We start from the raw sequence: 280,582 nt of genomic DNA, 5'->3' as shown, positions 1-280,582 counted from the left end.
CTTCATCACAGTCAGAGAAGCATCTGGCCTGGTAATGTTTAGTTTCAGCTTTAAGGCACAGACTATATTTTTGTCTGACATTTGGCGCAGTAGGTTTTTAGAACGTTAGATTTTTTATGGTGATTTAAAAAAAAAAAAAACACTAATAGTTACAGTAATAGCAGCAAGTATGTGTAGTAAGAAAAAAAAAGTATTTCAACTAATACAAAATTATTTTTTTAAGTTGTAGTATTTCCCCATAAAATAAAAATTCTGGTTCATTTGGTTCTTTTAAGCATAGATATATCTTGTTGTAGACTCAAAAAAATCTCCAGAAGTCAGATGTTTGCACAAAAATAAATAAATAAATAAATAATAAAAAATAAAAGATTTACTGAGATTTTGCCTCTCTCTGCTCAGGGCACCTAAACTGAAAATGCGCTTTTTCTCTCTGAGCTTCCAGGCAGTTGTCCATATGTTTTTCATAGGTCTCTTGCAAAACTTCTTTTTCTTTTTTTTTTCTTTCTTTTTTTTTTTTTTTTAAGAGCTACTAGTAAATATCCTTTTGTGACAAAATGTTATCCTTTCAAGAGAAAGAGGCAAGTTTTGCTGTCTTGACAAGTCATTTCCCACAGCTACAGAATCCACTGGTCGGAAATGTTCCTAAAAGGGTTTTAGAAAAGCGATTTCTTTTCTCACTTCCCCTCAGCAGTCATCTCTCAGCCGCCTGCGGCTTTGAAGACCCAGGAGGTGAAACAGTATCTAGAAGCACTTCCACATGGTAGTGGCAGGAGCAAAGGACTTTCTGAGGCTGAAATAGCAGCAAAGGAGGTATGTAGATCTAATGGAAATCCTTGGAAATGTGAGGCATCTTCAGCATCTTCAATATTTTTTACTCCCTTCCTTCCCAACGACAGGAACAGAGCCTCCCCAGGTCCTGCAGTCCCCTGGGATGGAAAGTGGAGAGTAAAATCAGCAGGGATAGGCTTATCACCAGAATTTCCTCCTTCCCTGTAGATGATGCTTTGGTGAGACACCCTCTCCTTGGCTCATCTCCCTTCCTTCACCTACATTCTGTCTTCCTGCAAACTCGCCTTGCTGCCAAGTCAGTGCAGAAGTGGTGGCGACACACGAAGCCAAGAGATGGCCATGAAACTCTCAAAGGTACGCAGGGATCTCTCTCCTCTTTATCTGCAAGGGACAGGAGAGCACAGGCCAGTTTCTCTGGATTTCTGTAGGGGCCATGACGTTGCTGCACCTCAGGTTTAGCATGCTGTACCAAGGCAAGGCTGGGCTCATACTAACAGACATTTCTGTGCCTATGCTGGTTCTTTGACTTTGGGTGTTAGAACAGTGTTGAAACCAACTCCCTGAACGTCTCCACTTACCACACAGTGGTCTGGATCCAGAGTGGCTTTGGTGTACCTTGTCCATAGTCTTCCTGGGGAAGGTGAAATTCATGCCCTTCCATGTGCTCCAAGCCCTAAATAAGGATAAAGGGTCAAAGCCAAAACCCATTTCTTATACAGTTTTGAGCCACATGTCCTGGGGGTGTATGATCCAGAGAAAAGAAAAAAATCCAGCCCCAAGTAAATCCCCTGAGCCACATAACACAAGGTGTAAGGGGTCTCAGTGCCACCTGTTTATTTATAGTAAACCAATCCTCTTGATCCAAATCACTTGCTAATGGCGACATAGCTACTGTTGTGTAGTTATATCCTCACAAATATTCATCATCCAGGCATGAATTTATTGTATTTCCTTCTGTTCTCCTTGCCAAGAGCCCTGATTCCAGGAAAAAAAAAAAAAGGCACAAAAAGCCTGCTTTAATACTGCCAATTTGATGTGCACTTTGAACTGAATTTTGAAATATGTTTGTCAATTTACTATTAAAATGTTTAATATTCTCATTTTTATCTTTCACAGATTGCTGACATTCAACAGAAATAAGTCCTCCTCCCTTTTAAATGTATTTTGAGGATTTTAATAACATATTCTTGTTTTGTTAATAACCACAAGAAAACTTCATGGGGCAGATTTGAGTATGGACTATGCACATCTGGGTATGTAACCAGGGTCACTAGAGACCTAGAACTAACTTCCCCTGGGGTTTTCCCCTTCATTTTCACAAAGCAGCCAACTCATTTCTTACTTTGCTAGGTTTTATATCAACATGTGATCTAGGTTACAAAAACCCTCTAATTTCTGCTCTTGCCTGAATGTCAGACCACTTTGTTTTCCCCCTCAACAACTTATCACAAGAAACAGTCAGAGTACCAGAAGCAATAATAATATTTGTCTAATGACTCCATCTCAGTTGCACCAGAGTAGTAAACCATCAAGCAGAGAACACTCCAGCAAAAAGCTTGTCTTTGAAGGTGTATGATGTCACATCAAAAACAGCAACATAATAGCTACTGGTGGCTCAGAAATATTTCTCACCTCTATCTAAACGTAGGAATTTTGAAGCAAGAAAAGGGGGACTACCTTACAGATAGGAAACATTTAATATTTAATTACATTTTTTTTTTTGGAACAACTTGTACAGCCCCAAGCTTCTTATAATGTATAAAATAGAGTACACCTGTCATGTCCTGAATGAACACGAAACTGGGACTTGCAAAACTAAATACATCTGCAACAAATTGTCTCGGTTTCAAATTATAAGTTATATTTGTAGTAGGTAGTCATGCAGTAGGATGAGTAGTTTATGCATGTGTGTGTTTTTAGTAGGTGGATTTCGGTTTCTGTCTTCCGTCTCAGAGGCAGCAGTAGTATTTTGGTATAGGGTTTATGCTGGGGGTAGGAGAATTGATATTTTTGAAACTAAAATATGCCGGTGGCCCTAATAGGTTGGTAGACAGGTAAAATTTTATACAACAGATAGAAACTAATTTTGTCCTAAAGGTCACAGGACTGTGTCAGTGATGTTGGGCTCTAGTCCTAGCTTTGCTCCACTGAAATCTTGGTCAAAATGAAATCAACATGTTTACAGTGTCTGAATCTGTTTCTACTTCCCACCCTGAACAAAGTACACCTTGAGTGACCTAAGCTCAGGTACCAGAAACTTAACTGGTATAAAATGGGTCTTTGCCTACACTCATCTGCTGAGCTGAGAAAGCATATGTGGGCATAACTTCCAGCATCCATGTTAGGTTAACAAGAGCTTGCTTTGGTATCTTGACACTAGACTGAGCTTCATTGTGTACGCAGAGCAGTTCTGTCATGCACATGCCATAGAGCTTATCTGTACATGCCCCAAGGTAATTTGTTAGGGTTTTCCTGATTTCCCACAGCCTAGTCAAAGCTGTAGTTTTGTATGGGCTAGCAAACATCTAAACAAGCATCAACACTAGTTGATAACATGCAAAAGCAGAGAAAGGAGACACAGAGATATTAAAGAATGGGAACAGATTTTGATGAATGCTGCTAGAGTAAACCTGGCACTGTTGTTTAAGAGAATGTTTGGGAAACCAACACAGGAAAAAAAAAAAAAAAGAAAAAGAAAAAAAAACTGCCAAAAAATCTCTGGTCTATTTCTTCCTAGAAATCAAGGTGCAGAGTTCTTTTTTATCTTCCTCTATTTTCTAATGTATGAAACAGAATTAGGTTGGAAGCAAGCCCTGGAGTTTCCAGTCCAACCTTCTGTTAAAAACAGTGCCTTACATTAGGTTATCCAGGGCTCTGCTAAGCCAGGTCTTGAGAGTTGTTATCCCTTCTCTGGACAACCTATTCCAAAGTTTTGTTGTTTTCTTGGTGAAGAATATTTTCTTGACACCAGATGTAATTTCCCCTGAAACAACTTGCTCCCATTGCCCTTTGACCTGCCACCATGCCTCTGTGTAGGGAAAGTACAGAATTCTATCTTCTCTGTAACTAACTTTTTGGTTTTGCAAGACTATGTTTAAGTCCCCCTAACCTCTCATTTCTCTAAGCTGAACAACTCCAATTTGTTTAATCTTTCTTCATATGTTGATTTCTCCAACTCCCTAATAATCTTTGTGGCCCTTGGTTTGGTCCCTGGAGGGACCAAAACTAGAGATGCTATTAGAGCGCCTAGAAAGCACTGAGCAGAGTAGAATAATCACATTGTTTGACCCTAAAGAAGTTGGGGTTGAATGTAAGAGACTTTCTCAGCTCTGTTCTAATATCTAGTTTTCTCTTTCATTTTTCCATGTCATTCTTCTGGTGTATCTGTACTTCCATTCTGTTATATTTTCTTTTCATTCCAAGGCTAATTCAGGCTGACAACTCTCATTGTGAAATATGAATCCTTTCCTAGGAACACAATGAGATTCAGAGTGAAATAACAGAAATTTTTCAGTATAATTCTCTTGGCAAAACAGAAGGCAGATGTATAGCTTTTTAGATAACACAATGGAGAAACCATTGCTTCTCCTCCCAACCAGTAGGGTCTTGCTATAAAGAACTTATTTACTAACAACTACAGAAGCAAAATTTAACCAATTAAATTAAATTAAAAGCTTCAAGCCTCCCTCAAAAAAAAAAAAAATGGGAAGAAACGGGTTCCTCTTGACAACGGGTTCCTCCAGACTCTGGAAAAGCAAGAAAAAATAAATATTGATAAATATTTGAAATATGTTCATCTTTCTACAGCATGACTTGACACAAAAGCAAGAAGTGTTTTTGATAGAAAGTGCATCAGCCTTTCTGTAGGACTTGCAAATTGTATGAGTGCAATTTGGCAGCAGTGTAAATTAAATAGGGAAAACAGTCACTGGAAACCTGGGCACCTGTGGCAAGACGGAAAGCCAGGGCAACTTGTGCAGTCACCCAGTTTTAAGAGAGAACAAATTCATCAGGAAATAGGAGGGTCAGTGTCTGAAAAATGTCGATGGGGTATTTTGTATTATTGCTATTATAGCTCAAAAGTAAAGGATCACTGGTCTCTTAATTTATCAAATATGTCAATTACTTTGTTTTGGCAGAAATGCTTATAGTTTGTGAAATGCTTATAGCAGTGACTGCTCAGCATTTGCTGCCCTTTTCCTCTGTTACATCTCTCAAGTATGCTTTTATTCTTTGAAGGATAATGAAAGCTCTGTCCTGAGAAAGAGGAAGGAAGTCATGAGTGATAGAGCCAGTGAAACAGTACCTGAGGTTGGCTTAGCAGCAAGCACAGCTGGTGAGTTAATAAAGCCAGATTTGCTTATGGATTCCTTTCATTGTGGACATGTGATGAATGTCATCCCTTACCATCCCCAGTTCTTTACAGGGTAAATGGAAGGTGGCAGTATTTTTGGCATATGCTTTTGTCAGAATATACTCATTCTCCACCTCTAAAACACCTTAACTGTATGATGATTTCAAAGCCTGTAATGTATGACAAAGTACAGCTTGATTTTTGTCGTCAAGAACTGATGGAGAAAGGAGAGAAAAAAATGATCCATTAGATCAACACAGAGGAGAAACACTGTGGAACAGTGTATGTGGTATTTTATTACTAAGATTTCATTAGGAAAAGTAGTAGGTCTTTGAAACTTTGGTTCTGCTCATAATAATGGCAGAGTATTCATTCAGTTTCTCTGTCCTTGTTATCATTGATTAGACAGGGGCCTTGGGTTTTAAATAAACTGAAGAGTCTTTCAGATTCCCCTACAAGTAGATCAAATAAGAGTGGCTTGAAAGAGAATGCTGCAACATCACAGGGCTTTGCATCAGTGTGTTTCCATGGTCACAATCAGACAGGTAGTGAGGAATGCCTTTGTAAGCACATCTCAATGTTCTTTCCCAACATCATCCTTCTGGTGTCATATAGCTTTCTTAAAACTTATTTGTGTTTTATTCTGAATTGCTTTCCAGAACACAAGTCAGGTTACAGGTAGGAAAGAAAACATGAATGCATCTTGCCCAAGAGTTAACAATACTCATATTCAGAGAATGCTCGGCAACCTTGGAGTTGTGACTATCTTTTGTGAGTGCCTGAGCTGCCTAAAGAAACCCATATTTTGTCCTGTTGAAATAGCTGGGTGTGGAATGAAGCCTTCACATTACTTGACATTAATACCAGGATCTATTGCAGCTCTGTGTATTCCTGAGCCATTTATCAGGACCCAGGTCCTGGTGTTTCCTGTGCTGGAAATGTGGTTCTCACCATACAAGAAGGAGCCTGAATCTGTAGGAAATGGTAGAGGTATTCACTTGCTTTCTTTGTGTGTTCATATAAATAACATAAATAACAAAACATTGCATAAATAACAGACACATAAATTTTAAAAGGGCAAGGCTTGCCATACAGTATTACACAAACGTCTGTATTCATTTCATTCTCTTAATGGCCTTCGGCAAAACTCTAAAACACTCCCAGACAAGGTCTGAACTCTGGACTGGAAGCCAATTGCTAAGACAAAATCATCTCTTGGAAAGAGCCAGACACTGGAAATCCAATGTAAAGCCTTTTACCTCCTCCAGAGATATGGCAGTGGTCCTTAGTGAGAGTAGGACACCAGGACTTGCTTGGATGTTGAGGTCACAGGTGCCTCCCAGTGCTGTCCTGTACAGCTGCGGGAAGTCAATACCTAAGGGTTGGAAAATTATGAGTCTTTCAGTGTACCAGCACATTACAGTCTAGAACTAACTTAAGAAAATATTTCCATGTGAATACTGAAAATAAGTTTGCTTGTCTGTTTGCTTTTAAGATAAATTACATCAAATTACAAATATGGTATATGCATCATCCTTTTGTTGTTGTTGTTGTTGTTCTCGAGTCACAGGAATACTTTTCACCACTGCAGTTCCTCACCAATTTACCAGAGGGCAACAGCAAAGTCAGCAGTGTTTGGCTATGTTGTGCAATGATCGTTGGTGTGGAGCTAGCACAGATCCAGCCTGACACCTCATCATAATCCAGTGCAAGCTAGTCAAAAAGGACACAGCACCTTATACATACACCTGCACTGCTATGAGTCTTGTGGACCTCTGCTCTGCCCTATTTACATGATGAAAACAAATCTCCAGTGATTTCAAAAGAATGATACAGGACCAGTTCTGAGGTTTTCAGCAGTGTAAGCAAAATGATTTTTTGCTGCTCGGTGACACTGGGTCAGGACCCACTGAGGAAATAGGAAAAGGTGCCAAGATAGAGGAGTTGGGGGAAAATCCTGGAAAATCGGCTTCGATGACTCTTCAGGAAGAATAGGAACAGTGATTGCTGCTTTTGGGAATAGCTATGCTCCTAGTGATAGCTGCTCTCACATATTGCCATGCCACAGCAGCACTCCTGGCTTGTTTAATGTTCTGGCATCCCCAGGACAGGAACTAGCCATATGGACTACGGACAATTTGCTGGCCCTACAGGTTTGCTGCTCTAAGCAGCTGCCAACTTTACCTATGCCTAGAAGTAATCTAGTGGCAGCCAGTTTGACACTGGTTAAATGCTTCTTTACAATGTATAATGAGAATAATGAGAATAATGAGGGTATTGAGTGCACCCTCAGTAAGTCTGCAGATGACACCAAGTTAGGTCTGTGTGTCGATCTGCTCGAGGGAAGGAAGGCTCTGCAGGAGGATCTGGATAGGCTGGAGCGATGGGCTGAGGCCAACTGTATGAAGTTCAACAAGGCCAAGTGCCGGGTCCTGCATCTGGGGCGTAACAACCCCAAGCAGCGCTACAGGCTGGGAGATGAGTGGCTGGAAAGCTGCTTGGCGGAGAAGGACCTGGGAGTATTGGTTGATGGTCGGCTGAATATGAGCCAGCAGTGTGCCCAGGTGGCCAAGAAGGCCAACAGCATCCTGGCCTGCATAAGAAGCAGTGTGGCCAGCAGGTCTAGGGAAGTGATTGTCCCCCTGTACTCGGCTCTGGTGAGGCCGCACCTCGAGTACTGTGTTCAGTTTTGGACCCCTCGCTACAATAAGGACATCGAGGTGCTCGAGAGAGTCCAGAGAAGGGCAACGAAGCTGGTGAGGGGTCTGGAGAACAAGTCTTACGAGGAGCGGCTGAGGGAGCTGGGCTTGTTCAGCCTGGAGAAGAGGAGGCTCAGGGGCGACCTCATCGCTCTCTATAGGTACCTTAAAGGAGGCTGTAGAGAGGTGGGGGTTGGTCTGTTCTCCCACATACCTGGTGACAGGACGAGGGGGAATGGGCTAAAGTTGCGCCAGGGGAGGTTTAGGTTGGATGTTAGGAAGAACTTCTTTACTGAAAGGGTTGTTAGGCATTGGAATGGACTGCCCAGGGAGGTGGTTGAGTCGCCATCCCTGGAGGTCTTTAAAAGACATTTACATGTAGCCCTTAGTGATATGGTTTAGTGGAGGACTTGTTAGTGTTAGGGCTGAGGTTGGACTGGATGATCTTGGAGGTCTCTTCCAACCTAGATGATTCTGTCATTCTGTGATAATTTACAACTGTGCTGGAGAGATTTTTTTTCAGGTCATTTGTATTCTCTCTGCATGAAAGATTAGCAAATTTTCACAAGCAAAATTTTTGTTTTCAAAAAACAGGTTTTCAACTTGAAAGAAACAATCTGTAAACTTCTCTGACATTCCTCAAATCATCTTAAAAAGAGAAAAAATAGTGAAAATGTCCACAGTTCTACATCCTGATTTGGTGTATTTTCAGAAGGAAACATTGAAAATTTGTTTCAAACTGTGTCTAATTTTTAAATTTATTTAAAAAGAAAGAAATCTGACAACCCTGTAAACACAAGACAGACTTTTTTGTGTGTGTGTGTCTGTGTGTGTGTGATTTGTGACGATCATGGACTGTGAACCACAGAATCTCTTTGCACACATCCTGTGGGCACAGCTTCCATTCTCCTCAGATCTGAAGTTTCTAAAAATGTATTGTGCTCAGAGTAGCTATGAAATCTCAGTTCAGGAACTGCATAAGGCCTGACTGGGCTCAAACATGGAGAGCAGCAGAAAACAGGTATTTAGAAATGCTGGCCATGAGGGTTGTATGCAGATGGGATCCAGACACTGAACAGCATGGAGGAGGCTGCAGAGCAGAGAGTAGGAATGTGCTGATGGTAGTGGGAAGGGGTGTTAGATGGGGCTGCAGCTTTCTCATGTTCTTTAATCTGTGAAAATTAATAGGGTTTTGATTTTCATTCAATCTTTAAGGTATTTCAGTGAAGAAGAAAATTCAAGCGTGCCCAAACTCAAACAATTCAACTAGTTTTCAGTGTCCTCGATGGACTGGAAATGTTGAAAGGGGAGGTTTTCTCTACAGATGTGGAATAGATCTTGGAAGTGTTGGCAAAGTTTGGGTATGTTAAACTTCGGATTTAGATTTTAAGACTGCAAGAAAGATTTAAAATGATTCCATTAAATGTAGTAGGCTGTAGGACAGTCTATAGGCCTATTAGGTTCCATTACTCTTCTCAAAAATACCTTGAAGGCATACCAAGAGTATTTAAAAATAAGACAAGTGTACAATTTCTTGTTTCTCACTACATTATTTTTTTTTCCAAAAACATTTTGTATTTTACATAAATCCTCCAACTAATTTGGAGAAAAAAAAAATATATATGAGGCATTTGTTGTTGTTGAGTTAAATATATTAGGGGTGCAACACAATCTGGCTGTTTCAAGGGAGCAGAGAACAAGGGAAAAAATATGGATTTTTTTCATAAAGTAATAAAGCACACCAAACCCAAAGTCTATTGTGAATACCCCAGGTGGACAAATTTCTTTTTGCCATCCTGAAAAGAAGCCCTATTAGCTATTGATAATGATTGTTAACTTCATTATAGCACACTTTAAATCACTAACACACTATAATTCTCTAATAAAATAAGAAAATAGCATATGTTCTCTGTCACCTGCTAAACAGATGGCAAGCAGTGTAAATTCATTTATTTGACTTCTTTTTTTTTTATTGCTTTGGGCATCTTAAATTTAAATAATCAGATTCAATGCACTAGCCTCAATCTAAAACAGGCATGCTTTGTAGAAAGGAAGGATCCTTTTTCAAAGGAAAAAAAGAGGCTCTGGTAAACAGTAAGCAATTAGCCACAACATGCTACCAGGAATTGTTTAATTGAGGCTGCCATACTAAATTAACCAGATACATGCCCTTGGAAGAACTAGTAAAACAGAATTACGTGCACATGTTTTCAATTATTCTGTAGCAAACCATGTGCTTCTGCTTTGATTTATTTATTTATTTTTCCACTCCAAGGAAAATTAAAATGCAAAACAAACTTACCCAGTCTTTCTTTCTCCCTAAATGGTAGGACTAGAATGATTGCATATTAGCTGCCAAAATCTCTCTGGGCTTCTCATCATAACTGTCCATGGATGGATTCCTGAGACATAAGAAAACTTACAGTTCTTGTCAGACCTCAGCACCCATCCTATCAAGTTAGTACACCATAGTTTCAAGCTTTAGAGAGCAATTATAATATCTTAGCTTTACATGTCCCATAGATAACTTCTTGTGGAAAGTATCCAGATAACTGTAAACTCTTTCATAAAGTAATAAGGAAATTGTCTTTGCTGCCACATGAAGATTAAGTCCTTCAACCATAGAGACGTTCTCTCACAGCACTGATGCAAAGATTTTTTGGTTCCTAGTTGGAACTGATTTTTGAGTAGTTTTGTAGTCTTATCTCAGAGTTTTCTCACTTTTTGTGAGGCCAGTTCTTTGCATGTGTGAGTTTTTTTTGGTTGGTTGGGTTTTGATCTGTATGAATCTTACGACTTTCCAAATAGCTAAATTTGAGGGCCAAAAACAAACCCTGTCCCTGAGGACAGTTTACAATTAGAGAGTATACATTTGCACTAAGGGTAGATTAAGTGCACAAAAGCAGACAGAGTAAACAAAGAAAAGGATCTTACTTGAGTGAGTCATCAATGAGATCAGCTCAAATCTCACTAACATTTATTTGGAAACACACAGAGAAAAACACAGTCTTTAAAGTCATTAACGTTGTTTAAAGTTATACCTAAAGAGGCTCCTTCAGCCTCTTTACCACAGAATCATAGAATGTTCCAAAGTCCCCCACACTCTAGACAGCCCAATAGATAGATGTTCTGGGGCACCCTCTGGGACACTGAAATATCTCCATGAAGTACTATAATTTGTATATTTTAAGATCAAGCACCTGACATCAAAATATTCTAAGACTGAAATTCTTTTTTTAGTACATATCTCTCCCAACATAGTCCTTGAGCACAGGACTAGAGGGCTGCTGGCTGAGAGCACTGTGTAGCACAACTGAGGTATTCAGGGCCAGCATGAGAAAGAAACAATCTGGGATGTGACTCTGTAACTCTGTGATAAGAGCACTCTGCGGGTGGATCCTGGATTGTTAGTCCATTCTCAGCCTGGTCCTATACATTGTCTAACTGATAGTAAATATACAACAGCCAGGCTAAGCAAAGTTCAAAATATTGTACAAGAATAAGTGAAATCTTGCACTATGTTGGCTCAAATCAAGAAGAGCTCCTATAAACCTGTTACCATAAAAGAGATACAGACTACTTAGCTACAGGCACTTAACAGAAGTGCTAAATTAGTGGTTTATTTGTCATTAGCTTCACTTCTAGTCAGTGATTAAAGACTGGTGAAAGACAGCTCAGCACAGAGCAGAGATCTGTGTATGCATCGAACAGGCAGGGGACAGGTGTGGGATGCAGCACAATCTTCACCCTATAGAACCTATATCCAGAGTGTGGTGTAGACTGACCCAGTATGACTCAGAACATCAGACTGTCACAGGCTATAAAATTTATTATTTAAAACCAAAAATAAATCAGGTATCTATGAAGTAACTTTAAGAATATAGTACATAACGAATACAAAAGTGCTTAAATTATTTATTTAATATCTTGTTTCTCATTACTCAAGAAATGTATAGTCAAATCTCCAGAAAAAAAAAAAAATATATATATATATATATAATGCCTATTTTAATTTACCGTTGCTTCAGAATCATATATCTCATACATATAAATGATGGTAAACAATGATGGTCAGTGATTTTTAATGTTAAGAATAATGACCAGTATATGTACTGTCCTATAACCAATGTGTATTAAGAGAGCAGACTTCCTGCAGAATTATAAAGGCAGTGTATTTCTTAGCAATATTTCTACACAAAGGTGAACTCTAACTACGTTTTGTCATCCTAAGTTTTTAGACCTACCCCAAAATTTCATAGTTTCTCTGCATTCAATTTTATCATGTTATTTTCACATAGCTTTGTGGAATTTAACTTCCTTTGAGGGCTTTATAGAACTAAAAGTATTAGCTAAAAGCATTAAAAATATTAGTATTTTCAGACCTTTTTTTTTTCCTGCAGTCCGGAAGAATAATGACCATCTTAAGACCAACGAGGGAGGGAGGGAGGGAGGGAGGGAGGAAGGAAGGAAGGAAGGAAGGAAGGAAGGAAGGAAGGAAGGAAGGAAGGAAGGAAGGAAGGAAGGAAGGAAGGAAAAAGAAAGAAAAGAAGAAAAGAAAGAAAAGAGAAAAGAAAGAAAGAAAGAAAGAAAGAAAGAAAGAAAGAAAGAAAGAAAGAAAGAAAGAAAGAGAAAGAAAAAGAAAGAAAGAAAGAAAGAGAAAGAGAGAGAAAGAGAGAGAGAGAGAGAGAGAGAGAAAGAGAGAAAGAGAAAGAGAGAGAGAGAGAGAAAGAAAGAAAGAAAGAAAGAAGGAAAGAAAGAAAGAAAGAAAGAAAGAAAGAAAGAAAGAAAGAAAGAAAGAAAGAAAGAAAGAAAGAAAGAAAGAAAAAGAAAGAAAGAAAGAAAGAAAGAAAGAAAGAAAGAAAGAAAGAAAGAAAGAAAGAAAGAAAGAAAGAAAGAAAGAAAAAGAAAGAAAGAAAGAAAGAAAGAAAGAAAGAAAGAAAGAAAGAAAGAAAGAAAGAAAGAAAGAAAGAAAGAAAGAAAGAAAGAAAGAAAGAAAGGAAGAAAGAAAGGAAGGAAGGAAGGAAGGAAGGAAGGAAGAGAAAGAAAGAGAAAGAGAAAGAGAAAGAAAGAGAAAGAGAAAGAGAAAGAGAAAGAGAAAGAGAAAGAGAAAGAGAGAGAAAGAGAAAGAGAAAGAGAAAAAGAGAAAGAGAAAGAGAAAGAGAAAGAGAAAGAGAAAGAGAAAAAGAGAAAGAGAAAGAGAAAGAGAAAGAGAAAGAGAAAGAGAAAGAGAAAGAGAAAGAGAAAGAGAAAGAGAAAGAGAAAGAGAAAGAGAAAGAGAAAGAGAAAGAGAAAGAGAAAGAGAAAGAGAAAGAGAAAGAGAAAGAGAAAGAAAGAAAGAAAAGAAACTACACTATAAGGACAATTGTGAAGATTTTCAGAGCTTGCAGTTATAGGGAAGCCCACAATAAATAAATAAATAATGTATCATAGAAGTTATAGATGTGGGCAAACTGAACTGCTTTTCCCACTCTAAGATTCATGGCCAAGGCATGGCCTGTCCCTGGCTCCCCTGACCTTCACTTTTTAGGAAAAATAGACAAATTGATGTCAGTGAATGAATGAATGGTGAGGGTGAAACACAAGCAGCCAATGAAGAGACTTGGGAGATTTATGACTTAAAGGTGGCTGAAACTTAACATGAAGGTGAGCTAGCTGCTGCAGTGCAAAGGAGTTTAAGTTTCTAACTAATCTGCCCTCCTCAAAACATTGCTATCTGCATCCACTGCACTAATTTAAACTTCTGAGTGCCCAGAAGGTTTATTATCTGGTTTAGCACTTTCCACTGAGCTGTAACAGGAGCATTAAGATTACTATTCACAACCATAATCATATCGTGGAAGATGATAGTTGGAGCAGTAACTATGGTCTACTAGCTTGCATTGGTGATATGATTCCTTACAAGGGATCACTCAGTAAAGCCAGAAAGAAATAGAAATTCAGAGCCAGACACAATTTCTAAGAGGAAGAAAATAGAAAGATTACAGCAACAGAATTTTTAAACTGTGTGTCTGAAGTCAAAGAAAATCCAGAAGGAAAAGAGAAGCCTAAAGTAAAGCCAAAGAAAAGATCATGAAGATCAATAAAAAAGAAATACAAGACATTCATAGAAAGCCAGATGATCATGGGGCAGTGCAGTCCTCCTGGCATATTCTGAGGTTGAGATAGCTTGCCCTTTCCTTTGTTAAATTTCCATCAAGGCACTGTCAAGCTCCAGAATGTTATTAAGCATTTTAAAAGTTAAGATAGAAGACAGGCTACAGAAAAAAAAAAAAAAAAAAAAAGGAAAGAAAGAACAGTCTCATGACCCATGGAAATTTGATGTTTGTTACCGGAGCATGTGAGCATCCAGTGTGCTCCCATTTTGAAGGATATTTGTGGTACTTATTTGCATCTCTTTTCTGATGTGTTTAATGCTGTACTTCAGAGGTCCTATGGTAGACTGGAAGGATAAGAAAAGAAATTCAGTCCTCCTTATTCCTGATCCTGGGTTTTGTAAGGTGGAGAAGACAGCCTTTCTCTGAATATTGTAGGTTTGCTACGGCAGGAGATAGGATTTAGGCAAAAAGTACTGAGGCACATGTTGATATTCAATTCCTTTCCTTCTCGTAAAAATGTCATGATAAGGACTAAACCAGTAAATGCATTCATAGTCAGAAGAGAAATTTTTCCAAGTCAAGCAGGAAACCTACTCTCCTTTGTAGCATGTCTGCCTCATAAATCATCTCATAGCATTATTTAACATATCTGCAGTTATTCTTATTGTGGCATTGGATTCTTATTGCTAGCAACTGGACAGAATGAGCTGAGGGGAAGGACCTTTTTGGTCATGTATACATTTCTAAATGCATGAAGCTGAAGCAACTACCTCTGAGACACCAAGTGCCTTTTCTCGTCTCTTTCTCCCTACCTACCCCTTAACAGTGGCTCCAAGTTCTCAGTGCTTTGCAAAAAGGATTTTAATGATGTGGGACAAATCTGTGACAAATCTATCCTTGTAATAGCACCTCCCTTCCCCAAATTTAAATGCATCAGAGACTGAGAAAATCCATTTTAAGTATTGCCAATTTACTTGCTTTGTAGATTCAGGAGCAAATTTAGCAAAAGATTGTCTCTTCTGGTGAACAGAAAATAGGTTTTCATACCTACACTGTGTGAAATCTATCTACTGCAAAGCCAATAAAGACAAAAAATAACATTTTTGCAATGACTACTCCCATGAAAGAAGGAGCAGGGAGTAAATAGTAAATCAGCTCCCTCTGATCCCCATTGTTGGCACCGGAGAAATACATATCAGGAAGCCTCAACGATAGGGTGTAAAAGAAACAAGAGTTTTCAAACTCAGTGTTCCTGTCCTGCCAAACATTTACAAAAGGTGCTGGAAAGATATGGGCTTCCTCTCATTTCACTGAAGTCCACAGAGAAAAAGGCAATCTTCTTCAAGAGCTCAAGTTCTGCAGGCTTTTCTACAGCACCGTGCAGAATTTGCTTCCCAGAGTCACCCAGAGCTAAGCCTTACAGTGTGTGCGACTGGACAGTTACAGAAAATAAGGAGGACTGTAAGAGATAAGCCATGAAGTCTCTTCCCATCCTGTGCTCCCCAAAGGAAAAAAAAAAAAAAAAGAGATCATATGGAGAGAGTTGTCCACATTAGTTTCTGTAGATTTTGTTGATACAACTCTAGTGAAGGAAAGAAAAGCCTTACATTTGCCCTCCTTTCAGTAAAAGCAAGGCTCTCTCCACTGCAAGTATATGTATGTGCTAAGACAGGGCACAGAAACAAGCACAGGGTCCCAATTAAATCCTGAGCACGTGTGAAATGCATTATGGATTTGATTGACATCACTCTCCAAGGAACTTATCACTACCAAAGAACCCATCTATTAAAATGTAAAGTGTTCTGGCTTCTTGCAAGTTCCACAATTACTTAATAATCCCAAGAATTTAGGGCATTTTTTTAGGTTATGTTAAGTCAACTAAAGTGTCACGTGCTGTTAGCTCACTTTAGATTTGGTCTTATATAATACTACCGTAAAGCACACTCTGGTATGACACATCAGAAATAAGAACTAAAAGCACATGGCTCTGTGTCCACAACCCTGTAGATCTAAGAAAAGTTGTGTATAGGCTGGTTACTGTGGGTATTTTCAGTCATGTCTAATTTGCTGCCAAATGCAATTGCCTAGCAGTGGTTTAATAATTCAAGATTTGGAGGGTTATATATGCACCATAAAAAAGTATGAATGACTCCATAAAATCAAGACTCATTATTCCTTCCTCTTATTTTTGTGACCATCTGCAATGTAACTTTCTTTATAACACAACTGGATATTCTGGTTGTAGGAAGGTACACCCAGACATATTGCTCCTAAAGAGCATGTTACTGCTGCCGTGTTCATGCTTTATGATTTTTCAATGATCAAAACTTTAAAGCACAGATCTTGGCACCAGGTGGCCTCTGTAAGCATCCAACAGTGACTCTCAACCTTTTTAACCTTCCCCATCATTTCAACCTCATTTACCCTGACAAAGGTGTGAGGACTGCTGAGACCACCTCACCATACAAAGACTTTGTGCCAGATGAAGATCCCTGAAGTGGTGTTGGGGAAGCCAGTGAGTGCACATGATACAGCCTGGAACAGGGTATGCTAATGTAGCCACTTGTGTACAGTGAGACAGTCTGTGGATCCAAGCTGGCTTGCTGGACAAGTAAATTCTTCTTTCCTTTGTATTCTGCTTCTGTAGATCATGCAAAGCCAGTTCAGGTATCTGCTATTAGATACTATCACATATATTCTACCAAAATTTTATGCAGGGCTGTTTACGTTACTTTACATGTAAAGCAATAGTGGTGGCATCAAATTCACATCTATTTAAAGTCTTTAAATAAGATTAAATATATATATATATATATTTGGCCATGCCTACTACTTGGACATGCGAAAGTAGATTACAGAACAATAAGATGACATGCAAAAGGTCAACCATCAGTATCTATTGAACAAAATGACAAAAACCTTCATATTTTCCAATCCTGTTTCCCCAGAGAGCCCAGCTGAAATTGTTTGATGTAACCCTGAGACCTCTTTAACCAGTCACTAGCACACACTGGTTAGACTAAATAAGAAGTACAGATTCCAGTGTCCTTTGCAAAGAACAACATCTTCCCTATCCTGTCCTCCTCTGTCACACCTTACATTCAGTGTGAAAAACACGCTCTTGAGGAAATCAAAATGGATGTCTTCCGTGTGAAAAGTTGTGTGGTGTTACTTTTTTGGGTGTTAAAAAGAACAGAAATGAACCATATACCTGCACATCTATCTGTTCCAATGTAAATGCTTCTCCATGTCTTTTCCAAAAAACATTGTCATCCAGTGTGTTATGTCATATGCTGGTCTGACCACAACTCGGGAAAAGACAAAGAAACCCTGAGATAGACTGATTATTACTGGAGATGGACAACTGCTGGTCTGTAATAACATTGCCCAGACAGGGATGGTTAGGGTAAAGAAAATAAACTGGGGTCTTTTGGAATGAAATAAGGATTCTTGACACTACTTGGACTGTGGAGTATTTCAGCTGGATTAACAGCTACTTTTTTTTTTTTTTTTCAGAACAGCGTTAGTGGTCTCAGTGTTCTGTCCATAGTCTCTTGCTAATATTGAAGAGTAAGGGTTCATAGTTCATGTGAGTGATTCAGGTTTACTCTTGTGTTTACAGAACAAATGATTGCATGGTTAGGTCAGGCTCTGTCCAGTTTGTCATCACTTGTTTCTGTTTCTGTTGTTCCAGAGAAAGAAACATAGATGTGGGCAAGCTCTTCCGTGCGGTGGGATGAGAACTCTTCAAAAAGAGGAACTTGGTTATGAGACAGATTTGAGGTGGTGTAGGGAGATTAGTCATTCTGCTGTCTGGAACACTTCTCTTAACTGAGATTTTGCAGATCTGGCTGTAGAGCAATGGAGAATTTCTTGGTCTTTCCCAAGGTGTGACTTAACAGGAATATTATGATGTTTGAGATAACCTTCATGCAAACACCAAAAATGAGCCATTTTCTCTTAGTCACCTGCATATTGCCCAACTTGCTGTGATTTTCCCAATTCTGTTCATCCCTCTACAAGTCCACCCTTATTCCCTCTTCCAAACAGTCTTGCCTATGCTGATCTGTTCTTATCCCTGTCTCCAATTCTGCTTCCATAGTTTTCTTTCCAATACCTCCAGATTTGTCCTTCCAGCAGGAATGTTCCCCAGATGGGCTGTCAGATTGCACACAACCTCCAGGGCTGGAGCATGGGGCAAGGCTACATACAAGGAGTGCCAGGACCAAGCCTAGGGTCAGCAGAGGGAGAAGGAACAGATACCCCCAAGCCCTCAGTGCTCCCCTTCAAGGAAGGTCCGCAGTGACAAGTAGTGAGGGTTGCTAAAAGTGTTCTGTGGTCTGTTCAGAAAAGGCAATATTTTTAATATCCAGTTGCAAAGAGACAGATCGATAAGCAGAGCCTTGGTCTCCACTGCTTCCATGTCAGAGTGGGTCCTAACCACACCCTTGGCATCCAACTCCCTCTTTTCCCTTGAACACATAGCTACATTATTCAGTTTAGTACAGCGGTACATGCCTTAATACGCTGTGTGCAGTTGAGCTCATTAAGCAATTGGAAGCACCCAACTGTGCAGTACAAACTCTATTCAGGGGACATCCTAGAGTGCAACATAGACAAGCTGTTTCTGCCAAACCCCTAAGTGTCCCTCAGGCTGGCTTGCTCTTTCCTATTGTTTGTCTCATCCTTATGCAGACGCTTATGTTCCATACAGTACTATCACATCTGAGCACCATCTCTCCTCTGGAAAGTGGGGAGGTAACACAAGGGATCTTTTTCAAGGCAGCTGTTCTTGTCTCTTCTAATAATGCCCTTCAGATCATTTCTCTGGCTCACAAAACTTGTAAGAAAAAGTCGATTTTGCTTCAGACACTTTCACCTACTTCTGCACTCTGATTTTATTTGATTTCTGTAATTGTTCTCTCTCCCTGACACCGTTGTTCACACATGTAGTCCTTTTCTTGCTTTCACTGCTGATTGACAAGCTCACCTGAAAAGGTCATCACAAGAAATGAACGTCAGGCATTGACATTCCAGCAGTACCCAGATTTATTTATTTTGTGTGTGTGTTTTGTATGTTTGGGTGTTGTTTGTTTGTTTAGTTTCATGCAGTGCTTAGGGTTACAAAAGTGAGGAGTGAGTGCTTTTTAAAAAACAGCAATAGATTGATGATACTCTGTGTTCCTACATTTTTATCCTCTTGCATTCTGTGTAGGGATTGCCTTTTTTCTCTTTTGTTAGCTTTGATACCTAAGACCTTAACATCATTTGGACAAAACCTGTAGGTTTAGGTATCATCCATTTACAGAAGCCCTGGTATGAATACAGCAGAGATCATGTTCGGTTCTTGTAAGCTCCTCGTAGGATTTTTTTTTTTTTTTTTTTTTTTTACACCATCCAGTGTATTACCCTGACCATGACTTAGTGATTTCTTGATGTGGGCATTTGTGCTTGGTTTTGGCTAAACCAAATCATTTTTTCATTCAGAAGTTAATAGCTTCAGTTGTTCACCTTAAACAACACTTCTAGTTTTCCAAGGTACTTGGAAGTTGCTGTACTTAGTTAAGATTTCAGTAGAACTCAGATGTTCATTACAGCCAAGTGAGATGATTCAATTTTCTTGCTGATATACTGAATTCTTGTTATAACAGGAAACAAACATTTTCTTGGTAAGCTAAACTCATTTTTTACGGTGATGAATGACTCACTGAGAAATCATTCTTGACAGTGGCTGCAGCCATTTTTAAACAGTATTTGTCTAAAGGAAGAAGACTGTTTAGTTGTTTTATTTTATGGTACAGGCTAGCACATACATTAGTATTATTAACATTTTCCATCCCCTAGAAGAGAACTGTGGCATCCATACTAATATCACAGGATCTCATTTTATTTCCCATGACAGCTAGCAGAAAATTTTGATTTGTTACTAGGTAGAGGAATCATATTTCTTCCAAGGTGAGCTTACCCAGTTCACAAGAGAAAGAGTGATATGCACACTTCATTAAGTCAATCTTAATTGTCTTGTACATACAACAGGCCCTTTTCCTCTAAGGGGATATAAGTAAATCCTTATTGCTAACAATTGTGGGATGATTAACAAGAGTTGGCTGAGACTGAAACTTCTCCGCAGTGTCAGTGATACCAATGTTTCTTTTCATAGGCTAAAAATTTTCAGGAGTGTTTAGATTTACACCTTTTATATAGCAGTAGTTTCCAACCTGACATTTTATGTGGCAAGCTTGGTCTCTCAGATGCCAAAATTTAGGCCCCTAAAACATAAAGGCTAAGAGCAAAGATGCTGATGGATCTTGATTTGTCCTATTAATCTATTTATAACATTTCTTATGTACTTTCTTATTTCTTATTCCACTATGTGTTAGGCCTGCACAGAGGAGAGGGAAGAAGAAAAAAAAAAAAAAAAGTAAATTTTGCAGTCCTAAGGAGATTTTTCTACAGAGGTCCCAGTCATGCAAACGCATGCACAGCTGTATAATCTGCACTCATGAGTATTTCCATAACTCTTTGTAGGATCAATGTTGTAAAGTATGTCCATGATGTTTCAGAAATAGCTATCAATTCAGTTACTCAGTTTTTGATTGTACCCCTTCAGACCTCTTGAACAGAGCTGAGAGGAGCAGAATCACACATGACTTCAAGTGGTTGCACTGAAATAGCTCAGAGGTGAAACTCTGAGACTTGGCAGCTGCCACAGTACATCTAACAAAAGAGTGGCACAGGTGAAGCTCACCATGCCTCAAAATCCTAAGAATGCCAGACACTTTCTATTTTAATAGACAGTACTGAAATACTTCGCCAAATGTGAGTCACTGAAGGAAGTGACAAGAGAAGGATGGCCATGAGATCAGGATGCAGAGAGAAGAGAAAACTGTCTGAGCACAGGACAGGAGAAGAAAAGGGGAGTCTGAGACTAGATGAGAAGAAGGAAGCTGAAAAAAGGGAGCTAGAAGTAAGAAGGAGGAGAAGGAGCTATGCATGTAATCAAGAAAGAGAGAGCAGAAAGGGATATCAGTAATGGGATCTGTGACTTGGACTGGAAATCAGAGGATAGAAAGACTTTGCTGATGTGTTCACCCCTCATTCCAAAGCCCAGGACACCTTTCCCCTGCTGCCAACAGAAAAACAGCTTTAAAGTACAGATTTCAACCTTCCCAAAGCTAATTTCCCAGATAAAACTACCTATTTCAAACCCTAAGTGCCTGATACTCTGTCAACTACAGAGACTCCACAGACATCTGCCTCTGGAACTAATCTGTCCACCTTCTTGTTGTAGAAGTCGATATAATGTGAGATGATGGAATTTCTTTCTCCCATTTTTTTTTCAAAAGCTATGAAATAATACAAAAAGCTATATTCCAAAAACGTAAAGAAAACAGAACATACTTAGAAAGTTAAGAAGTGCTAGATGATTTGCTTGAGCAACCATATATATTATGATAGCCAGCAATTAGATGATTGCGTATTACTATTATTTGCACAACATATCTCTTCTATCCTTGCCTGAATTACCATTGCGATTTCATCAGCAAGCTTTCAATACTTTGTTTTTCCTAAAGTTATTTCCCCCAAGCCTTATTTACTGCATTAAACTAATTGTCTTTGAAGACATTATAATTACTTAATTCATAGCTTTTTTTATGACTGTCTTCACTGTAGAAACAAGATGTTGCTTTTCCATACACTGACATGTGGGGCAAAGTGGTCAGAAGGTTTATTTGTCCTTATTTACTTCACAGTTGTGGCTCAGACTAAGGTCAAAGACTATCTGCCAGTAAAGAGCACTCAGATATCTGCAGCTTGACTTTTTAGCTTACTTAACAACTCTGGATGTGAATTCCAGCTCCCCTTGACTGTACCTGAGAGTGCTCAGCAGGCTCGCACAGATGCACAGAAGACTAGGAACAAAAGTTTGGAGGTGTCTTGTCAAAGCTTGGCATATCACCACGTGAAAAGTCTCTGACAGAGGCAGGGGTAGAATTCCGTTCTGCAAGGAAGAGTTTGAATATCTCAACCATGGTCACACTGTAACAATCTCAAAAATGAAATCATCCTTTCTGTTTCTGATGTTCTTGGCTTCATTGACTACACACCTAATTTTGTCCACAAAGGAGGCAGGGATCTAGGAGAGCAGATTTCTCACCTTATGCTGCTGACCTGTTTCTAGAGAAAAGCACTGCATGCTGTTTGGGACAGGGGTCCTGAATAAAAGAAATGATTGAATAATTCAGTGTCATCTTGATCCTTATACAACCTTAACTTTGTTGTGTTTAAACTTACAAATACTCAGTTTTGCCACCCAACTGATCCTTTATTTTGTTTCCCATAGAAGCAAATGTAGAAGAATTTAAAACTTTTTCTGTGTTTATATAAATTATGCATGTCTTCTATTTCTCTTTTTATTTTTTTATTTATTTTTTTTCTTCTTTTCTTTATTTAAGCATGATTTTGATGAATCTTTAAGAGTCTAATATGTAATACTGGACTAACACATACCTTGTCACTGCACCATATGTACTCCTTACCAAACCTGAAACTTTTGTTTTCTTTCTTTTGCCCTTATGCTTTCTAGTACTTTCTGTTCTCATTTAAAATACCATAATATCTACAGCAGCTACTCTTACTCCAAAGCATCCTAGCTCTCACATTGGGTGGTCCACCCCATTTTATCTGCCCCAGACAGTTTATATGTTTATGTACCTCTGGTGGCAAAGCTTTCTCTTGACCACATTCAGTGCATGGAGGAGTTCTGGGCATGTATTTCTCAAGTCACATAAATAATCCATTATCATTATTATTGTTTACATCAAGCACAATTGGGTAATGGTATCCATCTGGGGAGATGCTGAGTAGGTTTGCAATGGGCGTTACAGATGCCTTATTCCACCACTTCCTAGCAGACCCCACATCACAGACCCCACATCTCCTACTGTAACTAACTGCTTCTGTGTTGGTACAACTCCAGCCTCTGTGATGTTGGTGCCTCTGGAGCTTAGGGGATGTGGCTTCACCATTTTTCCAGTTTGCTCAAGCCTTCTTGCTCTGTATTTTGCTCAGTCCTGTCTGTCACAATTTAAAAAATCTGAGAACAGGCAAAGTTCTCACTGTAGAACTAAAGGAGAGAAAGACACAGACAGGCTGCAGGAGAAAGCCAATACACATGGGGCTGTTGTAGCAGCATCAGACTTCTCCAAAGTAGCCAATTAGTCTATTCTAACTACAGTATACAAGTCTTCACCTTATTCAGAGATTTCTTATGTGTGATTGTACGTCTGAATTGGCAAGGGCAATCTTTGTGTGGGAGTACTGTGGGGGTTTTGAATTAAATCATTTAAATTCCTTTTTTTTCACATTATTTTTATTTTCCATAAGAGTAGGTGGGGAGACAGTCAAACTGGATGGAAAAGGTGCTACTGACTCATAAGGATGAGAAATAGCCAGTCTTAAGAAGGCATTCTGGATTTATGCTTGCTGATTCATAACTTCCTACATACATGCGGGGAAAAAAGTGTGGATTCTACCCTGAGCTATAATCTGCAGGAAACCCGCCCTCCCTTCACAAAGTGAGACAGTAGTTTCAGAGCTGTAGGAGGACTTAACTTCAACTCCCAGAATGATGTTCCCATGAAAAATTTTTAGAATAATGGCCTGGAAACATTGCCCCCAAGCCACCAATTCCTGTCACACCAATTTTCTATTACAGAGAAGTCCAAAACCAGTTATAGTTAAAACTTCCCAGTTAAATCATCAGGTAAAACAAATGCACTAGCCACATGACTAAGAAAAGACAGTTAAATAGAAAGAACATAAAGAACTGAAAGATGCAAAGGATTTTGTAGAAAACTATTTTCCATTTCTGTGCAAGAAAACAGGGTCAGTTATTTTCCTTGTGCCCCAAGAAACTAAATAAGACAATCTAAGAGGGATTAAAGAAGAAAAAGATGAGGATGAGTAAGAGGAAGGGGAAGGGGAAGGGGAAGGGGAAGGGGAAGGGGAAGAAGGGGAAGGGGAAGAAGAGGAAGAAGAAGTAGAAGAAGAAGAAGAAGAAGAAGAAGAGGAAGAAGAGGAAGAGGAAGAGGAAGAGGAAGAGGAAGAGGAAGAAGAAGAAGAAGAAGAAGAAGAAGAAGAAGAAGAAGAAGAAGAAGAAGAAGAAGAAGAAGAAGAAGAAGAAGAAAGAAGAAGAAGAAAATTAAATAAGTCCAACAAGGTGAAAACCGTTTCTTTTCAAAGGAATTTAAATGTCTACTTATATCCAAACAATTTATTGATGAATTTTAACTTCGTATGGCTGCATGGAAGAGGGAAGATTTGGTAGGGAAATAAACAGAAATTGGAGAAAATTGAAAAGACTCCTATTCTCAGTGCTTAAAACTAAATGTGTATTGCAGTTCATGTAGAACATGAGTAGCTACAGATCTCTTCTCCCCTTCCTTCTCATTCCCTGATTATGGCTGCATGTGAACATGTCCAGCCTAAGGCACTGCTTCAGCAGTGTGTAAGATATCTCTGAGCTGGGATTAAGAACAAGACATTCCCAATTTCTAATACCTTAGACAAAAGATCAAATACCGTGCCTAACATGTTACAGGCACTCAAGCTGAAGTCCTTTGTTAAACTTGGCTGGTTTATGAAAATATGCTTTCAGGAAAAGGTAATAATCACCAAGTTTGGCATTCTGAAATCAGTTTCAATCCTGTAATATATGCTAGTGGGAGCGGGGAAAGTTAAATCCAGACAGGTTGAAGTAAGTGCTGAGAAATTATAACATCTTTTTTCAGGGCCCTTACATTCACAGTCGTGAGCTTTCTTGTATTTCTGATTCAAGCCAGAAGGAAAATCAGAAAAGTAAAATAAAAGCAAGACAGAAAGAGTTGTATATAAGAATACAATAGATTTCTATTTAAGAATACAAAAAGAGAATGTATTTAAGAAGTTCAGATGCTGAAGAGATTATATGCAGTTTGTGCTGCCAAATTAAAGCAATTATTACATAATCTAAGCAGAATCATCCTTGACTAGGCATAACTCCATCACGCAACAATGTGAGCAGTAGGAAACAATGACAATGGTGGAATTATAGGAAAGAACAAAGCAGAATTAGGTTTCAACTGTTTAAATACAGCACTGCTGAGTCAAGTGATTACATAGGGCACAGTGGAGTTTACAGTCAAATTCACAGTATTCTTTCATATCTGTTTATTTTACTCAGAAAATACTGTTTTTCCAACTGTCCTTCTCAGCAAGCTTTGCTGGCACTTAGAGAGTAAACAGACTAATTCAAGTGCAGAAGAGTCTTTGGGTCAAATTCTGGTTTTAATTGCATCTGTGTAGAACTGTTACTCATGAGCTCTGACCGAAAGTTAGCTGAATCAGAAGGTCATCCTTGGCCTGTAGGAACACGAATTTAGAGGCATTTTTGTCCCACTGGGAGATTACTGTGATGCCTGCTACAAGTTCTGTTGTCCCCAGGGAACTGCATTTTTTTTTTCTGGAGTTTTGTTAGAGACTTGGCCCCTATCACCATTTTAACGAGCAGTCTTTTCCCATATGTAATGACTCCTAGAGCAGATAAAATAGAAATTTTGTTTAACTGCCATGAATATCTTTATGAATGAGCACAGCAAGAAAGGTCTGTGCTGCCACTTCTGTTCTGCAGTTTCTGAGGACAGTGCTGCCCTTTATGAAAGGGAAAGGTTTGAGGTAAAATACAAGGTACAGGTCAGGTTTGCATCTTGCCACAACATCTGGGATTGTTCAAAGATGAAATTTTCTTTCAGACCTCTCTAGATAAGGAATTATCTTGTTTACTTTCATCGTGCCAGATGTCACCAAAGTAATTTTGATGTTCAGTGGCTAACATGAAAGATTTATGGTGTAAAGCTGTACTGATAAAACATTTGAAGAGCACAAGGGCTGCTTCAGAACTAGACATGGATCAATAGCAGCAGAGTTCATTAAGATGGCAATTTCTTTATTATGTTATGAAAAGGCATGATAGCTTCATTAGCAATAAAGGGAAGACTCCCTCAGAGTTTAAAGCTTACTGTATTAGAGTTTATACTGCTCCTAAGGACTTGATATTTAGGCCTCTTTCTTGGCTTTATCCTAGTTGCTAGGTAACAGAGATGCCTGTGACATGCTAATCTCTAAGGATTGAGATGTAAGAAAATTATATCCCATAAAGATATGTGTGAATGATTGCTCTTTTTTCAACCCCACTCGAGGTTAAAAAAAAATAAAAAATAAAAATAAAAATAAAAAAAATAAAATAAAAAAAAAGAGACAGAGACAGAGACAGAGACAGAGACAGAGACAGAGACAGAGACAGAGAGAGGAGGACAGAGAGGAGGAGCTAGAATAACACTTGTAATAATTCTTAGAAGAATTCTGTCAAGGTTATGGAGACCTCATCAGCTCCCCTGCTATGAAGTTTTAGCATCATGTGGCTAGAAAAACAAAGTTCTTTTCTCACATTCCCTGGAAGAGACTGAAACCAGCACAGAGGCAGATGACCAACTCACTTGTTCCCCTCTGGTTGGAGCACATCCAGTCTCTCCTGCCTGTGGCAGTGCCCATAGGCTTGGTCCTGTTGGCATCTTGACTGGAGAGCAGAAGGTGCTGTGACCAGGGACACAGCTTCAATTTCTCTCCCTGGTGTGCAGCTGCTGGTGTTCAGCGCAGAGATTTATGGTGAGGCAGGTTGCAGTGGGTTTTCCTTTCTCCCGTGCTCCCTGGTCAGCTGTCAGTCACCCACCAAAGCAGCCAAAACAGTGGCAGAAGCAGGTTTTAATGTCATCAAGCACCAGTCATTAGCTTTAACTAGACAACAGAAAGAGCCTTCATGGAGCTGTTGTTATCTCTAAAGGAGATGAAAGAAATGAAAATGTGACATGTCTCTGTGGGGTCTATAGATCTCCGACTTCATTTATTTTAGTGCCTTAGGAAAAGAAAACAAAGATGGATTTCAGCTTTTAGTGCTTTACTGCTAAGATTAATGTTTTGTAGCACTCATAACAACTATATTATTCTTGTAATATTAAGAATTATTATCTAATGTTTTTCGCATTGTGTTCCCCTTCTGCTCACAGCTTTGGTGCACGTCACACACCTGCTTGGTTGGAACAAGGGTAAAATGAATGGTTTACTTGACAAATTCAAGCTATCTGCTGTCAAAGAGCGTGTGCCTTTCTCAGAAAAAGAGCTCAGCACAGCACTGTGAGGGTTAGCTCTTCTATTAGTTGCTGGGACCTGATTCTATCCATGTTGTGTGTGTTGTTTACAAAGGTTCCCGTCAATAACATAAAGAAAAGCAAATGGATTTCAGTGGACATTTCACCAGTTAACTTTCAAAGAGTAATCAACAAAAGCAGCAGACTAAGGCCATCTTTGAAACATTTGTTGGAAGTACTGAAAGATGAACTCTGTTGTGTCTTTGCAATTGGCTACAGAACTCATGTGTATACTTTTTGTTCTACAGCCATGGCAGTGTACCTCTAGGCATGACACCATCATCGCAGAGAATTTCAAATTTAGAAAAAAAAAAGAATTTAACCATTATTTTCTAAAGGTGGGTCATGAACCTCTGGAATATCCTGTATATAAGGATTCATAACCATTTACAAGTAAACAAAAGAAAAGGGAGAGCCAGGACTGAAGCCAGATCCTTTATATTTTTATTAATAAAAATAAAATATTTTATTTTATCTTTAGCTGAGAACCATAGCTAAATACCTATAGGATGTAACTCATAAGGTGCAATGGCACATAAAGCCAGGTATTGAAGTAGCTGCACTACAATTTTCATGTCTGGTCCCCAGAGGGAAATCCCAGACCCAGAGATCGGCATTTACCTCTGCTAAGCAGCTGACATTCAGTAAGATGAATCTCAGCTCTGATCAGTAAATGACAATTGTCTATAGACAATTAGAAATTGCACAGAAGAGTGTCTCAACTCACTCCCTTTTCAGAAGTTACGTTCCTACTTCTGAGCTACCAGCAAGCACCTCCATTCCTTGGGATCCAGACCCCATATCTTTTCTCCTACAGCTTTCTTTTAAAGAGTTTGGAAAAATAAATAAATAAATAAATAAAATCTTTTGTCTATCTCCGTGCAGAAGTGTGAGATGAAGATTGCTTATCTCACATGCTCGCACTGAAAGCTCTACCCTAGGAAGGAGAGAGCTGGGACATCAGTCTCTCTACTCCACGACAGCTGAAACCTCACCACAGTCCTCAGCTCCTTTTTCTCCTTCAGTCCCCCAAATTTTCCTTTAAAACATAAAAACAGCTGCTTCACTTGTGCTCTAAGGGAGGTGCAGCTGGGGCCTCTCTGGGTCTGTATCTCCCAGGCCTGGATGGCCCAGGTGCCTAGGAAGAAAGTGGACTCAGGGATGCTACTGCCAAGGCCACCAGAGACAGCCTTGTGGGGACTAAGGGATTTACCCTGTCACTGTTAGTGCTCGCCCAGGTCACTTGACCTCCACACAACAGGATGGCAATCTGGGGGTTTAATTAGCATCCTCCTACACTCCAATTGAAATCAGAAGGTAATCACTGAGTGGCTCTTTGTTTTACATCTAAGAGGTATACTGGCAGGTTTTGGAGGATTAATTTGGGTCATCATAAAAGCCAGGTACTACAAGAAATTTGGAGAACATCTTTATTGGTCTCCAGAGCATGCTAAAAATATTCAAAATCTTCTCATTTAAAAAAAAAAAAAAAAAATCATTGCAGGTTTTTCATTTCTTCCCAGCTTAACATAAAAGAAAATTCATTATAAAATCTCCTATGTGCATCCTTTTATATTGCATCATTAAAAAAAAGACTGAGCACATTCTGCTGTATTTGAATTACACTACATTTTTATGCACATATTGTCCAAGCAGATAGATGAATAAATATCCACAGAGTGAATCACACATGCACAAGACACTTTTTTTTTTTTTTCCTGGTCAAAAATATATCTTCCTTTCAGCACTATTATTTTCTTTTATATAAAGCTAGTCCAAAAATATACACATTTTCTTTAGGTAATCAGAATGACATGGAGTAAAATCCTGAATGATTTAACAAACTACATAAAGCTATTCAGACTGATTCTTAATTGTAAATTGCAAACAATGTAAAATGAAGGTGAGTGAAATCATAACCTGAACAATTCATGCTTGCCTTGCAGGGAGTGATTGTTCAAAGTGAAAAGTCAAAGACATCGGGCTGTTGGCAGAATGAGGAATGTGGAATGGATTTTGCCCATTATGCCCAAGCGTTGGTAAACTAAGCAATCTCCATAACTGTAGCTGCTGATTGGACAAAGGTTGCAATGAACAATAAACATGTCATTTTGCGTTATCTGGATGTGCAAGAAATTTCCCATTTAAGGGTCTGGCTTTTTTAAGTATAGATTAGGAGAAGGTATACTCCTGTAACATGCTTTAAGCGAGGACTTATGCACTACATTTCTCTTGTTTCAGTGATGATTTCCCATTTTGATCTGCAATATAGTTGAGGAGTACAGCCATAGTAATCCATTAAATTTATAAATATGCACACTTACCTATCTGTCCCAAATATATAAATACATCTATCTACCTAGAAATGTCTATCTATGCATAGTTTGCCACAGCATTTATAGTGTGGCATGCATATGAGTGTCTGTCACCAGACAGGCCCGAAACACTCACATCTCATTCAGAGTAAACACCAGAAACCTATGGGAACACTCATCATTTCAAGTTTACCATGTCACTAAAACTTACTTTTCATTTGAAATATTTTATTTTTATCACAAAACATTTGCCACTTTTTAACAACAGATGTAACACAGTTGCTTTACTGCTATTAGTAACTATTCATACTGTCTGGTGCAAATACGCGTGGTGATACTAACCACAAATTGGCCTGCTTACATCTTACCTTCATCTTGCAAGAGAAGCCAGGCACTTCTTACCCTAAAGAAGCTGTTACACAATTCTGTGTTTCTCACAGATTTATAGAAGCCAAGTAGTATTAGCCAATGGCATCATTATAATGCCCTACTGAACAAAGTTATTTACAACTGCTACCATTAAAAATGCAGTAATTCAGCTTCACAGAACCAAAGAATCACAGAATCAGTCACAGAATGGCTGAAGTTGGAGGGGACCTCTGAAAGTCATTTGGTCCAACTTTTTTGCTCAAGCAGGGACACCTACAGCAGGTTGTCTGGACAGTGCCAAATGTCTCCAGGGAGAGAGATTCGAGTTTCTTTCAGTAATAACTACAGAACTTCTTTTTCCTGGGTCTAAATCTCATTTTCCAATTTTGCACTTTCATGATCATTCAATATTTTCCCTCATTTTTCCTCTGGGCCACAGAAAACAACAGTGATAAATTAGCTTTAAGGTCTGCTCTTATAGTCCCCCACCTCCTTTTCCTGGGCCTAGGAGAATCCCACTATAGTTTAGTCTGTCATGGTAGAATTACACCAGGGGCCTGGGGGAAATAAAGTCATTGTATAGAAGGCTGTGCATTTCAAAGCATCACAGGAGGTGGGTGACACCATGCTGACCAACATGCTATAAGTGGTGCTTCTCCCAGAGGAGCTCCCTTAGGTGCGGTTAGTTCCTGCACTGTTGATTCACGGATCATAGCAGAAATGAGAGGTGATATATTCTAATTGATGTCAATAACTTATCGCAGCTTGAAATGGCCAGATTTTCTCCTGAATTAATCAGGAAAGGTTTTTGCTGTGATCTGAAATATTTTCATACAACAATAACCCACTTTCATTACCTGGAAACAGCTTTTGTCACACAGTTTTTTCAGAAGATGGAGTGCATGGTGCACTCTGTACTACCAAAAGCACCAAAAAATCCCAAGTGGTGAGCTGCATGCCAAAATACGAGCTGCACAGTGCCTTGATTGTAACCTCCAAATTTATATCGATCATCACAGAGGGTTTTTTTGATTACCACTGATCAAAAAGGTAGTCTGTCAGTCTCCTACACCCCCACTCACAGTCAAGCTCTCCTTCAGCTCTCGGGTTGTTCATTCAAATGAGAAAGAAAGGAGGGCAAAGAAATTCAGTCATATTTATGTGGCTGCAGCCAGAAAAAAAAATGGAGATAACTTCATTTTGCAGACATCACTTATAAATGTTTTGGTGGCCATGATCTCAGAAGACAGGGCTGTAACATAGACATCAGCTGACAGCAGCACCAGAGCTTGGAAGAAACACACAACTGGCATGTACTGAGGGAGGGAGGGAGGGAGGGAGGGAGGGAGGGAGGGAGGGAGGGAGGGAGGAAGGAAGGAAGGAAGGAAGGAAGGAAGGAAGGAAGGAAGGAAGGAAGGAAGGAAGGAAGGAAGGAAGGAAGGAAGGAAGGAAGGAAGGAAGGAAGGAAGGAAGGAAGGAAGGAAGGAAATCCTCCCTGAAAAGCCCTTTGCAAGCACAGAACTTATAGATACAACACAGACCATCACAAGTTAAATCACATGCACCATCCAATGCCACTGTCCTCCAGGTCTATCTCTGCCAGATGCTTCTTCTCTTTGCATAAACTTTCTATCCATAGTGTCCCCTTTCCCTACTCTGATTCTTGAGCATTTTCCACCAGTCTTTCTTCTCAATTTCAACTTCAATGCAATTTTCTTTAATACTTGACTTCCCCTCGTGTGTCACTCGACAATAGTAAACACAGACACCAAGCCTGTGAATCATCATGGAGACATGCAGAGTGCTATATACCTGCTCTGCTAATCTACTTGTTTCTAAGGCAGGATGAGATAGTGATACTAATAAGGACATGAACATCTGAATCATTTGAAGACTAGAAGCTGTGTATAATTTGGTGTTCAGATCTGAAGAAAGAGGAAGAGAACTGCAGGGTAATGTCCTGACACGCACATTCACACCCAAACATCACACAATCCATTGGTCTAATTACAGGCTAAAGAAATTAAAAGGGCAGTCTTAAGCTGGAGGGATGCAAAACTGGCCGCTTTTTTCTAGCACCTGTATAAGATATTACAAAAGTGAGGTTGTGTAATTGGGATAGAGCAGACTTTCCTCTAAGAGAATATGCTTGTGTTATTGTTTTTCTATGATTAATGACAAATCTGTCAGCTTGACTTCCTAAGCACCCAGTCAACATTCATATGTGATTCTGAACAAAATAAAATTTTAGCAAGGAAACAGAGCATTTCTCATGCTGCTAAGGGGAAAACATTTTCAAACATTCTAGAAAATAATTTTAACTTTTCTTTTTAATTTACTTTGATTGATTGGGATTAGGTTGTCATCCTCCTAACTGTAACTAGAGGCAAAAGCAGGTTGCAGAAGATTCTTGTGTCAAACAGACAGGGTTCTGCTGATCACAGAAGAGAGACTTAGTTAAACCTTGCTCACTAGAACAGTGCCGTTATTTGTCACACAGGAGCAATCTTCTATCCAGAAATATTTGTACAGTCTGTTGGTGGAAGTTCAGGAGCAGACACCCAGTTCTGCATCTGCAGGCAGTTTTCACAGCAAGCGTTGATGTGAGTTCATTGTGAAATTTGAATGCACCAATCAATGAAGTAGCAAATTTAAGTCAGACTATTGTTCCCAGTGGAGAGAAATTTCTGGCTTGAAGGAAGATAAATATTATAAATCCAAGATAATCTGATCCTGGAAATATTTTTATAACATGCCTGTGAGGTTTTTAACTCAGGTTATCATTTTCTAAGGAAGAATGAAATAGCTTTCACTCTCTGAAGTGAGAATTATAAACTGATTCTTGCACTTAAGTAATTCTGCAACTAGTTTTAACTTTTCTTGAAATTTTAAAAGTTCACTTCCAGTAATGTATTTGACACTGATTTTGAATAGCCAATTCAGTCAAAAGTTTCTGCCTTTGGAGCAGTGGAACACTTTAATAATTGCATATTAAGTCTGTGTAATACATTGTTCTAGTTACCATGACTACCTCTAATAAATGTTTGTATACCTCAGCAATGTCTGCATCCAGTTACAAATCCTTTATTGACGTTCGCTTCCTGTTGCATTTGGCACAATAAACCGAAGCCAGGAACTATTATCATTTTAAAGGAAACAGATATGACATGTTCACACTTTCAAACCCATTTTTTTCAAAATCCCTGGTGGTTAGAGTAGCACATACACAATTAGAGCGCTTATAGTGATTTCAGTCATTTGTGGAGCAGCCAGTAGGAGGGCTAATGCCTGGTTTGTGCATACAAACACATGCTCAGGCAAGCTCTAGAACCTGGCCTGATAGTGTTAGTTCTGCTAAAGTACAGATTCCTATGCAACCCAGAGCACAGGTTTTACTTCATATTTATTTGTTTTGCTTGACAATACCACAGGCATTGGATGGAAGTCAAGGTAGAACATTAGGAAAGACTTCTCACAAGAAGGGCTGTGCAGCCCTGAAGCAGGCTGCCCACAGGGAAGGTGGAATTTCCATCCCGAGACATTTTCAGGATTCAGCTAGACTGACCCCATGGCTGACCTGATCTGGTGTTGGCAATAGACAGCCATTTTGTATGAGAGGTAGTCCTCAACCATTTCCAACGTCTATTCCAAACAACATTTTTATGACTTCTGTTTCTTAAAGTTAGGAGACCCTATTATATGAACTGGATGCTGTAAGTTTAATATCCCTGTATATTCACATTGCTGTATGCATGCACACATATGCTCACACACAGAAATGACAAATTGCCCAGTGTCAAGACAAGAGGTAATGGACACAAACTGGAACACAGAAGGTTTCACCTGAACATCAGGAAGCACTTCTTTACTGTGCAGTTGATGGAGCACTGAGACAGGCTGCCCGGAGAGGTTGCGGAGTCTCCCTCCTTGGACATCTTCAAAAGCCACCTGGACATTGACCTGAACAACCTGCTCTAGGTGACCTGGACTGAGAAGGGTGGTTGGACCAGATGACCTCCAGAGGTCCTTTCCAGCCTCAACCATTCTCTAATTCTGTAATTCTGTGAACCTGTACTTTTAAGAACACTAAACATACCTGCATTTTCATTCATACTTTGTAGACAAGTAAGTTCCAGATCAGGACTTCTAAATATCTGCTTAACCTATGTGTAAGCATTATTTTTGCCCTAGCTGTGGGCTGTGGACTCCATAGGCATTTGCAGGATGATTAGGGGAAGGGAAAGTTGCATGTAGAGTGCAGCAGTCAGCAGCAGCTCTGGTCCTCCAGGCTGGAGGCATGAGTACAGCTGCTGCAGTCATTTCAACTGGTTTGCCCTCTCCTGCCCAGGAAGAACTGAATGGCTGCTGTCTCAGGAGATAGCTCAAAGATAATGTAAATGCGTGTCACATTTTGTAGGGCTTTGAGAGGTACTCATATTATCTGCCTCTTGCAGTGCAATATTTCAGAGTTTTAAGGTTAGATGAATTGGACAGGTTTACTAGTGTTGCACTGCACGCCTCCAAAAGGGTAAGCTGGTTTTGACAATTAGACAAGACTGTGATTAAGGTATGTTCAAAGAGGAGTAGCTCTTCTGAGCAGCCTCAATAAATGCCTGGGTATCTGGAATGCAATGAGAAGGGGAGGACACCTCTGTGGAGCAAGGCCAACCTTCCATTAACTGAATTCTGCTTTGCTGGACTGATGCTATTTTGCAGTGTATGTTTTGATGGGAAGAAGCAATCATTTTAATTCAAGAGCCAGTTTCATTCTAAGTCTCTCAGGCACTGCAATGCCACTTGAAGAAAAATTAACCTTAGGGCCACAACTTGTGCCTTTGTCAAAAGCAAATACTTCCAGAAGGTTTGGTATAATCTACTTTAAAAAGAACAGAGAACAGGCATTTTATTTGCTATTAGAAATATTTACTAGTCTCAGAAGACACTGAAATTACACACTTTATACACCTGTGCATAAAGCTTACAGAAAAAGAAACAAATACTGCAGATCTGATATGTTTAGCATGCTCACTACCCACAAACCTGGTTGCTCTTTTGTCCCTTTAAGGATCTGCTTTATGGTCTCCTTATGTAGAAAGAAATCTTCCAGCAGCCAAATAAGCCGTAGTGGCAATGCAGCATAAAAACTGTTCAAATATAGTCTAGAATTTACTCTTACCACTGAACTGCAGCACTGAATTGAAAGTACACTGTTAATAGATTTGTAGGATTCAAAAGTTACTTGATATTAGTGTCCTTGTTCTAACTACTCTTTGCTCCCCTCTCTAAACCCTTCCTCTTGAATCCTTCTGTTTCCTGTTCTGTGTTCTCAGCCAAGACACCCCTTGCAAAAGTGAGCTTGGGCTCTCCAATGCCCACCAAATCACACACTTTTTTGTTCACCTCTCCCTGATCCCTGATATTTCTGGCTCAGTGCAGTTCTTCCTCTTTCCCAGGCCTCAGTTTTCCAATACATCCTACCTACCTCTGCATGTTTTTGGCAGAAAGGGACAGGGGGAACTGGCAGCTGGCAAGCAGCAGCTCCCAGCAGATGCGCAGGGCAGGGAAGGAAGGAAATTCTGCAGCAAATGGTGCAGATGGAGCCTGACCCTATTGTGTTCACTTGGCCCTGCCATTCAATGAACAAATCCTTCCCTTAGCCAGCTCTTTCTGTAGCTGCTGCAAACCCAAGGCTAGTCAACAACTCGTTACACAACTGGACACTAAGAATTTGCTTTCTTAAATGTCAGACTTGTCATGGGTTTAGTCTGTCATGAGGAGCAATAGTTTCTGACATATGAAGTAACCCTTAGAAACAGTAAAATAATGGGAAATTACTAAGAGTTACTTTAATAAGGTGTTAGGTAGGAGGCATTCGAGATGAAAAAGCCTGAACATCATTATTTTTGATAAACACAGCTATCTTATTGTCACAGATTCCAGGCAAGCAAGGGGCATAAGCATATATTACCCATAATATGCAACAAGCTGTCTTAGTGAGAAAAAGAAAGCCATAAAGTCTAAAACCTATCTTCAACAAAAATCAGAAGAGAGCTTTTGTATTGCATTGTTGTGTTACATTCTCATAGAATTCCCTCTAATACAATTTATTAAATGATGTTTTCTATTCAGCTTTAACCTACAGCTTCCTGTTTACTTGGAATTCTAGAATGGAGTTTATTTTCCACCATGTGTTTGTTTTCTTTGTTGTTTTTGTGCGTGTGTTTTCTTTTTCTTGTCTTTTTTTTTTTCCCCAAATTTTTTCAATGACTAGTAAAAACTGATGGGGAAGTTAGTTCCAAGAACAGAGTTAATGAAGGCAGTGGATTTTGATTCCTTACAGAATTAGAAAACCGTGTCCATGGAAACAAAAAGAGAAGTAAAACCTAAGATTCCCCTTTTCTTCTGCGCTGTATGATGTGATGAGAAATAATCAGTGTAGTGATATCTGAGGACAAATCTTTTGTTGTCGCAATTCCAATACATGAGGTGCCAGGAAACTAGCATCAGACAAGCTCCAAACGATGACACATGCTAAAAAGTAACACCTGCAATTTCCCCAACTAGTGTTTCTTGGCATGCAGCTTTGCAATAAGTATCCCAAAGCTATGGGTCTGCCGGTTTGTATGGAGTTTGTATCTATTTGTTCTGTATAAAAAGAGAAATTAATTTTGATTCTGGTTTGTGGAAATATATCATGATAGCTCATGATAGTTAATGTATGACCATAGCTTCCACGTTGCTAAAGTCTCAAACTTGACTCAAGAGATTATTTCCCTCACACAGCTACTTATATTTTATTTTTCTCATTGTAATCTAGAAGGTTACAGGATATTTTGTGATGATGTGTTGGAAAACCTGATCTGGGGTGGCATTTTTCTCCAACTGTGTTTTCTATCTCTCCAGTTTTTTTCATTTTCTATTTAGAATTGTGTGCACATACATACCAGTTATCTCTCTCAGGAGAATATGACATTTATAATATGTATTTGTAAAACCTTTGTTTTAAAAGCACCTTCTTAATAGCATAACTCTCCTCTCTGATTTCCCTCTGACATTACTCCCAACAGCCTTGTAACATCTTCCTTACTCTTCATTTAGAAATGCTGGCCTCCCATTCTTTTAATTTTCCTCAGGAGTACAGACCTGCTTTCCCTACTCTTTTTGATCAGGTCAGTTTTTCTGTATCACTCACTCCTGCTGCCATTCACTGAATCTTTTCTGTTGCCACAGATATACATTAACCACCTCTACTTTAATAACTTGTGGCAGCCCTTTCATTTTAAACCTCTAAGTTTTTTCCCCTTTTGGGAAATTTGAAGGAAGGATTTAGCAAACATAGTCATAGCTATGAAATATGAGTCACATTGAGGTAAACGAATACATACACACACACCCCACACATGCATGCTGGTCATGAACAGAGCAGTTTCTGAACTAATTTGTTTTATTGACCAAAAACTGCAGCTCGACACTTATTCCAGAAAGAGTTTTACTATCAAAGCCTTCAGTTCTTTCAGAATGGGATCACAGGGACAAGAAACTCAAACTTCGTTTTGACCAATAGCAGGAAACTAAATGCTTAAACTCCACAAGACAGTTTGAGAGATACTATTTTTCTCTTTACTTTTTCATCTAGTCAACACAGTCCAGTCATTCCTCCTTTCATCTGCCTTTGTATCTCCTTTAATGCTAAGAATTCTTATTTAAGATGCAGAGTCCACTCCCTTATCTCCACAATGGCAGTGCTCTAAAGGCTGGTTCCATCTGAAAATAACCTGGGTAACTAACATAAGTACTAGTCCAGCAAAGGGACAGTACAGAAACATCAGTAAAGTTCTCTCTGATTTAAAAATGAACCTCTTCTCATTCATTTGCCCAACTGACTAGAAGCAAGCAGCAGAGATTGAGCTATAGCAAAAGTGATGGTACTTTTCCATTAAAGTATGCTGAGTAGCTTGAGCTAACTTATTTGGAAAAGTGCTCTTTTACTTCATCATAGTTTAAATTAAAAAAAAAAAAAAAAAAAAAAAGGTAAAGCTGAGTCTAGAACTGGCAAGGCTTCAGAAGTATTCAGAAGTCTCCCCCCCCTAAGAAAAAAAAATAAATGAAAAAAGTAAACTGTCTACCCCTTGGCAGTGATTAATTTCCTTTGCATAGACTTCAGCATGCATTGTCTCCTGAGAGAAACAAGTGAGGCATATGCTTACACATCAGTAAGAGCATATTTGGCTAAAAACCTCTCCCTAACCATACCTCTTTCAACTCTGAACAATTTCACCTATTGTTTGGGATATCTTCTACAGAAAGGTTGATCACCTAGCTTTAAAGGAGATTATCCAAACATTTCTTCTCACTACCTGAACATATTTCATTTCTAACCTCAGCTGGTCATTACTTTCATTGAATTGTCAGAGAGGTAGAGTGGGTGCTAAACAACTTATCTCCTGAACTGGAAGCAGCTTTAGTTATGCTACTGCAGTACTCCTCTTGGGTTAATCAGCCCCGATGCAGGGGCACCGCACTGTGCTAACAGCTGTGCTGCTGCCAGGCCCCAGATAACTTGTACTACTGTGCTAGCTCATGTACCTGTGATGTCTAGACAAATCTGTAGTGCTGTATTTTCACTCACACTCCACAGAAAACTTTTTAGAAATCCAGGATTATGAAGTCCTTGGCTTCCCTTTAAAATTCTTTCTGGCAATTCCTGCAATTAGTCATGCATGACTTTATATTTAATAGCTATAATTAAATCATAATTTATCCAGTGCTTCAACTGTGATCTACATGAACAGCTTTGCTTTCCCTAATAGGATAGTTACTCAAGTCAATAGTTTCTTGGCCATTCCATAGAATCGACTCAAATGGTAAAAGTGAGATTAACCTCTGGGGAGTGCTGAAACATCCCTCATTCCAAAGGACAGTTAAAGTATTTGAACTCAGTTCTTTGCCTTGGGACAACAACAAAAATTCTTTTAGGCACAAGGGTTTTATTATTCTTCCTAGATTTTTGGGGGGGTAGGGAGGAGGGTAGGGGGGTTCAACTTTCTTCTGGTATCATCTCAATTTCTTTGGGTAATTGTGCTTCCTACAGAGGAAAAAAAATTCTTTCCTGTATCTGCTCCTTTTCTTTACCTTATATGGTGAAAATTACCGTAATGTTTTAGCAATGTCTTTACAAAACAAATTGCCACTTTTTAGAAGCCTGACAGTCTGTTTCAGATGTTTCCTGTTTTCCTGTAATAAAAATGACTGATTTGTTATTGATTTCTGTGCAGTCTTGATTTCTGTTAGTGACACCTGGTTTACAGCTATGCCACTATGTCATTATTGAGTTAACACCCTATTTAGGCTGACTTCTGGAAGGAGAGACTGGTCCTTCCTCAAGAAGTCTGCAAAGACACACAGGGAACCAAAGACCAAACACGGTGAGCTTGACTGTGACTACTCATGAAAATCCACTCAGAGTGAAGGACAGAGTGTAGATGTCTCAAAGTATGCCCAATACCTTAACCCATAGATCTTTCTTTCACTGTGCTATTGCTTTTCTTTCCTTTTTTCTATCTTTAAGATCATTCCAGACAAGTCACAATGCCTCTTTTTGTCCTTTGACATCTGTGCTCTGAAACACAATTAGAGTAATCTGAAAACCAACTTTTAAATCTATCATTAATAATTTGGAGTAGAAACAAGAAAAGATGAGTATTCTTTAGCTTTATTTTTCTCTCTATCTTTCTGCCTTCCCTGCCTAGTGCTGCTGCTTTTAGAATCCTCTTTCATCCTTCTTTCCCATCCTTGAACAAAATATTTAACAGCATTAGGTTAAAGGTTTGCTTAGGTGTGATTATCCTCTGTAATCTGGGATACTCTTGATGAAGGTCCATATCTTAACTTTCCTGCTGACTTCCCTAATTTCCCTTTATCTATCTAACCCTTTAGCAACAATTCATCACAAAGAACAATTCATCACTTCCAATGACACATATTTCCTATCTTGTCATAACTTCTTTATTTTGAGATTGTGTTTCTTCCAATTTTCAGTCTGCTATTTTTCTACATTTTATTTGCTATCTTTAAAAAACAATATCTGGCTGAAGTTCCTTCTTTGGCAGGAAAGGAGTGGAACATACAGGTATAGGACTGGCTTTACCTGGGTAGATCAGAAATCCACCTAACCCATTCTGCCCATTTTGATAATGGTTAGCAAAAGTTGTTTGAGGAAGAGCAAAAGCTTGTGTAATGAATTCAGTGATCTTTCCCTGAGATATCCAACCTGCCTCTGACAGACAGTCAGCATACAGACTTCCTGAGACAGAGGTTGCATCCCAAATAGTTGGCAAGAGATGTTCTTGCAATAATTTGTCTGATCCCTTTTTGAACACACGTAAATTTCTGGCTTCCAGAATATCCTGTGGCAATGAGTTCTGCTATGTATGCATGTGCTGCATGAAAACAATTCTTTTTTTGTGTGTGTTAAACCTGACCATTTTACTTGGTATGCTCTAATTTTCACATTGCTACAAAGAGTAGATCATGGTTCCCAGTGTTTCTTCTCTTCACCATATATGATATTAAAACTTCTTTCATAGACCACAGCTCCTTCCTAAGGTCAAATCCTCATCTTTATTTATCTAGAAGGAGTAGAATGGCCATTTCTAAAAGGGATCCAGGAACACTTTAGGCAGACCTGCAGTGTATTTGATTTGAGGACAAACACTCATATTCCAAGCACAGCCTCTCCATTGTAAGACAGGTGGTGGTGCTCTGCATCACCCTCCAGCCATCTGTATAACTCATTTTTGGATTTATTAAAATGTCTTTAAAGTCTGGGAAGTGTGGGGGTCTCTTTGTGTCTTACCCTTTCACAGGAATCTTAGAGCTATAAGATGTGCATCAGAGTCATTGAGCAAAAATTCATGAAGGGAGAGCACAGCACCTCACAACACGGTGAGATCTTTCAGATCCAGCATATCTGGACCTGACCTGAGTTTCTGGGACCTGCAGGTAAGCAGCCAGGCAAGCACCTGTTTAGTACTCAGCCATCTCTCTGTTGCCACATTGCTTAAGAAAAATGTGTAATTACTCCAGCAAGCCGTTTTACATGATATGTAGGCAGACTGTCTCTGCTATGCTTTAACAGCCTGTAGCTATAAATAACATTATTAGGAAAGCACATTGCCTTAGATGGAGAGAACAGAGATAATCACCTTTCTGACTGTCTAGAAATATATTTAGATTTCATGTTTAAAGATTAAAAATAGACTCAACAAATGCACTCAGTTTCAGACATTGAGTTAAGCTTCTTACCCAAATGATACAATTGACACAATAATGCCAACAGTTTATTACAAGTTTTAAAACTCATTAAAATACTAGTCAAAAATCTGAGACCTTGAAAGGCTCTGTAATCAAAAGGTGAACATTAGGGCAGTGACAGATTCATTCCAGGAGGTGTAAAGCAGGTGGCTGACACAGCTACTCCCTAGCTGTGCACTTCACCAGCCTCCTGATGGACACAGCTGCCCTGAACCTCCACAGGCTTCATCTTAGGTTTCTACCCAGTAGTGGGACTGCTTTATGTAAAATGCCAGCCTGCAAATTCTGGCTGGTTTTGGATGGGATATTCTGTGTGCCTCCCTGCGGTGTCAGGGACATTAGAAGTTAAAACCATGTACCTCTTGTCCTGTCCACGTACCTCCTACATGTCCCAGAGTCAGGTGGTGGAGGAACTTGGAGTATCTTTCACTGTCCTCTTCATGGAGCAAAGTGGAAGAGCAGTGCCTACAGTCTATCCCTTACATACTTCTTGATGTCTTGACCCTCAACTCTTCCTTTACATGGGGGGAAGAAAGACCCTGAGCCCTGTATCTCTGCTTCTACTTTCGTGCCCCCAGTTCAAGCATGACTGGCCCACAGACAAGCAGGCCTCTTGCAGTGTGCAGGTGTTGATGCCACAGCTTTCATGAGCATTGTTAGGATGCACAGAAAAGTCTGCATTGGGTGTCTGTGCCATACACACTTGGGTCCATTACAGCCCTTTATGATTTTCTTCCACTTTGGTCCGTGGAAGGCCCTAGCATCCTCAGAAAGAGAAGCTTTGCTCCTTAGCCTGCCACCCTAACCTGTGACCAGCAGTGGGCTGTCAGGTGGAATTTCACCAAGCAGATATACGTATCTCAGTGGAAAAAATTAATTGGCCAGACTTATCAAACCAGTGAACTACTTATCAGACTAGGACAGCTAGGTTGGACTTCCACTTTCTGTTCGTAGAGATGCAAAATAAATACATGCATACACTGAACCATAGTGCCTTAGCAAACAAAATCAGAAAGATGTAACTGGCCCACAGCCCATACAGGATGTTCATTCACACATGATACCTGCTCTGAACACTCCTTGCTATAAATTTAATTTCGGTTGTTTTCCTGACAGAGTGGCAATCCCACACCCAGGCACTCCCCATATGTTCTCAGAAAACTTGTAAAACAAGCTCTCTGAGTCAGGAGTTACACATTGTGGGTAAATAAAACTGATAACGGCCCACAGCCTCCCCACAGGCCTCTGTTCTACAAAGAATATCAGGTGTGGGATTTTATTGGCATACATGGTCCTGTATGAGCACCAAATATGGTGAAATATCCAATGTAAGATAAATTATTTTTATAGTTTATGAGGAATATAAATAAGATTATTTTTAAATATATTTATGTCTTCACCATTTGGTTCATCTGAAATCAAATATTTGCATCTTCTATTATTACATATTTGCTTCTGTTCATCATCTATTCACCTGGCTGGAATGACTTGTCCTTGATCTTCATGCCTTTCCAAATTTCACAGCAGCTGGCTCTTTTTATAGTTCCTCATCTCCATTATTGCTAAAGAAAGAGATAATGACCACAAATGCAAATGTGCCTAAACATGAAAATACTGAAAACATAAAACAACTCCTTTATGTTAATAGTTATATCACGTTTAAAATACTGAATAGATGAGAACACAAGTGACAACCAAGTTAAAAACAAACACCTTCATTATAAGCCTGGCAGTAAGCATACAGCTGGCTTCTAAAGGATGTTCTACTTCCTTCTGCTTTCCACATACGTAATGTTTATTTTAAATTTCAGTGGACTTATGCAAACTGGACAGTTCTACAAACTTCTGATTAGATTGTTTAACTTTCTGGTGAATGTGTGGTACAAATCCCTCTTTGTGACAAAACCCAGAAGACAAACATATTACAGACTCTTGCTGTCAGGATTCATCTCTTTAATTCATATTGTAACAACTCAAGATCCTGGTGTGATGGTGAAGAAAGAACCATCATCCTTGCTTACACACAGTATTCAGACAGTGGATAATTTTTGTTACATCTAATTTTTATTTGTTTGATTCTCTGAACATCCACTTTTTGAATGGTAAACAGGGAAATTAGAAGCCTCATAATAAGATCTTCCTTTAGTTAAAGTAAATTCTCCCCAGAGGAAGAGGCTGTTACTGCACACTTTTATCAAACATGGTGCCTGTAAAGAAAGGTGAGTCTATGTAGTCTTTTTGCATAAGCATTTCTTATAGATTATTTTTAGATCAGTTTTAGTTGCTATTAATTCCCATGAATATTCCTGATCTAATCTCCTTTCTCACTAGGGAGAAAGCCCAGCTCTCAGCAAAATAGATGGGAATCTTTCCATTAATTTCAGTGGGAACTATAGTGATCCCTAATGATCAATTAGCAGATCATTGTTTAGTTATGTGCAAAGCTCTGCTAGGGCTGGATTTTACAGCTATTTTGTAAAAGAGACATCTAGAAACTGGAATTTTTTTTCCTGTAGTCTTAAAGCTCAGAGTAATTCATGGCCCCACAGGGTAATGCAGTAGAATGCATTATGAGAGCTAATGTGAGCACCAATATATAGACAAATATCTCATTCACTGCCATCAGGGCTCTCGAAAAGAACACCCCATAAATTCTTAATGATAAGTACCTAAAATAAGTGTCACTGAGACACAATGGATCAAAGCAGAAAACAAACAAGGTATCATATTATAAGATCTTTTCAGTACTGTTTAATTATTACACCTGAAGAGGATATTGTCCTCCTTTTTGAAAGAAATATATTTCTAAAGGTGACATTTACATAGAACATAAAATAAAGTCTCCCGGTTATAGTAGATGTGGGGAAATCAATGCAAGAAAAAGGTTGTCTTGCTGTTTTGTGCTGTCTCCCAGCCAAGAGAGCCAAAAACAGATTCCAGTTTCTAGATGAAACACATTCGTCCAGAAGGAAATATTAAGAGTTCATGGGTTTGTTGGGTTTTGTTGTTGTTGCTATATGTGTAACAGTATAAAAACAGCATTGTAAATAAATATTAGTTAGAAGTGTAAAAGTAAATGAAGAAATCAAATAAAGTTCCACATGGTTTTACCATCCAGATATCTTTCTGTGATAAGATATTTGTCTTTCAGGATGAATGAAAGGTGGATAAAATATTTGAGGAGCTGGGAAATTATTAATTCAACAAAGATGTTTACTGAAAATGTAGGTTAATAACAAATAGAAGACAAGTGCTTTTAAAAGGGAAAATATTGGCTAGAGGAAGACTAGGAAAGGTGTTTCTAAAAAATCAACCAAGACACCCATCTTGTTCAATACTGTTATCAGAGAATTTGGCACGGGAATAGAAATGAGCTAATGAAAGCTGGTGACAATTTTTACTTGAAAGTATTTGCCATCACATTGTGGGAACAGGCAAATTTAAAAGAAAAACTGGACAACTTTAAGATCTACAGTAAAAGAAGTGGCACAAAATGCAACATTACCATTGCAAAGTCTTTCAATTTGTAAAAAGATTATTTGCCAGAACACACTGCTTGGGAAAAAAAAATGAAAGGGAGAAATAACTGAGAACATCAGTTGCTCACAGGATGATTATGAGCCACCAGTGTGATTTGACTGTGAAAAAGGCAAGTGCAAACCTTATAAATCCCTTTTTCAGGAGAGATAAGAAACTATTAATGTCATTGTACTTGTGAAACCTTCTCTGTGTATGGTTCTGATTGCTTGTGTTTAAGAAAGCTGAATGCAAGCTGAAGGAAATATAGTGAACAAAATAATGACAAGCAACTGAAAGTGCTTAATTTGTCTAGCAAAACAAGGACTGTGAGGTGATATGTTTGCTGCACCTCAGAGGTAAAAAAAAAAAAAAAAAAAAAAAAAAGGAGAGAAAAAATATATTAGAGCTGGAGGACGATGGCAGGGTGATTAAGTCCAAGTATAAATTGACTGTGCGTGAACATAGCCCAGAAATTAAGAAAAGTTTTGTAACCAGCAGGATGTCATGAGCTGGAACAGCTTTTCTTATACAAGTATGAGGCAATACTTTTCATGAGCTTATAAAGAGAATATAACATGGCCACCTGAGATGGTAAAAGATTTGCATCTCTAAACAAGAGGATCACTTCCAATAAAAAGTTTTACATACATCGATTTCATTCTCCACTTCACTTAAAATCTCCTGGGGTGTTTTTGATGAGTAGATAGGTGAATCTGGGTCACTCAGGGGCCCAACTGTAGTTTTTCCACAAGCCCTGGAGGCTGATGACTGGTTGTAGCAAGTTCAACAGCTCATTAGCAATCAGATCATGAGCCAGAGGTAGGATGGATGTAGCTTTTGTCAGAATGTTTTCGCTTGCTGTGGCACCACAGAGTATGCATGCACTGAAGAGAAGGAACAAATTATTTTCTCATTCTCTTCCCCTTCGTCCCATATTTACCTTCATAAATGTAGCCCATTACACTGTCTGACGCATAAATATTCCCAGAGGAGAAAAGCAGGGTAATTCATATATTTGACCTATTCCAGGTAACAGTTGAACGTAAGATTATTTTCTGGAACATTAAAATAGCTTTCCACAGATAGAAAACACAGAGATAATAGGTTTTACATGTTTGTTTGTTTGTTTTTCAATAAAGGTGTTGATATCACCAAGATTTCTCTTCAAATCTATAATTCTTCTAGGCATCTATGTGGTTTAATTGTAAAAGTAAGAACTGTTGCAGGTTCTTGAGAGGATTAAGATCCCAGCAGTAATTTTTATATGATCTACTTGTGTTAGTACTCTCCTCTTTGCCGAAGGAATTTCACACGAAAACCTTCATGGTGTTGTGTGAAGTGTTGTTACTTGCACTGTACTCATGGGGACCTGAGAGATTTTATGACTCACTGAAGAAAAAAAAAAAAAGTATAAAAATACTGTAAAGAGATCCCAAGCAAGATGTCCTGAGGCCTAAGTGACTGCTTTAGCCACTGAATAACCCTCCTCTTTCACCCCAGCAAACATCAGCTGAGGTTACTAGGGGTTCCTGCATGTGAAAGGCCAATGGGATTCTTGCCTGGAATAGAAAGTACAGAGTGAGGCCACATATATTTCTAGTCTGTGTAGCTGAAATGACAAACAAAACACCATCAGTACTTCCTACGGCATAGAAGAGATGTGGCTACAGAAGGACTCTTGGCACTCAAGCCCGTTAATTTTGGCAGTCTGAATAAAGGGTTGTGCTGTCCTGTAAAAAAAGGCATTCTGTTTCTGTTGTAAAAGGGGCCATGTAAGAATGGAGGCAGGCAAATACACAAGAGAGCTTAAAGAAGGAAACCTCTGACGCACTATGTGTTTCAGATCTTTATCATTGATTTAACTTGTCCATGGCAAGGAGCTGTTGTTTATAGACCTCATGTTCCTATCTGATGAGTGATTTGGGCTGCGTTGATTTATCAAGTGAGTGGACTGACTATGCTTTTGAGTTACTCTCTTTGCCTTCTTGCCCTGTAGAAGCCATTGTAGAAGCCATGTGTAGAAGTTTATCTGGGGAGATACTTTCTGTGGCTTCTGTTTATATCCTTTGTTCAGGCTTAAGAACCTACATCAAAGCTATAAGAAAAATGAGATAAAGTGAGTTACTTTTAGGAACATGAGTCTTTGTCAGACCCTTGAAGATCCAGTACTATTTGCACCTCAGACAGGTAATCTGAACAGCCTACTAACTGGGGCATTCGTTTAGAGTTAGTCAATAAGAAACACTGAGATTAGAGTTGTGTTGGAAATCACTTTTTCTTTGAGGGTTAAAGTCTTTGAGACAGAGAAGCAAAAAAAGATCTTACAATATCTTTGCTCTTCAAATCCCTAGACTGTCACCACTGGACAGGGTGAATCTGTATTTTTTCATTATGCAGTATTCATACAGAAGCAACCTACCTTTTATTATTATGGCCGAGAGGTTGTAGTTTCTACTTTTGCCTGCACAAGATTAGAGCTATATCTCCCCTGTACAGTGGGATTACATGAATGGGCAGGTCATCAATTAGCCAGGAAGACTTCTCTCCCTTTGCTAAAGCGAGGCCAGTATGAAGCAAAGAGTTAAAAACTGGTGAGCAAGAGAAGGAATGGCTGCACGGTCCTAGCAGACAGCCTTTCCCTTAGACATGACCTCTGCAAAAGCACTATTACTTAGACACTTTTGTCCTGGCTCCTTGATGAGCAATGGCATAACAGTTAGAAAAGGTGGCTTTTCCTGGGAGTTGGGTTTGAAATTCTGAGACGGGCTCCATGTCTTCTAGAAAAGAAGTATAATCTGTTAACACAAAAAACACTGATCTCCTAAACCCCCATATTTTCAAAAGAAAGCCAGCACTGCTATTCTGAAGGGCCTTATGCTATCGTCATAAGTTAAGGTTTCTCTGAGCATGGGACATGTGTCTTGCAAGGGACTTAGATGATGGAACAGCTACTACTGTTCTCAGATGAGACCTGCAAGTCCTTTTTCTCAGAAAACATCTCTGTGAGTGAGCACAGAAGTATAACTCTATGCACTGCAAAAATGTAGGGTTAAAGACATAAGCTGAGGTTAGCTGCTTTTTCTGACAACAAGGTTTTCTATCACAGTTTTGAGTTTAGTCTCCTCAGGAACATTTTGCTACTGCTTTAGGATCAGCATTCCCTACTAAATATAGCCCTTGGTCTAGGCACGCACTTTAGCTGTAAAGTCCAAAAGCAAAACTAAGCATGAAATCACAGCTTTGTCTACACAAAAATACTCACCAAAAGTGCAAATGCAAAAGGTCTCTGGAGACTGTGCCTTTGGATATGTTCTGTGTCAGATTTTGAACCCTGCTGACTTCAAAGGTCTTGCACTGCATGTAATTGAGAACAGATCTACACTGTGTGTATCTAAATGGCTTTGCTTTATATGCATTATCACTAGTTAATTCACCTTAGGTGACATAAGAATCAAAGGTGTAAGTGAAGCTAAACTGGTAAATGATTTGTAGTGATGCAGTGTTACATACCCAAGAAGCCTCTCAGCTGAATTGTTTGAACTCTACCCATTGGTTCTGGCGATACCATGGTTTTAGTGTCTCCCAGACACTGGAGTAACATTCACATTGAATACGCCAACCTGGAAAAAAAGACATAAAGAAATCACATTTAGAGGAAATTCCTTCTCTCCCTGGTCACATTACGTTTTGAGAAAAAGTGGCAGGCACCAGCTTTGAAGTGCAGCTTTGCCATGCTTGGCAGTGATGTTCTCTGTGCCAGCTGCCAGCGGAGCTGCAAGGTGATCTCATTGCCACCTTCTCCTCAGCCTCTTTTCCTGAGGAACTTGAGCTTTCCTATGCATGCTGTCTTTCCATTTGTATCTCAGTTTGTCTGTCATTCACCTCCTACCCTGGCATCTTCTAAATCTGACAGCTGTTGACAGTCATGTCTGACTGAAAGGGAGAATTTCTGATGGAGAGGAGTTCCTACAGGTCTCCTAAAAACCAACAGATTGGTAGAGGAAGGTGAGTGATGTAAATTCATCCATTCAGAGAAATGTTTCAATATGAGCTCCACACAACCTTGTAGCTGGACAATCACCACACGTGTGCCTGCTTCCTGATCAGCATGCACACGGGTCACAGCATCTGCAGTAATGCACTGCCTCAGCCCCCAGTAAGGGACAGGGTGAGGAGAGGAAAAAACAGAGAGTTATAGGAAACAAGAGTAAATTAGGATTGATTTGAGGATGTGTAGCAGACATGAGGAGAATGGAGATGTACGGGACTGGGGAAGTCTTATGGACTTTTGAGAGAAACTATGATTACCACGGGAAAGTCAGATGAAAATCCATAGGAAGTTGGGCTTCCTTGTTCTGCTTCTCATGAAACAGGATACGTGGCACATGTGAGCAACTCCACTGCTGAAAACAGGGTATCTGGCTTTAAATTAAGGGAACACTCTCTGCCTCAAGTTGTGAATGTGAGTTATTTTCAAGCATAAGTGATGTCCTTGCCATGGAAGAAGCAGGCCCCCACCAAAGATCAACAGAAGTCTCTTCTGTCACATACTTCAGCTTCCTGTTTGCTGCCAGCATCTGATCCTCTCATCATTCATGCTGCATATATGCTAGCTCACTCCCAGGCTCCCTTCTGAAGTGAAATGACTAGTTTCCTTGGAGAGGAAGCCTAGACACAGTTGATAGAATAGTTTGCTCCAGGCTCTGCTCCAGACAGACAAAATGGACTTGGACTGCAGCAAGTTTAACTCCCTCAGCCCGTGGCAGTCGTCTGATATTATTCCAGTAGGCCTTGTGTCCTCAAATCCCCTACGTACTGTCATGGCATGTCCCAAGCAGGCAATGCTTACGTTGAATTTGGAAATTGCAAATGCATAATAATAGGCTCTCTGGGCCATTAGGGACCAGATGAGACCTGTGCCAAGCTCTATCCCACGTCGTGCCACGCTACCTCAACAAGAGCTGCTCCTGAGCAATGTGGACAGGAATCCTCTTGCACCACTTGGCCAGAGGTCAGAGTCTACCCCAGGGCAGCTGCCTTCATATCACAGACGTAGCCGCAGAGAAGCCAGGGCAGATACCAGAGCTCCCAACTGAACGACTTTGCTGGGCTCACTTTGGGCTTAGGGCTGGAATTTGAACTATTCACACTGATAGGTGCGACCCCTTGCCAGCAACTTTCACTCGGGAGGCTCACGAAGTTCCTCCAGTCTTTCTCTTCAGAGGCCGCTTAAAGTATTCTCTCAAAATAGATAAAGAGGTAATAATTTTATTTTCCTAGTTGCTTAAGAAGAGTGTTAGAAGAGTTAATCCGGGGATCAAAGGTCTTTGTTAACAGAGTCTCTTGAATCCCATGTGTGCAGGTCACAAAAATAACACAGAAAATGTACAGATCTGAAAATGACAGCCAGGATGGAAACCAAAACAGCTTAACAGTAAAAAAAACAAAAAACAAACAAACAAAAAAAAACTTTTAAAACCAAATCTGCTTAACAGTAGTTAGTGTTTTTTAAATGTTTGGGTCAAGTTTAATTTTGTTGTTTTGCATAATTTGTTGTAGAATTTAGCCAGCTGCTGTATCTTTTCATGCAAGGAAAACTTTCCAAGAGGCCCTTTAACTTCAGTGACGAGTACAGTTATTTGTATGTCAACTGCAGCTTCTATTTATAGGATGATGAAAATATCCCCCAATCAGTAACTCTTTAACAGACAGGCATTTCATAAAAATAGATTACAAAAAAAAAAAAAAGGAGTAGACATAGTTTATGTTAACAAAAGCATTGATATTCCAAACTCTTGTTGTGACCTTTATATTCAAAACGTTGGTAAATACAGATAGTAAACCCATTCAAACACAAACACACAAACCTTACATAGGATAAGGAATTATTTGGGTAATTTGGAATTATTTGGGAATTATTCAGGGAAAAGGAATATTAATATATCCTATAGTGAATGAACATGAAAAATAAGTGGAGGTTTTCAATGACTCACATAAAATTAAATTAACTGCTTTCTGTGATACCCAGTAGAGTCTGAATGAAGGCACTTAAGAGAGGTGTATGTGTTTTTAAAGGGTGTTGATTTAAGACCTGATTTGTTTGAAGATTGACTTGAAAGAATTTCAAAGGATGTAGCTTAATTAAAAATATTCCAAACTTTGCATTCCTCACAGAACCTTTTGACCTCTCACGACATTTAATGCTTGAAGGTGAGGAGTTGACTGACTGCTTCTCACTTCACCAAAGGGACTCCTGATCCTTCCCCGATGCAACAGCCATCATTAATTGTTGATAGGTGCTCATTACACCAGCCTAAAATAAGCAGCTAGAGAAGTGGCAGATTGGTATGTCACAGGCATCTTGTGCACCAGGGCTGGGGGTGGGGGGCAGGTTTTCCAGCTGTGCATCAGACCTGGCTCACCCCTTCCAAAATCCCAAGCACAGAACGCACACTCAAAGCTCTGCGTGCTGCAGCCATCACAACGTCTGGCATTCCCACTGAGGGAGAAATCAAATGGAGCTATCCATTAACAGGCCAGCGAGGAGCCATTAGAGGGACTCCTCTGCCCCCCACTGCTTCCCATGACGGATGGCCTGCTGTCACTGCCTCCGACGGGCCTCTCTCAATGCAGGCTGTTTGCATTCAGTCAACACTTTGCTTTTATAGGCCTGTGGAGCCAAAGATTGCTAGACTTTTGAACCCCAGGCTAACTTCTGTCTGGCTACAGCCTCATTTTCTGGAGCCAAAATCTTTTTTAACAACCACACAATAACAAGTAATTAGGGTAAAGTCTGCTAATCTTCTCTTTTGGGCCTGGAGGTTATGTATTCAGAATCAGTTGGGGTGAAGGTAGAATTACTGCCATCAAAGCCCGAGGTTACTTTGTAAAAGGAGTTGAACTCCAGGTCAAGGAAATGTTAACTGGACAAAGAGAGATCAGGGCAGATAGTGTTAAAATTAAAACTGTCCTACTGAGATAATGCAGAATTGACTGCTTTGGCTCTGGAAACTCACTGAATGCAAGACGTGAAAGAAGGCAAGGACCTTTCTTTCAAAAGGAGAAAGCATGGCTAGCAATAAAGAATCTATTGACTTGCTTTCATTTGGGAATGTATTTTTAGCCTTTTCATTCAGTAAGACAAAAGTAAAAGATCCTGTTTTTGATGGCACCTTGTATTTGGGCCATCCCGTTTCCTAAAGCTGTACAGTTTACTGAATTAAATAATCTGTCTTAAATCTTTGTCTCTCACCAAAGCCCCAGCACAAAATTCATTAGAAATGGAGAGGTGGTCTCCCTTGAATTAAGAGTCCTGGGAGCAAAAGGGACTTGCAGTGTGGCTGGAAGGGCAAACAAGTCCAGAGTCCCACATGCAGTGGAGGAAGCATACGCCAGAAGTGTCCTGCATATAGCATGGGGCTGTGTTTTGTGCCTCTGCTGCTTGCATGTAGCACAGGTTGAGGTGAGATTCCGGTTTTTCAAGAGATCAGAGCCTAAACACTGAAAATTTGTCAATGTTCAAAATAAGATCACACACTGTGCCTGGAAATCCATCACAGGCCGGGGCAGCCCTCATTCCCCAGCAGGGAGTCAGTCCAAAATTAATTCCACTCGCTGCTGTCAAGGATAACAAATATTCCAGCACCGCCTCGCTGGTATCAGAGCTGACAGCTCTGGCAGCATCAGCGGCACTTTGTTCTCCCCACCGCTGGGAGCAGGCCCTTGGCTGCTGCTGCCGGTAGGTGTTGAGTCTCTACATGGGAGCAGAGGGGCAGAAATGTTGAGGGCAGCTATTTCACATGCCAGGTCCTGCTGAGCTCTGCCATGGCACCCTGGCCACCTCCTGAGCTTTCAGGAAATGGACAGAAACGCTTGGGCTTGAGCAGGCCAGCGGTATCTCTAGAAATCCTCACTACGTGGTGGCAACTAACACAGCAGCGGACTTACATTGCAGTTCAGTTCTCAGGGCAAAGATGCGTTTAATGCGTTGCATTTGCCAGCTGGATTCAGCCAAGCACAGTCAGGCAGATATGGCTTTCTGCTCCCAAGCAGAGGGAAAGGGTCCAGAAAGGGTACCAGAAGGGTCCTCTCATGGGTCCTCTGCAAAGCTGGAGGGTCTTGGAGTAGCTGGCACAGGTACTGTGGTGGCTGGAAAGCAGTTTTGTAAAAGACCAACGATTCTCAGCTCTGTGGTGGGATGTTTGACAGCACAGGAAAAGATATCTCCAGCTCCACAGCTCCCTTCCAAGGAACTGGCATTTAAGAGCCCTGCCTGGGCTGTGAACAGGAGATTTTCTATACTGTCTGGGAAAAAAAAAAAAGGGGGGGGGGGGAGAAAAAAAGAAAAAAAAAAGCAATAGCCAGGCTTGTTTAATTGCTTGCCATTTTGTTGGCATTTCCCAGGGTTTCTAGGAACCTGAGGCTGGCATCACCTTTATGAAAGCTTTATCCATACATGAACTAAATGAAACAGGTCTCATCAGTCACAGATTTCTTCCTTGATGGGTAGGTTTTGAATATATTTTCTTTTAATATACTAGAGTAAAATAAATTATTGGTGATGACTAATCATGGGCACAAAGCTATTTTTTTTTCCTCTGAAACATTCTTCTGACATAGAGATAGAAAATGACAAGTGCATTTTTATGCTAATTATGGCCATGTGAATATCCCTAGATAGATAGCAAAACAATGCTAAATTCCACCAAAGTGAAGGGTGTGGTTTTTTCCTCAGTCTAGGACAGGAGTAATGTCCATGGTACAATAGACATTGGGGTATGTTTCTTCAAGGATCAAGTTAGAAATAACTGCTGTCTGCTACACTAGCAGCAACAAAAAATCTAGTTAAAACTCCTCACAGGTTAAACTAACCAGTGTAGCTGTATCATATAAGAGCTCTTTATTTGTGTGAATATGACAAACGGTCTTTAGTCAGATACTCTCAGAATGAAATGCAAACCTGTCTCCTGATTCAAATGCCCCTATCCATGCTCTTTTCTGGTTTTGCTCTGCAAAATGGCTTTTTGCTTTTACCAGTGAGAACTGCCCATCAAAACACCACACAATGATTCTTCAGTTAGGAGGTTTTATTTTTATTTTTAGAACCCAATTTACAAGCACATTGTGGCTATTACACAAAGGTTTGTACAGAAAGGGAAGAAAAATCAGACAGAAAATGATGATGCCATATAAAATACTGATCACCTTCTGTAAGTAACTTGTCATTTTTCATGTGAGAATTACCCATGTTGCCAAGCCAGTTTGGGGGTCTTGCTGGCTTCATAGAATCACAGAAAGGTTTGAGTTGGAAAGGACCTTAAAGGCCATCTAATTCCAACCCCCTGCCATGGGCAGGGACACCTCCCACCAGACCAGGATGCCCAAAGCACCATCCAGCCTGGCCTTGGACACCTCCAGGGATGGGGCATCCACAGCTTCTCTGGGCAACCTGTGCCAGTGCCTCGCCACCCTCAGAGTAAAGAATTTCTTCCTTATATCTAATTTAAACCTACCCTTTTTTAGTTTAAAGCCATTACTCCTTGTCCCATCACTACACTCCCTGACACAGAGTCCCTCCCCTGTTTTCCTGCAGGCCCCCTTTATGTACTGGAAGGTTGCTATAAGGTCTCCCTGAAGCCTTCTCTTCTCCAGGCTGAACAACCCCAACTCCCTCAGCCTGTTCCCATAGGAGAGGTGCTCCAGCCCCTCTGATCATCCTTGTGCCCCTCCTCTGGATTTGCTCTAGCAGGTCTATGTCCTTCTTGTGCTGGGGCCCCAGAGCTGAACACAGCACTCCAGGTGGGGTCTCAGAAGCAGAGCAGAGGTGACAATCACCTCCCTCGCCCTGCTGGCCACGCTGCTTTTGATGCAGCCAGGATACAGTTGACTTTCTGAGCTGCAAGCGCACATTGCTGGCTCATGTTGAGCTTCTTGTCAACCAACACCCCCAAGTCCTTCTCCTCAGGGCTGCTCTCCATCCATTTGCCTGTATTTGTGCCTGTCCTTTAAGACAGAAGTCAAATGTATGAGCCTGGTGTGCCCTCAGGTACTATCCCATTTTAATTCTTGAAGATTTTTTTTCCTTGAACCCAACAGAAGCAGACATCAGGAGGCAGTTTGCTTGCTCAGAAACTCCCCAGCCTGTCTTTCCAATTAATTCTACACCCAGACACTGAGGGCATAGTTGGATTTTATAGCTAAGCCAATCTGAGATCAAGCTAATGCCCAAAGATTCAGTTCTGTCAATCCCCCTATTGCCACTAATTGCATTTTCCTATTCCCAGCATTACATTGTGTCTGATGCTTTTCTGACCTCACAGTGTGCTACATCAGGGACAGGTCACCAGAAAAAAAGAAAAAAGAAAGAGGAAAAAAAAAAAAAAAGATAAGTTTTGCTGAGCTTTGCAGACCGGCGATTGCTTTTGATAGCAGAGGAAGAAACAAGGGGCCACAACAGAAGGAGAAGAGAAGGGGACAGGCTGCCTTATCAGAGGCATCTGATCATCTGACTGCCTGGCCTTGCATTAGTCAGTACCCTGCACCCCTACACCCTTGCCCTCCCTTCTATCTCAATGCAACAACCGTGACTGCTTCCCTTTTAGTCTGGTGACTTTTTTTTTTTTCTGTGCAAACAACAGCTTGCCCATCATATTCTTGTTTTTGCATGCACAGACCAAGCAGTTTAGTACTGCTCAAGCTTTGTCACGCACTCCTTGCCTTGGGCCATAACCCGTGTCTGCTTCCTACCATCACTGTATAAAAGAGCATTTATTAAATGCTCTGGTACTGAGTATGAAAGAACCAAACCCACTGTATTTAGCCAGGTCTGTGATTACCAGCAGATCAAAGACCTGCCTGACAACAATTGTGACTTTTAGGCAGACACCCAAAATACAAAAGCAGTTAGAAACTTCTACAGGGAATGAATCAATCCTCATAACTGTAGGAAGGAGGCACATGGAACAGAATCATTTGGCTTTCACCTTGGAGTAATGCAGGTTCTTTCTACACTTCTGAAATAACAGTAGCTCACATTTACAAGAATACATTAGAAAGTCTGTTCTTCCATTTTTATTTTTTTCCCCAATAATGGCACTCACACGCACAGTTCCTGGGCCTGATTCATCACCTTATTACTTCATTACTTTATTATTTCAGGGACTCCATTTATAGTGCTGCACCGACATGAACTATGAGCTCTGTCTGTGATACTTTTAGAAACGAAAGGGTAAGATGGGCTTCTCCAAAATGACTCGGGATTTGGGACCGACTTGTCCAAGTTCCCTGTCTGATGATCCTTTCCAGGACCAGATCCCCAGGGTGTGAGGGCTCTGCACCTCCCAAGCAAGCTGCTTCCTCCTCCCCTATGCTGAGCAGCCAAAACACAAGGGCATTTAGTTCACTAGTTAATTCAGAAAATTCCAGTGGTGTGTGATATTGCCCTGTCCAAAGATTCCTGGCTTCTTCAATCATTAGCTGATACTATGGATTATTATGCAGCCTGCACTCTGCAATGTGTTTTCACAGCCAAAAGAATGCCCCAGCGCCTGATTTTGCCAACAGCTAAGCATGTTAATAACTTTATTGACAGCAATAAGCTCATTGAACTCTGTAATAAGACTCAGCAATCCAAGGATGTACATAAGAACAGTCATTCTGGAACATAGCAACATGCATGTTATTTAAGTTGAGCTACACACTGTACCTGGCTGTGTGGGACTCGGTAAAAAGGGAAATTTTCTTTTGACCTCAGTTAATTATCATCTTTATTATTAACATCACAGTAATGACCCACAGCTCTAACCAGCTTTCATTAACCAAGGTACTGTATAAACATATCTGATGATTAAAATCCCTTCCAAAGGAAGCTTGCATACACTTTGAAGCATAAAAAATGAGAATCCTGTTAATTTTATTCCACTTCAATTGACAGGGTGTTTCAAAACCTTAATGCTCTAGTAACAAACTGAGGGCTCAAGTGTGATCTCAGCTACTCTTGTGTAAAGCCATAGGAATGCCATTCGTTTAGACCTCATTGGAGAGGTTGAAATATGTATTGCTGCATGAAGCAAAAACTCTATTAGAAGAATACTATTAAGGTTGTGATGCCAAGCACTTTGAAGGCTACAGGAGAACTTGCACACCTAGCTGCCACCAGAGACACCTCCAAGTGTACAGTTTAGCTGCCAATGGACCCCTGAAACTACCATTTTCTCACCTCTTGCCTTTCCAGCAGCAGTCTCCAAGATACCCCATTTCTGCCACCTGATGTGCATTCTCTCCTCTCTCTAAGCTGAAACGTGTTCACAGATCGCTGATTTCAGCCACGCTTTGCCCTGGGAAATGGGGTGTAAGGAACATTTATACTGCACAGTGCAGGACACTCCAGCTAGCTGTGATCAGTACTGCTGAGGTACAGAAACCACACAGCTCCTCCTGAAGCACTGCATGGCCAGAGGAGCTGCCAGGCATAGTCCCCAGCCAGAGGGAAGCCTCTGCCCTCACTTCTGGGGCTGGCATTTCTTCAGGCTACTCAACACCAGGAGTCTGCTCAACTGCTTTTTATTGCTGCTAACTTGCAAAGAAAGTTCAAGATACAGTTACTTGGCACGTGCAAATTGCCATTTTCCAAGTGCTCAGACCTTGGGCAAGGAGAGTTTTCCAGGGGGGCGGTGGCAGGCTCGTTCCCCACACACCCTGCCAGATCTCTTGTCCCTTCCTCCAGGCACCCATCTGTTCAAGGAAACAGAAACAGATTTTGTTGTAGACAGACAGACAGACAGACAGACAGAAAGAAAGAAAGAAAGAGGCATCTTCTTTAGAAAAATGGGCCAAGACTTTTCAGATGACATTTTCAGAGGGATATTCATTTCTTTTTATCTTTACAGATCAGCCTGAGGCATTTATATTTGAGTCCAAACAAAGTCTAGCAAAGTTGTAAACATCTGAAAAGAAAGTCCTCTTACAAGAGGAAGCATCAGTCCACCTTAATAATAGACATCACTGCCTGCTCTGACAATAATTTGCAAATAAAAAAAGTTTTTTTCATGTACAGTAGCCTGCAAAATGTCAATTAAAACCAAAACGGGGGTGAGGGATTGTAAAGGTATGTGTGACGACTAATTTATTGTTCCTGTTTTGCATTCCCAGAAATCAGACACATTTTGTCTGTATTTAAAACAAAAACATCCTGGACAGAGTCTGCGTGTTACCCAATTACCTAACAGTTAAATGGAGTATCAACTCCTAGCATGGGCTGAATTTCAGCCTGGATGAGGGGTGTCGAGCTACATTTCTTCACAGTGGGCAGGGTTGGCCTAGAAACCCCTCAAACAAATGAATGTGATAGAAATACTGACACAGCAAATGCAATTTAGATCACTGATAGCACAGGAAATCCTCATCAGTCAAGCAACAGCTGAACTGTCACTGATGTTGAACTTTTTTAATGTGTCCATAGGTCCCCAGGACATTGAAGTATCATTTTAAAAAATAAGGAGAAAAGTTGTCTCTCACTACTCTGAGATATTTTAACTTTCTAGTTCTGTCTTGTTCAGAAACCTAGAATATTACTGTATGCAGGGGGAAAAGAAGGATCTACAGAGATCAGCAGTGTCCATAATGGCCTCTATATAGGTGCAGATAGCATCATCAAGGGGATTGAGGTTGTTACGACCACCTGTCGGTGTCAGAGTCTCTGCTGCTATGCTGATTTACACCGCTGGACTGTTCAACCCATCAACTGAACAGATAATGTGTTTTCACAAATACTACATATTCCAGTCTGCTTTCAGTCTGTTTTTGTAAGGACATCGTTTCCCAGCAAAGGGAAAAAAACACTGCCTTTAAACTACAGCGAACTTTTGCCCTGAGTAAGGCAAGTGTCAGCCATCAATCTGTTTTTCAGATGGCTTCACTTTCAGATGGGAATGTATTTCCTGCAGAGTTGAGATTGGCAGGAAACAGAACGAAAAAAGAGACTTCCATGATGCCCCAAAACACGGCTTTAACAGAAAAACAGAGAAATTAATTAAAATGGAAGTCTCAGAGTTATGCGAGGACAATGCCCATTTGGAAAGACGGAAGACCTCGGCAGCAGGACTTTCCAGAACACTTGTGCCTCTGGCAAAATGAGCAGAGTGCTTCACCATGGCCTCCACATTATGGTAAACAGACCTCCCACGTAGTACCATTTTCTGTCACTGGTATCTGCAGTGCTGGAACAGCCCGGAGATGGGAGAGTGCCAGCATTGCTGTGCGCTTCCTGCGTCCTGGGGATCAAAGCTGTGAAGTAGAGCAGGGTGCACTTTCTGTTGCATCTCTCAAATATAGTCCTGAATGCAACTTCTGTCATTAAGAGAGATTTCCTAAACAGACTCCATACCCCCACTTTCCATCTGATAATCATCTCCTTGTGTTTGCGCTAAGTCAACATCCTTCATCTTTGCCTTATGAGGGAAAGCTATGGCTGCGAGTGCACCAAAATTCCCTCACCACTTGCAGATTCCTACGATAACAAACAACAGAAAGCAGCTAACAAGTGTTTTTTTTTTTTTTTTTCCTTTCCTTACAGAGACAAGCACTTTACTTAAAAGACAGCACCTCCTATACCAGCTTTCTGCCTGTTCTATCTGCTAAGTACAGCCAATGCTTATCTCTCAGATTTAGCACGGAAGGAAGGAGAAACGTGATGCAGCACCACCCCTTTCTGGCTCTTGGGGTAGGAAAGGGCAGGGTCCCTGTACCCCAGTGACCCCACGTGCCATGAGAAAACACCAGTGGGCATTTCCCTGGGGCTGTGAGGTACTTGGAGCAGACTCAGCCACCTTGTCTGTACTCAGCAGCTCACTGCAGTCTGGGAGTTACTGCTGTGTGATGGGGTCTGGCCCCATCCTTGTGCTCCTGTGGTAACTGAACGAGGCTGAGCACACACACACCATGTCCAACACATCTGTGCTGTACGCCCAAGGCCTAATGGGATATCAAACTGGGATTAGGAATTTGTCCTGCCACCTTCACCCAGGCAAAGCTTTTACTGGTTTACAGTGGTGTGGTGAGAGGGTCTAGGCTGCAACCTCACTTAAGTGTTCTAGTGCAGCTGTTTTTCCCAGAGTTCTGAATGAAGTGTCATCACACTCTTCAATAGGGAACATTTTTTGGATAAGCTTTTCAGAATGCAAAAGAAGCTGAAGCAACACTCTCCATATACACAACCATTACATCCAGCTTTGATTTTGCCAGCACAGCCACCTTTGGTGGCCACATGCTTGGTCTCTCCCTGCTTTCCATCCTTCCTGACCCTTTGGGAAGCCATACGGAGCCTAATCTACACAGAGACAGGGAGTGGTGGTGGGGAATAAGCTCATCTTCTAGGAGCTAATAAGAGGACAACTGGGGCCTTTTCTTACCTCTTCTGCTTATATACACCTTTCCTGTAGCTCACTAAAATTGACCTGGTCTATGAGACTCGTCCTGTCATGCTCCTTTTCACTGACAAAACAAAGAGGATAAGGGAGGCTTAAAGCTGGGACAAAGTTGAGTTGATTTAGGAAATATGAGGAAAACAGGAAAAGTGTAACAGGGGAAGGGTAAGAAAATGAAAGAGAAGTAATAAAGGACCACAGAGTTTAGCATAAGGCCTGTGGAAGAACAGAAGGTACAGGGGAACAGCAGGACTGAGAAAGGACAGTTAAGAGAACAGGGAAAGAGAAGATGATGAATACAATAACAACAAAACCAGAAGGAGATGGAAGACATTTTGAAGGTGGCTGTCAAGTGGTCTGAAAGGCTGTGAGTGGGAAAGACGAAATGTGAGAAGAGGAACCTGCACTATGAGCCACGCTACGTTATTGCACAGAAAGTGGAAAGCTAAGCGCTAATGTGCACCCAAGCACTGAGGGGAACCTTGACCTAACAGGAGCAAAGGGGATGTTGATGCCACAGGACATAATTTCACCCTTTGTGTTAAAGACACAGATGGGTTATGTGAGAAAGTTCTGGTCTTGCGGGATTCACTCCTGGTGGTATAGGTTTCCTTCCTGATATCCCCATAGCTTCTGAAGTAATTCAGTATCTCACACTCCTACGTTATAATATGAAGCAGGTTGTGATTTTTTAGCTACAAAGCAGGGATATTCCCCCCCTCTTCCTTACACACATTGGGCCTGTCCCTACAGGCACAAAGGATTTATTCTTCCCTTTATAAATTACTTTACCAGCTGAGGAACTGCAATAGCTGCCAAACGCCCCAGAAGTCCAAGACCTCTGCCCCATCCCAACGAGGACTGGAACAAGGGAGGGGAGAGAGGATGCGAGTAATTTGGAAACAAGTGCTGGGGGGGCTGCAGGGGCAAACAGATCCCAGCCTCAGAAAAGCCAGCGAGGACTCGCGTAGCATGTGCCATTGCCTTCACGCTGCTGGGGCACAGCTACCGGGGCACGAGCGCATGTAGGAGAGGTGAATGTTGCTGGGGAGAGCCCCTTGCCTCTTTTTCTTCCAAACCATTTGTAATTAAGAGCTGGCACATAAGCAAGTGAAATTAATAAAATAATAATAATAATAATAATAACAACAACAACAATAATAATAATAATAAATCAGAGGTTTAACCAGTTTGGGGATCTGCTCCAGTTGTGGTTTGGGTTTGCCTGCACCCAGTTATTCTCGTGCAGTCCCAGTGCACATTCAGCCACAGTTTCTGACCAACAACCCCGCTTCAGGGCTTGTTTGAGGACAAACTATGGCTGGAACAAGTTTTCTGCTTGACTCTGCTGTAGGGTGTGTGAGAGCAAATCTGGCCTTCTTTGCTTGCTTGTCCTGAAAAATGATGAATTGCAGAACTACCCCTTGGTGTTAGTCATTCGGTGAAGCAGGAAGGAAGCAGGAAGCCCTTGTGAGCACTAACTTTTCAAAGCAGTTTGCAAAGAAAGCGAAGGCCCTCCCCTAGGCTACCTCATCACACACCGCTGCTTACCTCCTCACCTTAACGGCTACCTAGGCATGATTAACATTCGCAATTCATTTAGCCGGAAATATTTGCCCAGCGCAAACAGCTGAGGCACTACCAGTGAGCTGTTTCTATACGCAACGCAGATCAAAAGGGGGAGGGAAGGGGAGCCCTACACTTGCTGAATGGGAGAGGCCTGACTGCGCTCAACAGGTTCAGTTCACACTGTGACCCTGCCTGGCTTCCTGCTATTCAGATGTGTTACTTCCCCTTTGTGGTAATGGCCTGTGGCAGCCGGCCAGAAAACACTATTAATTTCAGAAGTGGCCTGACAACAAACCCGCAGTGAAACGAGAGGAAGTGGCGGAGAGGCCATCTGTTGACTTCAGCAGAACAGTAGGGACGCAGCTATGTAGGTTTCTACAAGGAAAGCAGATTAATAATCCACAAAGAGGAAACTGGCTAAAATTATCCACAGACCATATTAAAAAAAAAAAAAAAAAAGTCACTTGAGCTGCAGCTGGACAGGAAATTGCTAGAGCTGCTTGCAAATCTCCACTTTGAACAGAGCAGCACAGGGAATGCCAAGAGCGGAAACCGTTCAAAACTGGATTAGCACAAGCCAAGTTTAACTGCAACCCACTTCTACTTTCACAGTTTATGCACTCAATCTAGGCCACTACTGCATGAGACACTGACTCACTTTTTTCCCATGTTTTGTTTGCTTTTCATTTCACACACTTGCAGTTGCTAAAATTACATGAAATGTGCTCTGGCTGCCAGGAGCTGTGCAGAACCCTAGCTGACAGCTCAAGCTGGAGGAGTTGTCCACCTCCCCTGCACTGCACATGGGTTTTGGCACCACCCTACTGCGGGCCACTTCTCCTTTGGAAGGATGTTAGTACATTGCAGCAGGAAGTTTTGCAATCGCAAGAATCCCCCTTTTCCCTCCTGCAGAGACAGGGCTGTTTGAAGGGTCCAAAGAGGATGTGAGGTGACTATGGGTACTACGGGTACGTAGAGACTTTTCCTCCTTGGCTGCACGTGCTAAATTGCAGTGTGGCTGAGCATTGACAGAAAATCTTTCACTGGCTGCAGTGTTTATGGGTTTCTGGGAAATGAGTTCCTGCCGGACAGGTAAGGAGAGCACAATCCCATCTCCTGTCATCTGTAATAGAGTGGCCAACACTTGTAAATAAACCCAGAAAGCAGCAGCTCCTTGATCTAAAAATAAATAAATAAATAAATAAGAGATCCTTATGCCCCAGGGTTAGGTGCATCCCTGGGGTTGTGAAGGGATGTTGGAATATTTTGTGATTAACCTGAAGGCCTTCAAAGTCTTCCGTTCACCAAAGACAAGAGCCCCGCATGTGCGCAGTTTATTCATTTAAGCAGCAGTGGACCAAAGGGGAAAGCAAGGCTTTATTGTCTCAGGGACTGTACAAAAGCTGTTGAAAACAATCATTACCTTTAAACAGAACCATATGTGTATGTGCCATTAACCACACCCACACAGAGGGGAAAGGGGGAATAAATGAGGCGGGTTCTCAATAGCCAAAAATAGTTATTTATTTATTAATAATTTAAGGTTTTACATTCTTATAATAAATTCCATCTTAAAACTTTTACACCGTGAATTACTCTCCCTTATTGGCAACCGTGTGCAGGTTCACTGTGCGTACACACAGGTACAAATGTTCGCACATACTTCCAGTTTTATACAAAAAAAGAAAGAAATAAAAAGACGCAAAATATTGCATTTGAGGTGAAGCTCCCTGAAGAATTTGTACAGAGGTAATGCACTGTTTTAGCACATCTGAAAGTTTTAAAAAGTGATCAAAAATCTTTCGCATTCAAAGACAGATCTCCTCCCAGATGATCTATTTACAAAAGGTAAGGCAAAAAAATTAATTTAATTTTAAAAATATATATATCATGTGGAAACTACATCAAGAGTGTGAGAAAAAAAAAAAGAAACACCACAAGGGAAAGAAAAATATATGAAAGAAGAGACTGTACTTGCTCACAAACTTCTCACCATTGCCGTTTCTCCCCCATGGAAAGCTTGCTTCAGTTGAACCACAAAATTAAGCATGCTGCAAATATATTCTTTGCAATAATAATCATTTAAAAAAAAAAAAAAGAACAAACAGATAAAGCAGAGTTTATGAAGAGAACAAAAACATAGATGTCCCTTGGATTGATCTCTTGAATACATGTGAATTCAAAAAAAAAAAAAAAAAAATCACAAATCGACTCAAGATTAAATATTTACATTGATCAAGTAGAATACTACTGAGCTCCTGGCAAACAAGTACTCCAAATACACTAAGCTGAAATCTCTTTCTTTGGCTCCTCTAAATCAAAACCAACCAACCAACAAACAAAATAACCAGTCTTCACTGAAGACAGAGGTGTACGCTGCAGATCCAAAAGCGCAGAGGGGAGCGGGGCAGCTCCAGTCCCCAGGGAGCATGTGCTCTGCCCCATCCAGCCTCACCCTGCCCCGCCGGGAGGCAGTGAGCGCCCACGAGCCCGCCGCGGGCATCCCGGAGAGCTCAGTGCTGTCCCTCCCGTCGCAGCCGCCCGCTCCATACCGCGTAACCTTTCCTGGCCTGCGCTGGCAGCCGCTGTCTGGTACCGCAGGCCAGAAAAAGAGAAAGCTGCGTCTTCTTGACCACTGCCGAAGAGAAAACAGTGAGGAATGATCCCATGAGACGGACAGGAGAAGGGAGGCCGCGGGCGCTCACGTGGACTGCAGGGAGTCCACCTGGAAGACGTTCTGGTTGGAAGGGGTGGTGAAGTAGAGCTGCTGGTTGGGCACACGATTGTCACAGGGGCTGCTCAGCCCCAGGGTCCGCTCAAAGTCCAGCAGCTGACCCATGAAGTTGAAGTTGGGAGAAATGTTGGACTTCTTCATCTTGACGATGTCATAGGCATCATTCATGGACAAATTGAGCTTCTGCATGAGGTAGGCCACCGTCACCGTGACCGAGCGACTGATCCCTGCTAAGCAATGCACCAGGACGCCGCAGTTCTTCCCCCGTGCTTCATCTGCGCGGAGACAAAGAGGCAGAGAAGGACACATAAGACAGAGGGTTGGTAACTGATCTCACAGCACAAACAAGATTAGTATCGGGCAGGAAGAAAGGGCAATTCTGCTCTCAGTGACCGGCAAGGCAAGGCAAGAGTTAACTTCACCGGCTTAAAACCAGGACGGGAGGCGAATCCACCCCCCTAAGCATATGTACAGGAGTCCAAGAGCTGAGAAAACTAAGAAGGAGACAAAGGGAGCAGGATACGCCGCATGACACTGTTTTAGAAGTCAGTTTTAAAAGACACTCTTTCCCTTGGAGATTTGCTTTAAATTCTTAGTCCCCTTGCCCCAGCATGGAAATCCTGCAATATGTCACTGAATGCCTTTTATACAGACCAGCAGACTGCAAAGGTCTATTAAATTATTCTCCAACTGTTGTGCAGCTAACAATGGAGGTATTCAGGCATTTTAAAAGAATGAGGGAAGTCACAGGGGACAGCCCATTAGGAGGAACAGGATGTCAACATTGGTTGAAAATGGGTTCCTTTGTAATAGGAAATGCATTACAATGCCTGGAGATTAGTTTCTTTGTGGCTTCCAGCCCACATTTCTTCCTGCTGGGCTCAGATTACCTACATTCTGCACTATTACCGGTATCATTCAACCGGATTACAGCACAGCTTCCCAACAGATAATGCGATGCCCACCCCACCGCACCCCAAGCGGGACGGTTTTAGTCTGTGTGTGTACCCCCTCCAAGTGCAAACGTGAACGAGGACTGCTCGAGCCCTGGGGGATGTGTTTCCAAAGCTGCCGGATAACGGCGAAGGGCTGCCTAGCCGAGGCACCGAGCCCGAGAGGTATATCATTATTACCACGAGATTTAATTAAAGCCCTGACTATACATTTGCCAGGGATACCAGTTATGAGTAACTTGCATTTAAAAGCTACAGTTAGCTTCCCAAAACGTTTATTTTCATTACACTGCACTCCAGTAGCCTCAAGAGGAGAAAGAAAAAAAAAAAAAAGAAGGGGGGGGCATAAAGCCACCAACCTCAGGCTCATTTGCCTTCTCCCTCTGCCCTACGAAGAAATTTCAAGATATGCCCCATCCTGAGCATTGCTCAGCCCCCAGCTTCCACACAAATGCCTCAGGGAGGATTTCCACAGCCAGCCAAACCAGGTAGGCATTTGCTACCTGCAAATGTCGCTCACACCTCTCAATAAACCTGCAAACAGCACCCACCTCTCACCTTAATTATTATTTATTTAAAGCTGGCTTAATTTAAAAAAAATCAGAAAGTGGGGCATACCCCAGAGACTGTGAGAAATGCTACTACCTCTCCTCACCCCAAATCTCTTTTGAATTCTACAAAAGAAATTGACTTCTGCTGCTTGCTATGCAACTGTTAGCAAACAACCGTGTCTCACCTATGAAGGAGATGGCCTCAGGGAAGAACTGAGACAGATTTTGGCTCCAGTGGTCAGAGATCGGGATCTGCTTGTACTTGAATTCGCCAGCGTTTTCAAAGAGATTAGGCAGGTTGGGGGTAACATTCAAGATGTATTTTATGCCAAACTCTTCTAAAACGTCCAGATTCGTGGAGTCCTTGGCACAGCCTAAGTAGAGGTAGGGTAAAATCTCCACCGGGAAGGAAGGCTGGTTGTTGGAGAGAGGGCTGCCATCGGAGTCGGTGGCACTATTGGGGTCTCTGTCAATGTCAGATTCAATGTCTGATGAGGAATCGGAGCTGATTCGGAGCCCTCCTAAGCCCAGGACTGGCAGAGGAGGAGAGCTGCTGCTACACGAGCTGTCTAGGTTAGTTTCGCAGTGCAGGGCAAACTCGGCCTGGAACTTGCTGAAACCACCTAAGGAGAAAAGCAAAGCGAAAAAAAAAATGCAACCTGATATGAGACTGCAAGCCCGGTACAGCTCTGCCTGCAAGGGGACATCTGTTTCCCACCTCCTCGAGCCCCGGGTAAAAAAGAGGAAAACGCCACACGGCCACGCAGACTGACTAACCTAAAAGAAGGCTTTAGCAAAATCGCCCGCTGCGGCGGCGGGGGGGCTCCGGGCGGCCGCGATTAAAGCCCAGAGCCGCTTCGCCCCGCGGGGACCTCTCGCGGACAGCCGGGCGGCACCTCCTGCCGTCCTGCCCGGCTCCTGCCGGGGTCCCCGCTCGCCCCGTCCTCCCCTGGCTGCTGCAGCGACCCCATCCTCCCAGTGTCCTTAAGCAAAGCGCGGAGAGGGGCGCCGGGGGGTACGCACGGGGACAGCCCCGCCAGCCTGCGGGGCCCGGGGGTCGCTGCGGGCGCTGCCCCCCAACCCTGCCCCGGGCAGAGCCGCAGCCCCGGCTTCGGGGGGCTCGCCTCCCCGGCCCCCCTCGCTCACCTTCCAGATAAAAGGCCTTGCAGCCTTCATCTTTGAGGCGCTTGAGGAGCAGCCCCAGCACGGACTCGCCGCCCGTGTTCTCGTTCCAGTCGCGGCTGTGCTCGTCGTACAGCACCACCGTGTCGGTGCCGCACCGGCGGGCGAAACGCTCCCGGTCCTCCTCGCTGCTGGCGACGAGGGAGCGCAGGGGCAGGTTGCCCTTCTGCAGCCGCCGCAGCATGATGCCGGGGATGGCCACGTTGATGGCTGACTCGATGTGGGACGACTCGTACAACTCCTGCGGCCGGCAGTCCATCAGCAGCAGCCGCTCGTTGCCCATCTCCAGCTGCTCGTTCAGCCACGCCACGGATTTACTAATCGCCATTTCCGACGCGAAAGGGACGGGTCTGAGCGTATCTAGCATGAGGAAGGACGGGGGGCGCGGAGCGGGCTCTGGAAGCGCCCCTCTCTCTCACAGGGGCATGCGGCTGGCTGGCAGCGGGCGGCGGCAGCCCTCCGCCTCACCACAACTTATCTCCCCCCGCCCCAGGGAAATGAATCACGCAGCCCCCCCGCGCCGCCTCCCCCGCGCCGGGCGCCGGCGAAGCCCCGGGGAGGGCGCAGCAGCCCCGGCGGGTGCGAGCGTGTGCGACTGGGTGCGCGCTGCCAGCCTGCCCGCTCTCCTCTCCTCTTCCTTTTTTTTTTTTTTTTTTCCTCAATGAATCCCTGAATGAACCTGCCTAATCGCCGCTGCAGCCCGAGAGCCCTCGGGCTTTTCCTCCTCCCCTCGTGAATGAAATCCAATTAACGTGCCGCCGAGCCGGGCTGCCTCGCTCGGCGCGGGGGCCGCTCTCCCTTCCCTCCGTCCCTCGGTCCCGCAGCCCCGTGCCCGTGCCGTGCCCAGCCCCGTGCCGTGCCCAGCCCCGTGCCGTGCCGTGCCAGCGGGCGCCTCCCGCAGCGCTCCCCGCGCAGCGCGCCTCAATGGGCCCGGCGGCGGCGCGCTCAATGGGGACGTCGGGCGGCGCAGCCAATGGGGGCGCGCGGAAGGGGCCTGTTGCCGCGGCGACGGGCCGGCTGGAACAGGTCGCGGTGATGAATCGGTAATGAGTTTGTCATTCACAAAAACGGAAAGGAATTTCCGCTCCGGATAAGCCGAGTGCAAACAAGCGGCGGCCGCGGCGCGGCGGGCGGAGGCCGCGGGGGCAGGTGAGGGGGCGAGGCCCTGCCCCTGCTCCCAGCAAGGCGGCCCCGGGGGGGCACCCTCCTGCCCCCCCCTCCGCGCCTTCCCTCCGAGCCCTCGGCCTGCGGGGAGCCGGCTGCGTGTCCCCCCCATCGCCCCCCACCGCCCCCCCAGCCCAGCTCCCCTCCAGGATTCGGGGGGTGCAGCCCTGTCCTCAGCTGATCCCCACGGGATCCCCGCCCCCGTTAACCCCGCAGCCCCCACCCGCCCCACACACACACACGTCCCCGGGTGGAGCCCCCCCGCCGCCGCCGCCCGTCGCCCCCCCGCTGTCCCCGCGGTGGGCGGAAGGAGGCTGCGGCCCCGCGGCGGGGGGGCTGCGGGAACGGGGCCCGGCGGAGCGGCGCCAGGGGAGCCGGGACCGGGGGGGGGGGGGGGGCGGGAGGAGCGGCGCCGGGGGCGGCGGAGCGGGGAGCGGGGGCGGCCGGAGGCCGGGCGGGGCGGCTGCGAGGTGCGGCTTTAGCGCACGGCCGAGCGAAAAGCCAGGAGCGAAAATAAACCGGGAGAAGTCTCAAGGCTAATCCCGCTGCCGGCGGCGTCTGCCCCGGAGGAAAATCGTTCCGGTGAGGCCGGTCCCGCCGCTGCTGCGCTGCCGGGCGGTTATTTTTAACCCCGGCTGGAGGAGGCTCCTCAGGTAGCGAGCGGCTGCCGGGCAGCCCCTAGCCCCCCCCCCCGCAGAAGCCCCCCGTGATGCTGAGGGAGCTGGCACGGCACCCGCCGCAGGGTCAGGACGGGCTGACACCCAGGTGGCACCAGCGACAGCCGCCCCAGCAGCGATCTGGACAGGATCCTCGCTTGCTGCTTGTTTCGAAGGCTTGGGAGCGGGGCTTCAGTGTTACATAAATTCTGCGCTGCCCCTACTAGGCGGGATTCGGCCAGGGTGAGACACAGGACACGCACACCCCACCCGCTTTGTCCCACAAATTTTCAGGGCCACCGTGCCCACCACGGCCCTGCCCGCTCTCCTTAAAGGGTTTCCAGGCCGGTGCTGCCAGGTGCTTCCCCTGCTCGGCTCTGTATTTCAAGGCACACTGTCTAAACGTTCAGAACCGTGTTAGATCAAAGCAGGAGCCTTCGTGTATTTTATTATGATTTTTTTTCCCCCTCTCTGCTATATTTAAGCCTTTTGTTCTCACCCGGGCCGGGGCTCCGGCAGGAGAGCAAACTCTGGAGCTGGCACCGTCGGTTTCTTTTTATCAGTATGGCAAATAAGCACAGTCCCGTGCTAAATAAATAATCAGATCATGATTTTAAGTCTTACTTTTTCCCTTGAAATTGATACCATGGTTATTCTTTATCTTTCCTCGCAAATGTAACAGATCAACTTAAAATTTTAGAAACTAATAAAACTCAAACCTCAGCCTCACTATCCGTGGCTTTCAGGTTTAAGAAATTGAAGGTCTGGAAACGGAAATTCTGTAAAGCATGAGCAACTGGAATGGAAATTCCCAAACCCGCTTAATAGGGCCTAAAAGAGAGGTGTTTCTCTCTTAAGGTGCAGTATATTGCAGTGCTTGTCTTACAGCCATGTTAAACGTTTCTCCTTACTCATTTATGCCATTAATGTGTATTTTCTCTGATAATCTGTGTCCCAACAGGAGCCACAGCCAGAAGAATCCTCAAATGACAAAAAGTTAGGTCAACTTAGAAAGCAGAAAAACAGAAGGAGTCACATCAAACAATGGTGAGTGTGACCTGAGAGTTAGAGACAGGGACAAATTCAGCAGAACATTGTGACAAGTCCCAGCAAGCTTGACACAATGATAAATACAATTCGCTCCTTATAATCCACATTGTTATTAATTTACATCTTTTTTCAGGATTACATTGTACATTGATGATTTTTTTTTTAATGCAGATGCCTAGAAAAACTTCAGCACATTTTCAAAGAGCCTGAATTTGAAGAAGACAACAAACCCCAAATTATTTCCATCAAATACTTCCATATTCATATAAGGTAAACTTGCCTCTCTGATGACTAAAATATTTTAGGAAGAAAATACGTTCTGATTATCATCTTCAGGGCATTTTCAGTGACGTTTTATGGCAGTGGTTTAAAATAAAATCTTAGTCATTCAACATTTTAACTGAAAGCAACATATTATGCAAGCAGTTTATCAAACCCATTGAGATACCTGCCTCATAGTAATCCAACAATAAATAATGACAGCATTTAAAGAGATTTTCATCATTAGTACTGTCAGATCTGATTGAAATGTTATGAATGTTAAGGTTAAGTATATGAAGGCAATAAAAATTTAGATGAAGCATGCTCGGGAGAGTTATATTTCCCAGGAGGATCTGGGGGCAGAGACTTGCTGTGAGGACGGCTATTGCCAGCTCACTGCATGGCAACAGTTTGGGGGTGGCGTTTGCTGAGCTGAGAGACAGGCAGGAGATCCTGCTCTGCAGCGGAGTGAAACAAGTGAAACAGAAAGGACACCCTCTGTGCCAGGACCTCCCTCTGCACCCCCGGCTGAAGATCACTGGAGGAGAGTGAAAGCTCCATTGTACTTTGCTGTCTTTGTGTTCGCATGCATGTGTGCCCTCACTGTCCCTCTCTCTGGCTGGACCACGTTGTCCCTTCAGTCCCTGAGGGCATGCAGGAGTGGACCACGCTGCCATTTGGTGCGCTGTCAAAGATCAGATCTACAAGCCAAGCATCACCAAGTCGCTTATCCTTCAACTTCCACAAGTTTTTATGGTACCCAGGCAGCGAGAAGAGCCTATTCCCGTTCACCACGACCCCCTCATTCATACAGCCACAGGAAGAGAGAGCTTTTGAACCTTGCAGTTTTTGTCTCTGGGTGGTTTTTGTTTGCTTGATTTGTTTTGTTCTATTTTGTTTCATTTTGTTTTGTTTTGTTTTTTCTTTTTATATCTCCCTGGCTGTGAATGAAACCTCTTCAGCCCAGCTCAAAGCATATTTATTGCAAAAAGCCCATTTTGCTGACTTTTGGACCAGAGACCTGCTCATTCTTAGCATGTGTAGAGGCCCAAATCTCCATAGCCTGAGCTTTTCTTGGCCAGAGATGGAGACAAGAGTGGAGCGTGGAGATTAGAGTTCAGTGTTGCTTAGCCCAATTCCTTCATGTTTTTCCTTGTAACAGAAAACCTTGCCCTGAATTAGGCAGACAGGATTTCTACGCAGTGTAATGGGAGAGAGAAGTACCAAAGAAGGCAGGTATCTATGACATTTTGAAACTGGGCCGGCTGGGCCACTGTGAGACACTTCACAGCCTGGGATGCTGAGGCAGCGGTGCAGGGGCATCCTCAGGAGGCTAAGTACAGGTGAAGTTTCTTCTTGAATTAGACACCAAGAATGGGAAAGTTTTTTTCTTTTGTTAAGTGCTTTCTTTCTCTAAAGATACAGGTTCACACCTCTCTTCCATATGTTTTGGAGCAGAATTTGACAAGAGCCTGTCTTTCTATGGGAAAATGCAGGAAAAGGAAATAGTAAAGACTTTTCTGTTTTTTTTTTTGTTGTTTTTTTTTTTTTTGTTCAGACCTTTCCCATGTTGCATAAATAAATATTTATGATAGCAGGGGTTCCAGCCTTGGTTTTCCACATCCCACTGATGACCTGAATCAAAATGGCAGAGCGACCCTTGGTCTTGGCACTGCTTTATGTCAGGCATGTGAAGTATGCTCTGAGATTGCCTGCTGCAGGAGGCCAGAGAGCACGAAACACGCTGGCGTCAGGATTTTGGTTGAGATGTAACTCAACTTGATGCTGGGTATGCAGGTGCTTGGGAAGTGTAATGGAAATATTTCACTGCTGAGAGGTCACAGTTAGCCATGAATTTTGAGGCTCTTGTCTGTCAGCCTTGGCTGAACCAGCCCGTGATGGCAGCCATTCTGCTTCAGATGTCAAAAGTTAGCTGTTCCCCTTTTAACAAGTTCTCTCTCTTAATAATCACTTTCAGAGGGTCTTCAAAGAGGACAAATTGTGCTATAGAGCTGCTCGGTTCCCTCCACTGCCTCTAAATGGAACCTAGCATAACCAGCCCTTACTTAAGTAAGGCACTTAAGTGCCTAACTTTGAAGCCACGAGTCTTGCCTCTAGGTTTGCCTGCAAATCCCTCTCTCAGTTTCTTTTAATTTCAGTGGAAGTGAGAATTAGCAGCCTGTCTGTGTTGGCTTCTGTGAATGACCTATTTGAACACAGAAAAACACAAATCACCATAGACTAAACCCACCATAGGCATAGAGTGCCTTTGGTGCAAAAGCGGTTAGTGCAGGGTGCCGCAAAGGGAGAACAAAAGTGCCCTATAAAGCATTTTTCTTGTTTTATGCAAAGCACAAACAATTTATGGAAATGGTATTTAACTGATTATTCAATGTCCAATTATTCACATCTAAAATAATTCCTGAAGCTGGAGAAATAAAACACTGAATGACTCCATTTAGGAAATCCTTTTGACTCAAGTGCTTTCCTTGAAACAGCAAATAGCTGGATGACCTCAAGCACATATTTAATTGTGCCTGGTAATAAAGTAATGTAATTAGCAATTACTTAGGAATGATGCTTTAAAATACTTAACAGCTACTACAGAAATGCATTTATTCAAGAGATTTTGTTTTCTTTTGACTTCTAAGACAAAGTAAAAGTTTCTATCTGAATGTAGCTCATACCTGAGTTCCTCAAATTTTTCCCCAGGGCGTGTAAAGGTGAGCAGTTTTATTTGACAGCAGATCTCCAATGGCTGTAGGGCTATCCTTTCTTAGAGGATAAAACTAAGCTTGCAGGAGGGCAGTACAAGGCACGCATTTCACCAGGCTCACACAGGGAATTGGCCAGGCACACAAGCCGGCACTCCAATCTTTTTTTTTTTTTTTCCCTTTGTGCTTCCCACCAGGTACTGCCTTTAGTGGCAGGTTTGGTGGCACTCACCTGTGTACCACTTCATAATGGTTTACATTCTGCTGGCAACAGAAGCATGGCACAGGTGGGCAGCTCTGCCTTGAAAACAATAGACATGAAGAGAACAGAAGGCTATGTATCCATACTTTTATAATTACATGTTAATTTGAAAGCTTTCAAGTAAAAAAAAAAATTAACTGTATAAAGGAGGCAAAAAAGAGAAGCAGACTAAGATCTAAAAGGGATACTAGGGCAGTGATTGAGGGAAAATACTGATATGCCCTTAAATTTGGTAGCTGTAATAAATTAATAAATTAGCTTACAAGTTGGAATCCAGATTTGTATGATTCTGTTACCTGTGCAGAGGAAAACAGCAATTCTTATTCAAAAATCCTGGTATGCACTGCAGGAATATCCTGTGGTTTGTACAGGGCCAACAACGTACTTATATTATTCTTCTGCCAATACCAAAGATTTCAATAGTGTCTGAAGGCTTCCCCTGTTCTGTGTGTTGGTGTGTTTTTCTCTTGACGTTGCCTTCTATTCAGGGGCAGCCTATGTCATGCTATACCGGGCACACACATCACAACAGATGAGGCTGCTGAGAAAATGCTATAATCTCTTTAGTGCAGCCCATTTTGGTGTGCTTGGAAGGCTTTATTAGGCACTAGCACGTGGGCTTACCTGGGGAAGCATTAGTGCTATCGCTACAGCGTGTCGCTGCACTAGCACAGTCCCATTTTCATCCAGTTCACTCATCCCACAAGGAAGCAAACCTGACAGCACCAAGCAAGTGTAGAAAGCAACTCTCTGTTCCCATTTCTAAAGATTTATTTTCCTCCCCACTTGCAAGGTCCCCAATCCCACCTCTCTCTCCAGTCACTTGCTCTGACCGTGGGAATAAAGCCTGCCCCTGGGATGACTGAAGGCTTGTTCTAGAGTGTGAAAAGAGTAAACAGGCACTTTGCACAGTGCAGGTTAAATCAACTGTGCAGAGAGCAGAGCAGGGACAGCAAATTACATAAGAAAAAGATCTTCATCCTGGGACAGGCATATTCAGGAAAAGAAACACAGCATGGCTATCTCATGTTCTGGTTCCAAAGAGAGGCAATTAGGAGCCTAACCCAGGCATGAACAATTCAATTTCCGCTGCCTGTTTTTTATATGGCCACTGGAATGTGGCCTGGGGACCTGGTGGAGCCAAGCACACAGTTTCGCTCCAGGATGTCACAGGGGTAGGCAAGTGGATAGATGTATGTCCTGGCACCTGCAGCCCCCATTTAGCACATCTGCTTTACTTTTCACAGATGTAACCCCCATGGGGACCTCTCCCAGGCCAGGCAGGACCTGCACCAAATGGGGTGAAAGCACTGACCGAAGCAAGAATTTCCTTACTGCTGGGACGGGGGGGTTCCCTAGATGACCTGCTGCTGCCAAACGCAGTTTGGTAAAATTTATTGAGGGGAAGCACCAAATTGGTGATCCGACCGAGATGCTAAAATGTCCTACTTGATTAAAAAAAGAGCTCAAATCACATGCTGAATTTGCAGCACCAGTGGCTTTGCTGGCATGAAGGGGACAGCATGTGACTGGTCTATGTGTGTTTGTGTCCTGTGATGCAAGAGTCTGGCTTTCTGGTGTAGTTTGATATATTTCCCCCCACTCCCAAGTTAAGTAGTGGGAAATAAAAACTGGGAAATAAAAATAAAAAAATAAGACCTCTCAAGAGGTCACTGCACCTCCTAATTCCCACAGATCCACCTACTAATTTCATTTTATCTGGAAGTTTGAGAGACCTTGGTTGGTGGAAGAGGGAAAACAGTCGAAAGAATTTGTAGATAGAACAAATGGGCAAAGGATAATCCCCTAAACATGGAGCAGCACTTAAAATGTCTGGGGCAGTACTGGGTTGTGCATGCTACTATGAAAGTATATGTTTATAGTCCTTCTAAAAGGCATACATCTCAAAGTATGGACAGAAATGGGTATGGTAGTTATTTCTGCATCCCTGATCCAGCATTTAAGAGCTTTGCAGTATACAACATACCTTGAAGATTGGGAGTGTACAAGTGTAATTTCTGCAAATGTTGACAAGAGAATTCCTGCTGGTTTTCACCTTGGCTTTACTGTGCTTAGATATCAATGAGGATGTTGTGGTAGAACTGGCCCATCTAAATACCAGGTCGTCGCTTAGTGTGTCACAGCAGTATGGCGTGATGATCACAGTGCTGCTTGTGGTCACAGCTCATCTTACTCATTTGGTGCACGGTGCCACCAGCATACCACAAAGGTAAATTGTATTAAATTACCACTTTCTCTGAACAGGTTTATAGTGTAGCTGTGAAATATAAACTATTTTCACAAAGCTTCCCATTCGGGCTAAACTGTGCAGCTAAATCTCTCTTCGAGTGTTGAGAAGAGGTTGGTGTACAGATGTCTACACCCCTGTGCTTTCCAGTGATGCACTGGAGCCTCCCTGCTCTCTCTTAGTGGTTTTCTTCAGTATCTCTTATAAATGGTTTTTGTTTTGTTTTGGTTTGTTTTTCTTTCAGTCCCATTTTGCATCAGTCTGCTTCATTTCATATGGCAGTCCCATCAGATCAGAGAAGTCAAACATTTCTGGATCACATCAGAATTTGAACGAGAGAGATATCAAATAAGACCCAAGCATGCAGAAAAAAAAGGACCAGGATGCAGCAGTGGGGTGCTCCCTTTCCAGTCTGCCCCACGACACTGACGTTCTTGGCTGCTTCTTCCCATTATGGATGGGCAGGATCCTCAAGAAATGGATGATCCTTCTTTTTTTTTTTTTTTTTTTTTCCTGAGTGAACTGCAACTTATTGAATCAGGGAAATCACATTAGAATTACGCTATAGATGATGTATCCTAGATGGTTAGGTCCTCAGAAACGTAGAGGAACGCTTAGTGAGTCAGCCCTGCAATTTTTGGTGGAGTAGGTCTATTCCGGTGTGTGGGTGTTCACAGAACAATTACGTAAGTGTCAGGGTAGCGAGGAACTTTTGACATTTCTGGCAGCTTAACTGAGTTCTTTTCAGTCAAAAATACTCTAATTGTTGTTCTCTTGCATTAAACACACATCATTGCCTTAACTGGATTTGGGGGGGGGGGGGTGCATTTTTTGAAGCATCACTTGTCAGGGCAAGATATTGGAGCAGTTTTATTCCTGAGAAAACAGGAGATTTTTCACAGTTACAGTGAGACGAACATTTGTGAGAACCGTTTTAAATCATATAAGAGGGTGCGAAAGTTGCCATGCCATATGCCTGGAATTTACTATGGTAGAGCTAATTGCTGCCACTGAATGTAAGGGCCCGTCAGCTTTTTCATCATCACACCCACCCTCAACACCTTTTTTTCTTCCTTTTTTTGACTTTAAATTTGCCTGACTTTTTTGCCTGTATAGTTTTTGGGCTGCGGAATGATAATGCAACCTCTAAACTAACCCTCTGAACACCTTACATCCTATATTCAAGGTGAATAGGTTAGGTACCCCACTGACGTGGGGTGGATTAAATTCGAAGGCAACTGCTCTTCTACGTGTATTACACGGGGAAACAAGGAAAACTGGTTTGTCTCCCAAGAGCAAGATACCTAAATTAGTCAAACTAAATCAGTGTCCAAATGACATTTTCAGGGAAGATTTCTCTCTAAAGATCAGTTAGGAAAGAAACAAAATATGATAACCATTTTCTTTCTTGTTTGATCCAAGTTGCACCTTTGATACCAAAAATCTCCCATCAAACTAACCAATGTTTGTTTGTTGTTTTTTTTTTCTCTGGATAAATATTAAATCTTTCAAGTGATCATGACCTTGAAACCCTGTCTATTCTTCTACATGGTGCCACAATGAGGCAGGTCACAACTCTGAACTGTGCTGGGCATCCAGCTGACATGCCTGAGTGATCATCTGGCAAAACAGCATTAGTCCATGGCTGCTGGAGAGTCAACAAAGGGATGTAGGATGTTTTCCACCTAAAAAAAAAAAAGTATATTTTCTGTCGTCAGACACAGAGGAGGGCTCTGTTACCTGTCCTCTGGGGACAGAGGGAGAACTGGACCTGTATGGGGGTGCTTGTCCACATTAGCTATGTTAGGAAGTCCTCACTGAGACTGGAAGTACATGAGATGAGAGCTCCACCAGTGACAGTTCGTGATGAGGAATCACTGAGATAACCTGTGTTCTTCGGGCTCCTACCAATTTATTTTTGGCCAAGAATTTTCCCAATTAGTGAGGACAACCTCAGCCTGGGTGTTCCGGCTTACTGATATGTACATTATTCCAGCTCAGACTCTTAGCATAAGGGGGTTCATTTTATCACTTGCCTCTGAAATTCGCAGATTCAAAGTTTGAATCTGCAGTCACTGCAATCATCTAATTGCTTCTCAAAAAAAAAAAAATAGAAAATTCTGGAGATCCGCAGTGTGGATTTATATCACTCGTATCCTGGTGGACTGAAGGGATTCATTGTTCTGGTGTGTGCAGGAGGAATTGCTTAAATCCAATGAGCAAAAACAAAGGGACTCTCAGTGCCTCATACTTCCTCCCCAGGATTTGTGCAAAGTAAATAAAGGAACTAAGCCTTCTGCAGTAAGTGCTCAGTTTGAGAGCACTCTTCACTCCAGCTCAGTGCTTTCAACTGCTACCCATGTCAATTCACGTAGTTACACAGGGAAAATTGGAGGCAAATAAGCAGGAGTTCTTGCATACCAAGAGCTCTCTATGCTCACTGATAAAATTTCTCTCTCCTAGGTTCAGACACAGACTAATTATTTAAAAATAATTGCCCCCCCTCCTTTGAGACCCATTGACAGCGCATGCGATGCCTCTGCTATGTCAGGTAGGCATGAAGTGTTACATCCTCATAGGGAGAGGTCACCTACCCCAGTGCTCAGCGTGTGAGCAATGACAGCCAGGGCAACCTCCTGAATGTACAACAGAATATATTCTTTAACAGGCTTTGTTAGCTGGTCTTTTTTTTTCTTTTTCTTTTTCTTTTTTTTTTTCTGAAAATCTACAAAAATAAATGTATGAATGCCATGTTATTAACTACTAAAGCTAGGAGATATATTGCTATGGGAAAATACTGATTACAATCTACTAATTGTCAGATGCAAATCTGCTGTTCTCCGCTGAGGAAGTATCGCTTTATTCAATCACTTGGCTGATTTTGTCTCATCCGAGTAAGACAATCAGTATTCTCAAGCTAACAACTGGACTGGAAACAAATAGAGCAGTAGATATTCTGGTTTTAGTGTCAAGGCAACTGTAGGTAAATTGACCCAATTCTCTTCACTGATATGTTCCATAACAATTAACAACTGTAACATTAAAATAGTAGCAAGAAGCAATAGCAAAATTCACAACCATTAGAGTAACAGCAGTTTGTGCAGAAAAAAAAAAAAGAAAAAACATTTTAAATTGCAGTGCCTCACTTCCCTGTGAGTGGTGTTATAGCAGTTTTTCAAGATTAGCTGACATAGTAAGGCAACAGCATTGCCTGGAATAGGACCCATGATGTTGATTGTCTATTTCTCTTGTAAGTATAGCCCTCATTGATTTTGCAACTGAGTCACTGCAAAAATATATTGCATATTACTTTAGAAGGCAAATGAGGCCAAAATTACAGAGAAATTAACCAAGGGCTTTTTATTCTCTAGGCTTGGAATTGATTGGGGGCTCTAATAATCCATTAAGCTGAATTAAGCACGTCACCTTTAGAAAGAAGGGGAAAATGAACTTCTGACCACAGAGACAGCAGAGATGAGACGGGGAAGACATGCCAGAAGGACCAGGTCCAGCTGTGGCAAGGCGAGGTCCAAGCAGGGGTTACAGATAAGGCCAAGGTGACCCCAACACCTCCCCTACACCAGCAGCTGCCCTGTAGATCTGTGCAGCTCCCACGTGGTGCCCCTTGTCTGCCTTCCCCCACCCTACCTTCATACTTAAGCCTCCAAAAACTATGCAAGGTGCCTCCATTCACTATGGCTTACAGTTTGCATAGGAGCAATTCCTGAGCACCAGAGGTATGTCCTACAGGCAAGGTCACCTGGCACACTGTGACAAAAAGGTTACAAGTACCGAGCATTTGCTGAGGCTGTTTTTGCCTAAGGCCACCCTTCAGAGCAGAAGCTCGCTTGGGGGCAGCCAGGGGACTTTCTGCTTGCACAGGGGGTGCTGAAGTTGGCTGAGGTCAGGGAGAAAAGAGCAAGGGCTGGGCGAAACGGAGCTGCTGGACCTGAGATAGAGCCCCAGAGGGCACGTGGTCTCTATCTGAGAACAGGCTGCCTGCCTGGCCCCTTCTCCGTCTGGGCTCTCATGAGCCTCTCTTTCTGGGAGAAAGGCCTTAGATGAAGTATTCTTAGATAGAGACTGTTTTCTTTAGCTCTTTGTAATCAGCCCAGCAAGGACATTTGTTGAAACTCAAGGTGTCTGTTTTCGTTTCTACTGCTGGGTGAGAGGGCACCTCACACTTGCCTGTGGGTTGATCTAATCCACTTTTGGAGGAAGTGCTAAATGCTTCTTGAGAAGTGGCTAGGAGGGTTTTGTTTTCTGAGTCCCTTACTTCCCTCAGGTTCAAAGAAGGGCTTCTAGGAAGCAATTTGCATTGTTTTTGTTAGAAGACATAGCACTTCTAGGAACCTATAGTCAGTGTATACTTGAAAGAGAGAAGATGAGTGTATCATTTCAGAGGAATCAAAATGAATTCCTGAGATCTGTATGTCAGAGATTTCCTCCGAGGGTTTTCTTAACATAAGATCCATGTTCTTCTAAAATTTCCCATATGTTCTCAGGAATATGTTCTCTTCAGAACATGTGGGCTATATTTTCTATCGAGTGGCCCGTAGACCAGGGTGAATTTACTTTTCAAGAATTGAGGGTTTTAACAGAAGTAACCCAAAGATCGTGTCAAAGGATGTTTTTGCCCGTCTGTTGGTGACATTTGTGAATGATGGAAAACCATCCATATGGCTAAACAGACTATGTCCACTCCCCCACAAGTAGTGACTTAGAGGATGAAAGAAATATTCATCCTGATCATCTGTTTTGTAACAGGATATTTAAGCTTTCAAGAATGTCGTTATTATTGGGGAGGAGAGGAATGGGCAGCAAGACAGGATCTGTAACAGATTACTGAAGCAAGTAAGCCATAGGGCAGGAAACCTGCCTGAGCCCCACCAGCCCTGCTATTGCCCAGGAAGAAAGGTTGTAGGCCTGCCATAATATGAAGAGGAGGAAAAAGGGGAAAAGGAGGCAGTCTTACCATGGGCAGTTAGGAGGTCAAGGAGAATAAGTGGGTTTTGAAAAATGGTAGGGTCTTAAGAAGGAGGGGGGGCGGGGGGGAGCGGGGGTTGCATCTCTTATGCATGTGAAGAGAGGACAGAGACCAGGGATAGGGCCGTAAATCTGGTTCTGCAGACACATCTGGGAAAGCTCACCCTGTTGCGTTGCAGGGAGGCTGGCAGTAGAGGAGGCTGAATCTCAGCTCTGTGTCTCTGGTCCAGTTAAGCAAATGGCACTGTTCTGACTTACACTGGCCCAGGGCTTGTGGCTATCTGAAAATGACCTCATTTGAACTCTGGTTCTGAACTAAGGAGCATGAAAATTGCAAAGCTCTTTGCTTCTAGTCAGGACTTCCAGGGCTGGTATTAATAGCTTTGGTGAACTGTAGTCCATTGATTTAAAGCACCTGTGCTTCTGCAAGTCAGGACTTTATCAATTTTTTATCACTTACACAGGAAGAGTGCTGGGCTTAATGCTATTTATCCAGCTGGACATATTGACTTTGACTTAGGAGATCAAAGCATTTGGGTTAAGGATTGTGTAACATCTTCATATAAGAACTGTCAGGGGTAAATTTACCAAAGCCTGAAGCTTTGATTGATGATCATTTTGCATGAGTGTTCAGCGTAAGGAAGCACACAATAGACCCTTTCTCTTAATGGACCTGCAGGCCATGGCACTCTTAAACATACATATTTTGAAACACGTTTCATCACCTGCTGGAACTTAACACTACATAAAATTCTAGAAGGTACTCTGGAACAGGAGCTTTCCCTGTGTGAGTAAATGGCTCCAAGGAGGTGGCCCAAGACCCTTTAAGATGTGATTTGCTGTGGTACCAACTGGGCTGGTAAGTGCTAGCTCTGGAGCTCACAGATTCAGTTCTCTGCTCCAATGCAGCACTGCAGGCAGCAAAACAGCCTGGAGACAGAGCAAGCCCATCCCCCCAGGAAAGGTAAAAGAGATTTGTCTTCTAGTCCCAGTTGGCAAGACATGCCACCTTCTGTGGAAGGACTTCCCTCATCTATTAATGTGTGAAAGGTACTAAATATGCTTGTTAAACACTTTGGCATCATATATCACCAATTACTGGGTTTTATTCCTATCCTCTAACTTTTAAAATGCTGGACGCTGGTCCCCAGCTTGGAAGGGGACACAGCCTTAGGGGCACCAACTGCCCTCCTGTGATGGAGAGTATCTTCTACTGTCAGCTATAAAAGGAGCCATGGAGATAACAATCTCTTATCTCTGTCTCAAAATAATCCATGCAGAATACCTGTCCCAGCCTCAGTGGAATGAAAACAACAGCACTCCCCTCATCACAGGAGGTGTTAGCAACATGGATGTGTACTCTTTGGATAGCTGTCCTCGCTACATCCCCCAGTAGTAGGGGTCATGTACAGAATTAAATCAGATGGAATATGGTAGACGGTTGTCTGAGCTTTTCTCTCAACATTAAATGAAAATCCAACAAGGTATGGATTAGACCAGCCCTATTATTAATCCATGGGTTTTAAAGCTGTGCAGAACTTTGACAACTATTGTCGCTCCCCTTTTGACTAGGTGCTCAGAGCATGGACCCAGCCCAGAAGACGGGCTGGCCCTGCTGGGCTGGTCCCCTCCCGCAGCTCGTCCGAGGTGGGGGCATCTGCAGCCAGACTGCAGCAAGGGCACTGTGAGCGGTGGGAAAGGGGCTTGTTGCTGCCGCCACTTTGTCTGCTACTCATAGCCTTCATCCTGAGTGTGCCATAGCTTGTGCACAGCAGCTTTTCCTTTCTTTTTTCCTTTTTTTTTTCTTTTGCTATAAACAAACAAACACAACCTAAATATTTGGAGCGCGGATTGCATGGCTCAAGGACTCAGGATGATTAAAAGCAGGAGCCATACAGAGACATCCAGAAATTATTGTTTTTAACAAGACAGGAACTTGGTCTGAAAACAGGATGACCTGCTACAAAAGACGCCAACAAATCCCCGTAGAGCTTTAGAAAAAACAAGCAGGCGCCTGAGTGTGCTTTAAAAAAAAAAAAATCCCGCCTAGTAATAAAAAGGCATGTAAGGGTAAACAGGAAAAGAGCACTCCACACTGCGAGCAGCCTGGAGGAGGAGAGGCTGGGAAGAGCGCTGATCTGAAAACCTGATATGGAAACAGAAGGGAACGAGTTCTTCATATCCCCGGGTACAAACTGCCTGTGCAAACACAGCATCGGGGCAGCTGTGAGAGGCGCTTGCCGGCTGGTTTCAGTGTGCCTTCCTTCCAGTAGCGTGGAGGCTTTGGGACGGCAGTGGGGACTCTGCAGGTGGTGACTTGCTTTAGTGGCTTAAAGAACTGTCATTTCAGACTTGCTGGAAATACAGTTTCTTGCATGAATGCAATGCTCTCAGACATATTGTCTTATTTTTGGGTGGTCCTCTGGGGGCCCAGGAGTTGATGACAGGAATCAATGATTCTTGTGGGTCCCTTCCAACTCGGGATATTCTATGATTCCATGATGCAGGCTTAAGAGTCATTTCTACAGCAAAACTTTATTTCCTGAAGATAAAGTTACTGCAGTTCTGCACACCTGTGCTTCATTTATACGGCACTCTCCTAATTTTAGTGTGAATCTCATGGCAAATGTTGTTTTCCGCTAAGCCTCAGCTCCCAAAGTCTTGTAATTTCATGACAATCTCATTCTTTATATATATGAAGTGAGTCTTTCTAGCCTCCATGCCCAAGAAAGAAAATCTTGAAATCATAGTGTGTAGACCAAAACCCCTTTTACTGCTGTTTTTGATGGTGAATTTTAAAATCAAATACTATCTTGAGGAATTAAGATATTGATATTTAGACTTCATCATGTTGACAACTCCTCCTTGTTGGCAGAATCTGCAGACTCAGCTCCTAAGCATGTTTCCCATCTCAGCCTGCTTGCCGTCAGCCAGAGGAGACCCATGACAGTGGCCATTTTGGGACATGTATATAGCACCAGGACTGGGGACTGCGAGCTCCAGTGCAGCAGGTCTCCCCTTTGTTGCGTTCCAAAGCCAAGTACTCCTCAAGCCTGACATAAAAGCTTGTGCTCACAGTTGGCCAGAAACAGACTCCGGAGGCCATACAACCCACCAACAGGAGAAGATTCATCCTCTCAGGCATGGGGCCCAGCCCCTTCAAGAGGGACAGACAAGTGGCTTGGCTCCATGTCGCTGCTTGGGCTGCTTGGGGGCTTTTGGCCCAGAGGTCACTCCCTCCCGGACACCTCTGCGCTCGGCTGCAGGGTGCAGCCCTTCTTCTTCTTTCGGGGGGCCTGAGGAAAACACTGAGGCCTCCATGGCCTTGCAGACACTGATGCAAGTTTCAGAGAGGTTTCTGGATCACCTTCCCTGGGCTGGGCCCTAAATTCCCAGTGATGCACGTCAGCTGCCCCAGTTGCCTCCTGTGGGGTGGTTGCATCCCTCGGGAGCATGGCCGCCACTGGTGCCAGGCGGCCGCCCGGAGAGGCGCCGGTCCTTTTGGGAGGGAGGAGCAGGGGAGGACAGCTTGTGTGAGAGCTCCGCAGATAATGGAAAAGACATTAGTCTCCACCCTTTTCTGGGTATTGCTTTTAGGCTGACAAGGAGCCGCTTGTCCTTGCCCGTGCGGAGGACCCGCCGTGCGCTCAGGACGTAACCTCTGGTGAAAGGCCACATCCTGCGGTGGGTCTGGGCTCTTCAGCCAGCCCTAGATGCTGCCCCACACCTTCTTGGCCCTCACACCTGATGTAAAGCACCTCCCACCAAGGAGCTTGCTGGTTTTGGTTCATGAGCGGCTTACTTCTGCTGTTTGATTTTGCACCTGCAAACTGCATCATTTGCAAAGCTCCCAAATGGCCACTATTGGGGCAATCAAGTGATCTCCACGTACGGACCCATCTGCACAGAGGTGCGTGTCCAGGCAGTGGCCAGGCTCTGGGCAGGCAGCAGCAAGGTGGCCAGCTGCCCCCCATCACTCTCAGCCTGCTGAGCAGCCTCTTGGGAGGCAGGACATGGCTGCGTGGGTCAAGGAACATCGAAAATACGGACAAGGAACAGACCACAAACTGCACCTTCCTTTTCTGAAATGTCTGGCAGGACTCTGCCCCATGGAGCTCTGGCTCTGTCCCTTGTAGGACAAATGCTTTCTGCTCATGGGACCTCCCGGGGTCTGACAGACACACACCTTGCTCACTCGTGCCGTGTGGGCCCTGTGTGTCCCCAGGGACACCACCTGGCCTGGCCTGACCTGAGGGGAAGAGCTAAGCTCAAGCTTTCTCCAGCAGCCACGTGGGCTGGGCACAGCTTAGTTTGCGCACTGTTTCATAACAAAATGGACTTGTGTTTTCTTCTTTCCTTCAGTATCGATGAAAGGTGATTTGTCACTGTTAACATCTGTGACCGTGCACAGAACATGTGACTGCCCATTTTCTGTGGCCTGCAGCACCCTTCAGCTCTGTACTGCTTAAGATGAAGAATTGCATAGGAGACGCTTTGATCAGGGAAATTTCCCATTTCCAAGAAGTGAAATTAAAACTGAATGAATTTTTTATCTCCTCAAGATGGATAGAAGTGCCAGCTGCTGTGTCCATTGGTTTCATAATTATCACATTCTCACACACATGCTCACAGCACATGACTCAAGCATCTATAGCGGCGCGCTGCGGTTTGCCTCTATCTTCCAAACTAACCATGCACACAGAACACAAAACCTCTTTGCTATTGTGTATGTAAGAATGTCTGTGGAAGGATCTTGAGAACTTTATTCTTACAAGATGTTCTTGTCTTCCTTGGACAAAGAAAGACATAATTTCATTTATATTGGCCTAAGAAAAATGAATTCTAAGTAGACATGTCAAGGCAGTGATGGTTTGATTCAAAAAAGATGGTAAGTAACATAAGTGCACCATGTACTTAAATACGTTGCTGGGAAAAAAAAAAAAAAAAAGAGAAAAAAAGAGAGAGAGAGAAAAAGTGAATTCCCTCTCCATAAGAAAGAGATGCTTTAAACTCGTCCTCAAAATGCATGCAAATTGGGTGAGATATCTCAGGTCTCAAATTCATCTCACAAATTGTCAAAGGAGCAGAACAAAAACAGCATGACTGGAGATCTAGCATGGAAAAAATGTTTCATTTATGTTAAAATATGGCAAGTTCAGGGCAGTTAGATTTCTGCAAATTTCTTTTTCTCCCCACATAGCTCTGTAATGAGTAAGAGGTAGTAGCTTCTGTTTATCACTTTTTGGTGTACCTTATAAGCCTTTTGTGTGTGTGTTTGTGGACATTTAACTCTTTCAAATTAATAGTTCACCTCAGACTCTTGTAAAGAAGTCACGGAGGACTGATGCCATGAGTGCAGGACAACTTTTAGCCCGTTTACTCTTTAATGGGCTATGAAGTCATTTGCTGTTTTGGTTCTGCCCGGCAGGATCTCCAGCTTGGTCAAGTACTGCTCCCTCAGTGGCTGCCATCCCTGTGCCCTGCAAATGCCTGGAAACACAGCCTGCCTTTCACGGATGAAAGAAGGCCATTCACATCGGCTGTTTTGCTGTAAAAAGCTCACTGTTTGGGGCAGTGGAAGCGTGGTCTCTTCATGATGCCACCGTATCTCCAGGGAGATGCTGCCATCTGTGAGGGTTGGCCGGGCGGCGCGGGTAATGCGGGGCACATGGAGACACAGCCAGGTGCTGGCGTCCCCAGCAGGGCATGGCCATGGCCACCACCAGCCCCACACAGAGAAGTGGCTCCTGTTTTCATGGAATACCATCACACTTCCTTACTCATCAGGGTGCTCCTAGGTGGGGGAATAATCCTTGCCACGTCTTCACAAATATGCTCTTTTTCCTCTAATCACCCAGCCACTCACTCGACAGAAAATGCTGAAATATTAGAAGGACAGATTTTATATTCTGCAGAGGGACCTCGAACCAAACAGCATAGGACTGTTTCAATTCCATGCCAATCGCTTTTGGTGGAGAAAACACGTGGCTGAGATTCTGCATCTCTAGGTGTCAGTGGTGCAGAAGCAAACCCTAGCACAGCTTGTGGCAGATTTGTGATGAGGAACTCTGAGTTAGGAAGGGTGATGCTCCAAAGAGATTGTTTCAATGAAGCGCTTTTTCTTTGTGTTTCATGTAGTCACAGATTTATTTTTTTTCTCGCTTCAGATATTATTTTGCATCATCCTTGCCATATGGAAGAAAGGAATGAAGCTGTTCTGATCTGCTGCCATAAAAATATGAAATGTTGTTTGTGTGATCTTCAGAGCAGATTAGAACTGGGAATTTCCACTTTAGTGGGACTTTCAACATGTTGAAATTCGTTTTCCTTTCAATCTGGACAAGCTACAGTAGTGTCAAGTTTTCTTACAAATTAAAAATTCCCTTCCCAATCAGATTTGTAAAATACATACATTTTATTAATCTCTATAAACAGTGCTTCAAAGCAAGATGTGCATTTGTAACTTTCTTTTATTATTTTATATAACTTGATTTTTAAATCATTCAGTGGCTATTCTGGGACTCATAGCTCATAGTTAACCATCTAGATTCTCAAACTGTTTAGGGAGGGAGGATTCTCAGAGACCATCAGCACCAGTCTTGCTGCTGCCTCTTGATCATTGAGTTTTGTGGACAGAACATGAAAAAACACAAGTGCTTTCATCAAACCCAACATTAAAGTACACTATTTAGAGCACTGAGTTAAAAAAGAAATACTGTGAAGGTGGTAGCTGCAGGGGATGGGTTAGCATCTCTCCAGTGATACGTGTCACCTATGATCTGCTATACCTGAGCAGCAAGACATGATGATGGAGCAGTCAGCCCAGGCGTTACTGTGGTTAAGTGTCAGTTTTCCTAGCATTACAAGATGACATATGGATTTCCTTTACAGGAGGCTGTCTACTCCTGGTGATGGAAATAATAGAGACAGCACAGGTACAACGGCTTCTAAGTCTCAGAGCAGGCTTAGGTTAGGCTGTGTTACACCCCCAACACTGGCTTCAGAAGGGACACGCACGCTGTGGTGGCACTGGTACTGCAGGGGCTTGGAGAAGAGCCAGCCTGGATGTAGGGTTGAGGCACCAACAGACCCATGCTGGAGGCAGCCTGGGTCTCTCTGAGCCATGTCCCAGCCACTTTTTGGTGTCAGAAGGGGGTGCACTCGCCTCCCAGCCAACTCTATGTAGAGCTGATAGTGTTGGGCTTAGCCTCGTGGGGACACAGCCATGCTCCTTCCTGACTCATCTGACTCTGGGGATGGCGCAGTCATGTTTGCCTGGTATTTCCCCCTACCAGCTGTCCCTTTTGGGAGGGGCTGAGCCAAAGGGGGGTATCGTCACCCCAAGGGCACTGTCTGTCCCCCAAACAGTTCAGCAGCCCAGGTACTGGGAGGAGAAATAGACTCAGGGAGAGCAGCTGGCAGCATTACACCTCTGTAAGAGTTAGGCAGACAAGTCTGTTGCTCTCAGAAGGGCACTTATTGTTAGGGGAGGTTGGACTTTACATCATGGCGTTTATATGCTGTGGTCTGGGTCATGCCAGCCCAGTCCCTCATGGGGACAGGTTCTTCCCCCCTCCCTTCTTCATTTCTTAATCTGACATAAGTGATGCAAGATGGAAAGGTGCAAAACAAAATGTAGGAAGATTTATTGGGGTACATTACAGCAGTGCTCAAAAACAATGCAGCAAACCCCAAAACAACAGGCTGCTAGCACAGAAGTGTATTCACATCCATTTGGGGTAAGTGCTTACAGTTGCATGGAACCAGCTTCTGAGGCGTTCGACATGCAGAATGCACCTTATGGCCTTTCCTGGTATGAAATTCATAACGTTTTCAAAGTTTCTTGGCACTGTAGATGGCAAATTGCTGTTGACTAGATGAAGTGATGCCACAAGTGGGAAGTGATAGATGAGAAGACAACGACAGCGCTCTGGGGTGCAGACGGATGGGTTTCCGCCACAGCGCAGGGACAGATGTATCTTGTTCAGTCCAAAATTGCTTGCAAATTGTTGTTGTCCAGTGTCACCACTGAGTGAAATAAAGCTGAGGTGATTACTAGTACAGAGTCTGCAGGCCTTTTCCTATAGTGTAAATCTATACATTACAACTCCAGGTTAAATCATATATATTAGCAGCAAACATAAAATAGCTACAGAGCTCAACAGTACAGATGACTGGGGAATATTATGTTAATGAGATAAAAATTGTATTTTTCCTTCCAAATGCAAAGGGACTATTTAAAGAGGAGGGTTTTCCTTGGTGTAAAGATGATTTCTGAGGGTTGATTTTTTTTTTCAATTGTTTTTCAGCATCATTCCAGCCAGGCTACCAGCAATTAGGCAGTATTACCCATGAGTGATGCAAGAACAGCCGGGGAAGAAGAAAAGAAAGCCAGAAATGAGTTGCTGGGGGAGATATCTGGGGACACTGGCAGTGTGTTGAGCCAGCTTCTGAAGAAAACGAGGAAGAGTCTGACCAGAGGCGAAGCTGCGGCATGAGGGATAGGAGGAGATGGGGGTGGATTCTCTTCCCCACAATGATGCCATGGTAAAGGAGGAACCAATAGGCATAAGGAGAAAAGACATAATATAAGGGCCTAGTGGAGTGGCTTAGTAAGGAAGAGAAAATGCCAGGCCTCCTCATGGTCCACTGACTCCCTGGCCAAGCTGTGTCCCACAGCTGATGGATGGCCCTGGACAGGGAACAGCTAGCCAGGGAATGCATTTCATGAGTGGGGTGTATATGAGGCAGTACTTCATTCCCAGGCTTGGTGGAGGACAGAGAGCAGAGATAAGGTCATGACAGGAAGGAGCAGGCATAGGTGGGATGCTCTTTCATCACGCTTGTTTACAGTGTGGCAGCGGAGCTGAACGTGCTCATTTATATTGCCTTGCATGGTGTGTGAGTGCTCAGCAAACAAAGAGGCAGGTGTCCAAAAACAAGGTGTTAATGCAGGCTGCAAATCAAGAGCATGGTGAACTAAACATGGTCACAAATAGGCTCTAATATTGCGCTGCAGGACAGTAACTCTCCCACTAAACCAAGAAGGGGTTTGAATGATTGGGCTGCTGGCTTCACACACTCTGGTAAGGCCCACCACACTGATATTTATAATGTGTGGGTGACTGGCAAGGGCAGACTAGTTCTCCAACGACACTGCAGTTGAGTTTAGGGGTTTGGGTCACCCAGCAGCAGCCCAAACCCAGCCAGCCGTGTCTACGCACCTGGAATGAAGTCCTCCATTGGGGCATTGACTTCGGAGATGAATGACCAAAGCACTGACATGAGAAAATAAGCTCTTGGTTTGCCATAAAGGCATTAGTTAAGCTTTCAAGGGTTGAGTGATAAGAATGCAAAATCTCTTTCAATTTGGTGGCAACGGGCAGCTGAGAAGGAGGGGTACTTGTCTGAATTAAAGAACAGCTTCTGCTCAACTGGTGTTCCTGGCAGGTTACACCTGCTTCCCACCCCATGCCTTGCTGCCACTCTGTCTGGAGCAATGTGCTCTTAACAATAGCTGGTGGCTGGAAGGTACAGAGTGTGCTACGCTGCTCGTTTCCTCTTCCTCCCAGCCTGATTGTTATTGCAGAGCTCAGGAGCAAGAAGGGCTCTTTAACGCCACTAAGCCACGAGAAACTGTGTCTGTGATAGTGAGGGTCCGATTTAATGCAATATGACTTCAAAGAAAAACATATAAAGAGAGAAGATGCCTCTCTGTAAGTACTGTGTGCTGTAAAGCTTGTGTATGTACACAAATGCTCACATGCACACACATCCGGGAGGAGGTGTGTGTCCATGGGGGGAAATCCTGCCTGCACCAAAGTCAGTGACAATATTCCCACTGACCTTGGCAAGGCAGGGTTTCAGCCAGTCTGTGCATGTGGTGGGATGCTGTGCAAGTGTTCAGGCAAGATGCGGGTTCATTTACTTGCTTTAGCAGTGTGGGATGGCATCCCGAGCACGCTACAAATGCACCAAAATACAGATGGGGAGCGAGAGCTCATCCCCAAGCCAGGCCCCGAGTGCCAGGAGCGGTACATGGCCGTGTTGTCCTGTCTGTCTGCACTACATCTGAGCTGCTGCACGTTGGTCTGCCTGGGAGATTTGGGACCATCCCCAGGCGCCGACCTGGGCCATAACTTTAGTTATTATCTTCAAACTTCCTGTTTTAATGCTTATTATCATTCTATTCCACTGATTTTTATTTTTTTTAACTGCTTTGAATTTGTGCAGTTAGAAGCATTGTTCAGTGATGATACAGATGGAAATATAAGATCCCAACATTGTGAACATAAGTCTTGTTTCCTTGGGTGCCTTTTGTAGATCCACTAAAGGTAATATAGGGACTCATGGTTTTAAGACCTGCTTTAGTATGTTTAACTATAAAATGCCAAACTCGAGTGGTTAATTTTATATCAATCACTGCATGCAGTGAGCCAGCCACCCAATTTCTCTTATGTAAAATGTATAGTGTGTTTATGGATTCCTCCTGTTCAGAACTAACATTTTGTAACAGCTGCATCCTCAGTTTTGCCGTCCTTCCGTGGCACAGCAAGCACCACAATCCCGAACCACCACGTCTGAAAGGCACTCGTCTGCCCCCTTCATGCCGCCCACACAGTTCCTCCGTGTGGCACAGAATTAGGCCAGTCCCGACGTCAGGGCTGTCACTCCTGCCGGAAAGCACTGCGCATCCACGACTGGGACCAGATTTGGGGCAGCATGCCAAGTTCTTTTGAGAGCTTGGACCTAGCTGTAAATATCATAGCTGATGGCTGCCCACTGCTGAAAATCTGCTGCAATATTATGGGTGCTGAACATTTGGTAAATGTGGTGGTGAAGACCAGCAGTCAGTCGCGTGCTCTCTCTATCTGAGGGTGATGTAAAGGAGAGCGGAATAGGGGCCGGAGCTGCAGTGAATAAAAGTAGGAGTGCAATCAAAGTCATACATAGTGTCTGTGCAGGATTACAGATAGCTGGCAAACCAAACCAAAACATGGGTGTTGCTAACAAACATCTGGCATACCTGTTTCTGCATAGCAAGTATAAAATGTTAAATCACTTCCAGAACAAAACGTCTGAGTTACCATTACAAAAGACTACCGTGTCCTCAGCTCCTGCAGAAGCACTCCAAACTAAGGCCCCAAATACAGAGCCTTCCCCTTGCTCTGGACAAATGCATCCTCACTCCCATGCAGAGCCGTGGCCCCTTGGCCATGCTCTGTGTTTCACTGGGAAAGCTGGAAATATTGCAAACTCCTGAACAAGAAAAACTGCTGAACCACTTTGGAGCACTGGAATCTGGCTGTGTGAAATTCATTACAATTTAATTATTATTATTTTTTTAATCCATTTTAAAAATGTGGATGAACTACTTTCACAAGTTTATTTATTTATATTTATTTATTTTTGGTGAGTCTTTATACTTACTCTTCTTTATATATTCTTTACCTTCTCCCTTTGGAGCATCCTTGTATATGGAAACCTGCACCGGACAACACATAAACAATTGTGGTAAGCGCTCTATAAATATGCAAAGTGCAGTTGTTGCCACAGTACCAACAAAGATTCTGTAAAATTTGCCTTCAAACAAGGCTCTCAACTGCTCCAGACCATATCTGGATGACCCCTACATGTGTTAGCAATATGCTGAAATGACATACATGTGTTCCTTTGCAGCCTATCCCCGCACAGGTTTCTTTGTTCAGAATCACATTATGCATGTGTTTGTTATTCATGTTTCTGCTTCCCCAACTTTCCTTTGATGTAAGTTTAATACAACTTTTTCATCATTATTTGAAACAGAAACTGGGAGACATAAGGAGCATCAAATATAGGAAGTACTGAATTGCATTTAGCCAATGGTTTATTCCTTTTCTACATGTCTAAGACATAAATATATATATATATTTCTTTACAGAAGAAAAATAAACATCTTGACTTCTATGTAGGAGCTAGAGGTTTAGCACAAGGAACAAGCTGGGATGCCATGGCACAGTGAGCTGTCCGAAGTCTACCACAGAGGGTTGTGTCAGGGAAGGCAGGAGCAGATTCAGATTGGCTTCAGTAGTGCTGGAGGTATTTTTTCTGAAGTGGGCATTAAGTACACTTCTAGGTCCCCTGCAAGTCCTCAGAAAAAATAAGTCCTATACTGCATCATATACATCTTTGGAAAATAACTACAAAGAGGCTTATGTGAAGGCTGGGAAAGATGCTTAATATTAAGCTATAGTTTCCTCTTTAAATGTTTCTGAGCCACAGCTTCACCTGCTGTTAGCTTGCACAGTATATGAAGGTACGCTTCTCCGTGCTTAACCTTTAAACAAAATTTCTGTGATTATTGGCCTTCATTCCCAGAGCGACTGTGAGAAAACAGGGCAGATGGGAGCAGGCTTTCCCAGTGGATGCTACAGAACATTTTTGTAGTGATTTAAAGCTGTGTTAAACAATAACGTGTTCACATTCAAAAGCAGAGCATCCAAAGATGCTGCATGAGGCAAGGGAGAGAACTGAAATTGCTTTTGCGGAGATGCTAGGCATAATTAAAGGCTCATGTCTGAATCTTACAGCTAACAAACTGCTGTACATCAAGGGAAATGGCTCCCTAAGTAGCATTTTACAAAACACTAAATATACTGTCATAACAATAAAACCTAACTATCCAGCTGCCGGGGAATTGTGTGCCTGTGGTACTGTGGACATCACGTCCCCCCTCTCCCTTTGAATCCATCCCCTTCTGCTGCTGGAAATGAGCAAAAGTCCTCCCAGGAGCAGCTGAAAAGTTTAATAAAAATAACTTGGAGCTGTTTAATCTGCTTTTGCAATCTGGCTGTGCTTTTTCTGAAAATCAGGATCGTTCCTTCAGCAAAGTTGCAGGGGAAGTGAGGGGCTCTGAGCATGGCCCAGGAGAAAGGAGAGAAAAAAAAGCCTCTTGCCCTTTTGACATGACAGATAAAGGCAAATGTGTGAAGAAGGTATTAAAGCCCCACTGCAGAGCAGGAAGAGGAAAACAAACGACACCACACCATATGCCCATAATCCCAATTAAAATGCATTCAAACTCATTTCTCTTCTCCTCAGCTTCCCTTTCACACCCCGGTGAACAAGCATGTTTGACAACCCAGTGTGGAAGTTTCTAGCTGACCGAGCAGGTTTCCCTCCCCTTGCCCAGGCATCTACCTGAGGATGCTGCCCCAACCTCGCCGTCGATGCCGAGGGGAAGGCAGCGGGGAGCATCCCCCAGGCCAGCAGGACCTCCTACCTTTGATGGGTGCGCTGCAGCAGGCATGGCACCCGGGGTGGTGCCTCCTGAGGCTCAGCACTGCTGACAGGAAGGGGGCAAGGGAAAAGTGCTGCAGGATGCTTAGGAGGCTGGAAAATGCCTTGGAGTCAGCAGGGTCAGGAGCATGTGAAAGGAAGGCAGCATGGGCTGCTCATTAGAGGCTGAACGGATCAGGAGAGGGAGAGGATGTTCGAATGGCAAATCAATTTGCAGGCATCAAATTGATTTTAAAAAATGCAAAAGGATGCATGCACCATTATAAAATCGAATAGGAAGGGCAACAGATAAACATGGCCTACAGTTCATAAAACCACAGTTAGACAGACAGCAGAACCTTTTTCTAAGGCAGAATAGCAGGCAGCATGTCCCCGTGCCTCACCTGCAGCTTTTCATATTTCTGTTTTTCACATTTCTAATGCAGAACTAATTACTTTCCTCCAAAGGCTCCTCTTCATCTTTCTATTGACATAAAAGCTATTGACTGGACCTGTAATCACAGAATTGCTTTTCATTATTTGTCTCTTGCTTCAAATTCTGTTGTTTTGTCCCTTATAGCATCTCTAAGATCTCAACCAAGAATTCAAAACAGTTGCTTATAACTTTGCAGTCTCCAGGTTTTGGGTTTTACATCCGCCTCCTTGCCATCCTTTTCACATCTCCATCCCACTGCTTCCTACACAGAGTACAGCTGCCAGGTTGATGATACAGATGCGGAGATGAAATCCAATTCTCCAGAGCCGCCTTAGTAACACAGTTTTAACGTACTAGCTCCAGATAGTTTTCTCTGTGTGTATTTCCTCTGTGCTTTTAGGTTCAGCACGCTGACCGTTGCCTGTTGAGCAGGTGGAGTGCCCAACAGCCACAGCAGGGTGCTATCCTCCACGCTTGCTCACACTGCAGGGAAATGAGCAGCTGGGGGGGGAACCAGCCAGGTTTGACAGGTGTTGAGTCAAGCAAGAGGTCACACTGCAAACTGGTCGGAAACTGGCCGTAATGGACCAGGATCCTTTATTCCTATTGCTACAAGCTTCATTTCTCCCAGCACTACAAATCTCCTTGATCCTGCTTCTAACTCCATGGTAGCTCATAGCATTCCTCTTCAGCACTCAGATCCCTTCTGTCTCCTCACCCCAGCCTCAGACTCCATGCTGAGCTAGCCTCAGTCCCACCGTGCCTGCTTTCCGTCTGACCTGGGCCGTTCTCCTCAGTGGCTTTCAGTGATCTGCCTGCCTGCATCCTCAGGAAAAGTGTTTCCTACAGCAGTTCACCCCATCAGTTTTCCATACGATTTCTGATGCCAGAACATCTCCAGGAAAGATCCAAAGGGGGTTACATATTATCTTGTTCTCTGAAAAAGCTGAAAATTTCCTGAAAATTTCATCCTGAAATGGGTACCAAGAATGGAAAATTTCAGTTAAGGCAGTTAAAGTTCAAGAAATTTGTGGAACAGCCTCTTATAGAAAGAAATGTAGGAAATGATGGTTATCTGTGGCATTCCTAGTTTGTGGTTTAGATAATTGTAGGAGCTCTTGCCCACTGCTTTCACAACCACAACCAAGGTCTCCCAAATGAGCTAAGTAATTCTGTATGTCAAGCCGTACTAGTGCTATATGAGCTGTAATATTTATTTAAAGTTCTCCTGCAGACAATGTACCGATTCAAACTCTATCCCATAGCTGCTGCACACAATGTCATTATTGCACATCCCATTATCCCACGACAGGTGGCAAAAATGAGCTGGGCAATTTACACCCAACTTTGAAAATGTGCCTGCACTTTTAACCATGTTAGCAGCCGTGACTTCTTCACAGACACTTGAACGGGCAGTTACCAAGCAGTGCTGATGGTGCTGAAAGAAAAGAGGGAACAAGAGCCAGATCCATCCCTGCCTCTGCTCTGGTTATGCTCGTGGTCATGCCTTGCTGTGTGACTGCAGAGACCACGGTGTCTCTGCTGTAGGAGGTAATCCACAAACTAAGTCTGCAAGGAGGCACAACATTTTGAGGCTGCCTCACACTGTCTGGAGTTTGGCAGGCCTGTTGTTTATACAACACTAATACCAGATTGATGCTTTTGGGAAACTCCACCCATGAGCGATCCGGAAAATTTCCTGATATGCCCAATGAGACTTCAGCCAAGTGCATTAACTGTAGGCTGCAAAATATTTTTTTAAAGGAAAAGGATGGGAGAGAAGAGAGAGTGAGAACAGAGAGAGGAAGAGATAAGCAGAGAACTGATGGGCTACGTCAGGACAGGCAGTATAGGAAGGAACGAGGTATTCGTGCAGAAGGAGGCAGAGGTTGTGGGTACATTTGGGAAGACCACTCAACCTAATTATCAGAAGCTGGGATCTTCTCAACTTAACCAATTTAACCCAAGTACACAGACAAATTAGCAACTGATGAAACTTATAGGCAGGAGGAAAAAAAAAAATCTTTAGGAGTTTGCTAGAAGCTGTGAGTCTGGATTACAGAGGCAGATAAAGCTGCCTACAGCGCAAGCCCCAAGGTGAAAGAGAAGCTGTCCGACATCCCCAGCGTGCTTCACCTGAGCACCCAGAATGCTGGGCACATGCCTGCACAACGTCCTGCCCTCAGATAACCCCGCTTTAAAGAGAAAAATGAAACAACCGCCACCCCCCAGGTGATTCAGAGTTAAGTGCAGGGAAATATTCTGTCTCCAAGTGAAGATGGGGCAGATAAAGCAGGAAGCAGCAGCAGAGCCAAAGCACAAGCAGCCGGCTGCTGAAGCAGATTTCTAGAGTAAATCTCAGTGCCTAAGGTACCACGAAACCACCCGATGTCCACAGCAATGCCCAGCAGCCACAAGTATCCAGAAGAGACCTGAGAGGTCGGTGCAGCCTCTGCACCAGAAACTGGCCGACGAAATGCAAGCGAAGGAGGCAGCGCTGAAGGGTACTGCTGCTTCAGAGAGACCGCAGTGCAATTAAGTGTTTTAGAAAATAGAGAGGAGGAGACAATATTGGCACTGGGAGGTCTCCTGAAAGTGCTCAGAAATGAAGCTCAGTATGGCATGAAATCTATTTCACTTCCAGGGCAGTTTAACCTCTAGCAGGGAGGAATGCTATTCTGGCTCTCCCATGCAACGAGCCAAGATGGGCTGTGTGATGTCGTCACCGTCAAAAACAACAAAAACCCCACACCTACTTCTGAACAATCAGAAAAAGCCAGGCAGGGCCAACGTGTATTTCTTCCAAGACCTTTTCCCTCTAATTACAAAAGAGAAAAGAAAAAGAAACCAGGAAGAATCCCAGGTTTAGAGCAGAGCCGTCCTGGAGCCGTGGAGCCTGGAGAGCTGCCAGGCAAGCTGGCAGGAAATCAGGCAGGCTTGTGATGGAAACCTGCCTGTGTTTCGGCGGAAGTTCATCCAAACAGATACGTTTCTGCGAAACATTTTGCTTACGACAAACCAGCATTCACTGAAAAAACCTGTTCTGTTGGAAAGCTCCCAGCCAGTGTTTATTACGGCATCATTGTTCCTCTAATAAATAAATACAAGGAAAGTGGGTGTGTCAGAGCTACTGCTAATGAGCTACATTACATATATTTTTGTAAGTGACTCTTTATATGGGGCAAATCTTGAAAATTAGACCTTGGGCGTTTCAATCTGGTTTTGTTTTCCCAAGGAGGGCTAAAGGCTCAGCTGTTACTCTGTAATGTATACAAATGCAAACAGATTTGTGAGATGCTGGGTGCGAATAGGGCGATCTTATTGCATCCATAATTTTTCCATCTTAAACAGCATTTTTCAAATATTACACATTGCTAGTTTTATATATTTCCATGTTCCTCCCAAATCAATTACACAGAAATAAACATGGATTATTCCCTCCCCAGTACTCAGGTTCTGTAACAAGGGTGTAACTCTCTCACTTTGAAATGATTAACTTGATCATTCAGAGAAATGGGGGAGAAATGTGGAAAACACATACACAAGTTACAACAGCTGAGTAGCTGAGGGCATTTTTATTTCTAAAAGGAAATAAAGACAAAATGAGTGATATATATTTCTTCTTTTATAGTTTTGAATGACCCTGGTAGCCTCGCATTTCAGCATCTCTTCCTAAGGAATATCTAGAAGGCTGGAAGATAAAGTCTGCCTGCAGTCGGGACTTTGTCCTACACACTTTTCATTTACCTGACCTCCAGGGCCAGACCTGGGAGGCTCTACTTCAGACAGCTGTGCAACAAATAGCAAAATACCCCTTTAGACTAACCAGTAAGTCAAGTTCTCATGGCTATATTTGTTTGCCATGTACCTTCAGAAAAAAATATCCCTCAGTTCCTACTGACATTTTCTTTCTCTGTCCCTCCGTTACGTGAATATATGTACAAGATTAAGACACTTTCAGCACGTAACTTCAAGCGTGTGAGAAGTCCCACCGATTTCAGCCAGCGACTTCCTATTGAGTCAGCAGGGTCCTGATGCCTGTGTGCGATTCGAGACGGTGACTAATCGCGCTGCTGGGTAGGTACGGCCTGCAGGATGTCCTGCGGCCCCGGCCCCAGGCACCCGCCCTGGCGGCATCCTGGCTCTGTGCTGGGACCAAGCCGATGTGACCATAAGCTGCTGCATGCCCTGCTTTCGTCTGGAGAGGAGCCCGTGTGCCTGGACCTGGCGAGATGTGCAGTGCACGTTGCGAGCACTGCACCCAGGGTGGCTGGGAGGACGGCTGGAGGGGCATCTGGAGGGGCAGCTTCGTGCTGGGTATTACCCATGTGCTTCAGCTCTTCAGTAGCTCAGAGCACTACCGGATCAGCACAGTGTGGCTGCCACGACTTCTCTAATGAACCTCTTACAGCCTCTCGATAATGTGGCTATTTATAGGCTGGGTCTATGCTGAATAGATTGCAGAAGCTGCACAAAAGCTCACAGTGTTTTAGCAATGAAGCCGTGCAGAGACATCGGTGCAGTTTGAAACCACTCGGTATGGTTACGTACAATTAAATATTATAATCTACTATGCCTGATTGCACTCACTGTTTAACTGAAAAGTTAATAGTATCTTATTGCACTTACGAAATTTTCTTAGAAGTGAAAGCTGGTCTTGTGAAGTACAGGAAATTTCAAGTCTTACAGACTAAGAGCTAAGTCCTGCTTTTGTACCAGCATCAAATTATAGGTGTAGCATCGTTTAGCTTTAACAGAACACCCCCAGCAATCAGTGCAGAAACTGGTCATACTCAGAAACAACCATCGTCTCTTCTTTTGCTTTCAAGTTGCTCTTTTTAGGCTTTAGTAAATGTACCAGGTCTTGTGCTCCCAGCATGTATCACAGGATGAAAATAATTATAAAAAGAATGATTAAAAAATGTTAGACAAGTGCTCTCATGAGGAAGAATTGCTGCTAGGAGCATTCTGTCCTTTTCACCACCCAAGTGTATTGCATCTTAAATGTTCCATTTTGAGAGATGTGAACAAGAAAGGCAGTGTGAAGCAGCAGTGCCCTTTGCCTATGGCTCACCTGAATCTTTCTCAAAAGAAATCAGACAGGATTTTACTGCTTTGAACCTCCCAGACTTCTGACACTGTGACAGTTGTTCAGGAAGCCCCAATAAACAGCAGACCACTGCAAACATGCTGTGCTTCTGAATGATTAATCTTACGACAGAACTGACGTTCAATACAGGCACTGGCATGAGCACCACAAGCCTTTGGCTTCCATCACAGCGGTCAGAAAAAGCTTCAAGTGAAATCCTGTGCCATGGAGACTAGCAGTTCGTGCTACTTTCCCTCTGTTCTAGTGTTTATTCTCTCTAAAAGGAACAGGGATTTCCTCCAGGGATTAGGAGGAGGAAAAAACTTGAGACAGACGTACTGTTTCATTACAATACAAAGCACAAAAGCATGAAAAAGATAGCTAATAGATGTATTTTCTTCATCTCCTGACAATTGCTTCCTCTTTAGCAGCTTTGAAGAGAAGTTGGGTTCCTCCCTTTTATCCTGGTCTGTAAGGGCTCAAGCCATAAAAGTACTTACAGATCTAACTACTACTCTCAGTCTCAGAATCCTGCATTTAGGTGGCATTGATAGGCTTGGCTTTTCTTCCCAGTCCACTCCTGTCTCTGCAGGTGTTCACTGATGCTCAAGGCTGTGCTACATGCACGTGAAAAAGGTGTGACCCCAGCCACCAGCAGACGGTATTTCCGGTAATGCTGGAGCTCCTGAGGGGTTCTTGAACTGTATGTTCTTGCACTGGTCTAGACTGTAGGTCTTGATCTAGTGAGCATGCCTATTGAATTTGGCCTAGAACAAAATGTAACCAGGATCAAGACTTCTTAAAAATGTACATATTCCCTTTTACCACCAGCTTTCTTCACTGGTTGGAAATCTAAGCACACCCACCTCATGTGAAAGGCCGTATTTCTGCTGGCTTTGGAGCAGAGGCCCAAACGCAGCTGCTTCACCACAGCACAGAGCTTTAATTCTGAGGCTGCTGGGCTCTCCAGGGTGAAGCTGATTCAGCTGCTTCCTGGGCAGCCATCCCATTTCACAGCCAGCACTCCTTAGGCAAGAGTAACTTTTCAAGAAGGTGAGGTTAGGCACATGAAGGTTAGGTTAGGTTAGGTTAGGAACATGGATCCAAACCAAAGTCCTTACTTCGTTGGTCTTGTATGAGTAGCCTAGCAATTCCAATAGACCCCCAGAATTAAATGATTAAACTATCAAACAGTAGGTCTTTCAACCTGCCACGCCCAGATGGTTTTGTTTTTTGCTGTGTTGTTTTTTTGATTTGTTTTATTATTTTTTGCTTCTGAAGACAGGGAACATGAAAGGAGGCCGGGTAAAGAGCTCAATCTGATTGTGTGACTTTGTGACAGGAAATGAATTAATGAAAATAAGCAATTTTTCTGCTTTAATTTCCAGTTACAGTAACACCCGTGGTATCTCATCTAGACCTGCTGACTCTCTTAGATAAGAAATATTTTGGAAGGGGAGACACATTTTGTCTTGTATAAGATTCCTCAGTACTCACCAATAAAATCCTTCAGCACCGTTGAATAAACAAGGGCCTGTTTTTTGTATTATTAAGATGCTTAAGTACAATAATAAGTTGTAAATAATTCTATAACAGAGGTAATAGATGCAGCTTATCATTCACTGACTAGTTTAGAAACTATATTTTTCTGCTGGATTTAAAATTTATGGTAAAATTGGTGAGGAGTGCACTCAGCATATCCTGTTAGCTGAGTCAATTGAAATTGCACCTGTTCTTGGATGCAAGTCATAACAAATGCAATCCATATACATTGTAAAGAAAAGGACTTGTCTGCACTTTTTCCAATTAACATCTGCCTTTTGGCAAGTCATTAACCTATTTTCTCACAAAGAAACGGCTTCAATTGTATTATGCATCTGAAGCGTGCAAAAGTCCCTGAGGGGGCACTCTGACAAAAACATACTGTTCCTGGATCCAATGTGAACATACATATTCATTAATTGTTTGGGGCAGAGAGTACAGAATTTCAGATTTTTACAAGTCTTACAGCGTAAACAGTTTACGTAAAGCTATGTCCTTGGAAACACATTCTGATCCCAGCTACCCTTGTTTAGTGTTTTTGTGCTGTGATATGGCAATTATATTTAATTGCAGCAACCCTGTAATAAGACTTCTAGGAAGAAAAAAAAAAAGAAAAAAAAACCATTTACCTTAAGAATAGTACAGCATATTTATTTATAAATAAAGATGGCAATTTATATTTCTGGAATCCCTCATGCTACAGGGATCTACTCAGGCAATCCCAAAATGGCTAGACAAACTTAGTCTATCACAGTTTTTCTAGCCAGAAGATAAGTTTAATTGGAATTTAAGCCTACAGTTTGTTTCTCATGATTATGACAGTGAAACACTGAATTATTATCTTACAAGCATAAAAGTAATAAACAACAAACCCCCAAAGTTTGGGAGTTATTCAGTTACATTTGCCTCCAGGAACTAGTTTTCCAAAACACTTTCTCAAACCACCACCTCTAATTATACAGACATGCCAGGTGTCATGCATGCTGAGAATTTCACTATCAACAGACTACCTGATTAAATGACAAGAACATACCTTAATTTGGAAGTGTTATGCTAGTTGACCAGGTTCACAAAGAACAGAGGAAAAAATTCTATTAAGTATTAAATGCTCTCGGTAAGTAGGTACTGAAAAGGAAGAAGAACTAGTAATTGGAGCTAAGGCAAAGAGAAAGACATCAGCAGAGATTTTATTAAAAAATAAAGATTTTTTAAAAAATATTTCCAAATATTGCTGATAAATAATCCTGAAAAGCTGAACAACAACAACAAGAAAGTATAGTCTATATATAAGTAGTACATTAAAAGAAAACAAGAAATAAGCCCGAGTTTTTAATAGCTACGTGGTTTTGTGTCCTCTAATGAAACTAAGAAAAGGCCAAGACCACAAGAGTATTTCCAAATGCAAAACTCAAGTACATCTGACCTAAAAGGCAGTATTTACATAACTATGCATTATATAGCATTATAAAAAATTGCATAATCAAAGGTCAGGCTGTACACAATTGAATATGTAAGGCCATCTTTTCACAAAAAAATAAAAAATAATAAAAAAAAATCTGTGCCTAGGATGTTACATAGAAATAGTTGTATCTGAAAAACTTCTAAGAGGCTGTTTCTTCTCAATAAACAGCACTATTTAAGATTGAGCTGAAAATAAACAGCACTTGGTGGCAAAATTCAGGGCTTACTAATCAACTGAGGTGATTTCTGGCTACCCAAAAGCGATTACAATAAGAGAAAACAAAAAGTTATAAAAGAACATTTGACTGCTTGTTACTTTAGCTCTATTTGCAATGGCATTTGCACAGCACTCCTGTACTTAAACTGAACTCTGTTGATGTTAATGAGGCTCAGCCTGAGAAATGGGCTTTATCTATATACAGTCAGTTGGAGAATTGGATTAAAATGCTCCCCCCATTTCAAGTGTCCTATTTTTCAACATACAAAATGGGAAGTTGCAGAAAGAGATGACTATCTACTTTTGATTGTGGATATACAAGAGATGTTCTGCAATTGCCATTAATAATAAATAGGTAGACATAAAGAAGCAGAGATGTTCTCTTTTAAAGGACAATAGCTACAATTATGTCTTTCTAAAAACCACATTTTTATTACAAATAAAACCAAAATTCATTATACTTTGCAAACTGAATCACACGACATCTTTACAGATTTGTAGCTTAATTTGTAATGTGTTAAGCTATGGGGGGAATTCGTAGCATGTGAAATTTGAGCACCTGTGGAAGTCCCTGGAGGATGAGGATCTTTTATATTTCTGATATGAACTTTGCATCATTATGTGTTTGGTTCAGATATATTCCTCAGAAATGTGCCTTCTAAATATGAAAAATGAATTCTGGTGGAAGTGCTAGACTGCATGTCTTGCACCTGAATTCACACAGATCCCCTTATTGTTTCAAAGTTTAAGTGACTTCATTTTCATATTTTTAACTAAAAGTTATTACACTAAATCTTCTCACAATCATCACTAAAATATTTAGAATATGAGCAGTAACTGTTATGAGTTTTTGGTAAAATATTTGACAGTACGTAAGAGACAAAGAAAACCTCTGGCATTTAAGCAGTCAGGGCTAATTAGGCCTAATTTAATTTAGGTGCTAGAGTAATATTGCCTTAGTACAGAGAGGTGTTTTTTTCATAGCCCTCACCTGAGCCGTAAAAACCTGCATACTGCACTTCCACAGTGATTGCTGTTCATCTAAAAAGATATAGCTGCTTGTTTAGTTTTAGTTAAAGATTTTATTGGGTTGAAATAAGAATCCTGTAACTTTCATTGCGAATGATTTTACAAAATATTAATTTCATCTGGGCTACACTTTATTAAATGTATAACCAGACAACCTGCTTGCTACTAATGTTTAAAATGTCATACATATTTTTTTCAGTTTTTATTAGATCAACAATTAGGAAAGGAATTTTTTTTCCAATTATAGTGAAATCCAATGAAGCAACATTTATTGTTTCCTTGTGAATATACAAAACATACTCATCAATACAGTTCATTTTCATCTTTTATTCTTCCTGTCTTCCCTGAAGTAAAATTTTTTGCTGATTTTCTAAGCATTCTTTCAGTTTATCTTCAGTCAAAGTTAGCCGTTGTTCCAGGATTGAAATTGTCTGCATGAGGGAGACAGTAGCAGTTTTTTTTTTAATATTACTCACGCAGTATTTTTAATATTACTCACGCGGTATTATAAAAGTGTGCAACACAGTAACATAAGAAAAATAATTTTAACTCAACAAGAAAAATAGTCTAACGTGGCTGTGCCTTAGCTATTTCACTATTTACAACCATATTTTAAAGTGATGGATTTGTATCTATGAAGACTATCTAAAAGTTGTATATTGTTTTTACAAAATATTTTCCCTGGGACTCTGTATATGTATGTATGTATGTATAAATTAATCAGAAATACTACATGGAAGTTGCATCCATATTTCAATATAAAAACAGACATAAATGGTGACCCCAAATGATGCCTTCCAAAAAAACTAAAAAAAACCTTCTAAGACATCAAAAAAAAAAGCGTGAAAAAGTATAAAAAGCATATAAATGTAAATAAAAACATAAAAGCATATAAATATAAAAATTACAAAAGGCATTCTCCAAGAGACTATCTTCCTCAAGAAAGGTAGGTTCCTGGACATATTCTGAGAGTTTCTTTTCAATCCAACTTACTTCATAAAGAATTTTCAATGATGACTTGACTCTATACTTTCCAAAACTTATTACTTAGGTTAACATATATATTGCAGAAGAATGCAGAAAAATCTTAGCCACTCCCCTTTAATGATTCATGTTAATATATTCTAGACTATAAAATAGTGTTTTAAGACATAAATTGGCTTAATTTGGATTATTTAAAAAGAAGTATTGAGCATTTGCAAGCGATTCAGTCACTGACTGAGACTAATATTTGCGTTGTTTCAGTGACACTTGGAATTATTCCACTGCGTAGATTCCTACCTAAGCCAATACCTTGAGCACTGAGTTTGAAAAAGGATTTAACAGTGCATTGCCAATTTACTTTGTCCATCCCCTGCTAATGCATGACTCTTCAAGCCGGAATCTGACAATGTCAACTCAACAACTGACTTCTGGTAAATCCACACTAGATCTCACTATTGAAAAATAGTGACTCGTTTCCTCCAGAGTTAAAAACACAACAATAATGTTTATGATTATGCAGCAGGAAGCTTTCACTTTAGGGAACACAATACATGCAATCAGTATCTGCTGAAGGGCAAAAAAAACAAGAGTCATTTGACTATATAACTATTCAAAATGACCCTATAGACTTTAATATTCTGACTTATGAACATGGTTCCTGGATTTTATTTTTTTTTACCACTGACATTATCATTTTCCACTGCAAGTGTTATCTGTTATTGCATACTTACTAGAGTCAAAACATCCAGCTGTTCCACAATGTTCTCCAAAGCATTACCCAGAGATGGGGAGATGTCTATTTGCTTGTCCACATTATGCATAGCTGATTCACTCTCATCCTCTGACTTCCTCTTTGAACTTGTTGCCAAGACTGAAGCAGGGGGATACTGCAAATCTTCGTGGCTGACATCATCCTTCAATATAGAAACACCATTTGAAGATTCAGTTGCCCTTGCTTTCATTTAATTAAAACCATACAAGAAAATAGGCAGAAAGGTCTGTTTTTAATTTAAAAAAAAAATCTTTACACATGTATACACACACACAAGGGTCTTCAGATTTGCTTCTTGTACCAGGTCCAATTCATAACACTTCAATGCCTTCTGACCTAAGAGGGAATTTCAGCCATGATGGATGAGGCAATAAGCATACACTGTGTACTGAGAAATCTCAGCAGTCTTTATGAACAATTTCAACTTGAGCAAGTTTCAGGTACGCGATTGAGGAACTAAACGCTTTACTACTAGAACTTGAATTAAAGTTCAAATAAATACTATTGGTGACTGGAGTTTTCTTTACAAAGATGGCTCTAGTTCACAAATTCATTCACAGCAGTCATATGGATGAAAAATCTTTATGTGACCGACTTCATAGTATAAAACTTTTGTTTAATATGAGTTATCTTGCACTTTCATAATAATAAAGAATAAGTAGTTTTTACTTGTTCATTCAGTTGCATTACTTTTTGAGAAACTGATTCCTTCAGGAAATGGGAGGAGAAAACAACATAGAGAAAAGACACACAATGCCAAGTGAAGAGAGAAATAACTTTGATGTATAAATATTGCTTCAAGGTAAGTGAAAGAGCATGATCTTCCCAATCACTTCAGTTTTTATTTGTGCCTTGAAGTTCTTAAAAGCACTTTTGAGTCAGGATAGGTTAAATCATCATTAATTCACTATACGGTTCTTCACAACAACTTTACCTGATTTACTAATGTCTTTTTGTGATTTCTCTGAAAACTTCTTCTAGCTTTAGACAGTATAAAAATAAACCAAAATTGAAATAAACTTGAGGCAGTCCAATTTTATTATCTGTAATTATAATTGCAATACCTGCAACCATTACAAAATAAGTGGTTACAGTTTAACAGTTTCTCTGAAATGTCTTGACAGCTGATGAAAGTATCCATTAGCAGTGCAAAGAGGATGTTTTAGTCTTTTCTGATGTATTTAAAATACACACTATTTACAACGTACCCAAAATATTTATGTTGTAAAGCTGAATAGATTTTTCAAATGAAAGTCTTAAAACCAGTGTGAGCCATTAAAAAAACGTTCTTCTAAGTCTTTATAATAATCTTGTAGAAGATAAACTGCTAGGCAGAATTAGTGGCAAACCTTTATAAGATTACCAAGGCATGTTGATGAGTCACCGAGGCAGGGGACAGGAGGGATTTAGAAACAAGTTAGACAATTCTCTAAAAGAAAATTTTCTCTGTAGTAGATCCTGCCTTTGAATCAGGTAGGATCAGAGACTGATGGATGAAATATGATAATATCATGGTTTTAAATATAAGTAATACTAAATGATACCAATATTATCAGGAACTTATACCGCTGCGCTATCCACAATACTATTCCTGTATCTTCAGTGCCATCCTGCAGTCCTGACTAGCTACATGCGCTGTTCTCTGGACTCAACATACTGATTCTCCAAAATCTTTTTTCCCTAAGTGCTGGGGTTGTGCCACCTACATCGACGAGAGAGAACTGAGACAAGTTTCATCCACCATCCGACTGGCAGGGCTTTTCTTTTACTAGCAAAGCACAAGAACAAACCAAAGAGAATCAGTAGAAGACCATGGGTCTAGGGTGGAGAATGACTGAAAGCAGAGATTGTGCGGGGGTAAAAGGGTTTCACATCTTAGGAAGAAGACAGCAAAGAGCAAAGTCTCACCATCCTCTCTGGGCTAAAAGTTCCCTTGTGCAGTTCAGGTCTGCAGGGACAGCTCTCAACCCCCAGGCAAGAGGTCACCAAGTGCAGAGAAAGGAGTAGGTGGAGGTAGGGGGAGATATCCATGTGTATACTTCAGACCTTAATGTACAATGCTACAAAACCACATGGAACCCTCTTCAAGGTTTGACAGTACCATAGTATTTGGTGGTACGCAACTTACATTGATTTCACTATGGTGAAAGAAATGGATAAATGAACTAGAAGATACCTCCAGTTCCCTTTCATTTTCTTTTCTATGCTTGGTGACTGATTTATGCAAATGAGCTAAGAATGTCAGAAACAAAGATCCGATCCAGGTAATGCTGAAATCCATCATTGGTTTGTATTGATGCTAGACTAAGTCAAAAAGTCTTAAGATGTCAAACTACAGATTTAAACAAATATTAAGCATCCATAGCTGTTCTATAGAATCTCCTAATGGTTATAAAACATTTGCCTTGGACTGAAGAGAATTCCCTTCTCAATCTAAGGTTATTCAAACTCATGGCTCACAGAGCAATGCTTTATCAGCTAGGTTGCTGGCCATTAAAGGCATGAAACAGCGGAAGAAAGGGTATTCTCTTGGTCCATGATGTTAAGAGTTTTGCCAATGGCCAACAGAAAGCAGCTTTAGTTCAGTGGGTAGGATGTTTAGACAGGAGCAGGTAAGTTTTGTTCCAAGTAGAGGCTTTATATTTTATATTAAATAGCTAATTTTATATTAAAAAGCTGTTCATTTGATTTAATGAGTAAAAATTCGTTATGAGAAGGGATTGGAACCCAGAGTTTTGGCACTCCTAAATACAGATTTTAATTACAGGCTAAAGAGTTAGTTAACCTTTTTCTTTCCAGTACCATCAATTTCAATTTCTTTTCAATATGAAACATCTTGTGATGTCAACTTCAAATTAATCCAAAGAATTGTACATTGTGAAGGAGTCACTTGTTAGCACAAAATGAAACAGAATGCAAATGGTTTGATTTTTGGACAAGGTAGGCAGAAAAGAAAAGTGAATTTCCCATTTAATTTTAATGTGCTTTAGCTGCTTGTTTTAAAGCATTAGAACTTCTCCAAAGAAAGTACTCTGACTATCTCAGAATATTCTGGCTCACAATGTATCCCCATGCAATTTTAGACGTGCATGAAGTATATAGGATTGTTGCATCTTAAAACTGCCCATTTCTTCCTTTTGCAGATTTCATTACATGAGATACCATTAATTAACATCCTTGAAGAGCTCAGACTCACTATGTTATTTCTGACTTACCAAGATCTATCTGATGTCCTTGGGAAACAGGATTAATGGAAGCTTTTTGGCATTCAGAAGATGGAGATATTCTCAAATGCTGATTAACATGGAAAAGACTAAGCTCAGTTTGGCACCCAATTGTTGGGTGTCAACAACAACAACAACAAAAGTTCCCATACATTAAAGAATTCCTATCTTACAGCCAATCATACTATAAAGAAGAACAGTATCCTTGCATTTAACCGCATCAGGAGAGTCAGTTAGATTAGGATTTAGTGAGATTTCTATAGAAAGATAGTGAGATTACAGAAAACTTGCGTCTCTCTGAGAATCTTGACTGCTGCACAATAGCTTCCAAATCCTAGCCAGGATTAGATAAATTTGACAAGAGAGGTAGAAGGCCAACTGATTAAGCTGCAACAAATTTCAGGAAACTTGGAGACAGGGTAGTTGGGACACACACTGAAAGAAAAAGAGGTAGAACTCGAACATTATGTATTCTAAATGGCAGCAGCACACCTGCCCGATTATCACATGCCTTATGAAATGCAAGGAGTTGACAAGGAGAGGTTGAAAGTGTCACTGAAAAACAATCAGTTGATATAGAAACTATTTGTTTGCATGCATCCTCTGAAAATTTTGGCACCTTTTGCTGATTTTAATCAAATCTAATGAAGAGGTATGGGTCTCAGAAGTAATCAAGTACCTGAAAACTTCAGAAAACCATTTGCCAGAGTTTCCCACCTGAGATTAATGTAGCTGTACAGGTTCACTCCTCTTAGTTCAAAAGGGGAATAAGGACATGAATTCCAGAAGTGCAGGAAAGACCCAGACTGAAACTCATGTCTTCTCAGACACCAGTATCAATGAGCCCATTAGAAATAAATCTAATGTAGTTTGTCTACTGTTAATAGAGCTACTTACTAATGTTTTGAGAAGTAAATTAATTTTCTTGCTGTTTGAACAATAGCAGTAGTTACACAACACAGCCAAAACAGACGTAACTGTATTTAAACTTCAGCCAATACTCTTTGGCTGTGGTTAAGGCATACTGCTTTGGAAATTCAGTCTTAGGGATGATCGATTAATTCTCAAGTACTTAAAAATAATCAAAAACAGATTCAATATACAATGGCACTCAAATTTTTTAAATGCTGTGATTTAAAGTATTAAGATTTACAATTAGTTTAAATTAATGCAGGGGGAGAGCAAAACAATCTGAGGTTATTAGACATTGACATGTTCTTCTAAAAACAGCTCTACTCTGAAATGTGTTTCTCAGTTTCTTTTCAAAAAAGCCAGATGTACTTCAGACAGAAGATAAAGTAGAGATTTCATTTAAGCTCCCACAAACGGATGACAAATTTTGCTATTAAAGCCAACCTAAATGGATTCTTCCAAGCCAAGAAGGAAAGTTGTCAGTTCAGGTAAACAGAGCAAACGCTAAGCTACTGAAAGTCTCACCAAACATTCTTTCCTGCAGTAAAACCGATCCAAAATTCAATGTACCAGACAAATACCTTGTGAAAAATGCTTTATAACTCAGTAATTGCCACCAACATTGCCAAGTCACAGTACCGGAAAAACCTTCTCGCAATTTAGTGGATTAGACAATAAATTGTGATTCTTCTATTATATGAACTCAGAGACATACATGGACAAAGTGATATGGAAGTGCTTATATGAATAAAGCAAAGGCCTCGGTGTCTGTCAGACCTAAAAAGATCAAATACAGATAAACAAATAATTGAACTTTCAAAATTAGTAGGAGAGAAAGGAAATAAAATGGCTTAAAATGTTCATCTTATTTAAGTTGTGACAAAATGGTTGATACTTTTATCATATTCTGGAAATTTGTAGAGATTTTTAAATGCTGGCAGGCATCAACTAAGCTGTTATATTCAGGAGGTGTCTGGTTGACACTTAAACCTTTTCTGTTAATCAAATTTATCCCCAGCTCAGTGAAGGGGACAGAGCTGCTGAAATCTAATGCAACACTCATGTCAAAACCTGGTTATAGATGGGTGACGCTAGTCTCAATAACTTCCTTTACTTTTTGATACCTATCAGTTCATTTGGCATAATCTTTTTATATAAAAGTTTTTAAAGAAGCTCTTTCTATGCGACTTTCTAGTTTACTAAAATTGTTTCAAGAATTAGGTGTTCCCTTTCCTTCAAATTAGCCCCTTTCTAAAGTACTTTAAATACTAACAATTCATAAACAATAATTCCGTATATTGCCAGCAATATTGTAAAAATGCCTCATAATTAAAAAAAGCCATTCTGGAAGACATCAGAGATGTAGCTTATTTTGAGGGAATAAATTTGAATAAGGCAACAATTTCAAATTGTTACTTCTGAGCAAACTAAAAAGAAAATTTAAATGTGTACAGTGTTTTCATCCACAGCCCGTTAGTAATAAGATAGTCACATTTGGGCAACTTCATGTGAGTTACAAACAAGGAGGAGAAGGAGCAGATTTAATTAATCAACAGGAAGTTATTACCATGGCATTACCAAGCGGATGTTCAATAGAAAATTAAATTTAGCTTACAAATGATGTCATAAACAACAAACCATAATTGCTCATCTTTGTTTTCTGTCAAGCAAAATTGCCAAACTCTGTGGGTGGTACTTAATCAATTTGTAAAAAAATCCTTACACGTAACCCTATCACCTCTGCATAATCCCAAATGTTTTCCCATGAGACGTTCACAGATCAGACAGAAACAAAGACTGTGTCCCGACCTCCCTTCACTTCGTGATGTATAAGAATAGAATTTGAGTAAAATGCATCCATTTATCAAGATGCCTGGGTTGTTCTATTTATAGAGAACCAAGTTCCCTAAAGGAAAAAATATGAAAAAATTCAAGTCTATGTCACTCAACTGAAAATCATTAGTCTTCAATCTTCTAAGAGCTTTGAATTCAGAAAATATACACAACAGCTTCCAAATGAATATCCTAATGATCTTATAATTAAGATGGGCTTATATGAAAAAGTGACATTGGTAAGCTTCCTAATGACTCACAACAATTTGGCATGGTCTGCTTTTTAAAAATAATCCTTTAAATTTTGAACACATGGTACATTTGCATACTAATACTAAAACATTTCTGATACTGTGATTAAAACAACTACAAACAATTAGTCATAAGTAGGGCATTAAGCTCAAACAGACCAACGAGCAAAGACAAAACAGTGTAGTCTCCCATCTTACCAGACCTTGATTTCCTGTGGTTTTTATTTTTTAAATCATGGAAAGTTTCTTAGGAGAAGTACTACACTATTGTACTAGATACTATTGTTATCACTGCTTTTTCCTCCATCTTGCAAACCCACCCTCAAACTAAAATGTTTCACTGTAGATATGCTACATTCAACGATTTGGGGGATCTCTCTCTGTAGGTCATAATTATACACAGATAGTTTCTACTGCTTTGAAATTATTTTTTTTTCCAAAGAATAAATGATTCACATAAAATAGAGTTCTCTGATCTGTTAGGCTAACACCGCTTATGCTAAATCACAATCTGTTTTATCAGTTTCTATTGCAGAAAACTTCCCTGTACTTTCAGCTGATGACAGCACTCTTCATTTCCTCTCTTCTCTTGCACGCACATGAATCAGCATTACGCATGGCAAAAAATTGCCATGTGCCAAAGTGCAGTTTTCTGCTCCTTGTTATCTGATAAGGTTGTTTCTGGTATATTTTATTTGCAAACTTTAATTGAAGTTTTGCATTCAAGCGATAATATACAAACTATGCAGTATGTCTTTAAATAGTTCAACCAAATACTTTAGTTTGAGCAGAACACTTTCAGAACAACTTAAAATGCAGAATTTCACATTTCATTCAGTCTTTCAAAGTTCCTTACACATCTTAGTCTTCTCTAGTTCTTAAAAGAATGTCCAAGCTAAAAGAACCCAAACATTTAAATTGAAAATACTTATTGTAAATGCCTCTCATCCAGTCTGACAAGGAAATATTCAGTCTCCTCTCTCCCACAAGTATCATCACAGTCGATAATATATACTTTAATGTAAAACCAAGTCACGATTGCCAGTGGTATCAGGATACAAACACACAGCCAACATAACAAGCAACACTATTCAGCTACATTCCTTAGGAAAATGCACATTTTCACTGACAGCAATTTCTTAGTTGTGCAAAGAATGTAGTCAATTTGAAGCTAGCTGAAGTTATAGAGGTCAAGAGGTCAATACAGTACAATAAGAGCTAGCTGCTAAGGTGTTTTTAAAAATACAAGTGCAAAATTAACTGAAATCCTGATGCCCTTTTACCTATGATCTGATTAATCAGATCTATTCTCTATCAGAACTACAGCTATGTTAAATTTAGCATTGTTGTGATAGCATAAAATATTAAACATCTCTGTTCACAGGTGCATCTGAATAGAGAGTTTTATGATAAGAAATGATATTGTACTTTACAAGTATTCTTTCAAATACTTATAGAGAAACTGGCTATGCTGTTTCACTGTACCAGCTTTTTGCATAAGTTTTATTTGCCATTGCTGCTTGTCTGAGAAAACACTGAAAAACTATGCACATCCAATGTACTGAATATTTTGCAACTCCACATGTAGAGAACCTAGAACACAACAACAAATTGTTCCATATTCCTTTCTTGTCAAGAGAACATGGAAAAAGAACCAAAACCAAGGCTTGTTTTCTCTAAGAAATATAAAAATTAAATAAAATCGCCCAACAGAAAAATCACAGCAGTTCATAAGTATATGGGTACATACAGCTAGAAACAAGTCATATTTCTCCAAGATTTTTCTAAACTCTTAGATTACCAGTAATACCTAAGCTTTACTTAAGGACACAAAAAGTAATTTTCTGAGTTTACTCATTTTCTGGTATTAATCTTAGTTTCTAATGTCAACAGTTCCCTGCACAGTCAGAGTCTGATCCAATAAACTGAAAACTGAATAGCTATGCTCTGTTTCCCCTGGATTTGGATAAACTAAACCCTTAAAATGAAATACTCAGTACTGTACCTCAGTACAGTAGCTATGCAGTTTGCAGTTTGCAAAGAAAGAAGAGAACCATGACCCTTTAAACATGGTCTAAGTAAACCACTCTCTTTCTTGGGTTTAGAAAAACTGAGGATTTCCCCCAGCAAAGCAAGGAATACTGCTGAAAAACAAAAAGAAGTAATGAACATCCTACACAAACTAGAGACAGAAATCATTAAAAGTTCAATTTCCAAAGGCGAGAAACTCCCTGCCAGGAAGTCAATTCTAAACATAACAGTTCAGGAAGACCATATTCAAACACTTTTATAGATGATAAAAATACTTACACCACAGGGACTGAAAATAACAATATGTACCCTATGGCATAAAGGTAAAGGAGGGTAATAAATGATCTTCAGTGTATCTTCACCTTCAGCAGGAAGCTTTGTAAAACTGAGGACAAATAGTGTGAAACCACAGAAACATTCCCCCCTAATCACAACTGCAAAATAAAATAGCCTTTTTTAATTAAGCAAATTACTTTGGACTATGTATGTGCACATCTAAGGGAACATCTTATAGCTACAATCAGTGTTAAAGTTTCAAGCGATGACTTGTTTTTACCCATATAGAGTGCTAATAAAAACATTAAATACTCTGCATGAACTTCTTATCCATACTAGGGCAAAGAAAAATTGGAGGGCAGGAGGAATACTTGTAGCAGAAACTGGAAACATGAAATAGATATTAGAAATGAAATAATGAAGTCAGATGAATAACCCTATATGGACAAGACCTCCTTTCTAACACTATAAATAGAATATTCTGCTATATTTGATACTACAAATATTAATGAATAAAAAAAAGATCTAAAAAAACCCGAAAACTTTCTATGTAGCATGTGGTTAAACTTCCTATACTTGATTTAGCAGACTGGGAGCGTCACAGAAGGCAACGAATCCATGGAGGGAAGGAGGCAGGGTTACCTGCCTTAGTGTGAGTGAGAGCACAGCATCTTCATCACATTTACTCAGAGAAATGATAGCTGTGCTTCTGGATTGCCTGCTCATGAATTCTTCCCATGTCTTCCTTCTGCTTAAGAAACTAACTGAAAGTCTCTGCTTTAGACCAACAGCTAGCTAAATGAATTTAACTGAACTTTATATAAAAACAATAGGTGGTAACAGTATAATTTATTGAGTGGAGTCTTAAAGAATGTGTGCTAGCACTTCATCCATCTCATTCAAATGGCTGGCAAAGTCGCCTATTATATTAATTGGAATTGTTCAAAAAGAATTTAAAATAAAAAGAGACTGTTCAACAAATCCAAATGAAGGAATTTCCCCATTTGAAGACACATTTAATCCTAAGAAACCCAAACCACAGTAATTTTTCTAAACTTTAATCTCTCAAGCTATGTAAAATACTTTACAATATGTAATTGATTTCTCTTAGATAACTGTCTGTTCTACTTAACCTGTTGGGGCAAAACTAATCTTTATCAAAGTTACACTGTATTTAAATGAGAAGAGCTAAAGGACACATTTATCTTCAACTCCACCTCTCAGTAAGAACAAACAAAAGATTACTGAAGAGAAAATCCTAAAAGACAGATTGTGCCAGGACAAAAAGAATTGAAGGATATGTATAACCTCCTCCTAAACCCTGCAGAAAGCTGCGAAGAACCGCAGTCCTTGTGCTTCAGTCTCAACAGACAAGGGGCTGGTGCTTCACAAGAGTGGGAGGTTGTTGCACAGGAGAACCAGAATAGAGCAATCTGTGTTGCATGGCCTCTCTTCATCTATACACACACAGACAAATATACATATTACATTATCAGAGCCCATGGTATAGAAGAAGCATATAATGATACTGCACATCTTTTTGCCAACCTGCATATAACTGTATATATACACGTATATATATATATATAGGCATAATACACATATGTACACCCATACAACCTTCTTTCAAGCTTTATGCAAAGCCTACAAAGTTCTTTTCTGTTGGCACAGCAGCACCTCTGTCTATGGTTTTGTTCAGTATAACAGTATCAGGGATATAGTGTGATTTTTTTGGGGGGTACTTCATGTCAACATAATGCTGACATGAATGTATGTCAACAAAACTTCCTTGCATAGAGAAACCCAGCTTGCATCCCAGTAGGCGATGATAGGAAATGCAGAGTGTCCATACAGAAAGATTTCACAGACAAATCTTCTGTTGTTAGCTGAGATCTGTCAGCTTTGACTTCCGCTCAGAATAGGGGTAGCAACAGGAGAGTATACCACTTGACCTGTGGCTGTTGACAATATCACTGTGTTTTTACGCCTGCTTCTATGGAGCAAACAATTTCCTCCAGTTCAAATTATTTACAAGAAAATGTCAAGGAGTAAAAAGCATTCGGAACTCAGTTAGCAATCCAGCACATTAGAGTCCAAAGTTAAGTCCAACGCTGCCAGCACAATTGCTTGAAGACTTTGCCAAAGAGCCAGATGCTACTATTAGAAAAAATGATGCACAGTATTTCACAACTTGATATTTCAATCTCCTGGATATAGCCGTTCTACTATGTAATGAAGGAACACTGTTTTATTAATTATTAGCTTTTACTAATTAAGTGTTACAGACGTACAAGAGATGATTTGGACATCAAATACTTTAACAATTATGTAACAGAAAATTCCCATAAGGATAAAACAAAACTTGAAAAATTTGAGAAAAGTTAAATTCATGTGCTTTTGGTAGGCTTCAATTAATACCTACAGAAATAAAAGTCTACACTGACCTATTTTATTGCTCAGCATTATTAATAGGCTGAAGTTTTGGACAAGTTGTCCAATTTGTCCAGGTAGAAACAATGCTCAGCACTGCTGAGTTTAGTTCAGAGGTGGGATTTTCAAAATTTGCTTTAATAGCACAAGCATAATTTTGCTCTTACTTAAATCAATTGAATTTTACAGTTTACTGTATAGGGAATAAAATTAGAAACTGCAGAAAGCTTTTCAGGATTCCACACAAACATGCAAGAAATGTTAACTTTGGAGTGGTCTGACATGTCTGTTTTATTCTTGAAATATCATTTATTTTAATCAGTATTCTATTACAAACTTCTGTCAAAATACACACACTGTTCAACGCCAATTAAAATGCTAAATGTGTTGGCACATAAGAATGGTAGGTAGATAAGTTCTGCTTGGATGTATTAAAAAGCAATTCAACTACGATAAAAATTACAGTTAAAGCATTAAGGTTGCCAATAATAGTGCTATCTTGAAATGCTTCTTAATTTTCTACCATTTTTGGGCTCTGACAGTTGGAACTTTAAGAAAAACAAAATAAACATCTTACATGATTTAAGAGTATGATCTGTAGTTCTGTCAGTTCATTAAAATCAAAATTCAATTAAAAAAATCTTTCTGTAATAAGCTGAGAAATTGGGTTTCATTGCTCAAGGAATTCATTACGCACCAGGCTTTAAATATTCATCTTCCTCCTATTTGTCACTTGGCATTTATATTTTAGCCCATTTCTTCCTACTTAATGTGACAAAAATTAACAAACATTGGGAGGTGACTAAACTGTATGCACATGATAAATGGTAACACCACTCTGACCACATTTGTGGTCGGGGCAGGTGGAAAGGTGGAGATTGGAACAGACTCAGTAAAACTGAACTCCAAGTACATTTGTTATTCTTAAATTTCACAGGAATATACTATTAGAAGAGGTCTTCTTGATCACTGACTCCAGTCCTCACCTACAAAATAGAGTCTGCACTTGGAACTTTCTCATGGAACAATCTCTTATTTTGGAACCAGCATCTCACATGATTTTTATTTTTATTTAAATTTTAAAAAGACAGAATGCAAATACATTGAGAGTCGACAAAATGTAGTTTATACAGATTATGTTATTATCACAAACATCACATCCATAGTTAATGACTTTTGTTAAAATAAATATGGATAAACTATACTGAGAAAAACAAAAGTAGTCAGCTAAAATTTAGGGGGTTGTTCTCCACTTGCACAAATGATACTGGGAGAAAACCAAAGTGCAGAACTCTGAGCCAATAAGAAGGGTAAAGAAGAAAAGTAATGACTTTACAAAATGCTGTCCCCTTTTTCTCAGTTCTTTTGAGTGGGAATGTCTTAAGGACTAAGATGCTGATTCATATTATTAGTGATGTGAAATAGATGGCTTCTTTGTAATCAGCTTATCCTTCCTGACAACTGGAAAAAAAAAAAGTACAAACTGCTGCCTCTTTCAGCAGCAAAATCTTACGAGGTAAACAGCTTGAGGAAGCTCTGCCTCATGATTCTTAAAGGATCCCATTGCCACAGAGCCGCAGAAGGGCAGTTGGTGAATACAGCAGAAGTGAAGCAACCTGGTCTAGTGTCCCCGAAAACTCACAACTTTGTGTTCCAAATCCAACTACTCTCACATCTTATTACTCCTTGGTTTATGGGAGAACTCCAGTTATCAAAACTTACAGTTTCCATTCTTTGTAGTGATGCTTACGCAACTGGAAGAGTTGAGGTACTACAAGCAGACAGACAATTCACAAAGAATGTTTCGTTCAGCAATGCATAGCATCTTTTCCACAGAATAGGTTATGATGAATAGGGCCACTGTGAATTGGCACATTGCTCTTCATTTAAAGTATATAAGTAGAAAACATTAATGTAATTTGTGATTTTTTTTAAAAAAAGAATAACATCATACAGTAAAATACACAAAAAATATCGCCTTAGAATATAAGGAGATATATATACGTCTTTATATACATATATAAAGTCTCTCTATATATACATACACACTTACATATATGCATTTTATATATATATAACATTTTTGTGTGTGTGTATACATATATGTATATGCACATACACACAGACTTATATATATTTTATATATACATATATAAACCTTAGAAACTCATATATTACCTTAGAAGAGAAATAAACCACAGGTGTGCCTGCTATAACAAGCAAAACTTTAAAATTGTGTGTGTGTGTGTATTAGGAAAGTAAATGGAAAACACCAAGTAAAGGGTTTACCATTTGAAGATAAATATTAAATTCCACTGGTCACAATGTATTATTTTATTCATACTTCCACCCAGATTTAAATTTGTTAAACACCCATGCAATTCTTCTGCACACATTCCGTATTTAATTATGTTTGCTGTTACTTTACTAGCACTTGCAGTATGTTTTAATTTTTTGTTTGTTTTGAATGGCCACATTTAAAACATTAAAATTAGTATTCTGTGTTCAAAATGGGAAAAAATGTGACAACAATTATACATACAAAATCACTGTTTAACTTGCTCACCTTCCTATTGATTCAGAGTTTAAAAAAGAAGGTTCTTGGAGTGATATTTGTATTAGTGCATATCTGATACGAGCTGTGCCAGTCTAAACAGTACTTAATATCAATTGTCTTTTTATAGGTCTACACAGTTAAGTATATTCTTGCATGACGTCTCTACCAAAGTCCTGACACAAAAGTTAATCTACACCAAAAAGAAACATTTAATGGCGTAAAGAAGCATCCTTGTAATGTGAGTAGTCACACTGGCAGCTAAAACAGGAGCACCAGTATGCTCCCCAAACAGGGCTGAAAGCCAAACTATACGTAAAACTCGGAATTGAAGTACAAGTACAGGACTCACTTTATGACAGTATACTTCAGTAAACTACTCAATTTCTGTTCTGGTCCTCACACTCGACCAGGACAAATTGAAACTGGAAACTTTTATTCTGTTCCTGGTTGCCATTTCTTTAGAATTGAAGTCTGATGCTTTACTGAGCAATAGAACAGAAATTTTGTTAAGAATCACAATGAATTTAAATTAAAGCCCTCTTGTTTTGGAATGATGACTAAGTTGCAGCCACTATTCTTTATTTTTTAGGGAAAAAAATGTAGTAATACTATAAAAGTTTAACAGTTATGAAAGGAAGATCACTTTGATATTTTATTATCACCAGTAGCAGCCTAAAAGATGCAAGAATTTATGGAACGCTATGTTGATGCAAGATAGAGGAGATATACCGTTTCCTGTACTTCAATGAAAACACATGGTGTCACTGGTGCTCCCTGTCATCTATCTCCCTGCATCTTAAGGAAATAATTTCTAATAATAGCGGACGATATTAACACAAAATAGTAGTGGACGATATTAACACAAATCTCTACAGAACAATCAAGTTAAGTGAATAACATTTACAAAGAGGATACTCTCAGCTTTCAGCTGCATGGGATAGCTAAACAACATGGAATCAATTATATACTACCAGTTACGACAGGTAGTGGTCTCGTCAGCACGTGGAGATGCCACACTCAGTGGGATACGGAAGAAGACATAACTCTGCTGTGTACCACACTCTATACTTGAGAAGATGCTAAAACGAAAATAAAAATGAAAGCAGTTGGCACTATAATCCCAGATCAGCAGCTGGCATTCCTATCCTAAATGCCAAATTTCTCTTGGGGAGTTTGAGCCTTCACAGATAAAATGTATTGTTGCTTTTTACATCTTATAATGGTAGAATAATATAAATGACCATAAACTAGAAATGATAAAATGTAGCAGATCGGGATAATTGAAAGCATCAGTAAAAATTCTATAGCCATTAGAATTAGGAGCAATAAAAAGGACATTTTTGTCTACTTTCCTAAGGAAACAATACTTACACTATCATTTCTGTCTGCCTGTCTCCACACCTCATTTGTAAGTTTTGAACTTGTTGCAGATTTAAGAGGGTCTGACAGAGGAATCTGACAGAGATATCTTAGAGAGCTGATTTCTGATAAGCTTCCTGAGAATAGATTGCCAGCTAAAGGACAGAAATCATTAAGTACTCCCACTGGGATAAAGGCTCTGGCACAAGTTTACATGTTATTAGAGAGTACAGAATGCATACAAGAGAAATAGAACTTACAATTACCTCAAAACAAGGGAAAGGGTTAAAACAAAACATTTGAAACAGATTTGTAGGAAGCTAGCCTACATTATTTCTGTCATTCAAGGATTATTTGTGCTTTATAAATATCAGGAACAAAAGAAATCCTAGCAATACTAGAAATCCGAGTATTCTTAGTAGTCAGAAATGTTAACAAGTGATACAGGAAAAAAAAAAATAAAGTGGTTAATAAAGTACCTTTATCTTCTGTTTAGGAAGACAATGAATGAAGTAGTTGCATTTCTGGCAAAACACTTTCTAACCCAACCATAAGTAAAAAAAAGACTATTAAATAACTTACATGGTATGCAAATATTTTTAAATCTTGGGTTACGTAGTGTATACTCTATGGGTCTAAACTAACTTAACAAGTAAATAATGGTGTTGTTGCTTTTTTTTTCTTATATCCTGTAATAATGGAAAAATACCAGAGGAACGGGGAAGCTAACATTCCATCAATACTTAGAAACGATAAACAGGATAACAATGTGGTCACAGGTCACAGTTGGCTTGAGAATAATGTCAGGGAAACACTGAAAAGTTGATTTACGACACAACTAGTAAGTATTTAAGTTACAATATAAAGTGAATCAATATGCTTTGAGAAAGAAAAGGAAAAAAAAAGATCTGCCAAACTTAAGATCTCTTGCTAATTAAATATTTAGTCAAACTGTTCCTGATAAAAGTAAATATATATACTTTTCCATAATATGCATGCTACAATTCTAATTAACTCATTTTAGGTCAAAATGCAGTATGAAGTAAATTATCTCTAGCTAGTGTTTCTTCAAAACCAGTAAAATTAGGAAGTTACTATGGAACTATGGTGTTTTTAATGATTCCACTGAAATCTGTTCTTGCCTCTGTCCTATGCAAAATGTGCCAGTGATCTGAAAGATAAAGTTTACATAAGTTGCAAGAAAGACATCCTGAAAACTAAAATAGTCAAAGCTGCTTGGCAGTCTGACTTCACTCAACTATCCAAATGCAACATCATGTTCAAAGGTAAGATCTCAGAGATGGAGGTGTTATTGAACAACATGCTCCAGAAAGCAGAGTTTTGGAAAATAATTACAGTGTCATAATATATAACTGACTGAAATAATAAAATTTAATGTGGTAAGGTTATTGAGTGAAAAATTATGGTAACTTCTATGCAGCTTTAACTAGCTGAATCTACTGAGCAAGAGGTAGTATGATACTGTTACATTACACTGGCAAAAACATGACAAATTCCGTGTCCATACTTCCTAAGTGATGTGAGTGATGTGTAGGAAATGAGAAAACAACTGTTAGAACAAATCATAGCTTGGAAGAGTAATATTTTCAGTGAGGAACACTGTTTACAATTTATAAGTATATTATAAGTATTAACACTGTTTATCTAAGAACAGGCTAAGGATAAAGTAATTAATTCACTTAAACCTTTATGTCAAGAAAGGGGTCTTCCCATGTTGTAATAAAAGTGCTGTAATACTGCATCAGAGGTTCACGGCAATGCCTGTGCTTCAGGTACCTGAACTGCAGTGAGGAAGTGGCATCCTGGAGTTTGGGAAGTACAATTTCTACACAGCACAAAGGAAGACAACAGAACCCCTCTTCTCCTCCCAAGCACCAAACTGAGCTGGTTCAACCAGAGTCCCATACTGTGAAGAGATACATGGCATTGCTGTCGGTCACACAACTCCTACATACCTTATTTTGTTGTTGTTGTTAAATACTATTTATTGCAAAATGCATAAAGAGCAATGGAATACAGAGGTTGTTCTTCTTGTGTGTGTTTTTTTTTTTCCAGAAAACCCTAATCATTGACAACAGACATCTTTCCTCTGATGCCATACACTTTCAACTTTTACTTTACAGTGCTTCAAATTCAAGCATGAAGAATGGAGCACGCTCCATTCAGCCTCTGTCTCTATTACCTGCTGCTTAGGTTACAGCCCTGCAGATGGAAGAAAGCAAGCTGAATCCTCTCACCCTGAAAAAGAGAACTCGATCCCAGTCACCTACAGTCTGAACAACAGGAAGCCATTACTACCACCTTCTTTGCCCATGTTTTTCCACGGATTGTCTCGTAAGAAAGACCATTTTGGGATGTGTCATGCATTCAACACACCCCTGTTATAGCACAATCGCCGCAGGTGACCCTTCTAGATATTAGATATGTGGGCTCAATGGACATTGGTTAACCTAAACTGGGATACAGCCAGCACTAACCTCCTACTTAATCTCCAAATAATTTTTCCCACTATTTCCTTTGTGCTGGTATTACTGCTTAGATAGCTGAGCAGATCAGGGAATTGACTTGGATGCAATTAACCAGACAAAAACAGTTTCTAAGTTAAAGTGACTGTGAAATCATCCTTTGGCATTGTTCTGCCTACTTTCTGACCTCAAAACTATTTTAGTGGAAGATAGGACCCAAAAGGCTTTCAGAGTTTTTCTGCATCAAATATCTAAATGATGAGGCTAGTATGGAGAAACATTTTTGCTCTTGTTGCTGAATTTTGTTTGAAAAGTCTCAATTTTTAAGTCCTATTTTAAGTAACCTATGTCATTTTTTAATTCAAATCAGTCGTTCCATTATCTCACATGCAGCAAGTAACTACATCTCTTATAGCAAACTAGCTAGCAATGCAGCAAGGTCTTCAAGGACAGATATGTTGTATTAGAACAACTGATATATTTGGAAAACGCTCAAATGACTTTAGGCAGAAAGCACCCTCTGGGTTTAGATATCACTGTAATCTCAGTGACAAACAGAATTTGCTAGCGCTTGTTCAAGCACTGTCATCTAGAAATATAAGAAGAGATTTAGATAGTATTAGTGTTTTCTTTTGTAACAAACTTGCATTAATCATTTTTTGAATAACACATTGGCTGAGTATATTTCATTTTATACTCAAGGTTGCACCACACATTTGCAAGCATGCTGCACTAAACTTAGACTCCAATAATATTTAAAACAAAGAGCAAGCCAACAGCTTAGCATCTTGTTTTCTAGCATGCTTGATCTGCGGCACAGCTTTATTATCCAGCTTAAGATAAACAAAAGTAAAACCTTGTAACCTTTTCAAAAAGTCACACACTATGAACTGATCCAAACATTCCCATGTTTCTCTGCCCCACAAAGTGTGGGATTTCAGAATTACTGAAGTGCTGTGAATATTAAGAAGTTCAAAACTTAACTTGTACTACTGAAAAAAAAAACAACAAAAAACAGGTGTTTAGAGTAACAGAGCTACTGAATGCTAACTTCATTAACTTCCATTAAGCTAAATGGTTCACAAATGGCATTTAGATCAGTAGTAAATCATCATCTAGGTCAGCAGGAAGCTCATTATGGACTGACAAGCCAAGCGACAGAGACACTTTTCTGCAAGTGCTATAGTAGTAATTTCCTGTGTGAAAGGCTTGCTGCTGTTCGTGCATTCCTCGGGGGATAGTTCTTCTCAGAGGATGTTACTCTTCCCCAGGAAGAGGAAGGAACCAGTTGTTATTGGATGTGTGGGTTGATAGCTGTCGGGCATTTTCTACATGCCTCAGAATCAGCTGTGAGAACTGTGAATGCAGCTTGGATTCCCAGCTGGAGTGGGAGAAAACATGACTTTGGCAGACAAGGTCAGAACACACAAGTACAGTATCTCAGGAAGTTGAAATAGTAATAATACCTGGAACTTCTGAGCCTCTAGTTCCCAGAAAAGTGCTGATTTGCTAGAGGAACAATATTAAGACATGGGTCAACCTGAAAGCATTCCTGAGGCATTGCACTGTTGCCATGACTAAGACCTTATACAAAGTAAAAGTTCTTAAATCATTCTCAAGTAATTTATAGTAAGCCAATTACCTTATGAAATAATACCAAAAGTTCAGCAACAGCATCCATTAAGAATGTCACTATTGGGCAATGGCAACATAAGTACGTAGACTGCTGTGTGAGGAAACTAAGTATTGAAGCTTAGTCTTTTATATCGGAATGGTGAGGAGGGGTTCCTGTTAGGCCCCTCTCCTGAACTTGCTGTCCTGCTGTAACTAGCTCCCTCCACATCTACTGGGGCACTTACAGGACAAATCATCCATAGCTAGTCCAAGCCTAGTCCAGAATCAGTGAGTTCAGTGTCACATCCCACCTATTTTTTCTTTAGTGGAAGCACTACTTCTTAGTTTCTTTATTCTGCCAGCTGCTAGCTTCCAAACTCAGTAAAAAAAAATATTAGATTTAAAAAAAAATGTGTATATATATATTTATAAGGGAGATGGGAAAGAGACAGACATAAACAATATAAACTCATAAGCTTCATTTCCTCAGGAAAGCAGGTTAAAAATAGTATAAGAAATATTATATTCTTGCACTCTCTAGTGCCCAAATTCAGAATTCCGTCTCCAGTGAAAACTTGACTCTCTCTCAAGCTCCAGTTCCCTCAAAGAATATGATGAAGCCTATTAGTGAACATCAAGACATGTAGTATTACCTAATTAACTAGCAGCACAACACATTTCCTGTTTTTTTTACTTGTAAACCTGCAGTTACATGCTGTGGTAGAATACCATCGCTGCAAAATGCAAGGGTCATTTGGATCATAATTCTTCTTTTATTACAAATATTGAGTTCACCTTTACGTATCCTGATCTTTGTTATTTGATGCTTGTATTATCAAAGCATAACTCTTTTAAGATTAAGTACACCAATCTTTTTAAACATGCCTGCACCTGTATAAAGATATTTAAAAGTTTAGAGTTTCGCTGTTCAATATGTCAAATGTTTCATCCTTTTGGCACTTAGGACAGAAGATAAGCTATTTTGTTTGTATATACCCTGCTTTCTTTGAAAGACCCCTAGCTGGACAACAGACAAGGCTGTTACTACTGCCTCATGGCTTCCCCATGGATTAGGGGAACAACCTCCCTTTTGGAGAGCTGGGAGACTTTCCTCCCCTGAGAGCAGCTGAACATGCTTAACTGCAGAGCTGGGGTGGGGAGAAGGCAACTTATCTTCTGCCCCCAGCCCCAAGCACTGTACCTGTAGAGCATGCAAAGAAAAGAAAGGTCTGTCTGCTCTAAGCCCTGAGGACACTAACTATTGCTTTTCCAAGAGCAACACTGGACAGAGAGAAACATTTTTAGACACAAGAGCAGAGTTTACAAATTCTTACTTTTTATTCTGTCGCAACGAACACTTCTGAGTCCCTCTATTTACAACATTTATTCTTCTAGTTTATGCTTTCATAAGACATCAGAGAGTCAAAGATTTTGAAAGTTTTTAGTATGCTCATCTACAAAAAGCTGCAGTTTTAGTTCACAACTTTGCAGAAGCAGGATCTTTTCACATTATCCCATAATTTCATTCTGTGTTTGTGATTTGGAGTCTGGATCATGGAGTTTCCAGTTTGTTCAAACCACATTTGCTGGCAATCACAAGAACAGAAATATAAAAATATAAAAAATATGAAAATAATTTAAAAAGATAGATCTATACTTACTCAGGGAGTAGCCTTTGTTATTTTGAGATTAGTTTTCTATTATGTGGTGTGAATGTTAATTTTGCACTTTGCAGTGGTGCTAAGGCTCTGTCTGGAACAGAGGAAGGTAAAGCGGATGGGAGAAAGACTGATGGGAGAGGTCTGTAAGTGTCAATTTTGATCAAAGCCCTTCTACTGCTGGCATCAGTCCTCAGTGCTGAACTCTGATTTAGTCTAGAGTTTTGAGCAAGGAACACAAGTAGGGCTTTTCTTTTGTCTTTTCTTACAGGACAAGGATTCCAAGTCTTCTTATTAAAAGGATAGTGACATAACTTTCCTTTGGTAGAGACAAGCATACAAACGTCATGCAATAATCTGAGTTTAAGTGAAAAGCTGAATGTTGAAAGTCCCAAGAAAACACAAGATCCACAAACTGTGGAAAACTGTTGTGCTTTCAGACAAACTTTAACAACTGCTGGGCACAGAGAAGTGCCACAAAAATTCTGCTCCACTGGATGTTCCCTTCCACTTTGGACTCGGGGCCCAGAGGAGGTCATATAGCTGTAAAGTTCTTATTTTTTTTCCTTCCCTCCTTTTCCCCTTCCCTTAACCTCAGCGAAGAGGGCTGGTGTTTATTTCCAAGTAAAGCTGAAGCCAGGAAAGAATGCAGATCATAATATATTTGAAGTTGCATGGTAAGTAAAATATGCAGGTTTTAGCTTTTAAGACAAAATTATTTTGTCATGCTCTTCTATAGAATTCTAGAGTTGGATTAAGGAAGAGACAATATTCCCAGATGATCTTTTCAAAATAAGTTCCCATGAGAAGAATAGTTGTGTAAGTTTTAATGTACACAGAGATGGAAGAACTAGATGCAAGTCCTGAATTTGTAATCGCTGCCACACTTCACTACTTACATGGGGTTGTTTATTTTTTGGTTGTACTAAAAATAAAGGCAGTAAAAAATGTGTCAAAAATATGTACGCTCTGGAATACATACTGAGGAAGCTATGTGCATAGGGTAAATGAGAATACAGATGCTTCTAGCATTTGCATTAAGAGACTTAGCACAAAATCAATACAGATTGATTAACAACATCTTACCTCGAGGAATAAAAAATTCACATGATCTTATTTTCTTTAAAATATTTTACAGGTTTTCGGGGAGAAGGAATTCATTAGGTCACTTTCTATTTTAAAACATAGTATGTCCTGTTACCATAAACAGTCGTTATCTTTCCTCTTCCAATAATGAACCCATACTCTTAACTTTGTAGAAACCATACTGAAAAAGAATAATAAGTATGTCTTACTTTGTGTTAACTAGCACTGGAAGAGAAAGAACAGCAAACATCTCACAGCCAGTGCAGACTTTCTGACTTCCAGATTACAGTACATTGCTTTGCTTCCTCCAAATCCTGTTTACATGAGCAAGGTCAAGGGACGGAACATTAGCGAGCCTCTACAGTGATTTCCTGCTGCTGTCAGTAAAAACTACTGAGACATCATCAACTTTCCCTTGTTCCTAACAGCTTATCAGGGACTGGAGTTTATCGATGTATTGCCTTACAGACTTTTTTTTTTTTTTGCCAACCTCCCTCCCTCCCTCAAAACTACAAGATCAGAGGATGAAACAGGAGAAAATAGTTCCAAAGTAATGTTTTCAGGGTCATCAATGAGATAGGAATGAAAAAGAACTCACCCACACAGCTGCCCCAAAATCTTGACCCCCATTCAGTGAACATTTTCACAGTTTAAAAGGCTAGCACAGACCTCATTTCTAACAACTGCAACAGATGAAGACTCCTACCACTGGAAAAGTCAGGGCATTATGAAAATACCAGTTAGTTAAGCACAGATAACTTGTTTTTATACTCATTTCAGTAAACATGGGAGACCTGAATAAATGAATCATCAAATTCAAAACTATTTTCCTGAAAATATCAATATACTGACATAATTACAAAGACATTAAGAAATTCTAGTTCAAAAGAAAGCAGCTCTGTACCGATGATTACACTTAAGTTTTTCCACTGATACGATGATCATGTTCCCTTCACTAAGTTCACAAAGGAAGTTGCATCAGTTTGGATCTTAGACAAAAACAGGTTCTTCAGTGTTCAAGAACTGGCTTTACAACTTATAAGTTAAAACAAATGCTGAAAAGATACAGTATTTAGAGTTTAATTACTTGATTGTTTTCCAGCAAAACCCCTACAATAAAATTATTTCTGTATATCTTGGCTTAGTTTTCAGTGCAAGAAAATGAAAGTAAATTTGGAAAATAAAAACGTGAGTAGGCATTTTCAAGTATGGAAGTTATTTCGAATTGTTGGCTTTGATAAAACAATAAATTAAATGTCTGAGGACATTAAATATTCTTTGAAAAGAAGAGGAAGAGTGACAGGAAAACATAATACCAGTACTTCCTCATACAGATAAACCTCAAAGTATAAATAAATAAATAAATTTTAAATTCACAACAATAAAGAGTATTAAATTTTAAAATATTTGTTTTTAAAGTTTTGTCTGTGTAGATTGCTGTAAAGAATAAATGACAATAGTACTTAGCTGCACCTTAACTATCTGGAGTTGTGTTCATTTTGGGGCTTCTCAATACAAGACAGACACTGACATCCTGAAACAAGTCTAGATGAGGGTGAGCAAGATGGTGCGGGTGCTGAAACACGTGATATGCAAGGAGAGGCTGAAAACGAGGTTTGTTCAGCCTCATGGAAGGTAGGATGGAGATCTTACTGCCATCTCAAATATCTAACAGGCAGATAATGGAGAAGTCTGAGCCAGACACTTATTAGAGAACTACTGTGATAGAATTAAACGCAACAAATTGGGACATGGGAAATTCTTAACTACACATCATGAAACACCATTCAAACACCAGAGCAAGCTGCCTAGATGGGTGGCATAATCTCCATCTTTATACATGTTCACAAATGAACTGGATGAGGCCCTTAGGATCCAGCTTCCAGCTTGGCCCTGCTTTAAGAGAGAGGAGAGATGAAATTGGAAGCAATGTCTGGAGTAATCTATACTGCTCCATGAATTTTATTTATAAATCTATACAGAAGGGAGAAAAAGGAATAATCCTTTGCGCTGTTGCAAGTCATCTTAACGGGCAGTAATAGCACGTTTCCTGTGACTGGTATGAAGGGACAAAGTTCCAACAGAGTGAAGAAGAGATTGTCAAAAGGGAGAGCACAAGAGAAAAAACAGATAAAGTGGTCTTTCTCCTATTTCCTGAAGTAGCTTGATATCTATGGGAGTTTACCCACTTATTGTTAGTTCTTCTGATAACCATTCAACAAAACCTTACAAGGTTTGGTACAGACTTCCACTCTCCCTGAAGATCTTTCAGGGAGTTTTAGGAAATTCATCACAGATCCTACACAAGCTTTTCATTTGTCACAGAGAAGCCTGTCTTTAAATACTTGAGACAGCAATCCAACAGAGTCTGTATATCTTGCCTTCTGTAAAAAAAATTAAGTACATCTGTTGATTAGCTACTGCCAGCAGTCCAGCGACTTGCCAAAATGTCTCGTAAGTTCTCCTTAGGGCCCTGCCATGTTACATGCTTGATGGTAACAACTCTGAACAAGAATCCTTAAGGATGCATAAGTGCAAAGTGTATTTTTCTCTCTAAACATATCAGAAGGGCAGAAGAATTACTTAAGCTAAATAAAAACACTTGAAAAAGAATAATGTAGGTATACATGGGTCTTTTTTAAAAAAGAATCTGGCAACCTAATCAAAGATTTTTAGCTATCTGAAGGGCAAGACTCTGGAAGAGAGTTCTTCCAGTAAAGATAGGACTGAAAAACCACAAGTAGATTCAAGATGAGTCTTGAAAAGCTTACAGCAAAAATATACAGTTGTAGTATCTTAGTAACTGGTAGGAGAAGAGCAACCTGGGGGTTTAGAATGATGTTGCAGGTGTAAGACATGAGGGAAGCGGATGAGCTACACTAGAGGCCGATGATACCTGCTAATATACAAATAATATACAAACACAGTACCATTCAAGTGAGGACAAACAGTATCAAGGGGACAGCTGGCAGTGAAGGTGGGACCATAAGAAACCCAGCATCTGCCCTTCCCCCTTTGATTTTCAGGAATAAAACATGAAGCCTCTTAGAAAGGACCTCTACATATTAGGGCAATTGAGCCAGCTTCAGATGAAAAGGTCCAAGTCACAGAGATGTAGAACCCTTTGGAAACAAGACATGATGAGACTGGATGGCTGACCCAATTAAACAGGCAACCATTCCACAAAGAACAGAAGCTGGTAAGGCAGACACTGGACAGGATGACAACACTAGAAATGAGAGAATGAGTAAAGCAGGGAGGCACAGATAAGGTTGCCAAAGTTGGGGAGTGTTACTTACTGTGTTGGGGAGGGAAGATAAATGAAGAGAAAATATGGAAATAGTTTCTGGAGTTGTGTCAGTGATGGTGTAGTGGACAGAGCTGTTGTCCTTACAGCTGTAGTCTGAGTTGCACGGACACAGAAATGGCAACAGATGGAAAAAAGATGCAGACTGAGTGTTGACATGCAGAAAAGTGAGAGCCAATGCTGAATAGGAGATCAAGATAATAGAAAAAAATGTAGTGATTACTGACACAGTCAAAAGGCATCAATTTTGAAGCAACATTTTTGTAGTAAAGACGACTGTAAAGCCATCTAGACTGAAATCAAGAAAATGTTGTCAGTAAAAGGTCAACTTATTCCTAGAATTAGTTCTGGGCATAACATTTAAAAAAATACTTTCCTATTAAAAGAACTAAGGAAAAAGATTAGATGATTGGAGGATGTATAGATATGTAACAAAGAATTAATGTAACCATACATTTGGACCCTATGATCAACATTAAGACCAAGAAGTAATGAACATAGCATATTTTAAAGCGATAGTCAATAAATTATATCCACTAGAATTTTCACTGTCAAGCCTTCTAAAGAGACATCTTTAAGTCTGAGAATTACTTTTGACAGAAATTGTCTTAAATATCCATATTATGAAAGCATAACACAACAACTGCTGAACTTCAAAATATATGAAACTATCATCTCTCAAATAAAATTATGCTTATTTGTTTTTGAAGAAAAGATTTCTTTTAGATGTGAACCTTTTTCATGATTTTCATTAAATGATCTCAAAGCATTTTTATAAACTACCCTCACGACATGCCCTTTTGTAAAGCATTTATGACAAAACAGAACAGCAGAAACCACACCTGCTGCCCATTCATATGTATTAACCCTTCAGCCACACAAATTCTTGTTATGGTAATTAAAATTGTTCAAGATACAAATCATGCCTTCACATGAAGGGAATTCAAGCTAAAAGAGAAATTCCCAGTTTAACCTAATTCTAGAACAGTACATCTTTTAGGACTTCATACTAGGAGAGCATATTTTTCCTCCTACGAAACTACAGTTAAAACATTGCCTTCCTTTCCTCCCACATGCCATACCAATGTCATAAAAAAAAGCTAAAACTAGAAGGAACTAATCCTATGCTAACACTAGAAAGAACTAATCCTATGATTCTTTCCTAAAATGTGTTACTTTTCTTTTTTTTACTTTTTTTTTTTTTTCCCTGGAGAACTACTAGATGCCTTAAAAGGCAAAAAAAATAAAATATCAATTCTGGAATTTTATCAGTGAGGCAACTACGCTTTGGATTTCCCATTATTTGCAGCTAAGGACAGTTACAGAAGGTGTTTGAGGAAAAAGCAACAGATTTTAACGGTAATACCTAGATATAGTTAATATGGGTTTATAATTAGGATTTCTGCTTAGTAAATGAGTAAAATTAATAGTATAATGTGAAAGCTTCACTATTACACCATCTTCTGGTTAGCCTTGGGAACTGTGAAAGAAAGCTTAAACTGAGAAGTTAGAATACTAAGCTCTGAACAACTGACAACTTTTTAAAAATTATTTTATTAATGCAGACAAAAAAAAAAAGAAAAAATTACCATTGACGTGTTTAGTTTAAGCCAAACTAGCTAAGCTTTCTTCCCACGCTTTCTTTCTCAAAAGGCAACTTACCAGAGTACCGAAGGATGGAGAAGTAATCTCTACAACAGGTGGGTCAGGAGTTTGTGTATCAGTCACATCAAAGGTAGGGTTGACCTGTTGAAAATTAATTACTATCCTCATTATTTCAGCACCAGTACAAGAAGGAAAATAAGACTGAAATTAAAAGGCTTACTTGCTTCACTGAGACATCACTGTTCACTAAAAGCTAAAAATAGGCTTTAAAAATAAAGGAAGGATGCTACCCTCACAATAATGTAAAATTCAATCATATAATACAGAAAGAGAATACAGACATGTTTATAAGAGGTGTCATTTATACTTTACAAATATCTGTCACCCAAACCTACCTCAAAGATTCTTACCCTAAATATTAAGAAATTCAGTTTATGATAAATCAATACAAATGAAATAAAAATACTAGTTTAAAATGGAACTAGTTTATGTACTCTGTAACTACAAATAAAGAAACTATAGCAAGCTGTAGCTGTGACATGTTTGTAGCACCCATACTGTCTTCTCTAGTTTGTCTTTGGTTCACACCAATTTCTTCCTATTTCACTTCAGCTAAACCGTACATAGGCTTAAAAACTATTTCAGATCTTTGCAACTTCACCAAAACAGAGACTTCCAGCATGCACATTAATAGTATATGTACAACATTCATGATCTGACCACCTAGCTTTATGATATCATGATTCAAAGAACCTCATAGTTCAATGGTATGTGGCTAAAAACCTGCATCATACCAATATGGGACACTCCCACCTGACCTGAATAACCTTTTTTTTTTTTTTTTTAACTTGGAAAAATGAGAATCCACATAGGCATTTTAGGGAGGCACAAAAGCCAAATATTTCATTTGCCAGAAATCGTGTTTTGTGCCAAGCACAGCCAGTTATGGAAATTTACAGCCCAATGTGTCTGGCTATTTGAGCTGATTATGTTCAAGGAGGAAGCTTGTCTAGCTTGTAAAGGCTGAAATAAAGGGCACTGACTAATTTCAAAGAAAGATTAGACAATGTTTAAATCACCAAGGAGTCTGGTGTAATAAAGAGAAATGAACACACTCTTTTCCAACTCAGCAGCTTTATCAAAGATGGCATTAATTCTAGCCATTTTACTTTAAAATGGATTTAAACAAACAAACCCTACACCAAAACAGGAGATTCATTAGATAAAAGGATCACTTTGTTTTGCCTTTTCAAGAAGGGCCCACCATATCACCTGAAGACAGAACTCTGGTTAAACCAGAGGTGCTCACTCAGTAACAGCTTCAGTGGAAATTTCATGGAGCAAAAGTACTTGATGCTAGGGTTCTATCATCTAGGTACACTGATGTATAGACATTTAGGTCAGAGATCCATTTGTTAAGTAAATAGCTAAAATGAGATGTTAAAACTGGAGTTAGTAGCCAATGAAGGCAGTCAACTGCATCTTCCTACTACTACCTGAAGCCTTTTCATTATGTTTGGTTTGGATTGTCACAACTTTTATATATAAATTCAGGTTACAAGAAGCAAATAATAGAAGCAAAGTTCACAATAGTAAGATCCTCCTCAGCAAAGGGGAAGTAGGGAAAGGGTGATCACAAAATTTACTAGCAACCTAGAAAGCAGAGACATTTAAATACAGATGTTACCTGATCAATCAAGTGGAAAATGATGCTCTGCAGCACTAGTAAATCAGAGATAGATGCCAAGACTTGAATAATGGGATGTCTTAACTTTGCTTTTAATGTAGCTCACTTAGCTGACTAGCACTGCCTAGCTCTTTCGTGGATTCAGTCTCAACAAGCCATTCTTCAATCAAGAGCTTTTTTTTTTTTTTTTTGTAGGTATTCTGTCTTTTAATTCAGTTACAATTGGATCAATTGAGAATGAGCTAACCAGAGGCAATAAGGAAAGCCAGTTCTGCTCCAGGGCCATCACAGCTGGTAACTTAAAATTCTTCCTTAATTTCTAGACAATAGCATCAAGTGCTAATTCATACCTTTTTTTTAATTTCCTTTTTTTTTTTTTTTTCCAAATGGACTTGGAAGAAAGAAAGGGAAAAAGAAGAATCAGTCAAGTAACATGGTCTAGTAATAGTCTTCCATTTACCTGAAAGTTCTACCGTTTTATCTGGACTGCTTTAGTTTCCCCTCTACAAAAACATGACTGTCCAGTTTCACTCCCCCCAAACTCATCCCTGCACTCTGTCTATTTAGATCAAACGGACAACAAATACTGTCCTCAAGAGCTTAAATCTTCAGTTCAGTGTCCAGCATAACTAGGGTCATTTGTGTCTGATTTTCAGACAGTCCTATAGTAAATATAATTAATACATTATCTGAGTGTCAATCATATTATTGGTAGCTGAGCCCAACATTTTTTTCTGGTATGTATTATTTGGGCACTGAAGAGAGGGCACTGCACCTGCAGGACCCTGCAGAACAAGCACAGCAGTTCCTACCCCATACCAATATTCTAATGTAGAGGAACTACTATATGATTACTGTTAACAGCTATTTAAACATGTACTTTGAGCTATCTCCTTGTTCCATACATCAAAGCTATTGCGGAACCAATTAAATGCTTTTCCTGATTTATGTTTGCTACAAAAATACATGGTATGATTAAGTTAAGGAAACATGCTCTTTATGTGGAAGTATCACATCCTAGAGCTGGAATGAAAGTCTCTTCTGCATACAGTTCTGCTTACGACTTTATCTGAGATAAGGGGACAGAGATGTGAATTGCAGACACTGACTAGGAGAGCAGGAACTATCAGAAGTTATATTAAGAGAGCTAAATATATATCGGCTTGTTAAGCAACAAGTCAGGAATAGCAAAGTGTATGAAAAAAGGCACAAAACCCATGAAGGTTGCAGCTAAACCCTTCTTCCTGTAAAACATGTTTAATTTCAAATTTAAAATTAATGAGGTAAAGAAGCTAAGCTAAACATTAAATGTTTCAAATGACTGGACACATTTCTTGAGAAAGTGATGTGATTAGCTGTCCAGCAATCACAGCATATTTGGAAACATTCAACTTTAAAAACATGAGGGGAAAACCAGAACACTAAAGAGCAAGGTAGGGAGAACCGTTTTGTATTAAAGGTCTTCAAAAACCACAATTTGAAAACTTCACTTATGTATTAGTTTAACAGATAATTACTTTCATTATCTTCTTCCAACATGATGATGCAGTTACCACCTTTGGATCCACAGTACAGGAAAACATTTTTGAAGGAAAGATTCAGATGCAGAACCTTTCATGTAAAAAAATTAGAGATTTCTGAAGACTAAAGCAGAGCAAAACCAAAACACATTTCTTAAAAAAAAAAAGAGACAGGAATTAGGATCATTGCTTAGGACAGCAAAGACCTAGGGGAGGAGCAAAACAAGCAGGCTCAACTAAGTACATTAATTCTTAGCCATGTGTTTCAGTTGAATGAATATGCCCCTATAGATATTCCTCTGCTGATTTTAATATAATCTCCAATAAAAAAGCCCTTCAGATTTTTAGAATGCATTTCATAAGACATTGATGCTGTATTAAAAAAAAGATAATTAATAAAATTAAAAGAGGAAGTTTTAAATAACTCATGTAAAACACCTCCTAGAAAAGTGATATAGCTAGCTGTAAAAATTTAGCTTTGAATTTGATTAAATGCTGTTTGTTTGTTTCCTAGACTGGAATCCTCAAGCCAAACAAGCAATTGCCGTATATTCTTATTTCTACTGCCACCTAGTGTAAATTTGGATTTCATACATCTAGGAAAATATTTACAACTGAAATTACATTGAAAATTTTAATATGAAACTAAAGTTAACAGTAGATTTTCAGCCTGAAGATACAAACTCAACACATCTTTAAAAATATATAACATTGGGATTTTAACATGTTAAATGAAATTTCTTTCACCCACTTCGAAGAGGTCTCTAGTACACAAACAAAATTATCTACAAACACATGTTGATAAATATAACCGTCAGCTAGTGGAATGCATTTCTTTTGGTATGTTGCACTAAAACTGCCCTCCTGATTGAACATACTACTTTCAAATACCCTCAACAGCTCCTTATCTCAATAAGAGACAATGACTGGGATTCATCTCAGTTTAAATTTAGACATACTGCTGTATTTGAGCTAGTCATCTGAGCTAGTCATCTCCATTGATAGTAGTAGGCACCTTCAGAGAACAAGTCACTTAGTTACATTTCCAAATTATCTGAGTAATTGTAATGGTTACAAGCTTTACCAAAAAAAAATGAAACATTCTAGAACATCAGTTGTATCAATTTCTACTTACTTGAATAATCAATAATTGCATAGATGCAATGCAGGTGGAGAACAGCGGTAAAGATTTGTAAGCTAAGAACATGAAAAACTGTTAAAATTCAGGCTACTGTCCGTCTAAAGAGAAGATACAAGTAAAGAATTTCTTGTAAATGTTAACTATGCTTCAAAAAGTTGGCAGAAAGGGAGAGAGGAAAGGAAAAAAAAAAGGTACCTTAAATATTATTGTCTCTGTGTATCACTTTGAAGAGTAAGTAAGGAAGAGTTCTGACAAAAGGTGAATGTACCCTCAAGCTCCACGTGTTAGTCACTATTCTGAACGGCAAAATATTAGGTGATTCCAGTCAGCTGCTACAATTCTCAATGCTCTTGTGCAAGTTGTTTTGGTCAGAGTAGCGTTTCCTAATTGGTGATATGTGAAAACAGTCAAAGTTTCTGAAGCCATTTCAAAAAATTCTGAGCAAAGCCTGCTCCATCTCATACGAACCATTTTCCCAAAACCAGGTTTTGAGATAGCAAGGACCTTGCCACACTGAGGCAAGCACACACTGAGAAGAAACAACTATCAGAAAGCAGCAAGAAACCTGGAGAGGCATGAAACACTAGCAGTTAAAAAAATAATAACAATAATAAAAAAAATAATTAAAAAAAGCATGGACAGAATTACAAATTTACTTGCCTCTTCAGTTCTCTCTCTCTCTACATCTGTTGAATTTTTAGTGTTGTACAACCTCGGATTTTATCCTAAGGCTATCCATCTTCATTCTTGCTATAGAGGTGACTAAACTTAACCACGTCAGCATAACTCAGGGCTATGCATTTTAACACACCATAATGTGTAGATAACGTTGTAGTGGCTTGCAAACCTTAAAAGGTCATCTGTTCTTCTAAGTATCTCATATCTGAAGTCTCCTCTGCCTGCCTGCAAAACTTAACTATATTGCTAAGCCTTTAAAAATACCATTACTTCAGTTTAGTAAAGATCAATCATCTTCCCCTGTTCCTCATGAAAAACAAGAAGACAAACAGAAAGCAAGCACTTCTGCATTTTGTCTGAGGCACAGATCAGATACTAGGAAAAACTGCTTTGTTACAGTTGCTGCACAGTACTGGAACAGGTCTCCCAGAGACTGAGGTCTCCATCCCCCCCCAGGGCTCCCTAACTAGACAAAGCTGAGGCTGACTTAATGTACTGCTGGCAACAAGATAGATAACGTGCAGAATCACCCCCAAGCTGACATGTCTGTGATTCTGTTACTCCCTCCCCTGTACCTTAGAAACATGGTGAGCAACTAGAACAATGAGGGTGGTGGTGCAATGAAAAAAAAGTGTTTGCTTTAGCTGCAAAAAGGGACAGTACTGGCCCCTGCCTCCCCCAGAGTACAGCAGCTCTAGAAATGCTGCATTTTTCAGTTACGGGAGGCAATATTTAGGAAGACAGAACACTGAAAAATGTCAAACATAGCTACAGCAACTAAGGCATGTTAGTGTTGGTAGTAACCTGATACTAGCTTTGTCCTGATAAATTATGTCTCTGCCCAGGTGGTAAGGTCCATTCTTCTTCACCACAACAAAACAATTTATTTTTGTTAGTACAGGCAGGAGAAACAGAAAAAAAAGAGAGAGAGAGAGAGATGGAGCAACAAAGCCTGATAACTTCACTTTAACACTTTCTAAACTATTAGATTATTATATTAACTTTGAAAATAAGCTGTAAAAGAGATTCTAATCATTATTACTTTTATTAAATTGCTCAATCTACAATAATAACAGTATAGTATGTTACGGTAGCATTAGTTTTGTTGAATCAGTAACTGTTCTGTCTAAAAGAACATAATATACTTCACATTTATGTGAAAGGAAGATAATGGTATCTTACAGTGATTTACATCACTGATAATGTGATGTAAATAGAACACTGAAAACAGCAACCTTATTCTTAAAAACCTTAAACTGGTCCAGAAGAGAACTGTGGCAAGATATCAGGAGAGTCTAAACCTTTGCTAAGACAAATGACAAAGCCATCGAGCCCTTTCACTAGGAGGGAACAGCTAACCCAGCAGCCCGCAAACTGCTACAAATGTTACAGCCAAGCAGAAAGGCAGACATTAGATTAAACAAAATCTGTCAAAACTAGCTTATAAATAATTTCTCGACATTCATCATCAACAATGTGCCCTTGTGGCCAAGAAGGCCAAAGGTATCCTGGGCAGTATTAGGAAGAGCATTGCCAGCAGAGATATTGCTCCCCCCTCTCCTCAGCCCTAGTGAGGCCTCACCTGGAGTGTACTGTGTCCAGTTCCAGGCTCCAAAGTGCAAGAGAGATGTGAGGCTCCCGGAGAGAGTCCAGCAAAGGGCTGCTAAAATGATGATGGGAATGGAGCACCTCTCATATGACAGAGGGCTGAGAGAGCTGAACATGTTCAGCCTGGAGAAGAAAAGGCTCAGAATGGATCTGATCTATAAGTTTCTGAAGGGAAGGATGTCAAAAGGATGAGGCCAGACTTTTCTTTCTCAGTGGTGCCCAGTAATAGGATGAAAAGCAATGGGCACAAACAGAAACACAGGAAATTCTGTCTGAACACAAGGAAAAAACTCTTCACTGGGAAGGTGATTGAGCACTGGCATAAGTTGCCCAGAGAGATTGTGGAGTCTTCTTCCCTGGCGATATTCAAAGGCTGTTTGGACGCAATCCTGGGTATTGTGCTCTAGGGAGCCCTGCTTGAGCAGGGAGGTTGGACTAGATGTCCAGAGAAAAAACATGGAAGACTGCGTTAGCAAATACTCATACCTGTGCTAAGTATATGAGCAGCAGAAGTCTGGAAAAATTGCCTTGAAAAGAACTCCACTAAATCCTGGAACTATAAGCTGATTGTTTGTTTAGCACATGTTGTGTGTGTAATTTGAACGGGTCTTGAAGTAAACCCCTGATGCAGGAAGGGTGGTTTAAATCTGACGGTAAATGCTGTGTCTTAGTTTGTTCTAGCACTGACTATCTATTCTGAAGGCTGCTACCAAAGGGAATTACACTTAATTTCATTCATTGACCTTACAATGAATATGGCATTGTATGGCAGAGAAGTTTATTAAGCAAGCTATCATACATACAATTGTCCTGCTCTTATTTTGATCATCTTATTTTGATCATAATCAGAAAGCTTTACATCTAACTTGATAACCAAACTAGATACATGAGAATACTTAGTGACTGATTCTAGTGGGATTCCCCTCCTCCACTGAAGTATTTTCAATCTTTGTACTACGCAAATTGCATACATACTCTTTCTACAAGTGTGTAATACTACTGTCCTCAGGCTCATTCCATAGAGAAAGCCAAATGCATGCACATGCACAGATGCACCTCTCAGCATCCTCAAGTCTGTGTGTTAAAACTCTGAGAAGGAAATAAATTCCAAAGCAGCATTTTATATGGAGGTAAAAAATAAATAAATAATAATAATAATGGTGAATTTCTATAGAACTCAATTAGTAATGACAGAAAACTAAGTGTTCCTAGATTTATACATTAGATACAACTCTTGGACAATAGAGGCACCTGCAAAACATCAATAGATAGATAAAAGTGTAGGTAATCACCAACCAAAAGCTAGCTAGATCTACCCAGGGCAGTCACAAACATATCCCTAGTGTTTTACACATAAATAATGGTCTTGTCTATGGCAAAGTATTGTTTACCAATTTAGCATAACTGTCAGACAACCTGACAAACACAGTGTATTTCCAAATACCAACAGGGTGTTCAACATTTCACTTTGGTTCCCTAATTCCCAATACTTTTAAGGGTTCCTGGTAGGTTTGATAGCAAAATAGCTACAGAACAATATTAGCAGGAAATCAGACTACAGGGACATGTGGTTTGAATGTTGGGTGGAACCAGGAGCTGGACTTGATGATTCTTGTGGGTCCCTTCCAACCTGGGATATTCTATGATTCTATGAGATACTACTTCATAGTGACATAAAGAACACTACTACCCTAGAAGGGCTTTATACATTTTTAGATCAATATCAAGATCTTCTCACAATACCTAAAGGTTTTGGAAAGAGGGACAACTTGTGATAGTCTAGTTTTTGACTCTCAGTAACAATGTCACCTTTTCCTATTTATAATGATGTTTTTGGCAATATCCTAAAGCTCACTGAATATACAAATGTTTTCAGCAATGGTTTGACATTGTACTTCAGCAGAAACCAGATTATCACCTACATTTTTTTTGTGTTTTTTTTTTTTCCTACTAACCTTAACATGAATTCATAAGCTATGGTTGCTTCCAATATACCATACACAATAACAAGAAGTTTTCAGGTATACACAGACTACATTTAACTAGAAATGATAGACAGACAGTGTTTACAAAAGGTTCTGGTTTCCTATATTAGAGTACTTATTTCACTCACCTCAACTGACTGAAGTTTTTCATCATGGAGATGAGGTGACCTTGGGTAGATATCAAGAAGATGAGGAGGGTCATCAGTATGTATTCTTCTAATGTGGCGTTTAAGAACTTCTTTATAATCAAATGAATCAAAGTTGGTTTTCCATAGTAATACCTGTAAAAAGCCACCACATCATTTACTACTTCAAGCCAATATACCAAACTGCTGAGAAACACGAGTCATCTTACTCATTCTGTGACCCCACATGCTACTGGCTCTACAGCATGGAGTCAGAACAGGAGAAAGGCAATGACACTACTGCGCTGACTACACATACCACCTGGTGGATTCAGAGAACCTTGCAGTAAGACAGGCATTCCCAGAGTATGCCAGCATTTTGGAGGTTGTGTTAGGCTTAATAGTATGACTCCTCTAGCATTGTAGCTTAACAGATTAATCTGTTATCGTGTAATTTAATACACATTTCACTTCCTCTCAGGGTCAGTATAATATACTAATCCTCACAAAGCTCAAAGGCAGTGCTCATGAAAATAAGGTCATCATTTCAGGATTCCCTAAGAACCAAGTTTTCTTTTGGAACAGAAAAAAATCTTACATGAAACCTTCAATATGGAAAATAAAAGATTGCATTAGTGGCTCAAGGAATATACTTTTTTTCTTTCCCCTTCAGCTTGCAAAATTAATATCAGAAGTTTGCTGGCAATTTCACTTTTCCAATAGTTGCAAATCTTGGCATTGCTTCTTACTAACTCTTTGTGATACGAAACATCTTTAAATTATTTCCTTTGAGTGCTTTAAACTCATTTCTAGAAAGAGTGCTACCTGAAGCATCAACTGAAAACCAGGAACAGGTGCTTTTCTTTCTAATTACACTGAAATTATTAATTGAAATGCATTTACTATTTTCCAAGACCATCTCTGTTACTAGCTGAAACATTTTAAACTCAACAGAACTCATTTTACTGGAATATAAACATGGTTTATGGTCACTTCAAAAGATCCTCATTTCTACGGTATGGCTTCCTGTGTTTACATTCAGCTCTTAAGTTTTTATAGATAGGAAACAACAAAAATGACAACAAATATTAAAGAAAATTTCAACCTGTGAAACACTAGTTGCTGGGCAACACAAATTCTTTCTTTTTGGAGAATTTAAAGACCTGATGAAGATGATCCCAGGCTTGACAGTATTACTGTAATTATGAGATAGATCACAGCAGATGAAGATTAATTGTATGGTTTTCTGTTTAATTACAGCGAACATTTTTGCTTTAAAGATTCAAACAACTCTTCTTTGTACAAAATCCAATACTTTGTTTTTTTGCCAATATAAATCAGCAAAAGTAATAAAAGATTATTTTTCTTCTCCAATTCTAGCCATAGTTTTCCCAGCAGCACACCTTAGTTCTTATGATTGCTAAGTAGTGACTTTGAAAGGAAAACCAAGTGGAGTGTGTATACATTAATACTAGTTGCAACAAAATTATTTTTGACACTGAATTGCAACACTTAAGAAATATTTCTATTACAAACCATTCCTTTACTATAATTAGTATAATAGAGAAGTACCTAGTATCTCTCCTTATAACATCCAATCAAAAGTGGTAAATACATTATTTAAAAACTTGATCTTAACTATTTTTCGCCTTGAATTTAACTTTAGGATAACATACTACTAGACAAAATGCAAATAATATCAGTATACTGTAATTGTATACTGTAATTAACTCCTATCCACCATAACAAACATTGAGAAGACATTTCAACAGACAATACCACAAACCTGGCCATCTGCTCCACCTGAGGCAAATTTTTCACCACCTTTTGAAAAAGCCACAGAAAGAACAGGACCCTGAAAGAAGATAAAAGATATATATATATATATAGTAGAATTAAATGCTATGACTGTAATCATAGTATTTCAATGCACAGAAAAAAAGAAAAGAAAAACAACAAAGTTTTCTAATATAAATATTTTTTCAAATTTAATTACAAAAGGAACAAATTGGCTAGTGAATTTTTGCAAGACAACTTGACTGAAGGATTAACGTTGTGTATCTTGGTAAGATAGTTCATTATGATTACTACAATCAATACTAGGAAAATATGGGTACTCTCCATAGATTTTAAGCAGAAATTAAGTAACAAAAATATCAGATGTATATTACAATACTCAAGAGAATGTGCTTAAGTTACCACAAGTAGGATTTCTTCTGCATAAGGAGAAAAGGAATGAAACATCTGCCATTCTTCATAAAAACATTTCTTCCATAAGCTTCCCCCCTTAGAAGCCCTATTTTTCAGTGGACAAAAGACTTATATTCCAAATAATTAACCCTCTTTATTTTCAAAATAAATTATTAATACAGAACACAAACTATTACTCAACATTAAGCATGCATGCAATAGTGGAAGATTGTACAGTGGTTGCTAAAATTGATGCATTGCCTTACACACTTATTACAAGGCAAATTAACACAACACTTTGCTGTCCTCTGAAGTTTATCTGCTAGTTGCAAGATACAAGACCTCAGAAATGCTACTTTCCCTTTAAAAAGATAATGAAGAACCTATTAAGATCTCCACTTTAACTTATTGTGAATACCTTGTGTCCATGAAGCGTGTAAATAAGTCTTCCTTCTAAGAGGTCCAAAATCTTAAGGGTACCATCAGAAGAAGCAGTGATGAGATAGTTACCAGAAGGATGGAACGATACACAATTAACCCCTGCTCTGTGAACTAATTTACAGAAGAAAATATTCAAAGACTACATACAATAGGAAATGTACACTTCATTACTTTGCTCTTTTCTACTTGCCAAAAAACCAACCTATTCCATTTAAGTGACAAAACAAAGCACTGAGGATATAAGAGATGCTCCAACCTATTTGTTTAATGTTATTCTAAAAATTGAGTAAAGTATTGCAAAGAAATAATGAGGATTCATTTTATGCATATTTTTTTAGGGTTGCTGGCCTACAAAAAAAAACTCAGTATGACCTGTTTCTCTACTTCCCCCAATAAAATCAAAATAAATTAATTTTTGTTGCAAAGAGACCCATTCTAAAGAAAATAACAAACTATGTTGCTTTTACCTCTGTAGTGCTGTATTAGCTTGTTCATTCGAATATCCCACAGTTTCACCGTATGGTTAGAACCTGCAGAAGCTATACATGTACCACTTGGGTTGAAATCTGCAAAATTTGCAAACCTAAACATAATTCATGAGAACAGATCGATTACTTGTTTGGGTAGAAATATTTGTATTTTAATAATATTATTAATACTGAGTTGCAGCCAGCTTGTATGGAGTCCATGTATATGAAAACTCAAGTAAGGTACTTCTAACAACTGAAATAAGCATGAGTAAACAAGACATGCCTTATAAATGAGACTGTACGATCAAGTAGCAAGTAAAATAAGTTTGTGTAAAACCAGAAAATCTAGCTATGACAGTCTCTTAGCTCAGAAAAAAGAGAGATGGTAGCCATAAAATTAGCAAAGCATATTAACAAGATTAATATTCAGTCATTTGTTAAATAAAATTATGGTTCCAGGATGTTTAAGAAAACTGTTGATAAGTAAAAGCAAGTGTTTTCTTTACTTAGATACAGCAGATCACTGAAGCTAACAGAATACTGTCTTCATGAACAAGGAGAGAATTCTTAAAGTGTTATTCTTGCTGAAGCATCCAATATTAAATAGCATTATCCACACAAAAAATAAACATGAGAACATTTAAAAATGTACGACCAATCTGACTTCTCTCTGGATTATTTCTTGACTATAAAATACATGAGTAAATGCAGCCAGTTAACTTCTTTAGAAGAATGCAAAATTAATTATTTTAGTTTATATGGATGGTAGAAGAATTTTTGATCTATTTTCAAATATAGCGTACAGATGTTAACAAAATGAAACACTAATTTGATCTAATTAGAATCATACATTTACATTTCTCCTTTTTTTTACAGTAACACTTACCCTCCATAATCTATGAAGTTATCAATACATGTTTTATTTCTTGTATCCCAGATCTTCACAGATTTATCCTCACTGCAAGATGCTATTAGTCTTCCATCAGGTGAAAATCTAGAACGTGCAAATGTACACACTGCTATTCTGAGTTGTATCAGTCATTTAGTATTATAGACATAAGTATCAAAGCACCAGAACCAAGAAAGTCCAGAATTAAAATGTGTAACTTTCAAAGGACATTTTAATTTCTCATGAAGTAATAAAACTGAAAAGTTTCTCTCTACAGTGTTTTTGTTGTTGTTGTTGTTTTTGTTTGTTTGTTTTTTTCCCCACAATCGACAACAATTAAAACTAGGGCCCTAAGTGATGGGAAGAGAGAAGAAACAACAGTAAAAGCGGCCTTAGGTTGGCATTTCAGATGCCCAGGAGAACATAACAGAAAACTATAGGCAAGAAAAAGAGGACACAGTATAGCCTTGTATTCAATTTTAGCCTACATAAACATTCTCCTGTGAGTTCTCTCTAGACTTCCAAACAGTCAGGAATATATTCATGATTATTCCTAGACTTAGCAGACTAGGCTTATTAAACAAGAAAACTGATTTACCTATAATTTCACCAATACTTATTATTTCTCATATTGCAGAACTGCACAACAATATTCAAGAACACTGATATACTATTTTTAGATCTTCTATGTTTCTTCTCAAGATTAGATACTCTGGAACTTTGTAGGGCTCAGTACTTCACTAGCACTAAATTTCTTCACCAAGATGTTTAAAGCAGGCCTCTCTTAGCTGCAGATTTTTCATTAATATGGAAACAAATCAGCAAAGAACAATCTTTTCTTGTCTTTGAAGAACTCTGCCTTTAAACAGGATGCTAATCTTAACTTTTAGTACAAAGACTTTCTTTTACCTTCTTCGATTCTGTACATTTAACTCATTTTGACTCATGACCAAGAATGGTTGTAGAATAGCTGAGAAAACCACTACTATAAATAATAAAAATAGACATAAGTAAATGCTGCAAAATAAGTTGTTAATACAGTATGAAAATATACAGGATCAGGGCAGTGAACAGGATACCGAGTGAAAATAAATATGGAAAGATATACCTGTCCTTTAGAGTAAAAAATATAAATATTTTTATCAAAAATGTATATATAACAAACACTAACTTTCATATGTGCACATATTAACACAAAACAAGCATCCAGACTTCAATTAGGATATACATACAAACTGAGTGTGTGCATGTATATATGAGATTGGTTTATTAAAATTTTATTCGTAGTGACATAGCAGCTTTTATTATTCACAGATTTTTCGTCTTTTAGTTCTGCTCTAGGAAATAAAAATCCTTTGCAAGGAGTTCTGGATACGGAATCCACCATAACACCCTCTTCACAGAGAATAAAAACAAAGCTTACTTGGCACAGCGAACCCAATGAGTGTGTTGGAATAAGGAAAACAAAAGTCGCTGACGGTGAACGCTCCATATTTTTATCGATTTATCATTGGAAGCTGAAACTAGGAATTGGCCATCATGTGAGAAGCTCACACTACGAACAGGTGCTGTATGACCTTTTAGTACTGATGATTCTCCATGACTGAAAAAATAACAAAACCAAATTCAGAATAATATTTAACAGAACTAGGGTTTAAAGAAAACAAAACAAAACAAAACAAACAAACCAAAAAACATAGAAAGTTAATCTACTTGGAAGACTACATCTCATTCAAACAAAAAAGCAATGCACACTGACTAAATCATTGTTGCTTTTTTTTTTCCCTCGTTTGTAGATTAAATATTAGAATACAAACAATAATCATATTTAAAATGATGAATTTTAGAAAACATTGCAATTAACCAGCAGTATTAGCCTTCATACAGTATTTAAAAGACTATTTATTAAATCTTTTGATACAGTAATCTACAAAATGCTTAAGAGTTAAAATAACACCAGTCTTCCTAAGATTATTCTGAATAGCTTGCAATCACTACTACTTGAGAGTAAATCTAAAAAGACAAATCAATTTTTTTTCCAATAACATTATTTTTGTTTCACTCATCACTTGTCTCTCCAAAATGAAGTGCAGTCATACAATCCTCATAAAAGAAATATACCGTTTAAGCCAGCGAAGTACTACCAAGTTTAATTCTGCATACTCATGAAATTAGAACATCTAAATTGCTAAACCTTGGAAAGGACAACGCAATCAGTAAAGAACAAAGTAACACAGTAAAGAACCATGCTACTTGTGCTCCCCCATGACTAGGCTGAAGCCCAGTCAGGAATGTGGGAAGGCAACAGAAACATTTACAGGTAAGACCCCCAATATTCACATTACACGTTCAAGAAACATACAGCCAGCATTGCCCAATTACACTTACATGCATGGGATCCATAGTCTGACAGTACGATCCTGGGAACTTGAAGCAAGTAGCCGCCCCTCTGGTGAGAACTGCACGCTGGTCACAGCTTCCTCGTGACCCACAAATTTGTAAGCTCTGCACTGCTTCTTCAGCTTCCATATCATAAGAGACCTATCCAAAGAAGAGGTAGCTAGCAAGAAATAATTAAAAGATACTATGAGTCTGCTTGTTGTTATTAGAAAAAACAGAGCTAATTAATGTCTATGAATTTGGATTTACCATGAACTTACTGGGTTGCAAGAACGTTAGGGAAGGAGGAGTTACCGTGTTTTAATGGATAGTTTGGTCTGCTTAGCCTGATTGGAAGCCTGGCAGCCAGAAATACCGCCAGCAGACTTTTGGCAAGGACATCAGAAGACCGGGGAGGCGAAGGCTAACACTTAGCTCTCCCACATACTGAGCAAACTAGCCCAACGTCGTGCACGTGTCCTAAGTACGAATCCAGACTCAGCATTACCAAATACTAAGTATCACTAAAAACAAGAGACAAAGTTTTCAATGATAAGTTCAGAATCTCACTTTGATCTCCGAGATGGATTTTTTTTCCCCAAGCATCTACTATTTGTCTCAGAAGAGAGGCCAAATTAAACTCAAGATATCATTTCTAACACTTCATATATCTAAACGGAACCAAATACCTAAAACTAATTCTGTAATCCTAATTAAGTATCAAGTTCTTAACACTATCATTTGTATAGCTCAGAATACAATGTGAAGTTTTTGGTCTGATAAGAGAAAGCACTAGAACCTTTACTTTTTGTAGTCACAAGTTCAGCACACTATCTACATTTGAGAAAGGAGATATAGCTTTAACCGGAGACTGATCATTTTCAGGAAACTATAAGCAGCGAAAGCAACAAGAAGCTGAACCAAAGCAGTAAGTGTGATATTCCTACACCCCTATTTTCCTCATCTCTCCTAAGTGCTAGCACACAGGGCATAACTGAAAAGAAGGAAATTGCACATCCCCCATTAAAAATAGACAAATAATTCCTACCCTTAGTACAGAAAGGGAGGGAATAGAATAGCTGGAAGCTGAAAGGAACAGAGGAGGAGGGGGGACAAGAAAACAGGGATGATCTTCTCCTTCCAGCCTGTTTCATGGCACTGACAGCAGTGGAAGGAAAGGAGTCTGATTATTAGCACACGTCAAGGCAAGCCCTGAATAAAATATTAGATTTTAAACTCTCCTTTGGGACTTGGCTCAGAGATAGCATTCTCCTCCAAAAATGGCTTCTGGTAAAAGACATGGGACCAGACTATCCCTAAACCTATATCAGTAGGTGTAAATTTGCACACTAGGTAGGTGTAGCATTTTCCCAAGGCACCCAGGCTAACGCAAATCTGGTCCGTAACACATCTCCACGGCCAATTTTTAGTGTTAGAAATGAAACAAAGAGAAACACAGAAGTACCAGAACAGTGTTTTAAGGTGGGCTAATAAACAGGTCTGTGGCACGTGCTCCTCAGAGAAACCACAACATTACCTGAAACATGTTCAGACGTGAAAGATTAAACAATTTGGCCCTGCTATAGTAATGGTAGTAACAGACCAAATGCAACACATAAGCAGAAAGAAGAAAGCTGAAAATTCACACTGAGTTGACTTCAATATGAAACTTAGTCCAGTTTATAACCTCAGTGCTTTCTGTACACACCCAAGCATCACCAAGGATATCTCTAGAAAATATTTTCTGGTTATGAGTCAGAACAGAACAGCAAAGAATAAACACCTGGCCTCATGGAAAGGTCAGGTTTACACATCGCTTTGCTGCAGGTCTCTAAACAAATACCTGGGCATTACATATCCCAGAAAAATGTTTATGGGTGCTTGCAATGAAACCAAGTTCAATTTTGGCTCACAGAAGTTCTGTGTATTGATGATACCCATTTTCATACAAATGTGTGTCTGTACACACATAAGCAGAGACACGAGGTGCCACAATATGGAATTACCATTACACTCCCATTTCCCGGAATACCACAGTAGTGACTATGAGATGAATTTGTGCAAAAGATGAGAAGGATATACCTGCCAGGCTTTACCAGAAAAACACACCACTTGGTCACCATTTCCCCCCTCAAAACTGAAACATCTCCAGTATAATTACCTCACCCAGTGCAAGGACTACAGGTCAAATAGAGTGCAGGAACTTGTGTGTAAATGAATATTTGAACAACAAAACAAACAAAGAAATCCCCACGTTATAGCAACCTTGCAAATCTCGTGATAAGGTGCAACGTCACAATACAAACACTGTTAACATTGATTCTGAAGATTTCCTACTCAAATGAAAACTATTATTATTAATTAAACCTCCATCAAGCCAATCAATCAGGATTCTAAGCACAGCAGATACAACATTTCAACAACATTTTACAACTTTAATAGCTCCCATGAAGTTCAAAGTTCCTAATTTTCATTGCATACTGTATGTATTCACCCAAGTGGAAGAGGACTGAAAAAAAAAAAGCACACGATATTTAATTATTCTGAATTTTATTTTTCAAGAGAAACCTCAAAGCCCTCCCACATTTATTCAGTGTTAAGTTTACATTCAGTTTCTTAAGTCACTTAAAAATCAGTAGTTTAAAATATACAGAAGTGTTCCCCGAATTTTCAAAGTCTAACAGAATAAAAAATCTTCCATAGTTTCAGATTTGCCAGAAATCTGTAGGCACTGGAAAACAACCAGATTAGAGTATTTCTGTAGAATTACCACAACTCAGTTTAAGCCTACTTGAACTCAGAATGGCAAGTTGTTTTTTTTCCCCTCTCTCTGTCTCCTTCCCTACCTCCTCTACTTCAATCTTTTTTATTTCCTTTTGGGGAAAAAAAAAAAAATAATATATATTTATATATATACTTTTTTTTTAATGTTTGAAATCCAGGTTGTTTACTTTTGCCTTTTTTGGATTTTGAAACCTGTAGTTTTTTTTAATAACCACAAAAACAGAATGGGAGGTGGTGGGGAGAAAGAGGAAGGGTTCAAGTACATATAGTGAGAATAAGTTTTCAAACTTTAAGAGGCAGTTTCACTTAAAAGATTTATTGCTTAAATAGATAAGGAACACTTTGAATGTCAAATTCAACAAGTAGGTATTCTTTATACGAAATATAGTTTTTGTCAAGTCCTAAAAAAAGTTAATTGTATAAAAGTTGCATAGTCTATATTCACACTATTTAATTACTTTCATCTGAGGAAACATGCATTGCATATACGACTGATGTTTCTGCCATGTAGGAGAATCCACGTCTTTTTCGTGTTGTTTCTATTGAATGTAACAGTTTACAGCAAGCTTTACACAAAAGCACATACTTCTTATAATTTATTGCCCCAGTACATAATGACTGGCTGCCTTTTTAAAATTTGATCAGTGATTCATAACTTGTAGGTCCACAGAATAATTCCTTGCTGCAGTGGAACGGAATTTTTCAGGAATGCCTCCCTTATATAGTAAAGAAGTTCCCTTTTTCCCAAAAATCATTTTAGGGAGAAAAAAAAAAAGTCAAATTGCAAGTAACCTCCTAAAAATAAGTTAAAGGCTTAAAACAACCCATGCCACACAGTGGCAAGCATTTTAAGCATGATTCAGCGCTACATCCCCAGCTCCAGATTTTTTTCCTCTGTTCCCCTATGCCTGTTTGCATAAATATCCTTCGACTCTCTAAAGTCACTTAGATTCAAACATATAATCTTAACTGACTCTCACTTTAGTTTTAGAATATCTTCACTTACTTCAGGTCTCACTTTAACCCTTCTAACTGCCAATGCCTGCAGCAAACCCACACCTACCGCATTCCTCAGGTGCCTTTATCCAGACTCTTACTGCCCGCAAGTTAGAGTTCCTACCTACCAGCCCAGTGACAAGGATTTATGTACTGTGGCTACCAAAAAGCATTTACCACTTCAGTGAAAGTAACCAAAAGAGCTGGAATGCCTGAAACATTAAAGTAAGTGTTTAACTTAATCATATATAGCTAAAAACACAGATACTAAGACATTTTTTTCCAATACACATCAGTCACATCTACTGCCTATAATCACACTCAAAGCAAATTAGTGACCCGATTCAAGAATCAGTGTTATTGAAAACTTAGCGTAACAGGATACAGAAAATGGTAAGATGTCCTGTGAACCACCTAACTATCAAAGCTTTTCTTCCCAGCTGTCATTTGCCTTTCCAACTCCCCTTACCTCAGTAACTCCTGCTTTTCAACCCTTCCCGAGGTCTCCCACAACACTATGATGAGCAGGAAGAAGCTGTGTGTGCTGCATTATCTCAGACCTCTACCGCGGTTGCAGAGTGTGCCAGCTGGTGCTAAAACACATGACACAAAATAAAACAGCCCAACTTTTCCTTTGTGTTCCTTTCCCCTACCCCTACCCTGCTGCCAGTCCAAAACCTGTAAGATTTATCAAAATCCAGAAAATGGATACATGGCATAGTCACACAGACTTTGTGTTCCCAGGAAGCCAAGCTTAACAAGGAAAAGTTTACACAAAGATGATGTAAATGTTAAATATATAGCAATGAAACAGCAGTAGCTAATGCTGTTCTGTGCTTTCTCTCTTTCTCTGTTACCTTTAAGCAGAACTCCTAACCACCCCTCTTTCTTCCCATTCACAGTACCTCTAGCATGCCCCTGGCTCCAGTGCTGCTACTCTCTTTTCCAAGCGCACGAGCTCCCGACTCACCCTTGCCAGGTTAATCTTTCCACAACAGGAGCAAGACTGCAAAGCAGTGCCAAAATGCATCCACTAAAAACACCTTCCTTTTCTTCAGTGGAGTATAGCTAGAGGTCACCTTAAAACCCTCAACAGCATGTAAATTCCCTAGAAACCTAGAAATATTCCAACGCTTAAGATTCAACTTTCCACATCAATGTCAGTTTGATCACGTTACTGTAGTGTAACATAGGTTGTTAGATATGTATATTACGATGCATCCACAAAATAGGTCAGTTAACACTGCTGCAAGAACCTTAACTTTTACTGAAGTAAGTAAAAAAATCTTTGCTTTCATGTCACAATATCTTGCAAGTTTAACATGTTTAGCTTTAAGAGCAAAAAAAAATCCCTCTTTAGTCCACTGAAAAGGATTTGTTTTCCCACATAATCAAGACAGACCGAAATAAGAAAATAATGGATCAAAGTTTTACAAAAATAGAAGGCATTAGATCTGTAATCACTGTTTTAGAAACTAAATCCCAGTATTCACTTTTGCTTTCCATACAGTTCACCACAGCAGACATGTTTTCTATGCTACTACAGGGAAGATGCATCTGAAAACATTCCAAGGTATACAATCGAATGTTATCATCTGCTCACGCATGTAAAAACCTTGGAGACTCTATTCAATTTGATTCTTACTGCTGGTGGTGGCTATTTCTCAAATTTCCAGATCTGATTTTTATCTGCAGTATTACAAGTTCTCATTTCCACATCAGGACGCCCCTCAGTAGTACGATAAGCAGTAAGGCACTTTCCAGAATGAGGATGATAAATGGTCCCGTCTTCCTTGAAATGCCATATAATAATTTCTGGGATAGGAGATCCATCTTTTGGGCAGCTCCTCATACTTATGTAATCCTCTTGCTCGGGGACTTCAGCACATAGCTCAGTTACAGAGTTAAATCTAATCTCCTTATTTGATGTGTATTCAAAAAATTGATTGCCTCCCTGACCATGACATCCAAAGAGAGAAAGGTGAGCCCCGGTAGGATTATGTTCTGGTAAAACGTAGTCTAGGCACTCTGATGATATTCCTGCACTGCGGATGGCACCATGCCAGCCAGGACGATCTTCGGGTACGTGCAACTCCGAAAATACGTTTTTTAAATACCAGTTAAAACTCCTGCATTTCAAACGTTCTCTTAGCAGTTTTCTTTCAGAAATATCTCCATAGTTCTCTTTTCTTGCTGGAGGATTTCTGTTGTAGAAGTGTTCTTTATACTCATCCATCCACACCTCAGCAGCACGTGCTGTGTTCTGAAGGAAATTTGGTCTAGCATATGGTGCACGCTTTGGAAACACATGGCCTACGTGAGAGCACGGATGAATTTCCAGCGTGCCTCCACACTGCCAAACTCTAAAAGACAGTTCTAAGTTCTCCCCTCCCCAAACATCCATTCCCGTATCATAGGTACCCAGGTACTCGAAATACTTCTTGCTGACAGCAAACAAGCCACCGGCCATCGTCGGGGATCTGATTGGGTCAGTGTCAGATTTGCGCCTCAGACGTTCGTGTTTAGGCACTGAGTGCCACTGAAACGTCAGCCGCCAGTCAAAGCCCCCAATCATGGGCTCTGCTGATTGCATGTAGTATTCGAATGTGTTCCAGTCAATGGTGTCAATGACGGGACAGATCACAACAGTCTCGTTCTCAGCAATCCTCTCGAGCAGCGGCTCTAACCAACCAGAGACACACTCGCAGTGACAGTCGAGAAATGTAAGGACATCGCCAGTCGCAAAGGTAGCTCCAATCAGGCGTGCGCGAACCAATCCTTCTCGTTTGTTGGTCCGTATCAAACGAACTCTTTTCAGCCTGCTGATGTATTTTTCAAGGTCAGTCTTCAAATACACTTTGTCACTCAAGTCGTCCACCAAGATAATTTCTTTCAGGAGCACCGAAGGAGAGGTTTCGAGAACGCTGTGTATTGTCCGCAGCAATGTCGACCAGGCTTCGTTGTAAAAAGCGATGACAACAGACGTTGTGGGCAGTTTTCTGTAGTTGTAAGACTTCGTTTTACAACCGCTCAGCCGGTTGTCTTCGATGTGCCGATGCAGAGAGATCTTATCGCTCACGTAGATGTTAATCGCGTACTTCTCAATCAGCTCCTCTTCCTGCTTCTTCTCCTCGGGGTTCAGCTGCAGGCGAGTGGCTTTGCCCCATTCTCCCGGGGCGTAAGAATCAGGCGGGGATTTGCCATACACCGGCCGCGCCAAGTCCACCGCCTCTTCAGCTCCGCCGGAGAAGCGCCTCTCCCACGGCGCCCCGGCGGTGCTGCCCCCGCCGAGGGAGGCGCCGAAGGACGACACCGACAGCTCCACCGCCAAGTAGGCGGCCGTCAGGAGGCCGAGCAGCGCGCAGCCCCTGCGCACCCAGGGCCCCCTCCTCGCCAGGCGGATCCTCATGGCAGGCTGCGGGCAGAGCCCCTCGCTCAGGGCGGCTGCGGGGGCTGCTGCCGGGCTCCCCCCGCGCCGCCAGCACGGCGGGGAACGCCGGCTCCGCGATCGGGCCGCCGGCGGGGCTGGCTGCGGGCACCCCGGGGGGGTGGAGGGGGGAGACACGGCACGAAGCGGCCCCCGGCCCCTGCGGCCTCAGCACTCCCCTCGCTTACTTCCTCCTCCTCCTCCTCCTCCTCCTCCTCCTCCCCGCTCGCCGCGGGACAAACCCCTCCCTCTCCCCGCCTCGTGGTTTGCTCAAAAAGTTGTCGCTTAAGGAAGGGGCAGAGACTCTGGGGCCCGCCCGGGGGAGGCCGCCCCGCCTCCGACCCTGGAGCCGGACCCGCACCCGGAACGGCCTGGCCCAGCCCCGCGCACTCACCCAGCCCCGCGGTGTCCGCGCTGAAGCCGACGCCCGTCACCGCCGCCCGGTGGCCTCGCAGAGGACGGAGCAGCACCGGGTCCTCCTGGCGGGCAAGAGGCGCACCGTCAGCCGCCGTTATACCAGCCCCCCCCGGCAGCCCCTCGCCCTCCTCCCCCGGCTGCCGACTCCTTCCTTACCAGCGCGGAGGCCATGGGCGCAGCGGGCCCTCCGCCCCCCGGCCTCCAGAGCGCCGCCGGTTCGAGCCCCGCGTCCCTCGGTCCGCCCATTGCCGGCCGGGGCGGGGCCGCCCCCCGGCAGCGCGGCCGGCCTCGGGCACGCCTGCACCAACGGCAGCAGCGAGGCCTCGCCAGCCCCTGGCGGTGTCGAAGGGGCTGGGAGGCGGCCGGGGGACGGGGCCCGAGGCCGGGGGTTTGGCTGCCCCAAGGGAGCCCCAGGCTCCGGCTGGCTGAGGGAGCAGGGTGCTGCAGCCCCGGAGTGCGAGGGGCAGGGTGTCGCGCTTAGGGGCTTATCGCCAGGGAGCGCAGACGCAGTTGTTTTTCAACAAAATCCCGGTTTATCTTCGCTCTAAGAGTGCCGTCCCTGGGCAGCAGCCAGGAGCACCCGGGGGAGGTATCAAGAGGCAGGTTTTCTTCAGTAACGGCACCGCTTTTTGTAGATTTGTGTCTAAATCTGCCAGTGCTTTTGTTTGCCTCTTCTTGAGGGCCTTTCCTTTCAGGTGAGCTGGGGAGGAGGCAAAATCTTAAAAGTTATTGGAAGCTCTGCCCCATCTTGCCTGGATCTGGTAACTTAAATTGATGCAGGATGACAGTCGAACTAAGCAAGCTGATGAACTACAGGCCTCCTTGTCTGTTTCCTGTGCTTTCCAGGTTTCCAAGTCAGTACTCGTGGTTGTGTCATACCCACTTTGTCCTTAAGCAGTCATTTAATGCTTTAAAAAAGTACAACTAGATTTTGCTTTGTTCTTTTAAACACAAAATTTAGTGTTACTGTAGCGCTGTGAATGCAGCCTCACAGAAAGCTGGATAAGGGAACCAATCTCCCTGGAAAAATAGCTCCCCAGCTCCAACAGCTATGCTAGGAGAAACAGGGGTGACAAGAATTAGCAAAAAAGAGGGCTGTACTAATAAAACTGTCATTCAATATGCAAGCGTTCACGAAGAGAGAACTTACACTGCAATTACTCTTTTTTTTTTTTTAATATCTAGCCTGCATTTTACAGAGTTTCATCTGACATTGAACTCAAACATCTATAGAATCAGGTTAGTAATTAGGTCAACGTGTAAGATTGGTCAGTTACAGAACACTTCTAAATCGATTGGGTTTAATCGTGAAATGCAGATTTAAAATAGTAATTTAAAAATGCAGAAGAAAGCAGTATTATCACAAGTCTATAAAAAGTTTCCATGAAGATCTTCTAACTAGTCCTTACATCAATATGCAGACTGATGATTTGCCTGTACAGCTTCAGAACTTAAAAGAAGTTTTTTCGAAGAATAAGTGGTTGACAAGACACGTTGACTTTAACTCAGACCTACAGTTTTATGTCATTACTTGTTCTTGGTTTGGCATTGTTTTTTCCATACAGTTCACTCAACCATCCCTTTGTGTTAGCTTCTATGACTGGTAATTGTAAATTAAAAATGTATCATTAAAAAAGTTTGTAATGATAAGACCTGAATATCCCATGTCCTACCATGTTGTAAGAACAGTGAGTAAACTTCAGTTTACTTGACCTCCTCGCCACTGTTGAACTCTTCCAGGCATTTCTCAACTGTTTTTCCAACTATTCTGTTTCCTGGGGTTTATTGATTGTGAATAATGCCTCTCAGAAGGTATCAAACAGCCAAGCTACCTTTGGGAAGCAGTTGTTGTACCAGTTCAAGTTGCTGTGTTCTGTTCTCTGAGAGAAAAGACCTTCTGCTTCTGTAATTGTGTATTACAGGATCTCAGTATTTCTGGTATCTTGTGTTCCTAAAGCCCCTTAAAACCCAATGGACAGGAGCACTTGTTATTTTATTTACAGGCTGAGATAAATGAGAGTTCTCAGTCATGCTGAATCTTTCTCCATTTGCTGCCTTCACAGCTGCTACGTTTCCAGCAACTTAATATTCTTTACTCTTTCTGGGGTGTTGTCAATAAACTAAAATCTGTACCTGCCCATAAAATTCCTGAAACGGTGCCAAGTGGTAGTCCGTTTGCTTTGTGGCTATGATTACTGAAAGGTGGGTGGGTATCACTAGTTCTACAAAGCGCTGGCAGAATGTTTCTCAAATTGTAGGGTTTACAAAGTTAATCTCTTCCTTGCTGCTTTCCCTCACCTGAAGGCATTCTGAGGACTCACAGATGATTGTAGGAAGCAAAGCAGTCCCTTGCTGCAGTTATATAATTAGCTATAATAATTGTAGTCATAAAGCTGGCAGGTAATAGTTTTTATGCTGATTTCTTTTTTTTTTCTCATTAGTATGCATAGATTTTATTTTTAGAATAACTTAGAGATTCTTGTAACTCCTCATAATTTAATACGAGTTGGCATTGTCTTCTTAAGGTTGAAAGTAACTGTTCTGTGATACACAAATGCAATCTACGATAGTGGGTTGTTGTGCGCTGTGATGGCAATGGTAAATGATGCATCAGAAAATAACTTCCAAACATAATGAATGCCTCAGCAGGCGGCTGTTTCAGCATCTGCAATGTTTTTCTCAGATACTGAGTTAAGGTAACAGGTAATCTAAAGGTAATCTAAGCAGAAATTATATATATGGGGGAATATTTTAAGATTGCAACTCAAGGTTTGTGCAGGTGGTATGGTCACAGTAGGAAAAGACCTCATTAAAGTGCACATTGAATTCAAGGGCACGTAGACAAACTGAGTAACTTGCGTGTGTTTATGTTGCAATGCGTGCATAAATTACACCGATCTATTATTTCTTAATGAAATAATTGAGGTAAGATAACGCGTGTGCACAGGGGACAGATTTAACACAGCAGCCCACCTATTCTGTGGAGTCGCACTGGTGGCAGCTGCATTAGCGGCAGAACCTTTGGAGTGCTAGGAGAAGACCTTGGCCTTGGGTCTGTGGCAGAGGGGGGGCACGAGGCTGCGGTGCCTAGAGGGGAGTGTGAGATCCTTTTTGCCAGCGGGGGTCGGTTCGTTGTTCAGCTGCTTGAAGGAGGAGAATGTGGTCTCAGGACGCGTAGATTTAATTATGTGCCGTCTTGCAGTTGCAGAACTGTTACATGTTCTGCCCCCCTGCGTCTTTCTAACCTCTAATCCTGCCTTGTTTTCTGCTACGTTTAAAAAAAAAAAAAAAAAAAAAGTTGTGGAATAAACATTGAGATTGTAACTTGCGGAGTACCGTTGGTTTGGAGGAGTTTTGTTATCGAAGTCATATTAAAGTCTGTTTACCAACAACAGCTAGAAATTGGAAAAGGATAGCAAGCCTATACATACAAATTTGATTCAGAGGATGATTCAGAAAATGGTTGATGTTAAATTTAATCTAATAAATGCATACTTGAGGGACAACAGGAAAATACATGTTCAGGATGATAGAACAAATTATTTGAAGAAAGTCACATGAAAGTCTCATTTTTTTATTTTTATTTTCTTTGAAGACTTGTTGAAGATCATCCTTAGAAGTTCTAGTGGGAAAGCTTGGGCCTAGGTATATTCTATTTGTATTCTTAGGCCCTGTACAAAAATAGCTATATTGTATTATTACCGTAGCCTTATGGATCAAATCAGTTGGATCTAAAAGAAATTCAGGTTTTATAAGTGACCCACAAGTGGGCCTAAATTAAGTTGCACAGTGTGTTTTAAGTATCAGAATGTGTACATGTATGAGAAATTGAAGGAAAGTTCAGGAAGACTTCATGTTTTTGCAACCACTTGAAGAGAGACATAGAAAATAGCTACGGTCTATGCATTCATTGTTCATCTGTCTGTTAACTCTTCATAGGACTGCATATCAGTGGACATTAAGAAGTGCCTAGGTAGCACAAGATGTATTTCCAGACAGCATGATTTCAGCTAGGAGGTAGCTGCAGCTCTTTCAAAATACAGTGCTCCTGGCAGACCGTTTGTCAGCTGGACTAAAAAGCTGAGGAGCAAACACTCCAGCTACAGAAACTGTAAGTTTCATGAAAACCGGTTGCTTTTTTTTTGCCAGTAAATGCAAAAGGGAATCATAGTCAGATGCATCAATTTTGTGTCACAGCTTTCTTGTATTTGCAAAAATAAGGTATTGAAGGAGAAATGAGTTTCGTATTAGTGAAGTCCACATAACGTAGTTCAATACACAGTAAAAAGCCTGATGAGGCTCTTATCAAAGCAGGGCACACATGGCAAATTACCCGGCATTTAAATATTACTAGCTTAAGAACATTTTGACGAAATATTTTTACATCCAATTCTGCTAATGAGGTAGCTCAGGAATCCTATTAAGTCATTTGAATATTGAATAGTCTGTATTCACTATGATCGGTGGCAGCCTCACATACACAGTTGTGGAGTATTTTATATTTGTTACGTCTGTAATATATTTCACTGTTCTATTTCCAAATGCTTTACATAATCTCCAACATTCATCTTTTTTAATGCAAAGGATTTTCAACTTTCTGAATTGCACTGATTATAGCTATTGTATTCATCAAAACACTGGATGGATTCTCTTTTTCAGCAAATAGACAAGATGGATATTACATGCAAATCACATGTATTTCTAAGTAGAAATTTAAAGAGATCTATATTTCTGGAACTATATAGTGGGATGGGTTAAAATATTAAAAGGTTTGCTTCCTTAAATAATTAGTTTTATGTCTATGTAGATTGATGAAAATTGGCAACAAACTTATATTTAGTCAAATGGCTTTGTAGAATGTCATTGACTTCAAATATGGCAAGAGAGCAAGAACGTGTAATAGGGACTTGATTAGGCACAGTAATATAGAAGTAATTTTAAATATTGGGCAGTAGCTTGCAGCTGATAGATTTTTAAGATTTTTCCTTTTGCAGAAAACATAGTATTTCTACTGAAGGATACGTAAGAGAACTTAAAGTGCCTGAAGGGAGATGTGTAAAGGAAAATAGCATTTTAAAACAGTACTGTAAATAAAATAGCTATGTAGATCAGAAGCTGAGTGGCAGTTACTGGGCCAAAGAATTTGTCTTAAAGTCATTAGAATTTGCATAAAAATGGGCATGTTATTTAGAGGGTTCTTTGGTATGTCCCTTTTAATTAGACACTTTTGTATAAAGGATACGTATTTTTGTAATGACTTCAGGGATTAAATTCCTTAATTGGAGAGAACCCTTGGAGAATTCCTTAATAGGGAGAACCCTAAGTACCCAAAAAGCATGCTAAAGATAACTCACAAAATAATATGCAGTTGAAGCATGCAGTGAGCTGCATGTAAACCTGCCTTAGTGTTATCTTCAATGTTAGATTACAAGCCATAGTCTCTATAGTGTATGTATATTATTTGGATTTGTGGGAATGTTTGCAGCCACTGATTATTTTCTGATAATGAGATTGTTCTGACTAGAGGAATCTTCTGGGATAATCCTATTATGGTGCTTTATTGCAATGACATCACTACCTGTATACCCGCACGCAATTCTAAATTTAAAGAAAATCTCTGTCTGTCTTTTCTTTTTGTAATATTTTAATGGATGACCAATAGCAGTAATATCTGCTGTGCTGCCAGTAACATTGGTGTGCTGGTAAATAGATTTTTGCTTGCATTTAGCTTTCCTAAAAATAAGTAAAGCAGCTGTTTTTTAAATAGATGTGTGGTATGATGGCCGTTTGCCATTGCATACAATGCCTGACACACTGGCTTATTCCAAACTTCAATGTGTTGGAACCAAATTAGTTTAGCAAACTGCCTGGTATGGGGTGTTTCAAATCAGCAGCTATTAATGTATTTTATTAGGTTCTTGAGGGTATTGATGTTTTGAAGAAGTTAATATAATGCAGAAAAGGTTAGAACAAATTTATTGATGCTTTGGCAGATGCTGCGTAGAGCGGTGTTTGCGGAGTATCTCCATTTAGTACAGCTTGACAATAGCATCATCTAGTGTAACATGGATATTAACTGCAAGAGTGAGTTGATGAAAACTGATGAACTGTTGTGTGGAGATACCTAGCTTGGTGAAGTGTCTGCTTATCTATGTATTGCCAGGCAACAATATATCTAAAGAAACTAATACGGAGAATAAACTAGGAAATGGAATACACAGGACAAAGAGAAACTACAATAAATTTAACTGAAGATAAGCTTTTTGATCTTTCACTTACTCAATTTTAGTAGCTTTTGTTGAAGTCTAGACCCTGTGAAACCAAATTCTCATTTAGCTGCCTACTTTTTGAATAAAAGATGGCAATAAATTTATTTTCTGGGTGCTAAGGATGAACTTGGAACGTAACAAAATTCATATTAGCAGGTAGTTCATGGGGTTTATTTTAAAGCAGACTTTGCTAAAACTAGATGGGTGAAGTTTTCAACATTTAAAGTGAAGACATAGAAAATATAAGGAGTGATAAAACCTTAGTGCATCATGCTTGACTAGTTATTTCAAAAGGAAAAAATTCCATATGCGTTAGATTTAACCAGAAAATGTAGAAAAGCACCTGTTCTTGCCACCTGCAATTACAATTGATCAGAATATTTCATGAACCCAGAAAGTGGTTAGAAACATTTTTTAAACATAGTTTTCCCCTTGTACATAGGTGAACAATTAAGTTATGAGACAAACATGAGGAATTGAATGAAAGATGTTCAGATCTGAAGGCTGTGTAAAAATCCAGAGCATTCCATTGAAGGTGGCTAGCTAATGATATGTCAGTGAAGACCAATGACAAGAATGTGGTAGTGTGTTTTTTTTTCCTAAACTTGAAGGAACAAAACAGAAGGGTGGTAGTTTGGTGGTGGTACACAGGTGGTACTTTAGGCTTTGGGGAACTTATGTGGGATTGTATGAAAAAATAGTAGATGTGTACGTCATAGCTAAGGTAATCAGATACTTTATATTAATTTGGTGCTTTTTATTCAGTGATTGCAAAGCATTTTTCTAGTTCTACTAGTCATTTATTCTATAAGTAGAAATTTACTTGCTTTTGAATTTTTGTAGAGTTGCACACAGTGGTGAACACTATTTAAAAACTGCTGTTAAAAAGGCACAATCCAAGGAAGCTAATTTTATGGGAAATTGTCATAGAATCAGAGACAGAATTCATGTCTGACTCCAAACTCTTATTTCAGTGCTCCAAGAAATTACTACTATGCCCCTAGGGAATACTTAAAAAAAAAAAAAAAAAAAAAAAAAGTGTAGAAATAAAATTCAGAGTTGTAGGAGCCATTTTTAATTAAGGCTACTGGTTAAAATTACCTGTAGAAGAGCATAACACAATCTTACTTAGCTAATGACATTTTCTGTTCAATAACCCTGATGTTATTTCCGATTTGACCTCTGTTTTGTGTCACACCTTCCTCAGATGTTATTTCTTATTGCTTATTCTTTACATTTTGTTAAGTTTAAGACAGAAATAATCACTTCTGGCATGTTAGCTGGTTAAATTTTGCATCAGTAGGATTATATTTCAGAATGTCTGTAGCTTTTGTTTTCCACTAGCTACTTGTTTTTTGTTTTGTGGTATCAGAGTCATATGGAAGAACAAGGGAACGGCTATTTCTGTGTTTCTTGCATTGGCTTGGATATTTGCCTGAAATTTACATGGTCAGAATAATTGAACCCTGTATTATAGGCAGTTTATAGCAAGAGACATTAGGTATGTAGACAGTACTTGGATTCACAGTATGTTTTAGGACTGAGTCAGAACCCACAATTTGTTTTAAATACTTCTTGCTTACGTTGGTAAGTTCTAAATTTGGTTTAAGTGTCTCTTAGCTCAGGCTGAAGCTTAATGCACAGTCCAGTATCAGCAAGGTATGTCAAGGTTTGTGAAAATTTCTTCATCTGATCAAACTGCCTTCTATTCAGTATGTACAATAGACAGTGTGGAATTTGCCCCACAACCTTGAATTAGACTTCTTTATTTCATGTTTCTTCCTGTCACATTGTGCCGAAATATGATCTTTTCATCAAGGTTCTCCCTACCCTCCCTGCATTTTGACTGGGTAAGAATACCTCTGAAATACCAGGTTCCACCATCTCCACAAATTTCTTCTTCATGTGATGTTCTTGTTCTGTCTGAGATTGAGGACAGGCTCTGCTCTCTTTTCTGAGATGAAATTGCTTTTTTATTTATACGGTTATTTTCACAGTTGCATTTGATAGTTTGCAGTTAATAAAGCACAGAATTTCTCCCTTTTTACTTATTGAATTTTATAGAATTGATTCCCCCATTCATATTAGGTTGCTCATCTATGAAGGTGACTCTCTGTAGCATGCTTACAAAGGCAATTACAGGTGTCTGTGCTGGCAAGTACTAGCATTTCAAATAAAATCAATTCTTTGTTTCCCATGGGTAGATTATTTAGGTTGTAGATAATTATATCACAGGAGTAGAGATAGTTGAGCTAATTCTACACACGTCACTATTAGTTCACATGCAAATCCCAGCAGGATCATTTTTGATAGTGTAATACTGGCGGTGCTCTGCTGCTTCTAAAACCAGCTTCGACTTGAAGAATTATAACCTTGATGATTTTGTGATGAGTCAGACATCATGAAGTTGTAGAAGAAGCAGGTCAAGTGCTATACTGTGATTGCTTTGCATCTTTTTTCCTCCAACTTACCTTCCATGTGGTTTGCTGGACGCAGGCCTGTTGCACTGGAATGTCTTTAGATAGATACATGATAGTTCTGCTTTCTACTGTTTTGTCAGAACCTGCACTGGAATCTGGCACTTCTGGGTCTGACACAGGCAGCCAGGGGGGGACAGACCTGGCTTCACTTCTCTTGCTCTGCTGTGTAAATTTGCAAGTAATGTCAGCACCTTCAAAATTCTCCTCGTGTCATATCTGTCAGGTGGTGCTACATGCCTGGATTGTTACTCAGGTGAGTTTTACTGATGGCCTCACCTTTGACTGTGCCATCCATCCTACATACAGCCTGAGTGTATAAGAAACAGTGACTACCAGTAGAAGTGGGTGAGGCAACAGAGAGACAAGGAAACACAAGGCTGGCTGTAGAGGAAGAAGGAGGGCGGTTTTAACATAACTACATGCATACACAAAGATGGAGTGAAGAAAGCCAAAGCTTAGCTTGGAACAAAGGATGGATGTGAAAAGCAACAGGAAGGTCTTCTTCAAGTACATGGCAGCAAAAGGAAAACTAAGGAAAGTACATGTCCATAGCTCAGTGGGACAGGGGAACCACTTACTGACAAAGGACATGGAAAGGTTTGAGCGACTTGATGCTTTTTATGGCAGTTTTCAGTCATGTTTTTCCTCCAGTCTCCCAAATCCTTAGCCTACTAGTAGTTTCTGGGGTGAACCATTACGCACAGCAGAGGATGGTACAGTTTGAGGGCACTAAAACTAATCAAATATATGTAAGTCCATGGGACCAGACAAGATGCATCAGAAAGGGCTAAGGGAGCTGACTGGTACTGTTGCCAAGCTGCTCACTCTCACCTTTGAAAGGTCATGGTGGCCAGGGGATGTTGCTTTTGATCAGAGAAAAGCAAATATCCCACCCAACTTCACAAGAGCAAAAAGAGGGTCTGGGGAATTATGGGCTGGTGAGTGAGCCTGGAGCTGGTGAGGTTGTGGAGCTAATTGTCCTCAAGGCTGTTCCCAAGTATCTGAAGGATAAGACAGTGATTGAGAACAGCCGTCATGGATTTAGCAAGGGCAGATCACACCTGACTAACCTGGTGGCCTTCTGTGATGAGTGGCTATGCAGATGAAGGGAGAACAGCCGATGTGGCATACCTTGGGTTCAGCAAGGTCTTTTGATATGATCTCCTGTAGTATCCTTACACTCAGTCAGTAAGGCATGGTTTGATTAAGTGGACAATAAGGCACATGGAAAACTGGTTGGACCATGAGGCTGAAAGGATGTTGATCACCAACAATAAGTCCGTCTGACAGCATGTTTGCAAACAATATCAAATTGAGGAGAGCAGTTGGTATGTTGAAGGACTGCAGAAACTTCAACAGACTGGAAAAAATGGGCAGATTGCACTTGACATCACTGAACTTTGTGAGGTTGCTAAGACCTGCATCTGGGATGGTAGGACATGGAGTATTAGAACGAGTCCAGAGCAGGGCCACAAAGATGATCGAGGGTTCTGGAGCACCTCTCCTACAAAGACAAGCTGAGGGAGACATAGCAGTTGTGGTGTTAGCTAGGTTACAGCAGCAGTATGGGTAGTGTTTGGTCCATGCCATCGCTGTCTGATAGATGCACAAAATGTCCTAGCTAGCTTTCTAACAATACTGCAGGTGTGCACACTGGCTAGTTTAGGTAGGTACATAGCGCCTGTGTTCTGCAGTTCAGCTTGGGCAAAAGATAAGATGTACTTTGTGTGGGACCGCTAGCACCTTTTCTGCTTGCCAGATGTCTTCTCTGCTCCTGCCCCTGTGAAAGTGATGACTATTTCGCTGGCAATCTGACCCATCACCTTAGGATCTTTAGTTATTGCTTCAGTAGCCGCTGCGCATCACATGTTTGGACTTGTCTTCCTTTCAGCCACCCAAACAGCTCAGGCTTCTGGTCAGACTAACTGGTCCTGTCCATTTATGAGAACTGTATGAATATAGAAGAGCATGTGGTACCCCTTCTTGCTTCATTTGGTTTAACCAGTTGTGGCCATCAGGAAGGCTCATGTTATAAAGGAAGTCTGATTGAATTATTAAATACATAACTTACTATGGTGTACTCAGTTTCATCTGTTTTAATAGCCCATGGTTATTTTTTTCTGCTGCTGATGGGAGGGGAAAATGGTAATTACTTTACCTCCTGCCTTTTATAAGCTTGCTTATCTGCACTTACCCAAGCAGGACTAGGGAAAAACACACATGAACATATCAAATATGAGTAAGCAATAAAAGTACAACAGAAAAATGAATGCGAGTGCTTGAATCCAGTGACCAGAACTGCCAGGTACAGAGTATGATAAATTATAATTAATGTTACTACAGAAACAAGTGAGGAGAACCAGTACGCCCCTCTTGTTGGAAATTGAGGAACTGAATGGTGCCTAAACACCTGCAGCTACAAGTGGAGAAAGGGAAGATGTAGCTGTAAAAAATAACAAGGGGAGATCACTGGGCCAATTGATTTTCTGGGTCCTTTACTACGGCTTAAAGTTCAAGAGGTCTGTTTACAGGGGCAAAGATCAAGGAAAGTGGTATCCAGAGACATGGAAATGGAAACAAGAGAACACTTGTTGGAGGAGGGGTGGTGGTGTGCTGCACAGCTTGTTTCACATACCTTATTTTATCAGTGGCATTGGTTTCTGAATTAGGAGAACTTGGTTCCACCCTTCCCTTAGGTTAGTCTCCAGAGGGATGGGAGTAAAGCAACGTGTTTCTGACTAGCAGTGGCAACTGCTTGTTTTGGAATTGTTTCAGAGAAGATCGGGTTACGTGAGAAAGAAGAAACCTTACATATTACATTTTTGCCATTTCAGAGACAACCCTGAATGCTAACTGATCTGCCACTCTTTGTTGCTGTCTCAGAACAGGCAAGTAACTTCTTTGTTTGGAAAAGGAAATGCTGCATCTTTACTTTTCGTTTTTCCCCCCTCTCCTCCTCTTCTGTTGCAGCACCGGCTGCTTCAGCAGGCAGAACTTTCCGGCATGTCGGTTAGCAAAAACCATAAGTAGTGACAGAGTACCACAGATGCTTCCTACTGCAACCATTTAGATTTTGTCTTGAATCCTACTTGCATGGCTGATGCATACAGAAAGATGAAGGGGAATACTAGTAGCTTATAATTAAATACTGTTCTATTTGTATTCCTGCATCAAGCATAAAAGCTTCCACCTTAAATGAGACGTATAGACACTAGTCTGATTCAAAGAGAGAGTGGTGTAATGGTATCTTGACAAATGCTGCTTATGAAATTATAAATCTAACCCACAGGCCCTATTCCACTGATGAGGCATATAAGTCTCATGAGTTATTTCGGGGGTAGAAAGTCCAAACTATAAATATCCCCTTCTACTCATCTTTTTTTTTTTTTTTAAAAAAAAAAAACACTCCCTTTCCTCTCCTGCAGGAAGGCTGTATAAATACCTAGTTTGATGTGTCAGGTTGCTTTAAGACTTCTTGCAGGGGTACTAATAAAGTAAAACTTTTTTGCTGGTCTCAGCATAATGAATGCTTTTGTTTTAGAGAAAAGACTCGAATAACTGAACAATCCCTGTACTCTGCAGGGGAGAAGAATAGAAGGTAGCATTTGCATATCACACAGAATGGAACAGAGAAAAATGTCCCTTGTTAAAACATGTTTGAGAGAATTGGTCAGGTTCCCTGTAGCATTGTCATATTAAAAAAAAAGTGCCGTTACTTGTGTTTTTATTAATCACTTTGAACACTTCTAATCACAAGGCATATGGACACAGTATACCCCAAATCTCCACCACAATACAGTTAGGCTTCTGTAGGGTGTTTTTCCATGGAAGTTGGTTTGCAGGTGTTATGGAGGCTGGTCATATCTGTGGGGAGGGTAAATAGGGCCTGTCAGTAGCAGACCAGATATGTAGCACATCAGTGTCATTACAACCGCTGAGCACTAAAGAGAAAACAGAAGTCAAATGGCCTTCCCTTTTGAAGTTAGAAAGGTTATCTTGACATAGCAGCTTTTGCAGATGAAGTAGCAGGAAGTGTGCACACATGGTGTTTACTTAGACTGTGTGGTATTCCAGTCTTCTTACAGTCCCTTCAACCTATCATCACTTATGCGAAATCATACTGTGATCCACGTTGGTTGTCAAATTTCAGCATTCAAATTCACAACATAGGTTCTCCTGTAAACCAAAATATAAACCAAATATAAACCAAAATAAGATATAAAGGTGCCTAAATGCTCAAGCAAAAGTATGAACTGAAAGAAGGACACAGTTCATAACCCTCCTGTTAGTGGCCAGAGCTGGAGGAACCTACGTTACTAGCTACACCTTTTCCAACCTGAATATGCATTCTTCTTGTTCCTCTCAAGCCTACCCTGTTATATAGAAGGATATGCTATCAGCTGGCTGCTTTGCTTCCCTTGGAAGTTTCTGCAGCCTCCTCACTGCTCATAATTTTCTTCCCCCTCACCCCTCCTACTTCCTCCACCTTTATGTTACTGGGGTATTAACCACAGAGGGAGCAGCTCATACAGCTGATAACATGAAAAACATTTTTTGCAGCAGCAGTACTAGCTTCAGCAGCAGAAGTTTAACCAAAAGATGTTCTGGTGCGGTTCACCATGCTGTCACAGAAAGTTGAAATAGCCCAACTGACAGGATGCTGCAGGAAGACAGGAACAGAGCAGAGGAGGTAACCCAAGCCAGCATCATGGATTATGATCATCATCACCACAGTGTGAAAGGATCGATTGCAACTTGATCAGCATCCCTCAGAAATGGTAGAGAGCAGTTTGCTCAGAACAAGTAGGATTTCCAGAGAATGATGCTGGGCAATGAACAAGGCTGGTTGTACAGGTATTTAGCAGGTTGCAATTTGTCCACACTTTCCAATGGAACAGCAAGAGATCCTCAACATCCAGACATCCTCCTCAATGAGTTTCTAAGCTAGTTTAAAATCTTGGAGATGTTAGAATAGCAACAGCAGCAAGCATTAACATGGAAGATAACACATCTGCCTCCACCTTCATTCTTGGAAGTGGCTAAACCAAATTATTTCATATCATTACTTTTCTGTCTCAGAAGCAAACGTCTTGAGCTGTGTAATTTTAATAGGGCAGTCAATAGTTGAAGGCATTTCTCAATAAAAAATCAGATCATTGAGGAAATTTAAGTTATAGTACAAGTATCAGGCTTTGTATTACTGAAGTGGCTGACATTACTCTGTCCCAGGTGCAGCACCCAGCACTTACCTTTGTTGAACTTTATGCCACTGATGATTGCCCAATGTGCCAGTCTATCTAGATCCCTATGCAAGGCCTTTTATGCCTCCAGAGAATCAGCAGCCCCTCCCAGTTTAGTATTGCCAGCAAACGTGCTAAGGATACATTCCACTCCTGCATCCAGATCATTGATAACAATGTTGAACAGAATAGACTCTAATGTTTCAAACTGGTTTATGATAGCATACACAACTGTTTCAGTGGCTTGGTCTTTTGACAACAGTTAACCAGGATCAAGCATGGCTTTGGAAAACCCACACTGAGAGATCTAATGGCTGTGCTGATTGTCTTTGGGGACAGTAATAAAGAAAGTTGGTATGAAGTAGTATTCTCAGGTGGTATTTTATCAGCTCATGATCCTCATCCAATGATTAGAAGTCTGCAGCACTTCATTCAAGCAGAGAAAATGTTGATCTTAGCAATTAGTAGCAAGCTGACAATCCAGTTGATATTCAGACTTGCACTGTCTAGTCATTTCATAGAGTGGAATCAATGAAGTTTAAAGCTGTAGTAAATGTATTCAGGTACTGACATGCCTGCAGAATGCTTGGCAACCGCTCCTAAGCTCAAAATAGTAATTCAGAATACTTTTAACCTCTCATTATAGCATTTAGTTCATCTTTTATTGAAACACTAATACCTTTGAAATGAAATGCATAGCAATATACTGGCCCTACAGAAGAAAATTTAAGTGATTTCTGCACCATTGGAGAGCCAGAACACAGTATATTCAGATTTGGTGTTATAGGCAGTCCTCCCACATCTTCTGAACATATTCATTTTAAATCTTTTTTGGTTTCAGAAGCCTTTTCTTTTGTTATAAATAACACATTGCTATAGCAACTGTTTTGCAGAAACTCATCTATTTTTTCAATAGCTAGAATGTCTAATTTCTATTTGAATCATCTCACAACGTTTGGTCAGTCAGCTAGTTTTACTATACATCTTATACTTGAAATATTTAACAGAAGTTTTACCTGTTCATCCTTTAAGACCAGAACAGCAGCTTTGTAACATCAGGCATCCTACATTAGCATAAGATTATCTTCAGACTGCATTCATGTAAAATTTTGCATGTAAAGAGATGCACAAAGCTGATAAAACATTGAATTCTGCAATAGTGACAATGTATTTTTGTAAGTTGAAGCAAGAGGGAGTATTTATATTCGGTCACGAAACTGATACTGCATTCTATTTCACTTAGTTTCATAAAAGCCTGTAAGAGAACCACCCTATGAACTAAGGTAAGGATGAGAGTCAGCTTCTCAATTCCATTTAAATTACAGACTTCTATTACTGAAAGTGTATTTTTCAGTGCTCTCAATTCTTTCTTGATGTTAAACAATAATATAGATTTCATTAACTTTATGCAACTGCAAAAGAACCTTCTTTTTCAGAAACCAACATCTGAAACCAGAAAAGTAACACAGCATCTTTGAGAAAAAGGAGCAACTTCTTGCAAGTATCCTGAGCAGACAGCAGCGAAACTACACAAATGAGCAAATAAGTCAGCTCTTTGTTTTCCTTAGAAGTAGCTACAGTTTTTATTCTTGAAAGATTTACACTTGAAAGATTTGAAAGAGCCAAATAACTGAGTGACAAATTATCTTCTTCCTTGAGGAACGGCTGCTTTCCACACAACTGCACAGTAGAGCTTTCTGGACATCACTTTCGAATCCGTGGGCTTTCCTACATATCACAGACTCGTACCTCAAAGTATACCTAAGCATGTCTTGTTTGTATTTTGGAAAAAAAAAAAAAGGCATAAGAGAAGTTTAACAGATACCCACTGAAGACTATTTAAAAGTTGGATCATAGGACAATTCAGAGTGGAAGAAACCTCAGGAAGTCATCTAATACAAACCCCTGCTCAGAACAGTAGGACTTCTTGAAGTTTTACTCTTATTATCTCATGAAGCATCTTTCCTTTAATAATTGCCAAGAAAAAAAGGCTGTGAATTTTACTTACTTAAGAGCTATTTTCTGCTGAATAGTCTTCTAACTGTATTTAAAAAAAAAAAAAAGAATAATATTTTGTTTTGGATGTTTAAATACTTATTTAACTGCTACCCCTTTTTACAGCTCAGAATGTTTTCCCAGACAGCTGTCTGCAGAGCTGCATTGCAAACTAAGGAAGGAGGGGAAGAAGCAGGGATTAGACACCACACAAAGTCTACGTTGTTCAGCACTGAACTAACAACTAAGCTGTGTTATTTTTCATACAGATTTCTCTCTTAACAGGAGGGGAAAACATCTTCAAGTCCTCTTTAAGTTTCACTGGCCTTTGCTAAAATTCATTAGAAAGAAAAAAACACACAATGTATGTGAAGCTTCTTACAAGGAGATCTTCACTTAAAACCAGTAACTTAAATCTTCTCTATGACATTTAAAAACATCACTGCTGAAATCCTCAAGATCAGACTAAATTCAGCTTGCTAGAGAACAATTCTAAAAACATGTCAGTAATACTATTTGCAGCAAGCTTCGTGTATAGCTGCATTAGTCATAGATCAAAATTATTTTTATTTCATTTGGAAATCATAAAAAGATTATGAGAAAGAGCTGCTAGAAGAAAGGAAAAAAATGCATGCTTCTATTTACTAAAAGGTGTTTCTGCAGAGGAATAGGAACTGCAAGGCTTTTTTTTTTCCCCCAATGCACATATGCAATCCCATTTATTCTGCACATAATGCCGCTATATTTCCAAAAAAATACCAAAGCCACTTAAGATATTTTAGACAATCTGGTTGCCTCGCTTGTAAAAAATCCTCTAGGATACCCAGCAGCCTGGCAAACATAATGTATTACTTCACATAGAGTAACTTAAAAGTCTGAAAGTTGTAGCATTTTAGATGAAAAGCAGAAGCAAGGTAAGTATAAGGAACTCCACTGATATCGTTTTAGAAGAACTTTTAAAATGGCATTGTCTTCCAGTACTGTAATCTGGAACAAATATTTTTTATTTTTTAAAGGTAGAGGGATAGCTTTTTTTCCCCATTAGAAAAACAACAGCACAAATTTCATTTAAAAGTTTCAAAGCCCAGAAGACCAACCACCAGAATGGTTTAACTGGTTACTTAATGGATCAGGATTCCAAGATTCCCCTCGTGTCTTCACGTTTTAAGACATTAATTTTTGACCCTCCCAGTCAGTCATCCTTGAGAACATTTACAATAGCAGAGGATAGCAGAAGTGTCCAGAGCTTTTGCTACCACAGTAAGCGTTACAGCAGGAAAACACTAGGAAGCCCATTTGTCATGTCAGTTTAGGGTAAACAGACAAGCAGCAGTCCCTTTCTTGTTATGGCTCAGCTCTGATAGTTCCAGTGACTGTTTTCTTTGTTGAATTCCATCTGTTTACAAATAACATCCATGAGGCTAATGGGGAAGCTTTGCAGAATTACACCTCTTGGTGATTGTATCAGTTGACAAGGGAAGACAGACTAATGTCATCTACTCGGACTTCTGCAAGGCTTTTGACACGGTCCCACATGACATCCAAATCTCTAAATTGGAAAGATATGGATTTGAAGGGTGGACCATTCAGTAGATCAGGAATTGACTCAATGGTTGCACCCAGAGAGTGGTGGCCAATGGCTCTATGTCCAGGTGGGGACCGGTGACAAGCGGTGTCCCTCAGGGGTCTGTCTTGGGACCAGTGCTTTTCAATATCTTCATCAATGATATAGATGATGGGATTGACTGCACCCTCAGCCAGTTTGCAGATGACACCAAGCTGAGTGGTGCAGTTGATACAACAGAAGGAAGGGATGCCACCCAAAGGGACCTGGACAGACTGGAGAAGTGGGCCCATGTGAAGCACATGAGATCAGCAAGTCCAAGTGCCAGGTGCTGCACCTGGGCCAGGGCAATCCTGAACATGAGTACAGACTGGGAGAAGAAGTTATTGAGAGCAGCCCTGCAGAGAATGACTTGGGAGTTCTGGTGGATGAAAAACTTGGCATGAGCCAGCAGTGCGTGCTTGCAGCCCAGAAGGTCAACTGCATCCTGGGCTGAATCAACAGAGGAGTGGCCAGCAGGCCGAGCGAGGTGATTGTTCTCCTCTACTCTGCCCTCATGAGGCCCTACCTGGAGTTCTGTGTCCAGGTCTGGGGCCCCCAGCAAAAGAAAGATGTGGACCTTTTAGCGCGAATCCAGAGGAGGGCCATGAAGGGGGAGCAGGAGAAAGGGATAAGATACCAGGTTTTAGGTCATGTCAACATTACTACTAGATGAATTACTATGGTCTAGATGATTTGGTAGAAGGAAAAAAAGCTAGTAATTACTCATCTTTTTGGAAATTAAGATACTACAGAAAATGTTCTGGCTTTTTTTTTTTTATTTTTTTATTTTTTAACTATGATTTTAAAATGCTAGTTTAATAGCAGTGTTATCCTAGTCCTCAATGAATTAGACTGTTATATGTCAGAAAAGATGTCAGAAAGAATACTGAGGCCCATGCACACGGCCAGGGAGTAAAGATGTACCATCTCATCTAAAAAAGTATTGTTCAGAAACTAAGTCCTAGATCTTCACACTAAAATAGCAATTCCAAGCTCCCTATTTTAAGCAATCTATGTATTCATGTATCCTTTGACAAGTCTTATGACAAGAATCTGAACGTTTTCATTTGATAATTTTGCAGGTTCCCCCTAAAATTGTAGCACAATACAATATGCAATATCTGCTTAGCACAGCATTCAAAGCGAGCTCTTCATTTCCCCACAAACATCAGCCAAATAGCTGCTTACCTTCAGGAGATGTTGAGACAAACTTAGGTTAAAACTAAAGATGCTTTGTACCTACAAAGAGAAACCAATCTGGAGAAGAGGGAAAATGTCAATTTAAAGCTGTATTTGTAAAACTGAAATTGTTAAAAATAACGGATGCATCTTCTGGTGTTTATTTGTAGGGGGTTTTGTTTGTTGTTGTTTTTAATTGTAATCAGAATTTTTAGGAGGTTATTTACACAAAATTTAGAAGCATTTGAGCTATATGCTCTGTTTCTGTAGAAACCCTTAATACTATTAACAACCAGAAAAATAAAAACAACCACTCCCATTTTCTATTTTGAGTCGTTCTGCAACAAAATTTGTCTACATTTCCAGTAAGTCTAGAAATACAGTAGACTAGAATAACTGAACTAGAGGGAATGAATGCTGCCTGAAGGAAACTTCACTTTAATTTTGAACTCAGGTTTGCCGACTAGGTTAAAGGCATGTCTCTGTTCCTAAGCTTAGGACTTATCACAGTTTTCAGTTTGTTTATAATGTGTTATATCCAAGTAAAAAAGGATGCAATTATTTTTAATACTTGGGTAGGCTAACTGTTTAACAGTTACTTAATTCTACTTGCATACAGAAAGGCAGTAAACTCAGTGGAATTTGATTCTTTTGAAGTCATTATATCCTTTTAAAGTGACACAAGCTCCTTTAAGCAAATAACTTCAGTGCTTTTGAACAACGTGCATATTCAGATACAGAACATCTATAATGATCTCACAGATTCTGCAAAGGGCTTTTGCCCAGGAAGTTAGATCATTCTGTTCACTTTCATATAGTGAAAAAAATACCTACTCATTCCTATGTCCTCCTTTCTAGACAAGGATGGAAAAAACATCCTCTCAGCGTGTATTCCAAAACCATGCTAATGCCAAGTATCACTCATGGTGACTGAAAGCTTTAAATAGGAAACACTAGTACTCACTTTGTGCCTTATCAACTATCAGAGCAAAGTTAAGATCGTGCCTTTGCTGAGGAGGAGGAAGCCATAGAAGGCTTTTCTGTGTGATTGTACTTACAGCCTTTCAGCATACTTCAGCTTCACATCCTGGAAGAGAGGCATCTTAGGGAAGCAGATGAAGATGTCAGAATACTGTTAGATATTGCTAGCTTTATGATGAATCAAAGGGTTACAGAATACATACTTGCATTTCAGTGAGCAACTACTGTTTTCTGGTTGGACTGTCCCTTGTCAGAACACCAGAATTTGAGACGTCAGGTGATGTTTCAGTATTCTTAAGCACACACTTAAATCAAAAGCTCAATTTCCAGAAATCCCTTTGCTAGTATCCTATCAAGCTTGAATTCCTACCATCTTCCACAGCAGGGGCATGCCAAGGAACCTTTTTCAGGCTAACGTTTAAAATATATATGTATTTTTTAAATATAAAAGGAGACTTGTTGGATGAGTTTAACAGTAGAGCAGGGTATTAGAGGAATTCACTAAATCTTGAATGGCTGAAAACAAATTATCATCTATCTTCTACAATACTGGGCATCCTTATGTACACTAAGAATACATCCATAAGATTAACAAACTATGAAGTGGCCATAAAATTGTATGTGGACACAGAACATAGTACCTTGCTTCCTCCACAGAGGGCAATAGAAATCTGCTTGCTTCTTTGCAGTTCTTAGTATTTTGGACAAACCATGTCACTCTTCTTGTTTTTATATGATAATATATATTAATGCTATAAAGTTACTAAAAGCATAGGAGCCATATCTAGTTTGTTTACCCTACTGATGAACAGTCCCTGCTTTGCCAGATTTGCAGCATAAGTACCTCTTACTGTATTTTTATGCATTGTAACTAGAATGGTGTTGTCACTCCCTAGTGAGTTACCTATTTCATGCTGCATTCTCTCAGGTATTTAAACCCATCCCATAATCAAATCCTCATCTTAGGTCTTACTTTGAACAAAAAGGGCAAGTAGTACCTGTTGGAGGCTTTTGGATTAGACATCGTGTAAGCCAACTCCTGGATGGATGCTGCAGTCTCCTGAAGAAGGTGGTTAGTTCTGTATACAGTCCAGGGGAGAAGGTAAGCAGGAGCAGCACTCAGGCTCTTGACTCTGACCCAGAAATTTTCATGACATGGCCCTGAATAAGCAGACCAGTTCCATCTGAAGATAACTTTAACTCAGAGCTGGACTCTCCATGGTGGTCAGGCTCATCCAACAAAGTTAAGGTATTTCAGTGAGGGCTTGGAATCTGTAGGATCAGAAGATATGCACTGCTTGGGGAAGGGGTGGAAAAAGCAGCTCTTTAGAACCAAGCATTTTGCATCATAAAAGCAGAACTGACATTAAAACATTCTACTTTAATTTCTACAAGGCTTAATATGATCTGAACCCTGCAGAAGCTGAACATAAGGCCTCTGCAACAACTTCCCAATACAGTCAGACATACATTAGTTATCCTTTTATGAATATTACGTTTGTTTGTTCACTTTGAAATGTACTGGAAAGCTTCCTATTGTTCAAAAAAAAAATCCCTGGGAGTGTCAGTTCATTTTTGAATGCTCACATTTGCTACAGACCCCAATCATTGGTTTGGCATTATGGCATTTGTATCCATTATTCTCTTCAGAATATTCCATGATGCAGCACTTTCCTCTTCCTGTTAAGACCAATACAGAAAAAATAAATCCTCTTTATAACAGTTAACTTTTCACTCCCCTTCCCCCAAAACCAAGATTAGGTGTCCTACTTTTTGTCTTATACCAAAGTGTATCAGATATCCTACCCAAGGCACTGAATTCAAACAGAAGTCAGCCTAGAACTGCATTTAGGTTAAAGCTGGTATTGCTTGATCATAATACTATGTATACTGTAACTTCTTGAAAAGGAACGAGCTTAAAGTCATTGCCATAAGAACTGTTTTTATAGAATTAGCATGCATTTCAGTTTTAAATTAGTACTGTACTGACATTCAAGAATTTCAGTCCCCATACAGACTGAGATGAACAGCACATTTATTTATTTCAGTTACAAGAAAGACAAGTAAACCTTACAACCAGAAAGGCAATGAAGGCCTCATTAGCTTAGTGATAACCATTTCATAATCTAGGCAACATGTTATGATTTCTTGAGATCACAAAGAAAGCATACTCCCCCCCCCCAACAACTTTTCCTTATTTAGTTTTCACTTACACTTCCTATAAGAACAGCACACTGGTATTAACAGAATCAAGAGGGACCACTGATGTACAAAGCCTACATTCAACTCCCGTGTCCCTCCAGAAGGCTTAAGTGTAGAATTTATTCCCAAAAAAATGATACAATGCAGTCATGAACACAACTAGAAGATAGAAAAAATAAAGTACGTTTTCGAATGAAGTTATGATGCATTGAATCTTCTCACATGGTAGTGTACTTTATGGATAAACTTCCCGCATTTTAAGCCAATGTTTGTCTGACTTTTGTAGGAGGGGAAGAAAAAAACAGCTTACATAAAAAAAGAATTACTCCACCAAGCACTCTGAAGAAATCTGAAGCGAGGGAAGTGCTAGAAAGGTGGGAGAAGTTATTATACAAAGTGTCAAGTGCAATCCCCCCCTACCCCCTCTGCCTCAAATTCAGTGTATTCACCTAGGTACAACAGAAAAGACTGAATGGTTGGCAGTGGAATACAGTGCTCTATGTCCAACATTAGCCATTGAAGAACAAACCCAAGCATGAAGATATCCCACCGCAAGGGGAAAGATGCTCGAGCTCATCTTCCTAACCTGCTCATTTCTGCAGTTTGCTCTAGTGTTATCTCCTCCCTCATTACCAATTTAATTCCTTTCAAGGGACCCCTTTAAAATTCTCCAAATGTCTGAATTATTCTGGAAAAAAACACCTATAGAAATGCTATGTTTAAGAACACAGAGCTGTCAAAAGAAAAACAGTATGAAATTCATGCTCTTCTGAACAGTAATGGACCTAGAAGACATGGGAAGTACCAGGTCAAGTACTGCTCCACCATCCTTAACTGTTTCAAGAATCCAGATGAGGCAGACCATGTCTTTTTCAGTCTATCACTAACAGGTCCGTTTTGGTACATGAACGTGAAAAACATACTTTCACTGGTGCTATCAGTCAGTTCTTCTTCTCCTTCATTTAGGTGGTCAGGAATATAGTCGTTACGCAGTACTCAGAGTACATCTTAGAATTTCAGCCAGACCTGTTCATTTCCAAGTACTTTTTGGGCTCATTGAAGACTTCTGAGTACCTTAAGCTTACATTCATTATGAGGCAGCCACCATGATTCCATTTACCCAAAGTACTGCTTTAGTGGGGCTGTTACCATCTTGAAACTGTAATTTAAAGTTAACCAGTAATACAAAAGAGTACTTTCCAATGTTTCCCGTGAAGGAGCTGAGGAAAAAAAATCTGTAATAAACCATTGCTGCAATTTTATTTTAACAAAAGGGCAGATTTATTCATGTTTACAAACAAGTTTCAAAAACAAAAAGGAGAACATGTATGCTACCCACTAACAACCTTTCAAAATGCCAACAGCCCTCATGCTGCATGAAGGATTCTATAGATTAGAAAAAAATCACAGTTCCACTCACAGTTCACCAAGACAGCACTAAACTAACATGTTTAGACAAAAACAAAGGACTAAGATTCTGATGTATTTTGATTTAATCCATTTTGCCCGAGATAACAGAAATATTTCAAGCAAGTTCCATCACATATTGATGTCCTGCATTAAACAATCCTACTAAGTTCTGAACAAAAGTTATTCAGTAAGTTTCTCAAAATTTTTAAAAATTAAACAGTTGTTTCAAAACCATTAAGTAGTAAATGTATTTAAGAAACTAATTAGGACAGAGGCCATAACTTCATTAGAACACCACTGCTCATGTTTTTACAAAGCATTAGTGTTATCTATTTGGCTATTAGTATTAGCAATTTATCTACAATATTTAACAAGGTAAATTGCAGGCAAAATTTAGTACAGTTTCAATAGAAACACCCTTTTCCTGAAAATACAGCAGTATTTGAAGGACTAGTTTTTTGTTTTTTGTTTTTTTTTTTTTTTTCTCTGCATCATTTATAAGGAAGCTTCCCATCTATGAACAGGAACAAAAAAGTATCTACAAACCTTGTAAACAGATCTGTATCATTTATAAACATAAATAATCCAAATTATTAACAGCCAACAGCAGAAATTAAAGTATCAATTCAACAATCCAGGGCCTCCTTGCCCTTCCCAGCCTTCCCCTCAAAAAAGGATCAAGATAAACTAAAGCTCTGCTAACACACTGTTCAGGACCATTCTTAAGTACAACAGATGATCCACAGGTCACTTATGCTGAGTTACTGTTCATCTGTCAGAGTTCATTATTACTCCCACCCCCAGAAAAGCACCCTCCAGTCTGGCAGAAAGCTTTTTTTTAAAAAAATAAATCTACATTCGTACAAGTGTGTCTTCTGTTGAAGTCCAAGACAAGAATATCATCTTGTCCATCATAATGCGTGAAGAGACCCAGTTTCAATTTCTTTACAATGCAGCTAGTGTGTTAACATTCAGCTTACAATCAGAGTGATGTTTCCAAACTATGTAGCGGGCTCCCTGGGGATGAAGAGGTAGCAGACTTGTTCATGTCTGTTGTAAGGTGAATTCCACTGTCAACCGCATTGTTATTTTTATTGGGAGAGGGTGGGGGAGTAGAGTTGCGTTTTGTTGGAGCATCATCTTCAGCATCAGTATCATCAATAAGGGGAATATGAGGCTCGGAGTCTTCTATTCTAAACTCAGGATGCGTCATAAAATTGTGAATTGAGCTTCGTGTCTCAGGTTTCTCTAGCCCCTCATACAAGGAACTACGAAATGCATTCACCACTCGGATCTGTAAACAAAGAAAAAAGGTTGTTAAAACGCTGCAGATTTACTGTTAATGGTATGGTTCTTATGAGTTTGAATCCACAAACAGCTAGACATGAGTGAATCGAATTTATATGTGATGCAGTGGAACTTGCAATAAACTGTAAAATGAAGAGCATTTCAGTAGAGCACTGCCAGTCTATACAATAGGAATAAAAATTGTGAAAGTACTGCAAGAAGCTGAAGGGCCTAAAAATTCAGACATGGCACTAGAATTGTTCAATTACTTAACATGGGCTAAGCATTTTTCAAGTGAGGCCAACAATTATTTATTTATTCACAAATTAAATAAATTTCAGTGAGTTTTATTGAATATGGGGGGGGGGGGGGGGGGAATGGGGGCAGAAAGGGAGAATGGGGCTGAAAATAAGTTAGAGGGTAAAAGGGTTACTAATTCTCATGCTAGGAATTAGGATGTCAACTGACTATGAAAAAGCCAAGCACGTGTAAGCCAATGTCACAATGACCAGACGTTTATGAAGTCATGCAAAAAAGGATACCACTGTAACAGCTGTAAATATTCGAGTATATACCCATCTATCACACTAGAGAAAGTTTCTTAATAATGATTTGGAAGCTTAATACCAGAACTAGGAACCTGAATATTGTATTGTACACTTAAAATGTAGCCATGACAGGTTCTAGCTTTGAAAACACTACTCAAGTAGCACAAAGTATCAGAGAAGCAGGTGATCAGCCTTAGCTTACTTGAGTTTTCAATTTCCATTGAATTCACGGACAAAATTCCCAGGCTGAAGTTTTTTCACTGCTTAACTAACATTTTTCAGATTAGAATACTGAGTTTACAGAATTCATAAACAAACATTTCAGAATGGAATTGGATGTGAAATTGGATATAGTGAAGTACAACTTCATTTTGCAAATTGTGCATGTCCAAGTTGACTTCAACTTATGTTTTTCAAATTGTCATGTGAAGGATGAAATCATCTGCCACACACCTCTTCTCCTCCTATGTTCCATGTTTCCCTGACCAACTACAGAATTTCAGTATTTATTCTTGAATTTATATGCATATAGTTAATCAGAAGTCAATGAGCTTTGTCTAACTTTCATCAAAATACAGTTCAGCGTCCCCTTCTGTTAGTAGCCTATTCAATGCTCAACATCTCTAAGCAATCCAAGTAAGTCTTCAGGGAAGTAGTTTCAATCCAAAGCTCCTGTGTTGTACAATAAGAAACAGAGCAAAATTTTCTAGTGAACAAGAATAGCTTACTGTTGCAAAACAGTAAGTCAAAATTTAAGAAGACTTTTAATTTAAGACAACTTTTTTTGCACATCCAAGGTGACTTGTTTCAAGCACGGGAGTTTATCAGGACTACTGCTTCCATACAAGATGCACTGAGTTCCTTTATAGTAAACATAAAGCAATTCCAGGTGAAGGAATGAAGCTGGAAGGTTGAGCAGGTCAGGAACATTGACTTCAAAGGAGTTAAGATACACCAAACACCCTTTTAGTAAACACAGAAAAGGACTCCCCAAAAGCAGTGTGTCAAGTTTGTTACCAGAGAAGCACTACATGTGACAGATTCTGACCACTTTCTTTGACCTCTAGAAATAACATTGTTCCCCCTCCCCCCAACCCCCATTTCCACTAGGAATTTTACTAAAAACCTATAAAGTCCCCATTTTTATACTGTAGGTATACAGCTGAGACCCAATGACAGTGGAAATCACTGGGAGGTGACAGGGAGGACATGCAACTTTCAATAAAGGGATGACAAGAAATAGTGTTGATGTGCTTGAGAAGTAAAATGTTACAGCAGCATCTAATACTTTACTATTCATCACATGAAAAAAAAATTGAGCATGCTCCTAAGGAGTTTGCATGTTACATGAGCTTTAAACAAGTCCAGCATGCTGCATAAGCTGTCTTGGCACTTTCCAAGAGAATCAGCAGTGACAATGCCAAACTGAAAGTTTGCAATTCCTTTATTTGGCATGTTGCATCCCACCACCAATTTCTGTGGCAAAATGAAATATGATTGCCTCATGGGAATAGTTTTTCATTGCTTACAGATGGTGAGTTAGAACATAAGCAGTAATGGAAAACAGTTTTTAGCTTAACAGGACAGCTGTAATTATCATAGGAATATAAACATATCCACAATAAAGCTATTTCCGTGCATGTGAATCAAGACTAATCTGGACACTCCTGTGAACCCAGGACCCTTAGAAAGTCAGCCATGAAGGCAGAAATCAGATAAACAGCATTTTAAGTAATAGAAGGTAAAAAAAAAAGTTTTATTTTTAGCTACTAAAGATAATTAGACAAGAAAGCTAACTATAAATAAATATCATAGGTGAGGAGCAAACAAGACAATTTGTTATGTATAATTTATACTGTCATCAGGCCTTTCTCATATTAGTACCAGAATAGCAAGGAATGCAGTAAGCACTCCAAATCCTCCTGGCCAGATGGCTGCTTAGAGCAGCAACCTCGCTTCACAGGAACATCTGAACTGTCTTCCAGAAAACAGCTCCAAAAAAAGAGAAAAATGAAGTAACACATCTGCTTCCCATTAATATACATTACTTATCAAAAGATGTTCTCCTGGAGGGTGTAGCAGAAGGCTGTACTTCTCAGTGAGACTCAAAAACTGCTTCTGCACTACTGTAGCTTTGTACCAGCATTGGTCATTTGATGTAATGAGATGCTGCAGTGCCCATTAGATTCTGCTCAAATGACAGCATGGCGTGAAGTTGCTCTCTAGAGAATTCTGAATGTCTAATTAATTTTCTTGAGTGTAGTTTGGGATACAGGTTACTCATTAGCATTTTAAGTAGGAGATGCAATTCTGCACATCCTTACTGGTAAATCTACTTTTCATTTTGTGTTTTTCAGGCATGCAAGTCTGTGAGCTGAGCTTCTCAATACTGCTGCAAAGTAGGAAAATATCTGTCACCAATGGAGAACAGGTTAGCTTGTGCAAACTAGCACAAATTCTGGCCAAGCCGAAAAAAAATCAGAAGAGAACAATTAAGGCAGCTCCTTAAATTAAGGGTCTTCATCCACCTGGTAATCTGAAATCTTAAAAAGCAGGAGGGGAAAAGAAGCTTTCTCAAAGTTATTTTAAAAAACGATTATTTAACCATTCTATAGGAAATTAGAGAATGAAGTTATATATTATACATTTAACTACGATGGAAAACTTTCAACAATAGTTGAATACTGATAGCTAATATCTAACTGTTACACATCTTCAGAATCCATAATTTAAGAGAATCCATAATTTAAGCCTACATACATGAGCAGTTAAGTTTTTAGCCTCTACAGACAGAAAGGCTGAAACTAAGATGCCACTTAGATCACAGTATCAACAGGGCAGAATTAAGGTGAGACAAGAACTGTACTGTCACTGATGGCTTATGAACTGCTGCCAGAAGAACCTAGAAAGGAAAAGAAATCCTTCAAACGTGAATGAAAGTTTTACCACTGAGTGCCTAAATATTTTTTCCTTTTTAGATTAGCTAAATAAATGTTTCTTCTGACTTGTACGCGCTTAAGAAGCCTTGTTTCGCCGCCTGAATCCTGATGTTGAGAAAGTTGTGTTATTCAGTAAAAAAAGTCCAACAAAAGCAGAGATTCAGAAGTTCCTCACAGGCTACAAAGAAAATGCATTTAGTGCTCCATGTTCTAACTACATTCATATTTTCAAAATAGCATTGCTTTTCCATCAGTTTGTTTACCTTTTAATGTATTATTTGTGCTATATGGAGTGCAAGACAACTACTTAGTAGACCTAGTTCTACGATTATACACTTAATTCACTTATTCAACATAAGTCACCCTAAGAGGCATATACTCGAAAATTTACAACAGTTTTCCTATTTTTATCTTAAATATCCCTCTATACACAAATGGATGAAGGCACAGGATGTGCAGGCTCACAGCTTTAACATGAAACTCTTTTGTTGCAATTGTTCCACCTGTTCTCAGCCCTCTAAGAAAAAAAAAGTCTTGAGGACTCCACTTTGTGGAAAAGCTCTATGAAAAGCCTGAACGATGATTTTAAGTACTAAGGAGAAAATGAGAAACGTTAGGTATGTGAATCAGGAAATGTTAATTTCATGCACTTTAGGAACACACACTCACACCCCACAGTAGTAGAAGCAGTAGTAGAGGAAAACACTACATGTGTAGGGGTAGAAATATTTGTTACATCATGGTGCTGGCTGGCGATGGAGGGTTGCCGCCTTAGAGCCCCCTGAATGGTACTTCCACTCTGGAAAGCATTCACTACATCCATCTGCAAGGAATCAGAGATTGTGACAGCTTGCTCAGAGAAAGAGAGAGAAAGAGAAAGAGAGAGAGAGAGAGAGAGAGAGAGAAGGAGCATCCCATCTATAACACACAAAAAGTAAAGAAGAAAGGCACTTTTCTTTTTAATACAGCAGATACACAGGTAAGAGTTGCATTTAGAGCTGAAGAAAACAGAGAACCCTGAGGGATTATACATTCACCCATAACCCCTCTTGAGAGTCTCAGCCACACCATTTAGAACTGCCACTTAAAGGACTGGGGATGGAGAGGAGTGATTTCCCTCATAACACCCACTGTGTCCTACCTTCTCCAAGACCATACCTGAGTTTGTATCCTGTTTAGGCCCCTAAACCACAAGATCTGACCACGACGTAATTCTCTCTCTGCATGATCAATCTCCTCCACGTCTTCTGCTAGCTCTTCCTCAGGAATCTCTTCCTTTTGTGTTCCATGACCAGCTTCCTTAAGGAATTTCAGGCGGCTGGTTGGAATTGTTGAAATCAACTAACAGTGAATGAAAGTTACGAAACAGGATTATTATTTTAAGGGGAAAAAAATAATAAACATACTAACAGACGCAAGCCTTAACATACAATCCTGCATACAATTAGCAAAGTTGGAAAAAAGGGCAAAAAGATAAAGATATACACAGGTTAAGTGCATCAACATAGAGCCATCACTCCAGCTGAATAGTTGCAAAGCTGTGTGTTTCCACGGCACCTCAACTGAGGTGTGAAATTAAACTGTAAGACTACAAACCTAGAAAACTTCAACCTTAGTAGGGACAAAGACTCCACTTTATAATTACTTGACCATGCCACAAAGGAACAGTACCAAACTTAGGAAAAGCCATTAATTCTGTAGACTGTACTAGTATCAAGAGCTTTCAGATCTTCTTCACTTTGATAAGCATGATGTGTTGCCTCATATGAGAGGAACTACATTTACTTAGAAGTAGCCACAGCTTATTCAGAGATACAGAACAGGCATGCATTCCTTTGACACCTGGAAAATACCACTTGCAAGGTGAGTGATGTTTCAAAACCCTTATACCAAATGATTAAATTGCTATTTGTTTTTATTAAATTGCTAATTAATTTAAACTAATTCATCTAGCTTAAGATAAATAAAAGCTATGTATGTTCCAGCTTTCCTTTTCATCCCCACCTTCAGGGCTATTCTGTTGAACTATGTAGTGAAGGGGAGTCATCTTTTGATACATCCCATCTAGTAGATCCACGTCAGTTCCCAACCTGTTTTCCTTGAGCATAAACCTAGAAGACCATTTCAGCAGCTGCAGAAGAAAAAGACTACTCCAAAAGCAAAATAAACCGTCCTTCATACTGACGTGGCTACTGTGAACGCTCCCAGCTTACACTTCAGTTTCTACTGTTCTCAGAAAGTCAAAAATCTTTTGCTTTAATGAAATGCTACAGCAGCATGAACTGCAGCCCCTGCAAGACAATTTGGATCAAAGGTATTTCAAGCCATCTCAGTTCTCTCTTCTAGACTACCTGTAAACCTCAGAGTGAGTATTTGATTTTAATTTTTTAAAATGATACATTTTCCAAGAACTTACTTTAAAGTCTCATAGCCACTTTTAGAATATGCACTTCTGTATGTATTCACAACTAAAATTAATCCTGCCAATTTCATACGAAAATTGAAGTGTTCTTTACAAAATGGAATGGAAGAAACTATACTGGAAAACTCTTCAAGTGGTATGAAAAATTTATACAACTATGTCCTTAAATAATGACAAACTATGTAGCTCTGAAGTTTTGTGTAAATAAGCTTGCTGCTTACAATTATTGTTGTGCATGCAATAGTACTGAAATACAAGAAAAAGATGCAGTAGCTTAGTTATGCTTCATAATTGTGCAACTGGAGAAGATTAAAGAGAAAACTGTTTTGAGTTTTGCTGTGTTTTTTGCTATTCCAGGAAGTCCTAAAATACCAAAATACTAGCAAGTATAACAGTCCTGAGTCATCAAGAAAACCATTCGACACCAAGTTAAATATATTGAAACATTAGCATGCTAATTGTATCTGTATTCTTACAGAAGTTCTTCTAGTACTTATCTGGCTGAAGACAATTTCTTGTTTAAGTAGTTACTACAGGTACTCCTAGTTAAAAGTTACTGAGCATAAACTGGACATAGCATCTAGTTAGGAATTATAACTCATCAGCCTTGTCAGAGTAAGGAATAACCAACTACGGACTTGCTAGCTATTGACCTAGACTATTTTATGCAGTATTTACTGTTAATCTCCACAAATTCATGTAGTCCCATTGAAAGATATGAGTACTTAAGATAAAATGCTTGACATGGAAATTACAAACAAACACAAGTAAATAGTTGACATTTTGAAAAAAAGCTAGTTTACCTGGCCCCAGAGTAGCGTTCCCATGCCCAGGAAAACAGACCACAGCCACTGTTCAATTGAGAGTTCTGAGCAACTAAAAGGCTTTCCACCAAACTGCACAATAATTATCTGTGAAGAGCAGTATTATTGAACATAGATCAGTGATCTGTTACTAGAAAATTCCGTAATAAAAGATTGTTACAGAAAACGTTGCTTTAGAACATAGTATTTACCATCTCATTAAGAATGTACTACTTCTGTCTCAGCTGTTGGAACTGTTTCCAAACATGAACAATCTTCTCTTGCTTTTCAGTTTTTCAAGAACTATTTAGTTATTCTTCAAATGGTACACTCAAGAAAACCCTGTTGGTTACTTCTTTGTGCTTACAGTCTTCCCTCTTCATATGACATTTACAGCAAATATTTAATGCTACAAATTTACAGTGCATATTTATCAAATGAACAACCATCTGAAAGTTGAATGAACTGATCTGAATGAACTTCTGTTAACACAAGCCTTATGATGACTTAATGTAGTAAATCCCTGGGGGAAGTGTGGTCAAGACCTCAAACAAAAGAGTTAAATGAGCTCCTTCTGACTTATTACAACAATCTGTACAGGCCCTAATGAGCAAGGTATCCCCACTGCATAAGACTAATATGCATGGAACTCTGCCCTGGAGAATAAACTTTCAAGTAGCAGGGCAAACGTCAAAAGGAAACAGTACTGACCGCTAAGTAAGACTCCTGACAACTCGAAAGCCCAAGAGTAATTTATTTTATTAACACGGAATAAAATAGTAAGACAACTCAAGAGTTGCTTATTTGGGAAGGCATCTGTCCATTAGGTTTATGAAAGGAACACAGTTGTAGGCAGGAACATTTTCTACATATTTGGATTTGTTGGAAAATAATATTCTGCTGCATTTGCCAGCCTAAAAAAAAAGTAACTTCTGGGGAAGTGCCACCTGAACAAGTCTGAAACTGGGAAAGTAAGTGAATCAGTTTTACATGAAGTAGAGGTGCATATACTTGCACTGCTTGAACTGCTATATATTTGGTCAACTTTGTGGAATTCAAAGGCTAAGAAGTAGTTTAAGTTGTGTGATGTATCTTAAGTCTAAAATAATATAAGTCAAAATTATATTTTGTTAATCATTAAAATGTAATATTGTTTTGTTGGTTATTTCACTACATTGGTATGAATGAATTAAAGGTTAATGCTAATGAGAAGGTGAAGCTATCTTGTGTAAACTATTCCTTTAAATTAAACTTTGACTTTTTGTTTCTCAGTGTGTTGACCTGATCAATTTCAGATAATAATTCATCTTGTTTGTAAAGAGAGATTTAACTAACCAGCTCTTACAAATCTGCCTAGATGCACCAACTAAAGGCCACTAGTCATCAATGTAAATAAGACCTAAAGCAATATTATCCATACAGATAACAGATTTCTATTGAGGAAGATACAGCTTCTTTACATTTTAAGAGACTAGAACACCAAGATCAAATTGAGGGACTAGAAAACAAAAAGACTAAATACAAGTAATTCTACACTTCAATTCTGACAATTTCAAAGAGGTCTTACCTGAAGACCATGTCAAGCAGGACTTCTAAGTGTTTTATAGTGTGTTTGACTGGTGATTTTTCACATTGTAGAAATGAAATGCCTAGGTGGTTAGCATTTCCAGGGTAAGCAAGAAGTTACTTACCTGCACAACAAACGTCCCCAAAACAATAGCACAGAAGATAGCATTGTTAAAGATCCCTTCAAAAACATTTCTTTCGCCATGAATTTTTCGGGCATTAATTTCATTAAACAGCTGCATCATCACAAATGTATTAAATACAATAGTATAATGTTCTGAAGGAGGGGCATGCAGAGGTGCATTTCTTCCACTATCGATATCAAAAATTTTCTCACCTGTGTATAAAAGACATTTATCAGCAGCTTAAGTTGGTGACTTCACACACACACACAGAACATGCAGTAGAGTAAAAAAAGCTAGGTTTTAAGACTTCATCTCTATAGAACTTTTATCATAACTCTATAAGTCTAAGTATCCTTACCAGCAAACAGGAGTGTAAAGACCACTACCAGTTGATAGAATGCGTGACCCAAGATATTCTTCATCATTGTGCGGGAAATCAGAGGTTTGTTTCTACCATAAGGCTTTCGCAACAGAAGAGCTTCAGTCGGTGGCTCTGTTGCCAGGGCAAGAGAGGCTAATGTGTCCATTATGAGATTTACCCACAGCATCTGCACAGCTTTAAGTGGAGAATCCTATAAAGATAGATATGTAAACCCTCCAGTGTAAGTGAACAAACTGCAGCTATTAAAGGTGTTTATTATAAGACATTGCCATGTTTTGAAGATCATTACATTCTTTGGACTATTATACAACTGAGTTTGAATTCGAGTCAGTCGTGATATTTACAACGTTTTTAGTTGAAACTACCCACCACCAGTACATACCTGTGTTATGCATGCTCCTGTAAAAGCAACAATTACTGCTACTACATTGACTGTAAGCTGGAACTGAAGAAATTTTGAAATGCTGTCATACACGTTTCGTCCCCACATAACTGCTTTAACAATACTTGTGAAGTTGTCATCCGTAAGGATAATATCAGAAGCTTCTTTAGCTACATCTGTTCCAGCAATTCCCTGGTAGATAAAGAGAAACATTATGAAATGTAACAGGATGCACTGTTGTATATAGTAGAAGCAATTATATCTTTGGTCAGCATTTTGGCATGCACTTTGATGCACAATGTCTTTTGGATTACTTTAATGTAAGCAACCCAAAGCTCTACTGAAGCAAGATTTGCTTCTAAGTTCTACTGGAGAATGAAAAATTATAAAGTCATTTAAAGTATACAGACCTTAGTAATAAACAAATCTCAAGTTGACAAGAAAAAGACACTGTGCAAGTTCCCCCTGTTCAAGTTAAAGACCACCAGATGGTGCAGCACTACAGGTTAGTCCATCTCCTGAGTTTGCTATATGGATCCCAAGCAGTAGGGCAATACGTGTGTATCTACATGGTGGAGCAATACACATTGCCAAAAACCTTTTGCAGAAACGTATTGACATTGACCAGCAAGACACGTTATCACTGCATGTGACATTGCAATGCAATGACATTGTTAGGTTTTGAGCAACTGGAATTTCCTAAGACTATTTAAAAAGTTTAAGTTGCGTATTATACGTAACACCTACTTCAAGGATGGCTTTTTGAAATACCATAGACAGTAACAACAAGAAATTTAATGATCATTATTTTGCTAAGTAAGTCATCTGCACAGCTATGTGTACAATTTAAAAGATGCCTTCAAATAGTATGTAGTAGATATTTTAAGTGATATTTAGATAATCAGTTAGAGATGATGTGTTGGTGCGGAGTTTATTTTGGTGGCATTTTTCGTTGTTTTTCTTATAAAAAGAAAAGAGATGAACATAGATGGCATCCCCAACAGCACCAACTACAGCAGCTGTATACAATAGCAGAAAACACATTTATCCTAACAAGACTGTTACAGTGTAGAAAACATTTCATGCATAAATTTGTAAGGTATGCTTTTGAAAATACTCTGAAAATTGCATGGAAGCTTTTCCTTCTCTTGATTGTTTCCCACTAGATTAATATCTAATTCAGTACATCTGCACGTTGTAGTAAAAGTGTGGTCTTCAGGTATCCGTCCCATCTCACCACCACACCACCACCACGTCCCCAGTTCAAAAGCTTAATGACGAGCCTTTAAAGACTAACATGACCGACTAGCACCAGATTGTACTTTGTCAGCTTAAGGCTGAAGAGGAATCTTGAGGCAAGAAAAAGCTTGAAAGCATCTTAAAGTGCTTTGAAGTAGTTAGAAGACAGCTGAAGCCTACAATATTTAAGGTATGAGCCTGTCTAGTATTAGCCCTTAAAGGGTTTTTAATTGATAGGCTAAATCTACTCCAGGCAAGGCAAGTATTCTAAGGCTCTGTATATAATGGAAAATCAATATATGCTAGTTTATTTTCATAAATTTTAATCCAGATTTATAAAGCAGAATGAGGAATTTTAACTCAAATTCGATGCGGAAAGTCACTTGAAGAGTGACTTCTTACTCAGGTAGATAATGACAAGACAAGGTGGAATGGTTTTAAACTAAAAGGGGACATTTATTTTAGATGTTAGGAGGCTACTTTTTACCACAGAGGGTGGTGAGGCCCTGGCACAGGCTGCCCAGAGAAGTTGTGGACGCCCCACCCCTGGAAGTGCTCAAGGCCAGGCTGGATGAGGCTTTGGGCAGCCTGGTCTGGTGGGAAGTGTCCATGCCCATGGCAGGGGGGCTGGGGAGTGAAGTTAGATGGTCTTTAAGGTCCCTTCCAACCCAAGCCGTTTTGTGACTTTATGATTCCATTCTATGGTTGACAGTGATAAGGTTTTGCAGGGACCACCTTTATAGCTGTAATTTATCAAACATTTAGTACCATGTAGACAATTGCATCAGTAAGAACAAATACATAAGCCACAACAAAGTAAAGACATCTCAAAAAAACAAACAAACAACTAATCAAACTAACACACAACAACCCCTGACTCTGGGAGAGAGATTCAAGTATTAACATTTTTGTGTCTTCTTAAAGATCATTTATTATCTGATAGAGAACTGATGTTTTGCCTCCTAATTCCTTCAGGTCATCCCAGGAAGAGCAAAATGACAATGCAATTCCCTTAGCTACCATAGACTGCTTAGGACTCTGTAACAAGTGTTTAACACAAGGTAAATTTAGGCTAAAACATTCTGCTTAATTTTCATGAGCTCTGTTAAGACTTGGTTTGGTTCCCATTTCAAAGAGTGTTTGAGAATTTAAATTGAGAAAGCAGAGTAGTCTGAGGTGCCGTTCAGACAAATGAAGATCCTAGGCTGCCACAAAATGCTGTTATTTCAGTTGTACTAGAGGTATCATAGTACAGCCTCCAAAGTAATTTTAAACATCAACTGGGACTCTTTCATCCTAATTTCCCTGTTCTTCTGCATCATTTTATGGAAAACAGACGAATAAGCTCATTTCATATCGTGTATAAACTTTACTGAACATCAACACAGTATGCTATTTACCACCTAAGTCATTCTGCCATATGCTGAACAGATCTCATTGCAGGAATCTTCAGTATCAGAAATTTTTGTGCTATATTTTGCAACAAGTCTTTGCTTTGAAAAAGGTTTTGATTTACAAATGACTGGGGATTTGCAGTGTAAGCTTTATTCAATGGCAAATGCCACAAAGACATTTTTAATCAAATAAAGAGAAGGTTAAGTTAGAAGAGTGAGGAACAAGAAAAACTAATCAGTATTAAATGTGAGAGAAGTCAACACCCTTAATTTAGTTGTATATTAGCTCAGGAAATAAGCCAGGTTATTCAATCTTCTTCAAAGTGATTAGATAAACTGTTTTATCAAAATAGCGCTCAAAATACTGAATGAAAAAAAAAGTCATACCATGGCAAATCCAACATCTGCCTTCTTCAGTGCTGGACCATCGTTGGTACCATCACCAGTTACTGCTACAACTTGCCTCTGATCAAAGACAGTGCTGTCAATTATACCTAAAATAAAATGACGTCTCAGTGTCAATAGTTCAAAACAGACAACAAAAATTGAAGCTGAAAGAGAAATCCATTATGTTCCTCAGAACCAAAAATTGTGCTGGTTCCCCCGCTCCCCCCATGCTTAGGAAATAAATCAGCTGGCAAATGAATATACACTCATTGGCGTTTCCCACTATTCAAAATCCTAAGGAAAGTTCTGTTTCTAGAAAAGAAAATCTAGAAGCTCAAATGGTTTTTATTTACCTTTTACTAGAGTGTGTTTGTCAGTAGGAGATGATCTTGCAAGAACACGAAGCTTTGGCCAAATTTTATCTATTCGCTCTTGCTCTATCTGCAAAAAGAGGTTATATTTTGCAGTTATGTGCCTTAACAAAACAGCTGCTGATCTAACTTAAGTAGTCAGTGTGCTTACCTCTCCTTTTTCATTGCGTATTCTCCTGTTAAAATCTTTGCCCTCCAAACACAGAAAGTCTTCACCAGGATTCAGAATACCACATTTTAATGCAATAGCACGAGCAGTGTTAATGTTATCACCAGTGACCATACGCACAGTTATGCCTGCACGCTGACATTTTTTTATTGCATCAGGTACCTATATGCAAAAAAAATGACAGAGTTGGACTATACAGTCACTAAAGAAATATAGACATGTGAATGAATTGTCTTTAGCTCAAACGAGGATAACTCTTATTTTAAAAATCAATACCGTTGTTATGGAACATTTAAAAAAGTTCAGTCACCTTAATTCTTTTCCTGAAAAACATATAAATGGCTATTCTGGCAAAGGGTGGTTCTTTTTTGTTTTGTTGCCTTCCCCTCACCCTGCCCCCCCCGTTTATTTACCCTCTTCATTTTTCATCTACTGCAGCCTTCAAAAATATCACACACAAACCCCATAATACACTATAGGGTGTAGTAGTAGCAAAAAGGTACCAAATACTGGCTTTACATTTATGATTATGTAAAATAAAATACAATTCACACATCAGCCCGTGTCAAGTGACAGTAATGTGGATCAAAAAGGAGTCCCATTTACATGCAGCATTATAGTTTTCACTATTGAGAATTACTGCTCTCCATAGACCTCAACAACAAGGAGAGTTCCTTAGCTCACTTCTCAGATCACAAACCTTCCTTCCCATGAGAAGCTGGCAGCAAACACAATGGCTAAATATGATCCTAACCCATATTCTTAATATTCCTAGTGGTTAAAAAACCACACTAGCTGTTCCATCTACTGACACACTGCTTAGTAAGCGCCTTAAGTCATTAGTTTGTACAGAGCTTCAGTAACACAGCATAAGTGACGTTAAGAAGTTTTAATCTGCTTTTGTAGCTCCATTAACTTTTCCCCCCAATAAATTAGATTTTCATCTATTAACTATTCTTAAGACATGCAATAGCAATTCAGTTTCTTGTACTCTTTGCATGAATCAGGATCTGCTTTAATAGTCACTGCAGTTCACTCAGTGATCCTACCTCAGGTCTCACTGGATCTTCAATCCCAACAACAGCAATGCATGTCAGACCAGTAACAATGTCGTTCTCATTGTCCCATTCCGGCTCTGGTTCCCCAGCTGGGAAGTCTCTGAACGCTAGACAAATGGTTCTGAGTCCTTCAGAAGCCATCGGCTCAATTACAGTTTTTACGATATCATCTCGGTCCCTAGGTCTGAATACCTTTGGTTCTCCATTAGCACTCAGTATTTTGAAGCACCTGAAAAGGAAAGTTTAAGTAGTTATCAGATGTTTACCAAAGTTCAGTTTGTTGTGGAAAATGGCTTGTTAGCCAACTCCAGTAAGTTTCCACAAGTTTTGTTTTCACTAGACTCTCTCACACACAAGAAAAAAAATACACAATAGCAGCAACTCTAAGGTAATCTCCTCCATATGCACTTAATCTCTTCCTAATTGTAAAACATACCATCTGCAGAACGTTAACTGAGATGGCTGGCTGTCCTGGGATGAAAATAATGTCCCCTGAATTGAGGAAACGAAACACTAGTTGCCTCCTAGAAGTAACCATTTCTGTACTGTACATCAATGTAGTGCCTACGCTGTTGGAGTCAGTTAATCTAGTTTCAAGTTTTCCCAGCAAATTGTCCCACCTTGTTAACAGCTGCAATCATCACAGAAGTACAATGAACTTCCAGAACATGCACATGATGCTTCAACAGCTGTAAGCAATAAGCTTACAGCACTAAAACCAAACTCTGATGGTATGATGAACCAATCCTAACATTCGGTGTAAACCTTACTACTCTAAAAACAAAAAATATCAAAATGTACATTTCAAATTCAGACTATTTGGCATAGAGTTCTTAATGTGGAGCATTAAATTAAAAACAAATAGTTAAAACTGACTGAAAAGTTTAAGAGGCTAGACTCGAAATAACATATTCAAGCATTTCAACTCACGCTTTTAGTTTATTTCTTCATGCCATAGATGCCACTGCTTTCATAGAGAGCTTATATTGATGCCACGAATATAACAGTAACAAGTGCATTTAACAATAAATGTAACTTTGTTCATCTGTATCCTTACTAAAGTTTTGCCATAACGCAATGCCATAAGCACTTGTTTCACCAATCAGTACTGATGTGGCACTGAAAAAAGTAAGAATTTATGACACTTTAAAAACATCTGGCAGATCTGACAGACAACTACTGTTACATACAAGTATTTTAGTCCAGTGGTTTAGGAAATTCCCAGGTGCAATACATACAAAGTTTCCACCGCAGCCAGGAAATAAAGATGAAGCAGTTCCTTTATATTTCTTGCTATTTATCATAACTGAAATTTGAAGTCTGTCCTTGATTTTGGTTATCTGCTCAAATGTCAGCAACCACTAAGTATATCTTGCATTAACTCTAATCATAGGGCTTGCAATGATTTCAAAGCATTCCAAGATGAACGCACGGAAACCAGTAAGTTTTATGTAAAGGTTTAATTGAAACTCACTTCAAAGATTTGACTTGAGACATGATTGTAAGGAAAGAGGAAAAAACTATTGTGCTTTAAAATTTTTGCAGCATTTTTCTACCCTTACTAGCAACTCCTTTGTATCTTTTAATACATTTTTTTTATATATATGTATGTGTATATATATATATATACACACACACACACTTAAACTTTCAGTGCTCAATAGTCATACATGTGATAGTAGAGAATGAGCAGCACAGCTGACAAACCATGTTACCAGCTCTGTGATTAACTTCTTGCACAGTATAGGCAGAAGGTAAAGAAAATGGCTTAGGATGCTAAGACTTTCTTAGACAGTGCTGCTCAAATAGCTTTGGGATTACAGTATGCCAATATTATCTAAATCAGTCTAGGTTTTCTTGTTCTTTCCTAGATACCATTATTATTTATATCTCAGTTGTGAACCTAAATGGACCACAGGAGTCGGGACTGAATGAATTCTAGCATCTTCTACAGTTCGGTTATTCAACAAGGTAGAAGTAAGGCAAAAAAAGGCATAGTTACTCACTGATGAAGATTGGGTTAAAATTTAGCTATATAGTAATTCACATCTAAATCTAAATTCTGTATCAAAAGGAACTGGAGTCCTTGAAAGACTGACTTTTTGTTGTCAGCACGTAATTGATGGAGAAGGAAAAATTTCATCTTTTCTCTTTAGTGTATTAGTACATCCCTAAGCAGTGGTTTTGGGGGCTGTCTGCAAGCAAAAAATTAAGCTGAACTAAAGAACACAATTTTATGTGCTACACTCACACAAACAGTATGAAGTTAAGACTAAAAACAGACTGGCTACAACTGCTGTTTCTAGACTACAGCATGCATGCATGCCTTCTCACCTGTTTAGGAGTTACCACAGCCTTTTCACACTTTAAGGTTTGTCCCAGTGGTGACACATTGCTTACTAATAGTCTAATCACTAGAACAAAAAGCCTCTACTGATGCATAAGGAAACAACTTGCTTTGTCACATTAAAAAAAAAAATCGCTCTCTTGGTCAAGTTCAATCTTCTGTTACAGTAATCAACTTTGGCACAAATTTACACAGTCTTTTTAATCTCAAAGTAATCTTAAAGTGATCAATTTTGCAAAGTCACAAACCCTACCCAGATTTTTAAGTGGATCAGCTGTCAGGACTTTCCTGGAACATGGGTGAGTATTTTTACCAACTTAAAACTAAAATGGTTTAATAACTAGAGAATAGTGCTAATCAAACACTTTCCTTTATCTGTGCAGAGTTTACATGTTAAAATGAAAGATGACCAGCTGTACTTCTGCTTTACACTTTTTAGTGGGCTAGAATTAAAGTAACCCAAATGCTACCGGCACACCTCACTGTATAAAGTCAAATAACTGAGGGAGAGAAGCCAGGGAGCTAGCAGCTATCCCAGGGGTACAGGACTGTTGCACTTGTTCACGAACAGAGCTACAGAAATGATTTGCAGTCTATGGCATAATGTTGTTTAGCAGTTTACAGACTCTCAGCCTACCACAACATTTAGCCGAATTAGAAGTGCCAAAGTATAATAGTAGTTGTTCTTACTTTTTAAGAACTATCTCAGAGGCACCTTTACTGAATATCCGGAAACTGCCATCAGAGTTTTTTAACACAGTACTCATAGATTTTCTAACAGAGTTGAAGGTGTACACTTTGTGCAACTTCTCTTCTGGTATCTCATTTCTTACATCCTGATAATCACGTTTTAAATCCAAGAGCAATCCCAGCAAGGCACATTCAGTTTTATTTCCAACATGACGTGGTAGGCCACCTTCTTTTTCAGGAGGCTGCAAGAAGAACAAGAACCTTCACTGATGAGGAGGTTAACTTATGAACCACTGAAGTACAGCATTTAGAACACAAGGAAGGTTAAGTCCAAGCTCAGCTCTGGGATGTAGAAGTTTTACTCTTGCAACGATTAATCTATAAATTCATAGGTCACAAGATCATACTGCTGACCTTTATAAGTGACTTCTGCAATCTATTTCTTAGGCTCAAAAAATCACCATGAAGTTTGTATCAAATCCAGAGATGACCTTTCTTTTTAGAGTTTCCCATTGCTTGAAATATCTGCCTGGATCACTTGAATGTAGTAGATCCCTGAATAATTGTTTTGCAAAATAAACACATAGATAAGTTTAAGGAAACTGATTAAAACATACTAAACGCCATTATTTCTGCTAAACTAAAGTATCTTCTCTTGTAACAGCTCTTCCTCAATGTCTTAGAATACGTCAAATCACCTGTTAGCCTTCTACTGGAGAAACTGTCTTTAAGCTTCTTAAGTCTCATTACAAGTTCTGTTTTCCAGGCTGTGGCCTATTTAACTTGTTTCTGAACTCTTTTCAGTATCCAGTCCTTTTATACCAGCACAAGTTGTTATCTCAGTAATGTGGGATACGCACAGACTAGTGCTAAAAGGAGTATTTTTTCTGAAGATATTTCTGTATATAGCTGTAACATAGCACTGTAGTTTGTAGCAAAAGAGGCTGAAGTACTTAGCCTGACAAGCCTCAAATAGCTAGATCACAACTACAATAATCATAAGGCAGTAATCCGTTTTCATTGTTCAGATCCGCAAGATCTCATGTTTTCACAGTACTGAAAACTCACACTTCTAAATTGTTCAGTTTAACATGCTCCCCAGTACAAGAGAGATGAGCATACTCGAGGCAAGTCCAGCAATAGGCCACGAAGATGAATGGACTGGAACACCCAACTAAGGGACTGGGTGAGCTTATAAACAGCTACTTTTTCTTCCTATAAAAGGTTCCTTAAGAAATAGACTGTGAAACTTCTCACATGCTACAACTGATCAGTATTTCAGCCTCATTCCAAAGAAATAGGTGCTTGTGATCTTGATATATCCCCTTAGGTACTGCTAGCAAGAAAATTCTTGTGGAGTTACCATCCTTATAGGCTGAAAAGTGACTTTTGTCACTTGGTTTTACTTCTGTTCAAGTAGAAAGCATTCAGAGTGGAGAATTCTACTAAATCTTGAAGTGTAATTATTTTAAAAAAATAAAACCTACTTAGTATATTTATTGCCTTGAAACAAACTAAATTATTTAACATGTTGGAATGACTTCAGCATGGAAGCTGAAGTGTTTTCTGGTGTTGCAGAAAATATGATGCACACAAGGGAGATTTGAGTATTGTCTGTGTATCAGAGGGATTTGTGAAGAGACAGATACAGTGTTAAGTATTTGAGTCCCTGTAATGCATAACAGTCCATTATTCTGTTTATTCCAAAATATTTTGGAAGTCTCAAGCTATTAGGAAAGGTGTTACAATTCCAAAGCCTACAAATTCATATTAGTAGTATCTGAAAAAAATCCATCAAGTGCATCATCCGGACTTGCATTTTTGCATTACTTTCTACATAAGCTTATGCTACCCTTACATGTCTGCTTTGAAGTAGCTCCCAAATCAAACTATTTGTTCTCCAAATATGGTAAACTGCCCTCCTTATAAAAACAAATTTAGACACACTTACGAACTTACAGGGAAGTTAGTTTCCTGAGATTGTATCTTTGAATCATCAGTAGAAAACCATTTCTGAAGTTCAGCCTCAAATGAACTGTTGAGCTATTCACCCTGCATACAACACACTTTACACAGCTTTCTGCCACAAACATTTAATTACTGACTATCATGTAGGCACCACTTTTCACCTTTTGAGGAAGATGTTTAGTTATTTGGTTAGAATGAAAAAATCTACTTACCAGTATTTTGGAAGTGTAAGCACAATTAACAGAAATCCCTGTGACAAGGTAACCCATAATCTTCTCTGGAATAGCTTCTGGTTCTGGAATTTTTTTGTAATGTTTTTCATTGATGTAGGCTTGGACCACTGTCATCCTGTTCATGGTCAATGTTCCCGTTTTATCTGAGCAAATAGCTGTTGCATTACCCATTGTTTCACATGCATCCAGATGTCTCACCAAGTTATTATCCTTCATCATTTTCTACAAAAATAAAAGCAGTTCTGTTATCCTTAACCACCGGTTCATGTTTCAGAAGTTTTCATTTAGGGTGTCCAGACTCAAGAGAGCAGTCGCAGAATGCACTCAGCTTTATCTGGATGGCTGCTGTAAGGATTTCCCCCATTTTGAACAAGGTTCCTAAACATAGGAACTTATTCTTCCACATCTGCATGGCAGACTGATACCAGTCACAGACTTATGAGGAAGTATTTTATGTTGATATTTAGAAATAGAGCAGAGGTACAGACTGAGCATTACCAATACAATATTAAAATATATTTTCCAAGGTAGGCTCTGTTCATTGGCTCGAGTCTGTTGTTTTTTGCTTGTTAGAAGGAACAAGTAAATTATGCCACAGACTTTTAATGCCATATGACATATTTTCAAGGATGCTAGTGTCAAACTTCACATCACGTACAAACTAAGAGCCTAATTTTTCAGCTAAGAGAGTGAGGACTACACAAGTTTCACAGGTCTAGCATTGCTTAAAAATCTTTACTTAACAGGTTTGGGGAGTGTTTTAACCTTTAAGATGCAGAGTAATTTCAAGTAACACAATCACAAAGACACTAGTAGTTAGTACTTTATGTTACTCAGTTTTAGAACACATCCTACACAGTTACTGTCTCTACAATGAGATTTTCTGATCAATAACCAGGCCCAGCTTGCTGAAGCAGTAAGATATGTTAAGGAACAAAGTCCATGAGTTAAAAAAACATAGCTAGCTGCTTATTATACAGCTTATTTTCTACAATATTCATCCCTCAAGGAGACTGCATCTGGAAGCTTTTGCAGTAGTTGCTTAACATGCTGGTGAGGTAAAAGTACGCATTGACAGAAGAATTTGTAAATAACAAACTAACTTATCCAATTCTAGCATGCTAATGCTAGAATGTTAACAGCTAAAAGCATTTATCATTAGTTGGCAACAACAGGCCGTCACTGCTCGGCATTCATGTTAGTACTCATTTGGAGATTAAGAAAAATACTGCGAAAGACTTCTTACGCAGTTCAGTGAAGCAAGAAAAGCAAGTTTCTCCTCAGTCTGTTGGGTGTATCTGATGCAGCATATCTTAAGTGAGATTTCACAGCTGATGACTACACCCACCTATCTCTCAAATCTGCTCCCTATCCACTTACCTTAACAGAATAAGCCAGCGATATAGTGACTGCAAGTGGAAGACCTTCTGGTACTGCCACCACCAAGACTGTAACTCCAATAATGAAGAACTTCACAAAGTACTGAATATAAATTGGTGTACATTCAGCAAGCCAAGGTCGCTTCTGAACCCAGAAGGTATCAATTACAAAATACAACACAAGGATAATGACCGTGATTGCAGACATCAACAAGCCTTTTTAAAAAGAGAACAAACAGATTTTAGAAATTTTTAAACATTTGACCGTACAGATTCTGGCTAAGTGCAAATACTCCTGCCTTTGCAGAAGTTACAGTTCAGAGGTAGTTCTCAGAGACATACCAACTTTCAGCGCAAGTACTTCCTCATGAATTTCACTTAAAAGCCTCTAAAATCTTGTTTTTCTTTTCACTTAATTGAAAAGTGTAGATCTAATTATGAATGGGAGAGAGCGGTATGTAAAGTAAATTGACTAAACAGCATAATAATTGAAAGAGTTCAATAGGCCTTCCATGACTATACTGATGACTTACTCAGCACAGAGAGAGGGTAACTGGGTAACTATTCACACCGTACTTTCTGCTGAAGCTGGAATTAAATATGGCAGGTAAACAATGTTCAGTGAAATAGGAATAATTGGGAAGACAAATTAGAACTACTGCTAACAAGCTCTGTGGCACATTTAAGATACCACAGCAAAATGGAGAAAAAATGGACCTGGCTGAAATAAAGCAACAGAAATCACAGAAGTGTCAGCTTTTTGTAGACAAATACGTCAGTGTTTGCACCACCCAAAGAAGCAGGACAGAAAAACGCATGCATTAAGTTGATGAGCATTAAGGGTATGTGGGGAATTAGAATAGGTTAAGAGGTACAAAAAAAAGGAAAAGAGCTATTTCAAAGACAAAAAAAATGTCAAGAGGTTATTTGAGAAGAATAACATATTACACTAACCATTATTGAAGCTTTATTTGGCTTTCAATGAAAAATTATCATTGCTATACAAACTATGAAGTGCTAAAGCTAAAAATTTTTAATTGCTCTTTGCTCCATAGCTATCTTATGACATAGATGCTTTAACTTGCTCTTTTTGAGCTGGGGGTTGGACTACAAGACTTCCAGAAGTTCCTTTTAACTTCTTTCTTTTTTTTTTTAACTCTTTCAACAACTCAACACAGAAGCATAGAATGGCTCGGGTTGGAAGAGACCTTAAAGACCACCCAGTTCCAACCCCCCTGCCATTGGCAGGGATGCCACCCACCAGACCAGGTTGGCCAAGGCCCCGTCCACCCTGGCCTTGAGCACCTCCAGGGATGGGGCATCCACAGCTTCTCTGGGCAGCTTGTGCTAGTGCCTCACCACCCTCTGAGTGAAGAATTTCTTCCTTATATCTAATATAAACCTACCCTCTTTTAGTTTAAAACCATTCCCCCTTGTTCTGTCGTTATCTGACTGAGCAAAAAGTTGCTCTCAACTTTTTCTATAAGCTTCCTTTAAGTACTGAAAAGCTGCAATAAAGTCTCTCTGGAGCCTTCTCTTCTCCAGGCTGAACAGCCCCAGCTGTCTCACCCTTTCTTCATAAGAGGTGCTCCAGCCCTTTGATCATCTTTGTGGCCATCCTCTGGACCCACTCTAACAGATCACCATCTTTCTTGCGTTGGGGGCCCCAGACCTGGACACAGCAATCCCAGAGAGGCCTAACGAGGGCAGAGCAGAGGGGGCCATCACCTCCCTTGACCTGCTGGCCACTCCTCTGGTGATGCAGCCCAGGATGTAGTTGGCCTTCTAGACTGCAAGCACACACTGCTGGCTCATGTCAAGCTTTTCATCCACCAGAACCCCCAAGTCCTTCTCTGCAGGACTGCTCTCAATGACTTTTTCTCCCAGTCTGTACTTACATCCGGGATTGCCCCAACCCAGGTGCAGCACCTTGCTCTTAGACATGTTGAACCTCATTAGGTTCACATGCACCAAAATAAATCCTGAAATAAAGTAACTAAACTTTTACATACTAGATAACAAAGCCTAAAATTCACACTGAGCTTCGTTGTTATTTTAGCTTATCTTTTATAAGCAACAGTTTATCAAATGTTTGATGAAACAGCTGAAAGAAAAGTAACAAACTAAAGGATAGCAGCAAGTCAATAAAATTTTTATTACTTAGCAGTGAAGCATGTATTAAGTGGAAATTCCTAAGCCTTTTGAAATACCAGCGATAGTCTAGTCAGCTCTACCACATTTTCCACAGACTTACGTCAACTTATTTTTCTCTAGGTGCATCACTAAAAGCTATGTTTACCTAAAAACATCTTTTATAACAGTTGTCCAATGTTATCAAGTTGGAATTGTCTGTCCTAGGAGCTGATACTTTAAAGCCTGAATATATTTAAATAAAGACAAAATTAAAAAGGTCACCAACATTATGCAGTCTCAGAAGCCATCAGCACACTTATATGCATCGGAATTTTACACTTCAGCAGCTAGCCTTGACTAGCTTATCTCCTCATGAACTATGCATGTTACTACTTTATTCAGAAGTGTGACATCAGCAAAAAGAAGACAGTGGTAAGGCATACCTGCTTTGCCAATCTGAACAGCTAGCTTTGTAAGTTTGCCTTGGAGAACAGATTTTTCTTTCTTTGGCAAATTTGCTCTCTTCTTGTCTTTCTCATCTCCATCCGCACCATCCTCACTCTTCAGTGGTTGCATTTCCATGGCTGCACCATCCTGGGCTTTAGCTTGAAGTTATAAGCAAATAAAATTTAGCCATTCTGGAGTCCCTGAAATCAATAGCACTTACAAAGCTTGATTACATATCAGGCCCAGCTGAACATATGTATTGTGTAGTACCTGTTACCCAGAGATGCCATACTATCCTTGAATATTTAAACAAGATATCCAGATACTAGAGAAGGAGACTTCAGCAATGTTTACTTAAGACTGCCAAGTTCATTTAAGCATTTGTTTTCAGAAGATTCACTTATGCTATGTTTAGCATAATTACTTGGAATATCAGGATACAATAAGCATTTTCATAGTAAAGTATGTATTCATTGTATACACTCAGAAAATAAGGACTTATGAGAAAGGATCACAGAAACTGCATTTACCTTTGTTACGGTTCTCAACAGCTCCATCTTGTTTTTTACCTGTCAAAGAGGGAAAGTTGTTTTAAATTGGCTGTGCAGAGTCCAACTCGGTGTTAAGGTTTATATAATAGATACATTAATATCTGTTGAGACAAGTGATTGCATTTCAGAAAGTGTAAAACAACCTGGGAGACAGAAGGCTGACTTATAACTTACCCTTAAAGTCTTAGTTAACTCACAAAAGCAACTCACATCACTGTTTTGGACTTTTCCCATACAAGACTGCTGTAGTATTATCCTACCATAGTCAAATTTGCACAAATTACTGATATAGACATTTATAAACAAGTAAATAGAAACACAGCAGAAGGCCTTGCCTGGCCAGACAGCTGTCCTATGGAAGTGTATTTAATTGAAGCAGGTAGTGAGGAAAGATTCTTAAACCTTTTCTGAGAAAGAGATTTGTAACACTAAAGGGATTCTGGTGGCCTCAGTCTTGCTCTGTTCTTTCAGCACTGTCAACTGTACCTGACTACTGTAACGAACTGTAAGATCAGATTCCACTTCCAGAATCAGTGCTTTTGCACAACACTGCAGAAGTTACTGTAATATAAAATATTTATAAATCCACACCAAAGCTTAATGGAGGCACAGCGCTGGATTACTGGATCTATGCTAACCCTATTTACGCAAGCATGAACATAATCTGTTGGCAACATACCAATATTAAAGCACAAGGAGAATATTTCACGTTCCTGACAAAATATCATTCCTACCTCTGTTCAGAAATGGAGATCAGCAAGAGATCAAGAAGGACATTAGAATAATGAAATAAATTCATGAATGAAATTTATGAATTAAATATTAAATGCAACTAAAACTATGCATCACATGTAGCTTATTATAAGGTCACTACCTTTTTTTTTTTGACTGGGTTTTCAGGTAAGAAGGTTTAGATATTATCTTGGCAAAAGACAAACTGACAGCTTTTCTCCTACCTAACGAAAGCTAAAGCTAAGCTATAATTACTACTAGCAATAGCTTGAAACGAAAGAACAAAATGGAAGAACATAGAACAAAACACAGATTTTTTCAGTCTCACTGCTATTTCATTTTATCTTCTGCCTTAAGAGTATGTAGACTGAAGTGTATGGGAGCTAGAAAAAATCAGAATAGAACTCAGCTAGAAGAAAATCAAGTTGTCAAGCAGCCTGTCTTTGCATGACATTTAATACCTCCAATGCACTATTACTGTAGACATAGTCTGATTTGATACATATAAAATTTTCCCCCCAAGCATCCTCAGAACAGCTGAGGAGGAAAAAAAAGTACGTTAATCTTCTCCAGAAGATGTCACTTCAGACTTCTTAAGAAGTCATCGTTATCTGCTAATTTCGTATTTGTTCTTTCCCAGTTCTTTTTTCTCCTACAAGAACAAAGTTCTACACTTGAGTTACTTCTAACTCCCTGCACATACGTATGCTTTCACTCTGAACCAAGCCATACACAGCCAACTAAAAATAGCCGCTTTAATCTCCTTAACGTTCAGAGAAGCTAATTTAGTTTAACCTGAATTTTACCAAGGAGAATCTTATCAGGCACATAACTTAAGGGAAAGAGGAAGTTGCTTATCTCAGGAGGCAAAGGGAAAAAATAAAACAGGTTTTCAGGCCCAAGGATACGCCAAAACACTACTTGTCAAAGAGACTTCTGCTTACATACTAGCAGAATATTAAAAAAGCTATGATCTTCACCGTGTCTCCTGTAGTAGCTAGCACTTTTGCTTGCTTCTTTCTCCTTCCTCTGTCAGAGAAGAATAAAAGATGGAACTGCTCTATACCAATCTCCTTCGGTGTTGCAAGTCAGCTTCTACTCTTAAGCTATCCCACTTGAGCTTGAATCTAATGCTGAACTCAAAGCAAGTTTCAAGAAGGGATAGAAACGTCTGTAGGTTAGGCCAACAAGCGGAAAAGCACAATTCAATGTCAGTCCCTGCACAGAGCACACACGTTCCAACAACTGCCACTTGAAGGCCACTGAGATTTCTAAACACATTTCTGCATGGCTTCCCATTACTGTTTTCCTGTTCCTTTGGGGAAATAGTACATTTCCCCACCAGGAACCTTCACAGACTCCGTCCCATCCAGTTAATCTCACAACAATTTCAACAGAAATTCAGCGGTGATCAAGTTCAGTCCTGAACGCGCCATGTGAGAGCTAGCATCAAAACATCACCAGTTAACATTTCTAAGCTTTGATTCTTAAGCAGGATAAAGGTTATGGCTTAGATAAGTGACTATAATTCTAGCTGCTCAAACGCTTCAAAATACAAAAGATATCCTGTTTCACACTTCACTGAAAGGCTCTAAAATGCTCTGGGTTACAATGTCCTCATCCTTCCAAATAGGAAGTTTACAGGAAAGCACCATTAGGTTTTTGTCTTGAGTACAGCTTTCAGATCTTCAGCTCTGGAAAAAAAGGGCTTGCACAAAAAACTGCCTGCTCACCTTTATAGGTCATATACGTTTAAGATACCCACAAGCTCAGTGCTATCAATGATACAAACTTTTCTGCTTCAGGTAAGACTTTTTCCATTCAAGAACTCACCAGACAAAACACTGTCAAAATCAGAACTAGATGCTCATTAGGTTGGTTTATTGTTGATAACGTCTTTGCTGTAAAGAAGTATTTGTTATGAGATGTGAGTGTACTTTGAAGTTACCATGTATAAATTATTAAACTGCCTTCTCATGTAAGGGTGGCTAAGAGTTATAAACTTTCCAACCTCTAATTTATCAATGAGATCTGAAATTTAATTAAAAATCCACATGGCAAGAGTTTTTAGTAGTGGTATACATTTCAGGTTACTGGACCTTTCTTCTGTGAAACCTACTGAAAGAATGAGTTTTAAGATTTCTGGCTCCAGATGACTAGAACACTTTTGCATCCAATAATATTTAGAATTTCACCCCTCCTTTTCCAGCAAATTAAGATTATTATGCCTACTTTTCTTGTCCTTCTTCTCTTTTTCTTTCTCCTTCTCTTCTTCATCTCCTCCAGCCCCGAGTAAGGTAAAGATGATTCCAGTCTGAGAGTTCACACCTACAGCAGTAACAACCATCCTCCCAGAGCCTTCCATCACATGTGTACCTGGAAGAGGGCATCAGGTTTTCCACTGAAACTTAAACAGTTGTATGCAGACCACAAAGGAAATCCATTCTCAAACTTCACACTTACAGAATCATAAGATTATGCATATAGAGCTCTTAAAACATAATAATATACATGCCAAAACTACCTGGAAATTAAAGCCATAAGCAAACACACAAATTGTTGTTCAGCTTTAGGCAACTGTTACTTCACTTCGACCAGGTTTTGATGAAGTTGCGCTGTTTCTGGATACTTCTAGGAAGCAGCCTAGATATGGTCCAGTTCACTAGATTTTGATCTCATAATTTAAAACAGCCAGTCCCCATAGAAAACTAACCACTTTCTTCAAGAATTGTCAAATGCTACACACCTGAAAGCAGCATAGGATCCCTGTCCAGAGACTTCTTAACGTGATCAGATTCTCCAGTCAGCGAGCTTTCATCAATTTTGAGGTCATTTCCTTGAATAAGTATACCATCAGCTGGCAAAAGATCACCTACAAAAGATGATTAGGCGTGTTGACTTCGGATCCTTCTTTACAAATAAAATAAAACTTCAACTTTAAAAGTATGTTTACCGTATTTCACTTGTGCAATATCTCCAACAATTATGTCAGCTACTGGTATCTGGATGACTTGGCCACCTCTGATGACCGTGAATTTCTGTTCTTGTTCAATACGGCTCTGCAATCCCCGAAATTGTTTCTCTTTACTCCAATCGTTGAAAGCTGTTACTAATACCACACAAACTACAGACAGGAGGATTGCTGCTCCTTCAATCCAGCCTGCTTCAGATTCTTCCTCCTCTTCACCAACATTTACTGATCCACATACTGTAGAAAACAAGTTTTAGAGATTTAAGTTTACATAGTTATTTCATTAAAAATGTTTTCCCAAACAGAAGAAACTACTAGAGATTGCTAAACATTTTCTTTGCCAGCCTTTGTCACAATTTTACATTCATTTTCAGTAACGGTAATACACAAAGAAGCTATAGAACCTGAAAGATAGAGCAGCTCAATGAAGTTAAAGCACCTAGAATTTACATCCCTGCTCCCTTGAGCATAAGAGAAATTGATACAAAGTTACCTGGTCCATATTATCTTGTTAAATGATTGATGATAAGATGGCCAGATTGGACAACTGGTTATCTACCTTCTGCTTTGTCAACATTTCCTACTTTCTCTTTCTCTTAATAAACCACATACAACTGCAAGCATTTGGTTTAACAAAGGCCAGATCCCTTCACCTTCTGTTTCAAACTATAAACATATCTTTGTTTCTTAAAGTGGAAAGTTACCAGTGTCATATTGCAAATCAAGGAAAAGGTAAGACATGCTGACTCCCCAGAGAAAGTACTGACAACTCAAATTGCTTAAATATTTGAGGCAAAGATACAAGTATAGTTGCACAGAAGCTTGACTAGTCTAAAACAGGACATAGATCCTGCTACTTGCACTTCGCCTTTACCATTGCTTTGGTTAGAATCAGCCCAGATCATGAGCAAGGAAGTCTTGCCTTTTTAAGTCAAGGTAGAATTTTAGCATTGTTGTCTTAATAAGAAACAATCAGCTGTGTTTCCAGACTTATCTCCCATCATATTTACAGTGTAAGCATGCTGGACCATAGGAATCAGTAGTGTAACATAGGTAGATAACTACTTTTTCAAATATTTACTTACATGCTTCATTCCCTCCTGGAGGCTGGTAAAAAGAAAGGCCCAAGGATACTACAGCTGCAATTTCTAATATAATTAGTGTAACATCCTGTAGTGCTTCCCATACTAACTGAAGAAAAGTTTTTGGCTTTTTAGGAGGTATAAAGTTCTTCCCAAAAACTGCTTCTCTCCTTTCTATATCTGCTGGATTTCCACTTAAACCTATTTAATAAGAAGACAAAGTTAGTGACACTCATTTGCATTTCACCTTCATGCTAGAAATGATTGATATTCCCCATTCACGGGGTCAAGTGCCACTCCATATTTTTGGAAACAATAACAAAGAGACATCTATCAAGTATAATTACTTAAGAATCATCCTTAAACCAGACTTGCTATATTTCATAATTCACAATTTGCCAATATAAATTAAAATTAAAGTATACTGACTTCCACATAACATGGCATGGCAGCAGAGTAACAGTAACAGACATTCTTGTACAAAGCAAACAGGTTTAGAAGATGAGATTGTTAGCAGTCACTGCTGTAGAGGCCGAGCAGCACCACGCAGATTTGGGATGGCCACTGGCTGGGATGCCAGCTCTGGTTCCCCTGGTAGGGGTTGGGTATTCAGAGACAGCATCCTAGGCTCCCACAGTTCTAATTCTAACACAATGCGTCTAATTAATAAAATATTGTGTGATAAATACAGCATCCGTAGTATTTATATTATGTACTGTTTAATTATAAAATGCTGTGAAAGTCTGGCAAAGCTCTCTGGGCATGACGAGGAGAGAGGAGCCACCTCACAGTGCTGCCTCCACCCGGGCAGCAGCCTATGGCTGTTCTGAAGCTTCAGTCTCTTGACACCCCTTCTGACACAGACAGAGTTTGTCTTGGGCACTGCGCAAGTGGTCCTTATGGTTTTTCACCTCAGCTTTCTTTCTGCTTTTCTTTCACCTGCCTTCTTTCTAAGGTGGTGTATTTCTTTCTGAATCCTCTTCACTGCCTCAACTCTTGCACCGCCCTTAAGGGACACCAGCGGTTAAGAGTGAGGGGCATTCACTAGAAAACACTTCATGTGTTTCAACAGTTAGAACAGTTAGCTGAGTCCTTAAAAATAAAGGAATACCAAGTCCAAGTATATTCAGTGCAAGGTCATGGACTCAAGGTCTTTCATAAGTACACCTTTACCTCAACAATTTCCACCTGCCTAACCCTTCACAACAAGTTTAAATATACACCACTAGCTTCCTTTTGAAGGCAGTATGGCCAAATTTCTGGATGTGTTCAGAGCAGAACTCCGAATACTTCAACCCTATCATCCCAAGCTTTATCATCATTAGTACCTACATAAAGACAACTACTGAAAAACTGCTTTTAAGAAAACCGTCAACCCAGCTGCTTGGGAATAAGGGATTAAAACATGCAAGGTAATCAACAAGTGTGAAACTGGTTTTCATATTAAGTGAAGTATTTAGCGTTTCTAACAGAACCATTACATGGTATTTCAAGACACTTTGCAAAGACTACTGAACTGCAAAGCTCAGTTTTAAATGCAAAAGCTACTATGTAATCACCTAACTGAAAAGCATAAATATTATCTGTGGATCATTTCAAAATCAAACAGATTTAAACATACCCTTGGTTTATACAGTAAGTTAGGTTTATTCCAGCACTGTTACATTCACCTTGAACTCACAGCTTTGGAGGTTTAACATAGGAACAATTTTACTGGTCAGCTGTAACACTATGCTTCTTTAAGTTCAAGCTTTGAGGTGCTTACCTTCTCTCTAAAACTAAGAGCACAGCAAGACCATTTTCAAAATTAAGCTATATGAGGGTATCTGGAGAAACTCTGGATAGTTTGGCCATTCCAAAAGGCTGCACCATATTTCTGTTTTACCAGAGATACTATTTATCTCTTCTTTTTAGTACGGCAGCGTTTAGAAGATCATTTACATGATGTCAGTGATACCATTTTCCTCCTCCCTTCACAGGAGGCACAATATCAGAAGTATACAGTAAAAGTCTCCGAAGAACGAAAAGCATTTTCTAACAAAGCTATATAAAGTTAAGCTACTATCAGCATCACTAAACAAAGACTAGTAAATACACCTAGCGAAGTTAAATAGCATTTGGATTTTTAGTATTCACCATAAGCAACTGTGAGCAGCTACTGAACCTGCTGTATTTACCACAAGGTTAGTAATTTCATAGTTCACAATCTACAGGCCCAAGGTCTGAACTACTGCACTACATTATTCATTACGTATTTTAACTAGGGTAATTTCTTTTATTTGGGTTTAAATTTGAAAAATATTGGGGAAGGGCCTAGCTGAAGCTTTATATAAAAATTTATTAGAAATCTAGAAGCAGAAACTACGAGAAAATCAAAATGATGTAGATCTATGGAAAAACCGATGGTGGTCCACCTCCCCAGAACACATGGGATTTTGCTATTACAGATGTGTCAAACATTCATTTATTCACATTTATATGAACTTGTACACATACAAAGGACATAAGTGTTAAATACTAAGGAGTAAAAAAGTGTCTTTTCTAATAATACTGGCAAAGGACAGTTCCCATTTCTCATTTTATGTCAGGTAGGTCTGAAAGGAGATACTGTCTACATTGTCAAGAACTCCAAAGCAAGAAATTACACAAACTGAACTTGTTCACTGTGTAATATTTCAAAACTACATGTACTTTAGCTGTGAAGCTACTGGCAGTTATGCAAGTCAGCATTTCCTATCATACAGAGACCTTCTGAATGGGAAGAAATGCCATAGGGCCTTGCAGACGTACACTCAAGACTTCAGAGAATTATAACAAGTACAATAAATTGCACAGAACAAAATCAGAATATCCTGAGTTGGAAGGGACCAAAGATCATTGAGTCTATCTCCTAAGCAGCCTTCATAGTCCTGCATAGATTTTCTCCATTAGAACTTTCTGTTTCTATATTTACAACTTGAATTTGACAAGAGACCTAGTTCTCCTACATTAATTCTACACCAACACCTCCATGAAAAATTAGTTTGCCTTATTAAAAATCTTGTTCTCTAAAAATTCATGTAGTGATTTAGAACAAAAACAGCATCTTTGCAGAAGACACTATTCTATAACTCAGTCTTTTCTGAGCTAATTATCAAGTTTGACTATTGAAGCCTTGCTGCGTTTATGAGCTGCTGTCACACATCAGAAAAGGCTTTTGTCTTTTATCAAGTTAGCAATTGTACTGTACTGTAATCAGTTAAATACATATAAATGTCAAGATCTTAAAAAGGAAAGGCCTTCGTCACACAGTCCTCAGGTACAGCAGATTCAATCTGTGGGAAAGGGCATCTAACTATTCTGTTTTTAGTATATTCTCACTCATGATTCCCATGCATTAATCTGACAGTTACTTTATGGGACATGAACAAAGTAAACCCTGCAGTACACTAGGCATGTGGTGCTTAGTTCATCCTGTTCGTCTACAATCACATGCTCCTCTAGCTCGCAGTAATAATGGGCCTTAAACCTCACAGACCACTGCAGAACTGGATTTCCCCCTCAGTTCAGGTACTCTTTGTAGAGTACTATGGATTTTTTCCACTGAAAAGAGAAATTGCCTTTCAATGCTATTCAGCAGGTCAATGGGGTGCTAGGAGACTGCTGCTCTTACCCAAGCGATGTTATGCTTCTTGCACACAGCAGTGCTTTGTGCGTGTGCACTAAGTTGAAGCCAAGAAACAAAGTTTGCACTCCTCAGGTTTTAGAGGTTTCTTCTTCAGCCTAGAACTGGTCTACCGGCAGGTCAGGCGTATGAGCTGGCTACCTGCTGTTTGGCAAGAGGAAGCCAGCTGACCTTCTGAAATCATTTCGGGAGTCTGAATGTAAGGCGTCCGGCTTCAAAAGCAGATCAAGCCAAAACATGCTACATGCTGATGTACCAAGAGGTACCTTACAGCATTAGTAGGCTGTGCTTGAGCCAAGGAGACAAACATTTCCATAGCATTTCTGAAGAACAGAAAGTACAGCTCTCAAGGTACTTCACTGCCACCAACATGAAGCTGGTTAAGAGCCAGGGAAGCACTTAAATGCTGAGACACCAGAATTTGCCAGTATCTTGACTTTGGTACTTGGTATCAGACACAAGCAACAGCAGGACTTCAAATTATCTCAAGCAAATAACTTGAACCTATCTTTCACAAATTAAAGCTCACAGCTTTCCTTTCAACTGGAAGAGATGACTAGATCTTAAGGAAAACTTCTGCAAGGCTCTCAGGAAGGAGACTTGTTACATTTATAGTCACATTCACAGAACGGCACTGAGCCTGAAATGGCAAAAACTTCTCTGAAGATGCTTATTTCTAGAGATTGCATGATCACTTTGCATACCTTCTCCCAATGGTCACAGTATGTCTTAGTGCCTAAAGCTGTATCAACAGTTGTGTATTGCTGCAATTCTCACTTGATCTAAGGCAGACTTGTAAGTTAGATATGGCTATTATGAGTTCACTTCAGTGCAGTAACAAAACAGACGACACCAGTTTGAAAACTGCTGCATTAAGGAATACAAGAAGTGGGTAGCAAAGCACAATTAACAACATATTAATAAGCCCTCCATTAGATTATTAAAACCTCGTGTTCTACAACAGCATAATCTAAATTGTGAACTACAGGTCACATGAACAATTCACAAAACATTCACACCAAGTTTTAAAAAAACATTGCTATGTTGTATTGCTATTTCATTTCATATCTGGATTCCTACATCAAAGTTCCCTCCTAAGTGCAATTTTGCCGCTAGTTCAAAATGGTGCACGCAGTTAGGCAAGCTGAAAACCCTTGCTTATTTATTATCACTGAAGTATCATCCTGTCTTACAGGAGTTAGAGACAGTTACTATAATAATAAAATATCTTTATAAACTTTATTTTTTTAGAAATAGCTTACTTGACTCAAGTTTTTCATAAGTGGAATTTCCTCAATAGTAGTGTGAAAATTGACTTACCTTCATTTGGTGAAGTTTTCAATTTTGTACAGATGCCCTGTACATCTCCGTAGCATTCCTGTATTTTATGCAGTGCATCTGTAGCTCGAAGTTCCATAAGAGAACGGAGCTCTGCAAGAGTGACTCCAAAATCTCCATGATTAGCTTCTTTGACAGCATTTTTTACACCAGTATATGCAACCGAGTTGTTTGCCATATCACCCATGATGCTTGCAGTCTTTAGTGTACACAGTTTCCAGTAAGGAACAAGATTTCTATTTAAAATATTTCCAAAAGGAAAATAAATCCTTTGGGTATGAAGACAGTCAGGACAGCAGACACATCACCCAAGTAAGAGACCCCTTCTGGAGAGATATCGTTGAGGCCGTCCCATGGCGAGCTGTGCTCTCCAAGCCAAATGACAGGTACAATCTGGGGAAAGAATAAACACACCTTCAGTTACATAGCACATTGTAAAACAATCCTTTTTGTATTGAGATTACAGAACCTTTTTCTGCCCAACAACAAGTTCTTCGTATTTCCTATCATATTTTTAGTCCGTATTCAGCTGGCAAAGTGACAAGGCATAAAATGGATGTTTCCAGTCCCAAAATAACCTTGCATTATTATACTTTAGAACTTCTAAGAAGAGTTGTAGCCTTTAAGTCTTAAATTCTACTTGGTACATCCCTGTGGTTCATCATCAACAGGAAACCTTTATAAACACCTTGGAGTAAGTCAGTTACCAAGAAAATGGAGTTTGGAAAATCCACCATGGGCGCCACACGTGGTAAGAATATACTCAAATTAGAAATTCCAAATTATTTCCAACATACCAGGAAGCCTCGGAGTTCGAGATGAGCAAGCTTTTTGTGCATTCGCATGAACTCATTTCTGCAGTCCTCAAGGAAAACAGTTTCAACACAAAGCTAATCAGCGCAGGAACTACATTTGTAGTGTAACTAAGTATATTATATCAGACAGACCTAGGTCTTAGTACATTTTCACGTCCAAACAGTTTTAGCACCCCACTCCAGCCCATTTCATCAGCCAAAGCCTCCCACAGCATCTGCATTTTATTATTTGCATAGAGCAACGAATTGCACAACGAATTGCACCTCCTACAGAAGGGATATAGGAGACTAAGGTCAGCTCTTCCATCTGATTAAGAGAGCACTGTAGCTGAGAAATTAACCCCAACCCACAGGACTCTCAACCTGCACAGGCACTGTTTTTTTCCCCACTCGGCTGATGCTTCTTTCACATACACATGTATCCACTTAACAGAACAGTGAATGCACAAACTCTTCATGCCTATATAAAGATCTGCTGTGTGCAGAAAAGACAGGAGTCTGATCACATAGGTCAGCTTAATCAACATGGCAGGGTGAGCACAAGTAACCATATATTCACCTGTGAAACATTAAGGCTGCCAGCCTCAAATGAAAAAAATAACCTGGGCACTTCCAGCTCAACAAGATCACAAGGTGCCATATGTCCCTTTGCCACCCCCATCACGCCATAAGAAGCATTCAAATCTAGTGGAACTCATCTAGAAACTCTGGTATTGTTGTACTGAGTGCTTACCACCTCATGTAGTCATTGCCTAGCAAAGGCAAGCAGTTACCAGACTATGTTGCTTTGCAAAGGTAGAGTCACATCGGAAAGAAAATAATTCTGACTATTGCCCTGCCAGGTCAGAGGACTGTTTGGCTCAACTACTGTGTTCATGTCTAGGTGTAAGCACCTGATTACCAGAAATTTAAGGTCAGTGTTGCAGCAGAGTCTCGGTTCTCTGCTCTGGAAACAATAGGCTACATCCGTAGCTGATCTACCACTTTGAGCACCCAGGCACAGCACTGCATTTGCACTGAAGACAGCCATTGATACTGAAAGATGCAGGAGTGACAGTGTCACTACTACAGCTGTTCTTCTAGTCCTATCACTGGAAAATCCTGAGAAAAGACCAGATATGGCTGCTTTCTGGAGAGAGATAGAAAGCATAAAGCAATCAATATTCATATGCATAAAACTTCCACATCCCAGAATACCAACAGGTTAAATAAATTAATTTCAGTTCACACCTTGATAGCTTTCTCCATGTTGCATGAAAAAAAAAACCAAACTACTACAGTAGTTTAAGAGCCCATTTCAATGGTGTTAACCTGCATTCTAGGATGCACTGATTTGATTAACAAGTATTCTTCAGCTGACTCTAACAAGTTCTACTACAGTACCCTGTAAGTAAAGAAACTCATGTAAGCTCATGTATGAAAGAGTGCTCTTTAAAGCCACACCACATCTTTAACTAAAGGCCAAAAGCTAGATGCTGTTGGCCAACTGGGAGCCTAGGATTTATCAGTTGGCATCTGATCACAAGCTGTGACAGCATAATAAGAAGCAGATCAGGCAAATGAGTTTGTATAGCTATGGAGTAGATGCAGCAGCTGCTAATTGTGCAAGAATAGACCAAGCAGAATGCCCCACAACTAATTACAATCAAAATTAATTCAAATTTAATTAAAGCTGGCCAGCCTTAAGAAAAGCTCAGCTCAAGCCTCTCACAGTAGCTCTGCACTTTAGGCCCAAATACTCCCAAATCCAAGTACAGATATGAGGTTAGGAAAAGCTACAGCTGTAGTCATTGCTAACTTCCTACTGAAAAAACTTTGCAATGGAGTACTGATGAGCCATGCCAAGACTTGTTTCCATGCGTAGTCATCAGAAGAGCAATAATATCGCTTAATCAGTAGCTCATACTATGCTTCACACTCCACTCTATCATTTTTGTTACATCTAGATCCATTTTCACTACGACATAATAATGTAGTGATTACATATTGCTAACAGGTTACACCTGAGAAGCCCTTTCGGTATTCTGAAGTACCTCAGCGATGTTCTAACATACCAACAGATCCGATCCTTAGGGTTCCCACACAGCTCCAAGAACTTACATTAATACTACAAGAACAGCGCAGTTCTGCAAATCAGTTTTAGTAACATTACAGACAACTCTGTATGACCCTGCTCAGAAGTAGCTCTGGAAAATTCAGAGGAACAGACTCTTTAAATCCTGAATGCTGAGCAAGACCAGTTCTCCAAATCATAAAACCTTTGTAAACATCAGTAACCGTTACACCAAATCGGATCAGAAAGAATCTGCTCCAGTAGCCCATTTTTACCAGGTATTTCAACAGACAACATAAAAGCACATGAGTACAGAATGGATGTGTATCTTAACCTAGTTTCTTTGCTGATTTCTACTGAAAAAATCTCACTACAAATGTCTTTAAGAAATATCCTTTATGAGGCTCGATGCCAAGCCTTGCAACATTCAATTGTTTCCTGTTACAGCAAGTTCCAACAGTCCACTGTAACAAGAAAGTGGCAATGCATAATGAAACTATAAACACTGAAACTCCAGTACCAAAAGAAAGTGTATTTCTTAAGCCACACAGGTCATCTAATAATATTTATCTTTCCCAGTATCAGATTATTTTGTTTTGATCAGTGTTCCAGTTCCAAATTCTTGCAACAGCCATTTGAGACCTTATTTGAGCAAGAGCTCCAAAGCATTATAGAGTTATAGCTCTGAAGCAATTCACCCTAAACTTCCAATCTGCTAATATCCCAAATTTTAAAATCAGGTAACAGTTATCAGAACTACCAGTCACTTGCAAGCCATTACTGAAGTTGCAGCTTATTTAAAGTTTAATTCAGCTGAAGGTATGTCACTGTCCAGCTGAAAGCTGTGCACCAGGTGGTAACGAGGGAGAAGTCAGTCTTCCATTCGGCACATCAACCTTGTCTCCTTATCACTTGGACTACCAGTAACTGTAGAGGTATTGTCTGTCACACTCAGATGACTAAAACTCCTGCACTTGAAGAGGCACCTGATGGAAAAAGTCGATACCGTTGTAGGCAGGATTCAGATACTCGTGCAAGTCTCTCTGAAAAGACTCCAGGGTTCTCCGACTGTAGCAGCTTCACTGATACGTAATGTCATTGTGGGTGCCTACCAGGAGTACAGCATCCTGAACTCCATACCCAAATCAATCTGATGTTGAATAACATCAGTATGCTTTGTTACGAGACGAAGACAATAATTCAAAAATCATTGAACCAAAGGTTTGATATTTTCACCAGTGCTGCAGGTTGCATCGCCTCGTGAGCCTCTGCAGTCGGATCAGAAAAGGCAAACTCAAAAGCCTGTGTGGGGAGATGTTTACCAAAGCATGATGAGCCCATAGCCTATAACTCTATCAGGTGCCACCAGAACACGGTGCGTTGACCAAGCAGTAGAAGAAGCTGTAATGTTCCGCGCAGTGTTTTAACACCCTAAATAGAAAACATGAAAATAGGAAAAAAACAAAACAAAACAACTGCTATCGAGACAGCCCTGAAAGTTGAGCATGTTTCAGAAAGGGTCTCTACAAGCAGTCCTTGACAGGCAGAAGCAATACTAAACCCTGTATTTGGAAGCAAGCAATAATCCTTCTTCTACATTTGTTAAAATTAAAGCCACCTTGCAGTAATAGTTTGAAGTGGCAACACACAATGAAAATGTGAACAGCAGAAGTCTGATGTAGCTTAATCACTATTGCCAGGACACACAGGACCTAAGACACCAATAAAGACCTACCCAAACCTTTCCAGTTATTTAATTCACATTTAATACTGGCTTCAAGGAGTAACCAATCTGCAGGAAACATTTTAATATGCATTAAGAAAATTAAATCTTAAAAACTCCAGCAAAATCTCAAGAGTCAAAGCTTCGACAATTACATATCCTGTGCTACTCAATTTATTTATTCATCTGCTTGAACACTATGCATTCAGACTTTAAGCATTAGCTGGTACTAGCATTTGACCTTCAACAACAGAGTAAAGCTGGTTGCTGTAATATAGGAAAAGGCTTGCAAAGTGATTATCTCAGGAAAGCCTTTGTTTAATCTAATTAGTTCAATGAAGACCGGACAGATCTACATACCAAGAGGCTGCAGTGATAAGAACTGTCCCCATATGTTTCAGTTGTTGTACCATTTTAATCTGTTTTTAACATTTTATAAAAGTGCTTTCAAAACACTGAAAAAATATAATATGCCTTCACATACGTTAGGTTGAAATCCACAGTATTGGGTATGTTCCATAGCCTCAAGCTATTGCATGATTAGGGAGGGGAGGAAAAAGTTGTCCATAGTATTATTATACTGGAAAGTAATTGTAATAAATTGACCTGGAGAGCATGCTGAAAGTCTGAGGTCTTCTGCTCTGGAGGGTCAGTTTTCTGTTTTAAAGAGACAGACCCTTCCACCAGCTTGGAATACTACAGAAATTCATCACCTGCTTCACAGTAAATGCAAGCAACTGCGAATTAAATGAGAGTCTCATAAAGAATAGCAGGCAGTTACAGGTCACGATCCTGCAGGTTAAAACATGCGTAAGCGAACGTGTAGAGGAGTCAAGTCGCTTCGTGGCACGCTGCTGCTGTTCTGGCATAGGCGTCTCAGAGCCTGGCTTCTGAAGGGGCAGCTGAAGGAAGATGGCAGAGCTAAGCGCGAGTGCACAGCCACAGGAGATGCTCAACAACACGGAGTTTTTAAACACATCACCTTCCAGCCCTACGTGTGCCTAGCAGCATTGTTCTGACAAGTTTTGTTTATTACAGCTCCTGTCTTCTAAGCAGTAAATTAATCAAGGGTTCTGAATTTTGCTGAGTTTTCTAAGAGAAATTTTATTTTGTTCTGAAGCTTAATCTCCTGGGAGGCAGATGTACTTAGCTGAAATAAAACTGGCTGCCATTCCAGACTCTGCAGTGGATGTAAACACTGGTATTTACGATTTACCTAAAGGACTACTGGTGACTACCGTGACCATGATCTCTGTAGCAGCCATTTCATCTAACATAGTTTGATTTGCTTTAAGACCCCAAACTAGTTCTTATTGAAATGACACCTAACAAATTAGGTCTTCAGTAGCCTGACGTAAATTCAGCAGGACAAATTAGCAATTTTCAGGCAAAGGACTCCCACATCTTTCCCTCCCTATTTCCAGGGCAGTAAGAGAAAGCTGTAACAGTCATAAAGGTGAGTCATTAGGCAACTAGTAATGGTGGATTTCAATCCCTTTACCATAAACATCGAGCTGCTGAGTTTTCCTTTGTATTAATGGTCATGCACAGCACAAAGAACATGACCTTCTCCTACAAAGCAGCTCACTCTGCAGCCTCTGCAAGGAGCCCAGCAAGCAAGCGGACATGGTTTTATAACACCAGGCCAAACTGCACTGCCATGCCTCTTCCAAGCCCTGGCACTTCCACAGTCATGAAGCAAGTTGTCCCGAACTACAATGACAGCTGGATTAAGAAACGAGACTGGAAAGTACTGTATGGAGTAGTCTTAGCAGATGAGCTGTTTTATCAAAAGCCTAAACTAATCACCAGCTTTCTGAAGGTATTTTGACTTTAACAAGAAAACTAAATAGAAGTAAGGAGAGACTGGTCAAACAAGCAGACCTTTAGAAAAACATACAGACATTTCCAAAGAACAACAGACTGAGACATACTGGGAAGCCCTAGAGAATAAAGTCAATGCCGTCATCAGCCTGTCAAATTACAGAAAGCATCCAGTGTTCCAGGTATTTAAAACACTAGGTGTTCCTATTTTCCTACTTCATGTTACGATGCTGAGTCATCCACGAGATGCCAAATACTTCTTTCCACACTGGTAACACTTCATGCCCCTAACACATTCAGAAGAGTTGAGTTTTTAACTACTCAATTGCTTTTTCTGGAAACAAAAATTATTCCAAATACGTCAAGGGGCCTCCTGCAGTCCACCACCCTGACCAACACTCAAAGGGCTTTTTCCCTGTTTGACCCACAGGACCTGAAGCATCCTTGTCAGTACTGTCTTCTAATGATCTCAGCTCCTTTTTGCTCTGCAGTGACATCAAACAAAAACAAAAAGGCTACATTTGACAGGAGTGTTTATAATGCCACGTAATTCCAAGTTAAGACTATAATCCCACATGAAATAAGTTTTAACCTCTAGATATGACTTTGTCCCATCAGGCATTATTTCTAGTGTGTTCAAGTACCTAAGATGCATTTACTGTGTGCGTCAGCTTCCTCAGATAACTTGAGATGAGCAGAGCTGCCAAAATTTGGACTAAGACAGCTGATGGCTGAAGGCAGACGTGGGATATCACAGGATTCCCATCTACTGGAGTTTAAAAATGAAATTGAAAAAAAATAAGTTTGCTTGCCTAATGCCCAATCTCGTACTTTAGGTCAGATCCATCAGGCCCTGAAATAGATGACTGAGGATTTAAAGTCTCTTAATCCTGCATAGTCCAGGCTAAAAATGTTTATTCAGGATAATTGTGCTGTCATCTAAGTTCTATTAACAGGTCTGTCATGTTAATAACTTAATATATAGCCCTAAAAGTCGGGGGGGAGTGATAGCAGGGGGCCAGTAAAGTCATTCACTGACATATATACAGATTAATAGCCTCACGAACGACTTACTATACTTTTCTGGGTTTACCCAAACAGCACTGGCAAAAATTACAGCACAAGAAGCAGAACTTTTTCTATAAAAGAGAAGGTAACATATGACATTGTGCTAATTAAAATTATGCATCATTAGATTACAACAGAGCTTGCTCGCATTCCCAAACTACAAGACGCATTCCAGTCACAAAACCTGTCAGGCATGTGTTAAATGAGGCATATCCTGAGCCCATGACAGTGCTACACGCAGCCAAGTTTCAAGTAAAAGGAAAGTGAGACGGAAACTGTGCCAAACTTCATCCAACAGAGCTGGAACTGGAGTCCTGGATTTTAGTTACTTGTATTTAAAGGTTAGCGCATGTCTGTAGGAAACGCATCCAGCTGGTCCATTCTGACAATAATCATGACTCAGAGCAAAACAGGCTGTGAATTCCTCATAACAGTTATTCCCACAGGTATATTACTTTTCTTGAGCGATTATTATTTATTTTAACCCCCCACTCCGAGTCTGTTTTTTGCTGCCTAAACCTACTTCCAATACATTCTCAGCTAAACACACAATTCTGACGTTACCTCTATTTTTACTTCCACCTTCTATTTCCCACAACACTATACGTGCATACCACTATGACAGCTTTATTCCGTTTGAGCAATGATTTTCTTCCCTTCTCATAAGACAGTAAGCAGCAAAGGTGAAAATTTCTCTGCTCTGAAGCTGAAGTCATCTTGGAGGAGTTCCTAACACCAGAAATTATCATTCCTCATTTCAGAGCACGATGCCCCCATTTATATTAAAACATGGGCAAGTTAAATTGTATGTAGCATTTCAGCCAGAACAAGACGTTTCTCCTTTCACCTTGATATGCACACCCCTTTTCTTCTTCTAGAAGAATATTCAATCCACTTAAGTAGAGCTGTGGCTTTTTGATTGTAACCATACTTCCTGGTATGGTTACATACAAAGAGGGGCCAAAAGCCCTGAGCTACCCACCTGATTCCTTCTATGTACAGGAAACCCAGAGTGAAATTTTAGATTAGTCCTAGGAGTACTGGGAAATATTTATACCTAATGAGATTAAACCTAATTACTCCCATAAAGTCACTCTGTGTATGACTGACTCCTTTCAATTAGGGCAGTACAATTAATTTGGAAAAGTCTGAAGACTTTTTTGCTACCTTGGACTAGCTTACTGCTGTGTAAAAACAGTAGAAATAAATATTCTTCTATATGATAATTGAACTGTAAGAACAATATAGAAACAGCCAGATTTATATAGCAAATGGCCATTCATAATCCTCAAAACCATCATTCTCCCACACCCCTCTTAAGTGATGGTTTGGAACTAAAAATATAAAAGCACAACCAAAACAAAAAGCCCAGCTCTGGTGACCTATCTCAATGAGCAGACACTAATGCCAAGTGGAATATTTGTTTTGTTCTCTTGCAGCCCACATTTAAGAAGCTTTCCTGTTGTCCTGTAACATGCCAGTTCAAGAGCTTTCATCTCGAGATTTTTCAAAAGCCTTTTGGAAATACACTAACAGTTCATCCTTACCCTTACTCTTAAAGCTTACTTTTTGAAAAATGCTAGGCTCCCCTGTATGCCATATTAATCCCTGCCTGCAAGAAATACACCAGAAAAACTGGCTGAAGAGTTGTGAGAAAACCCTTTTCAAAAGCTATTACATTTGCCATCTCCTATTGCCAAGGAAACAAAGTTTGTTAATTCAAGGGTAGACCAGTTATGATTTTTATGTAGCTCTTCATGAATTACTGCACAAGTTTGCTGCTCCTGATGGAGGTGGGTCCTCCCCCTCCCCCTTTTTTTTTTCCTCCAACATTTGAATGTGAGAATCCACTTTATGGCTTTGCAGAAGTAACACTGTGGAATCTTTTGCGAACTTCATTATGGTTACACTGAGCATCCCTTTAGCTATTTGGATAAATTTTGAGAGCTTAGCTCATTAAGCCATTCTAGCAGGCTTTCCCCTTCTGGTACAGTTTAAGAAGTAGCTTCAATAAGTTAAGTCTCATTGCATTACCTGGTATGTTTTACCATTTAGTGACATTGCATACTGCTTTATCCTTAGGGCACTTCTCCAGTTTCAGAAATGCTCTTTTCTCACGACTATACTTTTTGGTCTTTCTAGAGCCTGACGGCTATTTAAAGGCTAAATTCTCATGCTGCCTGCGCTATCCTGCTCTTTCAGCTACTTTTAAACAACTCTCTCATTTATGCAGGGTTGGCTTCACCACCACTATCCCAGCCCCTCCATGCAATGAAGCGTTACTGCAATATAGCTATTGGTATGTGTCCACAGAACAATGATGAATTAAATGCCTTGTGGTCTCTAAGAGTTGTGTGACAATTACTGGTCCATCATTAAATATACGGACAGAATTACTTCGGCAGAGTTCATTTCTTCAACGTGGGCAGGGGGTATATAAACACTGTTGGTAAATAAGATGCACAAAGCTGCAATTCCCATCAGAGCAATTTACGAGGTCTAACAAGCCAAGTAGCAAGCTTGTCACCATCCTCAGATGACCAAAGGTACAACTGTGCTACAACACCGAGGGTAAGGCTTACACCCACAGAGACAGCTCTCCTTCTTTAGCACTAAAAGCTCTACCAACTTTCACCTTCTGTCCTTATTATTTCTACTATCCTTATCTTTTCACACAGGGAAAACCTACATTAGCTGGCAACACTATTAATGAGTAATAAACTATGCAAAATCCTGCCGCCACATTAATACAAGGCTTAGCACGGTAACTTCTTGTGTGCCTTTTTACTCCTCTTTCACTGTGACTCAGCCTTGTTTTGGTCCTGCACTAAATCCATCTGCCAGGGGACACCCAGCACTTCAAGCAGTTTTGGCACCTTGTCCTTTACCACTCTTGACTTCTCTCCACTCCAGCGCCACCACTTTCATGATCTTTAAGATTTACTTATTTTATATTTTTATTTTTTCCAGCAACAGGATCATCTCCTCTGGATCCGAAGAGGGAAAAAAAAAAAAAGATCCAAAAAAAGCACCATGCATGTTCCCAAGCCTCCATCATCACACTAACTTACTGTAGGCATATATTACAGTCCTTTTCAGTCTAAATTTGGGATACTTGCAGCCTGCAGAAAGCAGCTATCCAAAAAGCATTTTTTCCACAGCAACAAAACAAAGCCAAAAATATTTAAAGTTTCTACTACTAGCCAAACAAGTTAACACAACAGATTCCTCAGAAGTTTTTCCAGCAGACGATTTATTTGTAGAAGTCATAAAGGCCACGTAGATACGCTAACCTTAAGGGATGGACATACGAATCAGCTACTACTACTGGGAGCAGCTCCTTCATAGAATTATTATGTTGCTGCCACCTTTAAGATAACATTTATCTCCATTAAAGAAAAGTTGGTTTTCCCTCTGCTATTTGAGACAAAGTGACATGCCACTAAACAAATCATGTGATACATCACTTTGCTACCAAGGCCAGACACCGCTTGAAGTTCATAGCTACTGTCAAACAGCAGCTCATATAGATTAGTAAATATGAGCAGGCATTCAGATGAGGAAGTGAACTGGTGCCTGCTTAGCTCCAGTACAATGTTTACAATGCTTCAAGCAGGGAAAGGCCATGCCTTGAAACGCTTCTGGACAACCAGTGGGGCCTCTTCAATGCTGAGGACTGGACATTTGCTTCCCTCAGTCCCATCTCAACTGAAGCTTAAAGCCATTGGAAAGAGGGCCGAGAGGCAGCACTCTCAGTGCCTACAGCATAGCTGCCATCGATGCCCACACCGAAGCACCAGTCTCACGCTAAGGCAGCTCTGAACCTGCAGCAGTAATTCCTAGGTGGTAGTTCAGTACAGGTAGTTATAGCTCTCAACGAAAAAGGACATCTGAATCGGGAGCCTAGCATGATTAGCTCAGCTGCAGCTTACCCTAAGGGCCAAGAGCCTACTCATCTATAAAGGCTACAGATCATCACTGACTCAGCTGCGTCAGACCTGTTCTGTTCCTTCTACATACAGCTACTTCCCATGAGAGTTTAGTTTGCAGTGGTGCACAGTAATGTTCTGCAACGTTTGCAGTCAGATTATTTCCAGCAGTAGCATAAGAGTGTATCTGAAGAAAGGGAATTGGGAAGGACAGTATCAGTCCTCCAAGTGCTTTACTTCTAGCAACCTGCAAAAGTTTACATGTTAGACTAACTCCAGCTGGCCACTGATGAAGGCACAAATGCTTCCAAGAACCACATCTGTATGCCCAGCTCTCAGATTCCAGTGAACTTCCTTGGAAAGCCACCGCAATTCCCAGCCTGACCGCAGCACACCTCAGCTCACCATGAGTTTCTTTTCCCATACAATAAGCTGCGGCACACAGACCAGCTCTGAAAAGCCAGAAGCTAAATTACATTTTTATCTAACCCTCGCAGCTCCTAAGCTTCCCTTACTGCAGCACACAGTGTGGAAAAGCTGAGAACCTCCTCCAGTCTGCAGCCAGACCCAGGGAAATGACTTTCCCCACAGAGGGAAATGATTGAGGAGGGCATCAAAGTATCACAAAACAAGAATGATACAGCACCATAACACAGCAGTTGTAACATGAGTTGCCATAAGCTCCTGCCCTTAGGGACTTGGTACTTCCAGAGTTAATTTTGGCAAATGCATGTTAAGTCTTCCCACTGCCGCCCGGTGCTCCACTACATTTCCCAACCAGCCTCCTGTGTTCCTGCCTTCCTCCCAGGACACCACTGGCTTCTCAGCACCTTCAAAAGCCTCTAACTTGAAGGACAGAGGGCAGTGTCTCCATTTGCAAGGGAGAAAATAGGTTGCTAGGAAGCAGTCATGCTAAGACCGTTTTTCCAAAAAAATAAATTACTTCAGTCCATTAAGAGCGACTTTTTATTTTTTTTTTTTGGAAATAGAGTTAAAGAAAGCACAAGAAGTGGTCATGTCTGAAAACCTAATTAAGAATCATTCTAGAAGCGTTTCCAAAAAACAACCTGAGGTAGACAAGATTTTGAAAAAGAATTGCGCAAGTATGAAGTCTGCTAGCCTTCACAGGACATTTCAAATTGAAGTTCACTGTAGGCAGGCGAGCAAACACTGCTCAGAAAGAACTGAAACTTCTTACTGAGGAGCCCCACATGTTACCAACCATGTGCCTCATTTTGAAGTTATACTATGACTTAGCTCATTTAAGTTATGTGCACATTCAGGTCTGTACACTGTGTCGAGCAGGTTTGAAACCTAACTTCTACCATGGTATCTATGTTTAGTTTAATTCCTAGCTTCACTCTACTTCCAATATTTTAAAATACTGCTGTTTCCTTCTTTTCTGAAGCAAAGGAGTACTTAAAAACAGGCCTCTGTTTATACCAACAGGATCATGAATATCCTTCGTGTTTAGCATTCACAGCTTTAGCAGCACAACCTATAAACAATGCTTCCAGCTCACCTTTGGGACAAACCTGTTTACACTGAATGCTTAAGTGCACTTCTGTACCTTGCACCTGTAGACTCATACCAGCAGCAAACATGCAGGTCTTTCTCTAGCCTATCTAATAGCAAACCATTCTCAGTGTGCTACAGAGTTACTCCTGCTACATGCTACAGGATGCAGTTTTGCATGTGTATCCATTCCTACTGGAATCCTTCCCTCTCAGCAAAGCAGCATGAAATTATTTGGTGGTTTGGGGTTTTTTAATGGTGTTTTTTTTTTTTTTGAGGGGGGGAGCAAGGGTGGAAAAATATCTAATTTTACTGCTGTTTGTACACAGTTCAGAGCAGTTATCCAAGTAAAGGAATTGGGCAATGTTCTCAAACAGTATACAGCCAGAGAACAGACTCAAACTAAATGCAAAGGAACAATTTTAGACATGTACACAGCTGTCTGTCGAGACCAGAACCTAGTTTGATGCATGGTGTCTCATGCATGCGATTAACACAGCCTAGCTTTTGAGACAGCTTTCTTCCTTAGAACTCAAAGAAGCAGGTGCTTACTAAAACACTACCTTTTTGTTGAGCAACTATAATTAAAATAAGACATTAGCTATCCAAAAAAAAAAAATTTCACTGAGCAACTATTTTCAAATATTTCCTCACAGTAAAATTGCTGAAAAAAATCTTAAAGCTAGCTATTTTAAGATAATTTATTATTTTAAGCCATTTTGAGAAGTCTCAGATTCCTCCAAGTCAAAACCATGCTAGGCTTTCCTAGAAAAACGAAGCATTTCCTTGTGCATTGAGACTTCTCAGCTGCTCTTGCTTGACAAGACTTGGGTTCAAGGCAAGGCATTCAGTTAAACTTTATGGCCTGTATTATGCAGGTCAGCAAGTTGTGGTTTACTTGTTAACATGAGCATTATTAAAACACATCTTTGTATAATAAACCAAAGGTGACTCAGCATGACCATGAAACTCTAAATTCTGATCGTAAGTGGTAGATATCCAAGTCACAGGGCTAAACTCTAGGACCTAAACCCACAATAGCATGCCCAAAGGGAAAAACTGGAAGAGCAGGATATTATATGGTAGAGTGAACAGTCACTACAAGAAGACTTGCTCTAACTGTGTGAAAGCCAAAGCAATTGCCTGCTGTCACAGAGCCAAGCAGTCCCTTTCAAGTATAACAGTGCCTAAAGGTAACTACAGACAGCCCCAGGTATACCAAAAGAGATGTCTAACTGGAAGAGCCAGAACGTTTGACTGCAATGAATTCTTAAATCAGGTTTGCACAGTAGTCTCCCAGCTCTGAAGCATTTGACAGTCATGAATTACACTACCAAACGCCTGGACAAAAGACTCTGTACTTTCCAGGAAATGTACCTTGCGGGCATGAAAAGCCAGAATACATCCTCAGACTCAGCAACAAGAAGCCAGACTCTCCACATTGTAAGGCTCAGGGGTTCTTGTTCAGAGATATCCTGAACAAATGCTAAAAGGCAATCTTGCTTCTTATGCCATTTGTCCAGCTTCAGAACAGTTACTGATTAGTATAGTAGGGAAGTTTATTCCCTCAGTCCTCCAAAACTGTCACACCACCCTCAAATTCCAGAAAGTAAAAACAACCAGAACGATCATGTGATAGTCAAAACATCAGAAAAACAAGAAAGCAGAATAGATTGGACTGGCACATGAAGATGTCCACGACTTTCAAGAGCAACCGCTTTCAGTGTGTTCATGATATATACACTGAGACCTTGTTCAAGGTCTTGAACTCCTTGAACTCCTTTCTTTCACCCTGGCTGAGTATCTGGTATCTCATGGGAACAAATAAATAGTCTGAGGATAAACAAACAAACATACAGAGCACTGTACTTCATGGAAGGATATAAGTTGCTCCCTCCCCCATGTGAGGCTTCCAGATATTATTCATGTACACATAGTGTACAACAATTGTGAAAAATAAAAATAGGGATCAAATATATGTCTAGGTGTATAAGTATTTAGTATCTTGGCTTGGATAGCCCCATCCAATCAATGACACACAAAAACAGACCATACTACAATTACAAAGGTATATACAACACCAGTGTTTACCATTATAGCAGGAGATAGCATCTGAGACACCTGATTAGCTTTCAGTAACTATTTGTTGACCCATTTTTCAGGAAAACCCCTCTTCCATTCAGTAAGCTGTTCATAAGTCAGCATTTTGCATACGGTTATTTGAGAGGTACTACTCAGCTATTTGGTCTGAGTAAAGTTATTTTTGCAGAGCCAGCAGAGGGAGTACAGACATCATTTTACTAATCAGCTGTAGAAGAGATACCTTGTGAGAAAGCACTAAGAGAACTGAGCCAGCAAACATAATGCAGTTAGTTTAAAGCAAGACAAGAACTTCCTCTGGCTTTCACAGACCCACATGTCAATGGCCAGCAGAGCTGGTGTTTTGTTTTCAATCCCCAACTAACACTGATGTCTCAAAGACTTGCATCTGACAGTGTCAGGAGCAACTCTAACAGTAATGACCAGTACCCTAAGTCTGATACCTTAACGTGTCAGAATACGTACCTACAGTTTCAGCTGGTCAACAGTATAGATTCTGCCGTTTCTCATTTATGGAAGGGCTAAACCCTGCTGGTTTCATATCTTAAAGAGCAGCACACTTGGATCTCAGAGCAGAAAAACTCAGACTTCAAGATGACTCTCTAGCAGAGCGGCCAGGAAGGCAGGGCACCTCTAGGGCTGGAACGCAACAAGAGGCTCAGCCTTCCTGCTGGAGTTCCCAAAGGCACGCACCTAGCTGCAAATCTGGTTTTCCACATCCTCTGAAGCAAGAGCTCTGCTGCTCTATTTAGCATTTCCATTGATCAGCCTGCTGTGGAGTTGGCAATTATGACTGAATGGTGTTGACACAGCAGCTGCTGTGGAAATGGCTTGAAAGAGGAATAGGCTTTAAGAAGACAGATTGATAGCTTTTTGCCATCTCAGGAGCTCTAGGCCAATCTTAAGCATTCATCATATTTCATTGGGTGGTTTTATCTAACCTTCACTATTTATACGTTAGCATATGAAAAGCTCACATGAATCTGATGAATTGTTTAGTCTCAAAAGTTTATATAAAAAAAAGCAGCAAAACACTCTCCACCCCCAAAGAAAGTAAATTTCAGTCTTTTTAAACTTCTCATCAAGTTTAAGAAGCTTTGACAGCTTCAATCATTAGACTTTAATCACTACCTTACCCAAGAAGAAGAATGCCCCTAGAGAAATGGAATTGAGCGTTCACTTGTTTCAGGTTTTAAAAATAGAAAAGTAGTAGAAATTAGTAAATTAGATGGCTGCTTCTGTTCCCCATTTCCTACAGATAAGAAGTGTCCACTTCTCAGCTTCATTTTTCCTTTATAGATTTGTTAAATGAGTAAGTCAGAGTGGGCCAACTGGGTTCCTCTCTTACAGAACTTAAGGTTAAATATCGTACAGCTGACTCCAGTTCCTCTCCTGCATGGGTGAGGACCACGTCATAGTTTTGCTTTCAAAATTCAGGGCTCAAGCACCACTTCCTTTTTGCTCTCTCTATCCCATTCCCAGGATTGGGGTCAGGATGCACAGCACACTTTATGTAGCAGCACAAAAATCGCTGCCTCTTCTGTCACACGCAAGGTGATGTCCAAGGACCAAGACGCGTCCCGACCACCCTGATTATCCTCTCATTCCCCAAATTAATGCCATCTCTTGTGAAAGTGGAGAGCTTTGGCAGATGCAGAACAAGTTTGATTAGGAAGCTGATCAATACAGGACAAATGTAGGTTTCAGGCAGACTGGATCTATAACCACGCTCACTACACTGATAAGCTCATACCAGTGCCAGTTCAAAACAGGAGAGAGAGCTACGCAGAACCTGTTTAAGTCAAGCAAATGTGAAACTATACTCTCAGAAAAGCTGTTTTTCAAAAGACGTTACTGAATTTATGACTATGAAGTCAGACAGCTGGTATAAGCAATGTTAATGCCACAAATTCATGTTCACATAGCAATTTATTTGTTTAACATAATACAACAACTGTAGTTCAACTTGCAACTGGTGTCTCATTAAGCTCCGAAGTAATACCATCTTTAATAATATTTAGTACCTTAAAAAAGAGACACAAATTAGAAAAGGGAAGACTTGAAGGGACTGAAGACTATCTCACTGACAGCTGAGTGTACTTCACCTCAAGCTTCTGTATTACTCCTAAAACCCTACTAGTAGCACATCTTGGTGTTTATAATACCCTTTACATTTGCATGACTCAGACTGGCCTTCTAATCAGTAACATACAACGTAATCCATTTATGAAATATATGGGGTGCAAAAAAAGCTCTGAAAAAAACTTAAAACATTGGTATGTATGGAGTACTTTTCTTCTTGGATAAGTATCTACAGCGAATTCCAGAGAATTTTACATTTTAAAATCACAGCAGCTATATTTAAGTATCTGTAGAGGTTTACTGTTATCTCAGTTTTTAACTTGAAATGCTTAACACCTTATATTTAGTATACTGCTGAACAACTACTGATTCCAGTATTAATCACTCTCTTAAATTTAGTACTTAATTAGTAATAGACAGCATTTAGCACATGAAAATTTTAGTTTTTAGAAGACAACTCTTAAGTTTTGCCCTTCGCCATCCTACTTTCCTTTCACCAAAGGGAGAGATGCACTGATGTCTGTTATTTGAATTACACATGTTAAAAGTTTATGTTCTTACCACCATGTGTGAGATCCACCTGAACAAACGGTAACAATTCTATCTGAAGTATGAACCCCAGGCTGCCTTTTTTTTTTTTCCTTTTAAATAGGAAATGGATAAATTAGAGCTGAATTTAATCTTTCAGCAGAAGCTATCTAGGACACAATCTAAAATAGTCACATGAATCTCATCTTGGAAGTGCTTATGTCTGCTCAGCAGCAAAAGAGGCCTGGAGTGACTGGTTTCAGTTGTTGAGGTGGTTATGTAAGGGGCAAGGATTGCGCTACCAATGTTAACGGCAGCCAGCTCGCTGAATTAGCATATCGAGCAGATACATTACCATGTAAAAGCAAGCACATGCGAGAGTAAGGATGTGGTTTCACAGTTAGTTTAGGAATATCTGAATGCAGGCTACTGCCAGAAGGTATAGCCCTGTGCCCTGGCGTGTGCTGGCTCTAATGCTCACCTGACCACAAGGTCAGGGAACAGACCTAGATGAGAATTAGTGACAAGAAGACAGAAGCAATGCATGCGGCTCCTTCTGAAGGTCAACATGCTGGTGGGGGCTGCCCCCTCCCAGGAGGGCAGCACAAACCTCAACAGCACAAGACAACCACAGAAGCTCTTCTCTTCACCCACATGCTCACCCTGGCCAAAAAAAAAAAAAAAAAGACTGCACTTTCTCTATAACACCCCACTGAAGACCAGTGGTAATCCAGGGTCCCCCCCCCCATCCTTCTCCTTTCCAGAAGGAGCACAGCCACCTTTCTCAGCTTCTCCTCACTTACCACCACAGACCCCTAAGTGGATTGCTGACCCTCTCCTGGCCTCTTGTTTGTCAGAGACGTGCAAAACATGACACCATTTTGGATGCTGCCTGCAAGCACACTGAGGGCAATCACCTTTTTTCTGCGCCCACAGACCACACCCTGGCTAAGACAGCCCAAGGCAGGTTAGCCCTCACTAGCACACAAGCACTCTGCCAACTCAAACCCACTTGTCTGGCAAGATCAAAGAATGCTTTGGACTGGAAGGGACCTTAAAGGCCATCTAATTACGACCCCCCTGCCATGGGAAGGGACACCTCCCACCGGACCAGGCTGCCCAAAGCCCCATCCAGCCTGGCCTTGAACACCTCCAGGGATGGGGCATCCACGGCTTCTCTGGGCAACCCGTTCCAGTGCCTCACCACCCTATGAGTGAAGAATTTCCTCCTTACACCTAATCTCAATTTCCCCTCTTTTAGTTTAAAACCATTACCCTTTGTCCTATCACTACACTCACCGTGAACAGGCCCTCCCCAGCTTTCTTGTAGGTCCCCTTTAGGTATGGGATAGGATCGTGCCCAAGATGCCCGAAACCTTTCCCACAGACCTCCTCCCTAACCAGAGGGCCCTTGACCTGAACTGCCACATGGAGCAGCTGCACCCAAGGTGCAGGGCATCATGCGTGTCTTTGCTGAGCTTCTCAAGGCAGACGTGTTACACCACCAGGACAGTCTACTCCTTCAGATCTGCACTGCTCCACTGCAGCAAGGCAGGCACTTGACATGGGCATGGCCCAGGACAGCTCCAACTTTGTCTACTTTCACCCAGGGGGATCTGGATTACCCAGCAGCCCTGCTGCTACTTCAGCCCCGTACTGGACACACATCACCATTTCCAGCTATGCTGAACCACTACAGGGAAGAAAAAAGCTTTACAGTAGTGTTTTTATTTTGTCAGCTCAATCGTGTTCAGGAGGCACCTTTGGCAACACCTATCAGAAGCTCAAAACAGGCCTATTTTATGACCAAATTACTCTGTATTTACTTTGGGCAGTTCAAAGCATTTTGACCAAGATTAATAATATAGCTTTATTCTGCATATTCATTTCTTTAGCTTTATATTCAGCAATAGAATGAGAATATAAAACTGCAGGTCCATACAAATTCAGCAATTCAGTTTTTGGATTGATCAGTCCACCAATTAAAATGCTACTGCACTATCTCTACAGAAAACAAAAACTAATACCCTCCACCTATTGTATTGTTCCATCTGGTGAACTGATTTCCTGAGCTTTGAAGTAGCTAAAGTTCACACTGTAGCTTTAGGATGTCAAACTTCACATAGTCAGGACAATCCACACAACCTTTTCTGAGGAATTTTTGGAAGGTGGATCTCGAAGCTGCTGTCCAGGGTCGGTAGTGCCATTACTGGATAATGGAAAGAAATCCACACAAACTGTGCTCACTCACAAGCAGATGACATCCATGCCACAGCTTTATACACTGTTATTTCATACTCAGATAACTTTATGCACTATTCAAATGGCTATGCACTATTTCAGAAGGCTCCTGTACACTGGTGTGTGCTTTGAGAAGCCATCTCCATTTTATGGGCAGCTCCACTACGAATGCTTCCACTAACAGAAACCAGACATAAAGAAAAAAAAAAGCAATAGACCATGTTTCTCTCAAATTTTAGATAATTGAGAGTTTTACTATGAACTTCACTTTAGCTGTATAGATTCAGTTCAGAAACGAGCCCCTATATCTGCAGTCACCATAGCGAGATGCACCTGCTATCAAAACACACTGCTGAAACAGGACTTCCTGAAGACGTTGAGGCATTTCACTATGCAAAGCAAACTCATTGCAGGATGTGAAGCTGTCACAACTACATGGATTTCAGAGCTGAAGTAGGTGAACACAAGGTGAAGTGATCCGAGTTGTTAATAAAGCAGAAGACAGACAACTGGAATTAGTGTGTTACCAGTGGTGGAAAGCCTTCCCTACCCTCTCCAGCTGTCAGTCTCCATCTTCCCAAATACATATATATGTATATATTTGAAAGCTGTTTGGCACAGACACTGCTAGTCAGATTAAATTATTTTATGTTTCACACAAACTCACCAGGGTGAGGTTGCTAGATACTACACTGATTTAAGTATTGATTTGCATTATCATCCATAGACTTCAAAGTTTTGTACCAGCTTCATTCCCATGTGAAGGACAAAATTGGCAGACCCAAGCAATGTGAAACAATTTAAGCACAAAGTGACTCAACAGTAATACCAATAGCACCTATAGGGAAGTGAAAAAACTCCTGCTCAACGTGCATATTAAGCTTCTGCTTTAGACTCTACTGTATCTAAATAGCCAGGAGAGATGCGAAAATACCACCCTTTCTCAGATAACTTAAGGGCTAACCATACCTGCCATGTTTTCTACCCATTTCTTGCTTCTATCCACTCCATCTTATCTAAGCAAAGCTTCAGAAAGCAAGCCTGGGTGCACAGTATGACAAGCAGTTCCTCATTTCCTCTACAGCATCAGAAACCACCGAGGCATATAGCAAATGGGTTGCAATATTCTTTAATATTTTACCTAGGGCAATGATGTTTATGGATAGATCCAAAGAATCTTTTCTGGAAAGCCATTAGTTCATGGCTGGCACTCCAACTACTTTCCAACCTGCTATTGGAACAGTAACTTCAGGCCCTTTTATGTGAAAAGGTTACTACTTTCTAGCAAGCAGTTTCACCTGACAGCTACACAAGGAAGAACATTCGCACAGCAGCTATCCAAATACACTGCTTCCCTCCTGTGAGCCGTGCCTCTCACCTCATACCATGGGGAGCCTATTTTGTGCACTAGGATTGTCCAGCACACGAACTACTGGTGCAGTGAGCCAAAGGGTCAGCGTAGCACAAACAGCACAAATGAGAAGTATAGAGCAGCTCAGAACGGGGTGGAAACAAAGGCAGCCACGCGACCACCTCAGCCACCCCACCAAACTTTCTACTCATGGTGACAGGCTAAAGAGGAGAGAACAGAAATGGTTGTCTGACTGTCCTCGCAGTCTCTGATTACGATGATCAACACAGCAGCTGGAAAAGGCCATGATACAAGGATGCTGTAGCTCCAGAATAATAAAAGAAAAAATAAAAGTAACCAATCATCTTAACAGAAATGATCAGCAAGTATTTTGTTTAGGACTTGACAGACTCATTTCTTGGAACACTTACCACGTAAGTGTTCTCTAAACTTCTGAAGAGTCACAGTGGCCATCCTCCTAACATTTTATTATATTCTACAGGGTTTCCTAAAAAAGTTTGCAGTAGCCACAAGACTTCTTAACTGCTAGTTGCTAAGCTCTTTACACCAATTAAGAGCAGAGCACTCTGGCTATTCCTTTTGATAGTAGAAAAATTCCATCGTGCACAGCTGATGTCTCTGATCTTCTACCTTTTACCAGAAGGAGGTATCAGTTGTTTTTAATTTGTTTCAAAGCCAGATACATATTGTGATTGGCTTTGCAGATGAAACTTATTTTATCATGCACTGTTGCTTTTCTTTTTGGTGGTGGTGAGTTTTGGTTGTGGGTGTTTTTTGCGGGTGTGTTTTTTGGTTTTACGTGTTGTTGGTTTTTTATTTATTTTTTATTTTTTTTGAGAAATCTTATCGTGCAATACCCAAGAAGTCTTGATTTCATTAGAAATGCAGTTGCTCAGGAAGCCATAGTAGAAACCACAAGCAACACATTTGTTTGCATACACACAGCAGCAATCTTGAAAAAGCCATGCAGACAAGATAGTCAGTTATCAAATAATATGTTAAAAAGGCTGTGTGACCTTTTTATAAGGCACATCTATAACTCCAGGGTAAAGGGCATTCAATCTTTTTTCACTGGTACACATACTTTAAAGATGATCAAGATCACCTCGGACTCCGAACCTTAAAATAAATACCAAAATTTCAGTTTAAAGACATGAGAGTCAGAAAGAGAACACTGTGAATCCTAGGTTAAATCCCAGGAAGTTGGACGGCTGCTTAAAGTAACTGTAGCCTGCGTGTATTTTTATGTACAGTGCCTATCACCATATCGATAAACACTCTGATGGCAGGGGTAAGAACAGGAGCTGGCATGTTAGTACCTCAGTACCTCTGTTACAACCAATAAAAGAGTGGCTGAATCACCCTGTCTGCCCTGAGAAGGGGGTTGCCACTACCAACTAATTCAGAGCATGGTGCATCTCAGGCCTCTTCTTCATAGTCCAGACACTGTACACCAAGTGGTCAGAACCTAATAGTGTTGTATTCCCTACTGCCACCTTATCTTTCTGTGAATATAAGGGCACAAGTAAGGGTAGCAGATTACAAGCGATAGGCTCCACAGAAGTGCGTTTTGAGAACGTGATGTTTCCTGTGCTCATTGGGAACGAAGGCAGCATCCAGCTTGTACGCAATATTGAAAGACTGAGACACGTAGACCACTGAAGTTAACTGTAAGTGAAAGGTCATGCAAGAACTTACTTGGGTTTCTTTTCCACAGCAGAACGAAAAAAAAAAAAAAAGAAAATGCCATCAATAAACCAACATTACCCCCTTGTGCTGAGCAGACACCAATCACGCTTTTAATGGCGAAACGACCCAGACTTTGTGACCAGCAGCAAAGCTCATCAACCCTGTCATCCTCAAAATTTATCTACACGCTCCTTAACTGTGCACTGCAGTTGGCAACAGCACTAACAGAAGGGTGTATCTTCTTCCCTCAATCCATTCTCCCCCATGCATCCCCAAGACAGGGCAGATGTTATTTGTCTTGTAACATGTGCTTGCATCTTATCTATTATTGGAGAAAGAGAATTTGGATTTATTTTTAGAGCCATTTCTGGCTTTTTTTTTTTTCCTAAAAACACCTCCTACATTTTCTTTACATTTCTTCTCCCACCAGACCTTCGAAATACCAACCGAGAAAGCCTCATGCCTACTTTGCAATTCACCAAAATTAAACTAATAACACCTCCCGCTGTCATCTGTCATTTAGAATAAGATTTATAAGTGGCAGCAGAAATCACTTTCATAATGTTTACTGGAATATGAATAGCTTGAACAGGCAGATCCCTCAAATTTACTGTTCATATCAAACGAAACCTATCATGAAAGCTAGAAACTCATTTCTATAAACTGCATTTGAAAGCTTGATAGTTTAGAAATAAAATAGGAACTGGACGTTTCCATGTATTTGTGTTGAATCTACATTCAGTCTGGAAAGGTACAACAGTGGGTCTGTCTAATTTTCTGCCTGTTGATTTCATTGTACGTGGTAGCTCCCAGAAATTCCTCCCATCTAGCATCCTTCTACACTAATTATCATTATTGCTTCTATCTTCTGGATGCATGTGCCCCCTTTCAGAGACGCTGGGCACATTTCTACTCTTTACAGGTGGATACGAACATTTGGTGGGGTTTTCATCAAGTCAGATCCTTACTTTTTATCGCTCTGCCGTGCGATCAATGAACACGATCTTATCCACTATTTGGAGCCAAAGTTAGGGAAAAAGCAACATTAGTAACAAAATTAGTAATTTAATAGTACAGAAATCCAAACCTGAAGACGAGCCGTTTTCAGTTAGATTAGTAACTAATCACTAGCGCATGTGAGAAATACTCTTCCTCTACATAAATCATCATAGCTTCACTTCTTTTTTTTAAACAGTCAACAGTATTACTTTTGAAGAACAAGGAGCACAGCAGACAATCTGTTAACTTCTTAATGAGAAACAAAAATGGTATCTTCAAGAAAAACAGGTTGAATACAAAAAATAAACCTACTTGAGACTGCTGCCTGCACTACAGCAAGCTAGGAAGAAGAGCTAATCTTAGCTTTTTAGACAATACTGCAATACCTAGATTTTATCTAATTTTTAATTAAGATACTCAAAAAAAAAAAAAGATCACTATCTCCTCAACAGCAGCTTTTAACAAGTTTGGGTTTCTTCCTTATTATTCATTTTAGAAGAAGTTAGGAATACTTAAGAGCATAAATTTAAGAACATGATTACAATTTCATCGATCCTTTTGGAGGAAAGTAAGCATGTGTTTCTGTACCAAAATAACCTGCTATAGATTGAAGTAGTCTTCCTTATTCCTCAAAAATAAAATTTACATTGGTGTGCCCTCGGCTAATCACGGCTGCTCATTAATCTGCATTAGATAAAATTTTGCTAACTGAGAGCTGACTTTGAACACAGTATGCATCCTTGCTGCACTGGCATTATTTTCCCTTAAAAAATGGAAGAGAATGTATATTAAAATAAACAGTTCAAACACTGAAAGACATCACTGAGGTCACATTTCAGTGGTAAAGAATGCTCGGTGCCATTAATATTTAGTCTACCTTAATGGAAGAAATTTGAGTTAGAAGATACTTTAGGTTATCTTGTCCACCCTTATGTCAAAGGAGACTTGCTTGCTACAGCATGTTATTGATTGCTCTGCCAAGTCCATTTTGAACTCGTCAGTTAATATTGAGTTCCCAGCTCTAAAATCTTAAACATTGGCAAAGTCAAGTCTTCCAAAGCATCATTTTTTGATATTGCTTCATCGGATATATTTCTTTTCCTCCTTACTATCTTCATTTTATGACTGTTTCCATTTTATCATATTCTTCTCTGAACAATCTCAAGCAGTTTTGTTTTTTTTTTTTTAAAAAAAAGAAGTAATTACTAGACCTTTATGACTGTGAGCTGCAAGATATTTACAAGCCTGTCCGCGCTTCCTGTTAAGCTTCCACAACACGGTTTAAAGGGTCACAACTCCAACAGCTGACAGAGGTTCTGTATTGCGGTCCATGAAAGAGTCACTTTCTAAATGAGATTCCAGCATTAGGCAGCAGAGCATTTTAATTGGTAGAATCAGTCACAGATTATTAGTTGACTTCATACAGTGCAGGTGGGGATCCTTTGCTTATACCATTATCTGTATGCAACGCGAGTCTGTAAGGAACCAAGACCTGTAGTTGAACCCATGCTGAAGTGACACTCGTCTGGTCTGCGCCTGAAATTCCCAAACACGCCTGCTTAATATGCAGTACTGAGTCACTGTGTGCATGCAGAGCACGGCCACGCTGACAGAAAAATTACTTTTGCCTTGTATCGTTTTAATTTCCCACATCACAAGCAGCGTTCTCTTTTGAAGGACCTGAACAAGTAACGTTGCAATTCAGCACCAAGATAGCAATACCGACCGAAAAAACCTGCAAGCGCCTGCGTGTAACACAGGACCCTTGTTTTCTCCAAATAACCCAACCTGGGTGGGTTACCATAACGAACAGAGAGAACTGCAATACACGGAACAACCCAACAACGTTCTTCCAGAACAGAAATTTTACATTTAAGTGTACGAGCTTTTTTTTTTTTTCCTCTGACTGAATTCAGTGACCACTTTTTCCACTGACACGAAGAGAGTTTCCATTCATTATGCCATAAGTATTAAAGCTCTAGTACGTTGGAAGCTATTCCTGCCAACAGAGTCAATAGTTTAAAGATACACAAGTTTACTTCTGCTGGAATTCACTATTTGTGGTGTTTGGAACAAATCCTCGAAAAGCTCAAACAAACAGGGAAAAATAAAAATCCCATCCGCTACGGCCAGCGCTACCACCTTCTCATACATTATATGATGAGCCAAAGGTTGGCGAGTTACCTAGGCGAGCCCTTTTTAACCACCTAAAAATGCCGTTCCGACCCGAGCTCACTGGGATCCAGGAGCATTTAGGGGATGCGGCAGCTTTGGGCGCGCTGCGCCGCACTGCTCCCGCAGCAGGTAAGTGCGGACCGCAGATTGCTGGCGATGCCCGACACGTCTCCAGGCTCCCCCCGGCTCGGGACCCCGAGGGGGGACGGGCTGGGGGCCGTGCCCTGGATGCCCACCCGGCCCCTCGCCCCCGACCGGGCGCCGCCGCTGCCAACGCGCCCCCACGGCCGCGGCGCGGGGGGGGGGGGGGGGTCGCCGCCGGCTGCACCCCGAGGAGCGGAGCCGGCCGCCCGCACGGACAGACCACTGCCGGGGGGGTCCCCGTGCCGGGGGTGCCGAAACGACACCGGAACGCTCTCGGTGTCGAGCATCCCCCTCTCCCCCGCGGAAAAAAAATTCACGAAGTGAAGCGGAGCGGGCGCGTTTAGACGCGCGTTCAGACTCCCGATCCACAGCGCCCCGGCGGCTCCGCCAGCCGCATCCCGGCCCCGGTCGGCGGATGCCGGGCCCGCGGTGCCCAGCGGCCGGGGTGGGGGGGGTGGGGGTGATGCCGGTGCGGCTGCATCGGGGCCGCGCAGCACACGGCGACCGGGGGGCGGCCCCGGGGGGCAGCGCTGCCGCCGCGCCGCAGCCCCGCATCCGCTGCCCTCAAGGTCACGGCGCGCCCCGGCTGGAGGTGCGCGCTCCGGTTACCGGCTGCGGCGGGAGGCTCGCAGGGAAGGAGGCTCGGAGGCGGCCCGCAGCCCCCCGCGGCGGAGCGGCCCCGCCGAGCGCCTGCACCTGCCGCCGCCGCGCCTGTGCGGAGCGGGGCGGGAGGGAAGGAGCGGAGCGGAGCGGGGCGGAGGCGCGGCGCCCCCCGCCGCCACCGCGCTTACCTCGGCGCCGCGGGGCCGCCCCCGCCGGCCGGGACGAGGCGAGGCGCCCGTGAACCTGCTGCTGCCGCTGCTGCTGCCGGCGGTGCCGCCGCTGCTGCCGGTGCCGCCGCCGCCGCCCGCCGAGCGCACAAGGTCCCCGCGCTCCCCGCCCTGCCCGCGGCCGCCCCCGCCCTGCGGCCGCGGGGGGAGGGGAAGGGGGCGGGGGGAGCGCGGAGCGGGGACCGAGCCGCGGCGGGGAGAGGGCGCCGGGGGAGGCGGGGGCGGAGGAAGGGGAAGGGGAAGGAAGGGGAGGGGGGGCGCGCACCGCCCGCCCCGCCCCCGTCGCCTCCTCACCGGCAGGAGCCGCGGGTCGCCTCCCGCCGGCCGCTCTCCTCTGCTCTGCTCCGCTCTCCTCTCTCTCTCTCTCTCCCCGGCCGCCCGCCTCCTGCCGCACGCCCCGGGCAGCGCCGCGGAGAGCCCCAGCCCCGCACCGCGACCGTTACGGGAGCCGGGCGCCGCCGGGCGGGGCGGGGCGGGGCGGGGCGGGGCGATGCGGTACTGTGCGGTGCGGTGCGACCGCCCCCCGGCCGCCCCCCTCCCTCCCCTCCCCTCCCCGCGCTCACCCGCCGCTGCCACCGCCCCCGCCCCGCCCCGCGGCCGCCGGTGCCCGCCGCCGGTCACGTGACGCGCGGGGAGGCGGGGGGGGGGGCCGCGGCGCGGCGCCTTCAACGGGGGGGGGGGGGAAGGAGGAGGAGGAGGAGGAGGAGGCGGGGCGAGGTGCGGTGGCCACGCCCCCGCCGCGCCGCTACTGGCTGGCGGCGGGGTGACGCGCTTGTTTCCATGACGTCGCGGGGCGGGGCCGCGGCGTTCGATGGAGGCCGGCGGGCTCCGCGGGACGGTGACTTTGCCACCGGCGGCTCCCGCGGGGCGGGGCCGGGCGGCCGCGCGCGTCTGCGTGTGCGCGCCTGGCCGCGTGTGCGCGCCCGCCGGCCGCGCGCGGCGGGCCTGGGGATGGCCCCGGCCCGGGAGGGCCGCTGGGGGTGGGGGGGGGGTGACCGCGCGAGGCGCCCTAGGGGCCCGATGCTCGCCGCCCTGCCCGGCCGGAGGGGGCCGGGGCAGGACTGGGGGGGGACGGGGGAGAAAAAAAACAAGCGTGATTGCTTCAGTGCAGCACCCGCACCTCACGACCCCCTGCACGCGTCAGGCAGCTGTAGTCCCGTCCCCTCTGACACAGCATCGCCGCTGGGCGCCTCACCGGGCCGAGCGCTGCCAGGCCCCGCCGCCGGCCGCGAATACCGCCGGCTCCCCGCCCGTCGTGCTGCCGGGGCAGCGAGGCAGAGGGACCCGCCTCACCCAGCGCTCCTTTCTGCAGCCCCCGGGTGCCGCGGAGCCGAGGGAGTTAAGGCGGCAGGGCGAAGTCAGTGCTGAGCAGCCCGCAGCGCCGGCAGATAAATCAATAGCCCTAACGGCGTTGTTACCGTGCCTCGTCCTCCCCCTCTTCCCTACCTGAGTCCCTGCCACATCTCCCTCCTTGCTCAAGAGAGGCAGTCAGAGAGACCGTGAGCAGTAATTGGCTCCTGCCCGTTTGGGATGTTGCTAAAAATACCGCCTTACCTCCACATATCTAGAGGTCGATTGAAAAAATCAAAATACCGAGGTGAGCAACACTGCAGGCTGCTCTGCTGAGACTCGTTCTTGTGCTTCTCCCCAGGAGGAGACGAGGGCTCTGTGAGCACACGCGAGCCGGATCCTCGTGCATTCTGCCCGCAGTTCAGCACCCTCCTCGGCACGGATCGCTGGCGCTCGGCGAGGCTTCCCCCGGCGCTTGGAGCTGCATTTCTCCATACAGCTTGACAAGAGGTGTTGTGCACAGATCTGTCATATCTGCCAGCTCTCGGGCAGACAAAATTAGCTTTGGTACAGCTAAGAAGGAGATGATGTGCTTAACGCATTGCAGTTTGGGTACGTGTCTGTACCTGCTTCCTTTTCTCTTCAGGGAAGCTAAGTAGCCTATGCTTCAGTTCTTCACCTACCAGATGGGAATAACTCCCCGTGGTTGTCTTTGAGGGAAGGAAGCGATGGTCAGAGGGATATATATCAACATTCATTTTTTTTGTGATGCTGTTGTAGTAGAATGCTCCGAGTGGACATATTTTTCATGGCACAAAATAATTATTTAATGTTCCTCATGTTCTGATGTATGAGGACAATATAAAAACATAAACACATTGGTTGAAAGTAAGAAGAAATTTCTTCTGGCTCTGCAGAATCTTCTCCCCTGGAATTTCAAAATGTTTTTAAATTTGATCCTCAAGCTACAGTATTCTTCACGATTTTTTGTAAGTAAGTAGGCACTCGTCTTATTTCTAAAGGTTAAGGCATGTAATTGAGAAACAGAAAACATTTCATGTAATTTAGGTCACCAATCATATAAAGCAAGCAAAACCAAGATGCACAAAGGAATATTTCTGGAAATATTTCATTTAACTTTTGAGGAAACATTACCATTTCAGGAAAATTCAGCGTGGTTTGCAGGGAATTTGGAAAGGCCAGACTTGACAAATCAATGACAATAGCTCAACTCATTCTGTGACCAACCCTCCAACGATATCATACATTTTTACAGAGGCAGAAAATGTGTCATGGAGAATTTAAATGGGTTGCCTGAATCTGATCTAATTATTAGAGTTTTAACACAAAGAACGTGAACTGGTGTATTTGAATCGTTGCAATACTTGGTCAAATATGAGTATGGCAGACAAGGTCTGAGTGACCATCTTGCTGTTTTTTACAAACTAGGGGCCTTTGGGAAAAATTGCATAATGGGCTTGACCCAGAACAAGAAGATAAGAGAACACAGGGACTTTGTGCATGGATCTAAACTCAATTCGGTTTTGAAACCACTTTCCTGACCACCCTGCTAGAGCTGATCCTGTTCAATCTGCGTCAATGCAGGAATGAGTGGAAGTCATTCACTCGGGTCTGCAGGTCTGGCTGCTCTCTGTGCCAGCTGGTGGTCGGCAGACGTCTGTCTGTCTGTCAGTCTGTTTGTGCCCTGTCTTGCTGCATGGCTGCTCCTCACGAACTGCCCCTGAGGCTGCGCTGCATCCTCCCAGCATTCCGCCTCGGAGCAGCCCCAGCAGCCTTTTGCCCAAAAGATGAGGCAACGATAACGTTAGCAAACAATTGCCCTTTCTTTCATCTTTTTGGTGGCACCATAGCCAAATTGCTCTACCATCAGCCGGTACAGCCTAGCAATGACCTTGTGAAACAAAAGCAAAGCACACAATTCATCCTGAAATCACCATTACCCCTCACTTAGGAAAGAGGCCTATCTGCTGACATTTGCGTGCTTATCAGCTCACAGTTCTTTCTCTTGACTATTCAGGAACTATGCATCATGGTTTTCCTGCTGCAAAAACATATAACTCAAAATACTTGAAGCTTTGTGCTCTATTTCCCTCACAACTGTTTCCCTCACAACATTTCAGATATTTTTCTTTAAGTGGGTGATCAGGAGGGCAAAAGATAAAGCAAGTAAACAAAGGAATGTGAGAAGGAAGAGCTATTGCGCAAATCTCTTCTTCGTGTATCTGATATCTGAAATATATCAGAAAGTATAAACTGAACTTTATACATTAACTGTTTCTTCTTTACGTGTTCTTTCCAGGTGCTGCCACAACACAGCAGCATTATGGCCCCAGACCAGAGGGTGAAGAAAGACATCTTGAGAACAAAGGTGCAACATCTACATGCAAAGAATCAAAATAACAAAGTATAAAATCCTGCGATCTGGCCCATTAAAGGACTTGGACCAGGCATTAGAGAGAAGAAAAAAGAGAGCAGAGCAGGATAACCATGCTTTACACTACTATAAAGAGCAGAAAAGAACAAGTTTGGGACACCTTTCATGATAAAACATTTAAAAAAAAAAAAAAGAGGCATGGATATGATGAGACAGGGTGACCATGGCTGCCTCTTAGAAAGTGATAAATATCTGGTCGATGAATGTGTTCTGCAAATTATCTGCTAGCAGAGTGCAAAAATACATACAGTGACCACCCAGCCACCTCCACTCCCAGGACTTTCCTATATAGCACTTCCCCAATTTGGAGTGTTCCTCCTTGCTTTCTCCCCAGTGGCAAAACACTTCTCACTTCGTGCTTGAATTCCTAAAGAATGGCAAAAGTCCTGAGTAAGGTGTATCCTGGAAGCATTTTGGTCCAATTGACTAGGAAGATTGGTTAAAAATCACACTGCTGTAACCCATCTCCCTGGAGCTATTAGCCATCACCTACCTCTGTGCCTGTCCTTGGTATGGATACGGATTTGTCAGGCAGCTCTCCGGTCATCTCATGAGGCAAAACGTGGGAAGATCCATTGCTATTAACAAGGTGCAAAAGTGCTTTTGGGGCGTTCATGGTATGTACAATGCCACTCTGAAACAGAAAGCATTAGTTCCTTTGATTTTTCCTATTGTGGATGCTTTAAGATGTGTTGCTTTATAAGCCATGGTCTTATCTTTAAGAGCTTATGGTCAGCTGATGTTAGTTTGTGAGGCTCCATTGAGTTCACTGATGTTGTGGGCCCATTCCAATTCACGCTGACTGAGTATCTGTTTCATAAATTGCAATGTTGTGATATGCTGCTCTGTGATCAAATGACAAGTATTTTGTTTATTTTTCCCTTCCCTCTCCCCCCAAAGATAAGAAGCAACACTGGTAACCAAACTCTCTCTGAGGCTAACATCAACATCACTGACCAGTCTGAGTCACGCTCCTGACTCACAGAAATTAGTTTTAGGAAGAGTAAATATAGCCCCTCCTCTCTCTCATCAGTGCTGGGTAATTGTCTTGAGTAGAACAATAAATTGTCTCTTAGAAATGCTTCTTCAAAGTCCTTTGGATAAGAAAATAGATAATTCAGTTAAGCCTTGGGTTCCTTCAGCAAACATTAGCATTTCTGCCCCTTGGCGATTGTTCAAGATGGTTTTGAAACATTTAAGAGTCATTAGAGCTAATAGCTCCCATTCTGAATTTCCTTCAAGGAAGAGTATCAGAAAAAATGCACCACCTTATTCCCACTACCTTAATCAAGATTTAATCATTCAAGTGATAAACAATGACCGGAACATATTTGAATAAATTATTTGTTTTCTTTGTTGACCAGATACAGCTCTAAATCATCTTGGCTGTTTTTAAGATGCTAGCAAAAACATACCACCAGCCTAAAATGACATTTAAAAAAAATATTAATAATGACCTATCTTACGCATATAGTTTAAAACTTTGGACACAAGCCTTATGAGCCTTATTCGGAAATAATTGTTTCCAGACTATGAATTGCAGATCTAAAGATTACCTGTATCAAGATCTAAATTTGGATATTTGTGCAGAAGTGTGGATATGAGATATACATAGTATTAAACCCTTAATATTAATCATGCTACGTAGTAGTGTAAATTATAGTAAAATCATTACATAAGATGCTTATATTACTGCATAAAACCAGTACGCTTAGAGAATTAGATGATGGGCAATAACAATAGGAAAGTCTTGACTGGGGCATTGTCTCTATTATCAGGTAGTTCTACAGCTATGAAGGAAAAGGTGAGAAGGAACAAACTTTTGCAAATAATTTAGTGTTCCTTATTAGCTCATGAAACAGAGGAAAATTAAATGAGTTCTTGTGATATTAGCTATATTTCTGTTATGTATTAGTAGAACAAAAATCGATAGCATTTTCCTCTAAATTCCCTTTTGTCAATTAGATAACATGGAAGCCTTGTATTGAACCACCAGAGTTTAAATACATCATGTTACGGACACATCTAGTAATAGGACCGCTGTAGGTTATTTTCAGTTTGCGACATGTTATGCAGCAGTAAAGGCAATTTGGTTTAGGGCAGAAGTGGATTAAAAGATACAAAAATGTTTTGTACATGGTAGCAGTCCAAACACTGACAGATTTATTATCTTCATTTCTGACTGGATTCAGTAAAAGTTGCACATGCTTACTAATTGCTAAAACTGACGCACCTAGGTTACTAAAAATACCTTGGATAACTGAAAGGGATTTAAAAATTAATCCCATAAAAGTCTTATTTATCTTTTGTGTTTATTTCAGCTTGATGTTAAACACAACCAAGTCCCTTTCACTGTGTGGTCAGCTCTCAGTGCTTTTCACATTCAAGGCCTCAAGTCCTAGCAGGGGTTTTGAATTGCAAGCCAACTGAGAGCAGTTCACTGGGGTACCCGTGGCTGATCTATGGGACTACATTTAGTAGTAAATGTATGACATGTCCTTGACAGCATATGTAACGGTCTTTCCTATTCTAGCACATTTGTGCATGTTTTGGCTCTATACATTGAATCTGATGTTATTTACTTACTCTTATGAATCAGTCTCTGCAGGAATGCTTGCTCTACAGGTAGCTGCAGAAACACTTGTAATGGAACTGGGGCATGGGAGATTTAAATCAAACTCAGCTAGAGTCACCTCTCTCCATCATCTGCTCTGGATACAGAGTAGTAGAGGGGAAACTTTTGTTTTATAATGGAGGTGATCCACGTATTTATACTTGTCTGCTGAATGTGGGGCAAAATGCAAAGGTGAACCAATCAGGGGCTCAATCACATAGGGCAGTTTCAGAAACAGATGAGGTAGGTATTTGGGATTTTCTAGAGATCTTTCTGTAGGACATTCCCGGCCCTGTTCCATGAACCACACTCTTCCACCTCCTTTGATCCCTTACATAACTTGCTCTTCTTTTTTTTTTCCTCTTCCTCTTCCTTTGCCTCTTTTCCTGTCATGTACTCCATCCTTCCGCCTTTTTTTTTCCCGTTTAAGTATTTTTTTTCCAAGTTACACGTTTCTCACAATTCCTGCCAAACAAAACAAAACAAACAAACAAACAAAAAAAACAGAACAAAACCCAAGAACATCACAGAGACCTTATGCATCAGATGATTAATTTGCGACATTTAGGCCAGTGTTATGTGGTATTTCTTCCCTTGTCAGTTGGGTGGGAATCGCATGTCCTCACATAGACATCTAAAATGGACACGTCTAGATTTGTACTAGTAACTGCAGATTCCTTTATAGTCAACAGTGAGAAGTTGCAACCTCCAGAAAGCACTATGTGCCAGTCTAAGTTTAACAGTTATTTTTCTTTTAATTATTTTAATTTTCTTTTAATTCTTTTATTTTTCTTTTGATTTATTTTAATTAATTAATTAATATTTAATTAAAACAAAAGTGAATAGTTGAAATTTTAGTTTCTAACTCACAGAAGGTTAACAATGGTTAAGTGAGCTGAACCTCTCTTTCAGGCTGCATTGTTTTATGGATCCTCCTAATCTACCAGCCATTACTTTTAAGTGGTCAATGAACTGGACAACATATGCAGAAAAGACAAAAGAAAAAAAGAAAAAAAAAAAACAGCATTAGGAGGGACAGCTTTGTAAAATAATCGATTGCCAGTGATTTTTAATTAATGCAACTTTTGCTAGCAACTTTTAATAAAGCACTGAAACTTGAATTGAAGTGAATAGTCCTTATGAGGTAAATGACATGATCTTGAGTAATGACATGAATGAAGTATGTCTTGACATGAGTGTAGTATGTTTGATTCTTGTGGAGCTATCTGTGAGGAAAAGGATGTTCACACGTGGAAGGCTTGCAGGACACAGCTGCTGGCTTCAGTTCCATTGAGCTGGAAGGTTGTGGTTCTGACTGATTTGGTTTAGACTGAACTCCCATGATATTGTATACTTTGTAGTTGGACCAGCCAGACATGGGAAGAAAATGAATGCGGGTCCCATACTGGACATAGTGTACGGGGTTTGTTAAGGATAAGATTTGTGATGTGATGTGGAAATGCTGACACTACCACAGCCTGTTTTGAAAATGGCTCTGGGACTTCAGTGACAGTGAGACATCATCTCTGATCCTTCTAATCACTGTATGTTTGTCTGCCTCCCAACTCTATGTGGTTTTATTGAAGTCTGTGGTGCTCTGCCAAAGTGCAGTGAAATACTAGCACTCAGAAAAGTGTCAAGAATCCCCTTCAAAAATAGATTTTTGTTCTTTTTTTTTTTAAATAAATAAATGCAAAAATAAACACAAAGAGAACTTGCTTTAAAAGGAAATTATGATCTAAAAATATATCCAGCTAATGCTCCAAACCAGTATTACATTTAGGAAAAATAATAAAACTTTAAAAATGATAAACCAACAGTGAAGTGTCTGTAAATTTTGTTGGCATTAGAAAATCCATCTTGTTACCTAACGCTTACGTGTTACTTTCCTCATTAATGCTCCTGGCCTCATACATATCACCATCCAATTTAATTGTTGCTAAGAAGACAAGTAAAAATGCATTTTAGAAAAAATTTAGCAGGGGTCTATATGAGGACATTATATGAGAACCATGTAAAACTTTGTTCTTTAAAAAACAAACAAACAAAAAAAAACAACTCAAGTGGAAAATAATGGACATAAAACATAAAAACATGAGAAATAAAAACATGAAAAGTTAATTAAGGCCTCTAAAAAAAAAGAAAAAAACCCTAAAAAACAGGTATTGTTATACAGAGAAGGTGTTTTGTTTTATTTTTTGACCCTGGTCTTTTCCTCTTCTCTAAATTAGATAAAAAAGCTACATGAAACATTAAGTTGGCAGACAAGTAAAGCTAAGATAAAGTACCTCTCTTAAGCCCATAATGCCAGAAAATTCAGAAAGGGAGCTACATTACTCTTATCCCATAGTGCAACACTTTTGGTGTGTGGGGGTTTTCTTTGTTGACATAATACCGAGATAGGAAAGAACACAGCTCATTTTTAGCTTTTTCTCAAATTTTTTTTTGCTTTGTGGTTGAGGGGTAGGTGTTTTTAATAGCGTACTACAACAGTCCTATTTCCTCCTTCAGTGTGTTCCACCAATTCTTATATTTGTTTTTATGGTTGAGACTATACAAAAGTAAGTAAAATAATGTGAGAGGGAACAGTGAATATAATATAAATATCCTACCTATAATAAATGAGGATTCTTAATTTATTTTGCAAGTTCCAAATAGAAACGTGTATGTAGATTACGTTAAACTTGTGCATGCCTTTGCAGGTTTAGGACACAAATTGCCTAAAGGAACTCATGAAAAGGAAATATATTGCTTGCATTGTATGAGGGAGTTTCTGTATCTCAGTATAGTCATTGTTTTCCATTTGCAATATTAAAAAGCATTTGCCAGAACTCCAGCCTGTTCCCTTGAAAATTTAAACATGTGCACTTATTTTCCATTGTTATAAGACTAAGGAATGTTTTTTTCTTAATATATTTCAACTTTATTGCACTCCTGAAATACATCAGAGAAATATCTGATCTGAAGCTTCATAATGTGTGTCATTTTCAGCAGGGTTACAAGAATCAGCAAGTATTTTTGCAATAGAAATCACTGGGCAGGTCCAAATTATTTTGTTGTTCAGCCTTCCCAGATTTTACCTGTGGCAACCGTGAGGAAAGGACAAAGTACTGTGCTTATTGTTTACCTCTTTCAAGAGGTGATAGGAGGGAAGAAGAAAGAAAGGAAAAAAGTCAAAAAGGTCCCGGTTCCCCACATCCCTCCCACACAGTATATGTTGGCTTATTATAGTAGACATTTTTGAATTGCTCAGAGTAAGGAGAAATCAGAGAAGGAATTGATCTCAAACATAAGCCTCTGTAGGTATTCTTTCATGGGCTGGTGCAACTTACCCTTCTCCTGTTTTTCAGGGATGTCTTTAGGTGTACTGTACTGGTCTACAGGAATCAAGAACTATTTGAGCACAAAACCACAAATAATTAATCATATAAGATGCTTTCACCTGTATTCCCACTACCTGTGTTTTGAACCATCAGTGAAATAAGAGGTGCAACAAATCTAATTTTATCTAAATTATGATTTTTTTAATTATTTTTTAAGTGTTTAGGACAGATCTTGCATTTTTATACCATAATCTACATAAACATCAGTGACATGGTCTGTTTCCGCTTGGCTTTAGCCAAGGAGTTATTTATTTATTTATTTTTGAAACGTGACTCAGGAGGTTTCTCTATGTTTCTTATACAATACTTCTTCCTTCCTGATAATGTCTATTTATTCTCTATTTTTGGATTGCTTTTCCATCGTTATCTCTAGATTATGAACAAATGTTCATAATACTGCAGCTGATGGCTGCAGGATATGTTTAATTAATACAGCCATTTTAGAACAGTTAAGATATTAAGATCCTATATACTATTTTTATTTATGTATTTAAATACAGGATGCATAATTTATAGCAGTTGGTGTTTCCATTATATTCTTCTCCTATGGTATGATACATGCAATGCATTAATTGTTATTTATCTGATTGAAAAGACAATAATTTTGAAATATAATCAGGTTTGCTTGAGAAAGGACAAGTTTCATGTTTTTAAAATCAAGTGCAAGGAGTTAAAGGTGGTATTTGTGTAAATCGTGGAAGACATATTGAAGGTTCATGAGAATACAAATGAGTTAAAATAACATTCACTGATAATAACATTCACTGATAACATGACACTGATAAGACAATATGTTAACTTTTAAAAGTTAACTAAAAAGTGGCTAAAAAGGGGATGGTCTTCTAATGGGCTGTCAATGCAACAACTTTTAGAAAATGTAATTCACTAAGTGCTGGGTAGTACTAGCTTAGTAGATGTCTAATAAAGCACTATTCATCCAGAATAAAGATGAAGAGTCAAGCTTCTAATAGTCTACAGAAAACAGCTGAGGTAAATATAACTGCATTTTATTCTTGTCTTATCTGATATTTGCTTTCCTTCATAGTTAATATTTATCCCAACAATGTGTTTAATATTGCTTTGAGAAATAGATGAAATCGTGAAAGAAAATGTATATCAGCAATGTATAAGACCAATTTGTTGTCTAAAATTTAAAATTCTGATTTCCTTAATAAAGCTTACAATCGTTGTTTTTAAAGATAAATCTAGTCTACAAAGAAATATTTATTATACTTTAGTACACTCCAAGTTTCATACATTGTTCGTTCATTAAATCTTATTCTACAAGATAATAACAGGGATATATATTTTATGAATATAGTTTAATATAATTGCTACTTCCTATTTAATGATAGTAATACCTTGCAATTAAACAATATGTTTTACCCATACAAAATGTTTCTATGCTATCTTATATCCTTTTATTTTTGTCCACTGAATTGCTGCCAATTCTTAGGTGAAACTATTTGCTTTTTCATCGCAATCTTTTGTGCTCTTATTCAATGCACATATATGTGTTCTCTTGAACTCTGGATGTTTGATGTCAGGCTTGTAGCTTTCAAAACATTTGATTTCTTGTGTGATTCTGTTGGAAAAAGCGAACACATAAGAAAAAATTGTGTTGCCTCTGAAGACTTGAATGGGAAATTGTCTTTCATAGCCATTAGAAACCTATGAGAATTATGCCTCTGCAGAATAACTATAAAAGAGATCTGCCAGATTGTTTGTGCTATTAGGAAATTGATGATAGGGAAAAATAAGAATTAAGAAAGCATAAAGCCCAAAATCTTTGAAATGTGAATCCAGTATCTATTTCAGGCATATAAGAGGAACAAACCATAGCCTTATCTACACTGAAAACTTCCTCTGCTGAAGGTCAGAAGGAAAGCTGCCTGTATGTCTATTTCACCATACCAACTGGCTTTTTTATAAATTTGTCATTCTTTCACTTGTCCCTATTCACATTCATTGTTTTTAGCAGCTGACAAGCAGTAACCAACACACGTGACAGCACAGCTTACCTGCTCCAGCATGGAATCCTGGCTAATGACTAAGCCAGGTTCTAAACTAAGTTTTTCTGCCTTTTGTTCATTTTTTACATCAAATACTGAATATTACATCCAGATTTTGGTAATGCAAGGCAGTACTTCAGCCAAATGGCCCCTATGAGTAAGGCAGAAACATTTTTTATTTTCTAGGGCAATTAATTAGACAACCACACTGTCACTCCCACACTTAAATTAATCTCCATATGTTCAGTTATCATAGGAAAAAATAAATTAAAGAAGAAGCTGAAGGAAAAGCTCATAACCACATCTTTGCAATATTTTTTCAGACACCTAAATTTCTGTCAGCATATTGGGAATTCATAGCCTCATTATTACATGCTTAACTAATCAGCACACATTATAATTTCCTCACAAATAATGTCCTTGTTGCTTTTCATCATATATTTAAAATAGAGAAAAGAAAAGAAAAAAAAAAGTCTTGTTCAAGAGACTTCAGTATTTATACTGAATGCAGTTTATGGCACTTACTGTTTACTGGTGAAATACTACTACCAGTTTAAACAGCCCTTCTCAAATAATTTGTTTTATGATACACTGTCTTGGATTAATTTCATTTCCTTGTTAATTAAAAAAAAAAAAACATACCTTCTCAGTCATTTTTCTGAACTGCCTAAGTTCTTGTATGACTTATTGGGAACCCTTTTAGATTACTTTTCTTAAGTTAAGTGTCTTGTCTGTTGAGTGGTCCCAGGTTGAAAAATAAAAAGAAAGAAAGCCACTGTTTGAATGACTGAGGTGCTTTTAACACTTGAAAAAATAGCAACTTGCAGACAGAGAAATGTGGAAATATATCCTTTCATAGCTGATGTATCTCTGGCCTGATACAGTTGTTTTCTGTTTAACATTCCAGTGCTTTAAGGCATTACAAATGTTCCCAGCTACCAGCTTCAGCCTTTGCCCCAGCATCTCAGTTGCAGGAGGTGCAGGCTGACGATGGACCTGGGCATGCAAAGACTCCAATGCCCCAGCAGCAGTCCCCTCTTTTAGCCTGGTGAATGCCAGGTTTTTGGATGCTTACCACACAGTTCAGGCTGTGATAAGGATTATTTTTTTTTTCTCCTGACTTTTGGAAGGAGTATGACAAACGAATCCTTAACTTCTGTTTGCCGTGACTCTGTGCTGAGGCTGTTGAATCACGCTAGTACCATTCTCTGCTCTACAGCACTTCAAGGCATAGCAGGTACGCGAAACCCATAGACTTAGGATGTTGTTAACCTGTGTGATTCTACAAGCTCAGTAAACAAAAACAGATAAAGGAGGAAAGGGTGCAAGCCTTTATGTAAAGGACTGCTCGATATATCCTATCTGTCTGTGCCCTCCCTGTCTTTAAGGCTTCACTTTTAATTTATGCATTTTATTGAATCTCAGGATCTCATTGCTTACTTTGTTCTGAGCTTTCTTTCAGCCACTGCCCATGTGCCCTGCTCACTTTTTTTTTTTTTTTTCCTGAGGTGGAAAGATGGAGTTTAATCAGATGTGTACAGAAGTAGAAGGCCTTTTTCCCTCCCTTTCTTCTCCTTCTCTACCTGCTTTTCTCCCTTCTGCCCATCCTCCTACACTTCCTACTTTCTTTTGCTTCTTCTGTCCTTCTCTGTCCATGGAACCACTGGGGAACTCAGTGAGATTCCTGAATTCATTGGAACTACATAACTAGACATTATAAGAAATGTCCTTCAGTGTAAGGGCAAATAAAACAGGAGTTTAGTGGGAAAATTTCCATGGAAACAATAGTTCAGTGACAATGAAAAATATTTCTAACCACAATGTGCTAAAAATAACTTCACACATAATTTTACAAAATTGAACATTTTTTTATTGATAGCATGGGAGGCAAAACCATTGTATTTTTCATCTGGAGGATTATATGGTTCATTCTGAGTTTTGCATCCCTAATTCTTGAATAGGATACCTCTGTATTTGCAAACATGCTTTTTTAAACCTATTCTGAAATTATATATTCTTATTGATATGGATACAGGGATTACAAAGCAAAGTAAGATACCTTGTGTGCTTGGTTTTTAGCCACTTCCCAAATTTGTCTACGTTGTTGCTATTTCACAGCCATACTAGGATCAATTCTCTGGGAAAAGAGCAAGCAGCTCTTGGATGTGCACATTCTTTACTTTTGCAGGAAAAGGGTGTCTTCTCCTACCTTTCCTACAATTTTGCAAGAAAGGTTGATTGGCAGTTTTCCTACAAGGTACAATAGAACAGCTAAATTGGATAAGCAGTGCTCCTTTGTGAGAACTGTCACTGCACCATATATGCTGCTTCCTCTATCTGCAGGCTTATGAAATTCCCTTTGGGATCCCCGTTTTATGTTAGTGTCTCCAATAGTCATATACGTCCTTGGGTTTTTGTTTGCTTGTTTTTGTGTGCATATCTGTGTGCATTGTTTTTTTTTGTTTGTTTGTTTGTTCGTTTGTTTTTCCCTGCCTTTGTTTTTCAAGTGCAAATATGTGAACTCATCTTTGTGATGATTTTGATATTTAGGTATATGTAGTTGATTGATATTGTTGCTGTTAGAAGGTATATAATAAATACAAGTCAGCTGCAGACTACAACTCCATTTTTGTCTGTAATGGTTGTATAGTCATAAATTGTTTTCCCATGGTGTTCTACTCTTTTTGTGAACTAAAATTTCAGTGGAATTATCTGGATAGGTTTGTTTGTTTAGCTGACTGCAATATCATAGTCATAGAAGTAGGAGTTAGCTGATATGAAATTAAGTAGAACTGTACAGATTACTTGGTCAACAGATTTGTCCAGCAGGGTTTTGTGGTCTTCTGATGGAGATTGTCTGACAGACAGACTGAAAGGTTTGGAACAGAAGGAGCTAAAGTAAATATGTACAATTTTTCATTTTTGACAGCTTAGTTAAGGGGAAATTGTCTACATGAGCTGCTTGAAGGAAGAGGAAATATTCCTATCTTCTTGCTGACTGCTGGACCCTCAGGGCTTTCAAGATGAATAGGCTTAGGAGTCCTGTATTTAGATCTGCTGCTTATAAAGCAACCTCTGGCTATCTCTGTTTCCTCCTTTGAGTAAATGAAACTGTATGCTTGAAAAGGTCATGCAGAAGTGCAGTTGCTCATACTTATTGTGTATTTCTTTCTGAGAAAGGGTATGTCTAAATTATGGTGGTGGATGGAACTGGTTCCTACATACACACAGCTGGACCGTAGGTTTGACTCTTAGGACAAATGTTAGATAGTTGGTCTATATTCTATCAGTAATTTGAGTAACACTCGAACTGAAAAGTAGCACTTGGGTTCTGTCCAGGTGATGGAGGTCTCAATGTGGAAGTTGGCAATGGCATCTCCTCATGATTACATGATAGTGTGCGAGGCTGAGCGCTTTATTAGTGGTTATGATGGTGAAAAATAATGGTTATGTTCTTGGGCTGTCTTCTCTGGCACGAACATGTTCCTGTAAGTCTGCTTGTGAATCATTCCCAAGAAGAAATATATCAGCAGGTTAAGTGCCTTAAGAAATGTCTTACAAAACTTTAAGAAAGTTGTCAGAATTCAAACATGCAAACACTTAAACACGAAAAATACCCTTAGAGGTTTGGGGCCAATACACCCATACTGCATAGCCTCCTCCAGTCACAGGAGGGTAAAGCAAATCTAATGCTCCTTTGAACATGAAATTCAGTAAAAAATCAATTGATATGTAAAATGGGACATACAATAACAAAATAACAACAGCTTTGTCACATTGTAAAAAAAATCTAACGATAACTGTATGTTTCTTCAATGTTATATCCATCTGTGTGATACAACTTACTTTCAGATCAATGCCGGTTCAAGTTAAATATCTGTAACATACATATTTAATGGTGGGAAAGAAAAAGCCTAAAGCCTGGATCCAGAAGAAGAAAGCTGAGGAAGAACTCCCGAATGAAGGTTTGCCTGAGAGAACATATTGGAGGGGGAGGACATACTCCGTATTTACAACTTTGAGGCAGAATGAACACAATAGCTGAGATCACTGAATAGGACAAGTATAGAAGTGCAAAGAAAATGAAACTTGACTTAAATGGATTTTCTAGGTTAGGTAAGGACAGCGTGAAGCTTTGTTTGCTGTTCTTCACAGGGTTTGGTGGCTGACAAAATATATGGGGCCAGGACCCATCCACCTCAGCTGTGGAAAATGCCTCTGTTACGGGCCTGTTCTTGCAGAGAATATTGGACTTAAAACTAGTCTTAATATTCAGGTCTTGTTATATGAACATGTTTTAATTAGGCATCTATGTCTTGATTATGTGACTGCATCACTCTTTAATTTTTTTTTGCTTAGGAGTTTTGTGACATTTTTCTTTCTCCAGCTGTGGCCAGCTGGAGGAAACCCACCCCAAACTCTGTGTTGCTGGAATAACCCTCTTTAACTATCAACCTGATGGTGAAATCTCTCACCTGGTAGATGGAACACATGAATCTGTTTTCCTTCTGTAGGGGTTTTCAACCTGCAACTTCCTGGTGAAAGTCTGAGGATAATCAATAGGATGTTCTGGGTTGAATGAACTCTTGCAGTCTCTTCTGATGAAAGAAAGAAGAAAAAAAAAAAAAAGGTCATTTTGTGGAAGCATAGTGAGAAAACATCCAAGATGCCATCAGCTTCAGTGAATACTTGAACATTCATTGTGACTCTTCTCTCAGGAGGTCTTCTTCTGCTTGGTCTATGTCAATTCTTTAACTCATCAGTTCTTCTCACCAAGAACATGAGATTTTCCTTGTTCCTTATTTCCCAGAAGTGGAACTGGCTTTCTTCTGTTCTTGTAAATAGGAGAGGATCTTTTATTATTTATTTATTTATAAGTATTCTACTAAGTAACTACTATTTGGGATGGGTTGGTCGTTTCAGTGCTGTTTATACAAATAGGTTTTCAGTTGCTTAATTCAAAAGCAAAATGAAACTGAGAGAAGATGCAGTCTGATATAAAGGAAAGATCTGTTAACTCTTCTCCAGTTTTGTAGCAGACGTTTCTCGTGTGAGACAGGTCAAACATTTCTAGAGATCTAAGTCTCATCTGCACAGGATAATGCTGCAAACCTGTCCCACTACTGCTAACAGTTGGTTTGCTGGTCAGGTGCTGTTCACTTAGAACCTTGGGGTAAACAAAGCAAGCAGCATCTTAAACATTGTTGTCTACGCAGGCCTAATCAACGCTGCTTAAAACATTAGAGGCCTTCTGTGCTCTGTTTATGCTATGGCTCCCAGCTTTACTGATAGTAGGGGAGATGAGTCAGTCAAGATTTTAGGTATTGCCAGTGGTATACATCCTTATATATATTTAAGACCGCTGCGAGAGTGCAGTGGGTCCACTCTGCTTCTCCTAGACTGGAGAAAAAAAAACTTAACGGTGTATTTCATTGTACCTTACATGACATAAAAATGTATTTGAACATAGAATGATAAGGACAGAAAGCTTGATGAAGGCCCTTGGCTATTTTGGTGACACATTGCCTGTCTATTTTGCTGTTTGCTTTGTTTTTGTCTTGCCTTTACTGAATATTTCATATTTTTAAATACCTATGTATCTGTTGATGTTATTTTAAGTTTTAGTTTCCTGTAAATTATTTCCATGCATTTCTAACTATATTTTGCCATAGAATTATCAGAGTGTAGACACGACTAGACTTCATTTTTGCTTGTTGAGTGATATTCTTGGGGAAACTCTCAGTTCATTTCAACTGGCATTTCTCTTCAAGTTTTAGTATAACATTCCTAAAAATGGAGATGCAGTCTACAGAGAAATTATTTGTCACTGACCTTTTCTGTTGCTATTCTGCCAAGTTCAAAGTACTGTAGACTTTTTTCCTTCCTTTTTTTTTTTAATAATTTTCTTCACGTTGTATTTGTTGCTAACTTCCCACCACCATATATGGTGTCATTGTTTCACTTATTCTATGTATTTTTGTCTTCTGACTAGATTTAGTGGAGTGATTGAAAACAGAAAAGTTCTAAGCATGCTTTGTGGGATCCTAAAGTAGTATTTAATTTCTGGCAACATATTGTAGGTATTTTCTCAGCTGTGTTGTAAAAATACTTAATATGGATAGGAGGAAGGAAGAAGAGAAAGAGGCAAATCTTGCTCTCCCTTACATGGTTGTAGAAGACAGACAAGGGTGTGGAGAGAACAAAAACCATCCCTTTTACAGCTTGTGTGAAGGCTTTGGTAAGACCACAGGGTAGCTGTCAGTTTGCCCATCCTGGAACAGACTTGTTGGAAAACAATGGAAAAGAAGTGGGGAAAAAAAAGGTTGCTAGTAGGTCTAGATGAATGAATGGTGCACCTGTCAAAATTTGCACTGGTTCACTTCCCTTCTTACCTTATTGCCATGATGGTGTAACCCAGGAAGTTACTGTGAGGAGTGCAGAATTCTTCCACAAGAAATCCTCAAAGCATCACAGAAAGCTGAAGCTAGAATAACTGGTTTGCTCTTCCATGCTTTGCAAAATAAATAAATAGATAAATAAAATGAAACCTTGTTCAGCTATGGACAACATAAAACATGAAAAGAGTTCACGAAACAGAAAGCGTGAACAAAAACTGAGTAACTTAGTAAAGGTGCAGTGAGGTAGTGGGTTTTAAATAAGAGCTTGAAAGCAAAGAAAGATGCTTGGCTGACAATGAGTGGGAAGATTCCAAACATAGGAAATGACATTAAAGAATGCAAAAGTTGAAAGAGGCAGAAAGAGGCAGAAAGAAAGAAAGGAAGGAAGGAAGGAAGGAAGGAAGGAAGGAAGGAAGGAAGGAAGGAAGGAAGGAAGGAAGGAAGGAAGGGAAAGAAAAGAAAATTGAGTGTAGAGACACAAAGGGTCACTACAAGTTTTCTAGTTCTATTTGACTTTTTTTTTTGTCTCCATCTCTTCAGTTATCTAACTTATTAGAGGATTTCTCTTCTCTTTTGAAACTATGCCGTAAACATTAATTTTTTCATATATGTGTTTAAATTCACTAGTCAGTGCCAATTTTATTCCTATTTTTTCCCCTATTATGATAGTGGAAGAGACCTTAAAAACACTTTTTTTCCATGTGTTCATGAAGCCAAAATGAACAAGATTGAGATCTGAGACTTGCTACTCAGCACCTGAATAGCAACTCCCTTTTAGCTGGAAAAAAATACATTGATCTGAGACTTGGCTTGGCGGGTTTTACATTTTCATTAAATATTGATACTTAAACATCATCTTTGTTTACACTGCATGCTGCTTCCTCTAGGTTTTAAACAAGGTGGGTTTTTTGCACATAGTGTTGAAGTCGGGAGTTCATAACAGCTTTAATACTTATTGATGTGTGATAAGAGTATATCTGTGTGTATGTGAACAATACACATATATTCAGATATTGTGAATGATGCTTAAAAGCCGTGGGTTTTGTGATATCAGATTTCTGACTCCAGTGATCTCAGTGAATGCTTTCAATTAAATCAGTTATAGTCTGATAAATAATCTGTGCAAGTATCATGTTAGGTCTGGTCAATGGACTAAGGTGTTAATAGTAAACATTAAGGATATCAACATTTGAAGCTCATTTAATCTGCCTTCTCATTCTGAATGTTTGCATTGAATTTGTTCTCTGGTGAAACATACTCTGGTGATTTAAATGAGAAAAATACTTGTGTGTGTAGTTCTTTAGGTCGATTTTCCTGTTTTCAGTAAATCAGTACCTTTTAATTTGTCTCAGGGTTTAGGGAGACACAGAAGGGATGCTGAGAAGGAACAACTTAAAGCTGCCTAGAGCTGAAATTTTGAAATATTGTGAACATGAGCAACACCTGCTTGCACGTTCACGTTCCCAAATCAGGGTCAGATCCTTCCTTGTGGTCATTACAACAGAGTGAGCGACACAAGGTTGCTGCTGGCTACTGCTGCTGCTTGGCTGGAAGCTCAGGGCTTGCACAATGGCACAACTGCCGGTCGGTTGGGTGGCTTGGAGCACTCCGGCAAGCAGGTCTTGCTGGAGGACAGCGGAAAGGGGAGGGGCTGCCTCCCTCTTACTTCCCCATTTCTTCTAATGAAATCACAAGAGAGAGAATTAAATCAGCACTTTTTCACTTCTCAGTGATATCGGTACCCTGCGAGTTCATGGGAATGGAAACATCATGATACCCGCCAAGTCAGCGATTCAGCAGGCGGTGGACGCAGCGCAGACATAAAGCCTACACTTTGCTTATCAGCCGAGGCTGAAGTGGTCCCAGCTGCCACGCAGAGGAGTGAGGGTGTGGGGTGGCACCAGACACATCTACTATGAAGGCAATGCCAGATGATACCAAAAAAGTATGATAGACACCATAGGGTGGCTCTGTCTTGCACCTTCCAGTAGCCACCTGCTCAGAACTCTTCTTGCTTCCACTCCTTGCCTAGGGTGATTTTGGCCCATCAGGCACCACCTGTAGCACTGGAGGGAGACACCTATTCTACATTATGGCCATATCGCATATAACCACCTCTTATCTATGAACGGTCCTGGCAGATATCATCTGCTTGCTAAAAGGATGCTGTTTGCTGTTTGAATCTGATTCAGTCTCATGTTACTGAGAATTATATAACCATAGCCTCTCTGCCATCCTCCTTTTCAGATGGCACTCAGATTGCTGAGGCGCTGGTCTGGCATCTGTGTGCTTCTGGGCTGGATTTGCAGCAGCACCCTTGTGCTGTTATTGGTGACCCTCAAAACAGATGTAAAATAAACTAGGAAAAAGGGGCTAGAAACATAAGTGTGTCCAGGATAGAGAGATCTGAGCTAGAAATAGGCATTAAGCAAGCCTGATGAACTATTAGAATATTTTACCAAAGGAGATTGATTTTCTCTTTCATAGGGATACTAGAGTTCAGATAGAAGTTAGAGGCTTCAGGCAGAAACTAGCTGGATTAAAAACAATGGCCTAGATTATCACTGGAAATATATTTGTTTTGCAGGCAGAATCCATGCAATAATCTTCTTATAACTAGCTGCAAAGAATAGATAGGCATCAGAATAATTTAAAGAAAATAAACCTAAGTACAGATGCAAACTGGAAAAACAACCCTGAAGTCAGTGGAGCTATTCTGATGTAAGTTGGCATCGGTTAGCAGTGAATCAGAAGCAAATCGTATATACTGTTTCCAAAGAAAAGAAGGCATATGGAATATTAGTATATCAAACAAAGAGTAAAGGTGAGTTACTATCTCCAGCTCATTTTGTTTATCATGGTAATGACTGGCTATGGAGTGAGGCAATTATTTCATAATTTTCCATGAGCGAGTTTTTCCATTGTGCCTTTTATGCCCATACATAAAAATCGAGGGTGTAACGAGGAGCTGTAAAACAGACTCTGCAGCGGCCCAGGGTTGCCAGGTTCAGCTGCCGGCTGGATGGGTGAGCCTCCCACTGTGCAAGGCTGAGCCTTGCCTGCACTGCCCTCACTCCTGGAGGCATACGGGGACGCTGAGCTGCCAGTGGGTTCCTCCAGCCTCTGAATCAAAGCACGTGCTTTGGGATCCATCACCAGGGCCCCAGTCAGTTAATCAGTGCTAGGAGAAGCCCAGCGTTTGAATGCCAATAGTGTCAGTAAACAGACCTGAGAAAATGAAGGGAAAGGAAGAGGTCACGCTGAGTGAAGCCTTGGTTTTCTGTGCCAGGAAAAATGGGCAATAAATGAATTAACCTTCACAAGAGACACAGAAAACCGGGCATCCAGACAAAGAGGGAATTGATTGTTGGGTCAGTCTTTCCACTGGACTAAATAACTGATGCAGTTAATGCCCTGCAGAGCACTACCATTATTTCCACTCGGTGTGTGTGTTTGAGGGGGGAAATGGAAAGACAGGACGAGACCTGAAGTATCATACACTGAGCCAGCTATCTATTTTGTCCAACATCCTTTTGTGCCTACTTTGCTTGTTTGTTAGTCTTTCAGCACTTGGTTCATTAATTATGTCTTTTTGTTTATTTGTTTAACACTTCTGGGAGATATCTTGTGCCTGTTTCTTAAAATGAGCAGTTTCATGGTGAGCTAACCCTCTCTGACTGCCTGTAACATGCAGACTCAGCAGCTCAGCTTTTCTTCCTCTCGTGCTTTCCTGAAATGTCTGACAGCAGCACTCATACCTCTGCAATGACGGGGTAAGAAGTTCTAGTTTCTCTTCAGCTGATTGGGGAAAAAAATAAAAAAGAAAAAGAAAACTCCCCCCTCCCCCCACCCTTCCCCCCAGTATTAATGGTGAGTTAAAACATTTTTGTGTGCAGGTGAATTGTACCACCCTGACTGCAGTAAGGTATGGAAATTAATGTAGCAGCCCAACTGCTACTTTTCAGCAATAGGAAACTGGCTGATTAAACTGGATTTACACTGTCTCATATTGCCAAATTAAATAATGATAGGTTTGGGGAAAACAAATAAATCAGAGAATCTTTCAAATGTTGTAGCCAGCACACATTATTCCATGTTAGTTCTGGCGATCTAATATCTTATTAATTGCTTGTTTATTTCTCTGGTCTCAGAATTACATCGTAAGCCATGTATTGTGATAGCAAGGGGAATTCTGGTTACTGTGTGCATTTCTGAAGAGATCATATCATTTTGTTTAGACTTCAGAGGAAAGAGTGGTCAGAAAAAAGTGCTGGAGTTAAAAGAATGTGAAAACTATATTTATAGCAGTTACATTTCACTGGCATAAACTCTTTCTAATTGATCTGTACTGGGGGGAGCATTACTCTCTTCTCTGGCATGATTTACTTGTCATCATAAAAGCTATGAAGAAAGAAATGAGACTAGATCTAATATAGATTAGTGAGTTTGAGTGGCCTCTTAAAGTCCAATATGCCTTTGTCTACAACAGTATACAATAAGTCATATTTAACCTAGGACAGTTTCTTGATTTTAATGAGATCTGTGATGTCTAACATCGGCCATAAATTCCACGAGTTATGGCCTTCACCAGGGCAGAATGGAGGAGGGGAGAGGAAACTGAGTTTCTATGTGGGAGGAACACTGTGAAAACAAGGCTGCATTGCATCCTGATAGGAAAAAGAAAATCAAGATACAAAGAACGCAGGAGTTTTAATAGCTTCTTTACTCTTGAGCTCTGGTGCTGGAGAAAATAGAGAAAACACACACTGACGGAGAATTCATTTTGCAGATGTGTGAACTCTTTTCTATAAAATGCTGTTTGATCAGTTTTGGCCACACCTTTCCTGTCTTCTAAAAAAAGCTAAAAATATAAATGAAGACTTGTGGTTAGAAACTGACAGCACTTACTTTGTTGCGTTGGTTACAGGCTGCAAGTATATAATGTCTGTTAGGGCATATGGATTTATGTTATTATCAACTCAAATGTTTTGTGAGGTTGTTTCTATGTACAGCACCAGAAACTGTTGTATAGATCAACAGCGGCATAAACAACCAATGTTTTAATGAATAACTGCTGATTTGGGTCAAAAAGGAGATTAAACTACTGGAATAATAACAAGTAGAGTTCTACATGCTGAAAATGAGAATAACATTTACCTCTTACTGTACTTTTATTGGAGAATTAATAGGATTTGGCCCTGCATTTTTAAGCAGAAAAGGGGACTAAAGATGCTTTACAATTGCAATCACAGAATGTAAACTGTATAGAATTGTCCCTGAATACTGTTAGTATCTGGGAGCTTATTTACCAGGAAGAGTCACTACATCTTTAGAGCATACTTGTACTTTTAGGCAGTAAGTATAATACAGCTGCTTACAAGCATTTCTCTACCTGAAAATAAAGACACCACCTTTAAATAACGGGGACAAGGAGCAATATAAGAAATAGAAATGTATCTTGAAATTTCTCTCTTAAAATATAGTGTAGACTTAAATCTCTATACTAAGGCATGCATTCTTTAAAGCAGAATGAAATAAGTAATACAAGAGTATACCTGGATAACGTGGATGAGGTCCTCAAACTATGAGGAACCTAAGTTTTCTGGCACAAGTGCCTCACCATCTGTTTAGTGGTTAAGGCAGTATCTTGTAAGGAGGAATTTCAGCTCCCTCCATGGTGTATTACAGGAGTAAAAAGTAATGTAAAATTCAGAAAGTTTCCTGGAAACAGATGATATAACAATTCTTCAAACAATGTGCTGGTGATTTAGAAACAAATGGGGCAGGAGCTGGAATGGAAATGAGGAAACAGGACAAAATGTCACAGGCCGTTGTGGAAATCCTAATAGTATTCACAGATTGTTCTTATGCTCATTGAAGTCACTAACAACTTTGTTGGTTGTTCCCAGAAGGCTGAATAGAAGTGGTTTGGGTGTGTATGTACTGGGCTCGTCTCACAGAACTGTATTTCTACACTGGCTTTGATTTATGGGGGTTTGGCCTGAACAAAACCTCACTAGATCCTCAATATTTGCTTGCTAGCAGAGAAAACCCGATTGTCATGGCACCTTCAAGTGTACAACTACTAGAGCCAGGATGAAGGCATCTAGTCAACCTGTCAGTGGGGAGAGTAATATGGCACTCTGCTAGAACTATCCTCTCATTCTTAATGGGGACCAGCACAGTAAACAGAGGATAGGACCTCTCTCTGACAGCCTAAAAAGCATATTTTTGCAACAGGGCCTTAACCGCGCAACTTTGCATAACACTCATTGACTGAAATAGAAACAGGTTGAATTTATAGAGGAGTTGTCATTTGAAAAAAAAGAAAAAAAAAAAGGCTTCTTGCAGAAATCTGCACTGCTTCTAGAGCTCTTGGAAAATAGTACAAGCAGCCCAATGAAAAAAATAACATCTTAAAATTATGTTAATTTTACAAAGTATCAATATGCTGTTAAAATGAGCTGTAAAAGATGGGCTAATGACAAAAAAGATATATTAGATGGCAGAATTAAAGCCAGGTGCTTGCTACATTAAGAACAATTGATATTTCATCATCATCTATACATTTATCAACATTTTGACTGAGATGGCATGTAATTTGCTCCTGAAAGTATTCTGCAGTCCTTGAGTCTTCTGAAGCCATTAAAACCAATTAGTAACAAAAGTCTAGAGATCAAAGATAGGCTGCCAAATAGCTGGGCATAGACTTTCAAATCCATAGGTATAGTAATACCGGATAAAAATCTTAATGTGTCCCTGCAGTTGTATTCCATGGCAAGCATCAGGTCTGGCAATGATTACATTGTAATTGCAGGGCTTTTTTTGTTTGTTTGTTTGGCTTATTTGTTTGTTTGTTTGTTTTTCCGAATAAAATCTATGTCTTTAATACACATTACAGTTCAGTAAAAGTATATTTTTTATTTAAAAAAAAAAAAGTGGCAAGAGTTTTTTGTTTTTGTTTTAAGACAATTCAGATATTCCTGATACTCCTCACATAAAATGGGCATGGTTAAGAAAAGTCTGTCTACTGAATCTCACTCTGGTATATATAAGCACGCAGGCTTCATGTCTATAGAATGTACAGTACTAAAGACAAGAAACACATTTGGCAGACAGGAGTTATCTGAAAGAGGTTGCAGACTGCATAATGCTAGTAAAGTAAGCTTGCACTGTTTATGTCCACACCATATGGCCTATGTATAAACAGTAGTTCAATACTTGTCTTGTTCTTAGCCAGCATTCTCTTCTCTGATTCTCATGCTGATTTCCTTGTTTATTTTTTTCTGTTAACATCATTAATATTGTCCGTGCTAGACAGGTGTGAGCACTAGAGTTTCATATAAAGCTATAATTCCCATTTCTGATTTTCTTCTTTCTTTCTCCAGTGATCGGCATTTTGAGCTATTAAGAAATGTCAACTACTCTTAAATACGCAAACAGAAATTCCTCAGCCCACTTAATAGCTGATTTCATTGGAACTGTGCCAAAAGGGAATCTGACCACTCCTGCTTAAAGTACAAGTCCAGAGGAACAAAGAAATGTTGTGATAAGTTATCACTTGGCTGGGTTAACAGCGAGTGATCGGATGTTAAGTGGTCAACAGGAAAGGTCAACAAAACCATTCTCTGATTGACACTGTAACTACAGGGGGTAGATGGACACTGGTTTCACCAAATCATGTTTGCTTTCATCGCTTCCAGCTTGGTTGATGATATCTGTTGCTAGCCAATGGAATAATAAAATCCTATTACTGATGAAATTACCTTCTCCCTTACCCATGCCTAAGAACAGTTGGTTTTATTTACTAACTCCATCCTGTTTCATATCAGCTAGTTAAGATATGCAACCAGAAACTCTTTCCTATTACATGTGTGTCCCTAGCTTTACATGAACCTGAACTGTCTCTGCTCATGCTGGTAAAAGCAGGAATATTGCAAGTACCAGAAAGGTGGAAAACTGTGCCTTAAACCTTATGCATGCATACTTATTTTCATAGTTACATATATATTTTGGCATATATAAGAAGACATATCAGCCTGACATTAAAATGTATGCAGCAACTTCAATCCGTTGAGGGTTGAACATGAGCTAACAGTGTGCCCTGGCTGCAAGGAGGACCAGCAGCATCCTGGGTTGTGCTAACAGAAGTATGGACAGCAGATCAATAGACTGATTATCCCCCTTCACTTGAGACTCATGAGACCACATCTAGATATTGCATCCAGTTTGGGGCCTCCCAGTACAAGAAAAACATCAGTGAATTAAGCAAGAACAGCAGAGCAGTGCCAAGTTATTTGGGGCTGGTACACTTGTCTTGTGAGAGGAGACTGAGAGACTGAGTCTGCTTCAGCCCGGGAAAAAGAAGGTTTCAGGGGGACCTAATAGCTGCCCTCCACGCTCATGCTGTCCAGTACCTATAAGGTATGAAGAAGGGTAGACAAGAAACCGTGGGGACAAACTGAAACAAGAGGGGCTCCTACCTGATAAATACTTTCTCCATATACCATACCATAAGGACAGTCAAGCAGTGGCTGGCCAGAGAAGTTGTAGTTTCCATGCTTAGAGCTTTCCAAGACGCAGGTGGATAAGGCTCTGAGCAATCTGGTCTGATCTTAAAGCTGTCTCTGGTTTAAGAGAGAAATTGGACTAAAGACTTCCTGAGGTCCTTTCCAACTTGAATTGTTCTGTGATTTTGTGATTCTATGACTCTCTGTGGATGAACATACTTACTGTCTTGAGCTTTAAATTCAGGCCTATTTAAGCAAAAGAAAAATGGGAGACTCTTCTGCTATTATTTGTGCTATAGCTGTGATTATGAAGCTAAAAAAAAAGTGCATTTCAATTAAAGTTAATTTTGGAAAATCTCATCCTTACAAACCAGATCCCATTTTCTTAAGGATTTCTTGAGAGTTCAGCAGATGTGATATGGAGCAAATGCACATTTACTGCATGTGCATAAAAGACTTTGTATGAGAACAGACTAATTGCATAAGTATGCACAGAGAACTTTCATGAATATTATATGTGATGTGTTAAATTTCCTGATATTTACTAGTAGTTGGGAAACGTAAAATTAGAGAGGCAAAGACTGGTGTGGTTGTTTTACCTTGCTAGGCAGCTGAACTCCACCACAACCACTCCCTCACTCCCCTTCCTCAGAAGAGGAGGGGAAGAAGAAAGAAAAAAACAATTCACAGGTTAGATAAGGATAATTTAATTAAAGGATAAATAATTATTGAGGTAAAATTATTATTAAGGGAAAATTAAATAATTTAACTAAAGTGAAAAGAAAAGGAGGAGGGGGGTACCAAGCAAAATCTGTGTGGAAGCACAGACAGAGAGGAAAGAAATTACTCCCTTCTTCCCACCAAGGAGTGATGCTTGACCACATCTCTGATCTCACAGGTCTGAAGCAGGACCTCAATACACATAGCTGTTGTTTGGGAGGACAGAGGTTTTCATACTGAGAACCCAGCCCTCCCTGCTCCTTCCCTTTTAATACCTTTTATTGTTGAGTGTGACACCACATGGTATGGGATATCCCTTTGGCTGGTTTAGGTATGTGTCCCCTCTCAACCTCTTGCCCACCCCCAGCCTGCTGACTTTTGGCAGGGTTGGAGGGAGTCCTGATGCTGTGCCATCACTGCTTAGCAGTAGACAAAACACTTGTATGATACTTATGCTGTTCTAGCTACAAGTGCAGAGCACAGCACTGTATGGGTTGCAGCAGGGAAAGTTAACTCCATCTCAGCCAGACCCAGTACAACTGGTAAAACAGCAAAGTTACTGTTCTCTTTACCAAACATGAACTTTTTATTTATTTATTTATTTATTTATTTGTATTTCACTGGAGCTAGTCTGGAACTCCCTGTTCATAGCAGAAGAATTGTACCAATCTGGACATGTAATTTTGGAATAAAATAAGGTGTCTTGAAGAGTGATATTCTGGAATCAATGAATGCACAGAAGATATTCAACGTTGCTTAATTTTCGTTTGCTCATGACCTTCTTCATGGCTCTCAGACTCCAAAACCTTCTAAGAGCCCTTCTGATTTACTTGTGTTACCACTTCAATCACAGATCGCTCTGGCAACTGAGAAATGTAAGGCATATAAGCATGTGGAATGCCCTAATTTTCTTAGGAAAAAAGCAACAACCAAACCAAAAACTAACCTTACTCATTTGTACCTTTTTTATTTTTTCTCTTGGAGGAAATTTCTCTCTGATCAAGCATCTATATTTATGTGGTAGTTGCACTACTGAGAAAAGTAAGAGTAACATTAAGAGTAACGTAAAGAGTAAAGGCTCAAGGTTGCACAATGAATTTGTGGCGTAGTGAGATAGTTCAGACTTCTTGGCCCCCAAGTCTGTTTTCAGTTTAGCTGTGAAGACTCTGGACTCACAGGCTGTGAATTCTCTGTTTCTATACTACAAAAAAAATCTTTAACTAAATCTGTTGTTTTAACAGAAAAGGTTTCAATTCCACTATTTTACAAAGTCAAAATGCATAGATTGAATCTGCAGTAGAAATTTCCTTGCTGATCAAACCATATTCATTTTTAGAACTTGTGCTAATCATTCATAGGTTTTCATTTGTTATAGCCCTACCATGAAAACATTGCTGTTAAATTACTCTAGTTCTGGATGAGAATCATATCTATTTTTGCTTAGTATTACAATATTATGTGCACTTGAAGGAGAAATGGTGCCTCATTCTATATAGAAACACATAGAAATGATTGTTTTGCCTATAAAGAGTTTTCATGATTAACTAGATGTCTATTTATCATAGACACACATGATATCTAGAGTTGAATTTAGGGTTTTTAATCCATTCCTTAGATGTGGATTTACATTAGAGTACTTTGGGTTCATACATGCTAACTTCTGGTTTCAAAACTCATTGAAAAAAAACCTTTTCACCTCTCACCCTCTTAAAGCTATATCTAAAAGAATTTACCCATTGTAGCATGGAGTCATTTAATTCCTCTTTCAGCTGTCCACATGTTAGGGGTTGATAACCTGACAACTTTTCTGCATTCCTGTCCATCATACTTTCATCAAGGAAACAGAAGATAGTATGCATGTTGACCATTTCTTTTCCACCTGTAATATGGAGATCCTCTTCTTCCCAAACGGTTGGCCTGCTGAGATTAAGTAAACCCTAGTTTGTAGTTGAGTTTCTACTTCTCGTTACTGCTGATCTATAACACCTTCGATTTTGCTGTCCTGTGAATTGCCACATTGTCATGGAATGGGTTTTCTTCTATTTGCCTCAGGAAGTATTTGCTCCTATTCTTTTAAACCCAATCATTAAAGCACAGCTCAGAATAATCTAATTATCTTGTCAAGAGTCACTTGTTGAGCTCTGTGCTACTCTACTCATGTGACTACTGGCATTTAAGCAAGGTAGTAGGTAAATGCTTACTTAATATGTTTTTACAGTGCAGTAGAGTTTCTCTACTGATATATGTCATGTCATTCAATATTCAAAACATTCAAAAAAATGTGATCTTTTCTTTCCCAGCTTGAAGAATGACTGCTACCCAAACCAAATAGAAATGTAACAAAATTGCATTTGTTACAGCTTTTTGTGGCTTCTTCCTTAGAAATGAATAAAGTTGTTATGGAGAACTACGCAGAAGATTTTCACCATGTCCTTTTAAATGTGCATTCATTGCAACCTAAGTTCATAGTTACAATTGCATGTACAAACTGATTGATTAGATTAACCACTTATGCAAATGAGTGTTTGGACAAAATAACACTTAAAATTTAGAAGCTTTTTTTATGTATATGCACTTTTTCACCACAGGATACCTTTTGTTGTCATGATTTTGTTGCTTTTGATTCTTTTGTTCAAAGTAAAGATAATTTCTAGTAGAAACATATTGTGTTTAAGAGCACTGAAAGTAGCAGAAATGATTAGAATGACTGGAGGTGACTTTGATCTCCTTGGGGAGCCTTTGCTTGAGTGGAAAACTATACATCGAAGATGAACTCCCAGTGTGACAGAGTAGATAAAAGCACTGATACAGGTCTTAACTGTAGAAACAAAGCTTATGAGCATGAAGACTCTATCATCTCTGTGTTTGTGAAGGCAACCTCTACTGAAATAGTGTGTCTATTTCACGTGTCAAGAGTTCAATAAAAGTACTGAAAACTGAGAATGGGTGAAAGGATTAGAAGAAAGAGAAATATGGTAATAAAACAGTCTTCAGTCTATCAGATGTGTTGTGTACATTTAAAGTAGAACAAATTCAATCTTGAATTATTTTATTATTTTATTTTATTTTATAATAAAAAATGTTATAAGGTAATTAGATATGAGAATCATTTATCAAGGTGGATTCTTCATCAGAAATGTTTAAATATTCTATAGATTTTTAAAATATTTTTTATTTTTGAAACAACATACTGTAATTCAAGTAGGAATCATTTGGGGAAAGTCTAGTAGCCTACTGGTGATCAGAGATATCAGTCATTACAGTTAGCTGACTGATGTGTCATTTCTACTCTGCATACCGTCTAATTATACAAAGGAGATATGTGGGGACAGAGAGGGATTTTAATCCTATTCCTAGCTCTATCTCAGCTCACAGGGGTAATGAAATGGAAGACTAAGTGAGAAGAGACATCAGAAGCTAATTAGTGTTACTGTAAAAGCAAAGGCAATTGTAAATATTTCATCATGGGTCTGAGTGACATTGGATGTGTTTTCTTAGAAGTGTCATTCTTGAAAATGAATGACTGGGATATTCAACTTTTCTTAGAACAACAAGAACAACAAATCTTCCTAGCCTTCTTCTTTCAAAAAGAAATTTGAAAACAAGCCATGGTTTCACCCTGAAGGCTCAGAAAGAGAGGGAAAGAAGAATGCAAATATATAATTAAAAAATAATACAGCATGATTTTTGGAGAGAGAACTGATTCATAAATTTCGTGTGTGAGGCTGCCAACAACACCCTTAAGTAATACATTGACCCAGGTACTCCAGGCATTACTATCTGTGCTTCACTTTTGGAGAATATGGAAAACAGCAGAGGTGACACAGCTCAGATTGCATGAGGAGGACATCTCTGTGGCTCAACACATAGTGTTTAGTCCTGAAATCACTTAAGATTTCCAATTTCTTTTTAGTGCCTGGGGAAGGGCATTAAATTGCCAATAATAATAATAACAATAATAATAATAAAAAACCATTTTGAGGCTACAAGTAGCTGATAATAGTGAGAGGAAAATGATGAATGCTAATAGAAGAATGAGATTCCTTCAGTTTATGCACTCCTTATTTCCTTCCACTACATCCTGTCCTTCTTAATACTGATGATTTTAACTAGGACTTGCAACGTTCATTAAGTTTGACTAGGTCCACAATTGTTCATTGTCTGTTTGCTTCTTGTGCTTCAACTTAGTCTCATAAATTAAAGCAGGGGCTTGCATAAAGGGCTCATAAATTAAAGCAAAGGCTTCATAACAATATTTAGTAATTTTGCAACAAGTCAGTTGTTAGGAAAGTGGGCTTTTCATAAAGTCCAATAAAGTTCTTTCATCTCCTCAGATGAGTTGGATTTCTAGAGACCTAAATGGTCTATGCACACTTAATTAACAATCAGAGGAATTAATGATGAGATCCAAACTACAAGTACTTTATTTGGTCTTTTGCTATTGCTGCTAGAGAAAATATTCCTTATCATAAACCATTGAGGTGGCAATACACTGAATTTTGATGCTGGATGATTCTTAATAATAATCTTGGTTGATATTATTTTTTTCTTTTTCTTTATTACCTTTGAATATTAAAATTTAAATTTGAAGTTAACAAAATAAAATTTATTTATTTATTGTAGGAAGAAATGCAAATTTAATTTGATTCTACTTTGTTAAGCTGTTAATTTTGTAAGCTGTTAATTTCTGAATATATTTCTGAATGTTTTGGAGTTGTTCATATATGCTTTTTGGAGTAATCTTTTTTTTTTTTTTTTCCAGGATTGTCTTTTTGTTGTGGATAAACTCTACTTTGGTATATTCAGTTAGTTGCTCAAAGCTAAGAAAGTCTGAGTAATTAAAAAAAATATTTTGTACAACTATTTATATAAATAATTCTATTATAAAATAATCATTATTTATTAACTGCAAACCAGTTTATACTCCAACAGGAAAAGTGTGATCTCTAAAAAGAAGACTGGTTGGCAGATAGATGATAGCCTGGGACCTGTAAATATGTAATATAAATATGAGTTAGTCTAAGTGATTCAATGAAATTCTTTGAAAGACAGAGTACAATATCCTTAAAATATATTATATCACAAAGTACCTCCTTAGTCAGTCAAGCTTGTGAAACAGCTGGCAGAAGAGAAGCAGTGGACCTACACAGAGCGGTGATTATATGATATTCCAGTTTGCTCCAAGGTCAGGTCCCTGGCCTCATGTCCAGTCACACCAAACTCTGCAAGCAGTGTAAGGCAGCTAGGAATCTGCTCTTAGTACAATCAAATCTCTGTTATTAGAGATTTATAATCCATTCCCCTTACAGCCAAGCAATGTTAAATTAGGAATAGACAGCTTCTACAGCACGTGTTCCCATGATTCTGCCTAAGGAAACTATTTTAATTGGAGAGTTGGGTTATGAAGAATACTGAGACACAGCCTTATGTACTCTTCTGATTCTAGACAGGCAGAGGTGTCTTTCTGGGTCTGTTGCCTCTGAGAGCCTATGGAGCCTTGGGCAAACACTTATTTCAGAGATGTTAATCCCCAAATGGTCTGAGACTGAGGGAGACCAAAAAGGATATTTAGAGGCCATTCCTGTGTAAGCCAAAAATCTGAGTTGTGGCCCTTGGGAATGTCCAAACATGGACATTTCTTATCAGTGAAGCAGTGAAGGCAAGGTGCCAGGGGAGAGCTGTGGAGAAGTCAGTGTGCCTTTCGTAACACAAGGAGTGTTAAAAAGTGTCTATTCTGCTGGTGTCTGGCTTTCCCTGGAAAAGATGCCATTAATACTTCTTATTGCTGGTTCTCCTGCTCTTTCAAGTTTGCAGCCACAGTTGATGATCATGCTCTGACTCTTCCTTGTTAGTAGCAGCTGCAGACCTGACTTTCTACAACTTGAATAACAATTTTACTGTGCCTGACTCTATTATAATGGACAACTTATTCTTTCACCTGTATCTAAAATTTACCTTGGTTGTTGTGCCACTGAAGATCCAGACTCTGGGGTTCTAAGCATTTCTATTCCAATTAAGAAAGAAGTCAGCAACCCCCCCCCCTCCCCCCCAGTATGCTTTACTTCTTGCTATTGCTTTTCCAGCCTTTTACCAGTGAAGTTCATAATTTTTTGAAGTTCATAAAAAGCAGAAATTGAATGCTGTTGATACTAACTGACCTTAACCCTCTAATGTTGCTTCACGCCTCCATTTCTATGCCTGTCTCCACATAATTTAAATTAAAGGTCTGTGCTGATTATTGGTGTCCAACAAAGATCACCTCTTCCTCTATTCACATTGTAAAGGTTAGACTAATAACTTCATAGCAGAGAGAGAATTTAGATAGCTGTGTGGGAAGAATTGGTTCAGAGTTACTTTCTCTGGAGAGAAAAACATTTCCTCATATCCTATTCTGCATAAAATACATGTTTTAAGATGTTCCCTGAGGCAGGACCTCACTTCATCATACATATTGTTCCTAGGAATAACTGATTGACCCATTAATTGTGATTATGCTGACTGCATGAAACATGTAAAAGGACTATGAGAGATGCCCTTGTTTAATGTTGTATGTAAATATAAATGTATGTTGTATGTAAGTAACATATATAAATGTACTTTGTATGTAAATATAAAAATGGCAGCTTTTTAACCTAGAATACACTTGAATTTCTATCCAGAAAAGTCAGAGTTTGGTTTTGAAATGTGTATTTCTATCCTGTACAGGTTAGAAAAGATTGGTGAGTTTTGAGAGAAAGAGAGAGGGAGGGAGGGAAAGAGGGATGGAGAGAAGGAGAGAGAGAAGATCTTCACTTCACTTTATGGAAAACTAACATCTGTAAAATTTCTCAGTGTGGATATGAAGCTATTCCAAAGCATCAATTTCTGCTCAATTAGAATAAGTGTCCAGAAAATTATTGCAAATAAGGCTGTGTAACAATCTTGTTCATGTTGTTCATGTATCATTTCTTGATAAAGTAACACTAAACATTTGTAAAGTATGTTATTTACATTCCGATTTTTAGTTTATTTATTTTTGTTAAAAAATATTAATTCTCATCTGCCAACTGGATTATAATTGCTTTTTTTCTTGTATCTTTGTTAGAAAGTAAGTCAGCATTCACAAAGAAGTAAAGCCATATCTCAACTGAAATATTTGTAAAACCCTTGAGTGGATTAATTATCCCACCACATTCAACTCAGTTGACTGAGGTGAAGTAAACGGAAAATTATGCTTTTATATCTGGAATGTTTAAAGAAGCAGAAATTTAAACTCTTGGGTTTATTTGTGTTTGACCCATGCTTAGAACTTGCCACTGTAATTGAACATGTAATAGCCATGGAGTGTGCTAGCTGACTTCTGTGCATTGGTGTTATAATAAGCACTGCTCTGCTCTGTGGCCAAATTCTCTTTGTCAATAGAATATTTAAAAGCTTTGACTGAAAAACTGTAATAACTTTAATGTTGGAAAAAATTTAGTAAGATGCTGGTTATAGACAGCTTCATATTTCCTGGCAAGTAAGTAAAGCAGGTTGAAATATTTTTACATGAAAAATTTTCCTCTTGGAAAATGTGGTTTTGCTGAAATAAGAACCGTCTGTGAGAAAATGTCAATTTTAATGTGTACTTTTTACTTTTCAGTTGGGGTAATCAAAACAAAGTCCCCTTCATTTCAAGGTGACAGTTTGAAATAAAGATACTTTTCAGTTCCAAATAATTATTTGAATTAAAAAAGAAAGCAAGCAAGGAAAAAAAAAAAAAAAGCAAGCAAGAAAGAACTCAAATTACCCAGGAACTCTTGTTCCAATCACAGGTGTGGTAATTTTTCAGTGTGACAATTTTATTTTGACACTTCCCATTGTTTTTTGTCCTACTTTTTTTGATACTCCAATTTTTCATCCTGCTTTGAAGTAGAAATTAATTTTGCATGGAGCAAAATTTTGCTTCCCAGGTAGATCTACAAGAAACCAATCAGTGAATAGTTTCAATAGGAATAAGGGAGTAATATTTTATAAATCTATATATATCTAAAACAGATTCATGTCTATCTCAAGCTGTTTTCAAACAGCTCATAAGAAAATGATACCATTATCAGATGTAGAGCTCCTCAGAGTACCTTTATAAACAACATAAGACGTGAATCTGTTTTAGATTTTCCTTTGGGTTGCATAAACAAGAATTTCAGCAACCATCTTTTCTGAATCACTTTAGAAACCTTCCTCAGGTCTGTCACTAAAGTTCATGAAAACAGGGGACATTTTTTTCCGAGTGAAAAGGATGTAAAGACCTTACCAACACTTTACTTTTCCCAAAGGACATCATCCTGTATGACCAATGCCTTTTGGCCCAATTGCTTTTTCTTACTCCATGAAATTATATGCATGTTACCATGTGTAGTAAAGGATCTAACAATCTGAAAAATCGTACCTGAAGTGTCATCCCCCTTTGATTTCCACTCATCTGAGTAAGTGCCTTCTTTGGTTCACTCCCCAACCACTCTCTTTGCTGTCTTCTATTAACAACGATATATTCAACAAATATGATATAAAGCGTGCTTGAAGAACACCACAGATGATCAGTGAAATTATTATTATAACTACAGATTATCAAGAGTTCTGTAAGAAATAAAGTATTCTCTGAACATAGCTTTATTTGGTCTGTATTTACTCTGTTTGCTCCTATCTAGGCTTCAATACCCACCTTACAAAAATACGAGATTATTCTTTACTTGAGCTTTTATGTTCTGAGACTCCAGATCTGCTGAAGAACATATCTCTAAAAATTATTATTTTTTTCACATAGGTTGGAAAGATTAGCTAGAAAAATTTGGGAATTACACTAATTATGTTATTGATTATGATTTTGACTGCAACAGATTGGCACCGTTTCAAGGAAATAACATCTATCAAATATCTTTTCCAACACAGAAGTCATGCTAGGAACAGTATCAGTTAGCCTGGAATATACCCAGTGATGTGGAGTATTGGATGTTACTGAAGAAGACAATAAATTTGTCTTTGTTTCTGGAGGCCATACAGTTAAAAAGAAGTATAGCACTATAAACAGCTTGTTCCAGAACAAGAATTTTCATTGCAGAAGATATGTGTTTTTCTCACTCTATCCTGATTCATTCTGAGGGGAGACTTTACAGTATCATCTAAAAAGATTGCTATTAGGCATAAATAACAAGGAACCGCTTCCTTAATCATATCATAAAAGTCAACAGTTTGATTAGCCAACATGTGTTTAACAGAATGAATCAGAGAGTAAGGCAGTTACTTGCAGATAGAAATGCTCTTAAGAAAGGAATTTGAGAACAGCTTGTGGGACTTAAATTAAATGTCTTACACACACATACATGCTTATGCTTCTTAGATATATCTCAAGATTCAGGATGTAATCAATGGAAAACAGACAGTTTTTCCTAAGTGTTATTCGATGGAAGTAGATAAACCCAGTTGGGCGAGGAAAGGAAACTAAACATGTGGATATCAGTGCATAACTGGAAAACAATTAGTATTGCTGTCTCTCAATAATAGCATTTGTATCTCCACAGATGTATAATGCTCTACTGAGTTTGCGGATGTTTGTTTCAGTCCCATCACAATTAATGGCGGTCTTGTGTTTAAATTTGTTGTCTCAGACTGGGACAGCCAGAAGACTGCTTGAGAACAGATCTCTGAGGAGCACAGGAAATGAGACATACAACACACTTCTTTCTGAGACCTTACTAATGAACCATATATCTGCTATGACTTTGTGAGGATTTTATGATACTGCTAGCCAACAAAAAGTGTTCTGCCTCTTATACCATTGGAATTCTTCGATGTGCCCTAATACACCATCACCAGTGCTTGAAGAGGGAAGGAAACAGAAATTTGGCTTTTAGTTGACTTGGGTGCTCTCTTCCATGGTTTCCAAGAAGAGTCAAAGTTCAAGGAGGAGAAGTTTTCTAATTTTCTTTTTCTATAAATCTTAAAGAAACAATCCATGTGAAGTAAACCTCATCTATCAAACAGGAGCTCTAAATCCAGTAGTACAAAGCTGACATTTGTTTTGCTGTCGCGTGGATGGCAATAGTCAACAAGCAGTTAAACCTATTTGAGAAGAAAAAACATAGTTCTCTGCCATAATGCAGTAGGCTATTATCCAATTAAAAATGGTCTGATAAAAACACTTTTTAACATTTGTTACATTTTTTGCCTGTTTGTGATGCAGCCAAAGAATTTCTATCATTTTTTTTTTTCTGAATGCAACTAAGATGTAACTAACTGTTGCCATACCAATAACTAGGAAGAAAAAGAACCACCTCCACATGGACTACCCACACAGATCTGATGGGCACAGTTTGTGAAATGCCTTGGGAATAAAATGGTGTGGTGACTGATGGTATGCACACGGCTGCTGCAGTAGGATCTGGCCTTAGGCTTACATGGTGTGTGTGTGTATAATGTGCATATGGTGTAAACTGTTAATCACTGAGACACTGTATCTGTTCATGTTCCAAATTGCATCTCCCATTTAAGTTACTGGCTATTTTTTTTTTCTCAGTATGTCAAACCGTACCTGTGTCAGAGAAGCTGTGGGCCTGAGTCTGGCTATAGCTCTCTAATATAACAGCACAACTCATATAATCCTCGCAGCAGATAAGTAAATGAGATTTTTCTTATTTTCTTTGCACTAACTTGAAGACACATTTGCCTATATATCATCTTGCATTCTTTGATGTCTGTGTGTCAGTGATGCTTGTTTACTGATTCTAGATGTTGAGACACATATACATGGTGAAGTAGGCTATGCAATATCGCTGTAACTTAAACATATTTTCATTTTTATATGATCACTAAATTTCCCATTAAAGCCACACTTCTTTCCACCTCCCTTTCATTCTCATCTTCTTGGCAGTTATACTGTGAGCATCTTGGAATAGTATTCAACTAGTTCTGGATGATTGCAGTGGGCTTAACATATCATGGAAACTAATACATACATATATTTTAAAAAAGGATAAGAGTCTGAAGAAGTTTCTGAGCTACTCATTTCCCATTTATGTTATACAACAGTAAATAAAACAAATAAATCTCTACATTTCATGAAAAACATTTAGTAGGAAAGAGAGAACAGAATATATAGTTTCCTAAATCTTTAGACACTCAAAGATATTGAATTTGCTATTCAATTATTGTTGTCTTGTAATGCCAATTTTGTGATAAGAATTACTGTCATGAATTATTATAGACATTGAACCCCCATAACTGAAAAATAAAAATAGGCCAGTTCAAATCAAAACAAATTTTGCACGAGAAGAGTGAAATTTTGCACGAGGAGAAATTCTGATTTCTGCAGAATTAAAAAAATAAATAAAAAATCTTATGCTGCTTCATTTTCATATCAGTCCAAGAAAAGAAAATGCTTAATCTGAAATAAAATGACATTTAGTTGTGGGCTATTTAAGGCTTTTAACATTTCTTTCCTTATTTTAATCTAATGTGTTTTTTCTTTTTATTATTTTGAAAGTGTAGAAATTAAAGATTTTAGACTTACCAGAATGAAAATTTTAAAAATGTTTAGACATTCAAAAAATTCCATTTATTTTTTCAGCCAACATTTTTCATCAGATCTTACCCATATTAGTAGACAGCTTTTGCCATGTCTTTTTTCCTCACTTGAAAAAAAAAAAAAAAAAAAGTAAATTCACTGGTCATCAAAAACATGTATCCCCAATGGAGCCATGCTTTTATATACACTTCGGTGTCTGCAACATTTCATAAACCATGTTCCAAAATAAGCAGTCATTTTAAATTCATATATAATGCACTCTTTATTGAATTCAAATCTCTATCACCCACAAATTTATCTTCTTCCTTAAGAGTACAGGGATTTTTTGCAGTGCTTTGTTCATAACAGGAATATTTTCACTTACGTTTGCTAATGAAATTGTCTTCTAAGATAGTTGATAAGAAAATATTGAATGTTTAGGATGGGTCTGTCTGTTTACATTCTTGTCTTTCATCTCCTCATTTCCTACTTGCTCTGTTTCCTTCTGTGAGAATGCAAACAAATTTGCTGCTCAAATAGCTTTAGGCTGGGACAGGTTCTTGTCCATCTTTGCAAGTTGCACACCATCTCTTATATTTTTCCAGTGTCTTCTTTATCATTTCATGAAAAGGGACAGAACTGGTATCTGATTAAAGATTTACATGTGAATGTGTAAAAAATATAGGATATGGCATATGGCAGTACAAGAAATTCCTAGATTCCAAGTCCAGAAGGGATGTTCTAGTATGACTAATATCACAGACATCATAGGATTTACCCACTTAGATCCACAGTGGCTCCAGCAACTTGTGGTGAAGAAAACTGCACAGGGCATCCTGTGTCTGATTTGGTAAAACTTCCTCTAAAACATCCATTCAAATGAGTCAGATGTTTCTATGGCAAATCTATCAGACTCGGGCATTTTTTTCTGAGGTCATGAACTTTGAAGGATTTTTTCCTTGTGGCTGCCCTTCTGGGAAATAAAAGCAGTATTTAGCTAAGAATATAGCTCTACTATAGCACAGACATACCACTTTGACTGATTTCAGTGGAGATTCCAAAGAGGTACCTGAGGATTAAATGAGTCCTCCAATAATTTATTGTGAGGAATTTTAGATTAACTTTAACCTTAACTTTAACCTGTGCTACTGTTTTTTTTTTTATTTTTTTTTCCAGAAAGTAACCTCAACTATAATCCTAAGTTGCAGTTGTAAGTCCCAGAGCAGAACCCTTGATAGTAGCAGATAAAGCAGCAGAAAGGCATCAGGTTCTTTTGTTACTTGATATAGTGGTCACAGATACATGCATAGCAACTCTCTGCTGAGGTTAAGGGGAAAATAATTTTAAATGTAGCTTCTCTATCTCCTAACTGCTATGCTTGCATAAAGGGTAGCTATGGTTTTCCTTAGATGATGAAATTTCAGCTCAGCTGGAGCTAGCATTTTGCATCTCTGCAAGGCCTTCTAAGTTATGCGGACATGGACACTAGGGACCTGGAGCTAAGGAAACCTCATCCCACATTATACTGGAATGAATCAGGATCACTGAATGCACTACCTCTTCTATTTTCTGCAACACAGATGGCTACATAATATGTGTGTCTGTTCTCCTAATGGTGTGCACAATTGTGTTGGTTGGTCTACAGTCTAATCTTAAACAAACTTTGCACAGTTAATAAAAAATATCTTTTCAGTTATGATAACAGGACATTATTGCCAACACATAAGTATTTCCCTTCAAAAAAGTGAACTTCATAATGGGTTCAGGGTTTTGCAAATGATCCCTCAAGTTCCAGTCTTGGTGTTGTTTAATGTACTTTAATACTCCTTCATACTGACTTTCTGTTTACTTAATAGAAAGCTATTTAGCTTTTAGGACTTTACAGGTTTTGGCACACTGAAAGAAACCAACCAGCTTTATTAAATTCATGACTGAAGGAAATCACTGTAAGCCTAATAAGATTTATGTGTTTCCATTCAATGTCATCAGGGAGTCAGATTAAATCAGGGCTGGAGGTCTCAGCT

At 39.9% G+C, this 280,582-nt stretch overlaps 5 protein-coding genes and 2 long non-coding RNA genes across 30 annotated transcripts; 3 read left to right on the top strand and 4 right to left on the bottom strand.

Annotated features, from left to right (window-relative positions):
- Window positions 1-63,190: 63,190 nt before the first annotated feature.
- DUSP6 (dual specificity phosphatase 6) lies at window positions 63,191-68,122 on the bottom strand. The gene is made up of 3 exons (XM_083819885.1): window positions 67,073-68,122; window positions 66,112-66,549; window positions 63,191-64,697 (listed from the first exon to the last, which is right to left on the bottom strand). The coding sequence occupies exons 1-3, from the start codon at window positions 67,473-67,475 to the stop codon at window positions 64,390-64,392; spliced, it is 1,149 nt and encodes a 382-aa protein (XP_083676011.1). The 5' UTR covers window positions 67,476-68,122; the 3' UTR covers window positions 63,191-64,389.
- A 141-nt stretch (window positions 68,123-68,263) lies between these two features.
- Window positions 68,264-113,755, top strand: LOC310892315. 8 transcript variants are annotated; one of them, XR_014578039.1, is made up of 7 exons: window positions 68,264-69,171; window positions 69,890-69,975; window positions 70,150-70,248; window positions 88,759-91,963; window positions 97,774-97,970; window positions 98,088-98,219; window positions 105,918-113,755. It is a non-coding gene; the product is annotated as an uncharacterized lncRNA (long non-coding RNA). The 8 variants fall into 8 exon arrangements; XR_014578040.1 differs by having other exon boundaries at window positions 98,034-98,219; XR_014578041.1 differs by having other exon boundaries at window positions 97,774-98,219; window positions 105,918-106,038; window positions 108,380-113,755.
- On the bottom strand, window positions 102,862-154,979 carry POC1B (POC1 centriolar protein B). Of its 4 annotated transcripts, none has more exons than XM_083819881.1 (12): window positions 154,759-154,964; window positions 154,580-154,664; window positions 146,988-147,159; window positions 146,023-146,202; window positions 144,597-144,704; window positions 143,708-143,823; window positions 143,218-143,351; window positions 142,396-142,464; window positions 140,613-140,765; window positions 131,923-132,006; window positions 105,196-105,378; window positions 102,862-103,911 (listed from the first exon to the last, which is right to left on the bottom strand). In XM_083819881.1, the coding sequence occupies exons 1-12, from the start codon at window positions 154,846-154,848 to the stop codon at window positions 103,807-103,809; spliced, it is 1,479 nt and encodes a 492-aa protein (XP_083676007.1). In that variant the 5' UTR covers window positions 154,849-154,964; the 3' UTR covers window positions 102,862-103,806. The 4 variants fall into 4 exon arrangements, with proteins under 4 accessions (XP_083676007.1, XP_083676008.1, XP_083676009.1 ...); XM_083819884.1 differs by lacking the exon at window positions 102,862-103,911 and adding an exon at window positions 119,722-119,829 and having other exon boundaries at window positions 105,252-105,378; window positions 154,759-154,979; XM_083819882.1 differs by lacking the exon at window positions 154,580-154,664 and having other exon boundaries at window positions 154,759-154,858.
- Window positions 149,512-154,497, bottom strand: GALNT4 (polypeptide N-acetylgalactosaminyltransferase 4). Its single transcript, XM_083819880.1, has one exon. It carries the CDS (start codon window positions 154,165-154,167, stop codon window positions 152,416-152,418), a length of 1,752 nt encoding a protein of 583 aa, XP_083676006.1. The 5' UTR covers window positions 154,168-154,497; the 3' UTR covers window positions 149,512-152,415.
- A 4-nt stretch (window positions 154,980-154,983) lies between the features above and the next one.
- LOC310892316 lies at window positions 154,984-168,325 on the top strand. 2 transcript variants are annotated; one of them, XR_014578046.1, is made up of 3 exons: window positions 154,984-155,841; window positions 166,186-166,239; window positions 167,915-168,325. It is a non-coding gene; the product is annotated as an uncharacterized lncRNA (long non-coding RNA). The 2 variants fall into 2 exon arrangements; XR_014578047.1 differs by having other exon boundaries at window positions 167,912-168,325.
- A 9,486-nt stretch (window positions 168,326-177,811) lies between these two features.
- On the bottom strand, window positions 177,812-241,356 carry ATP2B1 (ATPase plasma membrane Ca2+ transporting 1). 9 transcript variants are annotated; one of them, XM_083819876.1, is made up of 22 exons: window positions 241,105-241,133; window positions 212,554-212,964; window positions 207,573-207,770; window positions 206,470-206,724; window positions 206,263-206,388; window positions 205,749-205,892; window positions 202,764-202,802; window positions 202,230-202,391; window positions 199,655-199,869; window positions 198,254-198,496; window positions 196,074-196,315; window positions 193,028-193,265; window positions 191,961-192,140; window positions 191,792-191,879; window positions 191,439-191,545; window positions 188,419-188,610; window positions 188,013-188,226; window positions 187,655-187,866; window positions 185,964-186,071; window positions 183,897-184,079; window positions 183,408-183,561; window positions 177,812-179,258 (listed from the first exon to the last, which is right to left on the bottom strand). In XM_083819876.1, the coding sequence occupies exons 2-22, from the start codon at window positions 212,756-212,758 to the stop codon at window positions 179,233-179,235; spliced, it is 3,531 nt and encodes a 1,176-aa protein (XP_083676002.1). In that variant the 5' UTR covers window positions 212,759-212,964; window positions 241,105-241,133; the 3' UTR covers window positions 177,812-179,232. The 9 variants fall into 9 exon arrangements, with proteins under 9 accessions (XP_083676002.1, XP_083675999.1, XP_083676003.1 ...); XM_083819873.1 differs by lacking the exon at window positions 241,105-241,133 and adding an exon at window positions 239,953-240,139; XM_083819877.1 differs by lacking the exon at window positions 241,105-241,133 and adding an exon at window positions 239,953-240,139 and having other exon boundaries at window positions 183,475-183,561.
- LOC310892314 (uncharacterized protein) lies at window positions 240,327-274,798 on the top strand. 5 transcript variants are annotated; one of them, XR_014578035.1, is made up of 4 exons: window positions 240,327-240,555; window positions 241,310-241,560; window positions 243,269-244,020; window positions 271,803-274,798. XR_014578035.1 is itself a non-coding variant. In XM_083819887.1 (3 exons), exons 1-3 carry the CDS (start codon window positions 240,470-240,472, stop codon window positions 243,367-243,369), a joined length of 438 nt encoding a protein of 145 aa, XP_083676013.1. In that variant the 5' UTR covers window positions 240,327-240,469; the 3' UTR covers window positions 243,370-247,138. The 5 variants fall into 5 exon arrangements, 2 of the variants coding, with proteins under 2 accessions (XP_083676013.1, XP_083676014.1); XR_014578036.1 differs by lacking the exon at window positions 271,803-274,798 and adding an exon at window positions 246,930-247,138; XR_014578037.1 differs by lacking the exon at window positions 271,803-274,798 and adding an exon at window positions 246,930-247,138 and having other exon boundaries at window positions 240,331-240,555; window positions 241,310-241,458.
- The last annotated feature ends 5,784 nt before the right edge of the window (window positions 274,799-280,582 follow it).

Source organism: Anser anser (assembly GCF_964211835.1).
Source record: "Anser anser genome assembly, chromosome: 1".
In the NCBI taxonomy this organism is placed as follows: domain Eukaryota; kingdom Metazoa; phylum Chordata; class Aves; order Anseriformes; family Anatidae; genus Anser; species Anser anser.
This window is presented reverse-complemented; position numbering and strand designations above follow the sequence as displayed.

Bases quoted from the DNA above. Each gene is read 5' to 3' on its own strand.
- ATP2B1 (XM_083819877.1), bottom strand. From the start codon at position 212,758: ATGGGTGATATGGCAAACAACTCGGTTGCATATACTGGTGTAAAAAAT. The intron at 193,266-196,073 runs GTAAGAACAACT...TTTCCTTTTCAG, and splicing joins TCTGAGATAGTTCTTAAAAA to GTGCTTCAAAATACTGAGTG. The intron at 188,611-191,438 runs GTATGACTTTTT...TTTATCTACCAG, and splicing joins CAGATGTTGGATTTGCCATG to GGAATTGCTGGAACAGATGT.
- GALNT4 (XM_083819880.1), bottom strand. From the start codon at position 154,167: ATGAGGATCCGCCTGGCGAGGAGGGGGCCCTGGGTGCGCAGGGGCTGC.
- LOC310892314 (XM_083819887.1), top strand. From the start codon at position 240,470: ATGGAGGCCGGCGGGCTCCGCGGGACGGTGACTTTGCCACCGGCGGCT. The intron at 240,556-241,309 runs GTGCGCGCCTGG...GCTTCTCCCCAG, and splicing joins GCGGCCGCGCGCGTCTGCGT to GAGGAGACGAGGGCTCTGTG. The intron at 241,561-243,268 runs GTACGTGTCTGT...TGTTCTTTCCAG, and splicing joins CTTAACGCATTGCAGTTTGG to GTGCTGCCACAACACAGCAG.
- POC1B (XM_083819881.1), bottom strand. From the start codon at position 154,848: ATGGGCGGACCGAGGGACGCGGGGCTCGAACCGGCGGCGCTCTGGAGG. The intron at 144,705-146,022 runs GTAAGCTTTGTT...TGCACGTTCTAG, and splicing joins CATTGGGTTCGCTGTGCCAA to ATTTTCACCTGATGGAAGAC. The intron at 132,007-140,612 runs GTGAGTGAAATA...AATTTTCAACAG, and splicing joins AAAAACTTCAGTCAGTTGAG to GTCAACCCTACCTTTGATGT.
- DUSP6 (XM_083819885.1), bottom strand. From the start codon at position 67,475: ATGCTAGATACGCTCAGACCCGTCCCTTTCGCGTCGGAAATGGCGATT. The intron at 66,550-67,072 runs GTGAGCGAGGGG...TTTTCTCCTTAG, and splicing joins CAAGGCCTTTTATCTGGAAG to GTGGTTTCAGCAAGTTCCAG. The intron at 64,698-66,111 runs GTGAGACACGGT...GTCTCCGCGCAG, and splicing joins TGAGGCCATCTCCTTCATAG to ATGAAGCACGGGGGAAGAAC.